This window comes from Anser cygnoides, chromosome 2 (genome assembly GCF_040182565.1).
Source record: "Anser cygnoides isolate HZ-2024a breed goose chromosome 2, Taihu_goose_T2T_genome, whole genome shotgun sequence".
Classification (NCBI taxonomy): domain Eukaryota; kingdom Metazoa; phylum Chordata; class Aves; order Anseriformes; family Anatidae; genus Anser; species Anser cygnoides.
In genome coordinates, this window is record NC_089874.1 from 80,496,600 (window position 1) to 80,784,957 (window position 288,358).

Consider the following 288,358-nt stretch of genomic DNA (forward strand, 5'->3'; position numbering starts at 1 on the left):
CACTTATTACTTCCTTTTATTTAACATAACCAATCCTGATATTTTTCAGTCAAACTTGTTTCTCAGATCCTTGACAATTTCTGTAAGTTTTCACAGAATGTTTCATTATGCTTTGCTTTCTTAAAGAACTGTGCATTTATATCTTAAGAAACCACTGCAAATTAAATAAGAGAAAAGTATCCTCATCTGGCAGGGAAACCAAAACAAAAATGAAGAAACAAACACGTGCAGGGAAAGGTTCAGGTACAAAAATATCCAACTTTGTGGTATCTGCAAGATATCCCTTACATTTGTAGGAATTAGTCTAGATGCCATGTGTAGCCAACCGTTCCTCTTTTGTGAGCCTGCCTCTTGTCAGTGACTACATAAATTCATAGATTAGGAACCTTGCACCCCTAAAGTAAAGACTTTAAAATCAGAAGATCTGAACCTCTCTTTCCACAGAGACAACTTTTTTTTTTTTTTAAAGGTACTTACTCTCTCATATCAGTGAGAGTTACATTTAATCTAAATACATCTAAATACATTTAAACTTTAAATACATTTAAACTTATAGCTCTGATTAGCTGCAGATTAAATAAGGTACCTGAAGCAAATTAGGAAATCTAATCCAGGTTGTCATTGTTCAAAGCTAGCTAGGCAAAAACTAGTCCATTTCTCTATCCTATAAAATATGCAAGTTCTAGCATTCCTATTCCTCTGTATTTTAACTTTTACTTTGAAAATTCTGGCTTTCATTTTTGCCGTGTTATTTAATTACGTAGACAGAAATAGTAACAAAGGTGACTCTTCAGAAACAGTCCTTTTATTCACACAATTATAGATAATGCTCACAGTTTCTTTGTACTAATGTCCTATTCACTCAAAAGATCTTAAAATCTCAGTTTTAATAATTATTGTGGTTTTGTTTTCCTCTCCTTGTGCACACAACTTCTTTCACTTGTATATAATGTTTTTATTTTTCGGACTTCTGTGAAATCCATGTAAATCACTTTTTGTTATAAATAATGGTTTCCACAGAGGAAGGAAAATAAATCAAAACCATTTGTACTTATCTTAATATTCATAAAAGCTTACTTTGGTTTTCTCCCCAAATCTAATTTTGGGGGACTAATTAAGGTTGTAATGGCCCTCCTGAGCTATTAAATTGCTTACAGTCCCTTTTTAGTCCCAATTTTATTGACATTTTGGAATTAGTTCAGAGATCACAACTGCCAAAGTCCTTTGATCACACAGAGCTGGCCCTCCCGCTACTGCTGCTGTTCAGAGCATTCATAGCTACAGCTGCTCCAAATGAGATCAGCCAGCTTGCTCTCAGGGCTCTCCCCAAGCTTGCTCATGTAGCTGCTGTACTTCCACCAGCTCGACCCTAAGTAAAGTATTCATATTCCCAGAATGCTGAAGGGCCAAAACTGCACCTAATGACGTGCTCCGGCTCTTGCCTTCAGCCCTGTGCAGATCCAGTGAGCATTTCAGCACCCCGTCGGCAGCACAGTGTAATGCCTGAGTTTCCTCTCCATCTGGGAGCTGAGCACAGGGGGAACCTGCTCCTTTCCTAGTTTGCTGTTACAGGTTGTTGTGGTTTAACCCGGCTGGCAGCTAAACACCACACAGCCGTTCGCTCACCCTCCCCCCTCCCTCTCTGGGATGGGGGGAGAGAAACGGGAAAGTGAAGCCTGTGAGTTGAGATAAAGACAGTTTATTAAGACAGGAAAATAATAATAACAATAATAATAATAATAGTGATAATGGTAATAGTATTAACAATAATAATGTGTAAGAAAACAAGTGATGCACAATGCAATTGCTCACCACCCGCTGACCGATGCCCAGCCTATTCCCGAGCAGCCGGCCCCCCCACCCCGGCCAGCCACCCCTATATATTGTTTAGCATGACGTCAGATGGTATGGAATACCCCTTTGGCCAGTTTGGGTCAGCTGTCCTGGGTCTGTCCCCTCCCAGCTCCTGCTGCACCCCCAGCCTGCTCGCTGGCAGGACAGAGCGAGAAGCCGAAAAGTCCTTGGCCTGGTGTAAACACTGCTCTGCAACAATTAAAACATCAGCATGTTATCAGCGCTCTTCTCATCCTAATCCAAAACATAGCACCCTACCAGCTACTATGAGGGAACATTAACTCTGTCCTAACTGGAACCAGGACAGATATCCACCCCTTATTCCATACCATTTATGTCATGCTCAGGTTACACTCTGTCCAATACATTCTAATTAATCACCATTTTCATCTATGATATATAGCAATCATGGTAGTGATGACATACATTATTATATAATAATTAACATACTACAATTCAACTCATGGGCTATTCTCACCCAGTATCAAATCCCCTTGAGGTACACACCGGACCTCCCCATTCTTTTGCATTACCCACCAAGTGCATCCAGGTCCCTGAGCAAAAGCAATTCCACGAATGGGTTTGCCTTTTCCTGAGGCAGGAGTAGCCCAGACTGTTTTACCCAGCATGTTTCTTACGTGCACTACAGGAACTTTATCCCCTTCTACAGTGCGTAACAGGTTTGATTGGGCAGGTCCAGCTCGGTTGGCAGATCCCCTGGTATTGACTAACCAGGTGGCCTTTGCCAAATGTGTATCCCAATTTTTGAATGTCCCAGCACCCATTGCTTTCAGTGTAGTCTTCAACAGTCCATTGTATCGTTCAACTTTTCCAGAGGCTGGTGCATGATAGGGGATGTGATACACCCACTCAATACCATGTTCTTTGGCCCAAGTGTCTATAAGGTTGTTTCGGAAATGAGTCCCGTTGTCTGACTCAATTCTCTCTGGGGTGCCATGTAGCCATAAGACTTGCTTTTCAAGGCCCAGGATAGTGTTCCGGGCGGTGGCATGGGGCACAGGATATGTTTCCAGCCATCCGGTGGTTGCTTCCACCATTGTAAGTACGTGGCGCTTGCCGTTGCGGGTTTGAGGGAGTGTGATGTAATCAATCTGCCAGGCCTCTCCATATTTATATTTCAGCCATCGTCCTCCATACCAAAGAGGTTTTGACCGTTTGGCTTGCTTGATTGCAGCACATGTTTCACAGTCATGAATAACCTGTGCTATAGTGTCCATGGTCAGGTCCACCCCTCGATCACGAGCCCATCTGTAGGTTGCATCTCTACCTTGATGGCCTGAGGTGTCATGGGCCCATCGGGCTATAAATAATTCACCTTTATGTTGCCAGTCCAGGTCCACCTGAGCCACTTCAATCTTAGCAGCCTGATCCACCTGCTGGTTGTTTTGGTGTTCTTCAGTAGCCCGATTCTTGGGCACATGAGCATCTACATGGCGTACCTTTACAACCAGGTTCTCTACCCGGGCAGCAATATCTTGCCACAATGCCGCAGCCCAGATGGGCTTGCCCCTGCGCTGCCAGTTGTTCTGCTTCCATTGCTGTAACCACCCCCACAGGGCATTTGCTACCATCCATGAATCAGTATAGAGATAGAGAACTGGCCACTTTTCTCGTTCAGCAATATCTAAAGCCAGCTGAATGGCTTTTACTTCTGCAAACTGACTCGATTCACCTTCTCCCTCAGCAGCTTCTGCAACCCGTCGTGTAGGACTCCATACAGCAGCTTTCCATCTCCGATGCTTTCCCACAATACGACAGGACCCGTCAGTGAACAAGGCATATTTCTTCTCATTTTCCGGTAGCTTGTTGTACAGGGGGGCTTCTTCAGCACGAACCACCTCCTCCTCTGGTGATATCCCAAAGTATTTGCCTTCTGGCCAGTCCATAATCACCTCCAAGATTCCTGGGCGACTGGGGTTTCCTATTCGAGCCCGCTGAGTAATCAGTGCAACCCACTTGCTCCATGTAGCATCAGTTGCATGATGCGTAGAGGGGACCCTTCCTTTGAACATCCAGCCTAGTACCGGCAGTCGGGGTGCCAGGAGGAGCTGCGCTTCAGTACCGACCACTTCCGAAGCAGATCGAACTCCTTCATATGCTGCCAATATCTCCTTTTCAGTTGGAGTATAGCGGGCTTCAGATCCTCTGTATCCCCGACTCCAAAACCCCAGGGGTCGACCTCGAGTTTCCCCAGGTTCTTTCTGCCAGAGGCTCCAGGTGGGACCATTCTCTCCGGCTGCGGTGTAGAGCACATTCTTTACATCTGGTCCTGTTCGGACTGGCCCGAGGGCTACTGCATGAACTATTTCCTGCTTAATTTGTTCAAAGGCTTGTCGTTGCTCAGGGCCCCATTCAAAAGCATTCTTCTTACGGGTTACTTGGTAGAGCGGGTTTACAATCAGACTGTAATTTGGAATATGCATTCTCCAAAACCCCACGACACCTAGGAAAGTTTGTGTTTCTTTTTTGCTAGTTGGTGGAGACATAGCTGTTATTTTGTTGATCACATCCATTGGGATTTGACGGCGTCCATCTTGCCATTTTATTCCTAAAAACTGGATCTCTCGTGCAGGTCCTTTAACTTTATTCTGTTTTATGGCAAAACCGGCCTTCAGAAGGATTTGGACTATTTTCTTCCCTTTCTCGAAAACTTCTTCTGCAGTGTCACCCCACACAATGATGTCATCGATGTACTGCAGGTGTTCAGGAGCTTCCCCCTGCTCCAGCGCAGACTGGATCAGTCCATGGCAAATGGTAGGGCTGTGTTTCCACCCCTGGGGCAGCCGATTCCAAGTATATTGGACTCCCCTCCAAGTGAAAGCAAACTGTGGCCTGCACTGTGCTGCTAGAGGGATGGAGAAAAATGCATTAGCGATATCAATTGTGGCATACCACTTGGCTGCCTTTGATTCCAGTTCATACTGGAGTTCTAGCATGTCCGGCACTGCAGCACTCAGTGGTGGCGTGACTTCGTTCAGGCCACGATAGTCCACTGTTAGTCTCCACTCACCATTAGACTTTCGCACTGGCCATATGGGACTATTAAAAGGTGAATGAGTCTTGCTGATCACTCCTTGGCTCTCCAGTTGACGAATTAGCTTATGGATGGGACTCAGGGAGTCTCGGTTGGTGCGATATTGCCGCCGGTGCACAGTTGTGGTAGCGATCGGCACTTGCTGTTCTTCAACCCTCAGCAACCCCACAACAGAAGGGTCCTCTGAGAGACCAGGCAAGGTAGACAACTGTTTAATGTCCTCTGTCTCCAAAGCAGCTATGCCAAAAGCCCAGCGGAACCCTTTTGGGTCCTTGAAATATCCTCTTCTAAGATAGTCTATGCCAAGGATGCACGGAGCATCTGGGCCAGTCACAATACGGTGCTTTTGCCACTCATTACCGGTTAGACTCACTTCAGCCTCCAATACAGTTAACTGCTGGGATCCCCCCGTCACACCATAAATACAGATGGGCTCTGGCCCTTTATAGCTTGATGGCATTAGAGTACATTGTGCACCGGTGTCTACCAAAGCCTTATACTTCTGTGCGTCTGACGTGCCAGGCCATCGAATCCACACAGTCCAATAAACTCGATTGTCCCTTTCCTCCCCCTGGCTGGAGGCAGGGCCCCTCTAGTCCTGGTCAGAATCTTCATTTCTGTGTTTAAAGGACTGCCTGCTGGAAGTTGGAGCAGCAAACCTTTCAGAGAACTCCTTTTTCCCAATTGTTTTCCTTTGCAATTCACGTACCCGTGCCTCTAGGGTCGCAGTAGATTTTCCATCCCATTTTCTCATGTCCTCTCCATGGTCACGTAGGTAAAACCACAGGGTGGCGCGGTGTGTGTGCCCACCATATTGTCTTCCTTGCATAGATGAACGTTTACCCCTAATAGCTGAGACACTGGTTTGTACAGGTGGGGAGGAAAATAAACTCTCTTTAAGTTGGTGGATCTCTTCAGAAAGTTTCTCCAAGGTATTCTCTTTTAGCTGGTGGACACTAGTTCGTTCAGGTGAAGGGGAAGATAATCTTTCTTCAAGTTGGTGGATCTTTTCAGAAAGTTTCTCCAAAGCATTCTCTTTTAGCTGGTGGACACTGGTTCGTTCAGGTGAAGGGGAAGATAATCTTTCTTCAAGTTGGTGGATCTTTTCAGAAAGTTTCTCCAAAGCATTCTCTTTTAGCTGGTGGACACTGGTTCGTTCAGGTGAAGGGGAAGATAATCTTTCTTCAAGTTGGTGGATCTTTTCAGAAAGTTTCTCTAAAGCATTCTCTTTTAGCTGGTGGACACTGGTTCGTTCAGGTGGAGGGGAAGATAAATTCTCTTTAAGTTGGTGGACCTCTTCAGAGAGTTTCTCCACAGCTGAGACACAGGCCTTTAGGGAAGAGGAGAGATTTCCTTCGTACTGCCGGAGTATTTTAGTCACTTCATTCACTGTGGGATTCTCCTCCGTTTTCCAGGCTAGTATTGCCAATGAGTTGGCATATGATGATGGGGCACTCCGTACAAACTTCCGCCACATGGGTGGTGTACACTGGACTGCATCTGGATCTGCGGATGTTTGTGCGTCATCTAGGTCCTTATAAATTACTTCCCGTACGGCCAATTCCCTCAGGTACTGAATTCCCTTCTCCATGGTGGTCCATTTGCTTGGTAAACATACAAGTTCTTCCTTGAAGAGATACCTTTCCTTCACAGCTGACAGGAGACGCCTCCAGAGGCTGCGAGATCGTGCTCCATCTCCAATTGCTTTGTCAATGCATGCGTCCCTAGCAAGGGATCCCAGCCGCCTGGCTTCCTTGCCCTCCAATTCCACATAATTGGCTCCCGTGTCCCAGCACCGGAGCAGCCAGGTGACAAGCTGCTCGCCTATACAGCGACCAAAATCTTTTCGCACATCTCGTAGCTCACGCTGGTATAGAGTCCGGGTAATTACTGTTGATTTTTCGACATCCTCATCCTCATCTTCAGTCTTCTGCACCTTTGATGGCCGGTGTAGAGTCCGGGTAGTTACTGTTGATTTTCCGACATCCTCATCCTCATCTTCAGTCTCCTGCACCTTTGATGGCTGGTATGGAGTCCGGGTAGTTACTGTTGATTTTTCGCCATCCTCATCCTCATCTTCAGTCTCCTGCACCTTTGATGGCCCAGCCTCGTCTTCACTTCGCCCAGACTTAGCAGAAGACTGTCTGCGTTTTAAACGACCTGAGCCTCTATACCATTTTTTCACCTTGTCTACAGGGGCAACTTGCACTGCTACAGCTCGTTTCTCTGACCCAGCCACAGGGTCTGCCACAGGGGTTGGAATACCCTCTGCGGGGTCAACTTGCACTGCTACAGCTCGTTTCTCTGACCCAGACACAGGGTCTGCCACAGGGCTTGGAATACACTCTGCGGGGTCAACTTGCACTGCTACAGCTCGTTTCTCTGACCCAGACACAGGGTCTGCCACAGGGGTTGGGATACCCTCTGCGGGGTCAACTTGCACTGCTACAGCTCGTTTCTCTGACCCAGCCACAGGAGTGGGAGCAGCTGCACGAGCTGGGGCAGCTGCAGGAGCTGGGGCAGCTGCAGGAGCTGGAACGGCTGCAGGGGCTGGAGCTGGAGCGGCTGCAGGAGCCGGAGCGGCTGCAGGAGCTGGAGCTGGAGCGGCTGCAGGAGCTGGAGCGGCTGCAGGAGCTGGAGCTGGAGCGGCTGCAGGAGCTGGAGCTGGAGTAGCTGCAGGAGCTGGAGCTGGAGCGGCTGCAGGAGCTGGAGCGGCTGCAGGAGCTGGAACTGGAACGGCTGCAGGAGCTGGAGCTGGAGTAGCTGCAGGAGCTGGAACTGGAGCGGCTGCAGGAGCTGGAGCGGCTACAGGAGCTGCAGCTGGAGTAGCTGCAGGAGCTGGAACTGGAGCGGCTGCAGGAGCTGGAGCTGGAGTAGCTGCAGGAGCTGGAACTGGAGCGGCTGCAGGAGCTGCAGCTGGAGCGGCTGCAGGAGCTGGAGCTAGGTTGCTAATAACATCAATTGCAGCTCGATAGGCACAAGCCAGACCCCAGCACGCTACAGTGATTTGTGTCACTTTGGAACTGCCAGAGTCATGACACCTTTTTTTCAAGCATTCTGCCAGCTTTTTAGGATTTTGCAGTTGTTCAGGGGTGAATGTCCAAAACACTGGAGGTGACCACTGCTCTAGAAACCTGCCCATATCCTCCCACACTCCCTGCCACTCGCAACTACCCCGCCTCAAGACAGATCTCCGGATGAGATTCCTAAGTAGTTGTTTAACCCTCCACAAAATCTGAAGCGCATTCAGGAGACATAACAACAAGAGCAGGCTGGTCTGAGTATCCCAAGGATATTCAACATCTCGGAGAACCACCGTAACTAACTCGGGGGATAAGAGAGTGGTGGTGAAGGAGAAAGGGAGAGTGAACAGGTAGGGAAACATGTCTTCCCCTGTCCCCTTCACAGATTGGCTCCCTAACGAAAACAGGCAATAGGTGTAATTGCTAATAGTTTCCGAGATATGGGTTCCAAAGTATAGAGTCGACGTCAGTGCTGAGTACAAATACCAGGTTAAAGTCGTGACCAGATATTTCATCATTTCATAAGCCATTGTTACACCGCACAGTACCATAACAATCTTAAACCAGGGCCCGGAAAGGATAAACAGTGCAACAGGGAGCACATACAGAAAGTAACGCACCATAAAACTCAATTTGGAATACAGGTACAGCAGACTGGAGATTAAGGCAATCAACATCGTGACTAGCAACTATTAAGCAGGTCCAATACTTATACCAATTTTAGTTTAACACACTCTGGTCAGATTTGTCGATATCTCAACCCTTCGGGCCCCACGTTGGGCGCCAAAAGGACTGTTGTGGTTTAACCCGGCTGGCAGCTAAACACCACACAGCCGTTCGCTCACCCTCCCCCCTCCCTCTCTGGGATGGGGGGAGAGAAACGGGAAAGTGAAGCCTGTGAGTTGAGATAAAGACAGTTTATTAAGACAGGAAAATAATAATAACAATAATAATAATAATAGTGATAATGGTAATAGTATTAACAATAATAATGTGTAAGAAAACAAGTGATGCACAATGCAATTGCTCACCACCCGCTGACCGATGCCCAGCCTATTCCCGAGCAGCCGGCCCCCCCACCCCGGCCAGCCACCCCTATATATTGTTTAGCATGACGTCAGATGGTATGGAATACCCCTTTGGCCAGTTTGGGTCAGCTGTCCTGGGTCTGTCCCCTCCCAGCTCCTGCTGCACCCCCAGCCTGCTCGCTGGCAGGACAGAGCGAGAAGCCGAAAAGTCCTTGGCCTGGTGTAAACACTGCTCTGCAACAATTAAAACATCAGCATGTTATCAGCGCTCTTCTCATCCTAATCCAAAACATAGCACCCTACCAGCTACTATGAGGGAACATTAACTCTGTCCTAACTGGAACCAGGACACAGGTTTCATCCAAGATAATGCTTGGTCTCCGTGCTGTTGCTCCTTTTCCCTATGTAACGTTAGAAGAACTTTTTCCATTGACTATGACTTATTAATAGCTCATATATGATAAATAAATGATTAATTGATGTCCTAAGCCTGTTCTGCACTTGAGTCATATTTACTTATGAAGTGCTACTTGTTACTGATGGTAATAAGTATGGCAGTAGATGCTTTTTAAATATTTGTGCATAAGTACAAGAAACCTACTATATTCTGAATTTAGCATAACACTTAGTGACTGAACAATCTAACAACATATGTAAATTATTTAAAAATATACCCTTAATATAAATCCAAACCCAACATTACATTTGAAGTTTTGTGATAAATTTATGTAATTAGATTTTTATGATATGATTTATATTTCATACACTCTGACACTTAACTGCCTTCTTCCGTATGAATCATTCAAAATTTAAACCTTTATAATGGTTTGAAGAGAAACAGACAGCAGAGCAGAGTTTGGAGTAAAATTGTACCACATATCCCACATCATGTAGGTATATTTGAAACAGCTGCTGTACGAATGGTTCAGCTGCTGACAAGCAGTTACTCCCATCCCTGGATGTTGCCTATTACCCTCTAGTAGTGATACTCAGCCCGCAACAGTTGTTCATTCATTTTATGCTTGTGCTAGTTAATCTGTTTGTTTTGGTATGATTTTAATGCTATAGGCTATGAGCAATAGCAAGGGCCCAGCAGTGTCAGTGTGCAATTTATGAAAGGCTCTCTAGCCACTGTCTCACGAGCTTCAAATTCCTATGTGTGCTGTTCCAACTCTTCTCTCTTTCAACTATTTATATTAACAGATCATCTCATCTTTTCAACTCATTTCAGTAAGTAATTGTGTCTTGTTTAGGTATGTTGCAACACTCATAAATGTTTAAGAATGCATTAAGTAGCGATTCTGTAATTGTTTCTAGCATGCAGGAATAGAGTATTTCTATCCATGAGACATATTTCATATGCCTGATGATTTGGAATGACCTTTTGTTATTTGTCATAGTAATTTTCCTGTTTACCCTTGTTCTCCCAGCCTGGTTTTTCCTCTACCTGTTCCTTTACTGTTTTTAAGTGTGCTCCAAAGCTAAGAGCAATTCCCGTTAAATGCATTTTTGAGGACATGAACTCCAATTATTACCTTCTGCTAGACTTTATGTTTCTGTACCTGCTTTACTTCAGAGCAACAGGAAACCAACTAGCAGCACTCAGTGCTGGTCTGTGAAGAGCTTCCATTAAACTTGCTTGGCATAATTTCTTTCAAAGAGTAAGTAATTTCCTAATTTATTATTAGGATCAAGTTTTCGGAGTGAGGCTAAGTGGTAGACTATTAGTTCTGCTAAGTTTGCATTCAAGAGCCATTATTTCAACAAGTTCATCTGAAATAATTAATTGGGATTACAGAAGTCAAACATTAGGAGTAACTTAGACAAATAATATGTTTGACTGATAGATATTTATGACATACATGACTGGAATTTCTTATTGACAGCAAATAAACAACCCTTTTCCACACAAGACCTTTGTATCCTGCCTTTTGATATGCTTTTCACCATTCAAAATAACATAGATTCTTTTCTCTGATGTAGGTAAGGACTTCAGAAATGCATTTAATTTGCATGATGATATATTTACTTTTTATTTTCATTATGATTAGAATTTTGGGGTAATTTATTTCCTACACTCTATATCTAAACAACATCACAATTTGATGTAAAAACTTCACTGCATTTCTTTGGTGTAGTGCACACAAGGAAACTGAGGCACCTTAAGCACCAAAGAAGGCAACCTTAAGTAAGCAATGAACATCCCAATAAACAGAGTATATACCAGAAAGTATTTCTGTATTCAGAACTCTTCTGCTGTTTTGGTTTCTATTATTTGTCTGATCGGTTGTGTTTTATTTACTTATTTATTTATTTATTTTTAAGGTGTGACAAAGCAAGAAAAGAAAAGTTCCTAAAATCAGAGAAGAAAAGCTGTGAAGTGTGCAGGGGTTGTGTTTCTTGCCATGAAGACCACATGCCTATGAATGTTTGCAGCTCCCAGCTTCCAGTAACAGCTGCTGAAAGAGAAGGTGGTGTTGCCAAGGGGATGGGTGCACCCAGAGCCTTGCAGCACAGTCAACCAGGGTAAGGGACGCAGAGGTTTCCTCCACCCAACTATGTATTTGCTTTGCAAAATGGAGGGATGAATTAAAATTTCCATTGCCTGTGAGAGAACCAGCACCCTCAATTCTTCCAACAAAAAATAGAAGAAATTAAATGGGATGAAATGACTATGCTGTGAAATTGTTTATTATTAATGGAGAAGAGAAAGGAAGAGGAAAAAATACTGCAGACTGAATGAAGGAAAATTTTTAGCAGTGAAATAGGGACACCTTAGCTTTGACTTAAAAGGGCGTCCATAAGAATATAATTATGTAAATGTCAAGAAGGCTAGAAGTGGTTTTAATGTACAACATTAAGATATATATTAATAATATGATGGAATTAGGAACAGAAGAACCTATACTAAGTATCATGAAAAACGTTCTGACAGGAAGATACATTAGGCTGTAGAATAGTTTCCCATAGGGAAACCATCACTTAAGGGCTTTTTCTTCCATCATAAGTTCCCCAGTTCTATGAAGATTCATATTCAGCTCTTCATGTCCAAATGGCAAATTAAACAAGAGAGATAATTTAAGCAGGTCCCTAAATCCCTCAGTAATTTTAAGGAAATTCAGTTACATCCTCTTATCAAAATATTCCTTGTTGGGGTTAAGAATAGACCCCTCCATTTATATTTTATCAACTTATATTTAAAAAATAATTGTATTTACCTAAAAAGTGCAGATATTTCTCCATGTTTTGATCCGAGTCTTTTTGTGTATCTTCTGTCACCTACTTGTCCTTCTGCAAAATTCTGGGGCTTTTTGCTGTATGTCAGGTAACAAATGGAGCTGCACAAAATATTTGAGGTTCAAAATATCGTGTAAAGTGCATGTTACATGGAACGTTGGAGTTTGGGGGTCAAAAGAAAAGCTACTCATTTCATCACAGAAGTACAGTTGCTTTTAAAGGTTAACAGTACCAGTGATCTGTTTGAGGCTGGAGGCAAACTGAGTCTCAAGTCTCATATCAGAGCTCTAGTCTTGGAGACAATGTGTCTATGTCCCTTAGTATGATCAAAATGCTGTCCTTTGAAGTAATAGGGCATATCCAGAGGCAATGGAAACCTCAGGGTAAAGAGTAAGCTTTTGCCAGAAATTTAAGCTTTGAGCTTCAACTCACACTGCATTTTTCATTGTTTTCACAGGATTTTCCTTTATTTTGTCCTACGCTTTCTGATGAATGATTTTACATGTTTCAGTTTTTCATATAAAGTGTGAGGAATATTTCTTTATTTTTGTTTTTCAATGTCACTTTCATTAGCATTGCAGTTTGGGTTTGGGGCAAGACAGCTTTTAAGATCCATTATTTTTTGTACTGTGACTATGAGAGAAATAGTATGCTAGTGCTCTGGTTGCAGTCTTGAAAACGTGGATTTAAATCATGGCCCTGTCACAAATTATCTAAATGAGATTAAGCATATTATGATATCAAGAGATTTTTCAGTAATATGCACTGAAAAGTGGAAGACAGCATTTTGAGAGAGACCTTAAGCGTGAAGAGTAATAAAAGATTATATATCTTTTTGGCTGTTCATCCCATGTTTTATGAAATCTCGAGTAACTCAAATCTCACTTCATTTATATAATGAAGATATTAATGACTGTTTCCATCCACCTAATTTGTGTTGTAGAACAACCTGATGTCAATATAGCAACTAAGATATAGAAAAAATGTTGATTCGAGTTTTTTCTTTAATTAGACAACTGCATTTTGTGTGTGTGTGTGTGCGCGTTTTTTTTTTCTCCTAAAGCAGAATGTGGTATTCCATACCATTGATGAATTTCATAGTTTTGTAATATATTTTTTAACTGTACAGAAACATGGTTGGTTTTCTTACTGATGCAGAGTGTTTTCAGTACTTTCTGCTCAGTTTATTTCCCAATAGTAAAAAATGCAGGTCTTTTGTCTTTTACAAAATTTTGAGTGTACTAGGTTTTCTGCTAAAAAGACGTTTCCTACAGCAATGACTGTGGGTATTAGCTTCTAAACTATTGATTAAACAGCACAACAAATTCTCACATTGAAACATTATGTATCTCTATATATGTCTCCTTTAATTGTCTCTAGTAAGAGACAATTGTTTAGCTTTTTTTTTTTTTTGGCAGTCCAAGAGGTACTTTATACATTCCTGTGTGTCCAGTTTTTGCTCCATAGTATGTACTACCACTTAACTGAATTGATAAATCTTAAGTCAAATAAGCAAGTTTAACTTCTCAGGGTAACTGAATTGCATTGAACTACAGGCGTTGTGAGAATTTTAGCTGAACTTTTTCTCATCAATAAGTCTGCAATCCTTTGCTAAGAAACTTTGCCTCTGAAACTCTCTTGGGGTTTACTAAATGAATTTAAAGCAATACAGATACCTTCCAAATCCCATAACAGAATTCACTAGTATGCCAAATAAGCTGGAAAAATTCTGTAAGTAGGGAAAGGCAATTCTTGTTGAATTAATGAAAACTGAAAAAACTGAATTCTCTGGTTGCTTATAGCCTGACTCAATAACAGTCTCTGAACAAGTAAGTTAGAAAAAACAATAGAAAGTGGGTTGGCCAACTATAAAATGTTGACCAACTACAATAAAGGAAACAACACAATTACTTTAAAAAAATTAAAGACAGCAAATTGTGAAATGAGGTACTTCAACTAGGAAACAAACCATAGGGGCCAAAAAAATAATAATAAAAAAAAATTCATATTATTTAAGATGCACAAATGACTGTGGTTCTTTTACTGAAAACTAGATCACCACTTTCCTTACTGTAGTGCATATAACCTACACAGGAGAGATCTGAACTAAACTTCAAAACTTAATGCTCTAGTATATACGAGTAGGACCCAGAATCCAAAGCCAAATATGTACAAATGGGCCTTTTTGATTTAGTAACACACTAATGTGTATTAAAATTGCATTGTTGAGTTCTGGGGGAAAAAAAAAAAAAGACCCTCAAAAAACTTGTGAATATCAGTTTATCTGTACTGCATCTGAAAAATAAATATATATGTATTTCAGACATTGTACCTTAAAGTCTGTGGTAAAAAAGAGAAAGAAATAAACTGATACTGATATAATCAGCTTGATTTCAAGTTCTCTACCCATCTACTGACTGCATCTAATTTTTCACCTAGATATGCATACTTTGGTTACCCTGTCAAGGTATTGTAAAAAGTTGGTGAGAGCAAATCCAGAATTTTAAGTTACAGGTTCTAGTTAAATAGAAACAAATAGATACAATAAGAATAGAAAACATACACTGCATTTGATTAGCTATCCCATCAGTTTCAAAAGCTTCAGTTGTGTATATTCTAACAAAGTAAATGCAGTAGTATACAAAATATATTTTCCCACTTGTTTTCTGGACATTACAGGATAGGACGAATACCATTCATTAATAAAGTTGGTTTTGAAAGGATGGTTTCTGCATTTAAATCTAAGTATTGTAAGTTTTAACATTTCTTCTAGCAATTTTTTTCACCCTGGCCCAACTTCTCACTTGGGTCTGGTTCTTTGTGATGTTTTTCCAGTGCTTAACTACATTGCTAAGTTTTTTGCTGGGAACACAGAAAAAAAATCAGTAATCATGTTGGCTATATAGAGAGTGGACGAAATTTCTACAGAGTAGGACTTCGTCTCTTAAATTTGATTCAGAAATAAACCAAAATCAACATGTTAATTTAATTATTATTTTTCAGCTTTTCCCCTCATTTTTAAAAATGTGATTTTAAACCTAAATTGTTGATTCCAAATTGTCACCAAAGACTCACTTAGAAAAGACCAAATGATATTCAAATGGACTATCAAGTACACCTCCCATTCCTACAAGTTTCAAATGTTCTCCCTCTATACTTCCTTTGCCTTGATTGTATTTCCCACCAAGACAAGCTTTTATAGAATGATTAGCATTTTTCTGAATGCAACTCATATTTATTACATAAACCCAAACACCTTCCAAAAGCCAAGGTTTCACTTTTCTAGCCACATGAACAGAAGCATTCCTGAAAAGCTTCTTCTTGTTGTAATACAGATAATAATATAAAGATGATACAAGATGATGACTGTATTTGTGCTTGCCATTGGTCCAGAGTTAGCATGCAAGTTAAGTCTTTGTTCAAAAGTGAGATTGTATCTTAATTTATAACAGGTTCCTTAAATTACCATTGTTGTCAAGCTTGGACTGTTTCTGTGTTTATGTAGTTATTTAAACAGTTTTGACCTTCAGAACTTGGATTGTAACTCACTTATTTTATTTTTCCTGCAAATGAAGATGTATTACTTTTTAATTTCCAGAGTATCTGAAATCATTATTCTCAGATTCATTTCTGTATTAATGAGTTCCAAATTTTTTGTCTCAATCTGTTCACAGAGCAGCATACCAAGCTATAAATTCTGGAGCATCCCTGCTAAACATGTTTTTTAATATGTTCAAGGTAACATTTAAATTCCTCTGAAAAAAAGTTTTTTTGCTTTTAATCCTGATCATATTTTTTCAATGGGTCTATTATTAAACCACATAATTGACTATAATTTTTTAATTTTATTTTTTGTTTCCAACAACCAAATTTTTAGAGCACTTTTCTCTTTCCTTACTTTCTAAAATTAGTTTAAGAAAAAAGAAGATTGTGGGATTTCTTTTTTTCTTGTCTTCTATGGTGCTGAAGAGCCTTTAGAAAAGACTCCAGTTCTTTTTCATTTGTTTTTGGATATCAGATGACATTATTAATAGTATTTTGGCATTATTCCGAACTATGCTAAAATATTGGAACAGGGCTGTAGTTCTTAATTATGTGCACCTTTTAAACTTGTAATTTAATTGACATAATATTAACCACATCTCATCTGCCCTGTAAGCAATCCTGATCCTCTCCTGCTGTAGTGCAATGGAAAAATGGCTTCTGGAAATGATTTGGCAATTATATTAAAAATTATCGAGTGTATATAATTATCATTATAAAAACAATTCAACACTTTTTGCAGATAACATTGTATGTCCCTTTCAATTAGACAGTATTCAACGTAAAGAACATCCATAATCCTAGATCCAGCATTCATTAAGTACAATTTCCTTTAATTGTAGAAAACACAAACACAGCCTTGACTAATGTGAATTAGCATTGCTCTGAAAGGTGGAAGAAAGCTGATAGGAAGAGTTGACAAGTATGAAAGTAAGATGGAAGAGCTGGACAGATTTAATTTCTTAGCAAATAATTATCCCCAAGCTGTGTAAACTTGCTTAAATAAATCCTTATTAAAAAATAATAATAATAAAAATAAACAAACAAACAAACAAAAAAACCCTGTAGTTCATATATTTACACATTCCAGCAGCCTCCACAGGAAGGCATCTCTCACTGGCCTTCGTCTCATCAACACCAACAGCAGTACGTCTCGGCTATTTTTACCAAATTGTATCCTTTATGAACCAAAACACAGTAAAGGAATACAGAGAATAAATGTTTAGATTTGCTTAAGATCACACTGTATAGTGATGTCTGCTTTTTGTGGACTCCAGTTTCAAGTTTATGATTCTGAGAATGATTCTGAAGGTTCAATCTGGTCCACTGCTTAAAATATTGGTTTTACAGCAATGCATAAGGAAGACATGTTTTTCTTCCTGAGAACAAAAGTTGGCTTCTGTCACAGTTAAAAAGCCAATCCGTTAGACAAATTGGCATTGAATGCACTTTGTACTTATTTTGAGATGTTTCCCTCCCTTCTATCTTTAGGTCTTCCTATGTCAATTTCCTTTTTTTTTTCCCTTTTTTTTTTTTTTTTTTGTAATTTAGGTGTTTACATGTGCATCCTTGTAATGCTTTCTTTCTCTTTATAAAAAAAAATGTATGCATGGCCAAACACATAATTGGATAAATATATATTTCCATACATATATTATAAACTGATCACTGCTTGACAGACAACAACAAAAAAATGCACCAAGATATGGTTTGCATATTCTGACTGCGAGCACTGAATGGTGAACTACTGACAAGAGTTTAAGAATGACATAACTTCATCCAGAACAGGCAATTAAATTAAAATGAGTTATCTCCAGGATGAGGAACGTTCAAGCCAGAATACTATTTAACTACAGGATATAAACATTTTATAATCATCATATTTAAGGTTTTTCAACAGATAATATTTCTTGGTGTTGGGCAGAGGTTTCTAACATCCCTGACTGTACAGATCACCAATTGCTGCCTATTGAAGAAATGTCTCACCACTGAAAATTTCATCCTGATGCACTGAACCTGGAGCTATAATCAAAGAGGAAATCAGATTATAGGATTTTTTATTGTGCAATTTAGAAATACCATTTCTAAATTATTGTAAATTTAGAAATAGAAAACAGGATATTGAAGCAACTCCTACTTAAAATGGAGTATGTCAAATTCTTGTGAAGTGCAGGATTTTTAGTTGGAGACATTCAATGCAGAGACATTTTAGTCCAATGCTATAATCATCAAAAGAAGGAAGACAAAATTCTGGAACCTGAAAGCAACATTTCTTACAAAAAAACCGCCATCAAGATATATATTGAAATGTAAGGGGAGGAAAGGGGGATGGAGGGATTTCCCTCTGATTTAACGTCAGAAGAGTTTGTCATGTTATATATATTTGCACCTCTTGAAAAAAGCAACAGACTAAATTATCTCTCTTTTATTAAGTTTCCAGAAAGAAAAAAGAACTAGGATAAATTAATATTAGAAATATTTTTTATTTTAACGAGTGATTCTGTTAACATCAGCTGTGAATCATATTTATGTTCAGTTACTCTCTTGGTTCCCTTCTTTTTTCACATTTCCTGGCTTTAAAATGAAATTGTGTTTTTCATTTAGCATGCACTAATTTCTACTAAGAGAAAAATAAAATACAGAAGTGAGAGAAATTTTGAATTTCAATGCTGTGCATGTCTGGGAGGTCACAGAGACATAACTGGGGCACAAATCTTCAAACTGTGTTCCACTGCTTAGCACTGTGGATGCTTTCTTATTTCTATCTCCCAATGAAATATTAAGTCTCTTCTCTTGCTGTGATGCTAAGACTGTTCCAAATTTATTTTGAAATCTAGTTTTCTTCAGCTTAAGTAGTCAGTGCTAGTAGATTAAAATTACTGGCATTAGTTTACATCTATAGGCTCTTCTTATTCTGTGATTGTATATGTCTGTGAGAGCCTGGGGTCCATAATTATTAAATCACCCCATCAGTGTCACCTGTGAAGATGGTGATTGCTGGTGCCAAATTGCTTAGCTCCTAAATGCTTACTTTGGGAATGCTTTCTGTCTTTTTTTTTTTTTTTTTTTTGTTCACAGCACACTGATATTTTTTTTTTTTTTGAGTTACTCTTAATCAGTAAGGTGACGAAGTAGAATAATGACCATATAGCTAATACAATCAAAGCAATGTCTGGACACATTTTCATTACATTCTTATAAAAAAAAAAAAATCCGTTTCATCCCAAAGATTAATTAGAGTCTGCTCATGTAATTTAGAAGAAGATCTGTTTAAAAAAAAAAGTCATTAACAATAACCATGTCTTTGAATAGTTCTGATTGTGATGCCTTGGGAAGAAGACATGGGGTATGGTCCCTTGGAAAAGTACATTAAAAAGTCACTGCCAGAGGGGAAGGGATAACTCCCCTTTCGCTGAAAGCTGTAAGGTGTGATTCTTTTTGGTGAGTCTATTATCAGTAGATATGTCACAGCAGAGGATGCTCTGTAAATGTATGGAAGGTAGTCCATTCAAAATAAACTTAAAACAGTATTTTTCAGGTAAATAACTTAGTCAACTACATCATAAATGCTACATATATTTTAGCAACAAAACAAAAAAGCTTTATCCCAAAAGGTAAAAGGTGTGATTGTTCTCAGTGACATTTTTGTAACTAAAAAAAAACTTCTGCAAAGAGGTCATTTGATCTTGAGCACATTTTTGGGGTAGGGACATTTAGGCAAGGCAACTATAATGCTTTCTGTTAAACTAACTGAAAATTCCCTTCTGAAATAGTGGAAAATTTGCTCAGCTTTAATCAGAAACAGCTCTGAACATGATTGGCATCAAAAATGAAGCTAAATTTTTCAATGTAAATGTTGCAGGCTGCTTAATTTATACATTCAGTGTATTGAGAAGACACAAGCTGACTTTGGATGCAAGCATTTTCACAGATGTATCTGTACATGGGCATATTACAGACTTATCTTTGTATAAAGTAGTTATGGGTAATTATATTTTCTATTGTATGTAGAGTTAAGCACGATGTCAACGTTAATACTAACTAAGCTTGAAAAACAATTTTCATGAGTTGAAATTTCAACTCAGGTGCAAGATAGGAGAGTTGTAGCTGTCCAGATCAAGTTAACAAAAGTTGATGATTTCCAAGTAAATGGTTAGGGTCTCTCAGCTGATCCTTTCCTCATTGCTAAAAAGAGGTTGGTGTTATGTCACAGATGGCTAGTTTGTGTTTAAAAAAAAAAGAAAAAAAACAACAGATAAGAACAAATCAACAAAAATTTCTCAACAATAGTCCTAAAATCATACTATGTTTCTTTTATTCTCATAGTGTCACAAGAATAAACATAGTGTCACAGTATTTCAAGTTATATCCTTATTTCCTTGGGTTTCATTTTGTCCTGTTATCTCTGAATAATAGATTTTCTTCTCAATCAGGGAAGTTCTAGGACAAATCCTTCACATAGGTCCTTCTCTGTATGACGATTCATGCTAAGTCAAATCTGGACCTGACTCAAATCAATACATACAATATTACTTTCCCAATTTGAATATAAATCTAAAGTCCAGGTTACAAGAAATATTTCCATTTCCTCCATGATTTGATAAATGTTTATATAGTGTGGAGTTTAATACAGCCATGTTGTTAATGTACATTTTATTAAGCCTAAAGGACTTCATGCTGGTTTTTTTTGTTTGTTTGTTTGTTTTTTGGTTTGTTTTTGTTTTTGTTTTCCAAATACAGATGTGAGTAAAATATTAAATAACTGGACCTTGCAATGAAAATATTATACTTGCTACATCCCTTCATAACATGATCACTGCCATAAATCGCTGCATGATATCATTCTTGTGAGAAGAATCTGAAGTGTGTAATATGACTAGACCACACGAAGACAGTGGAACACTCCTGCACTTGATTACGTTAGGCTGTGGCTGTAAAATCTTGTGTTGTGAATTATAGATATAGGGTCTTCCTGCCAGGTCAGTCCAGTCCAACCTAGTCACACACAGGATAATGATTTTTTTTATCTGAAATACATATTTTACAAACTAGAAGAGTTGCCAGATATGAAATAAGGCTATAGAAAATAAATAAAGGAATAAATAAATAAATAAATAAGATTGATTTTTTTTTTTTTTTTCAGAGAAGTGGTTGGAGCAACTTTTTAGTTCATGCTTTGATACATAAATGTTCATAAATCTAAGTACTCAGTTTTAGTAAATACAGATTCTGTCGTGATCTAGTAGCATATTAGAAAGTTTTGAATTTCATCAGTGTATGTTGTTTTTGTAAAATAGAACTAACAGGTAAGTTATTATTTGTTACAGGAAAGTGTATTTTTCAGATTTATATGAAATACCTGAAATCTTCCTCATTGTTACTTCCAATGATTTTATATGTACAATTACGATTGTACCATACATGGTACTTTCAAGGGCAACTGAGCAGAAAAGAATTTTTACCGCTCAAGTAAAGAACACCTTCCAATCCCATCATTTTGACAGGCAAGATATTCTAGAATAAATTGACAATGTATTTGAATCATTCAGATCATTCTAAACTAAATTTAAAGTTCAACTGATTAATCAATAATGTAGTAATAGAATTTTAGATGTATGCTAGACCGATATGGATTTTGCAGCATTAATGTCATTATGTGTAACAGCGAACATTCACCTTAGCCTATGCGTTAATGCATTTTTCTTTTTAATATATGTATATCCTAGTAAGTCTTGTTACTTATGGAACCTTATCCATAGGAAGACAAATGCTCTAAACCAGTGAATGACGGGTGAGAGTTAATCTTTACAGCATGATTTATAAACTCTAGGCACTGAGCATGGTAGAAATGCAGTAATACTTCACTTTACCTCTTTTTGTTTTATTTCTTGAGTTAGTAGCTGGTCTTCTTACAGCCTCGTTTAATGTTTTCTTGTATGACTTTAAATACACAGCAGTGCAATTACTACAGTGAAACAGGTTTTTAACAGCAACAAGGTCCCTCACAAGTCTTGTACCCACAGCTGAGCGCAGTCTGTGCTCTATCTGCTTGCTAAATGTTTTGTATTTTCATCTCACAATTAGTTTGTAGTCAAATTATTCTCTTTATAGATAGAAAACTGTGTCATTATTCTAAATTAAAGTAATCAAGCCTGCAGTTTGTGGCGTCACTTGTCTTTTATCAGCAGAGGTCCCTGTGGTGGGTTACCGGGGCTGGCTGCCAGTCACCCCCCTGGCCATGCTCCCAGTTGCCCTTGTCAGCAGGGCAGGGGGAGAAAATGGGAAGGGAAGGCTCATGGGTGTTGATAGGGACAGGGAGAGCACTCACCGAATACTATCATGGGCAACACCTTTCCTCCCCCCAGGTGTCGGCAGGGCTGTTTCTCCCCCTTTCTTTCTTTCTGCTGGCTGCTGGGCAGCGCTGTGCCCTCTTTTCTTCCCCAGGCTGTCCCCGAGGTGCGGCACCGCCATCTTGGCTGCTGGGCCCAGCCGTGCCACTTAGCCACCAGCACCCAGTACAGCCTCAAAAAAGCCCCAGATTTTGGTTCAGTACACCCTGTACTCTGAAGGTTTACCTAAGCATATGTATAAGTCCTATTTTATTTTATTATTTTATTTTTAAATAGGATTTTAGCTGTCAGCTGAATTAATCTGCAGAATTGCAACTGGAAAACAGTATTGACAGTGATGATAGGGGCTCACCTGAAATTATTGTTGAGCTGACTAGCAGGTGATGGTTGTAAATGCCTTGTCTTTCATTGGAATTCTTGCCAGTTCCTGGTTGCCTCTCTAAAAACCCTCCTTTGAGGCAGGGATTCAAGTTGTATGTCTTAATGGAAAGGTGTGCACTTATAGGCAGCTAGGGAAAGTCCAGTTGATTTTATTTACTTTTTGCAGCAGATTTTATTTACTTTAGTCTTATTATTATGCAGCTATCTGCAATTTCAGAGACAGTGAATTGTCTTTGTTGTCACTCAGAACCATGCATTTAAGCGTATCACTTGTGAGGTCGTGACTTATCCACCTGTTTGGGTCCCCCACTTGTACAAAGTACCTGACATTCCCAAACCACATCCATGGGGTGCAGAGACCTGTGTGGCAGGTAACAAAGCAGTGTTTTACTTAAAGAAGTACCTGCTCAGCTGTCTGGGAGAAGTTGCACAATTTGACAGTTATGTAAATATGTGCTTTACTTTGCCCGATTCCCATATCCATTTATTTTCTTCTCAAGTAGTCTGTCTAAACCAGGATTCAGACACTTCCAAATAAGGAACCATGTTTATCTGATGTTGTAGCTGAGTGTCGAAACAGAAATACAAACATCAAATACAAACACCAGCAATATTTAAAAGATGAAAAGGAGAAGAGCTGCTTTTTAGTGTCCTCAAAAATATTTCCTGAGCTAGGTAAGAGGTGGGTATAGTACATCCGAGCATGTTATCAGCAAACTGTGGTGGCTTCTGCTTGGTTTTAACCAGATACATCATTGCTGAAGGGTGAAATAACTTCCAGCTGTCCCCAGTTCAGCTATGCACAGCAGCAGCGTTCAGGCAGGGAGGCTTGAGCTGCACTTGTCCAAGCTTCCTCAGGCTGGAGGAACAAGCAGTCTGAATTCAGCTCTGCTGCTGTACTAACTGCTGGTTAAAGCCACCCAAATCTGGATGAGGAAGGCGTGGATTGCAGTTGTGCAATTTCTGATGCTCTGTGTGACTTGATGAACACTTTTTGGACCAGCTACAACCTTCTCATTAAATACACACATGATAACACAAACACAGTGTACTCTGCCTCCAAACACAGGTGTGTTTTAAAGGGTATTTAATTCAGGTCAGAATTAGTTCAAGGCACAGTTTCCATTGCATGGTGTGATTTATTTATTTTTTTAATTATTATTGTTTATTTTTAAATGAATTTATCAAGCATCTTCTGTAGGATAATGCAGTGTCTGTTTATGGATCCAATTAATTCTGGGTCCTTAAAAAGTTGTGTAAGCCCTAGTGGGTGTCTGATAGAGCCAAAAGTCTCAGAAGTTTCCATACCAAGTGAGTATATATAATTGTTTACCTTCCATGGTAGCCATAATTCACCACAGGCTTCAATGGAAGTTAAATATCAAAATAGTCTGTGGGTAACCAAAATTAGGTTACCTCATAGGCAACAGAAATGAAACTCAGTCATTTAATCATAGATAAGGATAAAAGTAAAGGTGAGATTCTTTTCTTTTTGCAATGTGTTGACTTTATATAGTTATATGGAATTTGTGTTCAACTGTGCTATTTCAATAGAAGGCTCAACGTGAGGATAACGAGGTAATGCAGATGGGTGAAAAGCTTGGCTAGCCAGGCTTCTGTACCTCCTTAGTTGACAAATATTATTGATTTATCTCTTTATATAGATCACTCATATTACAATTATGGACAATATTCTTTTATATAATTTTCTGAAACATGATAAATTGAGGCATCGAAGTATATATATTTTTCTAGAGGTTAATATTTTTCAGTTGTGTGGGTCAGATTAAGCTTGTGGTAAGTTCCAAAATATATCATTGAACAACTTTTTTTTTTTTTTTTTAATGGTTTCTCAATATCCTTGATACTTTTAATGGATAAAAATCAAGGAAAAAGAGTGAACTGTCTCAGACTTGAATACTTTTGATTTTCTCATTAGCAAATGATATGCTACTGGGGTCTACAAGATGCTAATGAGATAGAAACCTTTTAAAAAAATTTTTTTTTCCATGTTTTAAAATACTTTAAATGTTTTTAAACTTCAAAAAGCCAGTTGAAATATGGGGTGCTGGTCCTCTAAGTTAAGAACTGATAGGGTGTGGTTTATTCTGAAGGTTAACTTATATTAATGTAAAACAAAGAAAATATGTAGAGTGGTTTGGGATTTTGTTTTTAATAACGTTGTAGTTTGTGGAAATGAAGCTACCCTTGCCTACCATTAATAAATAGCTAAATACAGATCATATGCAACTTTCATATCTATGAAAACAGAGATTTTCAGTGCAGAGCTCCCACTGTTTCCTTTGGAAGTAGAAGTGTTAAAAGGTGTGTCAGTGTTCAAGCTTGAATGGTGGTATATAGTCGAAAAGTTATACAGAATGAGAGATATTAATGAGAGAAATTATGACCATTTTGACTTGTGATAACCTTCTAATAGACTCTCTATAAAACATACACAGACAAGAAGAGATTGATTTGAAGGTAGGCTTTCCAAAACTATGAAACGTCACCTCATACTTTCTTAAATTTTGGTAGCCCTATCACACACAAAAAAGTATTTCTTTAGATTATAAAAGGAGGATAATATTTAATCTCACAAATAAAACATATGATGCTTGATTTCTGATTTGACAATAGTAAATTCCATCAGTAAAAAGAACTGCTCTTAGTTTTTGTCTTGCAGAAGCAAAATTAATCCACACAGACTGTGCCTGAAACTTGTAGTGAGCAGCAAAATATGAATGATTTTGATAGCCTGAGCTTCCACTATGAATCGTTGCCTAAGTGAAATTCTAGTCACTAATCACTGAACCATTCACTGTGCAGGTTGCATATGGCTTTGTTAGCAATTACATTTATTTTAAATTGAGAGAATTACTTGGAAACACTGTTCACTGAAGGTTCAAACAGACCAGAGCAATTAAGCATTAGTTGCCAAAGGCCTTCAGTTAAAATTATCGAATGGTACTTTCACTATAAATGTTCATCTACCTGATCTCTGGAGACTCCTGACTGACTTCTAATAAACATTCACCGTTTCCTCACTAACACTAGTCTGAGCATTTAATAATTAAAAAGAAAAAAAAAAAAGTAGAAAAGGGGCTATGTTCCGCTGTTCTGATGGCAAAAGGTGGAAGGTGTTCAGGAATTGTTTATTCTAGGCACTCAAATAGTAGAGACCCCATGCAATCTTAAAATAGTTTCCATCTGATGGAGTCCCTAAGCCAGGTCAAGTAGCTGTAATAATGTCTGTCATTATTAATTGTGGCCCCCTCAATATAAGTACAGATCAGTTCAATTACCTTATGATACTCCTCTCCCAAATGTACTGAATCAGTCTTAATATCTTTACAAATAGACAAAATGGACTTGGAGATCATTTGATACATTGGCCCTTGGTGGTCCCCATAAAACAGCTGTTTTCTAAAACCATGACAGAACTTAGTGGTGTGGGAAGGAGGTAAAAGAAAAATATTTAAATAATTTTTATCAGTTATTCCAAATACAGCTTCCAATTTAAACCTAGTGTATGTCCAGTTCAGTATTTTTTGGACCAAAATATTTCATTCTCTACCTTTGTAGGTCAGTAGGGATAATGCACTTGTGCATAATCACTGCAAAAGTGGTTTTGATTTTGCTTCCAGTAATTCTGTAAATGGTTTAGAGGCACATAGTGCAGATGTGATGCATCTTATTTGGCTAGAAAGAGCAAGAAACTAACCCTATCATATTTATAGAATATAACAGATTCATTGTAATAACATTTAACTTTTGTTTCTAGTTTCCAGTCTGGTTGGTGGTTTCAATGTAACTCTGACCAATGAAAAAAGATTAATTTCTTACATTTTAATTTACTCTAGGATGAAGAAGGGGAAAGCATGAATCTAATTGCATTATAAAAAGGCAAATTAGTCATAAATCCTGAAATCGATTCACTGAAGAACTTGTATTTATTTGTATTTACGGGATGTGGAAAAGCTTGAAATATGTATTTGCAGTGGAAAAATGTATATATTAGAAAGCCATCTATTTAGAAATTATTGGCTGAAAATACATTAGCAATGCATTGAATAGCATTCAGAGAGATTATAAATTCAGTAATTGAAACACAAATTATGTATGCGTATTATTTATGAAATTTTAAGTATTGCTTTTCATCAGAAAATGTAAATGATATTTAAAACAATTAATGATTCAGATTGGTGAAAATGGAAAAGCTGGCAAAGCACTTTACTATCCCTGAAGTGAAACTAAATAAATTGAGATGACTCTAATTTGTTATGCTGTTTAGTCCTAATGTAGCAGCTTAAGTTATTGGGTTGAAAAACTATCTGTAATTCTAAAGTGTGAGGAGTAAACTGTTAATGTGTGTTCTTATTTATGATAAAGTACTATTAAAATGTATTTGTATTGGATCACCAAGACATTTTACCCCTTTGTCTTCTCTTAGAAGGGACTTTGTTTTGACAAAGAGTGGAGTAAAATAGGGGGAAGAAATCATTGGCTTTGAAGCAAATTTATCTCATTTTCTCTTCCCCATCTTCTTCCACTCCTGAAAGAGAGATATTAGGATGTGAAATTAGAAGAACAAATAATGTTTGACAGCTTCTGGTAGCATTTACCTTAAAAAGATGTTAGTACCAGCATAACGGAGAAGCTTAGCCCCCATGTATGAACATCTCTAGGAATATATCATGATTTTTGTTATTTAAAGTGAATTTCTAAAGATTTTAGGATTACTTGCTCTGTGGTGTCAAGTAGTTTTAGGGTACTTTTGTGTCCATTTTATTCCATTTTATACTGCAGTGTTCTTTTTTTTTTTTTTTTTTTTTTTTTTTTACCTCAGGGCACGTAAAATATCTGTAGAGTTCAGGAAAGTCAGGGAAATGATCTTGGTAAGTCATCAGAGGATTTAATGTAATATTGCGTAGACAGTGACATGAGGATAGTCCAAGAGTTAATCAGATTTTCCAGATTTATAAATGGGGAAATTAGGAGGATAATGAACTGATAAATCAGTAATAAACCTATTCTAAAGAGTAAGACATTTTTGGCTCTCTTCATTAAGATTTGTATCTCCTAAAGGAAAAGTGATTTCTTAATGCTAAGCCTTCTAGAAGTCACTGTGACCTATTTCTGAGAATAAAATTAAAAAGATAAACTTTCCTTTGAAATTCATAGGTAGGACAGAGGAGTCACAAAGGGAATGTAAACTTATTTTCTGCAGATAGCTCTCATGCTAACTATTTCACAAAAGGCTACTGGACTAGAGCTGCCATTGATTCAAATATTTGAAATCCCACTGTAGCAGGTGATCTTCCACTTTCTGTGATTCAATAAAAGATTAATTTTAAAGAAAGGGCTTAATTTTGTAGCTTGAAGAAAGAAGCTCAGCAGCATGTACGCTGATGCAAATTAATTACCTAACTTTTCCAGGCTCAAAACATATATTCATATTTGCACTCTGTTACTTTCTTCAAAGACACTTGTTAGAGGTGTAAGTAAATGTTATTAAGAAGCAAAGCCAAAATATTTCAAAATTTCTGTATTGGGAGAATGTGCTTCTCAATCATCTAATTTGGGTTATGATGCTGATCTCTCTACAGTCAATAAAAAAGTCCTGCAAACTTCAGTAGACAGGATTGATTTGAAAATCTTAGCCTTCATATTTGCAAGTGTAACTTAAGGACTTTTTTTTGGAACATAACGGTTGGACACTTCACAACTACATGTAATATATGTGTGGTAATCATTTTTATTTGTTGAGCAGTTCTGCCAATGATAACAGAACTGTGGGAGTAATGATCCAGGAAATCACCTGCAGTGCTGTATTCCTTTTCATCCCATAATTGCCTACTGGTCTAAGTAATCAAGGTATAATAGTTTAAAACTGATGGGGAAAAACTAAGTCTGGAAATTTACACAATCTTAGAAAATTCTTTTTTAAAAGAAGACGAAAAACTGGATGTTACATTTCACTGGAGTTTAGGAAGAGGTCAGTTGGCTGTGTTAAAAGCAAAAGAATAAAATTAGAATGTAACATAAAATAATACAGTGTATAATTAATTAAAATAATTTATGATCATTCCATAATTTAATGTTAACTCTTTTTCCTGGTTGATATTCAGATCGGTTAGGGACTTGAGCTCTAACTTTCTGTTGAAAACCAATAGTAGCTGCTTGTAAATAGATTGTATTAAATATCAACATGAGCTAAACAGAAAATTTACTGGAATCTGAAGATGAAGGAAAAAAAGAAGTAAATGAAATGCCTAAGACAGATTTTTTTCAGCTAAAGAAAAGGCCTACAGCTATCCAAATCTGCCTTTATTGTGACCCTGGATTAATGTCTGTAACTCAGAGCTGTAGTAAAAGAAAAAAATAAGTTAATTCTGGCTTTGGAATAATGTTATTCAAATTTGAAGGCAACATAAACGTCCTTTTTTTCTTCAGTTTTTCACAAGTCAGTTTTAGAAACAAAGGAAAGCATAAGATACAACTTGATCATTCATCACTTCTTTTTATTTTATTTTATTTTATTTTATTTTATTTTATTTTATTTTATTTTATTTATTTTTTTTTTCCCATCAGTAGTGTGTAAAGGTAAGTTGTAAAGATGGGGAATTAAACTTTGCTTCTTTTTGTTACTGCTTGTTTTTTTTTTTTTTTTTTTAAATATTTATTTCTGAAACTTCTGTAGTTATTTTGTTCTCGTGCTGATTTCAGAGATGAAATCAGTGGCAACAAGCACTAATTAGACCACTTTCTTCTTCTAGTAGTAGTGTGATAACTGTTTCATCCATCAAAACAAAGTTTGTGGTTTTTTTTTGTAATACTGTCCTCTGTCCTCTTTGTTTGTAGGTCTTCTTTCCCTCTACTGCAACTCAAGTGAAGAAATTTTGTCCGTTAATGTACTGTGAAAACATCTAGGTTATTGAAGGAAATGTTAAAAAAAAAATAAATCTCTTTTTAAAGCCTTAGTAGAAATATGGGTGATACATGACGAAATGATGTAGTCAAAATTACAAAGTCGCTTGGAAAACAGTTACATCTATCAGAGCTATGTCTGAAAGCTGATGGGGCTTCATTATAAATTTGGCTGGGGTTATTTGAAGGATTCTTATTTTGTGCTTTTGAATACTTGAACCTGAAAGATGCCATAGGCAACTCACAGCTAAATCTCAGTAAAGAACAGCAAGAGGCATGCAGTGGTGCAGCTGAAGATGCACACACAGCATCATGTAATGCTCAGGGCAGGGGTGAGGGAGTTATTTGGTGTCTACTTTCCTATCAATTCTGCCCCTCTGTTTCTCTATCAACCTGACCGCGTAGAATGAGTGGATTTGCAGCAAGACAGTTAAAATAGCAAAGGATGTAGCAATCTAACAGAGGAAAGAGAGCTGTGTAAAAATATTTTGCTGTCATATACGTAGTTTCGCTCCCCAGTATGTACATATACCTTGTAGAATTGATGATTTATGTGATCAAAAAAGAGAGCTACTTCTGATAAATCAGGTTACAGCTTTTCCAGCCTGTGCATTTACCTAAGAAAATGGCATAAAGTAAAACGTATGCTACTTTATATACAGGGAAGACTTCTGGAAAGTTAGCAACAAAGCCAGCTTTATTACTGTTGAATAGCTTTCTTCCTAGAGGGCGGGGGGATTAATGGAGCCCTCCACAGAGGAGAGGTGATGGGCATCTGGTAACCATCTCCAGACATAAGCCTACTCACCATCATCTTCATGTGAGTAGATTATAATAGTCCACACCTGGCTATTAATTGATCTGCATTATGAGCATGTGTTTTGTCATTCTTGCTCTGTGTGATGTCTGAGGTAAATTCGTGCTTGTTTGGTGTTTTACTCATCAAGAAGTTCAAAAACCCCACGTCTACATCTCTTCTGCAGTTTGGGCACAGACCTGTTTGAAAGGCCTAAGCTTCCCAAAAAACCTTTTGTGCTGCAAGAGTTTCTGGAAGCTAGGGGAAATGATCGCCACCCTCCTCTGTTGCCAGGAGCAATGTGGCTCACCCTAATGTTCGTTTCTCTGGCTGTCATTTCCTAATGCAGCTTTCAGACCATGAGCTAGCAGGATGAGGCCTTGCAGTTTGTTCATGGATGTCTCTCAGAACAAGACAGGGACATTTAACCTACATGAGAGGTGGGTTGTGTTTATCTTTCTGTCTGGATGGGAGAGCACAAGCAGTGGGTGGAAGTATTCAGATGTAGCAGAAACAGCAGAACTGAGGCTGTTTTGTTTGGTAGAAGAGAGGGAGGAACAGCAGTGGTGAAAGAAGCTAGGACCCTTTCACTAAGATTTTATTGTAAGACATGTCTTTCAGTACTAGCCACCTAAAAAAGTTAAACGATAATTCTGCAGTGGTCATTTACACTAAGTTCTCTCCTGTTTTCACTAGAAGTAAATGATCTCCTCCCTTAAGAAGGAAAGATGTACTAACAAAGGCTTGTCTTCTGCTGCAGGTGACATGGTAAATGATAAATGACTTAAAATACCATGGGTCTCATTTTCTCATTTAACAAGGGGTTAATACTCATATTTACAACAGAGTTGATCATCTTTTGTTGTTTGTATAAAGCCTCTACATTTTCTCTAACAGAAGCTGTTTCCTGAAATAAGTACAGCTAGAATTATGGTTGTAGGGGAAGCATAGGGGTTTGGGAACTCAAATTACTCTGGGCAGTACTGAACTCAAGCCATTCCTCAGTTTTGGTATGGCTCACATTTTTTGTGTTTCTCTATGTGTACTTTACCCAAGGCCTAGATAAATTTCTTGATCTTAGCTGTAATGGAGGCCACTCACTGTTGAACTGCATAAACATCAACACGTCTGTTATTCTCTGGAGTTTAAGCCATATCAAAAAGATTAAAAAAAAAAGCACTTTTAGTTTTTGGGTGCTTTGTGAAATTAAAACAATAGAATGAATTGCCAAATGTCTTTGTTTCTTTCAAACTGGGGTCTCTGACCATGAGGTTCCTGTGCCAGCTTACACTTTAATTTTATTTTGTAAGACGTGAAATAGAATTTAGAAAAGCTTGCTTTCTCATTATATGAACAAACAGTGTCACCCAATCTGCAAGTAATCAAAGAACAGGTGTTGCTTTTTGTTCAGTGTATTTACTTAAGAGCATAAAGCAGTTGTACTGCAGGAAGGATGCTAATCTTCTACAACATATAGAACAAATTAAGGTTTTTAAACCTAAAGTACTTTGTTGCTTATCCCAAATAAAATTCACTTGTCCTCACAGACCTTAGTCAGAATCTCATAGTATTACTTTTAATTGAATAAATCCATAAGGGTTTCAGCAGATACCTCATCATCTGCAAGGTACCTCACTTTTGTCAACCAGGGAATTCACTGGAATTCTGTATTCCTGCTGTTATTACACCAGGTGCTGGGATGGGTGTTGGGAATGCGGAAAAGCTCAGCTGATAAAAATGCATGCCAGCCTCACAGACAGTGTTTGTTAGACTGAGGTTCAAGAAGATCTCTTCAGCTCAAGAGTTCAATACTTTACAAGAAACAGTTATATTTGAATCAGAGGGAGAGGGAGAGGGAGAGAAATGCTAAATACATACACTTCTCCAGGGTGGCAGTTGTCATTGAAAATGCCTGGTTGCCTTCAAAGCTTGGACTGAAATCAGCCGGTTTAAGCTCTTATCCAGGACATGATTAATCACAACATAAAGCTGGCAGCAACAGCATTTGTCAGTGTATTGTCAACGCAGTCGTATTTATTAAAATGAGATTTGTACCCACACGTTTTAAAGTTTCCATTTGATACAGCTAATGTGCTTCTTTACAGAACATTTTATTGTGATGACAAATTGAAAGTAACTGAATGAAGAAAGAACCAAAGGGAAAATAAAAATGTAATGAAAATTATACTGACTCAGAGGACATCTGAGTACAAGTACTGTGTAAACTCTTTTTTTGTTGTTGTTTAAAATTACATGCATTCTGTATTGTCTGACTTAGATATAGTATATATCTGGCTTAGATATATTCATGTGCTTAAATTACACATTTTCACTGTTCACCTTAGGGGAATTAGAAGTTGCAATTGAGGAAGTAGGAAGCAAAATACCCTCCCAACCCCTCAACCAAAATCCAAGGTCAAATCTAAAGGCCCTGGAAATATAAGCAGCTCAGGCATAAAAATGATTCCATCTGGTGCTGATTATTTTTGTAGCAGTTCTTGAAAAAGTGTCTTGTTTAACAACATAAACCTGTTTTTTTCAATAATAATAATAATAGGTACCAATCTATTTCATGTTTAGCAGTGAAACTAGTTTGAGGTTGCTTATGAAATGCTCTGGAACAAGGTCTGAATTATTTCCTTTCATTATGCCTTTATTAAATACCATATTTTAATACCAATGATGTTATTTACTAATATATAATATTTTTGTATTTCAGGAAGAAATAATTTTGTTACTATATACCTAAGTATGTGCATTTACCAAAAATGTAATAAATACAGCCACGTGTTATTAAACTATCAAGGTTAAGAACCATAATCAGAACGAAGAATGCCTTGTTTAAGTTTAACTATGCCTTTTCTTGACCATCTTTCTTGTCAGTCATTATGAGTCAGTAGTATTCAAATGGATTTTCTTTTTAATCTGTGCACACAGTAAGTCATGTTTCCTTATAGAAAATCTCTCTACATATTCTGTTTTTTGAGTTGCTGTAAGACATTAAAAACAAACCAAGTTTGGAGAAAAAGTTACTTAACTTTAAATAATAGAACCTTTGCTTCATAGCTGAAGGAGCCCTCCTGGTTTGTTCATGTGTTTTCAGACAGCAAAGAAAGAACTTCCTTCTGGAATTTACAACGTAAAACTTCTCAATAAATAGTATTTCATTGATGATAGTCTGGTGCATTTCCAGCCCCTCATGAGCTTACTTTCTAGAAGGACTATGTAAGTACTCCACAGCAAAGCTGATTAGTTATTGCAAACCAAATTGGTCTTCTTAAGTCAAAGCATGTAAGTTGTCCAAAAGCATGATAGGAAGAGTTTATGTGCCAAACAGGGGTGGTGCAAGTAGCTAAAGGAAGAAGTTGTGGAGAAAAGACATCAGTAGTTTCTTGATAGCATCTCTTAAAAGGTGGGAGCTCAGCCCTGGTATAGAGTACTTGAGAGGGAAAATTCATCTCAGGATCCTGGCAGAACAGGCAAATAGAAGTTGAACTGCATAGTGCCATTTCTGGCAAAGGACTGATAGGAAAACAGGTTCTTGAGTATGGCACCTTAATTTGCTGTCATTGTATTCCTCATACTTCTAGAACTCCAATAAGCCGGTAAGTATTAACTTTTTCTTAACAACTTTAGTATTCTACATCTGTATTTCTCAGGCTTCCAAATGCAATGAACTTAAAATGCCATTTCTTTCTTACTTTTTTTTTTTTTTTTTACTTTTTTTTTCAAAGCACATGTAATTAAAAAGAAAAAAGAAAAAAGAAGAATTGTTACAAGTGGGGTAGAAAGCAGCTAGAAATATAGGCATCATTTGAAATGCTGTGTAGAGAAGAGTTGGAATAGCATCTGATTTTGCAATTTTGAAACCACTGTTTACCACTAGGAAATGGTAGATGACTCTAGTTGAAACTATATAGCAGAGGAATGGGGAATAGCAGAGGGCTGAGCTGGACTTGACATGGGAAATCACATGCTTACTATTGGAAGATGGAGGTTATTCTTCCTAATATTACTGAGATTTCAGGTCCTCCATAGAAAGCAAAAGGAGAAATATTTATGAATAAATGAACAGGATGGGTGTGTGAAGGATACGGTATATTCTAATGAAAGCGAACTTTGAAATTTATTTTATTGATTCCTTTTCATTCCCCAATTACTATTGACAGGCTTTAAAATAATGCTCTAAATCATCACATATTTGAGACATTTTCAGTATTCATCTTAGCTATCTAGAAATCTTTCTTTAAAAATAGCATGTTTCCCATGGATGCAAAGAGAGAATTGTCCTTAGTGATCAGTCTTGAGATTCAAAATATTTTGAGAAATTTATTACAACTTGACTACATAAGAAAGCCCATCCAGGGATGCAGAGTTGCTTAATTTACTGAAGTGTTCTGGACTAGCCAAGTTAAAGATGTGTAACAAAATTATTTAAGTAATTTCATCCTCTCACATGTACTGTAATGGTAATAAAAGCTATTTACAGAGGGAGTACATTTTTGGGGGTAAAATGTAAAATTAAAAGCTTCTGCTTTGCTGAAGAAATTGAATTCTTTGTACTCTAGTACAACAAACATAATAAAGGTAATAGTTTAAAATCAACTGAAGTGGTAATATGAATATCAACAGAATGGTTTCTGGAAGTACTTCTTTTCTTCAAGTTCATCTGTCTTTGTTAAACGCCACAAAAACAGAATTTTATTTCCCTAGTAATTTCTTTGGCAACATTCTTTCTAATTAGCTGTAAATACATCGGTATATTTATTTATAAACCCATCTTTCACATCTAGCAATTAGTATTTTATTGATGTGTTATTTGCTTCTACATTTTCATTTAAAAATATGTAATTTTAATGCACTATTTGTGCAAAAGGATGTCAGCTCTTCATAGAACAATGTAACACAGTGTTGGAGGGTACTTCTGCTTGTGCTTTTGCTAGGTCAGTGCAATTTTACATTTATTTACTTTATAGCATTTGCAGAGAAGAACCTATGTTCCCCTAAAGGAGCCTAAGAACATAATAGAGTTTTGCTAACCCTTTGATTGGGAAGGATAACACAGTCTTTGCATTATTGGAAGTATTTGTAATATGCTTTCATGTCATGGAGAGGGGGACAAAAATTAGGACATGGAGGGAAATTAGTTGATACTTATAGAGGCGTCTTGGTGTAGGATTTTGTTCTGTTGAACACTGCAAAATTTGACTTGCACAGTAGCAGTCAGTAGTCTGTACATCTAAATTCTGCCTAAATCAGTGATGCTATCCTGATGAAAAAGAAACTGTTTGAAAATAAATAGAGAAGAATTTTTCACTGCTTTTTATGCAAATCACATTATAATAATATACATATTACCTGAGAAGAAAGCAGAGATTTAATGCAAGGAGAAGTTATTCTTAAAATGGAAAAGGATAAATATAACAAGTTCTCCTCAAATTCTATTTGGAAGTGAAATATTTGGAGCCCAAGTTTATAGGACATTCCAACATAGCCTCCCTGTGCAAATCTTTTACAGAAGTACATTGATGAGATGACTTTCATGGTGCACTGCATTTAAATTGATGTTGCAGTCTACAGTCAGATTCAACATAAAAAACTTCCTTACGTTCAGCAGCTTTTCAATAACACTATTAGTGAGGGTAGTAGAAAAAAGGACAGGAAAGCTCTGGGAGCTCTGACAGGCTGGTGTAAAAACAAACCTTAGCATGGTGATACAGTTGTCTTCCATCTGGAAAACACGCAGCATTACTTCCCAGGGTAGTTTACCTGGGTCTCAGTTGGACATACAGGAGGGAATGCAGTAGTGGAGGGGTGCAGTCAGCATTCAGTTTATGAGCTTGGCATTATTTGGGGGTCTGAAGCAGCTGCTTCCTGTGCATGTCTACAGTGTTGTATATATTTTACACAGCTTCAAAGTAATTCCTTAGGCAGGCATAGAAATCAAATGAAAAAAAGGGAGGACTTCAGCATCAGATTTTTACATATGAATGTTTAAACCAGTGCCAAAACATTCGAGTTTTCTGCTGTCTGGTAGAATTTTCCTCATTCACACATATATACTAAACTGGATTTTTAATTAAGCCCCTCTTTTATCCCATAGGCTACTTAAAGAGGTAACATGGTACAGTTTGATGATACCCTCTTAGAGAAAGCTGCTCAATGCTAGTGTTGCCTCCAATTAACCTATTTTTTTCCGGTTTGCAGTGGTCATTCACAGAGTATATTTCCTATTACTGTTTGTCCCTTGACACAGGGTGATCAAGACAAAATCAGAAGGGAGGGAATTTTAGCAGCATTAAAATTAGTGCCATTGGACTGATTCATCATATTTGACAGTAATGGGTATTCCTAAATAAGTGTACACTCCAATTCATGCCAGTAGATGTTGTCTCAGTTGGTGTTTTCTCAGAGGCTTTAACTGAAGATGTGACATCTTAATTTGATGAGAATATAATTTTTTATTATCATTTATGGGGACAGGATAGAGGAAGAATTCTCTTATATAGGTGTAGAAAACATGCACCATATTAACATGCAAACTAAATCAGGACTTTTTAACATACACACTCAGGTCTTTTATATTCAAAGATATTACAGGGAAACTTCTGTGGAGTTTTGAGATGGGTTGTGTGCACCTCAGATTTATTGGTGGATTTTCAGCAATAGAGCACAAAGCTCTTATGGGCTAAAAGAGACTATTTCTTTTCATAATTCTACTTTCAAAAGAAAGTGTCATATCAGGCATGTCAAAATCAGAGTAAGTGACAGTCATGGAGGTTTATAAGATTTTTAGTTCATTAATATAATTGCAGCTTTGTAGTGATTCCCCAGATTTTAACCAGGATACACGAATAAGTTCTTCAATTTAGCATCCAAATAAGTTTCTGAAAAGAAGAAAAAATGGGACTGAATAATTAATTATGCATACAAAGTTAGTTTCAGCAAGAGTAGCTTGTCAGGTAGTGCTAAAGCAAGTGAATGCTTGACCTGGAGATGTTCTAATATATTTCAGTAAAACTGAAATCATTCTTCAGGCACTTTTTTTTTTTTTTTTACTTTTGTTTTTTAAGTCATTACAGTATTCTTTGGAATGAGTTTAGAATAAAAAAGTACCCAAGTTTGTACATGAAATGGAACTGTGGACTTTATTTTCCCGTCTTACCTTTCAGCAAGTCAGAGAGGTTAGTTCTTAAGCCAACTGAAACATTGATTTTCATTTAAATCTTAATCTCAGCAGTGTTTTGCTATGTCACTGGCTTTTGTGTTTTACATGAGGGGATTAATGGACACAGAATAAAAAAGGGAGTTAAGATATATTTTGTGTCAGAAAATGTTAAATAATGCAAAGTACCAGATTAGAATACAGATATTTTTGATAATTGATTTATTGCCCTCGCCATCTTGCTAAGTGATAATTCTTTTGATGAAGTACTCATCTGCATGCAGAACCGTACTCTACACAGAGTACTGACTTCTCTTACTACTTTAACAGCTGTTTATCACTGTTATTTACATACTTTAGTTAAGAAATGAAAAATACTCTTTTTAGCTTAAATTTGATGAAACAAGGAACAGAAGGAAATTTTGCTGTACCTGCACACTTAGACTTTTTGTGATTTGGGGGAGATGGAATTATTCAAGTATTTGTTGAACTACTCTATAGGAAACAATACATGATAATGAGTATTGTTTTACTGAATATTATGAAGTGTCTGAGCTGAATGCATTTTCTGTATAACTTGTATTAATAAATGCTCTTCCTCAAGCTGTCTTTTCTAAAATAACTATTTAGGGAGAGGTAGACTGAAAGGGTTTAGAAAAGTAAAGAGTAAACCTCTAAGGGTGGAAAAAAGCATACGGGAAAAAAAAAGGTTTCCCAGACAACAACAACCAGAGGGACACAGAACATCTGCACTGCTCATTTTTTTGCACGAAGGTTACCTCTTACGGCAGAGCATGTAGCTGTGAATGTCATTAGTTGAAATCTTAATGTATTATTATGCATAGTCTTAGAGCAACCGAAGTATCCAGGCATTTTTCCCTAGAGTAACTTCTCAGTGGCTGAGACCATCCCATGTATGGGTTATTAAAATCTGTTTCCAAACAAAAACCATTCCTTAGATTGATGCATAGCAAGGATATGCTTTTGAGCTGCGTTCATGCCTAGCTAGCAAGCGTAGAAGTGTAGCCTTTTTTTTAAATTAGAAAAAAATACTGTTTGAAAAAGTCCAAATGGTAAAACAGATTAAATGCATACTCTAAGGAATCTGTGTAGTGACTTACTTTTTCTGTCCTTCTCCACAGCAATTCCTTCAAAATTTAGTTGACCTTTTCATCTCCACCTCTATACTCTTCTTTTCTTACTAGCCAATACAAGAATGTACAATACATAAAATTGGCTCGAGATATATTTTCTATAAATATAGCTAAATTCTACCTGAATAGAGATTCACAACTGCGTAGACACTCACTGTGTTCTAATTCCTTGAAGATAAAGTTACAGAATCTACCCTAATATGTAGTAAAAATTTCAAAAGAAATTATGTTAGGGTATAAAGAAAAATTAAAATTCAAAACACAACATACTGAAAAGGTGAAATAAAATACTAAGAATGATGGACATATTTAGTTTGGTGATGCATGAAATTACATTGCACCGTTGATTTATGTAAAAGAACACATATTTAAGAATATAGCATTAAAAATAAGCAGCGTGTTGAATGACTATGATTTTGATATATGTTAGCATTTGTAGTATATCGAAATGGATCATTTGATATGAAATGAGGTTTTAGAATAGAACTTCGTTTTTTTTGAGTAGAGTTTTTCAGAGTTTAGGGGACGATGTTAGGTTTCCACAAACTGTACTAGTATAAGCTGCAAGTTCCTGACGGTAGCAATAAAAAAGAAACCTGACCATATGGAGAGAATTTTCATTGTGTGTTGCGTGGGAATTAATTTCAGGTCACATTTAGAGTTTTTGGCACTTAAGCATTTGTGAATATTACTCTCTGTGCTTATACATACAGCTCTGTATGACTGTGACAGAAATATCACTGGGGGTATATGCAAGGGCTCAAAACAGTTGGATACAGTATAAAAATTAGAGAATAAGCCTAATTTTCAGAAGTAGATCTATGTGCAGAATATTTCTCTGCTTTGGCTGAACAGACGGGAGCTTATGAGTGGGATTTTTATCCAGTTGCTATTAAAAGAAGCAAACAAAACAGACTGTAAAAGATAATAGCCTATGCCCTGTAGTTGTATCTCCTTTGATCAGCGTACTTAAAGCAAGCTTCCTAGATCAACTTGTGCCACTTCCAGAGTTGCCTTTGTTTTCCACTGTCTTAGCCTAAGAAGTCTCAAGTTATCTTTTGCTCTGGCTAGCTAGGGATGAAATGTTTATTTTAATGATTGTTTTTATCTCTTCCCAGCAAAGCCAGTGAAAGCACTGTGGTGTTTGCAAGCTGGAAAATGTTGGCAACACAGTGCAGCACAAGGAGTAAGGAAGTAACTGAAACAAAAGTTCTAATTCTGTTGTTTCACTGCTGTTGCTGGTTTTGTTTTGTTTTAATTAAAAATTTCTTTGTGTGGTAACAAGTGTGGTGAAACTCTTCTGTGGAATTTGGAAGCGAGGCAAGGTCATAAATTGGGTTCATCCCTTCAAATGTAGCTTCTCCTACGTGATTCACAGCTTACTGATGTGGAAAATTGGTCACTTATTTCTTCTGCACCTTTTTTAAACGTGAACCACTGTCCACCTGAGTTTTTTGCTTTTCTTAGAGTTTTCAAACTTTGTGGCCTTGATCTTTTTCATCTTTATTAAGACTTCAAATCTAGTGGGTATTTGGTTTAATTAAACCATTGTAGCAGAGCTGTGTGGTGATATTATAGTTACTATGAGTTGAAGACTAATTACTTTAACTTAATACCTAAAGATCTAATGATATGATATTGTTTGCATTTGCATTTCTTTCAATAATGTTTATTGCTTGGGATTGCAATGTCCCCAAATTCACTAAGAATTTAAAAGGGTGAAAGACAATTTCACATTTCTAAGTCAAACCAAAAACCAAACCAAAACAAAAAACTAATTAAGTCAGCAGAACTTAATACTGAGACTATTTGTTTTAGCCCCCCTTATTGTTTTATGCAGCTAGTGACACTGTGGAAAAAAAGCAAAATACAACAATAGGACCCAGATCCTCAGCTGACAATAAGCCCGTCAAACAGTGCCCATTGGAAGTCTGCTGCAAAGAATATAAAATTTATCAGATTGGTAAATTGATCTTTCCAGCTAAATGTTTAGGGTTTAATACTTCCTAGTAGGGTAAATCTTATTAGTCATTTCCAATTTTACTATCCAATCCCAAGCAGAAAAAAAGTAATCTTATGAGATGTATTCATTCGATACCTAATTGCAGAAGGAGCATTGTCAGATATCTGGGAAGAGAGGAGAAAAACTTCTTTCTCCTAATTATAGCATGCTAGCTACTAGGCCCTTTAGGTTTACCAACCAAAAAATAAATAAATAAATAAATAAAAATGGTTTTAAGATTTGTTTCAAAGAAAAAAGAAGCAAATTGCTGCATTCCTACAGAGAAGTAGTTTATGAAGGGTGGGATGATGGCATGGGATGATTGACATCCAGGTGATTTACATTCACCATCTGCAGCCTGAGTAAGTTTACTCAGGATAAGGAGGCTTTGCATACCATGCTTCATGCTGTGGTGGTGGTTGTTACTTGTTTGCATTGCAAAATTGCTTAGTCTTTCTAGCCTGGAGATTACCAGCTCTCTGTGCTAGACAACGTGCAAACTATCTGGAAGATTGTGCTTGCCAAGAGAGTATCTGGTCTTTGAAAATAAGGCACAGACAGAAAGATCAAGAAACACAAGAAAAGTAAAGAGTATTTGTCCACGTGATCATTTGGGGCCACAGCTATCACCTGTTTAGCCATTGCTAATATTTTTATAAGCTTTACATCAAGAAAAGATTTCATGGGGATACTTGAAGGGGAACTGAGAAGTGGCTTTATGGGAAGGTCTTTTGAGAGTGAGAGCCCAGGAAAAAGCATAAAATCACTTACTAAAAATGTAATGAGAAGGTGATGAGGGCTGAAATCATTGGGTGATTAGAAATGAAAATCACCACAATGAGGCAATGTCTAAGCACCTGGTTCTCAGAGGGACTAGCTTTAGGTTTTTTTTTGTTTTTGTTTTTTAGTCATCATCAACCTCTGGGGATAAGGTGAGGTGTTAGATTGTTCCTTCTCCCCCTCTTTCCATTTGACACTTATTATTTCTTTCCTTTTCTCTCTTTTGATAGTCTGTCACTGAAGTTTTTTGGGCAATATTCCTTTGGGACCCTGGAGATTAATCTTTGATATGAATAATATTTGCAGTATTTCATATATTGTGGTGTGATGGCTTGTACCTGTCTATTTGTTCTTAGAGAACTGGCTTTCCCTTATAAGAAGAGAGGGGAAAACCCAGGTGGGATGGAGAGAGTGCTTCAGTCTACTGGGAGCAGCTGAGGCTTTGTGGGATAGACCAGGTTTCAGCCTGACGTAATGCTGCGAAGGGGTGGGGAGAGTCACGGTGATGAGCTGTAATGCTGCAACTGGATTATAGAGTGGGGGAGTCTCTGAAGAGAAGAAAAAGTTGCAAGAAAGCAGCAGCACCTGGGCAGAGTTTGCTAAAAGTCTGTCTTCTTCTGCAGTGTCTTGAATGCTGTTGCTGTGTGGCTTTTCCAAGGTAGCTCATGAATGTTTCTAATAAGGTTAGAAGCCAGACTGTTGAGCATTTAAATTATGCAGTGGAAAGTGGGTAGAAATCTTATAGGTAGCAGAGATCTGAGGCAGTATGGCCACATGGTGCAATAGACATTGTGGTTCTGGTCCAGAGCAACACTAATATGGGCACAGTGCTGTGTTTTGCAGCTGGACTGAATAAGCTTTAGCTAGTTGGCAGGCAGCTAGCTCTGGTGTTCTTGCATGTGTTCTTCATTGTTTCTTCTTCAAAATGTGGGTGGATGCAAGTAAGCCAAGTTTATTTTCATGTGTTTATTTCTATGGTTTTGGACTGTAAATTAATTCCTTAGCAATTACTCTAATTCTAGAATTTCCAAATATTTGAATTTTGCTACTTGCTGCTGCCTGTACATGCTTTTTAGTCAAGTTCTCTTTCATAGCCATCCGTTTCTAAAAGCTGAATGAATTGCATGGTCCTGTGCCAAGAGCTAGCATAGTACTTGTTAATGTGTCGGAACACAGCATTATATAGGATGCAATAGAATATAAAAATTACTTTTCTTAAAATTCATTCAAGTGAGAATGTAATTAGGGGGTCATAAGAATCCCATGAAGAGGAATACTCGAATATAACCTTAACTATTCCTACTTGTGTGCCACATTATTAAGCCTGACCTACTAAGCCTGCCTCCTGAATACAGCACACCTCCTCAGTGCTTGTTAAAAATGTCTCCCTACCACTAAAAGCTGCTGGAGATACTGTGTGGTAGAATGCCTTACTGCTTACATATGCTCCATTTTCCAACAGTCTAATCTAAACAACTAATCACCTTTCTGGACCTAGGCCTTCCTAGTAGCAGGAGAAACTTGATACCTGAGCAGGAGGTGGCTAGAGGCTTTCTAGGTTTGGTAGGGAAGTGTTTAAGGAGATCCTCAGGAAGTGGAGCTTGCCTGGGTCTGACTGTGATCCAGGGTAAATTCTGTGTTACTAACAATTTTAACTATTAACTGTTTTATCTTTACAAGATATCAGGCTCAAACTGTCCTCATAGCATTCATTTCTCAGTGATGTATTTATAAATTCATTGGAATAAGTGGAGTGAGGAGGTTTTTGCGAACTTGAGCAAGCAGAAGGGGTTTAGGGGGAGAGTAATAGGACTAAATGGTGACAGTCTCTTTCAAATAATTGATTGCTGGGGGGTAAAAAAAGGCAAAGCTTAAACGTCTGAAATGTGAAATCTGTTGGAGTGAGATACTTTGAAAAGACTTCAAAATGAGCACCAGGTAAGTTCTGCTGCAAATGAGTAACGGTTTAAGATTTTCCTCTTGATGCTTCTGTGATAAGCTCATGCATGTAGATGTATCAGGAGGCTCTGAATGTTCCCTGCCTACAAAGCAATAGATTCAAACATCCTTGTTCTGTCTTCTTTCAAATCCTACGCTTGCTTTCTGTGGGTCTTTATGCGCTCTGAGGTAGTGATCCTCCAAGGGGAATTTCCTAATTCAGTAGTCTCTGAAGCTCTGTACAGAGTGTTTCACAGACTTGAGAGGACAGGTTTCTCTGGTGCTCTTAACAGAGCTATAGCCTTTAACTGCAAACAGAGCTAGATTTCATACACTTTTTTTAAATTATTATTTTTTTTTTTATTTTTGCCTGTGATCATATTCCATCAGGTCTGTTTTTCTACTACCTTAAACATTTAAAATCTTTGACTTTCTTCTATGGTCTCCTTTTTTCCCCCCTTTCTAATTTTGCAATAAAAAATAAGAGGCTGTTTTTGGCAAAGGAATAGATATGTTACTCATTATGAACAGAAAAAGGTGTGCAAGAAACTGAGTGATTTTTTTTTTTTAATGATTCTCAGGTCCTTATGCATTCCTCATTGCTCTAAAATTTGAATGTATTCTGTAAGTGACTAGCAATTATTAAATGGCATTTTCTCTATTTCCTCTTCACTCTGTATGCTTTTATCTCAGTCTGAAACTGCTAATGTACAAGGCCTCTTAAGAATACATACGGGCTTTTTAGGGAGATGTCGATACTCTTGGGCATGGGAGATAAGCAGAGCTCTGAACTCTTCGTATGTCTCACTTTCCTTGCATTTGGATTATACCTTCTGTGATGGAAATCTTTGGTCTTTTCCGTAAAAATGTTAATGTTTAATGTTTGTGGCTGAACACTGACTATTATTAAGTTACTCTTTTTTTATCTTTCTTTTTTTTAAAAAAAGATTAATATCCCTTTGCTAGATAGGGTACTTTTAATTGTGTTGCAGATTAGGTTACTAGAATTATTAATCCCTTAAAATGCTTATTCTCATACATTTTTACTGCATGTCTGCTGATACTTAGAGAAGTTTTCTCATTACTACTAATGATAATAGTGTTAGCATGGTATCATAATTGCTTTGCATTCTGGTAACATGAATTAAGGGTTAGGGCGTTGACATTTTTTCTTTAAACTTCTTTTTGTTCTCATGTGTTTCTGTTTTGCTTAGCGTTCAGCAGGATATTTTTATTGGTGAAATTCCTTACCCAAACATAATGCAAAGTGGCTTTGCAAGTAAGCAGTTAAGGGAAAAGAAAGAAACAGTTAAGGGGGAGAAGGGGCGGGGGGAGGGGAACACAAGTCAAAATCTTTCTACTCTTTACCATTATGTTCTGTTATACTGTTTTGGATGGCTAAGGGATAGATTTTGATACAGCTAAGAGTGCCACCGGGTAAATTGTGAGGAAACATTTGCAGGATGGATATGCACTGCTTGCTCTGTAACAATTGCAAGAACTATTATTAGTGGGTTAGCACTTATTAGGAAAAGTGAATAAGCAGCACTGGACCCTGAGGGTACGTCGACACTGTGTAGTAGAGCACAGCACAAACAGTCCCCAGCTAGCTCCAAGCAGGCCGAAGCATCAGCATGGCACAGTGCAGCAGCAGATGAATGCCGACAGCAAAATGACTGTGCTGGCACGGCAGTTCTCAGCAGTACTAATGAGCACCAGTGACACAGTTGAACTATTTCTGGTTCTGGAACTAACACCTGTATAGGGCTGCAGACTTTATTCCCTGCAAAGGCTCACGTCATAAGCAATGTAATGTATTACAAAAGGAGGGAAAAAATAAAAACAGAAGAAATGTAGCTAATCCAGAGCCATGTACATGTGACCAGTGGTGTTTCATAGAGCAACTCTGCTAGATGTTACGGTTTCTGTTGCAGCTTCTGCCTTTTCTGACTTATTCTTTTGTTCGTGTGTTCAGTACACTCTGGTGATGCATATGCAGTTTATTGCCATTGTGCATCGAAGTCTCTTTTGGTGGTTTGGACCATTTGCAATGTCCTTGAATGATGGCTTTTAGTTCGTGCACATGTGTCGAGGTTTCTGATGCTCATGCTAACTGTTCACCAGTTGTTCTGGCACCAGCTGCATGCTGTGTGTGTTAAAGCAGACTGCCATCCCCTATTTCTTGGCGTGCTTGTGTAGTGAGGGAGAGAGCTTAGGCTTCTTGGGAGATGTAAGTTAACTGCATCATCCTGGTACTCATCCCAGAGGAAAATGAAGGAAAGAGAAACACCAGGGAAGGATGCTTGCACTAATGCAGTGTGAACCAAAGAAATTTTCCATGAAAGAGCAGGGTGTAGTAATCAAGTCATCCAAGTTAAAAAGGAAGCAAAGCAACTAAAATACATATGTTTAAATATTTATCAATAAGCATTTTATATGTAGTTTAAGTTAATGGTGGTGGTGGGTTGACCTTCATCAGCTGTCAGACGCCCACCCAACCACTCTCGTTCCCCTTCCTCAACAGTAAATATGCTGGAAAAGCTTTATGGTTCGAGATGAAGACCCAGAGATCTTTTACCAGTTGCTGTCACAGGCAACTGGTGTGGGGTTCTTCATAGGCCGCAGAGTGGGTGTCTACTCCAGCAGGGCCTCCTGCCCAGGGGCCGCAGGGGGATCTCTGCTCCAGTGCCTGGAGCCCCTCCTGCCCTCCTCCTCCTCTCCCCCATGTGGGGTGCTGGCAGGGCTGTTTCTCCCTCTTTCTTTCTTTCTACTCACTGCTGAGCAGTGCTGTGCCTTCCTTTCTTCCCCAGGCTGTCCTTGAGGCGAGGCGCCACCATCTTGGCTGCTGGGCCCAGTTGTGTCCTGCCGTGGGGCCTGTTGGGGCCAGCATGGGGCAGCCCCCGCATCGCCCCATGCAGCAACAATGCAGCCATACACCTGCACCCACGGGTGCCCACACCCCATACAAGTGCCAGTAAATTGAACGTTAAAGTTAGAAATACCTGGCTTTTGTTGGAGTAGAAAAAGCCTCACCAAAAACTCAAAAGGGCATGCCACTTCAAACATTTTAAAGTAAGATTAATTTCCCTAGTATATGTGTGCTGTTTTTCTCTTGAGAAACTTCAGCGTGAGGCAAATAATACACCTTGAGGCCTTCTTGTGATGATGATAAGTGAGCACTGATGACCTTTATTTCACTTGCCTTGTGATCAAATTCCTTAACATTTCTCATGGAACAGAGTTACCGGTGAGGAGGAGGAAGGGAAACTAAGGTGCCTGCGTTGGTGTTTTGTTTTGTTAGTTTGTTTCTTATAAATGCAGCAACTTTGTTGTTGGAAAAGTTGAGAGAAAGAAATCCTAACGATTCCTGGCTGCGTTTCAGATTCCTTTCTTGCCACAGGGTGCTGTTGCTGTTTGCTCGTGAAGGGCGTACGTCACAAGGCACACCTTTGTGGCTGTACTTGGCATGGGGTACCAGCCCCAGCATTGCAGTCGGATGCAGCACGTTGCCTGCAGTGCTGACCAGCAGTTGAAAGGAACCACTTTGACGATTTTCCATTTTGACCAGAAGGTGAAAAGGTTACGTGGAAGCACCGATGTGCAGGCAGGTAGAGCTCCCTTGTTGTATCCTGTGTTCCAGGTATATTCAGTTGTGTCTTGGATTTGTGTCCTTTTTGCAAAAAGTAGATGATTGTATCCCTGATGTAATTCTTGGCAGGTCTCAAACTATTGCGTGTTATTAAGTTTCTTCAACTCTGCATTCTGGGTGCAGATTTGTCTCCTCCATGATCCATGACTGAATACCTTACGCAGTCCAGAGGGCTGGAATTGCAACAACCAGTGTCTGTTAGCATAAATGTCTGAAGCCTTATCTTCTCTGTAAATAAATGAAAAAAGGAGATTTTGGGGGAAGAAGAAGATTTGCAACAAGATTATTAATGTTTCCTGTTAGAAGAATGTGAAAGGATCAGTTTTGAGATTTTTAGAAACCAGTAATTACACAGTGGTTATGTCTGTCTTTTTACCCACTCATCATCTCTGATCTTTATTTCCCTCATGACACTTGAGTTGTTAAAATACATTTAGGTAAAACCGAAGTGTTAAAGTATGTGTGTATATATATGTAGGAACAAACAATGTACAAGGTCTAAAATATTGAAGAGTAGCGATAAATACTAATGTTTTTTGTACAGTAATTTTTAAGCTGTGAGAATAACTTCAATTTTAATTTTATAAAGTGAATACAGTGCCGTCTCACAAATCATTGATTTTGAAATGAAAGTATTAATTGGGGATCCTGATGTGACATAGGTTGTTATTTTTATAAATTATTTGAGAAATTCCGAATTCTAAAAAGCTGTTCATTCATCAGCAGCACCTGTTCTTCACAGATACTGAAATTATTGTATGCTTTCTTCTTTCAAGTGGTATAAATATGCTCTGTGGCTCCAATTCCTTCACTGCACCCTGCTTTAGCTGAGTTTTGCATGCAACTCCATAAAGACTCACTGCCCAAAGGAAGCTTGCTGTCAATAAGGTTTTGGTGTGTAATCTACTGCCATTTGCTACTGGCTATCCACCATTGCTGTCAAAATTAGTGTTGGAGAAATGCTGAAAACCTCTGCTGTTCCTTCAGTCTCCAAAGTCTTTATGATGTTTTAAGCCAAAAAGACAAGCTTTGTCAAGTGGTTTGCTTTCAGACCTAAACAACAACTGGTAAAGGACAAAAAAAGGGGGGGGGGGGGGGGGGGGGGGGGGGGAGTGTGTGTAGGCAGTCTGAATATTAAAAAAAAAAAAAAAAAATCCGTATACACCGGAGGGTGGAGTTTTTTGGTTTTCTGTTTAGATGACCAAATTTTTCCTGTCTATAGTCACAGATTACTGTTTCCTTTAGATCTGAAAGCAGTCTCCTCACAGTTTTTCTTTTTTTCATTTGTTTTCATTTCTCCTCTTATGTTCCTACAACCTTTTCTGCTATTTTGTGTTCCACACAAACTGCTGTGTCTGTAATGAGATATATCACATTTGAGATGTATTTATTTACAGTAACTGTAAACAAATCTGGTTTTATATGGTACATGTGTACAGTCAATTAGGAAGTAAAACAGAACTTAAATATCCTTTTGACTGCCAAGTGACAGATATTCATGCAAATTTTTTTTTTTTACTACTGGTCAGCTTAATCTTACCTTGTGTTTTAAAAATATGATCATAAAGTAAATACTTGTAGTTTGGTTGTCAGGAGTTGGTTACTAGATCTTGATTATGGAAATACCAAGTTAGTTTCTCTGTTACAGAACTAATCTTCAAATAGCATTAGTAGAACTCTGTCATCTTGGTATTATGTTATATCACTGTGTAGAACCAGATGGGAAGGGAAAGGAGAACTCCCTTGGTACAAATACCATCTGACAAGAAGAAATAAAACCACCTGTTGTGCTGTGTAAAGGCAGAGTTAAGGCTTCTTAAGATAGATGAAGAATTTTGCTTTTCTTTATTTTTTGGCCCACGTAGGCCTATTTCTTTTTCTTACACTTTATTGGGATTATTAAATGCATTCCTGAGGCCGTAGCCCAAAATGCAGTTTATCCAGTTTTTAAAGCTTGCCTCTTTTGGAATAATTAGCAGTTCCTGCACCTCTTTTATGCTCGCCTTCCTTCCCTATACATACTCATTATCATGGTTTGTCAATTATCTTCCAAAGTGTATTTAAAAAAAGATAACTCTCTACCATTAGCAATTGCTCAGAAGTTGCTAATAGCTCTCATGAGAGCACTTGTCTCACCCCATATCTCCCACCTTATCAAAAGGTCACATTAATTACAGGACCCTTGCTGGGAATAAATCAATGTGTCAATCAGAGACCCACAATTGTGCTGCAGTTGGAAAGTAAAAATTCCAGAACAAGGTTATATTTAGGGGCTTTTTTTTGGATACTATATTTGTGAGTTAGCTTAAGAACAAGGAATAATGCAGTATGTCGAAGATGAAGGAGTATATATATATTTAAAATCACATATTTACTTGTATCTTTCCTTCCAATTATTCATCTACTTCTTAAAATCCTAATACACTATTCTTACTTTAAAAAAAAAAAAAAAAAATCTGAAAAATGATCGCCTTCAGTTAAAAAGAATACTTAAAACATAGGAAAATGCGTTGAATTCCAGGTATATTCAGTCTCTGGCAAATAATGAATTTTGGTCTTTAAGCATTCATCTCTGAATGTTTCAATTCTGGATAATAAGAAATCTGAGCTGTAATAAAGATTTCCTTATTTAGTCTTTTTTAAGACTGTGAACAGACCTAGAGACTGTCATTCTTAAAATCTGTAGGGCTCTTTGTTTTATGGGGTTGTGTTTTGTGAAACAAAACAGTTTCTAACTGAAATGATAGTAAATGAGAACTGCATTAGCAAATAGAGGAAAACATTTAGTTTATTCACTGCTTCACTCATTTGTCCTCCAGTATTATATTCCACTGAATTATTATAGTCCAGTATTATTATATTACACTGTTTTCCAGCAGTGATAGACTGCATAAAAACTCATTCACAGACTGCTGTTAAATCCCAAGATTTAGATCAAGTTGTCACATACTGTTATTACCACCAGCGTGGTTCTTCAGGATCTTAATTGTGTGCTAACTACTCAAGCAGGTTAACGTAAAATTTAATTTGTGCTCATCACCTTAAGGCTACAGAAATGCATAATAAACTTGATTTATAAACTTCTAATTTTGCTCACCATTAAATAAAAAATAATTTGTGTGTGCATATGTCAATAATGGAGAGGAAGCAGTCTAATAACTTTCTAAATATAGTTGGACTGGTTATGTTACATCCGTTTAACATGATGTCTGAGTCTTTATTTTAGATCCAGACAACTTGAAGTCCGATTCTGATAGTGTTGAGAGGCAAAACTGGAAAGCTTTCACTTATACATGTGGGGAACTCAAGCAGAGACAAAATACAGGAAAGCTATAGGAGAAGATCCTATGGATACCAAGGTAAAGGGAAGATACAGCAGTGGATAACTTCTTATTTTGCCTTTTTTTTTTTTTTTTACAGGAACAATAGTAGCTTCATAAAGAGTAAGCTATAAAAAAAAATAATCACTAAGCATTGTCTCTCTTTCTCTTTCACCTCCCTCTTACTAGCATGTCTTATAAAACCTTATCCATTTCTGATTGCAGCTAAACACTGTTGATGGCTTCTTTTCTTGTATTTACTCCATTGTTTTAATTATTCAGTGTAGATAAATAAAAATAGTAACAAGCAGCTGGAAGGCAGTCTGGGTTCTGCAACTCATAAATAGTAGTATCATCACTCTCCTTCCTTTCCCAATAGTGCTTTGCAGGAAAGTGTGAGTGTAGCTGGTGCTGTTAATTAGCAGTGTGCCATTACAATTTCCTAAAGACGTGCTGTAATAGTTATAATGCTCAGATTACAGGGTTTATCCTGTAATGATGTTGTACTGCATGAAACTGTACTGTGTGAAGCAAGAAGTATTTTCGAAAGAAATTTATAGTAGCATGAATAATTTCTAATAGCAGAGTTCACATTAAGTGAAATTGAGGTATTTCACATGTGTACCTTGATTTCACTTAGGCAAAAGTAACTTTTTTGAGTTGTCTAAGAAATGCTGTCACGAGCGTGGCTGCAACTGGGATTGGGATGGGATGTCTGAGTATGGATAGTTCTTGGCCATACTGTAGCGTCTCTTCATGGGTTGGGACAAAGCAGGTCGTTGCCATGCTTCTCACTATCATCTACCTATAAGTTGATATATTATGCTGCATCTGGAGTTACCTGTATTTTGAGTTTCCACCAAAAGGTCTCCTTTTTCTCCTTTTTTTTTTTTCTTTCTTGAAAACTCGGCTCAGAAGAATTCAAGGAAATCATGAGATTTCTGCATAAACTGCATAGTTTTACAGTGCATGGTAAACTGGATGCATCCAGGATCCATCTGACCTATAAACAAAATAGCATGTGAAGTGCTGCAAAGAATAAAGCCTGTGGGAGGTATGGCATATAGTTATTGCTCATGATTTATCACAGAAAGTAGGGTGTGTCCCAGATGCACTCGATTTACTCTGCGTGCTTGTGAAAAGGTATTAATGCTGTTCAGAGTGTAGGGCTCACTGTTGCAGTTAGGCAAGTCTTAGATAGAAATATGACAACTTTGTTCATATCAGAAAATAGTTTAGTAATTTTTAATGTCCATGAAATGGTCATATGTGGTGATGATGAGCTGAATATTAATGGAAAAACTTTTGAATGAACAGCATAGTGTCCATTATGAGGCCAGAAGGTGATTTTTTTTAAATTAAATCAACATTTAAGAGTTGGATCATGAACATGAAGGTCATACATCTTGAAATGTGCTGTTATATTATGCTAGATAAAGCATTTGAACTATTCTGATCTTATTTCCTTTCTGTATTTTTTTTTTGAATTCTTATTAGAGTACCATGGGCACAAAAGGAAGAGATTCAACTAGACCACTTTCTAATTTGTAAACTATATTGTTTGGTTTTGTGAAGTGCAAAGTATTCTAGTTTCTCATCCATCTAATGTCTGAGCGCAGTGCACAATAAACTTCTGCTTCTAAACAACATTACTTGCACATTTGGAAAGAAAGATTCAAATGCTGCTCAGCATCCTGTTGGTAGAACCTAACTGGAAGCTTCCAAAGTGGGTTTATTGTTAAATGTGGTTTGTGGAGAGTGGTGGGTTGCGTTCTGCTGCAGTCAGTGAATGGCCTCCTCTTGTACCTATAGTTCCAGAAACAAAGCCAAAGTCCTTGTGCAGAGAGAAGGATGACAGCAATAAAAAGGTGCAGCTGCATTTGCAGAAGAATACATTTACTTGCTAAAACTCTTACGAAGTAATGAATACCAGAATTCTAACTTGGGTTGCAAATCTACTTGTAACATACCCATCTTAGGAAAATGTTATTAACCTGCATTACTCCAGGTAATTGCAATCAGACAGCAACTGCAACGGAATACACTGTAGCACCTCTATATTATTGCTCTATTGCAAGTTCAGTAGAGCAACTGCTACTTCCTCCTACCATGTTTTTCGAGCAGTCTTTACCAGTGAGATGATCAAGGAAACACGAGTATTGTTTCAGTGGTGGTCATTCTGTGCTGTTTGAGTATTTTAAGGTATGATGCTGGTATGTCATTCTGCACAAAATCTTTAAATGATTCATTTCAAGGAGTGTTTAAAACACTTTTCATATGTGTCCGTCTGGATAAACGTACTTTTTTTTGCCTTTAATTATTATGATAATTGTTTATAAAATACAAAGTTGTTGGCAATAGCACATGAGTAACCGCAGTTGTTTTCTGCAGTGAAGGAACAGAGGACAGCCTGAAAAAACATCTCTTATTCATAATTTTTACCTTTGTAGAGCTGGTTGATTGACTGGCTTTATTCATTAACTGGGAAAGTCATTTACATATGAACAGTACATTCCTTTCTTAGGAAATTATAACCATTATTAAAGAATACCTCATTAGCTACATTGATTCTTTTGACAATAACTAATCATGAATCAACTAAAATATAGAAAAATAATATCTCAGTGTTTTATAGTGTATGTTAATTTTACCCATTTCTGCTGATTGGTATTGCTCTTTCAAAAGCAAATATTTAAACATTTCAGGTAGTTAAGCTATGTCCTATAGGTATGTTGTTTGAAAATACTAGAAGATTTAGAAAGGGCTTCTGCCTGTAGGGGTGGTTCCTCCTCCTGTACCATGCTGGCGGCAGGAGGCTGAGCAGAAGGTGCAGCCCCCTCTGCCCCTGGGAGTTCACAGCTGGGGGAGCTCAGAGGAGGAGGCTGGGTTGTGTTGCTGGTCACAGGAATAAGCATTGTAAACCTTATTTCCAGACTTCCTGAGAGACAACAGCTTTTGACCTTGTGAATAAGTTATAGGTTTATATGTTGTTGATGATGACTTTTCAGCCAAAGAAGGCCAAAAGGCACTTCTTAGCTGTAGCTGCTCTGTTGATAAAGATAACTTTAAATAAATACACATAGGTCCGCTTTCCAAATGGAGGAGCAAAGGGAACTTTTTTTCAGAATGCCTGCAGAAAGTATGTGCTCTTAATTTTTATGCCAGACTCTTTTCTGAGGCAAAGGGCAGGGACCACTAAAGTAGTTTCATTCTGACAAGGTATTTCTAATGTAAGTAAAAAGAAAAAAAAAACTATAGTAAAATAGAAGTGCCCATCAAAGCTTCATGAGAATATTTGACAGTCAATTTAACTGTCTAGCAGTAGAGTATTTATTGCAGGTAGATAGGACATTTGTCTTTTAAAATTTTGGATTCCTCTTGTGTGAAGTTAGATATTATAATTAAATGTAACTGTGTTATTGTATTGTAATATAATTGTATGGAACGAGATATAGAGGTAATTTAAAAACCTTCTCTGTATAGTATTTAAAAATATTTTGCTATTCCTGCAATAGTTAGCTTGAATCAATAGTTTTAATGTAGGTGCTTTAATCCATTAATCATATTCTATTCGATAAGAACTGAAGTAAATTTATACATCCAATTGCCTTTTTTTTTTTTTTTTTTTCCAGAAAGCTGGGAAGGTATTTGTCATAGCCTTTCAGCTTTCTATCTCTGTATTTTCCATGTTCTGGTGAGGAGGCATCATGAAAGGCTAGTGTTACTATATTCTTGGCCCAACTCCAAAAATTTTGTAATTCTTGACTGTTAGGCATCCATGTTTTGGAGGCACGGGAAGGACTAATTAACTTTTTATTAAGAAAGTATTGGGATTAACAGAAGAAAACATTCTGGTAGTATTTTCTTGATGTATCCCATTTAAAAATACTGATTTTTAGGTTTTTTTAAGCAAGTGATAAAGCAGTTATTTACTAACAGCTAATCAGCTATTATAATATCTGAGAATGTGTATCTGGTAACACCTTTAAAAATCACGTTCATGTGCCTTGAAAGAAAAATGATGTTTTTCGGGGGTTACCTTGTTATTTTTACTGTATGGCCCTTTTAAAGGTGACTTTTTTCCCAAGAGAAACTGTAAAGTTCTTCAATACTCATGGGACTTAAGGCTGTCTGTAGTGAACTATGTCAAGGAGGTAGTTGAAGCGTTCTGGATTGTGTGCCTGGAGTTCCTCCTCCCCTCCCTCCTCCTGGATAACGACCCTCCTCTTTCCAGATCAACCAGTAAATCCAGAGTTCTGGGTGGAATCGATACAGGCAAACAGCAATGAGAGGCTGAGGGTGTCTTTGCTGGTCCCACAAAACATGTAGAGATGTGGACAAGGAATTGGGATTGCAGGTAGGCTGCTGTAGCTGCAGGGATGAATGATTCAGTTTGATTCTGGAAGCTACTCATGCAATGGATAGTTGTCTTCCAGACCTTATAGCACACAGATGTATATTCACCTCAGAGTGAGTTACAAGTCAATGTGAGGCTGCCTTTAAAAAGAAATGGAACTAGGACGTGGCTGTTAATGACGTTAAATTACATGGATTAGTGGAATTTTTAGCTAGTCTTGCGATGCCATCCTACGTGTGCATTTGAGTGTAATAGATAGCATCAGTTTGTCTATCTACAGTCAAAAAAGTGAGGAAAAAAGAAACACTGTTTTTTTCCCTACTATGCTTTGTAACTTGCATGTGGTGAAAAGTACCATTTGTAAAGCAGAGGGAAATACAATAGTGCTAGCAAAGCAAACGTTTTGCAAACACTTGAAACTCTTTTTTTAATCTATAAACACTATATACTCCAGCTAACAATTTGGTTACGGTTTATTGTATTTACTATTAAATACATCACAACTCCGTGTTGTGTTTACTAATGTGTTTTCATGTAATATAATGTGTGTCTGATGCAATGTCATACATTTTATAAACAAAGCAAGGATACACAGCTGTGCTATTAAAAGTTCCTTAAAATATAGTTCATGCCAGGGTCAAAAGAATGTTTAATTCTCTTGGTTCTGGCTGGAAATGATTTTTCATCCAAGATGGTTAATTCAAAAATAATTAAATCCCTTTTAGATTGCCTGCAGGCAACTTTATTATTTAACTTTATTATTTTTGTAACTGCATGGATTCTGAGCCAGCATGATAGATCTGTAATTGTTTTCGTTTCTTTATCTGCCACGTTTAGTTTTTTCTCCCCTCTCCCTACAGCAGGCATTGTCTTCATTTTGTTTTTTGCTCCGAGCATGCTGTTGGTACACAAGAAACAATAAAAACTAATCACAGTCATCAGCCACATTCTGTAATCCTTAGGGCTTGATGTAAAACCTGCCAGCACTGAGAGGTCTTTCGCATGTAGCGTGATAGAGCTCCGCAGCCAGCATTGCATGCTGTGGTTCTTACTGTGGTCGTAGGGCTGACCTACTGCATGAATTTGTGCAGGTTTCTTTACCTTTCTGTCCCTCAGACAGGCAACACGCAGAGCATGTGCAGCCTTGCTTATTCAGACAGCATGTTCTCCAAGCCATGTGCTGTTGTTACTTGGTCTATGTTTCTCACTGCAGGGGAGGAATTTGGTGGCAGTGTCTTAGCAGGAAGATGTTGTAATGTTAGTGTAAAAATATCTTGTGTTTGGTGACCATTCCTGAATCTACTGGGGCTGAGTCAAAGAGACCCTGTCATGGCAAAGCATTATGCAATCAGCAATGTAGATGCCCATACCATTTTGGTTGTGTGTTCAGTTCCATTAGATTCAGTTGTATTCCCAAGTGATGAATCTAGGCAAGCTGCAATGTCCTTCTACGTCAATAGTAAAGCAGAATGTAATTTTATTGTATACTATAATTGTAATGTTTCTCCTATCTGCAATTTTCTCTTTAGTATTTATAAACAAGCACGTTTGGTTTTACTGTTCTGTCACTTTAAGTATGTTTTTAATCAAAAAATAATGGAAATATCACATTAAACCTTTATTTCAGAGAGATTTATTTCTATATGAGTTGGATTTACACCTGCTGTTCTGAGAAGCCTTCCCCCTATATCTTTTTTAGCTGTCGTCCTATTGAAAATCTGCAGTCAGATTGTAGAAGGTCTGGCTGTGGGTTCACATCTCACAGCGCCATGTGTCAACTGGAGATGAGAAAAGAACTAGGAACAATTGGATTCAAGCCTTGTTCTGCCTCACTTTTATAGCTTCTTTTTACTGTTTCTCACTGGGTCTGGAAAGAATGCTAAAAGTCAGGTAATGGAAAGAAGGTATCAGAACGCAAGCAATGGTGTTAAATAACTCTTCACCCAATGTGAATTGGTAACTTTGTTCCTTGAAAATGTATATTTATGATGGTCATGGTATAACACCTTTTAGAGCAACAGGGGGAGCATGCCAGCAGAAAATCTACAACAAGTAGTTGTAGTATAAACATTCAGCTTTATTATCGATGTAGAATGATATTGCAGCTTGCCTAAATTCATCATGTGGGAATACAGTTGTCTGTTAGTGCTCTTCTTAGTTAAGTCTTCCTACTCAAGTATAGACTTGACACTTGAAATGGTGGTGGGGAGAGAGCAGTATCATTGTCCCATTTGAAAGAGGTGTCACATGCTGTTTAAAAAGTGAAGCGTGTGTAACAAAGCCAGCAACTTTTATTTCTTAAGAGGCATGGTGCTCTTGGAGGAATCCACAGAGTTGTGTGGCTAGCTTTCCATAACTTGAAGGCTTTAAGTCAGCTGTTAACATCTCTCTTAGAATACCCTAACTGAAGTAGATTTCTTATCTTAGTACAGAAATTACAGTCTAAGGCAGTTTACTGACCATGTATTATCACGGTAGGGACCAGTACTACATCCCAAAATACTGAATTCAGAACTTTTTTCACCCCCAGGACCTGGCAGTTTTCTGGAGCACTGGAGGATTCCACAGGAGCTGCCCCCAGATGCCTTCTGCATTGCCTGGACCTGGTGCTTCCAGCTGTCAGCTCTGGAGCTGATATAGCAGCCCTGTGTTTGAGCAGCTGCAGCCCCGGGAAAGTTGTCTTACAGAGTGAAAGGACACCCAGGCTTCTGGCAGAACTGCCAGGTGGCCTCACAGGAGGTGGGCACAAAGATTTTAGCTCTACAACTCAGGAATAGCATGTTTTGCCGGAGCAACAGCTCATGAATTGCTGCGATCGCTTTTCTTTTAATGAAGGTTTGGCTTCTGTCAGCAGCCAGCATAGAAGCCCTGAGGACACAGCTGGACAGTTTTCTGCATAACACTCCTATGAAACTGAAAACAGCCCGGGGTCTGAAATAGTTCAGGGTCCTTTCCAAACCTGTGTTGCTGTTGTGGGCAATGTTGCAATATATATTTAATCTGGAAGCATCTGTTTCACCTACCCTAATTCTAAAAAAGCAGTTTGTAAGGTTTTTATTTTATTTTTAATATAAGCCTACAATAAAAGACCAGACTCTTAAAAATTATATATTTTGCATAGAAGAAATCGTAAGTAGCCAATATGCTGTTTTGTCTGCAAATCTATTAGGCAAATTTCTCGGCTGCTACTTAGGGAAGTGTGCTAACCAACTTGGATATAAAGCTCAGTTTAGTTCCCAGAGAGGTTTGAAATAGGAAGGTGATGCTATTCTATGAAAAAATACAGATTTTTCAAGAATCCATCTCTTGTTACTCAAAAGGGGGAATTTTTTTTTCAATATTCCAACATGTTCTTCACACCTTTTCTCTAGAAGTGTGTGTAACACAATACAAACTGATGACATTCCAGCAGGAGATTTCAAAGATGGCAGAAGCAGCTTGAAGCACAGTCTGTTTATTGTCATCTTAGGTCTGAATAACGAAATTAGATTGCCTCCCATTGGGAGCAATCCAAATAGCTAGTTGACTCGAAATATCACACCTAAAGTAAAAAGAGCTGTAATTTCGAAACAAGAAATTCCACAATATATACAGTGCATCACAAAAAAAAAAAAGTTCCACGATCATTTTACCTTAAGTATTGTGATGAAATCACAAGAAAACAGATATAAATATTATAGTATCAGATATCATCAAATATTTTGTTTCTCATTGAAATACTTCAGCACTTCCCTCTCAAAGTATTTGTGGCATTCCCATTATGGAAAAAAAAAGTTCAAGTTTCACCTTCTTAACACTGTTTTGAAAGGATTAAATATTAGGTTTTCTTGTAGGACAGTTACTCCACTTTTACTTTTCCCTTTTGTTCTTATGCATTTTTCCTAACAAAGATTTCCATGTTTGCGCATAAGCTTGGAGGTTTTGTGTGAGGAATTCAGTGCACCAAAGGAGGGTGTGTTGTAGTTTGCAAGAATTCTGAATTGCTAGTTTAGATGGATTATTGTTCAATGGGGAGACCAAATATATTGAAGCTATTTTGTTTCATTGTGGCAAAGTAGCTTCTAAGGTTAAATATTTGTTCCTTTTAAAAACAAATAATCTGTTTCCATTGAAGAAAAAGGGTATTTGAAAAAGAATTTGGAAGCAAAACAATTCAGCAACAGACTTAATAGCTTCATGGAAAAACGAGAGTTAATTCTCATAGCATGCATACATGATAGGTGGTAGACTTGTTCAGCTATTAACAGTCTAATTCTGCTGCTTTCTATGCTGATAGCTACTGTGGGAATGTTTGGTAACAGAATGAGGACACAAGCAATAGCAGAAAAGGAAAGATCACGTCATCTTTGGCATTCTTGGTCCTTGCTTCTAGTAAGTGAACTTCTGGCATTTTTCATTCATACGGTAGCAGGGTCGCAGGAGTATTGAAATAGTCTAGTGGCACACTTGGTTCCCTTGGAATCATTTTCCACACAAATATTCCACTTGTTAAAATAGCAACAATAATCACCCCTTGCTGCCCTTAAATCCCATGTCATAACATGCTAAGGGTATTGCATAAAAAAAAAATAGGATATATATTTGAAAGGGCCAGAAGTGAACTGAGAAAGAGGCAGGAGGAAGGGAGGAAAATGAAGTGTTTGGAGGATGTCTACTTTGAATTTTATTTTTGAAAAATATTTATCTGTATATATGAAAAGCAATCAAAATGGTGCGCAGAGTTCACACCTCTTTGTAATCCTTTTTTGTCCATTTGCCTTGGACAGGGTATTATGTTGAAGGAGGGAAGACTTTCACAGTCTTTCTTTGTAGACTGTCATGCAAGAAATGAATTTCTACTTCTAGCTGATATCTGAACATCTTTACATTTGTAAACCTATCCATACTTCAGTTGTCAGAAACCTTGTTTCCATGAACTAGAATAAAGTCAACTTTAGATACAGCTATTATAAACAGTGTACGGACTAGGCTTACTGAATTCAGTCCTGCCATTTTAAATGGTTTCCAGTGAAATTCCTCCTTATTTTTATTCATACGTATATGTATATGCACACATACGGTGAATGACAATGTATCTTATGTAATTCCAAGAATCAACACACGACTTATTAATTCATTATTTCTTTTTATAAAAGATGGAGCATTTTTAAATTTTATTTGTTGAGCACAACTGTATCTAAAAGCCTAAAAAAAAAAAACAGGTGCAGAGCCTTAACAACCATGGTAAATCATGTGTTTCAGGATTATGAAAGTCAGTGGGACTTATGCAGATACTCCGTACCTGTATGTAATGTAGCTTGATGTGATATGTAGGTTTAAACTATATATGTATGCTCAAGTTTTGTAACTGGTATCTAGTCTACACAGCATATGCGATGTGAGGATATTATTTCTCTCCACCAGTCTTTCCCTGTATTCTGAGAGTTGGCTGAGGCTTTCTGAGGTAGTGAAAGTGTTTAAAAAAAAATGAAAATTGAGAAAATGCAGTGTTTGATGTTTTGTTATACTTTTTTTTTTTTTTTTTTAGAGATAAGAGCAGATAGAGGCAAGTTTGCTCACACAAATCCATATTATTTACTGGAATTAAAATGTAAATATATTACTTGCTTCAGAGAATAGCTGTAGGGAGACACTTGAGCATCACGCTATATACCCAAGAGAAGCTTATATAAGGACAAGAAGAAGCTCTCCAATAATGTCGGACAAAACCTACTGAAGGAATATGAGTTTCTTGAAGCCTGTAATTTACACAACTGCTAACAAATTACATAAGTACCTTAGATTAATCTACTGAAGCTTACAACTGAATGCTTTAAAAGATACAAAAATGTTCAGCTTTCAAAACTGTTTTATGTCAAAACAGTGACAAATCTATGCAGATTTTCCCCATGGAATAGCACAAGCATTTGTAAATGTTTTGCTTTTAGAAGAACCCAAGTCATCTGTGTGAACATTCAGCTGCAAATGTGTCCAGATGCTTTGCAGGGTCTATCTTTGCAAGTTCTTTTTGAATAGATAACATAGTAGCAGCGCCTTGTGAGAAATGTAGTTTTTGTTTGGACCGTGTGAAAATACAAGCTTCCTACACACTTTTTTCCCCTTCATACAGACAAAATTATTTTTTGTTTGGATAGTGATACAGCTTACACCCATGCATTTAAAAAAAGAGTTTCTGAACTCATCTTTGTGGGAGCATTAATATTACTAGACAGTAATGATGCTCTTTGCTGTGTAGTATTTCAGCAGCAAATACTAATGCAAAATGGCTTACATAATTGTTCTCTGACAGATGCTGTTTTATTTTCTCATCTTACTATACCCTCCCTACTCTGCTTTTTTTTTTTTTTTGAAGACCGAAGCAAAGGCAACAGCCCTTCTTTCACTTAGAATCACATGCAGTTATTGCTGAAATAAGGTTGCAGTGGGGGAATATGAGAAATTCAGTTGTTTGAGAGCAATGAATACAATTCATTTCAGATTCTAACTGGGGTGGTCTTGTTTGAAGACATTTTTTTGTTGAAAAAATGGTGGTCTTGTTTGAAAACATATTTTTAAGTTGAACATAGGGATAGCTTCACAACTTGCAGATGGGTTTATTTTGCTTACAGTTTCACCTCCTGCTTCCTGCTCTTACACAGCCCTGTGCGTAAGCGATCAGAGATTTTGTTTGGATGGTGTGTGCTTTCTTTGTGCTTTCATGCATGGTCAAGAGGATGGTTTCATTTCTGCATGAGAAATGTTTTCTGTTTAAGTCACTCCAAACCTCTTCTCTTATAAGGCTCTGAATTATTTCATACAGATTGTTTTTAGATAAATTTGCCTTAATTTTGAAACTTGTTTGCTTATCTAATTGTGCTTGAAGACTTGAGGGTGCTTTCTTATACAAGTCTGTTATAATGAGCCCTGACTCTCCTGAAACTTAAAACAGTCAGGATCCCTCAAACATTATGCTAATCTTTTTCAGAACATACTGTAAAGCTAAGCTCCCTGATAACTTCAGGGGGCAGAACTATCCTATAAGAAGGGAATTAATATTTCTAAGGAGTGCAATAATAACAAAATCTATTTCTTCCTTTGTGCCAATTTAAGGTGTGTGTTTGTTTTTAAACAAAAAGTGAAAAACAAGAAACACATGCAAAAGTTTAGTGCTTATTGATCATATTGAGAAGGAAACCAGGAATACAAAACTGACAGGAACTTAAAAGGTTTCAGTTCACATTTTAAGAAGATAATACAAAGAGATGCATGCCCCTTATTAACTACATGCCCTTTCAAGCCAACCTAGAGTCCTCCAGATTCCCCCTCATCCTCGTTCCAGCCATTCCACCTGCATCTCTTGGGGGGAAAAAAAATACAGAGCTGGCCTCCTGCTTGCATTGGGACTGGTGGGGAGTTTCGGTTTGTGCAGAGGTTAAACAACTCTGCACTTCCTTCTGCAGGAGCAGCATCACTAGATCATGAAATGAATCCCGGAGCCTGTTTTTGAAAATCTGGCAAATTTGCATATTGGAATATGCATTATGCATATCTAGATATCTAGAAATGGAGTGATGCTGTGAGGGATGGCTTCCATTAAGGGTACACAGCTTCCATTAAGAGTACACAGATTTGGCATTTCAACTGCGCTTACTGTATGTGAAATTTAATTGATCTGGCTTAACGTGGCATAAACGGACAGCGGTGCTTTGCACCAAAACGTTTTCTTGCCACTTAGTATTTTTGATTCCAGAGAGAAGCCTTGAGGAAAGGTTACCATCATTTTCATTTCTTTGTCAGTTGAGTGAATTATACACACAATTACATGTATTAGCGACTATCTTCAGATACTAATCCAGGAGTGTGCGTTTTTTCACTTTTTTCCAAATTGTATTGTTTTTCATTAGAAATACTTTAAAAAAGTTTTTGCTGTAAGTTTCTTATTTATATACTGAATTACCACTGTCTATTCGTACTTCATATTATTTTGTTAAGCTGGAACAGGAACACTGAATTTTTTTTCTCTTAACAAAGGTATGTTTTCTAGAATCAACTTCCCAAACATATTAGTTGTATTTTTGATACAGCTTACCATTTTAAGAACACTTCAGTTGCTCTGCAGTATTAAAGAGCATCCAATTAAATTAAGTTGGCATCAAGGAATATGTTGTGCTCCTGCAAAAGGAAACACTCTCACACCTTATAGAGAAATCTTAATGTCAACGATCACTTTGCTTACGTATTTATCCTAATTATAAAACATTTTCTTATTTTAAGTGAATCTTACATAACATTCAAAGTGTCTATTTTACATTTCAAATTGAAAGCTTCTCTTCAATGTAGCTCTCAAATTATAATATGCAAAAGCATAAAAGGATTCTACTTATAGAATTGTAGAAAGTTTCAAGATATATATTTTGAACTTCCTTTTGTTTCCTTTAAATTGTTGACATTATATAATAAGTTGCATTCTCTTGCCTCAGGGATGTACCTCTTAAGAAGGCAATGCCTAACGTTCTGTCTTTATTGTTCTTTCTTTGCAGTTCCAGGGAGACCAAAGTTTAGGACACAATCACAGGATGAGTTCAGAGTGTTCATTTCATCAAGCCATGATAATTGACAGGGTTGATAAACTAGTAAGTAAAATTAGTGAGCAACTAAGGATGGGATGAACTAGATGAGTGTACTGTGTTTGTGAAAAATTGAATGAAAACAAATAGAAAGCAGCTGTTCTTCAGTTGTCTAAAAACAAAATTTTTCAATTTTTAATGTAAAATATAAACCACCATTTAGTAAACTTTTCTATCTCACCAGAATACTACTATATTCATCAGGATCTGTATTAGGAATATGTCTGTCTTAATTTTGCGGTGTTGTACAAGCTTCAGATCACATTCCCTGAATCCCACAAGAAAGCACTGATTCTGTAGTTCAAAAGATCACCCTAGTCTGTACCATTGCTTCTACTACTATGGATAATTACATGGCTCAAAGCAGAAGGCCTTGAACAAAGAAAGTAACAAAACTCTTCTATAATCCACAGAGTTTGCAGTAGTTAATGGGCATGAAGTTCATCCAGCTTTTTTTAAAATGAAATATGTGTTCATTTTAGAAGAGCTTTCATCCTAGCAGCAGCTGTGTAAGGCTGGGCACTATAATGGTGTAGCCTGTAGATGAAAGAAAGTAACATTAGGGATGCCCATACATTTGAGTGCATCAGAAATTTATGGGGTAGGTCGAACAATTTGAAGATTCAGTGTCTGTAATGTCTTATCTTCAGCAGCCCTTCTGTGGGGGAAAGCCTTTGTGTGGAGTTTCTCATTGTCTCGGCTATTCTAACACTGGATCCTTCCTGAACTTTCTTGTGTGGGTTTGCCAGGGTATCAAAAGAGGACACCTAACACATTCCTATAAACACTGAAGATTCTTACTTTGTATGCTCTGGATGTAATGTTCAGCATCACAGCACTGGAAGTTCTGTTTTATCTTATATCTTTAGATTATCTAAGTGTAAATTCACAAAGAATAGCTATGAGTGGGACCCTGGGAAGTCGTTTAGCTCTTTCTGGTCCCTAACACTTCACAAAAGGAATGCAAGTCCACTGTTTTTGTTTTCTTGTTTGTTTTCCTCAAAATAGTTACTGTTACAGACTTGTACGTATTTTTAGTTTCTAAGTGACTTGGCATACATTATACAGCCACTATTTTCATAATTCAGAATCATGTGAAAATCTGCAGGAAATCTGTCTTGGATCCAGTAGCGTTGAGTAATTTTGTTAAGGAACTGAATGATGGAATAGATGGTATGTTTATTAAACTCAAGGCAACAAAAAGATGGTTGACACTGTCCAGTATCTCGAAGCCTGAGTTAAAATTCAAACTAATCTTGTCCTTCATTTTTTATGTCTTTTCTCTCTTTTGTCAATTCCTTAATTAAGAATATTCTTAATAAAAATTAAAAAATGAAGAACTTCACAGGTTCACAAGATGGATATGACCTAGTAAAATCAGGCTGACATTTGTCTTTTATATATAAAACAATACTTCTGTGATTCACTTTACTCAACAGTAGTCAGGTTGTGTGTGTTCTAGTAAATTAAATATGCCAGAGGCTGTCACAAAAAAACTGGCGCAGGATGGCAGATATGTCTGATACCAAACCATTATGCCACTTACTACCTTTCAGAAGAGGATGACTGGATCCAGACCACATGCTGAGAATTGTTTCTTTCATATCTTTGAGAATTATTTTGAAAAAATGGTAGTTCATATCGGTCAAAATATGACAAAGGACCATTCTAACAACTTAACAGTGTAAGAAATTAAATCTCACAGCCTGTAAGTATTCCCTGGAAGTGTTTCTTTTACTAGTACAGACATAAGCATTGGCTAATACTTTCAGTGATGGGCATCTCAATGCAGTCACATAAGACTGAAAACTCACAGGCAGAACCAGAAAAAAAATAAAATAAAGAAGATGCAATAAAATGGCTTATAAGCAGAGACTGAATAAATTGCAAGAATTTATCCTAAAGAGTTGATTGTCCTTTCTTCTCCCTCCCTCCCTCCTGTTACCTCAGTGTTTTTCAAATAAATAAAAATACTACACTGTTTTGATCAAAAAAAAAAAAAAAGAATTTATATTGTAATCATGACATATAGGGTGAGGTATTAAGTAAATTTTAGCACAGACTCCTCAGATAAGACATGGAAAACATTCTGCTCTTAAAGAAGAGAATATTAAAATAGGTTGCTGAAGAGATTATAGGGACCCCATTCTCAGATGTCCTAGCCATAGAAATATTCCTTAAAGAATTACATTGCTATAGGTCTTGATGAGGAAGGAGGGAAATCAAATGAATTTTCTTCTTGCCATGGTTTTACATGGTTGTCTTGAAACAACTTCGCATTGCTGAATGTATTTGGGGAAAGTCATTATATCCCCCTTACATTAGCTATACCCTGCTTCAAAGCAAAATCAGTTTTTATTTTTGATATTCTTTTATTTGTGATTAAAATCTCTTTTAGATGCAGTCATACCCAATCTTGTGTATGCAAGCAAAATTAGTGGTTCTCTATTTTTTGATCTTCACAGTTACTTGCCAACTGATAGTCACACCATTATATCTCAATAAACAAATTTGCATTTAGTTGGCAGTTTCACATGCCATAGGTGTTTCTTTATCTTGTTTTCATACACTGCTGTCAAGGAATGTTTGTCTGGGCTGTGTTTATTAGATATCTCCTGGTATATGGATGCTCTTTATTTAATATTTGAAGGAGTTGTATTGAAGGTGAGCTGCTATTCCATAATATCCAAATACGTGTGTAAGTTAGGTCGGCTGTCTTCCTGTTTGTTTTCATTCAAAACCAGGGAGGAAAGAGAAAAAGAAAAAAAGTTAACCTCATATCCTCCAGTATGCTCTTAGTGAAACTGTAAAATTATAAAACTAAGTCCCAGTACTGATCTCTGTGGTACTTGACTCAATGTTGTACTTCTCTCCACGTGGATGTCAAAATTGCAATTATAACTGGATTTAAATTTGTTTCTTATGGAATGAGAAATAACTAGGTTTAAAAACAACTAACTTTAAAGCTTGTTCACAATATATTCACCTTTTTCACTGCCATGCTAGTTTAAAGTTCTGCATCTGTTGGCAAGCCATTAGTTTCAACAAGAGGTGACACAGTTTCTGTGATTTTCCACTTAAGCAGTGGAAATAGCAGTGTTTCATTTAGACTGACCAAGAACCTCATATATTTCTGTTTTTCCTCTGAAAGTCACTATTTTAACAAATATTTATCAAGCATTATCAAAATACTTTCTCTTCATTTTTTTTCCCCAAACCTTCTGCATCAGTTTTATGTTCATATATGTACCAATGTGTGTTCTTCAAAATTCCTATTTGCAGAAGATATCCAAATTTTTCAGGTTTCCTGAATCATTGCTTATTGCTCTGTTTCAAGGTAAGGTTTCAAGGTTTGTTTCTCTGTTTTCTAAGGGTAAAAAATCACACTCAAGGTAAAAGGTGGAAGACCCAAACTCTGTTTGTTTTAAAATTGTTTTATAAATTGCTTGACAGCATGTTTTATGTACCTACATATTTATTATAAACACATATATATTTGTCTTTTAAGATTAGTATATGTGAGTATCCATGCTTCTTCAGAGAAAGTATTGTGTTGGCATTCACCAATAAGTTTTTAAATACTTTCTGAGTTTTTTCTGTTCAGTTTCTAGGCTTGTCAGTCATGAAAGTTTTAGCTTCTTCTCTGCAACAATTACTTACAGTTGAATTTTTCTTTCCAAAAAATGTAATTCCCTCTTTTTTCAGTCTGTCAAAATTTCTTTGATAAAATCAAGCTGAAATTATATTATAGTTTCTATTTTTGTTTCTCCCGTTTTTCCATTATTTTTCAAAGGACTTGTTTGTGCCCTCTATAGCTTGCTATGACATAAACATTGTACTAACTTGAGGCTGTGGTTTATTATATAGTAATAGGAATGAGCTAATCAGTATATAAAGTCATTCATTGGACATTCAAATAGGTATGTCAGTAAAGTGGGAAAAATTGAACACAAGCTGGTTTTACTTAATACATACATACCCCTTGTATTATCTTTTATAATGACATGCATATTAATGATTTTTTTTTGTTTCTATTTTTATTTACATACATGTTTATTTCACTTTGGTCATTTTATAGCTCTTAGTCTGGCAGGCTTTCAGTGTTCCAGCTCAGATATTGCTTTTCTCCCAATTACTTGTGAATAGCAATGATCAGATGTTTCACTGAGATATATATTTACATACTTTTAAAATGGCAGCTTTATAACATGAATATAGTGTAGCAGAAGGCCATGCAATGACCGCACCTCAGTACTGGTGGATGTTTGTGTTATCTTTTACACTAAGCTCTCTGTATTAATGTAGCTGTAGTCTGAGGATGTAAGTAAGATATGGAGATTTATAACAGTTCAACACAACCTGTTTGAAAATATGGTAGAGCAGACAGGGCTTTTGATGTATGGATAGGAAGATGATACAAGGTACCCCCATTTTACCATGAAAACTTTTTGACTGCAAAGAAGGAAATTTCAAAGAACTTACAGTGTAAGGAAGTTTGTATATAATCTCAGGGGACCAATTTTAGCATATTTAAATAATAGTGGTATACATAATTTTGTGTGTGTCTTGATTGAAATACAATGAGCTGTATATGCTTATAGTAGCAGTAAGCATTTTGGGCAGATTAAAGGCCAACAAGGTCATAAGAAAGTTTATTTTGAAACCTTGCTATTGACTTTTTAACTCTTATTTCTCTGAATGTGAGATTTTTTTTTTTTTATTTTTTACTGTTTACGCCAGGAGAAAAATTTAATATACATGTCTCTGTGTGTAAACAATAATGTAAATACTATTTTATGTATTATGTTTAAAGACAACATTCTGTACACAATGAAAACATCAATATAATGTTAAGGCAGGTTGATGGGGAACACCCAAATCAGAGTTAATTACCTGGGATGTGATACTTACCACACTGATTTCCTGCAGCCTGTTGATATGGTCAGACAGCACTGCAGAGTCTCCTCTCCCCATTTCAGGGGAATGTGTGCTGGCTGTCTTGAGTATGAATGATAATTAACCTTGTGTGTTGCTGAAAGTGGATCAATCAGCACACGGTAAAAAATCATCATGTATAAGAAGCAAAACAAGCAAGTAAGGCTTGTGAGTTAGAGTAGAATGCACCCTTTAAGATTTGATGTTTTTTTTTTTTCCATCATAGTCATAAAAGTGTACAAGTATGATGGGGGGAAAGGCTAGAAATTCTTAGTATAATTTTGTATCCAACTCAGAATGCAATATGCTATCTTTTTAATTAACATTTCTTATAATGCTACCTATATGCACAAGTATTTCTGGAGCCCTTGGAAAAGCATTGAGAACCACGCAGCACAGAAAAGAACCTTCTCCAAAGGGAGCCAAATAAGAAAAATAAATGTATTAAAACAAATTAGAAAATTTCAGGAGGGGTTTTGAACATGTTAATGTCCATGGAATCTTAATCTAGCCCCTGAGTGCTTCTGTCCTGCAATCTCAGTGAAGTGGAGCTCCGTTTGTGAGGGCATAAGGAAGATGGAGGGAGTAAATGTATGTGTGGGTAGGAGGGCGGTGATGGTAGGATGGGACTGTGAAGTTTAAGACAGCATTGTCCTTCATGGGCACAGGGAGGTCAAGTTAATGAACAGTGGTAAAAAGGCACCTGCTTATAATTATAGAACCAGTTTGCTATTTTTGCAGTAAAAATATGCCTCTGAAGCACTTCTCGTTGGCATTTCCCAGAAAAAGGTTCTTTGCTAGCCTGAAGCGTGTTTCCATACCAAATTTTCCATGTACTTCCATGCACGGTGGAAGTTTGAATTTTGAGTTATACTGGAAAGTGCAAAATAATTTTAATAACGACCCTATTATCAGTTTTTCTAAATCACATTATATGATATTGCATGAAATTTTGAACTAAAAGTGTTTGAAACAAGGAAGCAAGTATTAAAGCCTATACCCATTGAATAACTTAGTGCAGTTATGGCAACTTTATTCATATGGATAGTTCAGTAACTAGAAGAGGACAGAGATACTATGGAAATCTGAGCTGTTCTCCAAATTATTAAACACTTGTATTAAAAGGGGAAAATTACAAAGAGCAAACTGGGAGTCAGTCTTGTCATGCTTTAAAATGCAGTTTGCTCTTGTTGGCACATGTTAACAGGCAATGGTCCAAGGTTCGTGCCATCAGCTTGGCTTCTTAGAACTTCATGTCAAAGGCCATAGTAGACGTTGCACAATCTTTCAAATATTGTTTAGTCTTTTTTTATGAAGAAACTCATTCTCAATTTTTCCACGTAGAATTCATCTCACTCTTTCTGGTAGTGCCAAATGTATTTTCTAATTTTTAGTAGAGACACATTTAAAGAGAAACCTTACTGATGCTATTGCTAAGTATATATTGGCCAACATCTTCTCAGGGGACCTGGATGCATTTCTTCTACACATACAAATAACAACTTGATTTTGTTGAAAATTTTGTGAAACTTTATGAAAAAATGTGCAAGACATGAACAATCAAAAGCTTTCTCCTCAAATGGGAGAGCTTTTGAGAAAGGGTTGAATAATGTCTTTCATGCTCCCTATATTCCCTGCCACGCATTCCACCCCCCCCCAGACACACTTCAGATGACACCTTGCCTGAAAATAATGGCTTGCTGTTGTGATACCTCCTCTTGCTGTCCTCACAGATGCAAAACTGTGCCAAGATTTAAATAATTTTCTACTTCCTGGAAGTGATTAACATAAATCAACTGATTTACTTCCATCTGTCAGGTGGCAAAAGATTAACCAACAGTGCTAAAGCATGTAATTTGTGGTGGTTCACTGTCAGGAGAGACAAACAAGTCTCCTAATTGGAAATTGACAGCTCTGACACTCATTTGAGCTAAGCTTTTCCTTGCATTAGCTCTTGAGTCACTTTGCTCAATCTATAGCTAGTCATTAAAACACCATGAAAGTTCTCTCTGCAGGTACATAAAGCCAGATCCTTGCCTGTGGCAGACTTAATTAAGGTAACAGCTGGATATTCAATCTTCACACAAAAAGAGGAAAATGCAAGTGATGTTAATGCTTATTGAAGCACAAGGAAAGGAAAGGATTGTATGAGCTGGGAGTGGACTTGTCATGGCAGTGGTATCATATAAATAGTAAAAAGAAAAAAAAGAGTAAATGTTAGAAGGGGGGAAAAAACATGCATTTGTTAGACATCAGCTCAAACAGTGACTAAACTATAACAACATATGTAAACTGATCACGCTATATGGGCAAATGGCTTCATTTCAAAACTAAACATCTGCAGGCTTGAAGTGTTAGGATGTGGTTCTGAATTCAAATGAGCTAAAGGTTTTTGTAATATAATTTCCTTGTAGGAAATATTTGTTTATGGAGAGTCTTCCCTACAAACAAGTGCAGACAACAAAATTACAACTTGCGTCATATCCACTACGTACATACAATGTATATCCTACAATTTTATTTTTTTACTGTAATATGTTGAGAAGATTCTTTGGGTATGTAATTAGGACACATTCCTTGTAGTAGAAATGGAGGAAGGAGAAAGGTATAGACTGTTTCTGTTTATGTTCTACTTACTATGTTTTTTTGGAATAGTGATTGAATATCATTGTTTCTCTGTTCAAGAGAACTTAAAACAGCACTATGTTGGGCATTCACACCATGGAGATTGGTCTTCCAATTGTGTATTACAATCTTTTCCATTAAATGATCAGGTTCACCTTCTCAAATGGTGGGATATTTATTTCTTTTGACTTGCTGTTGGAAGGCTTTGGAAAACTCTTGTGTTTGCACTGGCTGGAAGCCTCCTTTAAATTGTCAGCCTAAACAAAAGGCTGGAAAAGGCTACTTGCACTTAATTTAGACGGATCATTTTCATCTGCACCTGGAATACTGGGTTGAATTTTAGTAATCTCATTATCAGTGTTTTCTTTCACAAATTGTAGAGAGTCAGAAAAAGGAAAGTTTTTTTCATAAATTTATAAAAAGATAAATTGTTTCACTTGTTTAATTACTTAAACATAGCAGCAAAGGTGAAAAAGAAACAAACTGTAGACAGCAGAGTGAGTTGCCGATTTAGGGCTAATTCATGCTGAAGCAGTGCTGAGTACATGGATCGCTGACAGATTCCCATAAGGATTCATCTTTTAGTGCTGACAGTCACAGTAGGCTAAAAAATAATGACATCCTTAAAAAACAAATATTTAAAAAGCAATAAATATTGGTTATTTGTATTACTATAGCTGAGTCTCTGATGTAACTTCAGTGAAGTCAATAAAGCTGCAGTAGAGATAAAGCTGTCCTAATCTCTGTCAGCTTTAAACACACATTTTTCAAATCCAAGTCATCAGCTTTTCTCCAGTCCTTACTTTGGTTTTACATGTTGTAATCTTTTATTGCATCCCACTCAGTGCCATAAAGGGACTTTTTTTTTTTAATCCTTGTTAGGCTTACTTCAGGATTCTCACAGCAGCTAGCAGCTCTTTTACTTGCATAGAAACAGTATGAAGATGTGAAGTGGAAGTATGTCAAGTGAGGTAAATGAAGTGTGTTTGATTCTACTGTTAGCCACGAGGAAAGGAAGTGGACGGGTTCTGTAAGAGACAGCTGAAGTTAATGACCAAGAGAAGTGGATAGCAAGAAGAAGGCATTTAAATCCTAACAGGAAATTATATTTTCGTATGTACAACTTGGAAGAGGCAATGTTATGACTTTAGGAAACCATTGGCTTTGAGATAGAAGAGCTATAGTCCTGCTATAGAAGAGCTATAGTCCTGCTATAGAAGAGCAGGAACAAAATCTATTCAGTAGACTGAAATTACACAGCCTTAAAGTTTTGCTTTCTTCTTTCTCATTTATGATCCTAATATATAATCAAAACTGCAAGGAATGAAAAAGTGAATCTCCAAACAGTTTTTGCCATTGAGATACATTTGAGTTAAGCTCTACTATTTGGCTAGTTAATATTTCAAATACTTAAAGGTTCTATTTCATCTTTCTGAAGACTTCAAAAAGTATATGTTTTCATGAAGTTTTTATTTACAAAAGGAGAAAAGAGATTATGGTCACAATTCTCTTCCTGAGGTGTAAGCTTCTACAAACAAACTTTTGAGACACCTGAATGATCTTACACATGACACAAGCCTGCACCATTCTGGAAGAACTGAAGGTAGGATATATCCTGAAGTGGTGTTAGACATTTGTAGTCAGACAACTGAATTTCACACAAATTTGTTTCTTTTGTTAAAAAATAAAAAATCTTAAATTCAGTTCTTGTCAGTCAAATACAAATATATTCATTTAAGGTTCCTGAAAAGGCAGTTGGGTACCAAAGTCCAGGCAACTGAATCCCAACAATGTTATCTCATAATAGAAAGTCACCTTCAGCAGACCTGAAAAGTGTAGGTTAAAAAAATATGTTATTAAAGGCAGACATGTGTACCCGTATTTATGGTGACTGTACAGGTATTAGAAATGGCAGATGTATGTCTTACTGCCCATGTGTGTAAATTTATTATATTGAATTTTTACATAGTCTTTCTTAGTTCATGTCAGTGTTACACTATTCTACCATATCTCCTGCAACACTAAGTAGATCCAATTTATTCTTTACATTCCTTACAAAACAAAAATCATCAGTGCAAAGATAAGCTGAGACTGCATATCTAGCCAACAGTGCAAGACTTAGCACAATGAAAAATACAAAGATTTAACTATAACTCAATTAGCTGTGAAATATATGCTTTTAAATGAAGGCTTTCTTTTTGGTAGTTGCGGGTTTTGTTGTTGTCTTACAAATAAAAACTCATAAAAGTTGCCATGAGAAATGTCATTAAAGTCTTTTAGGCCCTGCACAGTACTGCACAGAAGGAGAAGCGAGAAACTATATGCAACACAGGGCTGAGGTTTGGATGTTGGCTCTTACCTTGAAACGTGAATGACGTCTAAGATATTTTTATAGTAAATTTTACTAGTGGTGGAAATTGCCTTTAATTTTCATGAGCAACAGGCCCTTCAGAAGAGCAGTAAATCCACAAAATGGTTTAGTTTTGCAAGGGCTAAAAATGTCATTACCAAAAGAGTTGCTGAAAAATCTTATCTGTTGCCTTCTTTATTAAAGTAGAATTTGTTCATTTACTTTTGTTAACATTTTGTCATTTTTATTAAAGCACAACATATATTAAATAAGCACTGCTCTGTGAACAGAGGTGTAGAGAAGGAAGACAAACTTCTTCAGGGGTGTCTAACGTATTTGATATACCCTTAACTAAGCCTTGTTCATTGTATTGGTAACAGCTTTAGAATGCATTAAGTATCTGGAACTTTTTGGTCAAATTCCTTAAATGATATTTTGCCAAATAGATTTGGTTTCAAATATTTAATATTATGCGGTAGAGCAGATGGCTGGTGGAAACTATTCAGACATTTATTTTAGAAAAATGTCCAGACATTTCATCTTATTTTATTTTATTTTTTAACTATTTGTGGTTTATGAACACTTGCATTTTATGGTTTTTACTCTGTGGTCTTTTCAGTTTATGCCTCATACTGGGGGGTGGGGGGGTGGGGGGTGGGGTGGTAGATTGTTTCCTTATTGCAGGCTACTCCAGAAGCCTAAAATGAGAGTGAGTTGTGCTGGTTTGCAGATCCCTTCCTAATGTATGATTTCTTTCCTTAGACAGAGTAACATGAATATAACATGAGACAATCTTGTTTCTCATTATGTTAGTTGGGATTGTTAAAGTGTCAACATTGCATCTAGCTTCATCCATGTTAAATGAAGGTTAGAAACCACTCAGTTACCCAACCCTCTAGTGATTCACCACCTCAGTTATTAAATGTGTTTTCTCCTGATCTTGTTAAAGATTTCGAAATTATAGGGTCATTTGCATTGTTTCTCATGAATAGATGGATTTTTAGCTGTCCAGGGTCAATAGCTGCATGTATTTTGTATTTATAAAGTCAGTGATCAAAATAAATCAATGATTGATTCTGCTGAGCAAAAGCATGGGGGGTTGAGGGGGGAAAGCTTTCATTAGTACAAGATGATAATATTTTCTGTGCTCAGTATTGCTGTTTGTATGTAATAAAGACTTAGTCAAATGTCACTCTATTCGTGTTCTTTAAGAAAAAAAATGAAACAAAAAATAAGTAAATAGCAATTGATGACAGATGAATTGAGAGCTCAATTTTAATGTTCTGTGGAAAATAAGGTACCTGTTGGTATTTTGATATTGTGCTTTTTTATCTAACCTATGTGCTATGAGCACGATAACACTTTGATAAAGGAAAAGGAAGATGACTTTGGTTTGGACTAGTAGAAGGAAAAGAGAAAAATGGTAATAGAAGCAAGAATAAAAGTTTTAAATAGCTTGGGACTTACTGGCCTGAGACCCTTATGCTACAACATCATGTTCAACAGCTGAAATGATTGCCAGACACCTGAAATGACTGTCAAACACCAGTCCATCTGCTGTATGTGACCAGGGAATAGTACTGAGCAGGAGCTTGGGACTATGTGTTTGCAATTTACTTGTTCTTAAAGGCTGATTAAGATGAGGTCTGTCACAGGTTCGCAAGGTGTTTTGAACTTGACTTGCGGATTTTCAGGAGAATAAGACTACTGACTCTGATAGAGCCCTTTCTGACAGGGCTTAATGAATGTTTTGCTTGTGCCATGTGTGTCACATCCTTCTGTTGTGTTGAGTGTTCCAGATTTCTTTGGTTCCAGATTGTTGCCTGTTTATTAGTAATGATGCGTTATGAGCAGTTTAATGTATGAAGATAATACCAAGGGAAGGGAAAATGATTTAAGGCAGTATGAACAATTTGATACTACAGAAGAAATTTCAGAGGAGGAGAAAGATGCTCTTCATAACAAAAAATGCATCACGTGGTGATAAAATGTGAGAACAGATCTACTGTTGGTGATGAAAAGAACAGTCCTTTTAGGCAAAACATTCTGTAATTAATTTTGTCCAGGGAAGTGATTTTTTTTTTTTTCCCTGGATGTCTTATGGGTGTACAAGCTGTAATATTACTACTTTCTCTTTCTTCTTGGAAGCCTCTTGGCTATTGTTCTATACCTTGACTTTTTTTGTCTAAAAGGAAACCACTTTTTTTCTTGAATATCTTGTGATGAATCCAATGTCTGTGGTACCACTATACAATGCCGATTAACCATTCAGATGATCTGTTTTGCACATGATGGCTGAGCAGCTTTTCAGGAAATAGCCAGGAATGTTCATATCGCCATGAGTTAGACAGACAGCATGGAGCAAAGTTACTTGTTGATATCTATAATCTGAACCCTAAAAAAACAGGGTTCAGTGAAATAGTAGAATGACTTTTTAAATTTGAATATGCCTGGAATAGGATGAGGGAAGATGAGGGACAGCTGTGTTGATAGCCAATTAAATACCTTTAAATACTAAAATACCTTTAGTTACTCCCAGATCAATTCCAACAGTGTCAAGTGAAGTTGCATGTGTGAACAGAGACAATATTCTTTATTCTTTTTTATTCTTTCTCTTGTGGCTTAATTTCATTAATGACTTTTTTTTTTTTTTTTTAGTACTCCATTTAGCTACCAAATGATCAGTTAACTAGGCTAGGTAGTAAGGTAGTAACTCTGGACTACAGTAGATTTACCTAATCCTTATAGTTTACTTTGACAGTAAAATAACACAGACATGGGGGAGAAGGTGTAACCATAACTTACTCTGTGTCATTTCTTATAATCAAAGTAATAGTGTACATATTACAGTAATATACATGCAGTATCGATACTGTATATATAACAAACATACTAATGGTATACCTACCACACTAATAAGCTGTGTATGGTCAGAGTTCAGAACTAGGAAATACCACCCAAAAACATGATGGGGGGTTGAAATCAAACTGCCACCCCCCCTAAATTTAAAGACTTTGGATAGAAAGACAAGTGAAAATTAGAATATTTTTGCATTCTTTACCCACTGTTTTTGTGAGTAATGATTTAGTTTTAAGACTATTCTATTTTTTGATCAAAAATTTTGATTCATAAACCAAAACATAAGTAGAAGATATAAAATCGGGGCTGTTTTTTTTTGGTTTTATTTATTTATTTTCCCTCCCAGAAAGTTACCATGTTTGTTATCCCTCTTCCCACGTTTCCTGTACTTGTTTTATTTTTGGGAGTGTTCTTTTTGTGATTGTCATCAGGAATGTGATAAACTTCTGTTTCATTCTTATTATGTATTATTCTTATTCTTATCTTTCCCCTGTAAGGACTTCTGAACACATGAGAGAGGGTAAAAAGCTGTTTCCACATAACTCACTGGCACAACACTTCCAGGCTGCAGATTCTGGGGAATTGCAGGGTGCCCAGATCCAGGGAGCAGTTGGTTTTCCTTGGTGCATGCGTTAGAAGCAGAAGTGAGACAGAAAGAAAGTTTACTGTCGCAGAGTGTGTCCAGCTTGGGGAAGGGAGAATCAGTCATTGATTTGATTAGTATAGTGAGATTGTGAAAATCTGTTGATAGGTATTAAATATGTTTTTTGTTAGTTTATTTGTTTCTCTGAGGTATAGTATCTGGGGGTTTAGCAACAGTAGGATTTTATTCTGGGGGTCAACTTTTTAACCAATAAGTCATTTCATCATGCTGTTATAATTTACCTCCCCTTTCACATTCTACCTATGCCCTTTTCTCACCCTCTGATCGTGAAGACGAGTTGTTTTTTTTTTTTTTCCAATTTTTTATTTTTTATTGTGGATATTGTGAATCCTGTGAATCCTTGTAACAACCCAGGCTGATCCAAGGCATTTTTGAACTTTTTTCCAGCCACTGCTCTTTGTGGGTTATTTGTTTCTAATGAGAGAAAGGATTCCTACTTTCAAGTCTTGACAGTCACTACTGGCATTTCTTAAATTTCAGTGCTGCTTGTTTTCTAGCTAAACGTCATTTTCTGTCTTTGAATATTCTCCTGTGCTGCATTTGCTTTTATGCCATTGTGCTTCTTCCATAAGTCAAATTATTACCCTAGGGAGTTGGGCAGACAGTATGGATGGATGGTAGAGGCATGATATTTAAATGAGTTCAAAGGTATAGCAAAACTCTTCAGTCCAGATTACAGTATTTCTTACTGCAGAGGATGACTTCGAAAACAACATCTTTGGAGACATTTTGATGTCCCTGGTTTTCTGCTTCACCTCTGAAGGGCACTGAATCTGCAAAATGCTATCCTAATTCTGCAGAAATAGCTTAGATGATGTCGTATTTCCTTGGAAGGAATTTCATCATAGTGACTGAAAATACTCTGAATTTAAAATTAAGCCTAATAGTCTAAGGTCCTTAACACATAAGATTTTATCATTTTCAAACATCTGCTATCTGCTTTAGCAGATAGAACGAAGATTACTTTATAAGCGCTCAACCATGATTGCCATCAAAACCATTCCCAAACTTTTGAATGATGACCTGTTTTCGAGAAAATAAAAAGGTACGCCCTCAAGCATTCTCCGTCTTCTTATGGCAAAAACATCCTGTAAAATACCACTTACCCATACCTCCAATTGAGAAAATTGCTTTAGAGTTTCTTAATGTATTAAGACGGGTTTCAGGAGTATACCTGTATGGTTTATAGGCTCATTTGCATTCTTTTGTTGGTTATGGGTGTGCTGCTTTTCAGAGACGAAAATGAATTAAAATCTTGACCTGAGAAACAAGGAGTTAGGGGCAGAGGGAAGGAGAGGGAATGATGGCGTACATTTAATGCTTAAACTGAGAGGTAGGTAGCTGATCAGAACTGAAGCATCATCATCTAATACTCATCTGCTTTTTACAAAAAGCTCAGTTGGAACAGACTTTAAACTAGTATTATTGGTGCTGCACAGCTCACTGCAGAATAGAAGCATTGACAAGCTACAGCTTTGAGCATTTGCTATAATGCAACAGAGAAACTCAGGTGTGGTTTTTTGTTTGTTTGTGTTTTTGTTTTTTTTCTGAAATTATTAACCCTTCTTTCCACCTACTTTATAAGACCTTTTGCTGGGTTGCTGGGTTTTTGTTTCTTTTACTCTAATTGTTTTAGGATTTTGACCTACTGCAGTGCTCTCAGAAGAGAAACAAAGCAGCAGGGACTGATTACCCTGATTTGATATGCAGCTGTTGCTCTGATTTAATCTTCTGTTGTGTGTAGACCATAAACTTCAGTATTAATAATATAGTACCTGGTATGTTCTGCTGACAATAGGAAATTATTCTCCCACCTATTGTTAATGTACTGTTAAGAGGAAAATATTTCCTGTTATCCATGAATATTGCCAGGTTTCACTCAAATCTGCATCATCTTTCATCAAATACTTATCAGTTCGCAGGAATGAACCCTGAAGTTACGTCACCACAAGACACGTGCTGAAACAGAGATGTATTTGATAATTTTGGTAAACATAAACTGAAGGGGAAAAAAACAACTTCCTGGAAATAATTGCACAAACATTATGGGAAATATTGGATGGTTTTGTTTTCTAGGTAGCAGCAGTCACGTAACCTGACGTTCGTTATGTATACCTATGTGCATCTGTCCTGTTAACATGGCCTGTCACATCTTCACGAAATGAGTTGTAGATGTTCTCCTAATGGGTGCTAAACATTCATTACCTGTTTAATAAACTTATCACAAATAATACCTAGTGGCTATCTACACTTTAAATAGGATTCTTTTAATTTACCACTTTTTGTTGTATTTTTCTATAAGAAAGAATGTTGTTTAAATAATACAAACAGTCTTTGTTAGATGACAAAAGCAAGAAATGAGGCATTGTTGTGTAGGTTTATTTTTAATATTTTAAATTGGAACGTAGGAATATTGAGTGTCATTTTTAAGAGTTTTTTCTTGTTCCTTGTTAGTTTTACTCAGACTTTTAATCTTATTTAAATGTCTCCTTTGTGTTGTATCCATTTCTGATCTGTGATAAAATTAATAGATGTGGTTCCGTATTGCTCTAAGGAACAACTTTAACAATTTTGGACACTATAAGTTAATATTTTTCTCTCTCACTGAACAGACAGTGATTGATGACAATTTCTGTATTATGGAAGGAAAATGTTTCCTCTTTGATTAACTGTTTTAATTTCCTAATGAGGATGCTAACACCAATGTATCCCTAGTGTGTTCTTTCTCTTTGCACTATTTAATCTAGGTCATAGTTTCTGTACCTTTCTACATGGCTCAGTAATATCTAGAGAAGGTTAGAAATGGAGGTTAAAATACCAAGAAATAATTTTAGTAGTAATCGAGCTTAAAGCAAACATTTACATTTGCACTATGATTTCAAGTTCTGTTCTACAGCACATTATCTCATTTGCATCCATTAATGCAATATTTCTATCCTGGGCATTTCCAACCAAGCATTAGATAGTGTTTACATATATGTATGAACACGAGCTGGTGGGGTTTGTTTTTTGTTGTTGTTTTGTTTTTCACTTATTCCTGATCACAAGCAGCATAATGACGGAAAAGAAAACAAACAAACAAAAAAAAACCTATGGTTTATTTAGAAGGTCACAAATTTGAAATAACACCCAAGTCACCTTTTATGAAAATTTCACTTTGTTTCCCAAACTAAAAAAAAAAAAAACCTACCTTTTTTCAGAACTTAGAACCAGTTTCTACTCTCTGTATCATATGCAAATAGTACTAACTAAATTCTAGTACCAGCAAACCTCTCCTTGCAAGATTCTGACATCAAAGACAAAAGAGTGAGTTAATAAACCCAATCACTATGTTGAACAATGACAAAATTTAGGGCATATTTTCACAGCAGTACTTATGTGCTTATTTCCCCGTGATTTCAGTGAAGGGGTGGGTGGGAAGAAAGCACTAAGCACCAAGTCTTTTATGATATCTGTCTCCCTATGGAGAATTACAAGCTTTTGTATTTTAAACATCAAGGTCCAGTACCCATCAGGAAAGGCAGAACAAAGGGGTTCCTAAGCTTGAAGAAGAGGCAGAGGGAGGATATTAGAAAATGCATTCAAAACTGATTAAGGAAAAGAAAAGAACGATTGTGTCCATAGTTGATAGAAAAGGAATTAACAGGTGTAAACTGCAGTAAGAGATCTTTTAAGTTAGGCACAAAGAATGTAGCAGCTTCCTTACAGTAGTTACTGTAAGGCATCAGTCCAGTAAGGTTTCTCAGACTAAGCCATGATGTTTCTGATCATCAGTATGACAGTAGGTCCAGAGGATGTTGCCTCAGGACAGGATTGTGATCTGGATTACTCTTGAACTTTCTTGTAGCCATTGTGGTTTAGCCATTGTTGACACATCAAAACAAAAAAACACTGCTGTGAAGAGCTTAATCAAATCAGATGATAGCAAATGTTGTCTCTCTTAAAATCAGAGGAAGGTTTTAGGCAGGAAGGGACCTCTGGAGATCATTTTGTAATCTTCTCTTGAAATCTGGATGTTAGATCAGGTTATCCAGGGACTTGTCAAGCCAAGTGTGGAATACTTATAGCAAGGGAGACTGTATCACTTCTCTGGATGACCTACACCAGTGTTTAATCATTCTCATGGCAAAGATTTTTTTCCTCATACATGCAACAGAATTTCCTATAAATCAACTTGTGCTTATTGCCTCTGGTACTCTCACTGGCCATCCTTGTGAGGAGAGAATCTCTGTCTTCTGTATAATTACATTTCATGTTTTAGAAGTGAAGTGATAAGATTGCCTCTGTTGCCCAACTTTGTATTTCTGTTTAAGAGAGAAAACCAACTCAGGTTTTAACATTTGGCAGTTATTTGCCAGGACAGGAAAGCACCAGGAGACTTACCTGCAAAATGAGGAGATCTATTTTCAAGTTTCTAAGTGTGGTCAGAGCCTTGGCTCAAGACAACACCTGTGACCCATTGAATATCCTTTTTGGCTAAGCGCCTTCTAGGATGCTACTGTAACTACTGACAGGCAATGTTTACTGGATCATTTTAAACACCCAAAACATTTTGGTCATTTAAAAAACAAACAAAAAAACCCCACAACCATTATTTCATTGATATACCACTTCAGTAGTTACGAACCGAGCGTGTCTCAGCTCTAAAGTTACCAAATGTTGTTGATACGTAAACAGATTCAACAAGTGAACAGCTTTAAGGATAATTCCTAGCCTTCAGTATTGAGGAATCAGAGAACTGAAGTGACCGGAAGTTTGTTTTCATAAACTCTTGTAATTGTTTTCAACTTCTTGAAGGCTATTCTAACTGGTAATCAGGCATGAGGGACTAGCTAATATCTGTTCTTTAGCTTGCAAGCCAAACTTCCTTCCATCTCACTTAAACTAGCTGAACTGCCACAACCCTTGACATTTCAAATGCATTGAATATTTTATCATTCCATTCCCATGGATATGCTTTGTTTAGACATAATCCAAAGCAGCAGATCCAGAAATAGAAGAGTTTTGTTTTATTTTAAAGTTGACTTGCTGTGTCACACCTCATTTGTCATGCCATTCTGTGTCTCATAAACAACCAAATACAGTGATATGTTCCATAAAATAAGAGTTATGCCTCCAAGATTCTATGCAGGTTGTTTCCATTTCGAATGGCAATACATGTACATGTCCTTTGTATTAAGATGATGGACCTTTCTTTATCATTTCTGGAAACAGGTAGAAAGTGAACTGCAGTTATTTTTTGTGACATGCATTCTGTCTCTTGGAGCAATGTATTATAACTTTCCAGTCTAAACTCTTGTATTTTATTTTAATTCTTTATTTTTGTGGTGTGTGTGACCAAATTGTAATTCATATTAAAAATACCATGATTTTCAGAAAGTAGGTACTTAGTGTATCTAAAAGACAAACTGCTTGACTTGTGTCATAAGTATATTACCCAGATTTTGTTTATGGGGCACTGCATGCAACTGCAGCAGAAAGACATCATTTAACACACTGATCAGTTGATGAAAAGCAATTATTATCTTTGCACATAAATAGGTGATCTGTAGTACAAATCCTTCTGTTCACACATTGACTTTCATTTGCATCAAAAATCAGTATAATATCATGGTTTCAGAAATGCCATTGTCTGCTTAGTCATTATGCTGACAGTTGCAAAACTGGGGCCTACAAAGGAAGGATTTTATTGTTGTGAATAGGGCAAAGTACTTTCTTAAGTACCAGACCAGACAAAATAAGTAAGTAGTCTGATCCTGATTCAAAATTCATTGACGTCAGTGAATTTCTTTCCCTTCTCTTAAGGTTTGAACGAGGTCCTAAGGGAACAGGGCGATGAATGTATTGGCATTAGTGCTAATCTTACTTAAACAGTATAGATTACATTATTGTCTGACATTCAAGCCATAATTACGTAAATCTGCTCTACGCATTTGCTGTCATTTTTTATAGGTGTTTCAGTCACTTAAAAAAACAAACAAAATAACAATGTTCTGTTTGCTTTACTATGCAAGAGATTTGAGTGCTTAGGAAGTGTATTTACATTCATTGTTGCCTGTGAAGATGCCATTTGTGTGCAAAATCAGTGAGAGGTAAGATAAAGCCAACTTCAGTTCTCAGATGATAAGAAAATATCATTCTTAAATCCGTTTCATAAGCTAATTAAAAAAAAAAAAAAAAGAGAAAGAAGGAAGGTGAGGAGACTAGATTGCAGATTCCCAGAGGGAAAGTAATATATGGACTGAGCAAAGCTATGGGGAAGATAACTCCAATCAAACAGTTATAATGAGTTAAGCCAGATGGATATGATTGAAACCAGTTTTAGCTTTAGGAAACTAAAAAGAAAAAAAGCAGAAAATTAGAAAGGTGTTAGAAGTATATATTTCAAAACCCTTATCATGAAAATAGGAAGGACTAGAAATAGAGGTAGCTACATTAGGAGAGCTAAGGAAATGTTGCATTGCTTGTACTTTTATTTCAGCAGTCTGTCTGCCTCCTGAAACAGTCTTTTGGTTTAAAACTGCCTTTTTGTTTAAAAGGCAGTTATGATTAATCTTGATAATACAGTCCTCAATCACTGTAGGTTGCTAAGGGTTCAGTGTGCATTTTGGTTTGTTTCATTTTCTGAGTGATGCATATGACAATTTGGCTCTGTGATGAAATACAGCTGTGTTTTAAGGGGCAGGTGGAAAGGAGGGAGAAGAAACACTGAATTGTGTTTCAAAAACACAGACAAAACATAGATAAATAAATGCATTTTTCACATTTTTTGAGAATATTCTTCTCATAAGAGATGCTTTTTACTCATAAGAGACATTGCGTTTCACATGCATTAGTTGATGTAAACAACAGAGTGAAGATCCTAGCATCTCTGAGTATACCTTATTCAGGGCAAATTATAAACTGGTAAAAGAAGTTTCCCTATAAATGCCAAATTGCTAGATTTTAGACCACTTTCCTTAATTCAAAATCTCTGAGCTTGTCAGGAACAGCAAACTCTGTAGTCAAGAGATAAATGCATGTAATAAGAAAGGTCAGAAAAATTCTGCTTGCTCATAACAATCTTGTTTTCTCCCTGCCATTTCTAACTATGGAGCTGTAGTACAGCTGTCCGGATGAAGTGACAGCTTCAGGAATCCTTAAAACCAACCAACAAACAATCTAGAGAGATCTAAAGAGAGAGACCTGGGAGGTCCAATTTTTGAAAATCCATAGCCTAGTATCAGCACTTCACCTAACCTTTGGTGCTGGGACCATCTGAATGCAGTTAGGTGCCTGCACTTGCTCCTCCTCTCAGCCAAATGTAGAAGCTCAGGTGCTAGCACTAGGCTGTGCACAGGAGGCAGTGCATGTAAAATTAGCTGGGAAAAATTCATGACCTATACATGTATATTATGTCATTGCAAGCTAAATCTACAACTGCTTTTGTTAAATGCAGGTCACCAGTAGCTGTTCATATTTCTTGTTTTGTTTCTGTTTTAGAGTAATCTACACGAGAACCAGAATGGCCCTTCAAAATTGTTAAAGGCCTGTCCCTTTGGGGTAAGCAAGAAGTATTCAGGAGAGACAAGTGCCAGTGACCCTCCCCTACAGGAATGCATACACTTTTATTTATCTTTACACTGGCCAGCATCTGCTACCCTAAGTTCAGGTTTCCAAGGTGCAAATAGTAAAGGTGTTGACAAATTCAACTTAGGTGCCAGGATAATGTAAGATCTCTACTAGCTCGAATGTTCGTGTAAGGATCCTCTCAGTACTTTAAAAAATGTCCTTCATTCCTAGTCTGTCACAGTAGACTAGCCTATCTTGTCAAATATTTCTATCTACAAAAAACAGTGAAGTGACTTAGACCAATAGTAAAAGTGGCCAAAACTTGTCTTACAGGTCATTGTTATCCTGCTGTTTCTTTACACTTTGCTGTCAGTTCATGTGCTCCCACTGTCTCTTGCCTTATGTTTAAAAGTCAAATTGTCTGGGACATGAACCTTCCTTTTGGTCTGGGTACACATAGTGTCTGATACAAAGGGTCTGTGACTGAAGTTCTTGTTAGCAGTAGGGGAAAGGTATCTCATAGCTATGTGGAAAGTTCAGTTGAAGGAGTGTTTGCATATAGGATAACCTAAAGGATTTTCAGAAGAACTAAAAATAAGCTGTTTTTGTCATTAAACAGAGATTAGAGTTGTCAAATACATACCTTCAACTAGGAAAATCACTCTAATTGATTCAATACTTGCTGAGAGCTTGAGTATAATATATATGAAAATCATAGAATATTTCTCAGGTTATGACAGCATAAGAAAACTAGTACATTAAGACTGGTTTCTACTTTTGTCTACAAGTTTTACAAAACAAGGATGCTGGGGTGAGAGCTGGAGTACATACAGTGATCTCTGTTGACTCACAAATCTATCTCATACTTTGGGGGGGAAAAAAAAGTATAATTCGTGGGTGTGTATATGATTGATGTGAAATCAAACATCAAGTTGTCATTCAGTTATGGGCATAGAAGGTTCTTTTTGTTAAAAAGCCTATGTTTCCACTCCTGTTTACATGCATAGTGCAACTGACTTGGACTGATTTATAATAGCATGTTAATGATAATACTTTATAGAATGTTACTGGCCCAATCCTGCAGCCTTTATTGCACAAATATAACATGATTCTTTTATGTGCAGTAAACATTTCCATTAATAGGAAAAAAAAATACCATTTAAGCTGTAAGAGTTAAAAAATTAAACTTACCTGTGTGGTAAGTCATACTTAAGGATACAAAGCCATCTAGTGAAACACTTGAAATTAAATACTTAATCCTTTTTTTTAAACAATTTTCTGTACTACCTTTCCTAAAATCTGATAATACTTGTGTCACTACAATAGAATTTAAAGAGATATTTCATCTGGGTCTCGTAAATGAAAGATACTCCTGTATACTTAAGAGGTAAGTATACTGGTATAAAATAAAGGGTATTCATTTAGAAGTGGGACCAGAAAAAAAAGAGTAAGTTTTCCAGATTCTTATATTACAACACCTGATGTCTAACACTTCTGGCAAAAGATGAAAGGAGCTTAGGGAAGAAAAGAGGAAAATAAGAGCCCAGTGTTAAAGGCTATGTGTAGACTTGTGGTAGTGGATGCAGGAAAAACAACAACCCTTCTTTATAAAAAAAAAAAAAAAAAAAAAAAGCAGTTGACATTTTTACAGATCTGTTTCTAACTCCTTGTACAAAAATCTGACAATGGTGTGAGAATATGGCAAAATCATACAGAAGCCTTCATAGTCAGTGTGAAACATCTCAGAAGAAATGGCAATATGCGGCACATGAAAAAAAAATAATTTCAGTAGAATATTAGGAAGGTGGAATTGAAAGCATTTGGAGACAATAACAATACTTAAATGTTACAGCCGTTATGACGTAAAGTACCTGATGTGAATGCACTTCCTATCATTCATGGTATTTTTTTAAAGTATAGAAACGTTATTTCAGCATAGGCTATCAGAGAAGAACAAACCTCCTCCTGTTACAGTTTAGGTTTTAGTTTGTGGTAGCTAGCCTGACTAGGGACATACAAGAGACTGACTGTAAGGGAGAAAATTTTGAGGTAAGTCTGAGGGTACATTGTCATTGGAAATAGCATTGATGGATTGTTGAATGTATATTTTTAAAAAGGCAGGAAGTCAAGCAAATGTAGTGTATTTCAAAAGAGTTGGGTTTTTCTGTTCGTTTGTTTTTCACAAATTCCAGGTTGTTTGCCTTTATATGTCCTTCTCCATCTGTCCATATTCTGGACACACCTTTTGCAGCATGAAGAAAACTGTAATCTTATTAATGCATTCTAAAATGGGGAGTTAAAATGGTTTACCATATTATAAAAGATATTCTCATGTAATTCAGAAATGGTACTTCCTGGTTGAAAGGGCTTCTAACTCATATTTATTATTTTTTATTTATTATTATTTATTATTTTGCAATGCAATTATCAACCTGGGTACATGGACATTTTCTTCTTTTTGTTGCTGTTTTGAGATACTAATTTTCTGGAGACTTTCAGAGCTGTGATAATGCTTTTGGTATTTTCTTTCCTTTACTCCAAGCTGTGTGCTTCTGGGAAGATATGTTCTGTAATACATAGATCACTAGGCAAGTTCAGGTTTGGAATATTTCCTTTTCTAAAGAATAAAGGCAAATAGTTAAAATATTCACAAAATAGAAATAGTAATAACAGAATCCAATTAAGATATGTCAAAAGGTCAGTACTAAAAAGTTCAATTTTGACAAGGTTGCTGCACATTTTATTGATGAGACAATATCTAATCTATTTAATAAAATCATTAACTATTTTATTCACGTAAATATTCAATCAGAAAGTGAAGTCAAAATGCAGTCGATTTATAAGGATAAAAGAATTATTTCACTTAGATCCTGAAACTCCTGATGAAGGAGTGACAAACCCCATCCAATCAGTGCTGCAGAGAAGCCTGTACCACAGCCCAGCCTGGAGGGCAGTTCACATTGTGGAAGCAGGGACAAATGAAGAATTCAGGACTTTGCCCAGGAATGTGGGGTTGCTGCCAGGAAAGCCAAAGTTCACCTGGCATTTAGATCTGCTGGAAAAACCAGTGGCAACAAAAAGAGCTTCCCCTCCTATGTTTAGTGGTTAAAGACTGAGCATGTTGTTGGCTGGCATGGTTGATTGAGGAACAGCGGCCACAGACCATTACTCAGTGCCTTCTTCAGTCTTCATTTGTGTGGTCTAGTAGCTCCCTTCAAACAAACAAACCAAAAATTCAATACCACATTAACTCTATCTCTAAGCCTCTTGAGTTCTAGGTTAGAAGAACATGAGGCCACATGCTCTAAGTATGTTGAGAAATATCGATCTGGTTTAAGTATGTTTAGAAGTATCAACAGGTTACTTTTGCACTGACAGACTTTTTCCTGGTACCATCAGTCCTCTTGCAGCACCAAGACAATATAAGTACGTCAGCTCTGTATTCTGTCTTCAGGCTGTTCCAACACAAGTGACACAAATGCTGGCAAATCATCAGCATCAATTTTGTACTGAAGATCTAGCAGCAGCAATCATGGCATCATGACCTGATTGTATAGCAGTAAAGAGGGATAAGCAGACTTCTTTGGTGGATGCAGGATTCTATAGAAATTCTGAAAAGAAAAAAAAAAAAAAAAAAAAGGTACTGTTCAGATTTCTGACATAACAGTAGCGAATGACAAAATCATGTAAAAATAGTCGGGGCTAATCCTGGCAAATAATTGCTTACTTTATTTGTATTTATACATAGACGTAAAAAAATGAAACAAGTACTGAAAATTAGGAAGTGATTTGTACCTTTTTCATATGATAAACTTGAATTTCTTCTCTGTTTCACTATATACATCTAGGAGTTAAATTTGTCAGCTTTGACTCCTGATTAATGTTTCGTTGTTTCTTTATTTGAAGTCTTTAAAGGAAAATCCTCCTTTATTTTTGGATGTGGAGCTAATGGTAATACTATGAGCACAGTTCCAGTTTAAGGCCTTTCTTTTTCTCTAATTCTCTCAAATGGGAATTTTTAAATTTATCTTCACGTAAGCGATTAAGTTGAGAATCTCTTTTTTGGCCTCTTTTAGGTCTTGTCTGTCATCAGTTTCTATGGAGATTTTTATTTTCCAATCATCTTGCAGCCATAAATAACTTAGCAGAGAACAGTGCTGAAATTGGTTTTCAAGTAGAGATTCAACACTAATGCGAAGTATTAATACTGACCTCATATGCTTACATCAACAGATTGGCACCTTTGACTGTCACACATTCCAGGAAGCTGGGAATTTATTCTACTCTGATAGTGCTAAGGTTGCTGCTAAGGCTGAAGAAGTGAGCTAGGAAGTTGGAGTCACTGTTGCTTTTTGAAATGGAATGGAAAAACTTGTGATGTCTTGGTGTATATTATCATCAGAGCAGTTTACCACAAAAGAGTAGGGAAGTATACGTGAACTCTTTTCTTGAAGTTATTCTGTAATAACAGGGTTTGAGTTTGTGACAGGTGGGGGCTACTTTCACCAAGCTAAATAGATTTCTAGTTTGTACTAAAGTGTTGGTGCTTCAGTTACAGCATGCCTCTTTCAGCAGCTATCTGTCATGATGATCTGTTCCTATTTAAATGATAGAACTGTGACTCTGCATCATCCATTCCATAGTAAGGGGAAAGGACAATAGGGATAGTCATAAAGCAGTAAGGAAGAGGTGCAGCAAGTGGAAACCAGATGCCAAATAGCTACTTCAGAACCACTGTTTCATTTCTCTGTAAGGTTCAAATGGAAGATCTTTGTCAAAGAAAAAAGGTAGAAACATCCACACAAAAATACAACAGTGATGCTTTGTACTTTCAGCACCCTGCAGAGTTGGAGAGATTTCTTTCAGCTCTCAGTGCTGTTATCCAAAAATGATTGTGATGATTAATAGGACAACTTGAAAATGCAGTTTAGCAGTAGTAACATCAAAAAAAAAAAAATTACAAAGGAATGGGAAAGCTGCAAAAATATTTACATTTTAAAATGTCAAGATGAAAGATTTTGATGACACTTTGAAATAGCATCACGTAACTTCCCAGAATTTTTAGGGATAAAGCTGTGTTTTAAAAAATTTTTAAGAAAAGATGAAAGCATTCAATAGTTAAAAGGAAAATTTAAGTGAGAAATAGAACGGCAAGGATTCTTTGGCTAATTGACTGGAAAAGAGTAAAGGAAATTTCATGCTTAATAAGCAGATCAGGACTATTTTGTATCCCAGTGGCATTTTAAAACTGATTCCTATATTGCCTATATACTGAGTTTCTTCTTTTGTTTGTCATGTCCTGTTTTCCCCTAATGCTGTACCAGTGTTTCTCTACCATCAGCATCGGTGCTGTAAGTTGCAGCGTGAGTCCTCACCCTCACTGTAGCCTGGTATAAAGCCTCCTCAGTTCAGGTGGAAACATCAAAGCTTAATATCCAAGAGCAAGACTGCACAGAACACGTGCAAAAACATGTTTTGTTTTTTTTCTCAAAACCTTTTATTGTCAAAACTTTTGTCAGTTTTTCCTGGGAATCACAATGTGAATTTTCTGTGGCATATTTAAAGTTCCAGAATGTAAGGGCCTCTTTGTTGAAGGGGGCAACTTTTCAACAAAGTATGGTTTCTGTTTCTTTTTATTAAAAAAAAAAACCAAAAAACTATGCACATCACACCAACGTTCTTCACTGAAAAATTATGTTAAGATCTCACTGTACTAGGTTTTCTGAATCCTGAATTAGAGAAAAAGTTGACATCAGTTAACAGTTTGTGTAAGGTAGCACAAATATGATATTATGAATCTTTGAAAATTCTTAGATTTAATAAATTAATGCATGCTTTAGGACAAATTTAATATGAACTTGTCAGTGACACAAAATTGTGACCATGTTCATCAGTTCAAGTAGCTGCATTTTTACTGCATTTTCCAGTATTATTAAAGCATCAGTTAGAACCAGCAGATGCTGTGCATATTTTTTCCTCTGTCACATATTCTGCTGTACGCTCACTCTTCTAGTAACATTTTACACTGGCTTTGTAAAGGTAGAAACAACTTATAAAGACACAAGGTAGCAGAACTGTTGGAGAAGTACATTTGTTTGTATGTGTAGCATTTGATGTAAATTATTCATGTGAAGGTTAATCTTTGTTTTCAAAGTAATTTGAAATGCATGTTATAATTGCCTTGTGTATTTGATTAAAGCCAGCAATTGAATAGGATGCTATAGAAAAATAATGAAATCATAGAACTTAGAACAACCCATTAAATTTCATCAATTTTACTGAATGTACTGATGCTGCTTACTTTTTTTTTTTTTTTTTTCTGTTTTAAGGAGAATAGAATCAGAGCACAATGTGTTATCTGCTGCAGATAAAACTAAAAAAATAGAAAGTCTGAAGTAACTCTCCTTTATGTAGTGCCAGACAGGAAAAATGGATCCTCTCCAAGAAATACTACAGAAGTTAGCAAGCTGTATATCAGATGTTGGTTAGCATATTCAGTACTCATCGCCAAAAGAAAAACTTAAGTAAAAGGACAGTAGTATTTCTCATTATTCAGTAAGCAAACAAAGGAACAAACAAGCTATTCAACATATGCACATAGTGTTGTGTAGAGACATCTGGGTTGTATTTGGATATGTAATTGAATAAAGATTTCAAATGTGGAAAAGATTCTTCTTTATTGCTCATTACAATGAAGTAGATACGGTCACACTTTTCACAATTTACTTAACAATTCCATTCGGTTTTGTTTGTTTGTTTGTTTGTTTTCTATAAGGAGTGTATATATAAACTTCTGTCAATTGCAATCCCAAGAATATGGGGAACAAATACCATCATGTGAGTAGTTTATTACAAGCATTAGTGTTTGCATTTCTTGATTCTCATTTGAAAAGCATTGTACACTACATAGCTTACTGAATATGAAGACCCTTTTTTGAATATACGATGTGATAATGACAGATGGAAGGTCTCAGTACATTGGTTTGGTTAAGAGATAATGTGAAATACATTGGGTTGTGAGCAGCATTTAACTTTAAGATGTCAGCCTTTCCACTTCAGGTGATTAGTCTCGTGTGAGATGTGGTGAACAACTAGATCGTATTGCACATGCCACCAAACCAGACAATTTAAGCAAATGTATTTGACTTCGAATCTGCAGCAGGTTAAAAAACATTCTCGTGGTCAGTTTCTGTGTTTTACTGGGGGTGTCCTTTAGATGTGGCAACACCGATTATTGCAAATCCATTGCATGTAGGCTGAGTTCAATAATTTGCCATAGGGATGTGTTTAACATAATCTTTCCTGTCTTGCTCTTGATAAGAGAGAGTATCTTACATTTCTGCATGCATATCCCCAGATCAGAACATACAAGTTTTGCTTCTGTTCAGACAGAAAAGAAGAAATACTAGTTTGGAAATTCAGTCCACTGTATCTTGGTTCTATCAAGGGCTGACATCATGTCCTAGTAAAAGATCACTCAGGTTTTTAGTGGCCTACAGAAAGTCCAACAAACCAATTGCACCAGAGCATCACACACTTCATATTCTGTTTTTTATGCTGAATCTGCCTGCAAGAAGGTCCCAGATCTTGACAGCCGTCGGAAGCACTGCCATCAGCCAGTGAGTACAGAAGTACTGTGTCATTGGAAGCTAAACCAAAGGACAGTGAGGTTGATGCTTACTTAAGTGTTTTTTTTCTTTTTTTTTTGTGGAGGTGTTGTATAGTCACAATATTCTTGCTATGTAGAAGTTTAGCTAGCATAGCTCCAGTGGTCCTGGCAGTAAACTGGAATTGACTGAGTTCCACCCCAGTGTCTTACAACAACCTGCCCTGTTGGTCTGCTGGAGATCACTTAGTCTCGCTGTTTCCCTCCTCTTTGTTTATCTTCTTATACTACAGGCTTTTATCTTAATGCTTGTTTGTACAGTTCTTAAGTTAATATGATCTTGATCTTAATAGGACTTCTTATGTGCCCCTGTAAAAAGCATATAGCAATTGACAGAGCATTACAATATTAATCTGAAAAGGTGTCCTAAGAATTCACCAACTCAATACCAAGCACACAATACCAAGCTTTAAACTTAAGTGAGACTAAAAATATATTTTATCTGAAGTGTTATTTTAGATGGCTGGCGCAAAATTCTTCTGTTTGATCACAGTAATTAATGTTACAAATGATTTGGTAAGCTAAACAGCTTTTGCATTGTAGCATTCAGGGGAAGTGAATACCACAGTAAACTTATAGAAAACACTCATTTTCAGTGCTATTTTATGCCACTGAGCAAAGGAAAAACAAAAAATAAGAGTCCAGAATAAGGTGTTTATTAACAGCTATATAGGGAAAACATCCTTTCTCACTAAATGCTTGAAAAAATATAAAAATTGTCAGAAAATATTCAGTACTGTCATTTTCATCCACTGCTAGCACATGCATTTGCTAGTTTAGGAAAGAAGCCAAGCTTACTTAGTTTTGTCTAAAATACTGCCTGCTTTTATATATCCATTAAGTGCAATGTGGAGAAGGGAGCAAAGAAACAATGAGAGAGTTGCTTTAATCACCAGAATGTTTTCTTCAGCTAGAACGTACCAGAAGTGCTTTTTCTATTCTGCAACTGCAATTTCCATTTACAAATGTGCTTCACTAAATGCACATTGTGGACCAAATTCTCTTCTTTCAGTGAACACATCTGTTACGCCCGTGAAACCTCATGATCACAATGTTAAGAAATGCTTGGCTCATCTTTTACCTGGAAACCCATAGTGGATATACTTCCCATGGTACTCCCCTTCTCCCACCTAAGTTCTTGTCTTCCAATATACCACATCAGGGGATCACTTGGAGTATGGCTACTGTATAAACTAGTATTTGTGTATTTTTTAAAAACAGAATTAATAATTTTATGCATATGCATTCGTCAGGTATATTTGAAATAGTGATTCTGGAAGTTTTCATATTTAGTGCTATCTTAAAAATGATAATTTAAGAAGGTTACATGCATTTTCTGGCAAATGAAGTCACAACAATATATGAATGGCAGACGTTAATATCTAGCTGGGAAGTGAAAGACTTAGCATATTACAGATTACAAGATAAAGAAGAGAATTCCTTTCTTAGCAGTAGAGGGCTATCTCAACCATGTCATTATGAGGGTTACCTAACCCACGGGTTCCTAAAGGTCGTGGCTGTGGGTTGCAAGATCCCATAATACACAAGGACATGGAGGTTTGGTTTCTGTGAATTTCTTTATTACAACTTACTACAAAATTACTGCTAGTAAAATAAATATATATACCACATGTTAAAAGTAAAACAAGTACATATTATAAGTTCCTATAGATTTCCCACTGGGAAAGCAAGTGTGAATTTCATTTGAACTTAAATGTTGCACCTATATATAGTGTGAGGTATTACCAGTACCACGCTCACCAAACCGCTACCAGGAGTGGGGCTAATCAGTGATGGAAAAGTCTTTCTTCACTAATCATCTGTTGCCAAGTCTAGAGTCAGCTAGGTTTCCTTGTAAGGTTCTGCTGTATCTGGGAGATCTCATGCAGAGAAGCTCATTTTGTGTAGACAGAGAGTAACTTTTTATACTTTTTTTGGTGTAGATACCTACGTGGACATAGGACATCAGTTCTGGGAACAGCTGTTTGTGACTCCTGTTTTCCTGGAAGGTCAGTTCATTTTCATGGTTTCTTTGCTAACTACACCTCATCAAATAAGTTTTGGCTGAGTTTATCAGGGGTGGCTGGAGGCTCCCAGCTAATTGGTATCCCTCTTTGTTGGTATGTTTACTGGGTTGCCTTGGAGCTGGCTCAAGTCAAGGGCTCAAAGGAAGTCAAGGGCATTCAAAAAATATCTACATTTGAAATGGCACGTTTTCATAAATGTTCTGTCAGGAAGCATTAGCTGTTCTCCCTGATCCTTACATTTGGGATCCTTAGACACCTACCTGGTGCCCTAGATCTTTTCATTACAAGATTAGAGTGTATCAAGGAGGTCCTTATGGATGTGTGTTTTACTAAGATTTTTTTCCCTCTTACTACTATATTGCACAGTCAGTGAATCAGAATGCAGGTGGAAGAACTGGAACTTACCTTATGCTATATAATATGTATTTTTTCATATTTTGTTATGCAAAACAGACTGATATTTTAAACATGCTTGCTATTTTCCATATCAGGAGTGGAATGAATGTATATCTTCAGTTCACATAGTATTGTGTAATCTTCAGCAGCAATCATAAAGAAAATAATTTGAGATTTACGCTGAATATTTGACAATGTGCAGTTCTTATATTTGTATGTTTTCAACGTAAAGCAGTAGAAATATCAGCATGTAAACATCTGTCCCATTAGATTTTAAGTTAACAAAGTTAAGGTGAGGGCATTTAATTTTGATTTGCATTAGATCTCAGTGAAGGCAAAAATTCGACTTACTGCTATATTTGTCCTTTATATTTAGTTGAAAACGTAAAAATAGGGAGTGGAAGATGGTTTGATGTACAGTCTTCCTTAAATAACTGCCACGGAATTATTCATAATCATGTATATAGTAGTTTTTAAGCGGTATTTTTTTCTTATGTTTGTTGACTTTTGGAGTGCAGCTTAACGCATTTGTACTCAGAGAGGCTCCCAGCTGAATATTTGATGGCTGTGCTAGCTAATACAGCCAGCAATTCAAAGTGATGGCCTTTAGATTACTTTATTTGGGGAACAGGAGAAGGGGGAATGTGTTTTCTTTAATTGCATATTTTGAATTCATAGGACATAACACATTCTTCTGTGAGGAATGTCAAACAGAAATAGTTATTTGCTTAATTATGCTCCGAGGCCCTACATTTGTGCTCTTGGATAGCTTTATAGAAAGCTCCTGCCTTCTGGCTTCTGGAGTTCTTGGTATGGAGAGCAAATATGAACATTGCTATGTCCTGTGCTATCTCAGTGGCTGCCATTTTTGTCTCATTGCTCTGTAAACCTAACTCTCTATGGTGGGAGGCTAACGTTGATAGTGTGCACAAAGATCATGATACAGATTTTAAAACACAGTTTTGCGTATTTATTTATTGTGGTGGTTTTACTCAGGTGGCCAGCTGAGTTCCACCACAACTGCTCTCTCACTCCCCCTCATCATAGGGAAGAGGGAGAAAGTACAACGCAAAGGACTCAAGTGTTGAGATAGGGACAGGGAGATCGCTCAATAATCATCATGACGGGCAAAACAGACTCAGAGTAGGAAGATTAGTAAAATTTGTTGCCTATTACTAACAAACTAGAGAAGTGAGAAACAGAGGAAAGAAACCAAAAACACCTTCCCCCCATCCACCCTCTTCTACCTTCTCCTCCCCCTGAGCGGCGCAGGGGAACGGGGAATGGGGGCTGCGTTCAGTCCCTAATGCTTCATCTCAGCCTCTCCTTCACGGTCACTCTCTGCCCCTGCTCCATGTGGGGTCCCTCCCACGGGATGCCGTCCTTCCCGAACTGAGCCTGCGGGGGCTGCCCACAGGCAGCAGCTCTTCAGGAACTGCTCCCACATAGCTCTGTATCACAGGGTCCATCTGTCAGGAGCAAACTGCTCCAGCATGTGTCCGCCATGGGCGGCAGCTCCCCCCAGGCCCCCTGCTCCTGCGTGGGCTCCTCTCCACGGGCTGCAGCTCCGGCCCGGGGCCTGCTCCTGCGGGGGCTCTCCATGGGCCGCAGCCTCCTCCAGGCCACATCCACCTGCTCCACCGGGGGCTCCTCCACGGGCTGCAGCGTGGAGATCTGCTCCGTGTGGGACCCATGGGCTGCAGGGGGACAGCCTGCTCCACCAGGGGCCTCTCCACAGGCCGCAGGGGAACTGCTGCTGCCTGCCTGGAGCACCTCCAGCCCTCCTGCTGCACTGACCTTGGTGTCTGCAGGGATGGTTCTTACTCCTCTCTCCCAGCTGCTGCTGTGCTGCAGTTTTTTCCCTTTCTTAAATCTGCTCTCACAGAGGCACAAACAACATCATCTATTGGCTCAGCTCTGGGCAGCAGTGGGTCCCTTTGGAGCCAGCTGAAAATGGCCCTTATCTAATATGGGGCAGCTTCTGGATTCTTCTCACAGAGGCCACCCCTGCAGCCCCACACTACCAAAACCTTGCCACGTAAATACACAACATTTATTTGGCTGTCAGGTCTGAAAATTTTTCAACCTTTTTTCTACAGCAATGAGAGCTAGACAATCCACTTACATTAAAAGTTATGCAGAAAGAACTCCATATCTACTACCAAAATCTAGATTTTATTTTAGAAACTCAAACTTTATAAATGACCTCTTCCTAAGTGCATTCACTGCATGTGGTTGTAGCACCGAGGGGTTAACTGGAGATGCTTCACAAGCCTGACAGGGCAATCACAATTCAGTGTGGAGAATGTGATGAGCTATTCAGTCTGATGGCTGTGTCTGATCGAAGGAAGAGACGCATGTGCACCTTGAGGGATGCCAGAACACTCCCAGGGGTTTTATCACTGCATACTTGGTGTTGGGCAGGGAACAAAAAGCCTAAAGGCAGACTGCCTGTTGTCCAGGGATGTTCATAAATAGGCTAATTGTTTGCCATAAGCCAAAAGGAGAAACACACATGAATACTCCTATACCACACCTCAACCTAACATGGATGTTTGTGACTCTGTTTGATCCACCAATAAATTGCTGACTGATATCAGTTAGCAATGTTTAGCAACACTGATGCAACATTCTCTTCTATCCTGGGATGGAGGACAACCTCCCCAAAATAACTGTATTGTATATTATTGGATAATTGTAGTGCTAACTTTGTAAATTTGGTGTTTTTTTTTTCTTCACCCCCTTTTTTTTTTCTTTTCCTTTTTTCTCTTTTTTTTTTTTTTTTTTTTTTTTTGAGTAGGCAGAGGGAGACTTTCCATGTTCCCCTATCTGGTATTATTACTGATATTTTTATCACCTCCTAACCTCTTTTCTCATACGTTTTAGAAGAGTGTGAAGGTTGCATCAGATGCATAGCAAAGCTATTTTGTTTGCTTTTTTGTTTTCCACTGCATATAGGATTAATATAATCGGGACTGGGCAAATATAGTTTAGGTTTCACTTCTTTACCTATGTGATACTTTTGAGTAGGCTTCGCCTTGTGACAAGAACAGAGAATGATGGTGCCAGCACTGAGTCACTTCCCAAATATGTTTGTCTTTGAGCTCTGAAGTTTGGGCAAATGTTACTGCACCATATCAGCCTTGTTCTTTGCTTTCTGACATCTTCTTCTATTTTGCGTGTCTGAGAGACAAGCAGGTGTCTGAGAGAAGCCTGTCAAAAAGCAAAGACTCCTCAGTATCTATGACAAGATAGCAGTGGCACCACACTGGCCACAAACACAGTGATGTTTTCGCTGCTTCTGCCCTGTTCAGTTGTCTTGTTGTATCCTTGGGTCCTGTCCTGCTTTTAGCTAAGTGGTGCGAAGGGGCAGCCAAAGAAGGAGGACTTGGAACAAATCAGGGAGCTTGATAAAAGCATGCAGGAAGAGACAAGGGTTGTTATCCTTGCAAAATGGCAAAAGATTTTGGCTAAGATGAGTGGTAAAATAAACTCAGAATTTTGACCCCAGATTATCAGGCTTCTCAAATCCCATCTCACACGCAGGCAGGAGGGATGCTAATGTGCACATGGTTTCTGAGCAGCCAAGTTTGCTCAGAATCAGATGTTCAGTACTGCTTGCCCAGAGATAGCACTCAAGGTGTTAAGAGGAGCTAAGATGCTCAGGATGATGGTTTGAGCCACTGCAATGAGGGCAGAAGACTTTTCTCTTGTTAAAGGGAGGGAGACAGGAGACTAAGATATTCTTTAACAACTGTTTCCTCAGAGAATCCCCTGCTGGGTTCCCTTTCCAGGGCTTTCACCAGATATGCTGCATTTCAAGAGTGCCTTCAGGCTCTGACAGATGTGCCTGGCCGACCTGCGGTGGCGTCCCCCTGGTGCCTGCTGGGGCAGGGGTGGGAAGGAGCTGGCAGAGGGCAAGCAGAGCAGTCTGGCCACGCATCTCCTGCTGCCGCTCTGGCTTTTCAGGGTGGTAGGAGCAGCTAGTGGAGGGGAAGCCACGAGGCATATGACTGCCTCTGGTTGTTTCCCTCTCTTTTTGCTCTCCTTAGTGCCTGGAGTCAGAAACTCAAATGGGAATGTTTTTCTGTTTTAAGAAGTACATGTATGTTTGTTTTCTGTGCTCTTCTGCTGTCTGCAGCTGGGCTTCTGGCACGTATGTAAAGATAGCATAAATCTAAGAGCTGATCACATGTAATGATTATTATCCGGTGCCACTTCTGAGGTATCCTGGAAGCATATCCCATCACACAGTCATCTTTTTCCTGTGCTTCAGTGTTATTAGCAGAGATAGCCCATGTTATCTAGGTTACATGTATCAAAACATACCAAGTTAAAACTAGGCTTTTAAACTAGTTTTAGCAGAACCAATTTTACATTCCCTGTAACTGGCTTCTTTTATACCACGTGTCTTACCACATGTAAGCCATGTGTCTTACTGACAGTGACACGATGAAATGCATGTAACCTTTTTTTCAACAATGTCAACAGATAAATGATTAAGGTAAATACAGCCAAGCTGTTACATGAAGATTTTCATGACAACTGCATTTCTTGTACTTTGTATCAATAAAAACTAGTATTCATAACTTAGTCTATTAAAAATGTACACCATACAGCTTTGCATGAATGAAATTTTAATTGCTACATCTCAGCGTATCAGAACTACTTACACAAAAAGATAAGGATATGAGTTGGCAGATGTGTCCATGAATGTTTAGCAATTTGTGTTGAATGTCTGAATCTTATTGTTTAATGACTTAAGGCCTTATTCGGCTGGGATACACACAGCGTGTAACACATATTTGCATAATTGAACACAATAATGGTAGAACACCACTATGTAGGTTACATAAACCCCTGTAGTGGGTTTACGTGGCAAGGTTTTGGTAGAAGGGGGCCATAGGGGTGGCTTCTGTGAGAAGGATCTAGAAGCTGCCCCATGTTTGGTAAGGACCCCACTGCTGACTAGAGCTGAGCCAGTAAGTGATGTTGTTTTGCGCCTCTGTGAGAGCATATTTAAGACAGGGGAAAAAACAAACAAAAAAACAAACAAACAAACAAAAAATACGCTGCACCACAAAGCAGTTGGGAGAGTGAGAGGAGTGGGGAACAGCCTTGCAGGCACCAAGGTCAGTGAAGAAGGAGGGGGAGAGGTGCTCCAGGCACCGGAGCAGAAGTCCCCTGCGGCCTGTGGTGAGGACCATGGTGAAGCAGGCTGTCCCCCTGCAGCCCATGGAGTACCACGGTGGAGCAGGGTTCCACCCTGCAGCCTGTGGGGGAGACCACGGTGGGGCAGGTGGACCTGCACCGACGGAGGCTGCGGCCTGTGGAAGACCCCTGCCGGAGCAGATTCCAGGCCGGAGCTGTAGCCCGTGGAGAGGAGACCACGCAGGAGCAGGTGACCTGGCAGGAGCTGCTGCCCGTGGGGGATCCAGGTTGGAGCAGTTTGCTCTTGAGGGATGGACCCCGTGGTACGGACCCATATCTGGAGCAGTTCTTGAAGAGCTGCTGCCTGTGGGCAGCCCATGCCAGATCAGTTCACCAAGGACTGCATCCCGTGGGAGGGACCCCACAGCACAGGGGACAAGAGCGACCGAGAAGGAGCGGCGGCGAAGAAGCTCTATAAACTGACCATAACCCCTATTCCCCCATTCCCCTGCGCTGCTCGGGGGGAGGAGGTGGAAGAGGGTGGACGGGGGGGAAAGTGCTTTTGGTTTCTTTCCTTTGTTTCTCACTTCTCTAGCTTCTTAGTAATAGGCAATAAATCTTCCTATCTCCCTATGCTGAGTCTGTTTTGCCCGTCACAATAATTACTGTGCGATCTCCTCGTCCTTATCTCAACCCTTGAGCCCTTTTCATCGTATTTTCTCCCCGTTCCTCTTTGAGGAGGGGGAGTGAGAGAGTGGTGGTGGTGGAACTCGGCTGCCCACCCGAGTAAAACCACCACAACCCCAAATACTCTCTCAACAGAATTTATTTTTATTATTTGAAAACTCCATTAGAACCTGAGGGTGCAAGTCCAGTGGAGCAAAGGGAGATTTTAGGTATTCTGTGGAAATTTCAGATGGCTAAAGTTGTACTTGTTTATCGCTATACTATTTAGAAATACTGCAAAATGTCAGATGAGCCAGGTATTACTCAGTTTTTCAATCTTTTTATTGGGAGACATCACTCAAATTAGCCAACCTTCTGTGCCCAAGTGTCTAGTGACATTTTTCAGAGGCTATTTTGGAACACAGATATTTTCTTCATTTAAAAGAAGCTAACCTCATCAGCAGAAAGTCAGTGAAGATTTATCTGTACTGTCTGGATTCCCAAATGTATTGGAAGTCTTTGACTCTGCTTATGCCAATGACATCTACTGGAGATAATGAAAGAATCTATGGGAATAGATTGAGCATGAAGAAGATGAATATACTATTGCCACAATATTACGACAAATTTCTGATTTACAGATGCTAGTTCAAATGACAATACATGTAATATTGTTTTTTCCTGGAAATCAATTATCTCTTGAAACTCTGATCACGAGTTGGGGCTGTTCAGAAGGTGACAGAAATGTATTTTATGGGTCAGGTCATGGGAAAATAAAATGGAGTCCATATTTTAAAATATGAATACTCTAAACAAAACACAGAGGAAATCTGTTTAGTAATGGTGACTCAAGCCTTATTGGTGGCATCTCAGATCCTGGCACCACTCTGTGGACATCTGTTCCTCACTGCCTGTCCTCAAAATGACAACTTGAAATGTCTTTGTGGAGCTGGAAGTTCCTGTCAGGTATGGCTTCACACAAAGTGTTTCTGTGATGCTGTTTTGATACAGCTGTATCCAGCTTGGTGGACGTAAGTGGTATAAGAGATCTCTGGGCTTTTTGTAAAGCATTATTCTGTTGGAAATCCGATTCCGCACCGTCACATTTTGCCCTGGCCAGGTTAGCCCTGCTTGAAGAATTGAAGTCTGCTGGCAGGGTGCAGCTCTAAGCAGATGTAGCAGATCAAAGAATATGGCTCAAAGCATCATTTTTCTGTGTCAATGGATTCATATGCATGGACATGTTTTTCTGCGGCTCTGAAAGATCAGAATCCTGGGCTTGTCACTGTAAAAAAGAACTGTTGGTTTTTGCTAGCTGCAGAATGTCTCCCACTGTGGGAGTGAAGCAAACAAAGGGGAGATGAAAGTAGGGGATATAGGCTCTCACGTCCAAAACTAAGCAGAAAGGGTTAACAAGAGGGACATAAAGCAGCCTCATTTCCTTGCTCTTTTCCCTGATGGTAGATCAGAGCCTGCAAAATGTCAATGTTTTTGCGTACAGGCACCCAGTACATGTAACCTATTTTTCATGTTCTTTTTTAGCTTACTTAATCAGCACAATCAACTTCAGAATTAAAAAGAAAAAGGAGGTAATGGCTGAAAACTAAATAACCATTCCTATAGTTTTTAAGCACATCCATTTGAATCATCAGCTATAGACATTTAAACTGAGACGCATTAAACTGGTTAATGTGCAAAATGATAACTAAACATCTGACCACCTGGTTGATTAGCATTTAGAAAGAAATTGTACAGTTGAGAAATAGAAACCAATTACAGACCTTAAGAAAGACTATGAAAGTCACATATCTTGCAAATATGAATCTGAGGAACTTAATAAAAATACATTTTTGCCAGCTGTTTCCAGATTTGCTAAATCAAACTAAATGGGTTTTAAAAGCCATCTAGCAGATGGAAGGAAAATGTTCACATTTCCTAAAGTGTTAATGAAATTTAGTTATAGCAAAATTGGAAAAAACAAAGAATAGATACACATTTTAATGGTTATGTGGCACCAACAGCTGTCACAGTAAAGTACTGAAATGAAAAAAAGAAAAAAGAAAAAAGGGGAAAAAAGGCAGGTTATTTCCCCTCTTTTCCTAAGCAAAAGTGGCAAAAGAAAAAAATGAAAAACGGGATTTTTTTTTTTTTTCAGATATGTCTTAATGAGTGCCGTTTTTCATTAGGCAGTGGTTATAATGCAGTGCAACTAACTCATAAATACAGTACTGTTGAGACTGGTAATGATTCAAATAATAGACACGAATCCATTCAAATTGATACTTAGGGCTTTGATAAAGAAGACCAACAGCCTGAAACATTTTAAGTGTTCATTTCAAAAGTTTTAGCACGAAGAACTTTATTTCCCTACAGGGATTTTTTGCAGTTTTTAGAAGTTTTATGCACTTAACCTGTAAGATTCAGACAATGAAGCAAAGAGACAACAGCACTACTGAAGCATAGTAGCAGAATTTAAGTATCTGAGTATTAAGTAGTAGTTGAGTATTATGGGACTAAAGATTTTATTCCCATCATTAGCCACAGGAGGAAACAGAAATACGCATCCTAAAGATTGAATTGTTTTATTGTGCTAGGCAGGAGAAATTCAGAATAAGAAAGGCTTCTGTTCTGGCATGAGGAGTCACTAAACAGCTTGCACCATTCACTTTGCCTATTAGAAAAAGAAAAAAAAATAGTTGTTTCATTAAATTCTAATGAAATGAAACCCGTAAATCCTGCAGGATAATCAGAGCTGTTTAAGATAGTTTTACTTAAACATTTTCTAATAAGTGAAAAAGTAGAGACCTTCGACAATTTTATCATCGTTTGCTTTGTTTGATCACCAGTTGTACAACACATGACAACGAATTTCTTATCTTGTTTTCTAATCCCCTTCTTCATTTGTCCTTTGCCTTTCTGTCTGACTTTTTATTTCAAAAACTCTGATCTTCAGATTATGTTAGTCCTTTTGACTTCTCATGCACAAATTTCCTTGTGATGTCACCAAATCTACTCAGCAAAGAGCAATTATTGTGTCCCAGGAATGCTCATCATTATCCCACCTATATTCATAGGGAAAGTGTGAAGGTGAAATATAAATAGATAAAAAAGCTGTTTTAAAGCACTGTTGAAAAATTGAAAATTGTAGGTGCCTAATTGCAATACACAGCCATCTAGCAAGTCTCCTTTGCACTTTCCTCTCATCACATTTCATGTTAAATGCTGTCTGTATATTCTTAGTTGGGATGTTACTCACATATCATTTGTAAGGTGCCATACGTGTCTCTGAATCTTGAAGAAGACTTGATAATTGCTCAAAAAAAAGATGACATAGCTGTCTTTTTTTTTTTGATGAAGCTGCTTTTTTCCATGTCAAAATGTTTCACAGAAAAATACTAATTATTACAAAAACTATAATTTCAAATATCAAAATGAATTGACTGAAACATATTGCTGAAATATTCCATTTTAATGAAAGTAAATAAAGAAATTTTATTTCTTCTCACTTCTGTAGTCTAGCATAAACCACGTGGAATAGAATTGCAGTTTCTCTGAATCACTGTTTTACAGAATTGTTATAATTCTAAAGCAAATGCTAAAAGTTTAAGATTTTGCTTTGAGATCATAATGGAAATAGCTTTTGAACCAGTGGAATTTCCTTTTGACTGTTTCTGATATCTCTTGCTAATGTTAACCCCAGCTAGTTCAAGGAAAGTTTAGTTATTTGAAACGTATAAGTTGGGAACTTCCAATAAAATGTGTTACATGATGGCAGACAAACTTGATTCTTAAGAAACTGTCTTTAGTATAGATTATTGGGTAGGAAATGTCATGTTAGTATTATCTCTGGTTATCACTGATATTATTATTATCCCTCACAAGGAGAGGGCAGGGGTAGGCGCTGAGCTCTGCTCTCTGGGGACAGCGACAGGACCTGAGGGAACGGCATGGAGCTGGGAAAGGGGAGGGTCAGGCTGGGTGTTAGGGAAAGGCTCTTCACCAAGAGGGTGGTTGGGCACTGGGACAGGCTCCCCAGGGCAGTGGTCACAGCACTAAGCCTGTCGGAGTTCCAGAAGCATTTGGACAACGCTCTCAGACACGTGGACTGATTTTTGGGTGCTCCTGTGTAGAGCCAGGAGCTGGAATCCATGACCCTTTTGGGTATCTTCCAACTCGGGATATGCTATGATTCTTTTACTCCATTTGAAAAGTAGGTTCAGTTTCTGGAAACTTGGCCATCAGTCACTTCAAGGATGTGCTGTAAGCACCAGTGTGAGAGCTGTTGGTACGTCTTTCTCTTTTCTGCTGAAAAACTTTGTAAGATATTAGTTTCACCACAAAGAAACAAGTAGAATAGCTTTGGAAATCACAGACACATTTGCCAGTTGGATATTAAAAGTCTTTTTGCCCGACTCCAGTTCTATAGTAAGGACACGTGATCTGTTATTACCACTGTAAATAATCATTATGGCTCTCCCTAAACTTGTATACTCTTTTTCTGTTAGTTTTGAAAATAAATTTTGAGAGGTTATGAATCTTCCTGTTTAGCTTTTTAAAATTCTAACTCATTAATGCTAAGGAAAAGTAGCACTAGCTTAGTATATAGAGATTGTATAGTGCTTCAGTTATCTGAATATTAACTGCTTTTCCCCATATGTAAATAGAGGTTGGAGCATTCCCCTGAAGTGGTTGCCAACTGCAATGTACCTGTGCTAGAAGACGTACTGAAACATTAACAAAAAGTGTTATCTTTCTTGGTTTTATGTTGGTAGCCACCGTTGTGAAAGACCCAACAGTTTTAGTGGAACTTGCAATCCATACACATCGCAGTATCCACACATTTTGAGAAAGGAGGTATTTTACAGCAGGAGTTGGAACAACTTTACCTGAAGCACTGATTCATGTTACCCATGGAGAGTTAACTTTTATTACCAATTCAGATTTGAATGGACCATTCTATACTTCCGTTTCTATTGGTCTTCTTAAATTCTGCCATACTGTCAGAGTGTCTGCAGTTATAAAGTGTTTAATACCTTGTCCAGGCTTCCAACTCTTCTATAAATTATACGTGGAATACTTTCCTTTCAGCATACTTGCATAAATTGTTGGATTTTCTTCAGCCTTAATATAGGGTTATGTAAAAATAATTATGGTGCTAATGACAATTTAAACACCCCCCTTTTCTTAAAAAACATCTTTTTAAAACAAATGTCAACTTCACAGTCAGATTTTCCCTCCACCTATGCCAGAATTAGATTTAAAAAAAAAAAAAAAAAGAGAGAGCTAATCTAGTTCTGGTGCAAATTAATAATAAACTTAGGAAGCTCCTGGGTCTTGCACTACACATGAGTACTGTGAAGGTATGATACTAGCTTTCAAGAACATTTCTTTGAAGCTCCAGGCTTCCAAGTATTTTATCCATTCCCATCTAGATCTGGGAATATTAATGAAGTTAGTTCATTCAGATGCATTTAGTGCCACACAATGACAGGTATGTGCTGTGAGCTTTATATATGGGACTCTCAGGCAAGACTACTGCATTTATGACTTTCACAAACCAGTTTGATATGAAGTGCTTGTCAGTCAGCCAGGAAAGAGCTTTCCTCCACTGAAGGCCCCAGATCTGGATGATGCCTATGGGATGGATCTGAACAGTATGTTGATTACAGTGTTTTGCAGCTATCAATGTACTTCAATTAAATCAAAATCAAAGCCTGTTACATAGAGATTTAGGTCTCTCTGTGCCAGGACAGAGTGAAACAACTAATTTATTTGTAAGTGTGCAAAAGATATTTTGTAATAACATTTATTATAATTCTGTATCAGAAGATTATGAATAAAGTGTATATGGACGTGTGGTGGGTAGGACAGGTGGTGTTGTACCTAGTGCTGTAGTACATCCAGCCTCAGTTTGAGTGTAGCTGGGGCTAAGTGGCTGTGTAGCCACTGTGGTATCACTTTGCCTGCTTTTCTCTCAAAAACCGAAATCACAAAGAAACCCCAACAGAGTGTTCATTCTGGCCAGACACAAAATGCTTTTTTTTTTTTTTTTTTTTTTCCTGTCTCCAGTCTTTTAGTTCCAATGTAGAAACATAACTTTTGTTCTTTGCAAAGTTCTGGTGGTCACCCAATCTTAAAAACTTTTTTAGAAGAGGTAAACCTGCAAAGCTGTACTTACTGTGTCTTTTAAGTTGAAAGCTCTGAAAAATGGGATCAATGGAGGCATTTTAAAAAATAAGAGTAAAAAGCAGATTTAAGTACACACTTTGGAAGGTGTACTTTTATGGTGGGTGGTCCTTTATAGTTGTCTCTTCTTTGTTTCCTGGCATCCACTGTTTTAATGCAGGTATTTGTTTTACCAGTATGCTTATATGAATGGTATCATATAGGAACGACATCGTATAGGAACGGTAGTAACAGGTTTTGTGCAGGCATGCAGAAGTTTTAAAATCTTCCATAAGAACAGTTTTAAGAGCAGTACTGCCTCTGTTGATGCATAATGTAGTACCTCAAAAATCCTGTGCTTAGCTTTATACATGTGCATGCATTTTTATCATTCCTCTAGAAACTTCTACAAAATTCTTTCAACTCCATTACAAGAAAACAACAGACTTAAGCTGATGGCTGTGAATATGTTTCAGGTAGAGTTGCTTGGCAGGAGGTACAGTTAGACTAAAACTAGATGCCAACCTCATCAAATAGAATAAAAAGAACAAATTGAGTTTAAAAAAAGAAAGAAATGAAGTATTTCCAAGATAAACCTAATCTTTATCAAACCAGCAAGCCTTTTGAAATTAAAAAAAAAAAAAAAAAAAAAAATTGCTGGGGAAATGTTCATATGACTTTCTGGGAGGAAATACACTCCTTCCATTTCAGAGAAAATTCAATTTATGCTTCCTTAACTAGTCTTCAAAAGTGTGTCACTAGCAGGTATGCAGTTGATCAGAAATAATTCCATCATTACAAAATAGTCTTTGTCTCTCTGTTGAAGAAGATGGCTGTGTTTGAAATACCAAAAAGGTCTTTGTTCCTGCTGATGCATTCCTCACATGTAAGTTCCCTTGTCTTTTGCCCAATTTATAGATCATTCTGTGGCTCACCTGACATTCAGCATCATCATCAGCTTAATCAGGCATTCATATTCTTTGGCCACGATAACAATGAATCTTTACTGCATACATCTAAAGAAAAGTAATAAAAATGTGGTAAGTGCTCACAATATCAGTTAAATTCCAGTTTGTGTATTACCTGCATCCAAAGTTTTAATTCTTGCAAGACCTGTTCTACAGAAGATCCCAATGGCTTTCATTTTATTTTTCAGAATTGATTTGAATTCAATGATGAGATTATTGTAAAAAATACTTTAAGGTGAGATTTTGATAGGCTTGACCTGTAGATTAAAACAGCTGGTAAGTAAGTACTTCTTGTATCTTTTGCTTTCTTTTTCTGAGAGAGCTGATAATGATACAATTTCTATCATGAGTATTTTGTATTAAGTCCAGTCCCGCTGCAGGTTTTGTCTGTACAGAATAGATTAACTTGGATTTAATTTGTTTTATGCATAAGGAAACTCAAGAAGAGCCAGCATAACTAATTAATTTTACTGTTTTTTCTGTTTTTTTCTTTTTTTTTTTTTTTTTTTTTTTTTTGTATTTGGATGGTACTATGGGTTACCTGATATTCATGAAAAATGAAAGGTAAAAGATGAAAACTTTAACTGAACTTTGGAAGGAAAAGAGAATAACACATAGATTTTACTGCATTTATTGTAGTTCTTTGGTGCTTATAGTTTATTCCATTCACACTGCTCCCATCTGCAGCACCAGCTTGCTTTTCTTCCCTTAGGACTGCAGGGTGTTTTAATAATAGGCCTTCAAGACCCCCACAGCAATGAGAAGTCTGATAAAATAAAGAGAAAAAGGAGCTGAAGTGATCCCTGGAGAAGGAAAACATATTTTCCACTTTTCATTTCCATTTCACAACAGAATGATGGGCTGAACTAATAAAAGCCCATTGGCATTCCAACAGACCCAAACAGTTTGCCTGTTGGGTAGTAATTATGTGTTCCAAGTATTCACATACATAATTAAAAAGTGTTCTGTTTCTTTAAATAAACATAATCACACAGAATCCAAAATAGTCAAATGGTCTCCTCTTTCTTATTTGGACTACAGAACAATAACATAACTTCTCCAGTAAAATTTTCTTTCCTTGCCTGCTCCTACTACTAACCTCAATTGATTTGCAGGAATGAATATGGTTGATACTGGTAATCCTGTGATATTACTCATTTCTGAAACACATTTTTATCATCTGGCCAGAGCTGAAAGCCATGTCATTTCCTATGAGCAGCCCAAATTCTAACCCTTGGCAACTATTTTGGGTTTGAGCTATTGTCTGTTTAAGTTTTGCTTGCCATTAAGAGCGTGTCTGTCAAATTGACCTGCATGCCTGTTTTGCCTTCGTAAGGAATGTCCTGGCTGCCCCCTGCCTCCCATCCGCCAACTGGCCCAAGATTTCCAAATGAGTTCCCTTTCCCAAGCGAGGTTTCTTTGCCAGCCAGCCTTGTGCTGCTCTTCCTGGTCATGTGCATGGTGCGTGGCTTTCCCTGTGGTGGCCTCACCAGCAAAATAGAGGCTAGGTGCCTCCAGACGAACCAATACTCCAGACAAACTGCACGCTGCAACGCAAAGGGGAAGGGTGGGAGGCAAATGGCTGTGACCAGGTCTGGCACACACAGGAGCACGCTTTCTAGTTCCACCAAAAGATCCAGTACATTTCCCATATTTGTGCCATCAATATCAGTGTCTCAGGAAGGAGATAGGAGGCTGTGGTTTGAGCCAGTGAGGATACATGGAGATGTAATGTTTTGTGAGTTTGTGGTTACAAGTACACTGAAAAGACTAAAGCTGTTTCAAGCACTGCTATTGATTAGTTGTACTGGAGCAGCATCTGTGAATCCTGGTCCTGCAAGTTCAATGTCATGGCATATGAAACAAACAAAAAACTTACAGTTACCACAGGTAACTGCTGTTAATGCAGGTAGAAAACATACATCGGAATAGGGGAAAGGGTGTATATATATTTTTTTCCACATCAGTAATTCTGTATTCTGAGCATGTGAATGATCCATTGGCTTTTCTTGTTTTCTTTTCTATTTCCATGGCTTTTCTTGTTCATCATGGCAGAGGTGGGGTTACCAGCATGTATGTATAGGGAGCTCTTTCATGCAGCATAAGACAAATACTGTTGGGTTTGGAAAGTGGCTGCTTAAAATGAGAGCGCTTGGAAGCTGTAGCTTGGGTACTATTTGGGTGATAATGGGGTTGTCAGGAGACAGACGTTCATGGCTCTAGATACATATGTGCAGGGCTGATACTGTTCATCAAGGCTCCAGAAAAGGACATTGCCTTAACTAAGACATGGGATCACCAGGACATGTAAAGAACTCCACAATGGTGGGTAGGATAAGTTTGTGTCTTGTATCGGTTTTATGCAGAAAGACTTTTGGTATCACTTCTCGCATGTTAATAAGGTGGGGATCGCTTAGAATTTGAAGAGACACTCAGAAGAACTTGAGGCAGCATAATAAAATGCTGTTAGTGATACAGAAAATAAAATAATTTGAAGTCAGTGTTCTTGGGGGATGTTGGAGAGGTAAGTACTAGCATTTGGTTTGTGAAGAGATCCTAAAATTAAAAACTTCCCAGAAGCAGAATTGGACCATATTGTTAGCTAAGGAATTATCATCAGACAGACCTTTTAAAACACCCTAATTGTTACTCAGCATACTTTGAGAAGCACTCATTATGGCTATATTTAAGCAAAAGTGTGGTATGTGATCTGTTTATTAATGATACTGTGATTTCAGAGTGATTTCAAAGTCCCAATTAATCATCTGGGACTGGTCACCAGGCCGATATATTGCTGCATCTTTCCCTTGAGATATCCATCGAACAGGAAAGAGTAAAATGAAAAATTCAAGGTAGTCATTCAAAAAGTATGCTATGTGAATCTTTGTGCAGATCAGTAGTTATTTTCTCCAAGGGCTTTGGTTTGTGTTCTGAAAGTACTATCAGGACAGAAGAATCCCTATTTAAAAAGTTGTTGTTAATTAATAATAAGTAACAGACCTTTGAGAATTCTTTTTTTTTTTTTTTTTTTTGTTAATTTGAACAAGTGGTTGAATATGCTTTTCATGCTTCTTAAAAAATTCTCTTCTAGAGGCCTCTAGATTTACCAGAATTTACATTTAATGTTAACCCAGATGGGAGGACATGTAATATCCTTCTCCCCTTGCTTTCTTCAGAGGTTGTGTCTTTATCAGTACCCAGTTTGATTGAGGGAGTGTCATTAATTATTTAAATTAAATTTCTGTTTAAGGAGATCTAAAGATGATTCAGATTTGTCTTTTTTTTTTTTTTCCTTTAATGGTTGAAAATATAACACATAACATGGCAAATTGAGGAAGAAGGCTGGGTGCTATTTTCAAAGGTTTGCACATTTTTTTCTGTGTGTGTGATTAGTGGTTGTGGGAAAGTAAACTTGTGCATTTAGAAAAAAAAAAAAGCAGCTCACACATCTGTCAGAATTCTATGACAGTCACATTAAACATTACTTGCTTGAGAGTATAAAGGAAAACAGTCTTACAAGTACCTCAGTTCCCTGCTTTCCATCAACTCATAGCACTAGACGTTGTTTGCCATGGCTCCTTGTAGCTTCAACGTTTTTCTTTGTAATTATTTTTCTAAAGGTGTCAGGAGCAATTCCAGCTGAGAGTTCTGGCCAGAACACTTCGAAGTTCATGATAAAAGCAGTGAAAAGTATGACTAGTACTTTACTAGTACCATAAAGGAGCATCCCTCAGCACATTCATTAATGAATCCTGCATGTGGCTCTTTGTCTGTAGAACTTTGTCTTGGGAGAATGTTCCTGGGAGAATCAGCACAGAGAAGGGCGAAGAGGTCTTCAGGTTTGAAAGAACCTCTGTTGTACAATTGATCTTCAGTAATCAGTCATGTTAAGTTCATTATTATTATTTATTGGGGTCACATGCTTGAAAGGGGACATAAACGTGAGATTCTGAAACACTGCTCCTGGTGTCTTTAAGAAAGAAGAGTGTTAATATTAGACCTTGGATAAATTCCAAGTCAGATAAATTATGTTTTACCTCTCTATAAATTGTAGGAATTTTTATTAGATAAATTATTCTGGTTTTTAAACTCAGCTGTTAGTTTCTGTTTCTGCAGAACATAAAGACAGTTATCCGTAGAGCTTTGAAAATCCCTGGATTTTGTTCAGGGAAAGAAGCAACATTTTTCTGAAGAGGTGAAATTGGTTGTTATGCATACTTCTGTTCCGCTTGACATAAGTTAGAGAACAAAGTTGAAACTTCAAGATTAAGCCTTGCCAAAATGAATAAATTTGGGGCTGATGCCATGTGAAACCTGTAGGAATTTTCACTGCTCTTACTGAATAAGACCAGAGCCTAAAGAGCGGTTAAGCATAAGTAAATCCAATAGCTATTACAGCAGAACTATTACAGTTATTATGATTCTTTCCTTTATTGATAAGGGAGATAAATATTGTTATTTCCATGTGTATTCTGTTTTTCAGTTTTGATTCCAAAGCAGTAAATATGAATTATTCATGATAATTACAGTCCTATTTTCCAGACCCGGGAGCTGCCAAGAGAAATTAAATAATTTTCTAACCTATTGGCTGATTACTTGGAGTGTCACTATTACATGTAAGTACTCATGGGTTGGGGTGGAGGGAGCCCTATACCTTTCTAAACACACACTAACTGAGAAATTCAACAGGAATCCCTATCCTATGCTTTTAATTTCCTTTTCTACACAGCAGCTGCATGTGAACACTGAAATGGAAACTACACTTCAGGAATAAATGACCCATTCACTCACTTGAATGGACCAGTGGTTAGGGCACGAAGCTGAAAGTTAAGAGACTTGGCTGCTGTTTCCCATTATGCCATTTACTTGCTCTGTGACACCACATAAATGATGGCTTTGCTGTTTCAGTCTTCTTACCATCATAATGCGGCTAGTGAAAATTTCTCACTTCTCAGCTATGTAATGCAACTTAAAAATAGTGAAATGCAGTGTGTAAAAGCCTCAGTGCAAATGCAAAATGTGATTTTAAGATGATTTGGGCTTATTACCGTGGACGTACATCATTACACTTTTATCACTGCTCTGATTACTCTCTTAGTGCTTTTGAGGACGTACGAAGATGCTAACAATCTGTTGAGCTGTTACAAGATGACAGTGCTTGTTGCTTCATTCTAAAGAGCATCTTGCTCTTACTGGGTTTTGTAATCTGTAGTGGGGACAGACACCACAAGCCAGCTAAGACAGAGCTTTCAAACTGGTATCCAGGAGGATCACACAAGACCAGACAGCTGTTGCTAAAATATCTTCTGTCACAGTTGGCACTTCTTCTGCTGTTGCTGCTCCCAGTCAGTGGCCCCCAAGGTCTGAGTGACACTGATCAGGGTTTGCCTACGCTAGGAAGATGAAGCCAATTTTTGTAATGAGAAAATTGAAGTGCTAGTGCAGATTAGTACCCCCCTGGTGCTTACTCTAGGATGATGGGACCTTGGTGAAGCAAAGCTTGGTACATCAGTGCAGTATCAGGAAAAGCAGCAGCTTCTGACTGCAAACAAAAACAATATTTTGGCTTCTTGGCTAAGAGGCACTAGAATACTTTGAGCACCTAATTAGATTACAGTTTAAATGATGAACATTAAATGTGCAATGTTATTAATCCAGCACCAGAAAATATAAGCAAAGGTGACCAGATGTTCCACTTTGACAGATTAAACTTTTTTTTTTTTTTCCTCCCTAATAAAATGTCCTGCTGTCTTGGTGATTTTGCTGGCTAAAATGTGACATGCTCCAATTACTGTTTATATAAGAGCGGAGACCACGATCTACAGTTCTGCTGTCCCAAAAGAGCTATCCGTCCGTTAGGATAAAGAGCCATATTATTTCTTGTCCTAGCTTTGCTGTTTCCTTTTTTCACTCTAAACCTCTGATTATTCCACAGAATGCAGAATAGCTTCAATACGAAAAGTTAATTCTTATCTTTTTTCCCAAACAGCACAGCCTATACTGTCAATTAGAGAACTTCCTTGAAAAGCAGCAAATTGCGGCACTTGCAGGGCAACCAGGCGATCAGGCCCAGTCAGCATGGGTTTATGAAAGGTAGGTCCTGTTTGACGAACCTGATCTCCTTCTGTGACCAAGTGACGCGCTTAGTGGATGAGGGAAAGGCTATGGATGTGATCTACCTTGACTTCAGTAAGGCTTTTGACACCGTTTCCCACAACATTCTCCTCAAGAAACTGGCTGCTCGTGGCTTTGTTGTGTCGTACGCTTTGTTGGGTTAAAAACTGGCTGGATGGCCGGGCCCAAAGAGTTGTGGTGAATGGAGCCAAATCCAGTTGGAGGCCGGTTACTAGTGGAGTCCCCCAGGGCTCAGTGCTGGGGCCAGTCCTCTTTAATATCTTTATCGATGACCTGGATGAGGGGATCGAGTGCACTCTCAGTAAGTTTGCAGATGACACCAAGTTAGGTGCGTGTGTCGATCTGCTCGAGGGAAGGAGGGTTCTGCAGGAGGATCTGGATAGGCTGGACCGATGGGCTGCGGTCAACTGCATGAAGTTCAACAAGGCCAAGTGCCGGGTCCTGCATCTGAGGTGTAACAACCCCAAGCAGCGCTACAGGCTGGGAGATGAGTGGTTGGAAAGCTGCCTGGCAGAGAAGGACCTGGGAGTATTGGTTGATAGTCAGCTGAATATGAGCCAGCAGTGTGCTCAGGTGGCCGAGAAGGCCAACAGCATCCTGGCCTGTATAAGAAGCAGTGTGGCCAGCAGGTCTAAGGAGGTGATTGTCCCCCTGTACTCGGCTCTGGTGAGGCGGCACCTCGAGTACTGTGTTCAGTTTTGGGTCCCTAGCTACAAGAAGGACATGGAGGTGCTCGAGAGAGTCCAGAGAAGGGCAACGAAGCTGGTGAGGGGTCTGGAGAACAAATCTTACGAGGAGCGGCTGAGGGAGCTGGGGTTGTTTAGCCTGGAGAAGAGGAGGCTCAGGGGAGACCTCATCGCTCTCTATAGGTACCTTAAAGGAGGCTGTAGAGAGGTGGGGGTTGGTCTATTCTCCCACGTGCCTGGTGACAGGACGAGGGGGAATGGGCTAAAGTTGCGCCAGGGGAGGTTTAGGTTGGATGTTAGGAAGAACTTCTTTACCGAAAGGGTTGTTAGGCATTGGAATGGACTGCCCAGGGAAGTGGATGAGTCACCATCCCTGGAGGTCTTTAAAAGATGTTTAGATGTAGCCCTTAGTGATACGGTTTAGTGTAGGACTTGTTAGTGTTAGGGCTGAGGTTGGACTAGATGATCTTGGAGGTCTTTTCCAACCTAGATGATTCTGTGATTCTGTGATTCTGTGAAATGGGGATTTAAACCCATTCCAGGAAATGCAGGCTGTAACTTCTAGCATGTCATGTCTTGGCACAGAGTATTGTAATCACTGAATCACTGATTTATTAAAGAAAACAGAATTTCTGTATTCTGTTTCAGATCTATTTTGAAAAGAAAAGAAAAGAAAAAAAAAAAAAAAAGCATCTTCCTCACTTTTATAAAGGAAGACCTAGTTGTTTGATTTTCCAAGAGTACCAGTAGAAAGAGGCACTCTTCTGCAGCCCTGGTAATAGTGCTTGAGTTAGAGAAAGGAGACGATTCATTTCTTTCAGGTCACAACCCTGTCTGAAGTGTTTCCTATCCCCTGCTCTCTTTTCGGCATTTGGGATGCTGTAAATCCCTGCTCTGAAGCCACTGATTCCTTTCTGACACTCTGACAGAAGCTCCGCATTTTGACAGAAACTGTTAAGCATGATAGGGTGCCCAAATGCCTCAAAGCTTAACAGTGTGATGCTGAGGCCTTCTGTAAGCTTAATTTTGAGGCATAGATACATCTGTGCCAAGATAACTACATTAAGAACACAACTGTGGTAATCCCTGTGTTCAGCCAGCAGTCTGAGCCGTGCTCCCACCAGGCAGCTCCTGTGTCTTGTTGCTGACACCGGCAGGAGCCCTCAGTTAGCGACCCAGAATGGCGTGGGGTTGGATTGGGACTTTCATGGCTGTACAAGCTCTCTGAGGAAACCTGCAGCTCACGGGGGTTGCAGTCTCCGGTGTCCCAGCAGTTTTCTGTTTTCTGCCAGCTGATTCCATGTACAGATTTATCATGGCCCCTGAAGAGTAGGACTGTACATCAAATTGTAGAAATATTTTACAGGGTAAAACTATTGCAGTCAACAATTCAGAAATGCCCTCATGCTCTTGAGTGTCAGGCTTTATCTGTACCTGCAGTGTGCATCTGTGATTTTTTGGCACTGTAGTATGTGTTTCATTGTGGGAGGCACATGCTGTTGTAGCAAGTTTTATTTAGCATGTAAAGACTTTGTAAGTATCTTCTCGTTTTCCCTTCTCTCTGTTCATGCTCTGCTGGGGACACACTGGCTTCTTATAATGTTCGATCTGTCAAAATTCTAGTTTCCCCCTGCATTTGATACTGCTAAATGCAGAAATAAAGAAAATCAGGTAGACAAATACAAGGAGGTAGTATTAAAAATACGCTGTGCTAAATACTGTTCGAGTAATAGTTTAAGTTCTGGTGACATCACGTAGTGCATTTGACATTACCAGGGTTTATATATACCCTTTGTCAAGTAAAAGATAAAAAATAACTCTAGTGAGGGTCCTCTGTGGCAGAGGAAGGAAAACTTGCATGTCTTCCACACTGGGTGGAGAGTATTCCAGGATTTTAAAGAACACAACAGTATAATTTAATAAAAAAAGGTACGTAGTACAAAATATCAGCAGAGACCACCAATTCTTTATCAGTAGAAGAATATCAAACTCCATTTTCTACAGGCATTAACTTTTACTTTTAGCTTTTAATCACAGGCCCAGTAGTACAGTGGGTTGTTTTTTAGATTGCCTCTAGGATGACAATAAGCCAGTGGTCTGAGGTGTTTAACCTACTTCGGAAACGTCCAGAGCAGAGGCACTGACTCAGCTTCCATCACACTTGGGGTTGTGGCCATCCATTGAATGTTTGCCTTGAATATGTAACGCATCTCACCTTTTGTTGAAGAACTGAAAAGACTGTCCCATGGTAAAGATCCATTCAAGATAAAAAATAAGTTAAACAACTGGCTACACTGGGTACAAAAAAATCCCCAAGGTGCCTGAAGATAATATTTATTTATTTATTTATTTTTCTTACTCCACACCCCTTTAATTTGATACCATTCTTGTGACAGGCAGAGGTTTTCCATCATGCAGCCTGTTTACATGCTGCATGAGTTATACTGCCCCTTTAGTCTTTTCCATCAGTAAGAATGTTAGCAGTCTGTCATTTTCCATTTCAGGTAAGTATCATGGTAATTTGTCACTTTCTATGTCTTCATTATACCCTTTGCATTTTATTTTCTTTGTTAGCAGTAAGATCCTTGACCCAGGTAAACACAGAAGATCGATCTTTGGCCTGCCATTTCATAGCATTTAAAAAAAACATGAACTGCAGGCTCTCTCCAATGCACCACGTGTCCTTGGTGGCATATGCACATTTTCTTATCTTTTATTTGAAATGGTCAACAGAAGTAAAGGGGCTAAATATTTTTTATTCTAAAGCAAATCTAAAAAAGAACACATGATTTTCAGTGTCAAACTTTTCTTTCTTTCTTTCTTTTTTTTCTTTTTCTTCTGTTAAATGTGGTTTTCGCAGACAGGTTACAGAACCAGCAGAGCAAACAGTGAAACTAATGAAGAATGCAGCCAACCTCACTTCACCCAAGGAGAGGGCACTGCAAAATGACATGCCCAAGGCCGTTTGGCCAGAGTTCAGGAGTTCAGGTCTTGAGTTTCTGCTTTGTTCCCTGAAACACCACTGCTCTACTTTTTTATTAAAGCAAAGGTCCCTCAGAAGTGAGGTTTCTTAGCAGAGTAGGTGCCAGAAGATAGCAATCTACAGTCAGTTTGTTCTAAGGCTTAATCGAAGGCTTCTTCATCATGTAGAAACACTGTAGAATGAAAGCAGAGTTCAGAAGTGTGACATCATTAGTGCAGGCTTTCTTCTGATGAGCCTAACCCGAGTTTATAACTTCAGGGGGTAACACTGCTTCTAGCTGTTTATGACAGGCACATTTGTTACATTCATTTTTTGAGAAGTACCACGTATGGCACAACCCTTGGGCTGTGTGCACTTCTGTCTTCTTTCCTGGAAACATCATGTCCAGAGAGCATGAGTGAGCCTCAGAAGGGTTGACTTTCTGTAGGAGTTTTCAGACTGGCAACATTTTTTTTTTTTTTTTAAGGTAAAGCACTCCATCTACCCATGTTATGTAGAAGTTTAACACTGATCCTGCTTTAGCACTATGAACTGACCAGTTTTGTGTTCTTTAGTCACTTTTATATATTTTTTTTTTTTTACTGCAGAAAACAAGGCATTAGCATCTGCTGGGCAGAGATTAGACTCATGCATCATATTGGTATATACATTTTTTTACAGTGCTGGTATTGCTTCAACAATTCCTCCCTTGTGACACACTCCATGAAGAAACTAACAAGTCTGCAGGCAGCAGACAACCTTGAAGCACTTCCACTGCTGTTTGGAAGTAATTGAAGATAATTTCTTCTCCTTTCACCCTGCACTTTCCACAGACGCACATTTTTGCTCGTGTTATGGAGACATGAAGTACTTGTTCTACAGAGATAATCTTCCAGAAGGACGTTTTCATTGACGAATATTTACCTAAGCCTTGCAGTCCTTATTGATCAAGACTTGACACCCTCATCAAATAAACAGAGCAATAACACTTTTGCTATAGCCATTGAAATGGTCATGTGTTCTGAACCATGTCAAGCAGATCTATTTGTTAGTGATTATCTAGAACAGGAATTCAGCTTGATCTGCTGCTGTGTTATTGTAAGCTTTTGGAATAGTTTTGCTCCTTATTGTAATTACTTTATCAATATAATATACTGATAATTATCTGAAGCGAACTGCTTTTACCCTGCATTAGAACGTCTTTTGTTCTTTTAAAATGAGTTGTGTTTCTTTTATTAGTACTTTATATTTTTGCTGTATAATTAGAAAATTACACAGCAATAGTTTATGGTTTAGCAAAATATGCTCTTCTTTATGCTATGCTAAATGTCTGAAAATTATTTTCAGGGAGATAATTTGCTATGTAGATGCAAAAATATGTAGGTGTCATTTCAGAAAGCTAGTAGAAAACAGATTGTACATAAATTACGTGAAACAAAATTAATCACTTAATCATACAGAATACAAGATCCAAAACTAGTAATGATACAAGGTATAGACAATGTCTGATTATCTTTTAAGAAAAATGAATTAAATGCTAATTTAATATCCTAAACAAAAAATGTCCTAAACTCCAGTATTGAGGGGTAAGTTACAGTAGTTTCTACATGGGAGTTGGATATTAAAGAGGAAGAAAAGTGATTGCTTTGCAAACCTGGGAGATAAATTATTTGGCCTGGTTCACGATTTTGTTGTTGTCACAGAAGAATTGACTTTTCTTATTGATTGATTGATTGATTTTGCAAGAAGACTGTTTGTTTATTTATATGTTATAAAAGCAGAATTTTAACCATGCTTTGATAATATTCTGTAAAGTTGGTATGGATAAATGACAATTTATGCTCTGCAGATTTGTGGCAGCTATTACCCTATTTCCCTTTACCCTTATTTCCCAGACCTTGTTCCCATCCACTAGTGGCTTGGTTTTGCTTCTGGGAATGTTACTGTGCAAGCATTTGGGAGGCATGACTGAATTTAATTCAGTTGCTTAGTTTGCATTTAATGCAGATAGTCTACATATTAACACCTATGAGGTCAGAGCACTCTCAAATCCAGCATTGGGTGTATGTGACTCTTGGGGACACTGAGAAGTGTCTGTAGTGGATGAACTTCCTGAACAGAATTGTTTCATCTCCATTAGTAAATTGAGCAGCTAGATGAAAGCAAGTTTAAGGAATACCTACAAAACTCTGTGTGGTGCAGACACTTTGCATGGTGGAGACAGGGTCAGTGCTGACAAAGTCAATAGATACCCTTGTCTCATTCCCTTCTGACAACTTTCACAAGTAGCTGTGCTGCAGAACTCCTAGTCAAAAGGTACCGTAGACTTAAATACAAGTTTATGTTGATTCAAAAGGAGACTGGAAGAGATGACATAAAAGAAATCCAGTAACTGCTGCATAATAGCAAAGATGGCCTGGGAACTCCCCTAGACAAGCTTGGAGCACGGGAACATGCCAGGAGGAAACACAGCATAAGCTCATCATATTCTTGCATTCTTGTCTAAGTACACATTCATGGTCACAACTCAGGAAACTGTGTGGAGATCTCCTTTGATCTCATCCAATACAGCTGCTCCAAGGTTCCTATGTTCTCATGTAAAGAATTGCTGTTTCCTTAGTAAAGTACATGAGAAGCTCATGACTAAATCTGCATTCTTGTATCTTTTGGAAGTGGGGACCAGAGAAGATGGTCAGCTTGGTTCTGCATCTTAAAACTGCACAGTTTTGAATGTTTTATGGTTACTTTTCTGTTATGATTGAGTTTCATACTCCCGTGCGTTGAGCCCAACACCAGAGAGGCAGTTAGCTATTTTATTGTATTAAAACAGTGGTTATAGAACTCCAACTTTTCCAGAAATCAGAAGCTTTGAGTATCATTAATGTGAAGAATAAAAGTGACATATGATATGAATATTATAAAATATATGTTATGATTTCTTTTTTTAAAGGGCTTGGGCATAAGAACTCTGAGGATGCTTTTCACACTCCGTGGATGTCATTAATGGATGAGGTAAGTGGCATACTCAACCACTGGCCGATTCCAAAGTGAATACAACCAAGCTAAATACCATGGATTTACTAATGTCTTTTGTTGTTTTTATTGTTGTTTTTATTTGGCTTGGTGGTTGTTTTTTTTGTTTGTTTGTTTTTGTTTTTCAGAAGAATGAAAGCTGGAAAAATGACAAACAAAAGGTTGTAATAGAAATGGGTGCAAGAGTATGTGGTCACAAGCTATGCTGGATAGGAGAAGAGCTGAAGATCACTAGCAGTGCTGATTAAAATAAAAGTGTTTCTGGACTGTGGGAGAAAGCAGAGACATGGCTGTGTGCTCTAAGTATTTGTTTTTATCATGTGTGAAAACAGAAGTCCTTAAGATGAACTGGATGTTACTTTTATAGCCGTCAAAAGTCCCCTGAGTGCCAAAAAAATTCACTGTATCTACAAATTAAGCTAAATTTGAAAGGGCTTATGGAAGGTAATGAATACCTAATTTGAGACTCAAGGAAGGAAACAAAATACCAAAGCCTAACACCTGACAGACTGTCTGACCTCAGAACTGGGCCTAGAAGCCCAGGGGCTGAGAAAGTAGCTAAATACAAGGTCTAATCATAAAAATGAATAGGAATCTAAAGTTTGGAAGCAGTGAGAAATTTATAGCAAGTCTTCAGAAAAGGAATCTCAGCTAGGGTTGAACTAGTCAGTTTTATCACCTTATTAAATATAATAATTTTTGGATGTTTTCAGGAAAATGGGAGGTAGGTAATATTTTCTTTGTGCTAAAGTTCTATTAAGAACTTAAGCCCCTGAAATCACAGCTAATACTGATAAATTGTTAATGTTGTTATCTGCTGTTTTGACTCTCCAGGAAACTGTATTAAACAAATCAAATAATGGTTGCAATTAAAATAAAGTATTTTTCTTCCTGTTTTGATGCTGTCTTAGAAATTAAGTTAGATACTACAATTTCCTTGGGGATTTGAGTATGCCTCTCCCCAGAACAAGAAGGTGAGAGATCAACTAAACAACCCAGCGAGGCAAACAGTGGTGAAGTGAAGAGGATGCCTTGGTTCCTCACAGACTGTCAGCCTATTAATTGCCTTGAATGGTGATGGTTGTTCACAGTACCTGCACAAACACTCTAGATTGTAAACTATAAAAACTTCTAAAAATTGGCTTTAAAAATACAACCAGCTGTCACTCCTAGAACCTAGCTGCCTGTCCTGTCCATTTTATATGCACAGTATCTCCCAAGTGAAAACTATGTATTTTTTTTCTATTTATGAAGGAAGCACTGCATGGTACTTTATGAATCTCTTTGGAAATTTAAAATGCTATGTTAAGTGCAAAGAATCATTATCAAGGGAAAGTGGATTAGGTACTTAATAAATAGGCATATGTTTTTGGTAATGATCCAGGCCATGTTAATTCACAGGAGTAAATCACTTTGTATACTTTACTAATTTGGAATGAATGGCAGCTAGAAATGTCTAATGGATATTTGGAGCTGAAGGTCAAGCCACATATTATTGTAAAGACATGTTCCCCAAGATTTGCAATGAGATTTGATACATGGCTTTGATTCTGTTTTAATATACCTGTTTCTTTAATGACTATCTGCATTAATTTGCTATATGAAAGGAAGAAATATACTCCAAGTGGTTTCGATGTGCTAATACTTAACCCTGCTAAACTGTCTTCAGCCTTCATCTATATTAAATGTGTGAGGTTTTTTGCTCAGTGATGCCAAGAAATCCTTCGATGTAAAACTGGCAACCTCCCATGCAGAGAAAGGTGAAAGAGTACTTATCATTGGATGATGCTATAAAAACCATACTTTTGTTGCCAGGTCTCTAATTAAATTACCTTTTATTGCCTTTTTTGGGGATTTATTTCTGTTCTTTAAAGCTTTAGCTTGCCTCATAAGCAAGATTTAAGATCTAAATGTAGCTGTCCTTCAATTGTTCTCCAGTTAAATACTCCCTACCATCACCACCCTTTTAAAGTTTTGAAAAATAAAATGCTGCTTAAATGGAATACAGAATCGCCATGGAATAAAGTGCAATGGCATCACAGAACAGGATTTTAAAAGAGAAGTGGCCTAGAAGCTCAAATCCCCTCAAAATTCAGATAAAAGGCTATTGATGTGTGAAGTACTACTTCCATGCATGTGCCCAAGTGACACGTGAGGTTGTCTCAAAGTCAGCCTCACAGCCTTCTGAGAATCCACACGCATCAATACTTCAATCATTTTGATTCCCTAATATTTACAGTTGGGGTGTGGAGTACTCATCCAGGGTGCTTGATCTATGAACACAACATTTGACACGGCAGCCTGCCTCTGATCCACTTGTTTCACATCTCCCAGCTGCATTTTCTGTGAGGCCCAATCTGTTGTACCTCCAAATTTTGTACAACCCAGCAACATTCAAATTAATAGAGGACATAGCTCTCATCATTGCTTTTGTTTAAAATTAGGGGGTGGTATCAGTCATACCTTTCATCAACAACTGCTAAGTAATTGCAGAAGTTTTCCAATGAGCAGAAGACTGGCATTCAAAAGCTTTTCTCAGCTTAAGAAGCTTCTGCTCTGTACCTCCAACCTGCTTTGTTGGTAAACTAGCTTACATGGTGGAAGATTTTTGAATGTTATGCAGTCCATTCAAGGTGGAACTGCTTTTAAATTGTATTGAAGAACTGAGTAATACATGAAAAGAAAAGGGAAGCTCCTGAAATAAGCTTAGCATGTTTTCTACTGGCTTGACAGAGAGGTTCATTTTGCTTCATTTAGTTCAGCAGCTCCCTGCACACCACGAGGGCTCTACCATGATTGATGCTTTAATAACATGAAGGTGGCACCTAGTGTAGGCCATCCAATGAGGGACTTCAATATCTGTTTGAGTCTGCTCTAATCACTGGCTGCTATTTGGGAGGATGGCAACACAGGTGGTGTTTTCAACCTCGTGTGATGTCAAGGCAAGAGTAAATGTAGAAATATACCAAATTTCTGGAAGGAAAAGCATGTGAGGCACAATGAGTAGGTACAAAAGCAATCATGGGATATATTTTGACCACTCAGGTGGACATTTAGTCACTGGCTAAATGAAATGGTTTGGATTGAAGTGTCAGAGGCAGAAGCATATAAAATACAAATATGCCCAGTTACAAGATAATTAAGTTTCTTTTTTTTTTCTTTTCTTTTTTTTCTTTTTTCTTTTTTTCCTGTTTTCTATAAACTATTGGACAGATATAGGGTTTGCACTGAAGACTGAAAGTATCTGGTTTCTACATTTTGTATTACCATACTTCCCTGCTTCCCAGGGATGATCAGAAAGATCTTGCATGACTTATTGCAGGTGTGGTGCTAAGATATTTACTAAGATATTCCCATGTTGTCTTAATTGCTGAACTGTGCCAACATTTGGGGGTCATTAAACAATAAGATTGCTGAGATAAAAATCAGTGCAGGAAACAGTAATGCCTTAATTTAATTTGAAAAATAATACCCATTTTGCACCATTAGAGCTATTGGTTGCAGCCACTTTTTCAATGCAAGTAAGAACTGCCTGTGGACTAATAAATATTTTTGGGGATATTCAGAGTCATTTTAAGAGGGTTGAACATTATAGTAAGGATGTAAAATTAATCTAAAACTTCAGGCAATTTCATCTTTTGATATAAAATATACAGAGACTCAGTGAGCATGACCCTTTACAATAAAATAGCATAATGCAGAAAAGAATAGCCAAACACTGTGACACCTGGCTTATTAGCTTTAAAACATAAATTAATCTGTTGTAAAATTAGGAACATATTATGGGACATATGAGGGATTGCAAAAGCCCAGAAGTTCCAAATACAAATCTAAAACCATTCAGGCTGGTGTGTTCCTAGCCTCACTAAATCAGGGAAAATGAGTTTTATGAACAATCCACCAGATGGGAAAATGTTCACATACCACAAAATGTTGATCAGATTTATTTGAAAAGCAAGCTGTAACCATATGCATATGAGAGGAAGTAGAATGGATTTTCAGATATGCAGTGACTGCTGTCAAGCTTGCAGCTGTATGAATTTAATGCTATATTGCTGTTTCTTCAGTAGACTTCCTTCATTTCACTTACCTATTTGCCAGCTAGTATGATTAATATTGATTCAGTTTTACAAGCAATTAAATTGGAAAACATAAACAATCCTTCTACTGGCTTTTCACCAGACAGTGCTGTATATCTGACTTTTTGACAGGAGGGGTCTCTGAGACATGTTAATATTGCAACATCCAGAATCTTTGTGCACAAACAGACCATACAGATATCATGGCATCTTTACAACTCTGGAATTTCTCATTTATAAATCTTCTCAGATTGCAATAATTTGCATTTATTCTACCTCAGTGACTTCAGTTCATCTGCTAGAGTTAGAAGAGAGTATATAAATAGTTTTATTTGCTTGGTAGTGGGTGTAACTTTCTTTTTTAACTTTCTAAATATTTTATATGTTGAATCACTGACAGTAGAGCTGAAGAGGATTTGACTGTGGAGTTCACTCCTTTTGAAACCAATTATATCTAAGTGATTCTTTATATTTTTGTCTCATATCAAGTCACCAGATTCATCAGATTAATTTTTGGTTTAGTAATTTTTCAGTTGTAAATCTTCAGAAGCAGTTGGCCATTTTATGTCAGGTGAATAAATGATTCTTTTCATAATAGATTTTTAAATTGTTGAAGTTCAGGCTATTTGAAAAATTAAGTGATTTAAAAATATGTCAAATTGGGACCAAAATTTCCAGCCATTGAGGAAAAGTTGGGTATCAACAAACGTTTGTGCTCATATAGGGAAAGTCATTTGAGTGCTCTCACAGCTTTGTCCCTGCTCTTTGACGGAGGGAAGAAAGTTTGTACTAGGTCCAGTGAACACAGATTCTCATGAACTATTGTTCTCCTGAACTATTAGGATTACTAGACTTGTGTTATTTATTTTATCCCTATCACATTACTGCTGTTTTGGTGACAGCTATTGCCAAAGTTGTAATTTTCTTTTTTCATTTTCTGTGATCAGGATTGTTTATTACATTTTGTAGAACTTCCCTACAGTTATTCCCAACTTTCCTGAATCACTGTTGCATTGCTGCACTGCACTGGGCAGTGTTTTTAATTACGGACAAGTTGTATCTGGTGGCTGGTCAAAAGCAAATTCTTTGTAGGAAGCACTGGATTTACATCAGCTAATGGTTTTGGGGTGAGATTGCAGTACTGACCTCAGGCAGGATCTTGACTCCTTCAGGAGCAACTTCAGTTTTCAGATAAGGGTATGTTGTAGCTGTCAGATGAGACAGCAGTTGATAAGAATTGCCTGACTTCTCATTCACCCTTAAGAAGAATTGACTCTATGTCACAACAAAAACTGCTGTAAAACAAGGAGAGGTTTGAGGTGGTTAACTTCCCTATAGGTTCCCAGCTGTTTTCAGATGTATACTGCTGGTGATCACAGGAGTACCTGAAGTTTTAAAGAAAGCTCTGCTTTATTTGGTGGCAGTTTCTCACTGACTTTATAACTAAGAAATATTGCTGCATAGCTCTGCTCAGACTCTGCTAAGATAGTCACCTTCCTACAAGTACATTTTATGTTACAAGAAATGTTTAATGCACATTTCTTTTGGGGTTCTCTGGGTGCAGTAACCTACACTGCAGTTTTTCAGAGCAGAAATACCTCATCTACTGTGTCATGACTGATTCTTATGATTTTATCACAAGTATTAGCATTTTTTTTGCCTTTTCCTGAATGTCACAACTCCTAAGTAATACTGCTAAGAGGGAGTATTTGTTTAGAGTTGACTTTTAATTGGAATATGTTAATTAGAAGATGAAACCTCTAGCTTGAACTTTCAAAACCTGAAGGCAAAGATTCCTCTCCCCATTTCTTAATATCTTTTCTTTAAGAAATATTTTAAAGACTGTAGGAATACCATACTGGTCCTCTTTTATATATATATATATATATATATTTAACCTCAGAAAATATAAATAAGGATACATCTTTGTCCATGGAGTTAATTGAATGTTTCAGTCAAATGAGATATACATTTATTTATCCTACAAAACCAACCATACAATTAGTGTACACCACTGGATGCTATGCCAAAGGGATGATGGTAAAAGCTTTAAAGGAAGACTCTCCCAAACTGGGAAGACTGGTGGTGTGAGAAAGAGGTCTTTCTTAAGATTAAAGTGGGCAGGAAGAATTTAAGTGGATCTCTGTTCCCCCCTGGCCCCGGTTTAAGCCAGATTTCCAGACTGACTGTTACCTGGAGTCCCTACAAGATTTTCTCTATAGTTAGGGAGGTTGCAAGTACTGAGGTTATTGTAAAATACCAGCCTCTGATTGTGTCACATATGCAGTTTTTTCAGTCAGACTTAATGGTAGGCACTTTGGGTATAGCACAGAAAGCCAGTTTGTTGCAGCAGGCGTGCAGCAGAAGAAGGGATGAACAGGAGAACTCAGCAGTCTGGATTATGCTCTGATGGCTTTTTCTGTCACATTTCAACAAAGAGGAACATACTGCCATTCTGCAGGTAGAAATGAATACAGCCTGTGACAGGGACTTATGAGTACTAAAGTGTATGTGAAACTGTGATGAGATTTTTTGGAAGGACACGGACACATGATGCTCTGATTATACTGCCAGAAGCCAGAGATATTGAGGCTTTTTTTTTTTTTTTTTTTTTTTTTTTTTTTAACTTTTCCCTGTAAGGTCAAGCCTCCTGAGACTGCACTTCCATCTGGTCGTATATCTGCTTCATTCCCTGGCTCTGCACCAAGTTTTCTGTTGGCAACTCTAATATGACAGAAAACCTCTTAAGTCATCAAAGCCCCAAACTCGCCTTCTGGTGTACAAAGAAGCAGAGATTAGTGGCAGCACCAGCTTCTGTTTTCCAAAGAGGAAAGTAGGTTGACAACAAAGCTCATTCATGTCTTCTTTTAAAGGTTTGGATATTCTGTGCCTTATTAAGTAATCACCATTCCAAGCCTCTGAAATCCTGAGCTGAAAGACTGATTAGATATTACCCTGACTGTGCTGTTTGCTCTAATTTAGATTTATGACTATGCCAGTTTAAGGAATGAATCTCTCATTTCAGACACAGAAATATTTGTTTCCTTTTATTTTATTTTTTTTTTTTAACTATGGAATACAATCTTTCATTCACTGGCAAAATTCCCAGACCTTCAATATGATGGGAATAAATTATGTACATTTACATGGCAGTTTTGTGAATACTTAATTAAGAAATGGTAACCGTCATCTGAAAAGAAGCATTTTATGCAGTGAAAAAAAGAATAAATCCATTAGCCCTTATAAATTGCAACATTTAGCAGGAATGATAGATTTATGTTTGCTTTTAATTTTCTTCCATTGTGTTAAAAAAAACCTTTAACCTTTGAGTATTGATTAGGAGCAAAGAGTGAATAAATTCTTCTTGCTTTAGAGGTAAACCTTTCATTTTGACAATTTTAGTGCAACATATCTAAGTTTGTTAGAAAAGAAGAAAAAGAAAAGCTTAATATAAAACAGTGTTTCTTTACAGTAGCAGAGCAGACTTCTGGTCAGTACAAAGATTAGATACTTGTGGTCTTCTACAATTCCAGTTATACTATGCAGAGTTAATTTATTGAACTCTTCTTGTAGTTCTCATGAGTGTTATTTCTGATGTTTTGGAGAGAGAAGGAAAATATTTCACCCTCCTCCGCTAGTACGATAGAGCAGCATTAAATTCTCTTACACTTCCTGTTCTCTTTACCATCATCAAAAGAAAACCTGTTTCTTAGTCACATCTCAGTGAAAGCATCTGGTCTTCAGTATGGAAAGAAAATATCTACCAGGATGTTGCAATTTTAATGCATTTTAGCTGGTGGGTGTGTATCTTGACATAAATTTTGGTAGAAGACCTCTGTGCATGTGTGCGTATGTGCACTTGTAATGTTAAGGAGATGTAAGAGACAAAAAACAAAAACGAAAAAAAAACAGCCATATGAACTGTTCCTTATCAAGATACTACTAGCAAGATGAACGTACTCACTATACATGGAAAAACAGAAAATAAACAGAGTAAAGAGTTCCTCTCCATCCTTTTTATAAGACCCCGTTAAGTATTAAAGGCAACTATGAGGTCTCCCCAGAGCCTCTTCTCCAGACTGAACGTCCCCAGCTCTCCCAGCCTGTCCCCATAGGAGAGGTGCTCTCTGATCATCTTTGTGGCCCTCCTCTGGACTCAGTCTAACAGGTCCACATCTTCCTTGTGCTGAAAGCATTTCATTGGTTGGCTGCTGCATGCCATCAGTGGGAGAGAGGCTCAAGGGAAGATTTGAGTGAGGTTATAAAATTCCTGGTGGGGATTGATCCCTTGATTCCCAAGGCAAGAGCCAAACCTGGAATTGGTATCTTCAGTGGGGACACGTGTCTCCATCCTTGGGTTACGCTGGGAGACCCTCCCACCATAGCTATAGGCCCAGCCCTCGTGCTCAGCTGAGCCACAGGTCAGGCACCCTGCTCTCCCCGGGGATTTGATATTCCTCATAGGATAACCCGCCTCTCCATCCTTGGCTAGTCTGGGAGCTTGCTTTCCAGTCCCACTGTAACAACACCTGTGAGCCTGTCATTTCTGTCAGCCCTAACTCTGACCTGTGGTTGACGCGCAGGCCAGGCTCCCAGCCCTCCACCACTGGAAATCCTCAGTGGAGAGGGGCCTTACATCCCTAGGTTTCCAGCTCCTCCCCATCTACTGCCCTGGGCTTTCTTTGTCTCTCAAATCTAATCAAAGTCAAAACCATGGACTTAGGACTACTTAGTTGCTATATTTTTAAAAAACATATAAAACGGCCACTGCCTCATAGACAACTCTCTCTTATCTTCCTCTTTCTGCCCTCATCCTAAATTACAGCATACTGTTATCTAATGAAAGTCAAAACCATGGACTTAGGACTACTTAGTTGCTATATTTTTAAAAAACATATAAAACGGCCACTGCCTCATAGACAACTCTCTCTTATCTTCCTCTTTCTGCCCTCATCCTAAATTACAGCATACTTTTTTTTTTTTTTTTTCAAGACAGATTATTCAGTGAAACTCCCCATGTAGACTACTGCGGGCCACAAATATACTGCAAACTACAGTTTGTTTAAAAAATACATGTACATGTAAACTTGCTGCTTATAACATTTTTCTGAAAGTTTAAAAGCCATTGCACTATGCCTGGTTGCTGATCCCATCATTATGCAGGTCAGTGCGTGTCATTATTAAGAGAAACCCTAAAGAAAGGTTTTTCAAAATTTAAAATGCTTCTGTGGAAATAAAACCCACTGTACAAACAAGTTTGTCGCTTGGCATTTCAGAGTACAAACATGCAAGAACAGTGGGAAACAGTGGGAAACAGCTTAGTAGGAAAAAGTGAGATGTCAGATAAGACAGAGAAAATATTTACAATAGTACATGTAAAAGTACTTTCAAAATTCCCATTGTCTTAAGACATTAAGTCATGTCTTAAGTCACTGTCTTATAATTAATGGAGTGAAGGTGGGTGACCAGAAACATATATAGAAAGAAATAAGTTCAAATCAGCACTACTCTTGCAAATTACAGGGAAATTACAGAACACCAAAAAATGATTAAGGTGCTGTAAGGGCAGACAAATGAAAAACATGCTAGGAAAAAATACATTTAAAGCCTTGCAAACTGGTGATTTAGACTGAAATAACATAACTGTTTGTGTATGAGGAGGGTGTAAATGTCAAACAAAGGCATGGCTTTGTTTTAAGAATCACAAAAAAAGCATACTTAGGTGTAATTTGAAAGAACACAATTCAGGCAAAAGCTTAAAGAGATCTATATTGAGGGGGTGGTGTTCTAAAAGAGGTAGTGAAACTTGACTCCTCAGTTTGAAGTTAGAGAAAAGATTAGAAGTTAATTTTTGTCTCTAATATTTGTCTTTCTGGTACTTAAAACTATGTCAAATGTTTGAGAAGATGGTGAGGAACTGGATGAAATGTTTGCCTTTTGGATATATTGGCTTATGTATGCCAAACTTTTGTAGGCATTTATTTTTCTTTGTTTGAGGTTGCAGAGCCCAGCTGCGGTTGCTGCTTCTGCAAACAGAGGTGAGTAGAGCTGAGAAGTGCGACTGGATGCCTCAAGCTTGAGCTCAGGGATGACGAGTTAAGTCTCACGGCTTATACAACGTTGTTCTCTGTGTATGCACTGCCAGTCCAGTGGTTCAGACTTCTGTATGTGAGAACTGTCCCGGTTTTGATCAGTTGTGCCTGCCTGGTGTGGTTCTATGATATAAAACTGTCAACTTAGGCTTGTATCCTCTGGGACTATTCTGTAAGAAAGTTCCGGTCAGAAACTATATGTGTAGTAGATCATAGAAAATAGGCTAAGACATTTAAAACTTAAAATGCATGTGCACTAAGTATTTACCGTGATAATTCAGATATTAATCTGGAAAACAACTGTAATATGCTGACTCTCTTGAACCTTAGCATTTTGTGATTCATTTCTCGAACATACTTACTCTCACTGTTGTGAACTCTATTCCAGTTTTAGAAGTGATTAATCATTGAGAAACAAAGTCATACAGACTTTGAATTAAACTTGGAAAATGATTTAGGTGCTCTTGAAAAATTTACAAATGTTCTCTAATGACTTAACATCAGATATCCAGTATCTTTTTTCATTATGCTTTATTGTTTTTTCTTGAAGCTCTATTGTTTGTGAATTTTATCACAAACAATATATTATCACACCTTGTAATTTTGTTCTTATTGAAAAATGTCAGTACTATATTTATTAAAGTTGTAAAACTAAACATGCTGAATTTTAAAAGTTCTGTTTTTTAATGAAATGTGGAAAAAAGCACTGAGTTTTAAATAGAATTATTCAGTTTTTTATGCTATAGTTAGAAAAATTAAATTATTGCCTTGCTTTCCAACTTATCCCTTACTATAACATTATACCTATAGTCCAGGCTGGTATGGAAGAATCTGCACAAAGTATCAGTTTTAGCATTAGTTGATGCCATTAACTGGTGAATCATTGTTGATGACACAACCATTGTTGAACTACTGTTTATGACACAAAGTTTATCCTGTGGTATCTCATATCTAGTACTTTACCAAACAATATAAAAACATACTTTTAATTTTTGTTTTCATTCATGTCATGCTTCATAGAGGGACCAAGTTCTGTTCCCTTTGAGCCCTGCAAAATGCTGTCATTGACCTCAAAGAGGCCTGACTATCCATGTGTATGGGTATATCTTCGGTAACCGAAGAGAAGTAAACATAATTAAAGACATAAAAAATAAAATTTACAGAATCAGAAAGTTAATGAGATATTTGTTACTTTGTTATAAATGTTTTGAATGTGTTATCAATACAATTTTCTTTCTAATTAATTCATAATCAAAACCTGTCAACATTCTTTCTAGAATTCTTTTAGAATCCTTTTTTTTTTTTTTTGTAAACCAGAAGAAATAAATTGCTGAATTTCACCAACAATCAATTTGCATAATTTTAATTAACCTTGAATTACTTATCACTCATTCCTTCCTATTTCCTTGCAGCAAAAGATTTGCCAGCTAGAAGTATGAAATATCAGATGATGGTAAACTACAAGTGTTTTCAAAGGTATCAGGTAAAATTTGGCTCATTCTGGTTTTGTAGTTTTCCAGGACTTGGAACTTTTTATCCCTGCAGCAGTCATTAGGAATGGGCAGGCTCATTTCATTGATTGCACTGTGAGAACACTGTTCAGGTTCATATGGAGCAAAAAGGTTAGTGGAATATCAGTTAAATGCTTCAGTGGTCTGTGATAAATCTCCAGTCATGCTCTTATCACAGCTGATGAATTTAATTTTTAAAAGGTGTTAAAGCTGAGTACATCCTCATACTTTCCAGGACCACAGAAGCAATTGAATACATGCAAAATGGTAATTTAGATAATAGCAATCTCCTTGCTTTTATATGGAAATTATTATCATGTAGAATCAGCCAGTGAAGAATTCTCAGGTTGTCCCACTGAAAAAATAATACAGTCAAGGTTTTTTTTTCTTTGGTTATAATGGATGAAACTATGCCAATAAGCATTTCAGTGCATATTCTGGGCTGTGGCGGCCCAGCCAGATATGTAAGTAGATATCATAAACTGAGAAATTAACATACAGAAATAAAGTATCAGTGTGAAACTGTAGACAGGAATATCTGTTCATTTTTAAATCTTTATTTGAAATATTTACACAATATATTTTCCCCATATATTAGCATTATTATTTTAACTGGGTTTCAGAAAAAGGCTCTTTATTTGCCAAAACAATTTTGACTTCCTTCACATCTACACAGCTCTTTTGCTTTACAACATCTGGTTCCAACTGCAAAAACTTTCAGAATGCTTCTTGTAGTTTTGTGAGAAATAGCATGAAAATGAACCTGTAAGTGGACAGAACTACCTAGATCCAAAAATCTGACTCTAAGATTTGGAAAGGGAATTTCTGTAGCATTCCTGACTATGTGAGGTGGTATAACCAAGTCATTTGTCACTATGAGTTAAAAAGTAGGGCCAAACTATTTTTAATTTTAAACAATTTAAGCTATATTGTAGACTGTAACTGCTGACTGTGTGAAGTTCTACTGTGTTCAAGGAACAGCTTTCTGATTTGCTAGCATTTAACCTTTTTTTTTTTTTTTTGGTGGTTGTGGTGGAATTATGTAAAAAACATTTCAGGTTGTATGTAAACAAAACGTAGCAAACATATTCACTGTTTTTTAAAGTGAAACAAATGAAATTGTTTGCTGCATTTTAATTAAAAGATACATCAGCACAGTGGCTCACTGAGTAAACAAAATAAGAGTAATTCTAGTATGCTGAAATAAGACATTTTGGTTTTGATGTTCATTTTTTTATTTGACAGAGCCATCAAAATGAACAAATTGTTGGATGTAAATGAATTCATAAAATCAGTAACTGTTTGAAAATACGTTACATGGTGGGTTTGCCTGCATTTATTTATTACACATTTTCACCCAAATCTAGTTCTGACTTTAATTCCTGAAGGACTGAATTTTCAAAATCCCTTAAAAATCTAACCAGAATATGTCTTATAAAGTCAATTTGTATTTAGTGGTGATGAGAGAGTTTAAGTACAAGGTAAATCACAAAAGTATTTTCCTATTCTCATTGCACCTGTAAAAGGAAATCAACATAACATTGTAAGCTGTGTTAAGTGTTTTGTGTTTGTTTAAATGCCAGCAGTAAGTAGGTGATTACAGGAGGATTCTATCAGTTTTAAGGTCAACTCCAAGCGTTACGTACAATTACAAAAGACAGAAAGATCTATAAAGCTTCTGTATGATTAATCTAGACCAATTAAAGAGCATTTTTCTTTTACCATCCTACCAACAAACTGCAAATTTCTAGGTAAGCTAAGGTTTGAGCACATCTATGAAGTTAATGTGACCCAACACACAAGGAGGTTTAGAGCTGATATTTAATGTCTGTAAGCTCTGTTAATGTCAATGAAACCATGACAAAATTATACAAACTTGTGATTTCCCTGATTAAACATATGCACCTCTAAGCTCTCAACTGAACAGGAATTAAAATTGTAGTTGAAGATTTGCCATCCAAAGTATTATTGTCTTTGTCAGCCTCCCACTGCTTTCAGTGATACACGGCCTTGGTTATGCACTGAGGTGTGACTAACACTTAACAGAGGTCCTCTTCTTTGTACCCATTCGTATTAGAACATAACACAGGCAAAACACTGATGGCTGATCTACAAAAGAAGTGTCTGCTTGAATACAACATTTAGTTCTGTGTGCTTTAGTCATGGCTAAAATAATCAAAATTCATGCATTTTTAGTAATATTGAGAACACTATTTTTTTATCCTCAGAAAATTTCAGTGTTAAAGAAATATTTTTAGCATTGCCACAGAAGAAAATATGTGATGGGAAAGTTCTTTACTGCATTTTGTACAACAAAATTCTGTGAGGTGTGCTGAGCTACCATGAAGCCTTTGTTCTGAATTTTGTCTTTGTGTTACTGATGACAGGAAAAGGAGCATACTGAAATACAGTGCAGTATTTCTTACAACTGCCATTAGTCTTCCATGATGTTTAAAAAGTTAGAGACTGAGACCAAACTAGAACAAACTAAAACTTCATAACACAATAAATACAATCAATCTGCCTTTCTTAACTAATTAAGAAATTGGCATGAAAACAGTGAAACTCTAATGAAATAATTTAATGGAAGAATTAAGCATACTACCTGGTCACTAGTTTGAGTGTCCTCTTGCTAGTTTTATATCACTGTGAATCTCAGCAGAGTAGGGCTTATTTACAATATAAGTGGAATCAGTAAATGAAGAAAATGAAACTTCTGTTTGCTTAAGAGCTTATTTCAAAACATATTTCAACTTTGGTGCTACCTGCAAGAAAAAAAGATACCATGAATTTGAGGAGAAAATTAGTATTGAACTGCTTTGCTAAAGGAACACCTACAGTGAGATTCTGGCTATGTTGTTATGCACCCCTTCAATTTGTTCTTCACCTTCAGTTTTTATGTCAGCTCTGCTTATTCTTCATCTGTAGTATGCTCTTCTACAATGTTGACACTTTAAGATTTGACATGGAAACAATTAAAAATATTGGGACTGAAGACAAGAAAATGCAAAAATGAAAATTGCAATATGCCTCTAGTTTGGGATTTTAGGATAGTGTCTTCACCCACCCTGAGCAAACCAAAAAACCTGGGAAGGAAAGGTTTAGAATTCGGACCAGGACATGTATTTCCTGTGTCTTGGTATAGGAATAAGCAGCTTATTCTGCATTCCTTGTGATCCAGAAGACCACATAAGAGAGACTAATAGCATCTGCCATTGTGAGTCAAGGGATCTGGGCACTAAGTTTAAAGGCTGGAAGGGGAATTTGACGCATACATAGATGCCATTCCTTCTAATGTATCCATAATATTATCTACATACTGGAGAAAGATCTTTTATACCAAGCGTATAACCATTGATTGAGTGGAACATGGAATCACTCTGGAAACTAGAAAAGTTGGTGATTAAGTATTTTCTTCTTTACAAACATTATAAAATTAGATGTAAATCTCAGTGGGAGTGAATCCTGCAAATCCTGTACTGCCTATGTATTTAGTTTGAAGTCAGTGGATTACTTAAACAGTTAGTTTTAACCCAATGAGGAGTCATTTGTCTTTTAAATTCACCAAATACAGAAGGGCATAGCTGACTGGCAAACGCTGACTGGTACCATTTTTTTTGTAAGGATCAATATGGGAAATTCTCTTCAATTATGTAGCATCACAAGATCTGAATTCTGGCCAGTTAACATGAACATGGAATAGACAGGAAAAATATATGAGTTGCTAATCAACTCAAATAAAGAAACAAAATCCTCAGTAATGTAAGGGAACAGGCACGTATGTCGTGCTTTTGCCTATGACGATGTGGGTTTTGGACCAGGGAAGATGAAGAGGCAGAGGGACTTAATACCATCAACTGGATACAATTTCATAATGTGCTAAAAGCTACTCCGAGTGAGTTGGATGGCATTTTATAGCAACAATCTTTGTTACTGAAGAATGGAAATTCAGTTAAAGCACACCCTAACCAGCTTAATTTAATGTAAAGCAGGTATCCTTGATAAATGAGAGTGCTCTGGTTTGTTGGACACTTGCCTGGGAGGAAAGCAATCGGGATTCTTGTTCCTGACTCAAGGATTACTTAGGAAAGCAGCGATTAGATGCCAGCTCACTCTAGTTCTTTTGTTTTATGGAGAAGTTCCAGGAAATAATTAATTTAATTCAAACCTGTGACTTAAGCCATCTGCAATTGCTTAGTTGTTTGGTTGTTTAGTTTCTGCCAAACATTTTACAACTAATCTTAACAAAAAGCATTATTTTATTTGCAATCTTCTTCAGTTTTTATAAGTGTGTATATATACACACTAATAGTGATTAAGGGATAAAGTTGGCCTGGAAATTTTCAGCAGTATCTGTAAATAAATATTAAGTCTTCATTTAATATTGCCATTAAAGGTGTGAACTTCCTAGCTAAAGAAGTATTTTCTATACTAAAAAATGAAATTTAAAAAATAGAAGAAAATGCTTGGAACACATATTCAGATGAGAAATAAATAAATATAGACTGAGCCAGAGATAGAAAAATAATACTCAAATAATGCTTAAACTCAATCTGGCATGATGATATAAATATACACACCTTAGAAAATCTTCTCTGAACAAAGTAAATTAATTCATAATTACTAAAATTCATGCAGGTTTTCAGGAAGCTGAGTTTGAACAGTCAAAATGTTTAGTTAGGTTTTTAATGTAGTGGGAATGAGAAAATACATAAATTTAACTGTTTTTCTGTTCACAAATAATGTCTGATACATAATAATGTTTTGAAAAGGAAAATGGGCTAATTCTTTAAATATGAAACAGAAAGCCCCCAAATTTTTATTTATTTATTTTTTTTTTAAATATTCATAAAGAACAGATAAAATACACTGAGGTAATCTAATACAGAGAAGCAATGCAGACTTACCTATCCTTTACCATTTTACTCCTACATTTTTTCTTAGCCTTCTGCAATACCATCAAACGCTGAATAACAAAGGGGCTAAAAAATGTAAATTGTGTAATCTTTTTTCCTAAACTATGCATGCAACTTTTGCAAACTCACATACAAATAAACACGTGTCTGCTCATTTTCATGTCAGTGAAGTAACTCAGGCTTCTGAGTTACTTCAGGTAAAAGGGGGTAGGTAACATTGTTTTTTCTCTTTCCTTTAAATCTCATAGGTTTCTGTACAAATATTCATCAAGACAGAAATGTGATCAAAATTATGTTTGCTGACATAATTAACATGAATTTGATAGATTATTAATGTCTGTATTTTTATATATGTATATTTAATTGTAAAGCTAAACTGGAAAGAAGACTTTTTTTTTTTTTCTTTTAATACTGACTGAGTTTAAAGTACTACTAAATATTCTATAGCAGGGACTAAGAAATATTTTTTCTATTCAATAATACCATGTTGTTAAAGGTGTAATTTTGCCTTTTCTAAATTGGGTCTTGGGCACTGTTATTCAGTTGTGTCTTCAACAAATGTGAATTGCACCTCCCCCACATCACCATTTCCATTTGTCTAAAGAACGCAAAAGTAATAATAATAATGGTATCATGTCTTACTGGTGAAGTTCCCATTTCTGTTGAAAGTAATCAGCTTTTGTAACACTTAAAATCTCATCAGTAATATTTTAAAAGGCATGTGTTGCCTAATGAAGCAGGCTGCCTTTCAAAAGGATTTCTGAAAGTTTCTGTACTGGCCAGTTATTTTGAATATCCTTCCCACTATCTAACTTGCATCAGTAGTTACCTAAATATCTTTGAATGTCTGTCCCAATGCCTTTACAGACCTCTATTCTCAGCATGGAATTTAAATCAAAACTAATGCATTTGGGGGGTTGGTGGCTGTTCCCACAGAGGTGATTTTCATTTAAATTAATAAACTGGAAAATACATTAGTAATAAAAAAAAGTATCTTTTGGAATATCAAAATCCAGACTTTTGCATAGTATGGATTGAAATGGAGCTGACTTTAACATAAAGTTCCTGGTCTTCTACTAAAGTTTTTTTTCTGCATGCATGTGAATGGTACTTATTTTATCTGTGAAGAGATTGCTGTCCACTGTAGATACTATGGCTATGACAACAAATGCTTTCCTGGCTAAACTTTTTGGCATACATACATGTATCCAATGTATGTTATGTCATGCAAAGATATTCAAGGGCAGGGACTACTGGCAGCGGTTGCAAAGACATCTCAGTGAAAAAGGGTGTAAAGTAATTCCCTAACTTGCTAGGGAATATTTGCACTGTTAGCTTGTATTTACTACTAAATCAGCTTCTACAATGCTTGTTCCAATGAGTCAATGTATCATTTGGACAGAGCTCCCAGTAGCATGCTAAATATACCCAGCTCTTCAACAGGACTTCCCTCTGAAATTTACTGTTCAGCCAGCCAGCACTGTAACAAATGGCCAGCAATGAAAGCAGCATGTGTTGCTAGAAGGTTAGCAACTCTTCAGCTTCAGCTCTGCGCTACCGATGATATTGGCAAAGTGTGTTAAGGTCAAATGCCTTTCTTAAAACCATATTTGAAAATGTTTGTGATGATACAGGTCTTTAAGGCATAGCCATACATCTGTGCACTAGGTAAAATGTAAGCAAGACAGGAACTGAAGTGGCAAGGCAAGTGCTACAGCATGTAACAGCTGTTGAAACAAGAACTGAAAGTCTTTCCTGTTCACTCTGTTTAGGATAAATCTGGTGTGATACTCATATTTGTGCTTCGAACAAATTTGACTAAGCCTCTTAACATTTGAGTGCATGTGTGTTTTTTTACATGTATGAAGAAGATATGGGGGGTATCATTGTTAATCACCCCTGCTATTTCTGCTGTAGGCAGAACCGTTTGTAAATAAGACCATGACCACTTTACGTCTATAGCTGGCACTGGAGAAGGGCAGTCTCAGAGAGGCCTGGTAGGCATTGTGCAAATGTGCAACATGTATGAGTACCTGAATCTCAACACGGACAGACATGATTGGGCACTTTTGGCTGCTGGTGTTTTATTTTTCTTACATATAATGTCTCTCTTCTCCAGGAAATGCTTATGTTTTGATACAGTCCACCCTTTGTTAGATTTTTTATTTTATTTTATTTTTTTGATATCATGTCTACCAATAAGGATAAATTAAGTCCTTACTCTTAAAAAAGGCAACAGTGACATACAAAATAGTGTGTGCTATGTCACTTGAGGGGTTTTGTTAGTGTCAAAATTCTCAGTTTATTACAATTCCTTCAAAGATTATTTTAGTGTGCATTATATGTCTTACAAAAGAAACATTGAAATATGTTTCCACTAACTAGATCATGAGCGAGTACCTCAAAATAGCTTGCTTCTGTCAGAGACTGTAACAGTCAAGTTCTCACTTGTGAAGCATTGTATACAAGTACAACACACAGGAAGTATTTAACATCTGCGGCACCTGTGGGAAAGCTACGAGTTACTGGAAGTTGTCCTTCTAGGCACACTAGAGAGAATAAAATCCCTGTTGCTCTCTTCTTCATGTGAAATAACAGTAGCTCTGTTGAACACTAAACACGCATACGCACACAGCCATTGACAATGCAATGCAGTTATTCTGTCAGAGTAAATTTAACCATCCACAGAAGGCCTGCATGTAGCTTATTCATTGTATAAACTTTTAGTGGTTTGCAGGCACAATACGCACAAAGAAGTATTTACTGTTACCAGTAAGCTGTGGATAGCAGTGGTGCTAGAGGAAACACTCCTCATTTGTAAGGACAAACACTGGTATATCTATTTGATTCTTTGTAATCAGAAAAGAATTTGTTCTGCCCAAGTTTCAAGCTGAGTGACAAGGTGCATGGTTGTGACTGACAAAGAAGCTGTTTACTGCTACCAAGTCACCACTGGTTCTCGTAGGTCCACAGTGTACTTTGCGAGGAGACTGGATGTTTTGAGTTGATCTGGTCTACAACAGCTTGCAAGTCATTGCAGAATTCAGCTGGTAGAATAAAATTGTAAGAAAACATGCCTGCGGAGGTCCAAATACAATCTGCCATTAGTATATGTCATGTATGTGATATTTTTTCATGTTTTTAAATATTTCTGATGTCCCACAGAAGTAGAAAGCATTAAGGTTAGACTGGCATATGTGGAGAAACAGTGTAGCAACGTCACTCTGTAGTCACATATCACATGGTAGCATGACAGTGGTTTTTGCAGAGTGGGATAAGATGCACTGAACAATTATGTACTTCCCTTATAACATGACCAGCTCAAACAGAACTGCAGCTAGAATGTGGTACTCAGTGCATCCAAAATGCTCCAAATGCTCCAAAATGCTACTTTCGATGACTGTGCTGCTTCTTTAGTTGATGATGATTTAACTATTGGCCTTTGAACTTTGCTGTTATTGTAACCCAAGGAAAACCATCAGGACCTTTTATTTTACAGCACTATGGGATAGACAGGAGAAATCCCACTTTTCTGACATGCAGTGTGAATTTGCAGGAAATGCGTTCCTGAGAAAACAACCATTTCCTTATTTTCTTCAGTGAACCTTGCAGTATTACTGCCATCATACATTTTTTTTATTATTATTATTTTTTTGTGCGGTTTTCAAGTTTTTTAAGTGCTTCACAGTTTCAGACTGTGTAAAGCACTCCATTGTCTTTTCACTGTCTTCCAAAAGTTTAGGATTTTATTTGGAAGTCTTCCCAAATAAAAAATCATCTCTACCTACCCTGTGTTATAAAAGCTGACATTATCAGAGCCTAAGGTTGTATGTTTGCAGGCACCATCTGTTTTATACTGAAGTCTGAAAGCAAAGATGCCTTTAGATCTTATATTGCTTTATATGTGACCAGGGATAAGGTAGCTTTTAGCAGGGATTTGCATTAATAAAAATTAAAGCTTTAGGATTTCACTTCAAAGTAAAATGTCCATGAAAGCATATCCTCTCTTAGTTGCATTGGTAGCAGAATATTAACATCACTGATGTAAAAGTTTATATAGCTAGAGGCTGTGGTCTCTGTCTCTCAGTAGAGAAAAAATAATTTTTAGACCACATCAGAAGACTGCAGCACTTAAAATACAAAGACACAGAAATGAGGAATGTCTTTTTTTCAGGAGCAGTAAGCACACAGAGCACACTCATTTTCAAATTGGAATATCTATTATTAAAAAGGTTAATTTTTAATGTATGAATTCTAGAGAGGCATTGACATAGAAATAAATATATTAGTCATTATGCAGTAGCTTTTGCAAGCTTTACTGGTGCTAAGTATTATTTTATGCTACAAATACAGCCATTGATTTCAGCAAAACATCTCCACAGTGTAAGCTGCTGCTTGAGGGACAGAAAAATCTGACTGTGTGAAGTATAACTTATCAAATACAATTACACAGTAAAATGGATTATTTCATTGACACTAGTCCATGGGAACATCCAATTTGCAAATAGTGAAGAGATTTTTGAATGCAGAGAGTCCTTTTTAGTTGGAAGTAGGAAAAATGGTTTGACAGTTTTTTGAACAAAGCACAGTGAGATGTGTGTACTTGTTTTCTTACCATCCCAAATAATTAACGGATTTTAATTCTTTTGTTGTAAACGATATAAGCCAATATAAATATTATTCACTTATTCAATGGGAAGTTTAGTAACACAATTCTCAGCCAAGTATTGCTGAAACATTTAAAACACTAATCATTCTTCTCAAATTTTGAAAATTATTATAAAAAAGCATGATGTTTTAAAAGTATCATCTGGAGATCTTGTATGAGAGCTGGAGCATTTCACCTTTACTCTTACTTAACCCAGAATGCTAGCACCTTGGCCCTGAACACAGGCTCAAATTCTTAGCTACTATCTTGTGCTGAGTTTTAATACTCCAGGTGCAATATGCCAGGTGCATTTACATGTAGCATTGAATGAGGTTAATATTGCTGACCCGGGAGGGCATTGTTTAATTGTTTCTTTGGTTTTTTTTTGTTTTTTTTTTTTTTTTGTTTGTTTGTTTGTTTGTTTTTTGTTTTTTTTTTTTTTAAGTTAATATGAAAAGGAATCTTAAAAGTCTAGGAATCTGAAAAGTAACTTTCTCTAAAGTAGAATAAAGCTGTTGCTCACTCTAGATTACTCACATACCTAGTTTAATCATCAGTCTGCATCAAACAGGTAGAATAAGGATAGTCAATTTTTCCTGAGCTACCACAGTCTTATAAAAGGATTTGCTGAATCCTGGAACCATTACTAATTGAGAAGTCTCCCTAGCAAAGAAAGAGTAGCTTTTTTTTTTTACAACAGACCTCCTGACAATGGGAGTCTTGATAAGGTACTGAAGCCAAATTAGCTTGGAAAGGTCCATGATAAATACAAACCTTTCTACATGCTTCCTTTACTTTCATGAAAAGTATTTTTGTGGTGCTTGTATTAAATTTTTAGTGAAAAAATAATAATAATAATTGTAAAGGGCAAGTAGTCATATGCCAATTAATTCAGTAGGATGTGAAATAGCTGTTGGTGTGCTTTGTCAGCATTGGCTAGATTCTCTGCCTGGGTGGATTTGACTGATTAACCATTGCATAAGAACAGATGTTCTTAAATAAGATGGAAACTGCAAGTTGTTGGGCTAACCCACTGACCTGTAGGAAGCACCATTTGCCTTCAGATTTTATTTTCATGAGGCTTTCCGGACTATTAACTGGCTTAAAAAAACACCCCTAAAATTATATTTAAATGAGCCAGAGGATGTGGTTGCTTGATTGTGTCACTTTCTTTTAAAAGCTCTAAGGACCAGACCCAAAAAAAGAGTAGAGAAGCCTAAAGAGGATTTTTAGAAGAATTCATTTGTTCACGTTCAAAACTGGGATTAAAAGGCCTTGCCCAGCAACCAGTACGAAAGATATACATTTTATTTTATTTTATTTTTTATCACCAAAGTTTCCCAGTCTTCTGTAATTTTTTAGACTCCTGCTACCTCCCAGTATTATTCTCGAGTAGCCTGAGTATTACCTTATGCCTTATGTAAGCTAATACTCCAACCAAGTGGAGAAAGATGACAATAATACATTTGTGATTCCCCTCATTCTTTTGTAGTGATTTAACCACTCACTCAGCTATTAGGAAAATATGACTTATTTCCCTTTCTCCCCCCAAAAATTTGGTCTAGTAATTACAGAATATGTGCAGTAGAAAAAGTATAGTGACAAGAGTGACTGACACCCACGTCTCACCACTTCTACGAAGGTGTCCTAACCTTCATGACAATGCATCAATGGAGACTGAAGCTTAGGCCTTCCACGTACCTCTTTTAATGATATCAAGTTGAAGGCATAAATTCATAGATACTGGAGACTTTGAATGTGTTGGTTCTACAAGTAAAATACAGTAAATGTCATGTATCCAATTGTGGGCATGAAATGAGGTTATTGATCTCACAGTCTGCATTCCACTTAATTCCCAATTTACAGTGGAACGCTTCTTAGATTTACACAAAGAAAGGGTTCGATGGTACAGGTTTGAACTACTGTACTTTTGTAACTCCTGGAGAAATTGTGATATGGAAAAATCTGAGCTGCTATTTGCCCAATTACACATGCAGGAATTATTAGTAAGTTTCAGGCCAATACCCACACTGTGAAGAAGGGCTCATTAAAAAAACAAGTCAGTGAAAGCTTTATTTTTTGTTACCCCACTAAAGAAAACTGTGTTTTATCAAAATGGAGCATGTTTTTTAAAGGCACAGCTGAATTCAAATTTCTTTGTGATTTGGAAAGAAATATAATTCAGAGATTATGAATTCTTTCAAAATTTTCCATTGAGTTCCATTTTGTTTTCCATTTAGATATAATTTAAAGCAATGCAACAAACAGCATATATTGATAAAATCTCACTGAGCAGCATTATTAGAGCATTTTGTTTGTCTATTGAGATCATTCCTTATGCCTACAAATGTATCACGTCTTAATTATTCATCAAACTGTTTGGATGCTGATTTTCAGATTACAGGTAAATTGCAAATATCTGAAAATTCAGTATGAATGGATACATGATAATATTTCTGTTCTTCAGCCATATGACATTATTTTAATAAATTAATAATAATAGAATGCTAATATGAATTCATGACACTTTAAAATGTACTGATATTTTCATGAATACTAGCAGCTGTTGAAATATTCCTAATTACGAATATCACTTATCAAGAGAAGCATATTGAAATGAAGTGGTTTATATGCAAGCACATTGACAAAGATGTTTTGTTCTATTTTTTTCTTTCACTCTTGAGCTAGGTTTACTTTTTTCTTAATGCACATAATGCTGAACTTGAAATAGTTTAAATTGAAATTAATATATAATAAAATATATCTTTATTCAAAAGCTTCAGAAGAGCAAAGATGCTGCAGAATTAAACTTTGCCTTACTGAATTAGATATATTGTCTGTCATGACAGACGTATTATTGGGGAGATATTGGATCAAATAAATTACTACATCAAATAACTCATCTGGTAAAACATACTATATTAATATTAAATCAAATACGTTTAAGGATTCTGCAGCCTACAGGTAGAAATATATTCTTTTCTAAGTCTTTATTTAAATTCAATTCGCTAAACATGCAAGGTGTATACCATCTGGTAAAAGGCAGAAATATTCCTTTGACAGCTTTCTTTTTCTTTTCTATATTAGACTGTTTTATCAACTTGATATGGAAATAGCAGAATGGTGGCATACTCAGAACTAGTAAGTTTTCTTACAATTTTCAATTGCAGATGAAGAGGCTTTGATAATGAGGAGTGTTATGAGATGGACATTTATATGATGACTGCGATGTGGATCATTGCCATGAGTGTTTATTCTAACTCTTAATGAAAGGCAGCTTCTTATTACATATGCATGGAAGTCTGCTTTTTACTGTCACTGACAATTTTCTTACTTCAAACTGCATAATATCTGCTTAGAATTTATGCCGTTATACAGACATAACGTCCAAATTTTAGCAGTCCCAGGCTTTTGCTGTGACATGTTTTAACAATTGTTGTGCTTTGTTTGTTCATTTAAAACACTGACTTTCACATCGTTTTTCCTTGTTTTGTTTAACCTTTGGAGTAGCCTTCACCTTGTCTTCAAGAAACTTGCATGTGTATTTGGAAGCCATTTAGCTATTATATAACTACCTAGTAACAGGTTTTATGAGTAATTTTGGGCCAAATATGACACAGTTCACAGTGCTGAGTCTAGTTATATTAACAGTGCTTTTGCATCTGGATAATACTCGAACTTTAAGGAGGAGCTATGCTGGATTAAATGAATCATTAATGGCTCCCAGAAGAAGGAGCTGTGCTATGAAGATTTGAGCAGGCATGGCAATCATGAGACGACTTGATTGGGATTGAGAGGAAGGTGCACTTAGATGTTTTTCTTATGTTTTTCGCCCCTTAGCAGCCAGCTTTCTTCCCATTCCTGCTTAGGAATGGACGTCAGTTTAGTCAATGGAGGTCCACTGCAGGTTTGCTCTGTCCAGCCCAATGCCAGCCAATCCAAGGTGTGGGGTGGAGAGAGAAATCTTTAAAAGTGTTTCAGGTGAAAAACATGTTCCTGAGATGATGATATTGTAGGAGAACAGAGGCATTGCATCAGGATAAAATTACTTTCTCATCGCCTTCTTAGAGGGCCAGTTCATTAGAATATGTGTCTTATTTTAAATAAAGCATGGGAGCAAGTATGGAAATAGTTGGAGTAAGAATGGAGTAAGAAGTGCCAGGTGCCAGAAGTGTATCGGATTGCTGCTGCTCAATTTATCAGGGAAGATTTGGCTTCAGGTTATTTAATACCAACATACCATAGTACAGGTAACTGAAGAGTTTTCAAGGTAAGTTCTGTATTCACCAGGATGCCTTTATGAGCTATCTTCAACACCTGGTACCACTTTGTCTCTTGGATGATAGCCTTCAGCTCCGTTTCTCTTTGGAACATGATGTGCCTACCCCTGTACAGGCATTAGCAAGTCATTTCAGCACTGCACACTGATCTATAAAGCATCAGTGTTTGTTTTGTCCCTTTCTAAGCTGTCTCACAAAGCATCCAAGCAACATAATGGAAACTAAAATACAATACACTTGTTAACAAGTGTCAGACAACAGAACTAACTAGCCTACCATATAACAGACAGTATTTGAACAGCAAATGTAAGAGAGTGTCTGACATATTATGGCGAGCCAACCTCACAAAAACAGGATCAATGTTCTGCTTGTATGAATGACACGTTAAATAAAGAATAGCAAAAGCAAAATGCATATTTTATAATAACTGAACAGTGGCTTCTCTTGTGGGCAATGTTGTTTGCTTGTTTTGGAGCTGGTTGGTTCATTTAAGATTAGAATATTTTTATAAGTTTTGAAAGAAACTGAAAAACAAAAGGTGTATTATTTTATTACTGCCTCTGTAAAATGTAAAAGCATAGTTCTTCATGAGAAACTGTTCAGCTGAATTATTCTTGTGGAGATATATTGCTAATAGAATGTAACGAATGAGTTTAGTTTGTGATTCAAAAGCAAGGATATTTCTTCTGTGTCTTAAATTCAAGTGGCAGCATGTTGATTTTTCATTGCCTTCCTTAGCCACTGACACATAGACAAATCGGTATCACTTGAATTTATTTTCCTTTGGACAAGGGGGAGGGGAAAAGGGAAAGTCTTGATCTCATAAGACCAACAACTTTAAAGAGAATATTATCCTTCTGAAGCATCAGAACACCAAGAAGAGTGAAGACTAATCTGAGAACAGGATTTGACAAAAAGTTGATATAAATCAAATTATTAATATGGTTGGTACAAACACACCATCACATCAATGCAAGATGTTGGCAGGAAACAAACTGGAGTCTTTATAAGTGTGAAACAAGAACTGTAGCAGGTCAGGGTTTCACTAATTTCACGTCATCAATGCCAGGCATAATTAATATATTTCTCATATTGTTTTAATGGCACCTCCCTAAAAGTATTTTTCAGCGTTTTCATATTTTAAAATAAGGGTGAATGTGGCCAGTGGGTAACATTCATGGCATAGCAAGAGAAGAAAATCCTATGCTTTTGCACAGAACCTGGGAAATCATTGCCATCAAAGAGCATCTGTCTTTTGACTTCTCTGTGCTAGACCCCTGACATAATCAGAAAGTACTTCCTGCCCAAAATTTGAAACACTTCTCTTCAGTTTTTCCTCTGAAGTGCAGCTTCCTAAGCACTAGCATACAGTGATATCCACATTCATTCAATTCAGTGATTCACCTGATCCTGAAAAGTATTTGATTTGCTGACTGCAAAATAATTAGTCCTAATTTCCTTTGTTGTACAGGCATCATGGTGATGGTACCAAGGTAAGGCCAAAATCCTTGACTGATGAACAGGAATTCAAATTTTTTGACTGATGAATAGGAAAAAAAAAAAAACTCATCCAAATAGGAAAAATAATAATTAGAAAATAATAATAAAATAAAAGGTACCCTTGAATTATAGCTTAGAGTTCAACCTACAGAAACTCTGTAGCTGGGTGAAAACAACTTTTCCAAGAACTTCTCTCTAATCTAAGCAAAAAATAAATTTGACCCTTAACTTTCAATATTCCAGGTGTATGTCCTCTCTGCATTGCTAGAAGTAAAAGGAGGTAAATAACATTGCCACGGTTCTAGTTTATAAATTTGATTCTAATCAAAAGACCCCAAATAATTATTTTTATATCAACTTTTTCAAATGACCCAAAATAATTACTTTTTAAAAAGTTCATTTGTTTATTTATTTATTAATTTTTTAATTTAACCTTACCTAGCTGGGGCTGGACAACAGCTTTTGGATGGCTAAAAGTTTGTGAGGTGAATATCATCCTAACTAACATATGCTTGTAAAATGTAAATTTGAGAGCCACTTCATGATGTCTTTCAAAGCCTAACTGCTTCAGAAATCCTTGGTTATGAAAAGTTTCTCATGTGAACAAAGGATTCCAATGTTAAGAATTTGACATTTGAAACAAAACAGTTGTTTTGTAGGTCAGACACGGATCTGATATACAGTGGATATGCTGCAGCATATCAGTGGCACTATAAAAATCTTTATCGGCTCGGTAATTAATCCATAATTCTGCCAATAAATGCTCTCTTTCAGTCATGGATAATAGCATGGATAATGCTCTATGATATTCATATAAATGACGTTGAAAACTTTGTTATCTTTTGTATAATGAACACCTGTTCAGTAGTGACTTAAAATAAAAATGCCAAAGTCTGTTAGAGCATGTTAGACACTCCAGAATATAGAATTTACTTTGTATGTCTACTAATTTACAGGCTTTTTCATTTGTTTCACTGTGTTCAGTATTTATAAATATCGTTGAGAAGGATTTCATGTGACACAATGGCTTTGTCTGTTATCTTTATATTATATTCAAAGAAATAAATGAAACATCTTTGATGATGAAATATATTTTAGGAGTGCAGCACTTGGTATTTTTACTTTAATCAATCCCAGCAGACATATTGTACTATACTAGATCAAATGAATTGCACTTTTGATTTAGTTTGAATCTAGTGAGGCCGAACAAACTACATTTTTCCCCACACTGTATGGCTGATAATGAGCAAATGGATAACCAGATGGCATAATTTTTGTGAAATTTCCAAGACACATACTATAGCATAAAAAAAGACACATTCATAAAGTGTTCTATCCACTAGTGTGTATCTCAATTCATTCAAATAAAAATTGGCATAGAAGTTACTCTATTTCCACATAACTGTTGACTCTTAAAACATATAAATGGCAAATCTCAGAATGAGAAATGGCACCTTTTAACTATAAATGTAACTAGGACTGTCACATTTTTTCTCTTTTTCCTAATTATTTTATAAAAGATGGTTCTCAAGAAGACATAACACAAATTAAATATTTTGAGATGTATAAGTTTACAAATGGGCTTTGTTAACTTCAGTCAAAATAATTTAGTTCTAAAACAAACACTTCAGGAGAAAATGAAGGCTTCCACAGTAAGCCAATACAAGGCATCTAAATGACTGAAATTCTCCATAAGCGAAAGAAGTAGTAAGCCTTTAGCAAAGCCTTGTCAGCATAGGTGAATCTGTGGTTTTGGTTATACATGTTTTATACTTTATGTAGTATAGACAGCTTTTGTTCTTAGTGTTTGTAAACTTTTTTTTTTTTTTTGTTCAGGCATCCATGGTCTTTTTCATTGTTGCTGCTAAAAAGGGTTAATTTATTGGGATCTTCGCCATTGGATAATTTTTGCATGGGAGATGAGATCTCCTGAACAGGATGGTCAGTCACTGTCCAGATGGTGATGGGAGTCTCCTTTGCAAGAGTCCTTGCAACATCTTCAGCTGTATCTGGTAAGACACCCTGAACTGCCATTCTAGCTTTTTTATTCATAATTCATCTGACCCATGGTCTTACATGGAAACTTGCATGATCTGTTAGTATTGATTATCTTAAACTACCACAGAACATGTCCTAATTGTCTTACATATGTACAAAAGACTCACTGTTAAGTGATCATATCTACACTTGTAGGTACAGTTTCTTCAGACTGTGGATACCTTGCCTATGTAACGTTTGGTGAAATCTGAAGGAAAAGCTGCTGGGGGTGGGGGGGTTGTTCCTCTGGGATGGAATGATCCTCCACCCAGGCTGGAATAGAATCATAGAATATCCTGAGTTGGAAGAGACCCATAAGGATCATCCAGTCCAACTCCTGGCACCACACAGGTCTACCCAAAAGTTTAGACCATGTGACTAAGTGCACAGTCCAAATTCTTCTTAAACTCCGACAGGCTTGGTGCAATGACTACTTCCCTGGGGAGCCTGTTCCAGTGTGTGACCACCCACTCAGTGAAGAACCTCTTCCTGATGTCTAGCCTAAACCTCCCCTGCCTCAGCTTGACACCATTCCCACGGGTCCTATCACCGGTGCTTACGAAGAATAGATCGGTGCCTGCCCCTCCACTCCCCCTCGCAAGGAAGCTGTAGACTGCAATGAGGTCTCCCTTCAGCCTCCTCTTCTCCAGGCTGAACAGGCCAAGCGACTTCAGCCGCTCCTCATACGTCTTCACCTCCAGGCCCTTCACCATCTTCGTCGCCCTCCTCTGGACACTCTCCAACAGCTTCATGTCCTTTTTGTACTGTGGTGCCCAGAACTGCACACAGTACTCGAGGTGAGACCGCACCAGCGCAGAGTAGAGCGGGACAATCACTTCCCTTCACCGACTAGCGATGCTGTGCTTGATGCATCCCAGGATACGGTTGGCCCTCCTGGCTGCCAGGGCACACTGCTGGCTCATATTCCACATGCTGTCAACCACAACCCCCAGATCCCTCTCTGCAGGGCTGTTCTCCAGCGTCTCGTTGCCCAGTCTAAGTTGAAGTAAACACTGAAACATATAGGTTGTGCCTCTCAGTTGGTCTTGAAGAAGCGTGAGCTGTCTAGATGAATCTGGGAATGACTGAAATTTAAGAGATCTTCTTAAAACTGCATCAGATGCTTTTCTGCAGCTTTCTGGCTGCACATGTACATAGACACAGCCTTGATCCCCAGCTACACCAAAACTGTAACTATATTTTCCTTCTTACATCATAATTATAACTTAAATTCTGTATATCTTGCCACAGTTGCTTTGTGGATTCAGAGTTCCAAAGCATGACTTCTGCTTATGAACGTTTGTCATCACAGATTTGTTTTTACTGTCTTCTCATACAGTGAGCAATCACAATAACACAGGGTACCCAGCAGTTGAGGATGGGCCAGGTCTAGGGAGTGTATGTTTGTTTGCATATGTTTATCGTGCAATTTAAATGAGAAGTGTGTATAATATTTTATAACCACTGTTGTGGTTTAACCCTGGTAGGCAGCTAACCACCACACAGCATCTCACTGCCTCCAGCAGGGTGGAGCAGAGAATCAGACATATAAAAGTGAGAACACTCATGAATTGGGATAAAGACAGCTTAATAGGTAAAGCAAAAACTGTGCATACCATTCATTCACTACAGTTAGCAGGCACACATGTTTAACCAGTTCCAGGAAAGTAGGGTTCATCATGCTTGGAAAGACAAACACCTTATCTTTGAATGTGTCGTGTCGTTTCCCGTTCACCCCCCTCCCCCACAATTCCTTCTCACTTCCCCTAGCTTTTACTGCAAAGCAAAACATCATATGGTATGGGATATCACTTCAGTCAGTCTGGGCCTGCTGTCCTGTCTGTGTCCCCTCCCAGCTTCTTGTTCACCCTCAGCCTCCTCACTGGTGGGGCAGAATGAATATGAGAAACAGAAGAGACCTCGATGCTGTGCAAGCATTGCTCAGCAACAACTAGAATATCACTGTTATCAACAATGTTTTTGTCACAAATCCAAACACAGCACCATAAAAGCTACTACGAAGAAAATTACCCGAGCCAAAACCATCACAAACACCTTTCAGACAATTGCAATCTCTGCTCAGTTTATATTGGCATTGTCAAATGGAGGAGAAAAGAGGAAGTGAAAATAGTTCCTTTTCCTCCTCTTCTCCTGTGTTGAACTTTGCTCTTCAGCTGATAGCTTCTTCTATGTCTAGGGTCCCACAGCTGAACTCCTGTTATCAGTTGGTAGTACAGATATCAAGACCTAACTGAAAACAGTACTCTCTAGTTTCTCAGCTTCAGCATCAGCTATCAGGTTGACACCAGAACCACAAAACAGCAGTGAGAAGGTGGACTTTCTTATGAGTCAGAGGATTCAATGAGCAGCTGAAAACCATGTTTCAGTGACCCACACTGAAAGATGAACTCTTCAGGAGATGCAGTGAGGTATGCACACTGAATCTGTAATGTAGTCTCCAGCAGTAAAATCTTGTATGTGTGATGAATTACTAGATAGCAAGGCTATAGTAGCTCGTTACAAGTATGTTTCAATAAAGTACAGACACCTGCTTTTCTGTCTATATTCAAAGGCAACTGGACACAAGGAAGTGACATTGGGTATGAGGGCTGTGCCTGCAAACACACTTAAATTTCTGCACTGGAGCTTGACTCATGCAGGCAGGAACTTGGACGAAATTGCACTGATCTGCATTTGTCCCTGTATGAATACACTAAGTACATTTATCAGGTGGGATTTCCTACATTTAGATGCAGGAAACCAAGCACCCATGATGGTCATTGGAGAGCTACTCAGTAGCACTAGAGGAGATATCCAGCTCATCTTAAAGTAGTCATCTACATTTGGCCAGCAGCCTTGTTTTCTAGATTCCATTGATTGCATTGTTATTATCTCCATCAACTTAGTCATCTGCCGACACCTAAACTTAGGTGGATAGAGCTTGAATGAAATGCCACTCACGCTCCTTCATTTTCAGGCAATTTTCTTCAATGTTTTTTGAAGATAAAATCATCATTTGAAGTGTTTAACAATCAATATTCACTTCTTGTTCTCCCTAATCATAATAGAGAGTTTTTCAAGCTGTATCTACAAAAATTTCTCCATTGATTTACGTATTTTCTTCTGAAAATCCCCAAGAACAAATTTAGATACTTGACTAAACACAGGACAGTTCTGTATTACTTTCTTTACTAATCCCTTTTTTTCAAGTGGAGAAAAAACAACAGAAGGTGGGAAAAGTTAAGAATTTCTTATTATCATTTTTCATTTAAACTCCAAACTTTCTGTTAAAGAAAAAATCCCTTTCCTTGTAGAAAGGTCACCAAAATCCTATGAACTATATGAGCTATGAACTATAAAGTTCCAGAGGTGTGTAAAGGTTAAAAATATTTTTTTAATCTTTGCTTGAACTGTTGATAATTATTCTTTAGTTTTTGAATTGATATTTCATAGGTCTGATACGCCAAAGTTCTTTTAAAACTTCTTGATGACCCAGCGTTCTGCAGGACGACAGAGTAGTTTGGTCATGTGTACAGAAACAGGAAATCTACCACGATGGCCATGGTTTCTCTGGAGTAATGCTCCAAACAGAACCATAGTCTTTGTGTGTGAAAACACAGAAGTTCCACAGCATAGGAAATCTGATGGGAACAAGCTTCTAAGTTGAGTTAAACTAATTGTTGAGTTAAACTAAGTAGTTAAACTAATATAAGTATCTGCTTACTCCTATAATGACATAAATAGAATAAAGGGGCAATTCCCTGCACCAAACCTGGCTGATTCAGAGTGTAATTACCATATCTATTTATTAATGCGTACTGGGAGAATAGAGGGTATGACAAGATTCCCTTTTTTGCTGATGCCCACAGAAGTTCTGCTATTGTATCACAAAGAGAAAAGAGAAACCTATTTTCAGACATGTCAAGATTTCAGCATATCCAGAATACACACATTTGTGTCTCTCTCATACTGCCTAATTTCTGGGTTTTTACCTATTGCTCTTCCAGTTCAGTTACAATTTCTGTCCTCCCTCCAGATATAGCAGATTGACCTACTGACAAATTAAACCTGGTGCATGGAGGAGGAGAAGTGTGCAGAGATGTTGTCTCCAGAGAGAACCTGGGCTCATGTCATTTCCTGATTTCCTCTCATGTGCCCTGACATGTGGGAATATCCATATCATGCAGTCTGACCTGTTGCATCTCTCTTGTCACACATTCCAACACGCATCATCTCTTGCACTTGAATGTAAAACAACTGACTGAGTCGTTACATTGCTTTCTCCAACTTAACTTGAATCCAATTTACTGTCTTCCAATATAAAAGGCAGAAAAATTTCTGCACCAATGGTAACACTGTCATTTCACTGTACTTGATCTTTCAGATGCTGAAAACTTTGTTTCACCAGAATATGAAACTGCAGTGTCATCTTTGTGGTTTTCATTTATCTGCTCCTGGTATTGCCACAACCAAAATTTCTTACCTGGTTAAAAACAGAAACATTCTAAAAGACTAGTAGTTATAATACTGTAAGTATTCTGGCATCACATCTGAAGTTCCCTCTTTCCTAGGTGCCCTACCTTACTTTCTGACTCAGTACAGTGAAGACATTAAAAGCAGGTATGTTTCTTCATACTATAGGATGCAAGCTAGCATTTCTTTACCTTTTGTTTGAAGAACTATGTGAAGTGAAATTCTCCAGCTTCTCATGGTAGCACGCTTTTTCCCTTATCTGAATCAACTTTTGGCTCCTCCTCGAACCTTGTTTTTAACAGCTTTTACGTCTGAATATCAAATTCATATAGACTGGTCTTTCAGTGAAATATAGATGTAACAGTAATGTGTTACTTCTACTTCATTACCACCCCATGTCTCCAAAGATTCATGTCAGACCAAGCTAATTTGCAAGACCATCCTCAATATCCTGCTTGTTATGATGGTGGTCTCACTATGCATGTTTACTAGCCTGACTCTCCTGTATCCCACAATAGCAAACTTGTGGGAAGAATCAGCATACCCCTCAGGTGTGGCCAAAGATACAGCCTACAAAGAGAACATATCTCTGTTACCCTTTCACAGAAAATCAGATATTCAAGCCTAAGCAGTCCGGTGCCATTGCCTTAGTGTTATTCCTCCCTTGCTTCCCTTACAGCAGGAAGCTGAGCACTCTGCGGACACACAGCAAAGAAAGCATCCTTGTATACCCAAAATACCACCTTTGGCATTGGTCAGACATGCATAGTGATAAATGCCACATAAATTTCCTTGCTTCACTGATCTTCCTGCTCAGCATGATACTCTTGCCTCAGGTGGACTTCCGCAGGAGCCCAGGGCTCCAGGTCAATGTACAGGGATGCTTCAATGGGAGGTCTCCATCTCATGACTCTGCAGACTATTTCTTCCTGTAGCTCCACACCAGCTCCCCTTAGTCTTCAGCAAAAAGCCCTCTGCTTACAGTATAATTTCTGTTGGACTTCATCTTATGACTTGGAAGGGTGGAACCTGTCACCACCAAGTAAAGTGTTGCCTAGCTCCTTAGAACACACCCCAGAAGGAGTTTTCCTCCATACAGAAAAGAGTTTCCTTCCATACAGAAAAGGTCATTTCACATTTTACCTGGCACTAAAATCTAGCTTAAGGTATTCCTGCTGTCCTCGATCACTCAACTTTCCTTTAATAATTTTCTTATTACCCCCACTGCGGTTCAGTCCATATGATAACTGAACTAGTTGTGGCATAGTAAAGTTGCACAGTAAAACTGCACTTTTTATATAAAACAACACAGTAGGGTGGGGGATTTCAAAATTGATTTCAACTCATTACATTGTTAGAGAAAATAAGGTGGAACTATGCATTTATTTTATGTCTTTTTTTGGCTGGAAAAGCCTAATCACTGATTTTTGATTGCCTTCTGTCCTAACCCAAATATGTCAGTGTAACACATGCCCTAGTATCCATTGCTTGTCTGTTCCACACTTCCAGGAGTTACTTTTGGAGCAAAAGGAATTAAGTTATATTAAACAGATAAACAAGTCACAAGATTTAGTAAAAGTAATGTAGAAATCTCTCACTTTCCAGCTGATATTTCCTGACTGCTTGAACCTGTCCTGCCAGAGAATGTCACAATTTTGTCTCCTAAATGTGCACTGCAGCATAAATGCTAGAATACCTCTGAAAGTTACAAGAATTTTGGATAAACCAAGGTTTCAAAGGATTTATGGTAGTCTAATCAAGTGATGTCATCATAACAGTAGTCTACATTAGTGGGACTAGCAAAGTTTTGGATGCTCATATATTCAGTTTTTATTACAAATTTGATTGCTAATTGAAAACATTGTGTGTTCTTTGCACAGTTGTGATGTTGTTACCCTTTAATTTCAAATTTTGTGATGTGTCTGCTAAGACCTGACATATTTTCACAAAAAGGAAAACCAACAAAGTAGTTTTGAGTTGAGCAAAATTATATTTTTCTTGTTGTTTATCTGGACCTAAATGGACTTTGTTTAAGTATTCTAGTACTTAACTATCGTTTATTTATTTTTTATTTATTTATTTATTTTTCACATATGGAATAGAAAGCTGTGTTAGGTGTCCTGCATTTGGATAAACTGTATTGGTTTGTCTCTGTTGTACTTGTTCCTACACAGTAATGGCTTTACCTACCTTATCTGCTCATTGTGATCAATTCAGCCATCTATACCCATGCAGGAATGATTGTATCTGGAGGTGAAAATACTAACCTGGCCATGAAAGAGTTCTGTCTTCTCAACGTAACAAGGTAGTGCAAAGATTAGATCAGACCTTTAAATATTCATCAACAGTTTTCACTTAATGGAACAACTCTGTTTTATGTCTGTTTAAGCAAATGTGTAGTGTCACTATTGTTATCAGGCACAGGGGATCCCTTACTGATTCGAGTTCAGACATTATATACAACATGTATCTACTGGACTATCTACCTTTTTTGACATACTGCACATTTATTTTCAACACATTTCTTTTTAAGAATGTATTTCTAAGAAACCATTTATAATTCCAAGGTGCAAGGCAGGTCTTTAAGTAGTCCAGCTTTATCTAGTACCATTACTTCACGTTGGCTAAGATTTTTAAAACTGCTAGTTAGAAAAAGAAGAATCCCAATCTGTTTTTCCCCACACAGTAGTAGTAATATTTTTAATGATATTTTAAAAATAAATGATGACGTGTGTTAAACCTACATCAATACTTACACCCCAGCCTGAGATAAAATGCAGAACTTTATTAGCAGTGTTTACATATTTATGGTCATGACATTTAATTTGAATATTAAATAGTAATCTGTCTTTGACCTTCTTAATTTCTAGGAGATAAATATGTGAGTCAGAAATCCCATTTCTTCAAGCTCTCTCTTCATTTCAGTGGAAAGTTTGCATTACAAATGGTTGCATTTGGATGGATGCTAAAGGAACAACTATGACAATCATTTTGTAGATACTGGTTGAAAAAATGCTAGGTTCTTATACAACAAACTGCTCAATATTTTATATAAATGGAAGATGTTATTCAATTGCAAATGTTACATGCAGGAATAAGTTAATTCTGAGTGAAAGGACAACAACGTAGCTTCTGCCATAAGCAAGTTGTGCATTTGTGACAAGGCTTTTCATATCGTCCCTGGAGTAGCTTGTTCTAGCACAACAAAGTCCAATACTGGGCTGAATTATTACCTACATTCTTACTATAGAAAAGGAAAAAAAAATCACACACAGACTATCCAAACACAGTTTCTTATACCATGAAAAGTCTTTCTTGTTTTTGTGATACAATGGGGCAGTTTTAAGGCTGGAAGTTTCTTGGTTTGTATTCATCCTTGTACAGACCCCTTCTCTTTCCCTCACTCTTGTAACCTAATGATTTAATATTTTGTCAGGGATTAATTTTCTTACTAAATTCTTTGGGGTAAGACTTTCTCTTTTTGAAGATGTTTCATAAAGCCACACTTACATCTTAAGTGTAGCTTTGCAAATCATTACGCCACAAACAAAGGGTGCTTCTTTTACAAGAAAAAAAGTATGTGTTATCCTGGTTAAATTCCAGCACTGGTATCTGAGGCCAGACCTACATGACTGTTGCTGGATACTTGACTGTTATTCAGGGATATAAGGAGAGGGACTTCTGCCAATAAAAGCTTCTATTCCAAATGCTCTGGAGGAATGGAGGTCGTAGTTGATGCTGGACAAAGCGTACTCTGTAAAGCACCACATGCTGATTCTCTAGCACAAAGTAGTGTAGGTCTGAGAGAAGACACTGTTTACAAGAAATACACTGGCTCGGCAGCTGGCTATTCAATTTTTAAAAATGCTGCCTACACTGCTCCTAGAATTAACATCATAAATGTTATTATCGAGGTATTCTGAGAACACATTTTTCTGATAGTTATCTAGATATTTGCAGCAGGATCACTCTCCCCAGCCAATTTACCATACAGCCCCACAGATGTGTAACACTCAAAGCAAAGAAGGAATTGAGAGGGTTGGGGTAGGATGAGTTACAGCTGCGTACATCCCTTCCAGTGGTAGCGTCACCAGGTGTCCAGCTGCAGCCTGACTGTGGTACCCATATGACTTGAGTATCTTCCACGCACCACCTCTCTAGCAAAAACAAGCTACAGTGGTAAAACTGTGATAATGGTGATAGAATGGTAAGTGTTTGCCTGTAAAAATCAAATAATTTCCTGCCTTGCAGTCTTCTGGTGGACTCTTATTTCTCTATTTTTAACTCTGAAGTCCTCTTATATTAGTCCCTTCTCAGTAAAGCATGTGTTCATGCACTGCACCTTTTTAATAAGGCTGAATAAAGCTAATCTTTTAACTTGTGCAGGCAAATCCACTTCAGCTTGAATCTAGCTAGCCTAGATGTCATGAACAGTCAAGATATGTCTCAAAGGCTCCTGCATGAACTGTTAAAACCACTGGTCTGTATTCAGCAACATGTGCAAACAACCAACATTTCTGTTTGTATTGTTACTTAAGTAGATCATCTCCTTGCTATAGCTTTCATATGCTAATCTTTTAAATTTAAATCAGCAGGACCTAAGCAGATGCTGATTGTCAAGCATATATTTAACTGTTTTGCTGGTCTAAGGTGTTGAATTTGGAGACAGACCTGATCTGTGTCAGCTCCATGGCTCAGTCCAACTGCTGAGGAAAGCAGCTGCTACAGGCACCATTTGTCATTGTTCCAGTATCAGCATATTGCAACAAGGCTTCAACTTAAAAACAAAACAAAACAAAAAAAATAACAACAAAATTCACTGAAACACTGAAAATATTAAGGGACTATCCTACCGGGTTTATAATTGCCAACTTCCATTCAACTACCATTACATTTCTGCAGTAGTGTAGAGCTGACAGTCTCGCTCAGGCACGACTGAAGAATTGGGATTTTTTCCAATCAGGTCAGAGCACTGAAAAAGCTTATGCTGAATATATCCATGCCCTATTTATAGCATTCAGAGAGCTGCAGAATGCTTTCTCCTGTAGTGTTTTCTTGTTTTTTTGCTTCAAATTTATTTTTTTAATGGACATTGCAATAAATTTCTTTTGGTCATGGACAGTAACTTTCTTTGCAAATGCATTCTGCAGAGAACTACTCTGAAAGACTCCATCAAATGGAGCTGTATTGTTTTAGACTGAGGACATCTAACTACATCATTGTGTCTTCCTCCCAAGCTACAGAAAACACCTTTTATGTATTTGATCTGTCTCTTCTAAGAAATAATGTATAAGGAAGAAGACTTTGCAACAAGGGGAACAAATGCAAGTGCAAACAAGGAAAGACAGACTGCAAGAACAGATGTTAACGAATCTGTCCAACTGAGTATGTCCAATGTTATGCTATTACCATTTTTTCTTTTCAACCAAGCACAACGATCTCCAGTACTTTGATCAGCTGGTATTCTTCCTAGTAACCTATTTTACTTCAGTGCTAAACTAAACTTAAAATCTGACAAAACTGAGATATTTTCTGGAGACAGAAAGGGATGTATTTGTGGCTAATACATGTAGTTAGAGTGATTTTATCAATGAGTAACTTAATAAAAATAAAATAAAAATGAATGATTCCAGGTGTTAGTTCTGAACAGAATGTAGGCAAGGTTTGATCAGAAATCAGTTTTAACAAATAATTTTGTTAATGCACTATATTTTCATAATGAAACAGATTCTTGATGAGCTGGGACATGATTGTTGTGGGTTGACTTCAACTGGCTGCCAGGTGCCCACCCAGCCGCTCTCTCATTCCTTCTCCTCACCAGGACCAGAGGAGAAAAGGTGAAAAGGTGAAAAATCTTAGGGCTTGAGATAGGGACAGCACTCACCAGTTCCTGTCATGGGCAAAACAGAGGCAAGTTGGGGATGACTAGTTTATTTTATTGCCAACTAAATTCAGAGTGGAAGGGTGAGAAACAAGGACCTTCCCTCCGACACCCTCCACCTTCCCATGCCCACCTTCACCCCTCCATCCCCGACCTCTCTACCTCCCTCACCCCTGAGCGAGCAGCAGAGGGGCTGGAGCCCGGGGCTGGGTTCAGTCCCTGAGAGCCCCTCTCTGCCGCCCCGTCCTCCTCACACCGTGCCCTGCTCCAGCGTGGGGCCCGCCCAGGGGCTGAGGGAGGGAAATCCCTGCTCCAGCACCGCCTCCTGCCCAGGGGCCGCAGGGGCCGAATGGGGATCTCTGCTCTGGCGCCTGGAGCCCCTCCTGCCCTCCTCCTCCTCTGCCCCGGGTGCCGGCAGGGCTGTTTCTACCCCCTTCTTTCTTTCTGCCGGCTGCCGGGCAGCGCTGTGCCCTCCTGTCTTCCCCAGGCTGTTCCTGAGGCGAGGCGCCGCCATCTTGGGCTGCTGGGCCCAGCCGTGCCCTGTTGGAGCTGGCACAGGGCAGCCCTGGCGTCGCCCCGTGCTGCGGCAACAACGCAGATGCACCCGCACCCACGGGCGCCTGTACCTCCTGTACACTAGCAAAATTGGCACATTCATAAACACATTTTACAGGCTTTTGTTAAATGTGGCAACACCCAAATGCTGTCCGAATGAAAGTACAAACACAAAATACAAAGTCTGCACAGAACGTATTCACCCAGCTGTCTACATTCAAAACCACAGCTGTGAATACAGAAATAATCATCATCAGAATAGAGGTTTTATGTTGTTTTTCTGCTCTCGAAATATGCTGAATTAGGTTGCTGAGACCTCATCCTCCTCTACTATGCTGCGTCTTGTCACATGAGGGCTCATAAACAAGGTAATGTTACTGAAAATGCCATCAATGTGACAAAGTACACCAAAACAAGCATTTCAAATTACATATCTGCAGATAAGTGTTGGTCCCTTCCCACACAGGTCTAATACTTACTGGCTCACTGACTGCTGGGAAGCTGATAGTTCAGAGTTCCCTTAGATATTTTCTGTTTTCTTTAGAGAGGCTGCTTCTAAATCACTCCTCATGCATCCATGGTTTTAAGAGTCTGCAGAGATGTTATTAAGTCTTTCTATCCTGTATAGTAGTCTGCGGGGCTTTGTTACCTCTTATTCAGAGTTGGTTGATTGCTGGGGGGAAGAGTCAAAAGTCATGGCTGCTGATGAATAAGCTTCCTTAGCAGTTTATATACACAGTAGGTAGAAATCACTCTGGAACTTCTCCTATCACTGTTACAGCAATGATCATTTTCACAAAAAGAAAAATTTTCTACCATGGGTATTGCTGGAACTTGATCATAATGAAGTAGTACAGAAAGTGGCAATCCCTTGCAACTGTCTCAGACAGGTATTTAGTTACCATTGTCCAAAAACTTCTGACTGCCTGGCATATCCCAGGATTCATTAAGATGAAAATCATAGTTTTGGGGCTGCTACAGTATGTTTTGTCTAAAACAAATCTTTCCTTACTTAAAAAATGACCTTTGTAAAAACTTAGAAACACTTAAAAAGATGCTTGATTATAGTCAGTTTGATGAAATATTTATTGCAAGTGCTTCAAACTGGAATTTGTGGAATTAATTACATTGCATTAATTACACAAGAAACTAGTCATACTATGTATGCAATCCACTGTTTTTTGTCTCACTATATACTTAAAATGTCACAAATTACATGCTTGTCAGAAGTCAAAAAAAAAATATAATTCAAAAAATTATGAAAACTACTTTGCACGGATTCATCAAATATAGACCTTTCATCCTACAGCCAAATATCTGCCTAATTAAATCATACAATCCACACATAAATATTATATTAGAAAAAAATTGCTAGCTGCCACTCCACTCTGCTCTTATTTCACTTCAGACTTTGATTTGCAGTTTTAGTGAGTTGGATAGGTATGAGAAAGGTTATGTAACTTCAGTGAAGCCTTTTCTCTTCACCTGTACAAATAAAATTATTGTGTATACTGCACCTTCTTGTTACACCTTGCATTTTTACGTCATACTCTCTACAGTCCCAGCAAATAAAACTTTGTACACTTTTACCCGGAATGCTCTTGTGAAGATTTTTTTTTTTTCCTTTTCTTTCTTGAGCTTGTACTTAGGGCATGTCAAAACTCTCTCTGGAAACCTTCGCTGATTTCTATTCCACAGTCAGTAAAGCTACAGCTTTATTCTTCCTAGCTTAGTGTCATCTTTTTGCCCATCTCTCAGTCCCCTTTCATTCATAGGAAGGAATCCTTTTTCCAGTCTGCCTCCCTTTTCAACCAAGCAAATTCCTGCCTTTTCCCAATGCATTTTACTCCCACTTTTGTATAGGCCTCCCCATCTTTTTTTCTCAATTATCCTCTTTCAAATTCCTCCCCCAAACTCTCTTTTATCATCATGCAAACAAATAAAAGTTGGGCATGTTTTAGGCAATTCTGTGTGCTTTGATTAGTGCATATTATGGTAGAAAGTTCTCAATCATTTCTTTATAGTCTATCTATCTTTTTATACTGTCCTTTCTTAGATTAGGCTTTTGGCTTTGAACATTTTATATAAACTGTTTAGCACAATATTCATAGACTTTGTGTTAGTATGATGTTATGATAAGTAATGATTTGCTGCTCATTCATGCCGAGGAAGACTTTGGTCAGACCAAAGGCTTGGGAGTGTGCAGGGGTGTTGTTGCTACAGTGAAGGGCATTGGTGTTGGGCAGGTGGTGTTTTCTTTGATCCTGATGGGAAATAATGATAAGGCTCAGGTAGGAAGGGTTACATCCTGCAGGTCAATATCTGGCTGGTATTATAGACTGTGCTTTGAATTTGTGACCATGTGAGCCTCTTCAAGGAACAAGGTCTACTGGATAGTGTTGAGATACCTCTGACAAAGTGGGTGAGAACATCTTCACACACAGACTTGCTACGCAGATGAGGAAGGCTTAGAACTAAACACCTCAAGGGATGGAGACTAAATGGTGAAAGGATCGAAAATGAAACAAGGAGACATGTAGCTTCAGTTTCTGGGAGAGAGGAGAAGAGAGGAGGGGAGGTGAGGAGACGCGAGGAGGGGAGGGCAGGGGAGGGCAGGGCAGGGCAGCGGAGGGCAGGGGAGGGCAGGGGAGGGCAGTTAGGCCAAAGATATGAGGATTTTGGTTGGGCTCTGAAGAATTATGATGTTATTGGTAGGACTGTGCCTTGAAATGAAGAATAGAAAGATAACCTAGCAGGATATCAAAGCCCATGTGACACACAGATGGAATATGTAGGATCTTTAAAGAATTCAGACTAAATATTGTGGGGATTGAAGCAGCAGGTTATGACAAAAGTCTGCAAAGGTGATGTTCTGAGTAGGAGATTGCAAAAAAGAAAAACATTTTTGAATTGAAGCTCTTTTTTTGTTATGCTTTTACTGAACAAGTACTCCTTTGTGTTTTGTGTTTTGTTGCTGTTGTCTTTTTTTTTCTAATTTAAAGAAATGCTATTCTTTAAATGTGAGCCCTTAGCTTACTGAGTAAATATAAAAAATACCAATTTACTTTTTGACAAAGAACAAGTATGAGAAAGAGAAAGACAGACTGACAAGGGCAGAAGCAGATGCAACTGAAGGAGTCTTGAAAAAACTAACATGCTTTTCTTCATCCTTTTATGGTTGTAGAGTGGATTTAAGCAGGACTCAAGTGTCATACTAATCTTAGAAGTGTATGGCATGAACAAGGCAAAGGTACAAAGGTACTGTTGGCACCATTGAATGTTTAAGCAATAAAAAGAATCTGCAATACTTTTTGAGTATGTCAATACCACTGCAGAATGATGAGGTGTTAAAAGGATACACAGCACTCAGCATCCGCTAAATGGTGTCAATCATAAGTGTTTGAAGACTCACTGTACACTCTCTCTTGAAGTGTCTTTCCAGCACTAATAGAAATGATCAGATATATTTTTCCCCACATGTGAGAAAAATGTCACAAGAAGAACTTAGAATTAGTGTAATGTTATACAATACCTTCTAAATACATAAAAACTTGGCAGGATCAACAGCCCCGTAATTGAAATTTTAAAGGCCTACTTCAACAGAAAACTATAATTTTAATTGAGTAGAATTATGGTATCTTCCTCAAAATGTTGTTACTTGAATACATGGTGATTATCCTAAGAAATAAAGTATATGTGAAATTCAGCTGCTGCCCATTGTTCTTGATTGCCCTATGGACAGTGTCTGAACTGTGCTGGGTTAGTTTTTAATGAGAACGCCGAGTGCTTCTATGAGACAGGTGTAGACAAAACGTTCAGCCCCGTTTGTAGTCATTGCTATCAGTTTAGGCAGATCTCAGATGAAGCTTAATTCTTTTTTTTTTCTTTTTTTTGACTTCTGTGAAAAGAAAGCTTTATAAATAAGTTGAAAATGGTGAATAAAGCATATTTTTAAACAGTTAAGTGTTGTTAACCAGAGAAAGACTGATGAAGCAGGTTGAAGGATGCCCATTGAGATTTTGAGCATTATGCTGATCTGACTAGATACCAGCGTGTATGTATTAAAGCAGATGGAATTTTGAGGGCAATGAGAATGAACAATTAAGCATTTCCTAACACCTCTTACTAGGCCTCAAAGAGCTAACAACCCTCTACTTTATAAATTACAGAATTAAGAGCTCTGCAAATGGTTACTGGTCTGTTGAGTTTAGACTAGGTAGGATCCAGTGTCCATTAGAATATTTTGCACACCCAGTAAGGTAGCTAGGGAATGGAAAATACTTAGTGATTTGGGGTGACATTTGGTTAGCTAAGAAGTTTTAGAAGTTTTAAGTTACATATAGGAAAAAGAAGCAGTTATTCTTTAAAGATCTGAGACCAGAAACTTGGTGAAGTTCTGCGACACAAGATCTCCTCCATGCCCTTCCTTGCTAGCTCAGGAGGTCACCTGGGCAGTTGGGCCAGCACTAGCAGATGCAGCAGGAGCATGCAAGAGGGAATGGCCTCAGTTGCTCCAGGGTAGGTTCAGGTTGGAAATTAGGAGAAGTTTCTTCTCAGAAAGAGTGGTTAGGCATTGGAACGGGTTGCCCAGGGAGGTGGTGGAGTCATTGTCCCTGGGGTTGTTCAAGGAAAGGTTGGACGTGGTGCTTAGGGACATGGTTTAGTGGGTGACATTGGTGGTAGGGGGATGGTTGGACCAGATGATCTTGGAGGTCTTTTCCAACCTTAATGATTCTATAAGTCATGGCAGAAGAGGGGAGCTCATTCAAATGCACCTGTCAGGAGTGGGGAGCAACAGGCTTGAGATGTTGGACCTGGAAATGCAGGCTCTGAGAATTACAGAAACCCACATTGAGGAATAGCTTACTGATGTTAATAAATTAGGTACTGCAATGTTAATAGCATCTCTTTTGAAGATTATGTGTCTGGGTTATATTTGTGGTCTAAAGAGATGCCAGGTGTCTGAATCTCCATTCAAAGCCCTGAGGGACATTCTGATACAGTAGATATTTGTAGGACTGTTAAAGTACTTAGTCTAAGCATCACAGAAGCAGAAGCATTTTATCAAGTGATTCCTGCTTTGATCCTGGTAGTGCTTAGAACACCACATTGGGGGAAAAAAAATCCATTCCAGTCTAAATGACATCAAAGAAGCTATTGTGTCCCCAGGTAAATTTCATTAATTTCTTAATTTCTCTTTTATTTTCTTGTTGAAGTTCAGGCTAAAAATCTGTTGGGTGTAGACACAAAACAAACTCTGAGCAACAGACAGGTACAGCTTTAAAAATTACTCTCAGACATCAATACAGAATTATTTTTTTTCCATTTTGTTTTATTCTCAATCCATTGCATGTTCTATGCATGTGACCTCAACTTTTTGATTTACTTTAAATTGGCTTTACCTGTGATTATGCATACTTTCACAACCCTAGATTCTAGTTCCATGCAACTACTTTATAGTTTTAATACTTACCAGTTCTGACCAGTAATATATATGGTCATATATACACATATACACTTCTAGACGTGTTTCACATCAATTTATATGCTTTTTATTGCTGCCTACAGTATCTAATAACATGACTGGAACACACACTTTAAAGCTGCATGATATTAAGGAATGAAGATTGAAAGCTGCAATGGTATGACGGCATTGTTAATGAAGTGACAAATTATAAAGAAGTAAAATAAGACAGCATGGCATAAACAGACACTTTATCAGTTACTTTGAGGGAAAGTGATAGAAGCAGCCTTTTTGGTGGTGTTACAATAATTCTCCACAAGCCTCAAGGGTCAAAGATAAATAGAGACTTAGGTATTTTACTAAAGAGATTAATACAACCAGAAATTGCAACATTATTGGTAATTTTTTTCCCCACTATATATCAGTGACAGAACAGTTCTAGAAGTAGGTTTGTGTGGATACTCTTGGTCATCATAGCTAATTAAGTTCTTTTTCATAACTTTAATGAAACAGTGAGTGGCAGCAATGTATCCAACACGCAAAGGTTATGAAAAAAACATAAGGAAGAATAAGAAAAAGGGATTATAACTCAAATTATTGATTAAAAAATATATATTCTGATAAAGTAAGATAATCATGTTATGCCTACAAATATCCTATCCTACAGATTGGAGTTTACACTGATAACACCCTGTGTGTATAACTGTTATGAAATCAGCTTGACTGAGATACTAACAACTTAACTGTAAAAGATGCCAAATCAGGACTGTTAATACTCAGAGGAATTAGTATTTCAATGAAGGGGAGAAAACATCTTTTAGGGAACAATGATGATTTGTTATGTCATTATGACTAAAATCATTATGGAATAATTTTTTTGAAGAAAAAAAATGTATTGATACTCGGAAATTGTACTGGTTGTATGGAAAGGAAAGAAAATGACTGAGGCAGCTACAGGACTGTCATAATGACCTTGGCTATGCAATTAGAATAAATCTTAAAGGAAATAATTATTAGAGGAATTGAGTCAAATGGAAAAAGGTTTGACGTGTGTGTGATACGCATTAGCAAAATAGTATTAGATTGACCTTACAGCTTTCTTAGAGAAGATGGACTGTTTCACAGTCGTCTTATCTGTTAGAGCTTCCATAAAGTATTCAACATGGTGATGAATAAGAAGTTATTTTTAAACAAGAAGGGGGATAGAAGAAGTATATAAAGAAGATGGACAAAAAGTAAGACTGCAACAGGTATTACTGAGTGTAAGCATCAACTCAGAGTGATGTTAATGGAGCAATCTTGAAGAGGTAAGTAATAGAAAAGAGATGAAATTCAACTGTACAAATGCAAAGTCATGTACTTAACGAGTGTAAAATGGTTCTGTTAAAAGAAAGCTATTCTCAGTTAATGTAAAGAGCAGGAACTTTGTATATTAAATGATGGTGGGATGGTTATATGTATATGCTATGAAAGAGGAACATAACGATTCAAGAAAATCTTAGTCTAGTTGTTGCCTTTAAAACAAGAAGAAATAGTTCTAATTTAGAAGTCAATAAGCTGGTTTCATCTATAATGTGTGTAATTCTTGTCACATGCAAGTTTCTACAGGTTACACTTGAAAAAAACAATGTGAGACACACTGATCTGCATAGGCTGATCCTAGTATTTCACAAACAGAATAGACATACCACCCAGCAGGCTTTCAAGGAGCAGGCTTTAGTATAACAATCTGGACAGAATGGTTCTCTGTTCTTAATTAACATAGCTAATTTTCCTACTTCATGCTTATCACTTCACCTTATTTACCAGTATACAATGTTGGGCAAGAGATCAAATGGATAAAAACCGGCTGTGAGTGAAATAAGGATGAGAAATGAAAGTCAGTTTATAATGAAAAGAGCTGTGATGGTTTTGAGCAAAATAAGAATAGCAGGATCAAGAGGCCTAAATACTTTTAAAATGATGCTTGATAAATTTATGAAAGGGATTAGATGACATGGTTGTCTGTGATGTCAGATGCTGTATCCAGGCAGTTCATCATAGGAACAAAGGAAACAGGATTAGGAAGAAATTATTGCAATAATCTTATCTGCACTTCTCAGATACATGTCCTATGGTTAGTAAGAGTAGAGCAATGAAACAGTTTGCACAACCTAGCAGGAAGAAAAAATCAGCTGTAGTCAGCTTTGTTCCCATTGTTATTATCCATAGATCTGCTAATTTGATCTGATGATTTGTTTGGATTTTCTCTGCCTTTAAGTACAAGATTGACAAAGTATTGATTGAGCATTTAAGAAAAATATCTATAGATTAGCAAATACAGAGAAATGAGGGGTCAATGTAACAGGAGAAGAAATAATAAGGTGCTGATGATGTTTGCCTGCAGGTAGAAAAAATGACAGCATGTGAGAAGTGAAAATCTAAGAAATTCTTAGAACTCTTCAGTGGTGTTATGTACCCTTGGGTTCCAAGCTGAATTTTCTGTGGCTTGAAGGAGGAATAATCTTTGTTGTCCCATGCTGTCAGAATTTTATGTTTGAGTACTGTTATTGTTGATGTATCCCCTTTGCTGTAGTGTTTAAAAGATGCTTCTGGGATGCAATACCAATCAGCACTATTCTTTGGAAATGTCAATGGCTGGAATATTAGCACTTCAAATCTATATCCCGTATAAATGGGGAGCACTTGACATTCCTTCTGTACCACATAACAATACTTAGATGGTGATACTATAGAAGAAAGTGAAGAGAGAACAAATGTATGCCTTAGATTTTAAGAAGTGCAGGAGGACTCCTGGAGCTGATAGTTCCCAAAATGCATCGCTTTTTTTTTTTTTTTTTTTTTTTTTCAATAGTGGGATGGGATTGTGCAAGGAATATTACAAATGCAAGACACCTGCTGCTACCATCACCACCAGATAAATTAGGGTATGCCCACAGCACAGTCAAAGGGTTTATCTGTATGTAAATAGCTAAAATATATTTATGCTAGCTAGATTATATATTGAGTAGTTAGTACTAGTAGTCCTCCTAGTGCTGGAAGCAGTTCTGTCAAGTTTGGTAGGTCTAGTTCGTCAAGTAACATCTCAAGTAAGTTAGGCTTCCAGACAGTTCTGTGTTGCTCTGAGGAGCTGTGACCTCTGTGCTAAGCTCATGAAGAAGTGACTATTCCTTCTGTCACTCAGGCTCAGATACCTCGAAAAAGGGAGACATTACTGAGTCCCTTCTTGCTCCTGTCCCAAATTCCAATCTGTCTGGTTCTGTGCATTGTGTCTGTGTGCACTTGTTATCACTACAGCTTAGCTTTTTAGTTTTTAGTTGCTTCAGTGGCTTTGTGGCACACCCTGAACTGAGATACAGAGATATTTTCATTGGTATCCAAGCTACCTAAAGGCAATAGTCAAAATGTATGCATAAGCTAGAGGCCAGACTGCAGCAAGTTAAAAAACAATTATTAGATTAGCTTGGCACAGTGGTCTTAAAAGATCATTTAAGACCAATGGTCTTAAAACAGTCTCGCTGCTTAAATTAACCTTTCATGTCAATTTTTATCTTACTCATATTTCTTCAGCAGCTCCTATAATCAGTTTTGATTTGCCTATCTTACATATTTTCACCTATTCGACATCCATAGCAAGATATTAGAATGACCTGTATTTTAATGAACCATACTGGAAAATCCATTTGTCATCAGTTCTGCCATTTTTGCTCACCTTTATAATCTGCTATTGTAGTTAAAAAATCTAGCTCAAGAATAAAGTGCTACTTAATGTAATGGTGACTCTGATGGTCCCTAAGGGATGAAGCTGAAACTAACACAGCTGATTCCATGATGCGGCCATCAGTAGAGTTCTGGGAACCTGCCTCTGTCTCGTTCAGACAAATAGACCTGGCTGTAGGGCAAGGTGAAGTGAGTGGATTCTTCAACAGTTTCATCAGTGCACTGATGAAAATAAAGAAATTACTGATGACTTTTTGTTAAAAGGTTTGAGTAAAAACATGATTCTTAAGACATCACAATTAAGTTGGTGGTCCACCCTTGTGACGTTGATTGTAGCTCCTGCTCTCAGGTGCTACCTTTTGTAAGAACAAAGCATAAATGTTCAGTGCCTCTGTATGTGTGTTTAAGTTTCACTAAACTTTTTTCATCAGCTTGTGGATACAGCTCATACAAAAAATTAAATGTGTTTTGACAGAAGTACACAAGCAGCAAATACAGGGAAAGACTTAGTCTGAGGAAAAAAAAAAAAGTTAAAAGAATGGAACTCAGATCATGAAAGTAGATCAAGAATAATTATCTATAAAATGCTGCAAGGAATATAGAGGACTCATGGGAGTAGAATTCATGTCAGTAAGATGAAATTTTGAGGATTAATTCCTTTGATTATTAGTGGAATTATGTGCCAGTTTTCTCTCAACATGTGCATGACCTATTGTTGATCATTTTGAAGCACAAGTTCACCTAAATGTTGCTGGTACTTTGAGGAAGAGAGGGCTGTTAACTAGAAACTAAGCATCCCTCTAATAAAGTATGTCTGATAATCAAACTTATTAAGATGTATTTTGAAATATTGGTTTAGGCTTAACAACTCAGAGAAATGAAATATGCACTTTTAAGATGATCTAATTTACTAAATTAAGTACAAATCAGGTGTTCTTAATTTTGTTCTAATGGTGTGATTTATTCTTCAGTTTCACTAACACAAGTGTACTTGTGGACCTCAGCCTAGGTTATAGATTCTCTGGAATAATGTTTCTGTCTGGCAAGGTATGTTGTTTCAAACCACCTGCAATTTTAGCTTTGCTGGAGGGCTGAAGCCAGTATCTCAAATTATCAAGATAGGCTGCCAGAGCACTTTCTTACCATAGCTCTTGCCTGAGTGCTGTTTCTGTCTTCTTCTACCGCAGTCCCCTTCTTTTCGTTCTTACCTTTCTTTCCTTCCTTTCAGATCAGCGCTGTCTAAACTGGGTTGTAACAGATACAACCAAAGCACTCCAAATGTATTTTTGGTGTTACACTAATATCATAGAGTAAGGTGCACTTTCTCCATGAAAAAGAGGTGCTTATATGAGGCACTTTGCTTGTTTTTGTGTGCTGAGTGTCAGGCTGGAATATGTTCTTCTTCAGTTAGTTGCACGGTCTACCAGTGTAAATGGATATTTCACACATACCTGGTGCTTAAAGTTTGTTTCAATCTGCTAGTCATGGACTTGCAAAGCGGCAGATAGACTCACTGTGGCTGAAGAAGACATAAACTCAGGGACTGTGAAATTTTACTTCTCTACAAGACAAGTATGAGGATGACAGACGTCTTTTAAACCATACTTTAAAGAGAATTGGGTTTGTGAATTGCTGTCATTTTAGCTGAACTAAAGGTGAATCTGTAAGCTAAGCCAAATTGAACTTAATTGACCTTAGCTTTTGTAGTGACTTTCCTGAGAGGCAAGTTCTGCGATCCAGCATCCAATTTGCTACAGAGCTGAAAGGAACTTTACTGTGTAGGTACTTAAGCACTCTATAAGGACAGGGTAATAAACCTTGCTGCTGGAATTAATTGAAGGTGTGAGTCTGGATGTGCACACATCTCCAAAGAAGGTTTCTGATTTTATCTGGCAGGAATTACCCAGCTCATCTCAGAGCAGAATAACAATTTCCTCTTGGCTGGTGAATAAATACCCTATAAAATGACTAATGGTCTATTTAATTGTTCTATTGAAAAGAGCATGGTTGTGACTAATGTGCAAAATAAACCAACTTTGGAAACCTCATACAGTACTTACTATTCTTAAAGTAATGAAGCATGATGATGAAATCTATACTTGAGCTTAACTGCTTTCTGTCATTCATGTCAAAGTTTTCTTCTCAAGGAATTAAATGCTCTTGGAAGAATGTTCAGAACATGAATGAGCTTGGCTCTTTCAATACATATCACTGATTTTGCCTTGAATCATTGTTATTTGTTTGAGTCTTAAAGATTATCATTTCCCAGTGTGTCAGCGGTGAGGGAGATGTAGCTGCTGAATGACATATTTAATTCCAACATTAGAAAGCCTAAGATAAATAAGAATTCTTTGTTCCTGTTTCAGTGGTGCATAAAATTGCAGAGCTCAAATGTTTTCAGTTTTCTTTGCTTGTACATATATCTGTTAAAGTCAGCTTCAGCTAATGGAGAAATATATAGCATAGTTGTCAGTTCATAGCTGCCAGTTGTCAGCCTGGAGACTGTTTACTGCACAATAGTAAGAGTGTAGCTGCTAGTACATGTGAGAGTGCAGACTACAAGGCAGAGGGAACTGAAAGCTGTTGCTGCCTTTCTCTGTCTGGCATATAACAAGTGTGTGAGTTAAGAAGCAGCTTTCAGGGACTATGTTGCCAAAATTAATGCTGATTAATAATTTTATTAGCATCCTTATTAGTAGAACCAAGTTCTTTTAGGCCATAATTTAGCAAAACTTTTAGAGATATGTTTAAGTCCCATCCAAGGCATTTTATAATTAAGATGTTACCATTTAGTTGGCTGCTCACTACTTTTCTCTATACTTGCCAAATTCAGGAACAAGAGTTTCAGGGGAAGATGTATTATGCTGAAATCCATGTTGTGCGTGTATTCTAAGAGCAAAAGTTCATGGGAAGGGTTTTGCAGCTCTCAGGGAGCCTGAATTCAAATGAAACATTTTCAGGGAAAAGAACGGCAGCAACAATAACAAAACAGTGTGAAGAAATATAGACAGTAAACATATGGTATTTCAATGGTCAAAAATACACAATGTTGTCAAAATAAAAGATTTTTTTTCAGAATTACATATATAAAAAATAAGAACATAAATCATATGGTACATTTTTAGATACCGGAAAACATAAAAGGAAAACACTTTTAATTAAATATCTTAGCCATTTCAATACTCATATTTAAAATGTTTGGGCTATTATGACTATCTGTTCTTTTCTCTAATAATCAGCAAAGAGAAGAACAGACAGAAATGAGTTCCCTGTAAAAGTAAACAACTTATTCTGGTCTGATTGTTTTAGTCTTGTTGATCAGGTCTGGTATTCTGAATACACTTCCCTACATCCTCCTCAGGTATCAGAGTAAGTACTTGAGCAGTTTCGACACTATCCTCTCACCTGTAAGGAGCGTGGTTAAAGTTCATAGCTATGGTAGCTGACAGGGCCATATCTGTTATGTGCAATAATGGCAGATTGATAGCCCTGGTGACATTAATCTGTCACTTTTCATAGGTGTGAAGTTGACTGAAAATCATTTTCAAAAAAGCAGCAAATAAAAATAAATGTTATTTTAAACAAAATTCAAACATTTGCAGGTTCCTCTCGCTGTGCAGTGCCATCAACGTCAGTTCTAACTGCAGAATATCAATCACTCCCTTCACAAAGTGCCATATGCTATAGTAGTTCAGAATATTTTGCTCATGGTTTGTGGTGTCTGAAGAGAAGACTACATTACAGAGAAGAACAAATCATGACTTTAATGGAAGGGCTCCAGTAATCCAATTCAGTTTAGGTAATGATATATCATTTCTTGCTTTCTGGTTTGGACTCTTTTTGCTTCTGACATTGGTTCCAGCAGTTTGATTTCCTTTCCATTTCTCTCTGCCTCTTCTGTGATATATAGAAGCCTTCATTCAAACAAGTAGTACACACTTTTCAATCTTTTCCCGCCACCATCTCCACCTACCTGTAGCTGTCGTCTCCATCAGATTTACAGGTTAAACCTTTAAACTTTCAAGCGACATTTTTCTAGTACTGACAGTTTTGTGTAAATGCTCACAGACTATTAGCATCCGGCCACAGAGATCAGAGACCCAGTGCAACCATCTTACAAACATATTCTTTCTTGATACTGCTACCAAAATAAATGCTTTAGAAGTGGAGATCATAACTCTTGTTCAGACAGCATGATTGCCGATCTCCCTTCAAACCAGACAAAGTGTTCACTCTTCAGAAAGCTTATATCAGTGAGATGAGGACAAGGGGAGATCCCAAGCCCCATAAACAGACAGAGATGAGGAAGAGACAAGGAAGAATTTAGAGACTTTGCTCCAGTAAGGCAGGGCAGATTTCTGGATTAATGGTCATTGGAAAAAGCTTTGTAGTAGGGATATCTCATATCTGCCCTATTTCCATCTGCCAGATATATTTCCTCAAGGCTTCCAAATGTGCTAGAGTTTCACAGAAAGCTGGACCAATGTATTCATCATCATTGATCAAACTGACTTTGAGGGTGTCCTTCAGGTGCTTCTGACAGTGATTTGAAACAAGTGCCACTTCCTGGCTCTCTTGTGTTTTTTTATGGCTCCTAGTGAACATCAATAATATGAATTTCATTTTAATTCTTCTGTAAGGGATCTTATTTATAGAGCAATTTCTACTGCAGTGTCTTGTCTCTATGAAATGATTGCCAACTCAGGCAGCCGTTAAAGTTTACTGCTTAGGCCTTCCTTCAAGGTACAATATGGATATTACTTTCTAAAAGTAATTTAGAAATACAAAGCGCTAAGAACGTGTTAACTCTTTGCAAGCTGCCCATCCCATACCAGAATGCTTGCTGATTTTATGAACTGATCTAACGTAATTCAACATTTCAACATCATTTTAGTTTCCTTCCTCTTCAAACGTGGCTGACAATTAACTCTGATCATTAAAACATTGTCAACTACTATTTAACAATAATATTTTTGGAGTTATGCTATGATGTTGTGTTTTGCCAGTATGTTGCTATTTATGTGTGCTTGAGTAATGGCCAATTCATTAACTGCTTACACTTCCAGAGTAAGGTCTTAGTAAAGAAAGAAGAAAAACATCAAAATATCTCACTTTTTGAAATGTGAGGAGCAATCCAAGTATATAATGATGTAGGTACTAGGTTACAATACTTGATGTTTCTTTAAAGAAAATAAAGAACTCTACTAACACAGAGTTTCTAGATTCATGTTTCAGCATTTCATGGTAGAAGTATTTTTTTCAAATCTACAAAACAGCACTATGTTCATGCACAAAGTTATGGGATATATAGCTTTTCTATCCTGTTCACAGAGTATTTTACAGTTGCTTGCCTTTTTTTTCTGGAACACAGAGAAAATCAGAATTTGTAATCAAATCAAAATTACTTATGCAGGCAAATAAATTGAAATGGGGAAATCTTGCTGACAGTCACATTTGAATGTACATCTAACTACATGCTTTTTTTTTTTTGATTTTTGATTTTTTTTGATTTTTGATTGCTACATGCTTTGAGGATGGGGGATAGGAGGAAGGAAAGGAAAATAAGCCTCAGATAATTTCTTGGCAAATATCATATGAAAGATAGGAATATATTTAAAGAGTGTTAGTTTGTGGAGAAACAGACTAATGTTCTTAGGAATAAATGACCAGCCTGTCACACGCTTGGGAACAAGGTCCAAGTTTGATGCATTTGCACATTACCTATTCATTTTCCTTGTGTTTCCTTATATCTTTATGCCCACTTTGCAAAATAGTTAATGGGTAATGGATAGTGATCATGGGTTTTCAAGATTCTTGAGTAGTGACTTTTATTCTAACCTTTATTTGGTATAAACTTGCAGATAAGTTACGTACATTTTAAGTCCCCTATGTACTGATTGAGTGGTGTATAAAGGAAGATGTGTAAAGAGTTTCTTGAAAAACTTAACATCCTGGAGGGAAACTTCTGACCAAGTATATACAATTGTTTTCAAGAAATGAAAGTCTCTCAAAGCCAGTGGGTTCTTTTAAGTCACAAATGATTCAAAAATGCAGTGCCAAATCCAGTCCCCAGAGAAACTAAAATAAATATTTTCTGTTGGATATGGAAGCAAAACAAACTTTTTTTTTCTTACAATATAATTAATTCAGTCATTTTATTAGAATAAAAAGGTAAAGCATTTTAGACACTTTTTTATTCAATACCAAATATTAACAGGATGCACATGGGAAATACCTAACAATTTCAATGGTGAATCGCCTTCTATAAAATAGGCCAGTTGCTTCTTTATTGCTTATTCCTATTGTTCTGGATAAAAGCCAAAATTATGTATCTTTTTTTTTTTTTTTTTTTTAACCCCTGTTGTCAAATAGCTTAGTTTTCAGTGATGAGCCTCTAGGTCAGCTTGTTACCACTCCTCCTTTCTTCCCTCCTGCTGCCTGAAAAATGAGATTTAGGTAGCCTCTACTGTGCATACAAACAAGCGATTTACATTAATTTGCATATCATTTCTGTGTTTGCAAACACTACATAAAAGTGTAGAAATTAATCCTTTAAAATTGGTTTTACATAATTTGCAGAAAAAAAAATCAGGCTAACAAGGGCACTGATTATCACAATTACTCCAGGTGCAATAGGGCAGAGCTGAGACAATATAATGGAGTTTTCTGCAGAATGTGCAAGTGCTGCTGTATGGTCCAGGTTCCCATTTTCATTCAAGAAGGACCCAATTTTACCATTGTCAACTTGGACAAACATTACTCTGTACTGAAGTTGTTGAACCTGCTGCCCTCAGGGCAAAATATTGCATAACATGAACTCCCAAATTAGAAAAATTAATTTCTGTTACAATACAGATTATAGTTTTCCAGAAACAGTCATAGAACTTTATGTAATTGTAGCATTTAAATTAGTAAGGTTTCAAAGTCAGGTAATGAACAGAGGTATACTAATTATGTTTGTTGGGGAAATAACACGATTTCTGGTTAGGGCACTTTCAAAGTACCCCAGGCAAGCTTTATAACAGTAGAACTGAAACTAGCAGTGTAGCATCTTTCCTTCTCCTGCCATCAAGACAACCTCCAGTGCAATATTCCTGCAAAGAATTTTGAGGTAGTTTTGCCATTTGCTGTGTTCTTTGGTGAGTTAAGATTTTCATCAAGGAAAGGCCTATTGTCTCCAATAGATTATTGTGTTGAATTGTCACATTATCCAGAAGCACATATTTACATGAGAACATATTTAAATTACTTCTCCTGAAATTACCTGCTTAACTGGTTAATAGAATTATAGCAGTTTGTGTAAGGTTTTCTGATATGAGAAACCTTTGTATTACAAAATAACTATTGATTAGAAACACTGAATTAGGTAATGATTTAACACACTGAAAACATGGAATGATAAACTTGAAAAGGCATAATAATAACATAAAGCAATAAAATAGAAAATAGAACTCAAAAACCTTCTAAGCTGTGATTTATTTCCTTTCAAGGACATCAGTTTATAATAAATTTCTAAGGAGAGTGCATTTCCAAAACATCCTATTTTTAATGTATCCTTTAATTTTCTGATAGTTAGTAGTCTCTTTTGTGGGGAAAAAAAATACAAATGCATGGACCTTATGGTCTCATTAAATATTTTGCTGTCATTCTTGGGAATCTGCTGATAAATATATTAGGCATCTTTCTCATTGTTTTCCTATGCAAAATGAATTATCAGAGAGTCAGGGTCAGGTCTGAACTTTGGGCTGCTTGATGTAATCAGAGTGAAAAGTGACACACAGAAATAATGTACTATGAAAACTAAGATAGAAATATACTACTGATTCTAGAAAATGCTTAATTTAAGTTTATGTACTTAATTAAAAATGAATTACAAATGTACAACACCTTTTGACTCAAATAACATTTCATTGTGTATTTTAATATAGAGGTGAATTGCAACTGAAGACACTTGGAGAAAAATTTTTATTTTTTGCATCTCAAAATAGTTATTTGGAAGCACACAAGTCTTTGCAGTCCAGTAGTGCTTCCTTTGTATTTTCCTTACTTCATTTCTCCTCCATATTTCTCAAGAGAATAGGCTGCACACCCTGAGTATAAAACAAAAATTGCTGTCACCTTTTAATGGAAACCTTATGCTTATTGCAAGAATGTGGCATTTTCAGAACAAAAGCATATATTTCTGGTATGGCATCTGAATTACAAAGATGTAGTCACTGCAAGTAAGTGCAGTAACTTGAGGATGATCCATCCTAAATCTCTTTGTTTGAACAGGAAATGAAAAATTATGGTGTGTGTTACCTGCTCTTCTCTGTGCAAATGTCAGGTCCATTATGTCCTCCACCAAAAGATGGCAATCCAAGTCCACAAAAGACTTTTTTTTCCATATGGATGGTAGCATCTTGGATGTATACTTTCTTTTCCTTTACCCACCTCATTTTTTGGCTCTCTTTTGGACCAGGTGGAAAATTGACAAAAATTATCATCAGTGAATCAAAAGATGGCAGTAATGAGTTTGTTCTGTTTTGACTTCAACAGCATTTTTTACTACCATAGAAAGTTTTACAAATGTGGAAAGGAGCAGAGTCATACATGACTTTATATTTTTGCTAAAGTCATGTATGACTGCTCCAAACAGATTTTCTCAGCCTCTCCCTCTGTCTCTCACAGCCACACCTGCCTTCTCCCTTAATGGAGTCTCTGGAGGAGATGTTTTGTGTGGGAGAGGTGGAAGTTGTTTAGGCAGGCGCATAAATATGGATTAGCCTCAGCTAAAACAGGAGGTTTGTGCTGATCAGGAACATCAGTCTGCTTCCTCTTAATTACCCTACCCTAAGTAAAAAACCCTCCTCTTTCTCTCTTTGGAGATTTGTCCCATTAGCGCTCATTTCTGATATGCGTAACTAATTACCATAATGCTATCTGTGGCCTCTTTCTCCTCTCCTCATCCTCATCTAGTCCTGACTCTTTCTTCTAGCTATTAACTGCTACAGTAAATATTTTATTTGAAACATTTTTTCCTCATATCACAATCACTGGCCAGCATAGCATCAGTTTTACTCTTGTTTGTCTTAACAATTGAACAAATATTAAACAAATATTGAATCGTGTTTCAGTCATGTCCTGTGCCTCTAGTCTTCAGACTTCATTCTCTTTCCTCCATTTTTATCTTTACCTGATTATTAAATCAGATATCTGGGAACAGTCTGGCCAGCTGTAGTGCAATTGACACCCTAGAGGTATAAATTGAGTTTATCTCCACTACAATAAATGCCTAAGAACAGACACTACCATAAACCTTCCCAAACCTTGTCGTCATGTTGTTGTACTCAACTATTTTTGCCTTGTCTGTTCCCCACTAACTCTGAAAAAGCTGTTCAACAATATCGTATACAGTTCTTCTATAGCGTGAGATACTGCATTGAGAAGTTAGGTACAAATACTCCTTTCCAAAATATAGTAGTATTTACTTTGTTTTCTCACTGAGGGCATGTTTTATTTATGCATACAAAAAAACCCACATATGCAAAACTATATATAATATATTGAACTTAATTCATTTTTACATTATTGAATCCTACTTTTAGACCAAAATAATATGCAGATGTTTCAAACACTTTCTGAAATATTAATAAGGAACACTGCTGGCTGCATTTTATTTCAAAAAGAGAAAAAGGTGTAATCTGTTGATAAAACTGTCTTGTAATATGTATTTAATGAAAATCTTCCTGTACTGATGTTTTAGTGAACATCTAAAATGAATTAACTCTTTTTTTTTGACTAAATTATGTTCTTATTTAAAGTTTGTCCTTTTTTTTTTTTTTTTTTTCTTCTAAGTTCATTTTTTAACAGTTAAGCTGAAGCGTTTACTATATGCTTCAGTTTTGGGTTAGTTAAATCAAAGTCACAATGCTGACCTGCCCTAATACATTTCAATTTGCAATGAATACATTGACCCTAGAATCTGTGAATATCAGATCTTCAACTGGCTAGTCAAGAGCCTACTTAGCAAATTATTATAATAAAAAAGATTGACTGTATTTCTGTCCAGTGCATGTTTTAATGTGAAGCCAAGAATATATTTCAGAGTACGTTGACTAAAGCAACTTGTGGCGTGAGACTTTCTACAGCTTACCAACAGCTCTGAGTTAGCCTTGGTGCTTTCCTCCTCAAAGAGAAAGGATTGCCACCAGCTTGATAAGATTCTTATAAAAACACTTGGCAGTGACCACCCTTCACTTCCACTGTAACATAATCCTGGTGACCCTGCACCAGGCAAATTCAGACTCTTCATGAAGTATGTCCTGGGTTTTACAGCTCAGCATTTTTTCCTTTTCACATTGCAACTGCTGTTCTGCATTTACAAAGCCAACCTCCTCTGAATGTAAATTTTTTTATGAGGTCAGTGTGAGCAAAACAGTTTCACAACCACATATCTATGCTTTATTTATTTATTTATTTATTTATTTATTTATTTATTTATTGAGCTTGTATGACCCATTTACACATGTAGCTACCCCTTAGAACCCTTTAGTTTAGAAAAAGTTTTATTCTGGGGGCATGTCACAAGTTCAATCCTTCCATCTCCTTGCTTTCTTAACAGTATCCCTTCTTTGTCCCTTCAGCCAGATATGCAATGGCCTTCTTTCTGCCACATTGTCCTCAATCAATACCTCCAAACTCCACTTCTCTGTGGTCTGCTTGGATTAAGTTTGCCCTTACTGTCCTAACCATTTTCTCTGTATTAAATTTAGATTTAAGTGACTTAACAGTATGTATGTGGTGAGAGGATTTTTTTTTTCATAAGTAGTTTTGTAGACCCATTGAAGTATGAAACATAAAATAGAAGTCCAGGATGTGCTTGAGACTTCATCCACAGAGAAAATTTATCATGATTAACAAGTGAGTGGATTTACGGATTTCCCCTGTATGTGAAGGTGATTCACTGTGGGACAGAAAAGGACTGACCTGCACTGAAGAGAAACTCTCTTTATGAATAGTTCTTCCCAAGCAGGCATTATAGATGTCTTTGAGGAATGTCACTTTGTTACCATTGCCAAAAGAGCTGTAGAAGAGAAGTACTGGGGACTGACATGGCAGTAGAGCAATAATTCATATTCATTTGTTCAGGAATAACTTTTTTTTTTTTTTTTGTGAGAATGAAGACTCATGTCATAAGTAGCCTAAGAGGTTCCATCCACCAGCTGAGTATATTGGAATTGAGATACATAAATAAAAAGGCTAGCAATATAGAACAAAAAAGCAAAGAAAAATGAGGAAAGACTGCTTAACCTTAAAAGTTAGCTTAAGGGTTTTTGTTTTGTTGTTTTGTTTGTTTGTTTGTTTTGTGGTTTTGCACTGTGTGTGTGCGTAATTATGTGTTTGTTTAAATAGACCAGTTTCTAGTCTCTAAAACCTCCACTGCCATGGATTGCAGAAGGTGTAGATAAAGGTAAAATTTGGTCCATTTCTCAATTCCAGTCAGTTTAATAGAAGTTCAGCATTCAGTGAAAAACTGAAGGCACAGTGTTAACAGGTTCTTCCACAATGAGTCTCCACCTTGTCTTTACCCCCAGTCCTCCAAATTAGTTTCAAATTTGTCCAGAAAAAATAATTGTGATCTTTAAAAGTCTGAGCTGTGCTACAAATAGCCATTCAAAAACAGTCCTTCCGGTGGGCTTTGTTTCTAAGATAGAGCTGGAAAAAAAAAAAAAAAAAGAGAGAGAGAGAGGGAGGAAGAAAATCTATCTTTTGCTTGAACGGTGCTGTGTGTGGACAGATTTGTAGAGATGATACACTGGGTTTAGATACTTCTTACAGGTGTAACAAACAATGGCAATAACAATCATGATTACATCTGCAGACTTTGAAATTCCACATAAAGGTTTTTGAGAATGCTGCAAGGTAGCAATACTCTTTATAATTCCACTCTAAGAATCAGAACAGAATAAAAATGAAAACTCTTGACACTCTGGAGAAAAATCTTATCTTCTGATTACAAGCTGCAGCACTTCTAGTTCAAGGTTTTTCCTCTCAGGCTATATATACAATAAATTTGGGTCATTTCAAGTCACAACTCTGACAACTTTCTAGGAAGAAGCATAGGTTTGGGTAAAAAAAATCTAAAGTCATGTCACAAAGGCAATGTAGTAGTAGGAAACTTATGTTAAAGTTCTTTCCCAGACATAGAGTAATAAATGCCAGAGTAGTCAGACAAATTATTGGCAAAATCAAGCAAACAAATGCCTAGATAAAATAATCTGATCAAAACAATCCTATCAGAAATTTTATGTGAAAGTTATACTAGATGAACTGAAAATGCATACATGCAAGGTCAGAAGATCTCTATCACAGTGTCAGCATTTGAGTATTCCTTTATTAGTACTGTATTTTAGAAAATTGATATCACGACTAACTTTCAATATTTTCTTTTATGCTCCTCTGTGGTTTTCCTTCACTTTTTCTTCTGGAAATATAAAATTTACAGAACAGAATGAGCATACATTATACACACATAGATCATAGATCATAAATAAATAAATAAATAAAACACTATTCTACATATTTATAAAATTAGATACTTCAAAAATGGAAATTACTCTTTTTGAATAACCTCTACAGTTCACTGGTTTACTACAAATGTGAACATGAAGGGGTTCATTTATTATAACCTTTTTTTTTTTTTTTCCTGGAGCAGTGCAATGAGCATTTTTCTCTTCACTTTGATTATGTTCAGTGTTAATTAAAATGTTTTGCATAGTTTCTCTTAGTAGTGACACTTAGAAAATTGGACAAAAGGCACAGCGGCTCATAGTGAATAATGCCTTCGCAACCATCAAGATAAGACAAAAGCAGTATCAACTATAAATCATCATAATTAAATGAATTAACATAGAGAGGTAATGTTGTGCTGAAAAAACTGCTGCTTCCTAACCAGAGAGCTTGTCCTGAGCCTGAAGTGGGTTCACTCGTCCTACCTATACCAGAATCCATCCTACCATTGGTGGAGACTCGTAACATTAATTGAAATCTGTTGTCAGGTTCAAAGTATTGACATCCTATAAAAAAGTACAATCCTCTGAGACTTCTGTCCACAGTGCTACTATAATTATAAGTAAAATAATGTAAATTTTAATGGGAATTCCAGCTCTTTCCAGAAGCAGGACCACTGTAAAAGTGCTTTAACAGTAGCTGAACCAGAACAGAAATAGAAAACAAAACGAAACAAACAAATAAATAAAACTTAGATAGCACTTGTATGACCAGCTGATTTGCCTGCTTCTTAGGGAAATAGAAATGATTTTGAATTCAGTTATAAACTTGATAGTATGTGAGGTTGTTGGATGTGGGTTTCGTTTGTTTTGTTTGTTTGTTTTGGACTGGACTGGATTTGTAGTGATAAACGTTCTGCATGAAAATAACTTTGATTTCATTTTCCTTTAAACACTGAAGCTTTTTAAATGCTCATAAAGGGCAGGAATTAGAATGAAAATACAATATGTGTTTGTACATACATATATGTATGCATAGTAAAATGAGAAACACATGATTATCCTTTTGACATCTGTACGTCAAGTATGCATGCCTGTTCTTTGAGCATAAAGAAAACTGTAAGTAACAAAACATAAATTGCTCAAGGACACCCAACTCTAAATCAGATTATGGAGTCTATAGCCAATCTTTACTTGTTCCATAACAGAAACAAAACTGTAAGCATAATAAAATACTTCTGTACTTACTAATCTCAGCAGGGAATCTGTTGTGGCAAGTAATAGAAAACATTCAGTCTTATGGACTTATATACATTCACATCATTTGTGGCTGTATATTTTTACAGCATGTTTTTCTATTCCAGATTAAAAAGGTGAAATATGTATTAGAGAGTACAGAATTATAACAAATTGATTCTACTCCACTTTGCAACAAAATTTCAAAATGCTGTAATTCTTTGTGAGGGAGAATTAATCATGCTATATCGCTCTTTCCCAGGAGCCAGGGTTTCTCGTAATCTCTGGAAGCCCAGAGAGCTGAGAAACTGTAAGGCAGAGAGGAAGAGAGACAACCAAGGAGAGCTTCAGGCTTCCATGGCAATCGGCATCCTGAACAGTTAGCAGTAGGGCCAGCAAGCTAGGACCTAAGACAGGCACACGGGCAGGCATCAACATTGGCACTAATGCCCAGCGTGACCCATTTTGTCAGGGGCTGTTTTCTGTCAGAGGGTTTCTAAGAGCTATGTGACCCCATGGAAGGCTTTCATATTCAGAAAGTAGAAAATTCAGGAAAAGGAGTTTCATACAATGGATTCCTTTTTTCTTTGTTTCCAGTCTTTCCAGCTTTTTGGCATACATATGCATACTCTCACACCTCCAAAACATCTCTGCTAAATCCATCAATTGAATTTAAATTTTGAGATGACAGTGTGACTTTGAGGGTAAACTTTAAATACAGCAAATTCTTTCTTTAATTATACTCCATAAAAATCTACTGAAATAACTCATAGATGTGATCATTTGATCTCAAAATGCTCAGCAGGCCAGGATTTGGCCTAGCATTGTTTAAATATACTTGAAAACTTAATTTAAATGAAATCATTAAGAATTTCCTAGCATTTTAGTAATATGAGTACAGCGTTAAGCCCCTAATGTCATTCTAGGTTTTTATTAATAATCACTGGAGCTGGAGAAAATGATGATATAGACAATATTCAAAATTCTTGTAGTTTCAACTGTAAAATGAAATTCAGTCTTGTGCTGAAAGCCATCTGTCTGCTCTGCTTCCTCACATCCTGAGAAGTAGCCTGTTACAGCTTGTGGCAGCTCTGGCAGCCAGAAGGGCTAACCATGTCCTGGATGCATCAGGCACAGCACTGCTAGCTGGTCAAGAGGAGGGACTGTCCTGCTCTGCACGGCCTGGTGCGGCCTCACCTCGAGTACTGTGTGCAGTTTGGGCACCACAGTATAAAAAGGACATAAAGCTATTAGAGAGTGTCCAAAGAAGGGCTATGAATATCTTCATCTTCACGTGCAGGGTCTAGAGGGCAAGACATATGAGGAGCAGCTGAGGTCCCTTGGTTTGTTCAGCCCCGAGCAGAGCAGGCTGAGGGGAGGCCTCATGGCGGCCTGCAGCTCCCTCACGAGGGGAGCGGAGGGGCAGGCGCTGAGCTCTGCTCTCTGGGGACAGCGACAGGACCCGAGGGAACGGCATGGGGCTGGGACAGGGGAGGGTCAGGCTGGGGGTTAGGGAAAGAGTCTGCACCCAGAGGGTGCTCGGGCACTGGGACAGGCTCCACAGGACAGTGTTCATGGAACCAACCCTGCTGGAGTTCAGGAAGCGTTTGGACAGTGCTCTCAGACACATGGTCTGATTTTTGGGTGGTCCTGTGTGGAGCCAGGAATTGGACTCAATGATCCATGTGTCCCTTCCAATTTGGGATATTCTGCAATTCTAGGATTGTACAAAGTGAAAGCAAAACTTTTCAAGGGACAGGAGGGAGACTGGAGAGAAGTCAGTTTTCTCATAAAAACTATAGAGGAAAGACTGGGTGTGACCTGTGATGCTGGATGCTACTTGCTGTAGGTAGGATGCTGCTGCTCTTACCTTCCTGTACAAAAGTTCTTGGATCAAAATTTGAGATGTGGATGTCGCGGGTTTCTAGAGACAAGGCCATTGAACAACCCACATGAGAAAAATAGACTAACCTGGCATTTTGTAGAATTCCCATCTTCAGATGTTTTCCCCATTTGCAACTGGAGTCATTGCTGTAATGAATCCTACAGAATTGCAAGTGAGAAACATAGTCTGTGTGGCCATGAATAAGAAAATACATGGGTTATGAAGGTATTTCATGTATAATGTGGTCTACTATCAAAAAAAATGTAGATTTCAAAGATAGAATTTTCATAAAGAAGGTTATGTTGTTAAGATGTTTTACTGAGGTCTAGTGACAAATGATTTCAGCCTGAAATCATTTTTCCTGGGTTCTTTTTTTTGCAAAGACTATTGTATGGAAAGTCCAATAAGCAGAGCATTGATCTCAGAAGTATGTCAAAGGCAGATGTTTAAATTAATGTACAATTCATTTTACTACATATCTAATTTCTTACAAATCATGAAAAATTCATTCTCTATGTAGGCATTTATACAGGCTATTAGAGCTAGTTCTAAACCATTAACCCCTCCGAGTTGCAGTTATTCATAATGTATAATGCAGCGTCCTTCTACATACATTTCCCTTTCCTGGTGGGTTCATAGATGTTCATTTTACTTTTTAAAAAATCAGTAAAATAAAGCAGAAGGCAATAATACACACAAAATCTGAGCTCATGCATTTCCGTCTGCAGGGAAACTTGTCTCCTAGTATTACTACCTATTACAATGGTCTTTTTCAGAGTTCTTTGAATGAAATAAGGAAATTCTCAATTGCTGTAAGTCAGTCAGTGGTCTTTTGCAGAGCATAAGCTTATCTGTAGGCAATGCACACATTTTGCTACATATGCAATTTACTCTAATAAAGAGAAATTCAAACATGGATTTTACCTGAAAGGGCTGCTTTACCCTGTGTTATTGCCACCAGCCGTGAAGCACCATGCAGTACAGAGTCGAAGATGGGTTGTGACATGCTGCATATATTTTGTGCATGTGTATTTACATATAGTTGGTATTTGTCATTTTACAAAACAAGTTAGTCTTATTTTCTTATTGTAAAAGAACCTCATTCTTTGGATTTTTCTTAAGAAAAGTCCTAACTCAGATCACCTAAATGTCCTACGCTTTGCTTTCTCCTCCTCTGATTGGAACTAAATATAGTGTGCTCTGCTGTTGCAAACCAATTTATTGATTCCACAGTCCTTCAGCAAGCATCTTCTGCACCTGCTCTCATAAGAGGGGCATGCTCCCTCTTTGAGAAAACCATAAGGACAAAAGTTTTATAGTCAGTATGATTGCAGCTTTAAGCACAACCCAAAGATAAAGCACATTATAACACTCTAGCCAGGAAAACCCTGTCACTGATTTGTTTCAGATCTTTGTGATAAAGATCACAATAGATAATGATCCTCAAGCTCAGATCCTCACTGTTTTTTGTTTGTTTGTTTATTACCTTGCCAAGTTAAAAATAAAATTTAAAAAAATAAAAAAATCTGAAATCCTTCTGTAATCCTGGTGAGTGTCAGACACATAATCCTGCCATTCACATCAGTGAAGTACCAGAAGTGAAACTCCAGCTATATGCCATCCCTTTTCTGATTTGTTAGCATGTACAGGCAGACTGAGGTGATTGTGTTGTATATGGGATGCTATTACAGGCAAACGCAAATATCACTGCAGGTTAAAGCAGTGGCACATTGTGACTATAACATATGCAAGAAAACATTTCTTTCTGTTTTACCTAGTTAATTAACAATATGAAACATTCACAGAACTGCAATGCTTTAAGAAATTCACCAGTGAAACTCTAGACTTTGTGTTGTTATCATTAACACCCTGCACCCTATAATGACTGATACACAAAACTTAGTCTTAGTTCTCAGAAACACTAGAGATAAACACCACCTGCTTTTTCTCTTTTTTTTTTTCTTTCTTCTCTCATTCTGTATGTTTTCATATGCTCTTTCCAGATCTGCTGAAGCTAGTTCCTATTTTCATTATTTTCCTTTCTCCCTCTTTTACCGGCACCATTTAAAATGTCAAAACAAATGCTTATAGCTTCCTGAACTATCTTTGTAGTAAATAGATTTTTCTAAGTGCCTAACTGCCCTTGCCAGACAGAGCCTGCCTCAGCGCCCCACTGGAAGCAGGGCATTGGGGACACCAGGCACCTCCCTGGGGATGGGACAAGATGTCAGAAGAGGTAAAGCATAAGGAGTGTGTCACACAGAGACAGCCCAGTGTCTCACTGACAGGAGAGGAAAAGCTTCACCCTTCATTGGAATGAGGAGCAATTAGCCAAGTAGAGGAGATTACAACACTCAGCCTTGTAAATTTTAAACAAGGGGTGGCGGTGGGATCACCTTTTTTTTTGATTATCACCAACTTGCAGGCTAGGCTAAGCTATAAATAACATGAAATGATACCTTTAGGATGCAGTTCACTACAGGTTGAGGGGAAATAGAGCTGCATACTTCTCCTACATACCTTCAGCAGCAACTTTCATGAACTGCAGCTTTAAACCCACACCCCCACCCTTTTTCTTTTTAGCACTTTCTTTGCACTATTTTTTAGCAAGAAAGCCATTTGTGAGCAGGGAGTGAGCTGCATCGCTTTTCTTGCAGTGACCTGTTATGTTGCTCATTTAACCTTAGAACAAAGTCTAAACCTGGTTAGAAATTTATTTATTTATTTATTTATTTATTTATTTCCTTCATTACTTAAGAAAAATTATATTTTTAATTACAGGAATAGCAGCCTGAAGTGAAAGTGATTCCAGAAAACTGGAAAACATTCCTTATACAAGGGTGCAGCACGTTCAGGCACCTTTTTGAACCAAAGCATATCGTAATAAACACTCTTGCTATGTGCATTCTCCAGAGTGTTCAAAGGGTGAAAGAGCATGGCCTCTTGTAATCTATATAAAGCAAGAAAAGACTTCTGGTTCTCTCTGTGATTCTGGCTATTCACCTGGCTTGTGATGCTTAAACTGGGCTACATTTGAATGCTTTAGGTAGAACGTGGATGTTTTTCTGTGGATAAAGATTTTTTAGGGGGGAAGGGGAATTAATGCAATGTCTTCACAACATACTAAATTACTCATTGAAGTAAATCTCAAGTATTATTTTTATTTTCTCTGTAAAATTACATTTGGCTTCTTGGATATTTCTCTTCAGAATGGATGGACTGAAAGAAACAGAGTTAGGATAAAAAATGCTTTACTGTAGCACTGTAAAAATGCATATGAGAACCATGTGAAACTTTGAATTTGAACTGGAGTACAGGAATATACACAAAAATAATTGTATTATAGGATGTGTAATTCAAGCAGGCCTTTTTAACAACAATAAAGATTACCAAAGTCACCCAGCCCAAATAGCATCTGAGGAAACCTGGTACCTATCAGCTGAATCAAACCCCACTGGGAATTGTATCTCAAGGTAAATAACGTGTACAGCTTAAATAAGCTGTAACTGGCTAATTAAATAATTTGAAAAACATTTCAAAGGCTAAGGCTACATTATTTAATTCTACCTACTGAATCTAAATTCTCCCTGCAGTATCAAATAATGTCATATTCTAATTAAATTCCTTCCCTGGACTAATAGAAAACCTTAAAATTCATAATGATAAAAACAGTTGGCTAATTAGAATTAGCAAATATCATTCAAAAAATTTAATAAACTAAAAATGCCCCTGGTTAATGTTAATGATGGCATCTTTCTTTTGATACTTTAAATAAAATGTCCTGCATATAAATAAATAAATAAACACAGTTCCATTATCAGCTTTCTTGAGTAGCCTATTACAGTAATTGGCTCCACTCAGATGATTGCTGCATTACAGTCTAAGCTGTGAATGCATGCAGAGAGACAGATGAATGGTTATCATTCAGATGCTCAATGGACGGTCAAAGAAACAGACACTGATGTTTTTTATGTGGAGGAGGATGTGAGGCTCCTGGTGACTGAGGAAAAATAACAAAAATAAAAGATCATTGTAAGTGGATTTGAGTCACTGATAAATGCATTACTTTGCAATAAGAAAGGGTTTCTGTCACTTTCTGCTTTCTTTTTTCTAAAATTAGACTCTTTTGTTCTTTGACTGGACGGAGAGGTCCTCACAAAACAGAGATGGTACAAATATAAACCCATAATGCTACATCAAATCCATATGTGGAGCTTTCAAGAGTGCACAGTGCACCAGCTGTTTTATATGAGGCACAACCTAAGCATGGCATGCAACTCAGAGAGACAAATAACCTTTTCATCTAAGTACAGTTATGGTCAACCCATTGCCTATGAAAAAAAATGAAAACTCTTCTAATAGGATCTGTGGATGGGAGATACTACTAATTGTCAAATCCAAATGTCTGTGATCTGGTTCTTCTTCCCAGTTTAATCAATTATTCTGGGCACACAAGAGCCATGTTCAGTCTCACCTTATGCTGCTCACCTGTTCCAAGGAGAGGGTTAAGCCAGCATATAGCCAGATCTGGTTCAAGATATCTCTGTGCAAATTGAATTGTCACTGTCACAAATGTGAAGCATGTAGATTGGGTTGTCCTGGTACAAGAAACGTGGAGAAAAAGAAGGGGGTAAAAGGGAGTCAGAAAGAATTTTGAAGAAATGGGTTTGTTGTAACCCAGCAGTAGCATCTGCTGCTTCTGACTGATTACAATTTCTCCTCCTCACTCAAACAAAAGTTTTGTGGTTTACTTTCCTATCCTTGTCTGGTAAAATTAAGCCACACTTTATAGGGTTCTGACAGACACAGAACAGACAGCAGGCTACCTTGTCACTTGCTTGAATCTAGTATTTGGGACCCTTAGGTGGAAAAGCTAATAAGCCCCCTCCCTCCTCGCTGTCTCAAGTTAGGTGGCAGTTATTTTGCCAGAACTGTCCTGAAGGAAGTTTTGCCTTCATGGTGTCCATCTAAAAACTGGGCCTGCATGTATAAGTTCTTAGTCCAAACTACATGCTGCTTGGTACTGTAACCCAGCTGGTTAACCTGAAACTAGGTAAAGGTTTTTACTACTACATTTGATAGAGGCTGAAAAGTTTTGATAGAGGCTGAAAAGTTTTGATGAACTGACAGATGCAGATTTTATTTTTGGCCAGTGTGTAATTTAGAATGAATGAGCATTATATATATATATATATATATATACATACACACATATATATATGTTTCCTGTTGTACCTTAATTTGACCGGCAGTCAAATTTCTCTCAGTTTCAATTCATTGTTATTTCAGCTTACTTCACTGTGAAGTGATGAAATAAAATATGCTCTAAGAAAGAAGTGTCTCATGTTTTTCTGTTTCTGTTTCTGTTGTCTCTGTATGCAGTTTTTCATTCAGCGTATACTAATTTAAATATGTGAAGCTCGGTATCTACAATCTGAGAATGTCAGAAGCTACTGGGTCACTGAAAAAGAAAATATTTCTAGGAACTGATCAGTTCAATAAAGCTCTTTCTCAGGGATAGAAAAAAAAAGCAATGAAAGAAATGATTTAGCATATTTTAGTTTTCACTTTGTTTTGTTTTAGTTTGAGGGGACAATAGACAAGGATTCAAAACCAATATACAGTAAAAATAATTACAGGCCAATAATGGAAAGTTTGATGGACCTGGACTAGAACGTTCTTGCAATCTAAGATTGTTTTAAAATGGAAAATCTTTTTTCAGCTGGTTATATTTTTTTGTTTGTTTGTTTGTTTTCTCTTCTCATTTTACGCATCGTCACATTACAGTGGTAGGTGTCCTATAAATCAGACTTTGCTCTTATCCATGTGTGTTTAAAGCTGTCATCTTCTACCATACTGTTTCTGAATCTATGTGATAGGACTGATGAATCCAGCAAACAATTTCTATCATGTATCAAATAAAATATAACCTTAGGTTGAAAGTGAATTCTGCTCACTGTGCAGTGATGGGAAATAAAATACATTTACTTAAAAAAAATCCATATAACTCCACAAGCACAAAAGGAATACATCTGTTTTGAGCAAGAAGTCATTTTCCACAGGAGACTTGTCTTTTACAAGATAATAAATAATTGTAGGTGATTATGTAAAGCAATATTTTACAAACCATAAAATTCCAAGGGAAAGTATCATTGAGGAATTCAATGATGACAATCTTCTCAGAGCTAACAGGAAGATCTTTTTCTACAGTGAGGTAAACATGACTGTTTCAGTGCAATGTCTGGACCTAGTATTGTGCCACTTTAAAGAGGACTTCTTAAAAGTATGCAGATTTTTCTCATATTTAGTAAAATTATATGACACTTTACGCCCATCAGCGTGAAGTAACTCCAGCAAATGTTCCTACATTTGAAACCAAATCCTAAAATATATGTTTATCCTTTTTCAAAGCTTATTGAAGTCTATGGGAATTTAGTGAGAATAAATGTTGGACAAAAATTTAAGAAATGTTTTTGCTGTTTGTTCCATAATAAAGATAAGATTGATAGATTTTTTTTTTATTATTTTTTACTTTTATTTTATTTAATTTCTAATAGAATGCAATCAGCCTGGGGGGAGGAGGGGAAAAAAATAAATAAACCCAAATATTTGTTTAGTAAACATCACAACATCACAAAAATCTGTTAGCAGGAATAAACATGAAATATCAATAGACTTTCAGAGGCCTAAAGACTCCAATGCCAGAGGCAGCCTGTGAAAGGCATGAGTTTATGCCAGTTTATTGGAACTGGTGTTCTGGCAAAGGCGTTTTTCCTTTAGTTGCTCCTATAAGTCATCCATAACAGTTTTGCAAAGTGATACAGTTCAAAACTGCTGATTTGTCTTGCTCACTGGCATAGTTTGGATTTTCAGTTTAAGATGAATCCTTTAAAAATGTTCATAGTAAGCTATTACTTCTACAAATAATTTTTCTTAACTCTTAATTAATATTCTGTTTCCCTTAAAAAAGCCAGATGCAGAAATGCAGATATAATATAAATAACTGAACTAATAAATATGGCAGTTACTGATTTTCTTTTTAGGCCAGAAAGCACCATTCTAAGTTCATTGTATAAGGGGCTGCTGCATGAACCTCCCTGCTTAGTTAACAAGCACTAATTTGGATGTGATGAGTAATACTTAAAATGTCACTATTAATATTCACCAATTTATTGAAGTGTGAAAGAAGGAAGTATCCTACACAAACATTGGCTGGAATAGTGGTGGTGCTGGGGGTATGAATGCAGATGGATAGGTCTTTACAGAGACAGAATGATGACATGACTGATGTAACTCCCCTCCAAAGGTTGGGCTCAGCCTTTAAAAGTTTGAGATGTTTGTCTAGACTATAAAATACATCACCGGTAAAGTTCATCAGGGCCATGACTGAATTTTGCCATAAAACAGCATTGATATTTGTTGTTAGGTCTAAGGGCATTTTACAGTTCCCTGCTTTAACATTTACTCAGTGAATGTCCAGCTGAACATCTATATTACTAAACTTTACTGTGTGTCCAGGTGAAACAAGGAATCACACACTCATTTATTTGAGCTGGTGAAATCCCATTGAGGTGTATTTTGTCTTTAAGACAATGCTCCTTTCTACTCAGGAGAATTTTGATGACACATCAGTCAAGAAACTTGCCAAAACATTATTACTTTAAGGCTCTGTGTGTTTGTGCATGTGTATTTAAAAGAGAAGCAAACCAACAACTCCAAAACTAAACAATGTTATGGTTGACCCACATTACCACAGATATTTGCCTAGTCTTCCAAGTGGCAAAGCGCTGCTTATAAACCATGTTTCTTGTGTGATGAATCATTCTTGTCAACAAAAGTATTTGTTGACAGTATTTATGAATAGCTGTGAAGTTGTCAGTTGTGCCCTTGAAAGTTACAGTGGTTACTCCTGTGGTATTTCAGATGGTGGAACATGGCATACAGAGTCATTTCATTACCTAATTTTTTATTTCTGGAGGATTGGGCATTACTTTTGTTTTTATTGCGAGCAACAATTTGGAGGACTGCTTAGAAAGATAGCATTCCAGTGCCAGTTGGGTATCTCCAGGAAATTATTATGGACAAAATAGGGCTACACTTCCCTCTTCTCAATGTTTGTCCATTGCTACATTGCTATTTTCTCTGCTGAGTATTTATTTAACAGATTTATTTGATTTGTACATCTTCCACTTACTGATTCATGACAGGTGTCACTGACATTGAGACAATATGTTGAAGACTAAAGATGGAAGGTTTCAAAGAGAGTAGCATCTTTTTTTTTTTTTTGTTTTCACCTATTCTGCTTGCCCTATTTTTCTCTTTTCTTTTCTTTTCTTTTCTTTTCTTTTCTTTTCTTTTCTTTTCTTTTCTTTTCTTTTCTTTTCTTTTCTTTTCTTTTCTTTTCTTTTCTTTTCTTTTCTTTTCTTTTCGTTTCGTTTCGTTTCGTTTCGTTTCGTTTCGCTTCGCTTCGCTTCGTTTCGTTTCGTTTCTTTTCTCTTTTCTTTTCTTTTCTTTTCTTTTCTTTTCTTTTCTTTTCTTTTCTTTTCTTTTCTTTTCTTTTCTTTTCTTTTCTTTTCTTTTCTTTTCTTTTCTTTTCTTTTCTTTTCTTTTCTTTTCTTTTCTTTTCTTTTCTTTTCTTTTCTTTTCTTTTCTTTTCTTTTCTTTTCTTTTCTTTTCTTTTCTTTTCTTTTCTTTCTTTTCTTTTCTTTTCTTTTCTTTTCTTTTCTTTTCTTTTCTTTTCTTTTCTTTTCTTTTCTTTTCTTTTCTTTTCTTTTCTTTTCTTTTCTTTTCTTTTCTTTTCTTTTCTTTTCTTTTCTTTTCTTTTCTTTTCTTTTCTTTTCTTTTCTTTTCTTTTCTTTTTCTTTTTCTTTTTCTTTTTCTTTTTCTTTTTCTTTTTCTTTTTCTTTTTCTTTTTCTTTTCTTTCTTTTTTCTCCCACCCCCCTTTTTAGCTTTCTTGTTTTCCACACAGAAGACTCAGTTATTGGTGCAAGATTGTAGCAAATAATAGTTTTCTTAATGGAAAGTACATTTCAAAATAAAGTTAATTTTAAATTGTTATAATAATGAAGAGTATGCCATAATCTATAAAGTAGCTATACCTAAATAGGGTACAATTAGTTTTTTACTCCATTAAAGGTGCTAATGGCAAAGCATCATTTGATGATGAAGATCATTTGATGATGATGATGAAGTTGCAAAACTTTAAAGAAAACAAAGTCATCTAAACCATAGATTATTGAGAGGTTTACCTAATTTTTAGAGGCTTATTTTTTTTTTTTTTTCAACTTCCTTGGGGGAGTAGTGAGAAAATTTTATTGTTGAGTAATAGTGGCCGCATTCATATTTATGGCATGAAACCTGAGTCTGATCAAAAGAAAAGGGGAATTTTGCTTACCTTAGTGAGATCAAGGTAGATAAAGACACCGAAACATGTTGGTAGTGGAGGCTATAATCTTATAATATTAGTGTCTAGAGGTAGCTAGATATTTTATAATGTTAATAATTATCCCACGCAGTAAATAGAGAAGGACCAATCATCACACTTGCTTGTTTATAATGATGCCAGTACTGTTTTTTGGTGGAGTTAAAAGGCAGGTTTGTATGGAAATCTAGGCAGAACTTTTACTGGAAAATCAGAGGTCTTTGGGCAGTGAATCATATGGCAAAAGAGACAATCAGAGAACTTTCCCCAGGGTTAAGTTTGATGGGACTGGTATGAAATATATTTACTAGAAAATCTTCACAGAGCAATTAGATCTTAATTTAACTGAGAAATAGTTGTGTGGATTCTGTTGACTGAGAATGGTAGTTCATTGAAAGTGAAGAGGATGCTTTTAAAAAGACAGAAGATCAGGGGAGAAGCAAGCAATCCTGTCGCTGTAACCATGGAAGTACTTGAGCCTGCAGAAAAAGTCTGATTTGAACACGTCTGTGTATTTCTTTGTGAGAAAGCAGGGAATTGTTTCCTCTGCATACCTCTAGTGACAAGGTTTCAGAATGAATTCAGAAAGCCACAAGCTGGCAAATACATTTTAAAGGCATCTTGGGGAAAGTGAAATACAATTTTAAAAGCCTTTGCTTGATAATATAATAACTTTTAAACTGGATCTGTTTGTGAAAATCTCTTCATGCTTCATTGTGCCTTCTCAAACCTACAGAAGAGTATAAATGTGTATATAATTGGTAATTATTACTGCCTGTCTCCTGTACACAGTAAGGTAATATATGGGGAAATATTACTTTTTTGTTGTTGTTCTGTCAATTATCATTCCAATTGTTGCACCATCCTTGCTTAAATCAGCCTTATCTCTGCATCTGTAATCATGATTGCTCTTTGCAAACTTTGGTGAGATAAGAACATTGAAAAATATTATAGAAATGTAGAATGCTTCTCTAAACATGGGTGTTTCAAGGTTTTAGCACACATGAAAACACAGTAGCCTCCTGATAAGATATAGTATATAATTTATTTGATTACTTTATGTAAATTGTTCAACAGTTTTGCCAAAGTATATAGCTGACAACGACATTGTCACAAACATGTGACATTTTCCTCAACTGACTGTTTGCAGAAGGAGGAAACTATTGTATGACTTGTATACAATTCAGTTCCTTTGCAAAATCTTTTATTTTTTCTTTTTTTTTTTTTTTTTTTTTGCAATTAATTAAAATATAATCTGCTTGTAATTTTGATTGTTCCAGTAGTTATGGTCTTGTTGTTTAGAGACTTTGCTATCACTCCAGAAACCCTGGTACTGCAACTGAAATCCTGTGTGACCTTGGAAAAATCATTTTTCTTAGTGTTTTCAAAAGTATCTACATCCCTTCCCCAAAGTCAACGGAAATTCAAACTCCTGAAGTTTTGCCCATAATATTTTCTTTATTCTGAGAATAAAATAGTATTAAAATACTTAATAATAGATAATTTCTTTCAGAAATTTTAGGATTTTTATGTTGGCTGAAATAAATGCTTCAGAAGTCCTGATCTATGAAGACAATTATAAAAACACTTTAACTCTGTAGTTAATAACTAGAAGTAGGAGGACTATTGTCTTAATTTTCTATCTTTGGAAAAATACTTGTTTTACTGTAGCACCTCATTTATTTTTTGGAGTTATCAGGTAGATTATGTGACTGGTCATAACGTGTATTGCTACAAATGGTAGTGCTAATAGTGGTAATAATGGTAGTAAATTTTACAAGATAGTGATAAATAAAAGTCACAGTATGATTTGGATCCTAGGAAATAAACTTAAATAGAAACATGGAAAACTCTATATGAAAGGAATCAGAGTGAGGTGAAAAGCTCTCTAACATGCCTGCCCAAGGGAGTTACAAGTTTGTTGGACCTTGGTCTATTCACTGTCCCCTTGTGTCTATTCTCAGCGGATGAATGCCTGCCACTGAATTAAGTACCCACCTCCTGTGGTGCTAGGGGTTGCCCTTCACTAACCTCTTCCCCAGAGGAATTTTACTTTGAAGGCAAGTTGGCAGATACAAGAGCTGGTCATCCTTGCCTTCACACAACATCAAAGTTTCGTGATGCCTTGCCTCTCCAAACCAGAATGTTTCACCCTGCAGAAATTCAGGTACTGTGGAAATAGCCACCTGGTCGAGATCATGGTCATAATAAAAATATTTACAAATATGAACTGCAACTTCTTAATTCTATTCTGTTGACAAGTTCTGTTCTTATAGAAATGGAGAAATGAATGAAACTGAGAGTTCCTTACAAAGGAAGAAGTAATAACATATGCACCACGGCCAAGTCTCTAAAGCGCGTATTGTAGGTATCCAAGTTATAAGGCAGATGTTAATTCTTGGACTAGCACAGATCAGTGTTGCAGGTGATACTAAAATGTGATGTAGTCTTAGAGGTAGCACAAGTCCATATGCACTGGTTTCTAGAGGCTACTGTGGTAAGAGGAGGAAAGTTGCTACAGAAGGAATGTTTAAAATCTCAGAATGATACAGCACAAATCTATCTATGCTTCCATAATAGCTTTAATCAGTGATTTAATTCAGAAACATATGTAATCCAAAAGACTTTGCCTGTTTTGCACATATAGGCAGGTGAATTTGCTTGTTATTCATAACGGTATCCCTGATTATATTATTTTCCTTACTGAATGAGTTAAAGTATTCTAAATATTTTAAATCTGAGTGCTGCAGCATGAATTTTGAACACATAATATATTCATTGTTTTTAATAAAAAAATACTTATATCATGTGTTTTTTTTTTGGTTTTTTTTTTTTGGTCTTCATAGTTCCTAGCTTAGTAGGACCTTGACCCTTTATTCTTACTATGGGATAAACCACAGTAAAAATAACCAAGCCATTGTGGATGCAGAATATTCAACCTACCTGATGTATTCTGTTGATTTCACTCCCTAAATCTCATTGTTATCCACAGCAAAATGTTATGATTTGAAATTTCTCCTCACTATCCTCTATGATTTTTTTTTCTATAAGCTGCGGCAGGTATAGGGAGACAGAATAGTCTTCGGGATCTATGGTCAATTGCCTATGTTCACATCGGTGAAAAGATAAGCTAGTCCTGTGCAATGATACCAAAGTAGCTGCAGTGAAAATTCAGGGAAACTGACTAGCCACATTTAGCTAGTTTCTGACTTCAGGAAAATGGAAGGCAAATATCTCTATGACCTAATGGGTACATAAACATTAATTTACATACAAACGCATGAATTGCTTTGTGACAGCTGGAAATGAAGATGCTCTCCAAAACACACTTGTTTCTACCATTATCCCCAAAAGTATTTCTTTAGTATTTTTATATATTATTTTAAATATTATGCTCCACCTGAGCCAAAAAATGGATGATATAGAATCTTCTAGAAAAAGCTTTGGAAAAAACACTACATGGTCAAATTAGTTTTCTGTTTGTGTTGTCTAAAAGAATTTGTTGAGCAAGTTATCTAGATAACTCTCCTGAAGAGAAAATACTTGTTATAGCATAGTTGTGTGAAGCATATTTATATCTATAGCTCTGTTATATGTACAAACTTTGCCTGTTAATAATATTTACATTTCAAAAACATTGTTGTGAGTTCAATGTTATATAGACAATTTAAGCTCTGCTATAATTAATGCCATTAATGAGAACACAACAATGAACTAACTTTCTTATACTCCAGTCAAAAGTTTGTAGCTCTTATTTAACAGGACCATTTGGATTGAGAAACATATACATGTTACTTTTCTATTTATTTGTTTATTTTGAAAGCATAAGCTTATATTCCTCCGTTCCTTAAACTCGTCTTCAATAAAATCTTAACACAGGATTTCTAATGAAGAAGTCATTCTTGTGGTTTTGTTGCTTTACAATCCTTTATTCTGGTATTAGGAGCTACTTAGGTATGGCTGCAGGGATTGTAAGGCTATGGTGCTGTGGTATTGTTGCAGGCCTCATGTGCTGCACTTTCTGCTTGAGTGAGTTTCGAGATAGCAGTTGCACAACAGTGAAATTGCAAACGCGTCAGGATCCAGACTGGAATGAATGCAGAGCTGAAGGAGACCCTAGCATCCCAGAGAGCAACAGACTGTCTTAATATAAAGGAAAATGAGAACGCATTGTCAAAGACATCAGGAAAGGAATAGCAAATGTGTTTTCTTGGCTTGGCAAGTGCTCATTGGGTGATTAAATTGTCTGAGTCAAGTGAATTTCCAGAAATGTGCAGCTAACCTTCAATTTTAGAAAGGTTTTCTTTAGTTCCCACAGCAAACACAATATTCTAAAACCTCTATTTGTTTTGTTCTCTGTAATTTCTGCTCTGAACATCTTAGGCTGAATGGTCTCTTGTCACTGCCAGGCAGATGAAAAATAATTTTGTGTGTCTTATATGTAGCACCAGCTGTAGCCTGAGCTAAAAGCTTTGTGAAGACAGAAGGTGATGTTAGTATCATTGATATGACATGATGTTTTAGGTCTTATGCTAACACTGACGGAAAAGAAATACCTGCTCAGAAGGAAATTCAGAGCCTATTGTTTTTCTTTTCTTTTCCTCCTTGAGCTAGTCTACTGTTTGAGTCAGTCCAAAGAGAACCACAGCTCTCATGACTTACAGAAGCTTCCTGATGTTAGATATTTATTATTTATGTCAGATATTTAACTCAAACTCTCAAAGCTCTCAAAGCTCTCATTTTTTTTTGACTGTGGAATAATCCTCTTTTTTCTTTTTTTTTTCTTTTTTTTTCTTTTTTTTTCTTTTTTTTTTTTTTTTAGTTCTTGTTAGCTTGTAAGCCTCCTAAGTCTACAGCTCAAAGTTTGGTATGTATGAGCACTGAATGTTGGGAAGGAGGAGGCAAGAGGGTGAAAAAAAGTAGAAGAAAACCCAAAACTATATCACTACATTAGAATCACATTATTAGTAAGATGACAAAATGGCTTTTAAGGTGACCTCCACTAAATGGTGTTTGAATATCAGAATCTGGCTTCTTGCATTTTCAGTTTGATTTTATACATTTAAGGTTCAGGGTTCAAGGGATCCTGCATGTACCCTGCTGTCATTTTATAATACTTCTGTAATGGAAGTGGTCATGTTATGCATTCTGTGCCTTACAATAATGTTGCATAACTATTCTGCTCAACACATTCTTTCTGATTGGGCACAGAAATTACATTTACATATTGATTTCATGCAGTAGTGTTGTTGTTCCTAATACATCTAGAGTTTTTGTTGATGGCTGTATCAGTTTCTCTTTTAAGCAGGGATATTTTTTGTCACAACAGCGTTTTATTTACAGGTTTTATGATGAATCACTTTTATTGATCTTCTCTTTCATCTGGTATTTTCATTGCCTTTGTTATTTTACTGTGAAAATACTGTAATATAATGAAATAATAGTAATAAATAATAAAAACAATTACCTATAAAAGAAAGAAGCACCTGTCTAGAGCTTTTTATTTCTGAATGCATCAAGTTTGTCTACAAATTTTATCAATAGCTCTAAGAGGCTGCTTCTTCTGTTAATCTGCCCTATATCCCAAGAAATTTGCCTTCTTGAATGCAGACTAATCAACATGTTCTTATTTCTTGCTTTTGTTTCTGTACCATCTGTAGCAGGTGCTGTGTCCCAGTATAAGCAGCAGGAAAGCAGCATCTTCTTTCATGGAAGATGAATTTTTATTGTAGGGGAATTGTTAAAGTATTTTCAAGAACAACCCCAGTAGCATTCAGAAGGACTTTGATGATATATTGCTCCCAGCTATCTTTTTTACAGGTCTCCAAATCAATCCGTTGAGCAGGAAAGTAACTTTTTCTTGCTTATTTGTTAGAGGAAATAAGTTGGATTCAGTCTGGAAAAAGATGGAGAGGAAGAACAACTAACAGATACTGGAGATGGCAGCACTGACTGTGATGGTGTCAAGACCCCTGTGCTTTGAGTCGAACTGCCTAGAATTTCTTCTTAGTGTGTGCTTTCCAAAATCGATCAAGTGGGTTTCAACCAATGCAGAAGAAAAGAAGTTGTATAAGAATTTAAATTGGAATGTTTATAAAGTAAATAGAGCAATTTCAAAGTTACCGGGTCAGAGTAGAAATACAAAGGGTTTCTGTTAACTCTTTCCTCAACCACTATTTCTGCGCTGTTTAACTTGGTGTTAGCTAGCCCAGCGGATTCTGGAGTTGCAGCAAACTGTGCTCCATGCACATGACCTCAAGAAATTTTATTTTCTGATCACCTTGAAGACAAACTGTCCGTTTTCTGCCTCTTTTGATGTTTTTTTCTCAATCCCTCCTTAAGCTGCAGGCTCCCACCACTGAATCATGTCTCTCTCTCTCTTCCTCTCTTCTACATCCTCCCTAGTATGGATGTCCTGGTAGGACAGGACAGGTAGAAGGAGGTAGGTAGAAAAGGAGGAGGATAGGTAGAAGGAGGAGGTAGAAAAGTAGACCTACTTCAAAGGGGACTAGCTCCCCTCTTCTTTAAAAACTCACAAGAACCCCTCTTCACCTCCTTCTTAAAGAGCATCTTTTCTTTAGTTATAATCATATAAAAGTAAAAATATTGTCTCTCAGGATGGAGTGATGAGAAGTAATCAAAAAACATACTGTTTGGTGAAACAGGAGAATGCCTGAGTGAGGAAAGTAGGATTTATTTAAAAGACAAAAAAGGATGCACATAAAATCCAATTATTTGAATCTGTGAACATCCAACATATTGACATGGGGGTTTTTTTGGGCTTTGTGTGCCTGTTTCTGCTTCCCTCTGAAACACTGATGACTGCACTGGGTATAGACAGAGTTCTGTTATTAGAAGAACACTTTCAGATTTCTGTTTATAATCCTAAATTCACTTTCGACACATACCATTAAAGCTTCTGACATGCCAGGGTCATTTCACCCCCAGTGCTCCTTTCCAATCAGACTTGAGGTTGTTTTTAGAAGAAGGAAGATTTTCTGTTTCTACCATGCTTAGCACTGTTTTTATAAACTGTACATCTTGTTTTGAAATACAAGGTATAATTCTAAGTGCAGTTAAAGGCATTTTTATTTAATGGGACTAAAACTCTGAAAGGTAGGAAGGTGTGATGTAATACTGAATAGAGATGAAGTGGACAAAACTCAGTCCTCTAGCTATGGAGATCTTTCTCTTTCATACGGGTTTTAAAAATTAAGTATGAAGAATGATTTTTTTTCCTGTTCCAGTCTTGGAGATGTTAAATGCGGTGGTAGCAATCCGAGGAGATTAAAAACAATCATCAGCATTCTGTAACCATTTTATTTGATGTAGATCATCACACACACTATATTGTTTTTTGACAATCAATGTCAAGGGCAAAGCTACCAATTTCCCAGTACTGCTCCGGGAATCTTAGGCTTATCTAAGTCTGCATTCTGACACTTATATTCTTTTCTTGACTGCTAATATTCTCTACCTGAGTAATATTTTATCATAGATTAAAAAACTACTACATGGTTGAATTTGAGTGATGATGTTAGGAAAAAAATAAAACCAGAGAGATTTGTTGAACAGCATGTCTTTTGGACTCACAATAGCAATAAGCAGGAAGCCTTAAAAATCAGAGTAAAAGGATTTCTAATTAAACTGGGTGGTCCATTTCATAAGACGTACATAAATGGTCTTTAACATGAAATCCATATAAATTTAGGGAGAAATACTGAAAAGAGAGTTCCTTTACAATCTGGGCAAGATGTGTCATGTTAACTGCATTTCAGTGTCGTCTTTTTTTCTTATCAGCTGAGGACAAAAGCTCATCTACTAGGTAGAATAAATGAATATTTCATAGCAGGAGAGCTAATGATTTCTTTTATTATTATTTTTACAACCTTTGCCTAGGAATCTTAGTTTATTTATGATTTCTCTCTCTCAAGATCAAGTTGTTTAAATTCTCTACAGGCAAAAATTATTGCTGTTTTCTAGCTAGATTGTATAGACGATATGATATTTTAGTTGAAAGACAATCTTGAGCTACACTCACCAGAAAGTACCTTTCCTATGTTTTTCTCTCATAAAATGTTGTTCCCTTTTAGTGGTATCTACTGAATATGCTGGCTTTGGAGAAACATCCAAAGGGAGCTTTAGAGATTCTTCTCTACCATTAAACATTGTGGAATAACTTCAAGATCTGATTTTGCACTGCATGCATCTTCATTAGACTTTTATGTTAACATCTTTTCACTGATCTCTACCTGCCCTAATACACTTGAAGAAAAGCGGGTCAATTATTTCATGCATGATTTTGTTTGCTTACAGAGGTATCTGATAAGCTTAGGATAATCGTGCTTATTTCTTCTTACTTTGAGGTGATCTTAGTCTGTGATGTACAAACACAAACGAACAAAGACAATCTTTAACATGTACAACACTATAAAAATGGCTGGTGGTAGGAAACTGCAGTAACAGGTGAAGAAAGAGGCCAGTTGCTTTCAAAATGTGTTTGTAGGAAAAAGCCAACATGAATAAAAGATATCTGCAGTTCTACTTCAGAAGGGATGTCACAGGCATTCCCACAAAAACATGTCGAGGAGTCTACTGAAATTATTATTAAAGATAGGGTGGCAGAAAAAAGTGGTCCTAGAGTCACAGAAAACATGGCTTCATTGAGGCTTAACATCAACCTGAAATATGTAGCATCTGTTGAACAAAGCCAATCTATTTCAAATAGATGTTTTATGATTTTATGTGACTTATTTTCTGCAGTTGCCAGTCCTAAACAATGCCAGCAATTTTTCTGGAAAGTAATAATGACACAAGCCTTCCACAAGGCAGTACAATACAGTTAAGATGCCTGCTTATTCTCTTAGTGCTTGTTCTTCCACAGTTGTAGTCAACAGCAGATCAGACATACTGACTGTAACCATGTGAATTTAAGTGACAGTAGTGGAAATTTTAAATCTCAGCAGAGTACCTTCTTGTTCTGAGGATTTCTTATGGGTTTTCACCACATGCTGGTGCATTTGGCACATGTAAGCCAGTGCCTCTCTGTAAGCAAAAAAAGGGACATGAAGATAGAAAATATTGGCAAAACTTGTACTGTTCTTGCCTCTTCCATTCAGCAATGGTGTCATTCTCTGTATCCTTTTCATTTGTTTTTAAAAGGAATATGTTGCTATTACATTGGATAAAAACCTGGATAAAAACTTGCAAACTCTGGACTTTTGAGCTTGTCATTAAACTTCTACTCAGGTTTAAATCATTCCATGTTGCCAACAAACATGCCCAGATACTGTTCTTTTTTTTTTTGTTTGTTTTGTTTTATAATATGTCATACAATATAAACATATGTCAGCTAAAAGGGATTTAGCTGCAAAATTCCTGTTGAATGCGGAACTTAAAAAGGTATTGTTGACCTGCTGCCATTTCAGTGATCCATTGTTAAGGTTACCTACTTATAAAATAGGAAAAAAATGATAGTAATATGATGAAATACATGTAAGAACACTTTACTGTGATTGGTATTTTCTACGAAGTCCCAGATCACATGATAGGGATCACATGATAGGGAATATGTGATCATATTCCTATAACATTGTCCTCCTTCTTGCTTTTCCCTTTATTTTTTCTCACTGTATCCAATTCAACACAAAGTTTGGAAGCCCAGGATCACCAGGAATGTCAGCATCTGGTAAATGGGAAATAACTGCTATTACTCAGCTTTTTTGATAGCTCATTGTCTGCAATCATAATCTTTATATGATTTAACAAAGCAAGGACATTTACTTTATAGTGTATTGGACACATACAACAGTTGTGATATATATACATTTAATTTCTTACATACACTGAATATAAGTTTTATTCCATCAATAAAGTTTTCTGCAAACACTCTGGATTCCCTTTTTTTTGAAGCTGCTTTGTAGAGTTTCAAGCAGCCAGCAGATGGAGAGATGACAAACCCAGTCACATGATGCCTCTGCATATAAAGAGTTTGCTGATTCACAGACTCATTTGATTTCATCTCTGTCAGGTGCAAGAACAGCTGAAATGTTTTTATTGCAGAAAATTTCAGTCTTGCAACATTTTATCTGGAAGTAATAATATATTTTTCTTTCTAGCTATGGGATTTGTTTGCTTTAAAAATAGAATTGCTGATGGTTCATAATGTCTACAATACAGTACAAAGGGAGAAAAAACCCTAAAGCTCTCTACCCATCTTAACTCCCTGGGAGAATAATAACAACAACAAAGGACATATTTACCCACCTTGTCCTTATATGTATGTAATTTCATGCTCTTAAGAATCAAATCAATTATCTACTGATGGAGTTTAGGGAGTCTGCCATTTACTCAGGTAATTTTCCTAACAGGACTTCTTGTCTGGGTCCCTCATCAACTAGGAATATAAATGTATGATTTATCCATTACACCAGACTTCAATCCATCAAGAATACATTTTAATTTCTGACAGGAATTAGTGTTGAGTAATCGTGAAGTCTTCTTCCCTTTCAGTCAATACGTCTTTTTTGTAAATCAATAATTCATGAATTAATAACCTAAAATAATTCTAAGTAGAGTTTGGAGTAAAGTCTGACCAAACTCTTGCATGTGTAAGTTTGGGTTACCTTTGGAAACAAGCAAATGACTTCTTTTATTTCCAGAATGTTGACTATATAGCAATAAGAAAACTTTCATTATGATTGAAGACCAAATGAGTATGCTGTCTCTTTTAGCATAACTTTTACTAGAGAATTCAAATAGTAAGCTATCTGTCAAACAGTAAGCTATCTGTTTGGAGAACATCCCTGTTCTCCAAAACAGATACACTACCCTACTCCCCCCCCCCCCCCCCCCCCCCCCCCCCGGTTTTATATTCATAGGGCAGAATGGAAACATCCTCAGGGGCTCCCCTTAGGACCCAGAGAGCCACTACCAACACTAGCAGTGAGCACGTTGCACACTCACAACCCCAGGCTGTCATGCTGGAGCTTATAGACATAGAAAACTGGAAAAGTCCTGCAGGGTTCTGAAAATGGCAACTATTCATGGCTCTTTAATGAAAAGGAGTAGACAGGACCATTTAGCTTTTAAAAATGTTTTATTTATAGGGAAACAGGAAAGCACAAGTTAACTGCCTATCAACTTGACTGTAAAGAGCACGTCAGAACTTACTGAGATGTCTACTGAGCAGCCAGCAGCAACAGTGGCTTTTAATGAAACTGTAAAGCAATTTAAGTTAGTGGCATCTGAAAATAAGTGACATTTCCACATGAAAGTGTTCCCTAAGTCAAAATACAGGAATGAATAATGGAGATAATAAATCTGCTTCAGAGGATGAGAGGCAAATGCAGTTATTTCTGGCAAAGTAAGCAGCACTTAATTTTCTTTCCAGTACAAACCACCTTCCATTCATATGTATGACCAACCCTCTATTCTAAATTATATATTATTGAAAATTATTAATTCAGGGAAGTAGTTTTTAAAGAGAAGGAGAGGCCTGGTTACAAGACAGAAATGTCTGCAAAACATATAGAAGTTACTAGTATCAAAACGATTGGTTTTCTGCTTAAAATTAATTTTATTTCAGCTTATCATAAATATTTCCTACTGTACAGCTTATGCCAAAACCCACTTTGTTTTAGTGTTTGTTCAGTCACTATCTATGTAGAAGTTATTTGAGGAAAGTGGAAAATGAAAACACAAAATATTTTCTTCTTTCTCTTTTGCTTTTCAGAACACAAAATCAGGTTGTTCTTAACTTCTAACTCTTTCATCAAACTATCTTCACTGGCACATCCTCCACCAGGTGAATTTATTGCATTCTGTAAAGAGAGAGCAGGTAGTTATTTTCCATGATGCATTTCCTGGGAAGAGGAATATTTCTCATAAGGAAATGTATTTAATTTGTTGTTTTTAAGCTTTTTATTTATTAGGGAGAAAGCAATAAGTGTTTTGAAACATATGTGAAGATGGAACAACATCCATCAGAAATATGTAACAGTAGTTAATTCTGCTTTGGGGCTGCAGAGAGACTAGGTGATTCTTTAAATATAATCCCTCCACCCTGTTTCTCTATAATTTTAGGAACCTGGAATCAAACATCAAGGGCTTTATGGAACTTTGTGGCACTTACTATTTGATTTGTCCCTTGTGACACTGAGTAGCTAATGCCTACGTGTCCTAGACCTTCTGTCTTTATGAAGGCAGAGAACAGAAAGGAAGGGTTCTAGGAAGTTAAAAAAAAATTACTGAAATAATCCATTGTAATCATCTAAAACATTGAAGCTTGCAGGGAGATCACTGCAGCATTTTGAGCTGCGCTGGTAGAATACTATATGCTTTCTAAATAAAATGATATAAAACACAACAGATAACTTTCCCTAGAGCAGATTTTCCAGTGCTTTGCCCAATCTTGTTTTAATGACTAATGTTAATGAGAATACCAAAGGGAAAGAGTAAAGTTGACAGGAAAAATTCATTATGCAGAATAGACAAAGCAAGATAAGAACTTACAGGAAACAACATTCTTGGTTTAACACTGTTAAACAAGCAATTAAAAAGCTTTGGGTGCGCTTTTACCACAACAGGAGACTCATGTACTTTCAGATTTCCTTTTCTGAGAGTAATGGTTAGAAGTAAATGTTTTGGGCTGTCTATGGCAATATTTTTGGTAGAAAAATCAACGTGAAACCTTACGTTGTATACATATGAAGATTCGGGAGCTGACATTTACCAGTTTGTTGTTGTTGTTGCTGTTTGCTTGTTTATTTTACAGAAATAGAACAACAAAGTATATCATCTATAATAGATCAAAAGAGTGTCATAGAAATGTGAGGAAGTTCAAATGATACAAATTTGATAAAACTTATTGAAGGAAGTGGGTTTTTACTGTGCCCATAATATAGCAATAAAATAAAATGGAATCATCTGAGAGAAGTGCATCTTATAAGTCTAGTTCTGTGCATTTTTGCTTGACTGAAAAGATGAACCCACGTTTCTAGGAGGAACGTAATCATTTCATGGTAATAAGTTATGATTCTGAATCCTTATGTTCCTAATTGAAGCCAACAGTTTAATGGCCATATGTTGGCTTACACATCAAAGCTAGTTTTTGCATGGTGTAGTGGCAGTGCTGGGATTCAGCAGCAAGCTGAAGCAAAAATTGATGATAAGTAGCCAACATTTCCCTAGATAGAAGACCAAATGGCAAGGTGATGCAGATGCAATTATAATAGGCAAGCACCACTCATACAGTTTCTTTCACCATGGGTGCAAGTCCTGTCCCTTCTTTTACTTTTGCAGCTAGGTAGGTGAAGATCTACAAAATGGAATTAGCAAACAGGATGAAAATATAACATAAAGCCTATATACAGAATTATGCAGAATTCTGACACTTCCGGCTTCTCAAAACCCCATTCATTTAGTCAGCAGTCCAGCAGTCCTACAGATGTGTGGAAACAACGAATACCTTTTTTTTTTTTTTTTTTTTTTAACATCAAATAACTTCTACCATTTCTGCTCCTATAGATGTCCTAGGTTTTCCTCAGTCTTGACAGTGTTATATAGCTTCCTACCTATTTTATTCCTAGATAATATCAGGGGCTGAGAACAATGTATTCTGCCACCTCTCTCCCCTGTAGCATTTGATTTGGTACTTTCTAAACATCCTTTGAATAAACAAATGTACCTCTGCGTCATTCACAATTTTGGCAGGACAAAGGTTGAGACTCCTGGTAAGCTCTTTGTTTTCATTTAAATGGTTTTGTTTGTTTTTCAGGCAGCATTAATTCTACAGTGCATAGAAGTAGAAAGGCATAACTACACTTTGGTGAGTATTCCTGGTACAACAGTATGCACACTTGTCAGCTTTTGTAGTTCCTACCTGCTAGGAGACCAAATTGGGGTTGCAGTTCTGACCTCTGCTGAGATCAGCTGCTATCCTGGTTCTTATGCTTTGCTTGTTCAATGTAACTGTAACCAGTTGTCTGAAAGAAGACATGAACAAATATAAGATATAGGAATGTTTTCTGTGGCCTTTCTTACAATTTCTGTGGCCATGGAATACTTATAAAGCAATTTACTTTTATTACTAGGATAAACTATTCTGATAGAAAAGTTAAAACAACTTTGAAATTATAATTTGACCTCATGTATTCTACAGCTGTAAGTTTTTGAAAAAAATAATAAATAAATAAATAACAAGACTGAGGCATCTCCCTCAGGACTTCCAGTATACGGAAGTATATGGAAGTATATGGAAGTATATGGAAGTATATGGAAGTATATGGAACCAGTGCAGGTTCCACTTGTCCCTGCATTCTGTTTCTGCTATGCCCATTCTGTCTGTCTAAATAGTAGGTTTTGAAGCAGAAATTTCACAAAGGCAAGTCTTTGTTTCAGGGAAATAGCCTTTGTCACAGTTTTTTCTTCTTCACTTCTTTGCCCACCCTATTTTTGTCTCTGGTGTGCCTAACAACAAAATACAGAGATACTAAAAACCTTTCTGTTTTCATAGACAAAATTAGCTTTCTGAATCTCAACCCACACCCCAAAAAACAAACAAACAAACAAACAAACAAACAAAAACAGTCTGCACATAGCTCAGTTTTGATTCTGAGCATTTGAGATCTCATTTTTATCCAAATGAATTCCTTTCTAACTATCACTCTTGCTGCATTTTTTATTGCTAAAGTGCATGAATACTACATTATGAAAAATATTGAGACAAAAGTTTGTCATGAGTACTTGGTCCTATAACTGGTATAGAGGTTACTGTTATGCTTAATGTTGCTTCTTCTATCTTCTTAACAGAAGAGGCATAACCCAATGACAGAAAGTTGCCTAAGAATTGTTTGTCATGATGAAGCTTTTTTGTTTGGTTGTTTTTTTTTTTTTTTTTTTTTTTTAACCTTTTCTTTTCAATAGAGTGCTTTGGGATAGGGCCATCATAAGTCTGAATTATTTCTTCTCTCATGGACTAAAACTTTACTTGTTTTCTTAAAACCGTCCTTTCTTAACCTGCTGTGATTGATAGGTGAAGGGAGAAATTTGATAACTTTCCATGCAAAGAATGATACTTTACTCAAGTCTTCAGAGACTCATTTATATGAATCTAATTGTTTTCTTATAGCCTTGTCCTTATGCTCTGCTCTGTGAATGCTTTAAAATGTAATCTCATTGTCTGCAAACACAAAATCAATATAAAACGAAGCGAAGCAGCTAAGATGTGAAAGGAAGAATTTTTCAAGTTAGAAATTAACATGTCATCTTAACATTTGCCATATTAGAGCCAAATGATTTTGTGTAGAATATATTTACCATCTCTTTAGACCATTAATATCTATTTAATAATAAATAAATGTCATATTAATTGCAGTAGTTCAGTAGAAGTTTTTAATCTCTCCTACCTGAGGGTTTTTAAATAATGTAGTACTTAGAATGATGCACAGGTTATACATACAAATGTCTTTGAGTTGCTTATACTTTAAAATTAGACTTATCTTCACAAAGAGACAAAAGACCCTAGTCTGCTTTCTTCCTTACAAAACAATTTCCAGTATTAGATGATTCAAAGAAGAAGTCTCACTGTGGACTGTTAGTATGCAATATATCCCTAACAGACATGATCCAGTATTTTATTTTATTTTTTTTTACCTGTAAAGAAGGTTTACATTACTTAAGAAGTAGGGATGCTGGAGTGCCAGCCTTAGATTTAGGAAGCCTGTACTCACATTCCTGCTAGGGCAGATTTATCGACTTTGCATCACAAAAACACATAGAAAAGGTCTGACTTTTCCTCTCCTGATTAAGTGGATGCAACTACAAAAGAGGTTGCAGGAAGAGGATGTGCTGTGTGTGGTCTGGTACACAGGCATCTGGAAATGCCAATCAGATGTGTACTTCTTAATCTCTCTCCCTTTCTTAGACTCTGGGGGCCTCATCCCATAAAAAGTGCCTGTCCCTGAATGGTTTCAGATATGGGCATCTATAACGTGCTTTCCTCACAGAATATGCTTCATCCTTTTGCATTATGTATCCCTTCAGTAGCTGAGCTTTTAAGGGCATGTGAGGTGGACAAAGGAGTAGTTTTTTCTTACATCCATCTGGTCATGCAAGTCCCTCTGATGCATGTATTTCTGCATAACCCACAGTGCTTCCCACCCTTTTACCAAGAGATGGACTCACCACTATTATGTCTGTCTCTACTGTACCAGACCACAAAAGCTAAAACACAACATGTTTGAGCAACCTGGTCTAGTGGAAGGTGTCCCTGCCCATGGCAGGGAGGTTGGACGTGGACAATCTTCAAGGTCCTTTCCAATCCAAACCTTCCTCTGATAATGTGTTATTTATGCTACAGACCATGTGTCATCATTGCTGGCTGTAGTATGCCTGTAGCTGAGTACCTTAAACAATTTAACCCCCCTTGCTGTAAATCTAGACAAACAAATAGACATAACAGATAATGCTTTTAAGCACGGTGGTCTCTTTAATACTGGGGAGTGGTAAGTTGTCTTTTTTTTTTTTTTTTTAATAACTCTAAGAAATTACATTATCTGTGATTTTCCTCTTCACTTCACTATATATCCTTTTATTTTCACATCAAGATAGAAGGTTAGTATAATTCAGATTGGCTTGCTTGTATCTCTGATTATTTTTTATAACTGTATCATGCCTTACTTGCAGCAGTGAAAATCCTAAGTCTAAATCTAATTCTTACTTGTATTGAAATCTCCTAATACACCTAATTATTAATGTCACTGTATCATATAAACATTTTATTACAGCCTTCTGACACAGTGGCTTACTGTTTTATTACAGATGAGGAAAGAACAATTTTGTGCTATGTAAAGGCTCCTCTATATCGTCCAAGACAATTGTCCTTCAAGACACTGTAAGTTTATGTGCAAGATAGAGGGGACACTTGCCTTCCTTCTATTGATTTACAACTGTATCAGCCTTAACTTGTAATAAACAAAACTGTGCAACTGGCAAGCTTAAGTATGTGCTTCTTCAAACTTCACGGTAGAGATGGGAGACCAGTTAAAATACAATCTTTCATACCCAGTTGTTACGGATATTAATTTCTAGTTGTTAGGAATGCCTGATTTGGAATGCATGCAAGGCTTTCTTTACGTCACTCTAGAAGTGTTGAGGGGAATTAAATGGTTATATTTTTGCATACTTCAAGGTATCTTTAAAGTGTTAGTGAGCTTGTAAAGTGGTCTAGGGTAAAGTTGGTGAAATCCTAATTCCAGACAGTGGCAAAACTCACATTGATTTAAATTTCACATTGACTAAATTTCACTAAACTTTTAGGACTGATGGGTGCCATAATAATCATCTAGTCACAATTACTTCATAATACAAGACACAGAATTCCTTCAAGTGATTCTCACGTAAAGTCTATAATTTCTGCTTGAGTTGTTACATATCTTTCAGGAACACATAATTTTCATTAAAAGTAGTCAGTGATGACGAACCAACAATTCGCCTAGGTAAATAGTCCAAATAGTTGATTAGATTCACTGATAAAAATATACACCTAGTCTAATATCAATCATCTAGCTTCCACCTTCAAATATTGGATCTCGTTATGCTTCATTTGTTAAATTAAAGGGCTATTTGCAATCAGAAATTTTCTCATTGTAGGTAATTGTAGGCTATAATCAAGTCACCTCTTACCCTTCCCCTGGATATACCAAAAACTTTGCAAACCACCTTTTTCAAATCTCAGGTTATTCATGTAGCGTTGTTTCTTTTCTGAATCTCTCTGTCTGTAGCTTTTTTAAGGTGTGGAGAACAGCAACAACAACAAAGACAAAAGATGAACCATTCCAAAAGATGATCTCTAATGCCAGGATATAGGAAAAAAACAAGTAGAGTAAGTATGGCAAATTTTCTTTAAAAACAGTATCCCTAAATGTATCTATTTCATATTAAAGACTGGAAAGAGTTAAACAAAACCTGTCTGTTAAGCTACAGTTATTTAAGACACTGTAAGAAAATATGCCTTTAGGACTCTGCTGATACAGTGGGCTACATACCCTTTGAGAATTTAAAGCTAGTAGCCAATATGCAGTTTCTGCATCACTTAAATCAGATGCAATAAGAGGAGCTTGGGGTACGATGATACAGAAGTGTCAGACAGTGGATTCTGTTGGTTTGATATAGTTGGTAGACAGAGGCACCATTTGAGGTTGGTCCTGAGTACCTCTTGGTCTGAGGTACCATCTCTTGGAGTAGCTGTAGGGACAGGAAGAGCATGTGTTACACACATGCAGCCAAAACGTTCTTAGGACCCATTAAAGGAGTCCTCTGTGCTTGTCCTCTGTGACCTTTGTGAAAAGTCTAGTCCTTTTCATTGGTTATTTCCTCCTTCATACATCTCTCTTTGTTCTCACAGCACTCTATATTATTGCACCATCAGTTGATTGAATCAGGACTGTTTATATATAATTTTACCAAAACTCTTTTCAGACTTCTGCTTTCCAAAATACAGGCTAAGCTAGTTGCTGAGTGTAATTTTCATTCTTATTTTTCAAACACAATTCTCTACATACTTGCACACAAATTCAGCTGAGGTTCAATTACCAGGTGAGGCATATTCAGTATAAACTCTGCTGAACTCTTTTGTCCTTAACATTATTTGTCACAGATCTGCAAAATTTACTGTCTGGGCAGTTCTACATCATATATCTAGATGTCAGCAGGTATTGGAACAAAAAAAAAAAAAAAAAAAAAGAGAGATTTTCCTTTTTTGACAGGCTCCCTATTCTGCTCTTCATCCTTGGAACTACTTATTCCTGTTCCTTTTTTTTTTTTTTTTTTTCCTGTTTCCTTACTCACTGGTGGGACTATATGACTATATCTGTAATGTCAGTTAAAATATAAGGCATCCTCATGACTGTATTACACTTTTGGCTCATTCTCTGATCAGCCATGTTGATTTCCATTTTGGTCGTCTCCCTATGTGAGCACCATCTCTGTCAATCTTAATCACTCTTTTAAAGAAATAAAGCTCAAACACCTTTCACCCTCATTTATCTGCAGAATCATGGTCAGGAACCTTCTGTGAGGAGTTGCTGTGGGAGAGAGAGTACAGATGTAAATGGCGTTACACTGCAAAATGGAGAAAAGGTAAAAAGGAGATGGGAAAAAAAGCCTATATAATATCAATAATTTATGGAGCAGATATTCTGTTTTTATCTGAGGTTGTTCAGACTGGAATTAAACTCATATATTGAAGATGTCTCCCAGCTTTCTGAATACATAATAATAAAATTGTATATCTGAGCTGAAATGCTATTATAGGTAGAAATCCTACATGCTCAGTAGGTGCTCTCACCCACAGGCTCCCTAGCCCTTCTGAAGTTCTTTGTAACGATGTATAAATGATCAAGCCTCTTGTTGGATCCTGCTCCTGACACAGCTAACTATCTCTGAAACATTAAGTCCAAGTCAAACTAATAATGTCTTTTGCAGTTGTTGTTCAAACAGGATCTACTTTATTATTAATGCTCTATCTTAGCTGCATGATCTCAATCTCCTTTTGCATCAATCCCTTTATACTTTTCAGAACATAAATGACTGTAATATTTCTTCCAGAACTGCACAGGAAGATTAATAAGCATCAAGCCTAGGTTTGAGTGCATATGCATTGGTGGCACTGAGGCAGGAAAGATTTGGACAGAATGCTGAAAAGCTGGCATGCCTACAAGATCAGAGCTAGTGGTAGAGTTACAGTGCTTTTTTTTCTGAAGTGGTTAATTCTAACTGCAAGGGTATATAGTCTGGGTGTAGAAAATCAAATATTATAAAATGTTTACCTCTTACTGCCACACTGTTGTGCCACCCTGTGTTGCTAAGGTACTATTAGGTGTACATTAAATTTAACTGTTGCACATTATAGTGTATGTATATGCAACAAGATAAAACATATTTAGTAAGGACATTGAGATAATAGAGGAATTTAGTAGATTTAAACTTATATCTTATGAACATTTCAACCAAAATGATTTTATAAGGAGAAACATGTTAGATGTTTTTCTGGAATTCTCTGGATTGATGGCTAGTGATAGGAGTAGAGAAAATGGCCTCAAGTTGCACCAGGAGAGGTTCAGATTGGAAATGAGGAGACATTTCTTCTCAAAAAGAGTAGTCAGACATTGGAAAGGGTTGCCCAGGGAGGTGGTGGAGTCACTGTCCGTGGGGGTGATCAAAGAAAGGTTAGATAAGGTGCTTAGGGACATGGTTTAGTGGGTGACATTGGTAGGTAGGGTGATGGTTGGACCAGATGATCTTGGAGGCATTTTTCAACCTTAATGATTCTATGATTCTATGACTTGATGCTAGAAGATAACAGAGACTGAATATTTATAATACGAGCTCCATTACAAGCTTTTATATACTGCTGGGAGTTTTATGTGTCTTTGTTTTTAGTTTTCTGTGTCAGACAATCATGGATTTGCTCAATTGGAAAAGGGACTTTAGGAGGCTGACTCTGTGTCTTGTGCTGAAAGCCAGGTCAAAACTGAATTTACTCCAAATTGATCAGGGCTTTGTACACTTAGGTCAACCTCCAAGGATGGAGTCTGCACAGCCTCTATGAGTGGTGGCCTGTTCTGCTGCCTTACTCTCCACATGGAGAATGTTTTGTCCTTGTTATCCAGTCAAACCCACATACATTTCCTGTATACAGAAACTGTGTTTACTTCATCTCAATGCATTTTTCTGTGAACGTGGCAGATTGGTACTCATACTGGAGACCTAAAACACTCCATGTACTTATCTGTAACTGGAGACCTCTGCTTGTCAGTGTTCAAGAGGCATTTGGATAATGTCCTCATTCACATTCTTTAACGTTTGGTCAGGCTGTTGGACTAGGTGATCTTTGAAGGTCCCTTCTAAATGAACTATTCTATTCTAATTTCAAGAAAACTGAACATTTCAAATGCATTATTATCATTATTATTATTTCTAAAATGTTTATTAAATGGAAAATGCAGACTGGATTTTTTTTTCTTCTCGAAAAAAAAAATATATGTGAAGTCTGATTTTTTTTTTTTTCGCCAGTGCTATTTCTCTGTTTGTCTTTTCCTTCCTGTTTTGATATCCTTGCTAAAAAATGAGAGTTTCTGCCATAATAAATTATTTTGTAAATTTTTCAAGTCTAAATGTGGCTTGTTAAGATATAGTAAAGATATGCCTTAGTTAGGGAGGCAGAGTAGGGTTGTTTCAACAAGTTCCTGAAGGAAAATGAGTACTTGAATGGGTGTAATGTTCCAAAACCATTGCTAGAAAGTAACATGGAATGAAATAAGGTTATATAATAAGGTTAATATCTTGAGCATGTCTGCTGAATTCACGTTTAATTCAAGGTAATGGTAAGATCAGAATCATCCCATACAGCTGCACTGTCCCTTTAACACCATACTACATTTCTACCCCCCAGAATGAAAGAAAAAGGAAGACAAGTGCTAGCCAGCTCATGATGTGAAAATGCAGAAAGACTCATTGGGGTCACTAAAGCCTGTGGGACTATTCCCATACCCACAATGCAGCACATGCAGAATCAGTAAAAGCAAGACTGATTTTTATGTGGACCACCATCAATAGTTTTGAGTGAGAATATCAAATAGCTTCATTCCACATAATTACTATAGTACCAGCAATACAGGAATGAGTGAGGACAGGCTTTGAAATGAAAGTTAATCTTTTACTCAGACATACATCCGCTAACATGGATTGTTGCCAACATGCTCACTTTTATATTTGTTCTGTCGTATTTGATTATACTCAAATTCCCCTAAGTCCTTTAGCTGAATTACAAATTATAGCTTTGTTTGGAAACAAATATGCCCACAAAGGCATTGTGTATCTTGTGTGCAGAGTATAGTGTTCCTGACTACAGAGATTCATTAAAATATTTTGGATATTTCTCCTGTCAGTCAAATAATTGCAAGTGATATATTCAATACAGTTGCCTTTGGAAAACAATGAAATTCACAGAGTGTACTTTAGATCACCGTAAAGAAATACAAGTCAAATTGCTTTTGGGAGAAGAAGGAGAGCTTATGTATGTTTATATATACACTATGTACGCTATATATAGCATTTAAACATATCCCGTCTATAGTTAGTGCAGATATATTTCTGGACTTTTTTTCCTCAAATTTCCCTTTGTAAAATTTGTGCTAGAAGCTTAAGTTCATTCACCCTCTTTTTCTTTTATTTAATATATACATATATTTTTATTTTTTTTTTTCTATTTGAAGGAAGATAGTTGAAATAATAGTCAGCTGAAGTACATGAGCAGTTTTGTTGTGACTATGGGACACCTGCTGATTTACAAGGTACTGAATGGTTTCTCAAAAGAACTGTGAGATGGGAAAAAATGTGCTCAACCTCACCAATATTTGTGTAACAGGGATCTAGGTTATAAGATGTAAGTGATCATCATCACTGAGAAGTTTGTACAGTGAGACCGAAAAAATCCTGTGAAGTGATGGCTCATTCATTGAGTATCTCACATGTTCATCGTTGTCATGATTGGGGCATTATAATTTTAAAGGAAAGTAATTGATCTGTACTGTTTTGTATTGTTTTGACCATTGCCTTTTATTTGCTGACTAGCTGTTTTCTGGTATTTTTTACTGACATTTTATAAAAATGATAGGTGAGAATTCATGGTTTCTTCAAACACATCTATCTGAACGTATTCGCTGCAAAAATATCTAATGAAATAAAAAACAAATTCCATTATATGATGATTTGATTTGGTTAACCCTTTTGTCAAGGTCTACATATTTCCTCAATAAACTTCTTGCAGTCCCTCCCCTGTTCACCCCATGGCAAATTCTCATTACAAGACCAAAGGGAAAACTGTCTTTAGAGTCATCACTAACTTCTTTCCTTAATTTCAGAAAGTTACAGTTTGAGAGTTGGTGTTACCATATATCACTGCCAAGACTGCATTTGAAAGCAAGAATAGTGAATATCTGTGCTTTGAAACTATGAAGCATACCCAACACATTTTTGAAAGAGGCAGATGCACCACAAATAGCAGAAATGCCGGTCTCTTTGGCAGCTAACATTTCCTGCAAATCCTCAGCAGCTAACTATTTTTTCTAAACAGGGAGCAATTATTTCAGTCTGTTCTGCCTTTATATCATGCTCCTGTGACTTCATCTTGCATCAGGCACAATATGCAGCCCTCTGGAATGCTTTTGACACATTATTCTTCCTCTCGCTAAATGAAAATAATCTGCCTTCTAATCACTTGCAAGCGATCACTCACAAACCTGATATACTTGGCAGATTTCCCTTTTAGAGCTGGCAGGTGTATGAACAACAGGAATTTGTCATGTTCTGCTGCTAGGTCATGTAGGGAGTCACTAGCCAGGATATGGTTAAGCTGCAGGTTATGTATGTGTTCACTGAAATTACTTTAGAGTCAGTACCAGGTCCTTCTTTCTGGATGTCCAGAGGGTAATTATAGCAAATGGTTGCAAACAAGGTAGATCACAGAGGAAAATCCTCTACCTAGTCTCTCTAACAGTTACGATCATTTTATGCACATTATCAGTCATTATTAAAGCTACATATTTCTCTGTGCTGCCACATGCGTATTTAAATTGCACATGCTGAAACTGAGTGAAAGTAACTACTCTGACATCTGTAGTTTCAGCCCTTTGTCTGGTGATTTACTGACAGTTCTATCTAAATTCAGAACAGGAAGTATGCTCCTCTTTTTCCCCCTTGCTCTTTCTCTCTAAATAATAACAATAACATTCTAGAAGTGTTCAGAGAGTTCAGCTGAGATCACCTTCATCTTGTAGTGGATGCACCATCCCTCCAAAAGCTGTAACACAAAAAGTTTTATGGATATGTTATCCCATTGATGATCCATTTCTGTCTTACCCTGTCTTACAATTCATAAGAAAATTGTGATCTTTAAAAAAGTTCTTGCTTTGATTTAGACTGTTATTTCTGAAAACAATAAATAAATCCTCTCCAATCAATAGAGTTTTATTGTATGTCTGGTTTATTAATCATATACATAACACTAAGATAGTATCAGGTACTAAGTATACATGGTATCAAACAGTATCTTAATGTATGCACACTTAGTTATTATCTCTGTTGCTTCACCTCATAGGGTAAACAGCTCATTTCTTTATTTATTCCTCACTGCTGGAAGGCTTATTTTCTCACACAGGAAAGGCTTGTGTTTTTATTAATGAAGATCTTGGAGCTGATCTCTGCTGCTGTGCTGTTTGAATGTTTATTCACCACAGTGTGTTATAACAATGTTAGAATAGACATATTATGTATCCATAGGGAACAGGATATACAACCAAAACCTGTGGTAGGAAATTAATTAATGTGATGTGACTGCAATACTACATCTCTATTACAATATAACTGTATGTGTTTGCATTACCACACGTCAAAGCAGCTTAAATATGCCAGGACTTTTATACTAGGTCTTAATGTTGACTGTACTGTGAGACAAACCAATATATTCTTAGAGACAACTCTTTTGATTCAGACTTAAGAGTAGGTGGTGTTTTTTTTTTTTTCTTTTTTCTCCTTTATCTATTTATTTTTCCCTAAATATATAATTGGAAAGACTGCTTACAGGACAAGTAGTTGTGTACATTTTTGAATTATATATGATTTAAACTGTAACAGACTACTGCCATTCACATAGGCATGAGTGAATAGATTTCAGAAGAAAGATTGCTGACCTGTATTGCTACAGCCTGGCCACTTACTGTTGGACTATGACAGACATAGTTGCTAGAGGGAAAGATCACCTATGGGGTCCTCATATTTAAAGCTGTGTTTTCCAAGGAGGTGCTTCCACATGATGGTATCAGGTGCTACCCTAGCTCTGGACTTTGCTGCTGGTGTTTTTGCAGAAATTTATATATGAAAGGAGTATAGAAATTCCCATTTCACAGGTTTGAAAGGTTTTCCAGACATCCTAATCTCCTCTGTTCTGTATAGGAAATGGAAAAACAAAACAACAACAACAACAAAATCTTACCTTACTCAGTCAGTATTTTAGAAAATACATTGCAGGATATTTTTATGGAAGCTAGAATAATCCCTTCTTAAGATTGATCTAAATCCTTACTCACATAAATAGCTCATCTGATTTCAGGGTGCTGTGTATAAGTTTGAGATAAGCAAGAAATTGACTCAAGTCACTTTATTTTGGCTGTTTCCTTTGTTTGTTTGTTTTTCTTTGCATTTGTTTGTCTCTGTTTTGTTTTCTCTTCCTTGGATCTGTGCTCAGACTCCAATTACTACCATTTCAGTTGAAGAATGCACATGGCTAGTTCTGCAATGTTAGTCAGATAAGAAAAGAATCACAGGCTGGGCATGAAAGCTAATAATTTCTTGGCAAGCTTCTCATGAATTAAGCCCATTTTCACACTGTGAAGAGTAAATTAAATTCCTATTTAAGTATTTTCTGATAATTTGCATAATATAAACCAATTTTCAGAATGAAATCTCTAATTTTAAACTCACTTTTATTTTCTACTTCTTTCCCTAAGAAATCAAAGAGAAAACAAAAACAAAAACAAACAAACAAACAGGAAATGGTAAGACAGACCAATAAAGGAGACCCTTCTTTCACATAAACCTGATCAAGAAATGAAAGCAACGGAGCTCCTGCCAGTATATGAAAGGTTGATTTACATAGATTTTTCATCTCAAGCAAATTATATTACATTTGCTAATTAAGATTTTATTACATACATTTGTTGCTTCCTAATTAGATAAGTGGAACTCTTTGTTTACAGTTATATAAATTTAGTGGGAGGGTAAACTGCAGCTAGTGTATAAAATTTAGCATCATCTTTCAAGCCTTGCTCTCCTGAAATTATCACCTTTTCCTTCTCTTTCTATATCTCATACATGCAAGCATGCTATATAACCATTAAATCACTATATTTGAAAGGAAATAGACAGGCTCCATTTTCCCTCAGAACAGATTCATTTGTTAATTTCTAAACTTTTCCTGACTAATTTTCAGACATAATGTATATTGCCAATCTCCCAGTGCCTTCTGCACTTATGTTTCTTGCTTGTTATGGTGGTTCACTCTCTAGTTGCCCAAAGTACTATAGTCTTTGTTTAAATGCATGTTTCTATTATGTTGGTGGTGGTGGTTGGTTGGCTTTTTTTTTTTTTTTTAATAGCTGCTATATCTCATGGAAAAGGATTTTTTTTTTCTATATAATATTAATCCCTACAAGATGAGAGAAGGATTAGGAAACACAGTCCTTTGCTTATTTATACCTAATTGTATATATTATGTGCAAATATATGTCTGGATTGAATTTTAGCAAACAGAAATGCCAATCTCAAAAGTTACCTTAAACACAGTTGTCGTTTTATATTGAAGTCATTCTTGTATCTGGCCAAGCAGGGTAACAGAGAGACTTGTTTTAGAAAATTGCCTATATGGACAAATATTTTTATTTTCTTTTTTAATCTGAAAATTTATCTTCAAATATTTATCTGGCTTCTGTTAGCATTATATCTGAGCACCAAGATCTTCACTACTTTTACTATTTTGAGTCTGCAATATGGGGAACTATTATTATACTTTGTAAATAGTTCATAAAGGATAAATGATTCCTGCTACACTTTGTCCCCGTCCCCGTCCCCCCCCCCCTTATGTGAAAGCTAGATGTTTAATTTAAGCCAGATCTAGGGAATGTCTCCAAAGCTAATGCAGATAGCCTTGCATTCCTGGAGTCATATATCTCCCCTACTTTAGGCATGATCTACAATATGATCTATGATTTAAAACAGGTAGGGTATTTAAATCATATTCATATACTTCTCTCCATTTCTTACTGAAGAAGTTTCAATTACTTCAAAGACAATACAACTAAATGTACATATTAAAATTTAGAGGATGTCAGTGCTTCCCTGGGAAACTGATAGCCACATTTATAAAGAGTACAGAAATACCCAAGTCTTATTACTCACATTAGGCTTGCAAATGCAAAACTTCTGATTTTTCAACTCATTTCTCCCATGTAGCTGGCTCCTAGCTTTAGAGACTTGTAAGGCCTTAGATATTTCTCATTTTCATGTTATTTTTTGTATGTAATTAGAGGTTTGTGTTTGAGAAAGCTTGATGTGCCTTAATATTTTTGATCATTCTGAATGTAAACCACATTTAAGAAAGAGTAGCTTTTGCAAAATGATAAAGCCAGCAAATTCCTACTACTAAGATTATTGTGACAATACCAACACATTAATGTTTTAAATTTTTTCTCACCCTTCTCAGAAATGAACTAAAAGAGGATGTCTTGTTATTTATGCAAATAGAGTTACATGAAATACAAACAGTAGGTACTCTGTATGTTAAGTCTATTTATTTAAGCTAGTTTATAACCTTGACACACACATAGCAGTACATTTATTTTTTTTTTAAATGATACATATGTATACAAAAGAAAAATATTAGACATGTTTTTGTAATATGTTCGTAATTTCTGACTTGGATACTCAACTGAGCTTTTGAAAAAAAAAAAAAAGCCACTATAGGACAACACAGCTTCCACAGATATCCACAGCTTCCACAGTGATATGTTTGCTGCTTCTATTCTTTTTCAGAAGAAAGACTGAATTGTTATGTGTCCATTAACCTGCATTTTCCCATCAATTCTTCCTTTATCCTGTAGACCTGGAACACCCAAATTGTCCTGTTTTTTTTTAATTTCACTTTTGGTGAATTTGAAACATGGAAGGTTATCTTTAATCACTATGTTTGCTGTTTAGTAGATTGCTTAGTTTCAACAGAATAATATGTTTATTATCACAATATATGTTTAAGCATGTTGTAAGGTCTGCCTCAGTGTAAATAGAACTGTAAATAATAATAGAAGGTAAATATAATACCTTCTCACCAGTACTGAAGTAAATATTTGTCATCCAGAATCTTAGCATGTTTGGTTAAATGCATTTTTACATCAAATAACATCATACGTTAGAATATAACATATGAAGGATGTTGTATAGCACCAGATGTAGTGATCCTTACAAGACCTCCTTTTGCACTGCACTAAACTACTCCGCAGAAAGTAATTGCAGTGACTAACAGATGTTAGAGGCTATGACTTCTTGTGAAAACCCAAAATTATATTTGTAATGTACTTAGAACAAGGTTCTGTAGCACAAGTGACAGAAGGAAGAATATCAGATTAAAGAGAGAATGATACAAACCCAAGGTTATCGTATTAGGTATAAACTTCACCGTTGTCTCCTTATCAACTTTCCAAGTAATAAAACCTAAAAAAGCAGTACAAGTTTTAGAGTTCATGAAAATACACTGTAGCAAAGACAGATATAACAATGAGATATCATAAGACTCTTTTTTTAATACCTCTCTCAAGGATCTCCTTTAATTCAGGAAAGACTGTTTTCGACTATTGGTTTTTATACCAACTCCAAAGGATATCATAATTTAAAAATTATCAGATCACAAGCAAAAACATCTGCCATTTCTGTGCTGTTGACCAGCACATTCGTATAACAAATGGTATATTTCAAGATTCTTCAGATTTCAATTTTCTTTTTTATCCCCACATCAAACTGTGACTGGTCTTTAACTTTTCTTATTTTTCCTTCTCAACTTCACATTCTTTACTCTTCTTCAGGGCTAAGATCACCTATTTTTTTTCATGCTTTTAGATAATTGCCTTCAATATGTTCACGTGTGGAAATACACAATTGTACGTACAAATCTATGGAAATCCTTAACTTTCTAAAATTAACACTTTAAAAAAAAAAAGGCAAAAAAAAGAGAAAAAAGTTTGATTTGGGCACATTACAGATGTTATTAGCTCTCTTTTCTTCAGCATTTTCTGTACTTTAGGAGTAGAGCTGTAAGTGACTACTCTTTTATAACTTTCAGAGTTGACATTTCTTGTTGACAGATTTTGTCCTTCAAGTGTATATTCCAGAAAGTAAGACTCCACATATTCTGGAGTAATTCTGAGGTAAGTACTGATTAATTCTGCAGTAACATACATTAGGAAAGAAGCTGGTTATGCATGGGAAAGACCCCTTTCTTTAGACTACAGAAGATGACAAGATATGAGACTTTCAATAAAAGGTACTATATCAATTTGAAAATATCACTAAGTGAGAAACTGCTATTTATTGGTTCATAGTACCATTTTGTGTGTTTGCTTATCCTGAGCATCTACAGTAGAACATGAATCAACAGTGTGCCCAGGTGGCTGAGAAGGCCAATGACTTCCTGGCCTACGTTAGAAATAGTGTGGCCAGCAGGACTAGAGAAGTGATTGTCTCCTTGTACATGGTACTGGTGAGACTGCACCTTGAACGTTGTGTTCAGTTTTGGGCCCCTTGCTATACTGAGTTGCTTGAGCATGTGCTGGAAGGAGTGACAAAGCTGGTGAAGGGACTAGAAAACAAGAGTTATGAGGAGCAACTAAGGGAACTCGGTATGTCAGGTTGATGGTTGGACTATATGATTTTGAAGTTCTTTTCCAGCCTAAATGATTTTATTTTTCTATGATTCTATTTCCTTAGCTTGAATGACAATGTCAGATCCTGTTTCAGCAAAGGCGTAACAACAGCTTTAGAGTTTGGCATCTATATATGTAAGGATATCTAACAGCTCTCAACTTTAGATCCTACTGTTGCCTATATGTAACTTTATCAACAGGTACAGAGGCAAGTCCAGTCTTAACTATGCAACATATATACACACGGTGCAGTGTGTGTGCAGCTTGCCTTTAGTGAAAGCTTCTATACTTGTGTAGGCAAGAACAGCTACAGATTTATTACAAATATTTACTGTTTTCATCTACCCCTGCAATTTAATTTCTTCTGTGCAACTTGTTGGAGAAATTTATAATATACATAAAGATTCATGGTATAACAAAAATATTTTTCTTGAAGGAGATATCTGTGAAAAAGCTTATTTAACACAGAAAATAGCAGTGTTGACCTCTTTTTTTGTTTTTTCGATTAAAATTCCCGCTACCAATAACCTTTTTAATCAGATGTAACTTCCTTAAAGATTCCAGCATTTGAGACTTTTTTTCTGAAGCAGAGCTTGTAGGCATCATTAACCACTTTTAAGAATGTAGACAGGCAAATAAAGCAGCCAATGAGTGTTGTATTTTATATTCTTTATGTGTTACATAGTTAATTGTAAGCTCTTCAGGGACCTAGAACAAAGGGACTCAGTTCCTGTTTGGATCCTTTGGCGATAACAGAATATAAACAGAAATAATTAGAGAGAAGACAAACAGTGAAAATTGGACTAGTTTTCTCTAAAGTTAAACATTTTATCTTTACTTTAATACACATTCTTCTTCTTATACAGGATATATATTTCACGTTTCCTTATCATATTTCAGTGAAACAGTAATGAATTCATTTAAACATTGCTCTGGTTAGAAAACAGGAAGAAGAGGCAAGCAAATAGAAAAGAAGGCAAGCAAATAGAAAACAGTTGTTAAAAGGATATAAATTGTGAATTTAAAAACTTCTAATTCCATAGGGTACAATTTCTTTTTCATACACACAATTTATCTGGATATGTATAAATTTTAAAACCCAGAATGGATCATGTGAACCTCTGCATAAGATAGAATGGAGAACTTCAGATTTTCTGAAGTTCATAGTTTAAGTTATAAAAAGACATTTGATCTTGATCCAGTAATTTCAAATTGTGAAAAATCTAATAATTTGTGTAGGCATTTTTCTAACAGTTTATTATTTGTACAATTAAGAATATGTACTTTGTTTCTAGTTTGTCTGTGTTTAGCCTCCAGCTATTGTGCTTGGTTACATCCTTTTCCTGCAGCCAAATTGAAGAGTCATCTACTTTAAGAAATGTGTTCCCTGAGATGGTTCTTGAAGGCTGAGATAAAATCACATCTCAGACTTTTCATGGGTAAACTAAGCAAATAGAATTTTCCAAGTTTTTCACTCGAAGGCATTTTTCTCTCTCAAGTTACTCTTCTGCCATTTTCTTCTAAATTCCAGTTATTCAGCCCCCCCCCCCCCCCCTTTTTTTTTGTGATTGATGTCAAACCTGAAATAATTTAATCAGTGCTGGTTTTGTCACAGCTTTTTCCACAGAAAGTAACTCCTCTTTCTTATTTGGCACTACTCTACTCAGTATCTATGCATTTCATTCATCCTTTAATCTGAAGCATAATGCCATCAGCTGGCAATTGGTTTTGAAAGTCTTTTCACTGATGCTTTGTGATGCTGTCTTCCACATTTATCTACAGAAGCTGGATTTCTTTTTCTAGATATTTGAGTTCACTTTGGAAGTATTAAAATTCTAGTATTATTCTACAAATTTTTCCTTAAACTGTAGATAAATATAACATGAAGCAAGGAATAGATTTCTTTGGAACCATTTTAACATTATCTTTGTTTCTCATTAAAATTACCATTGAGATTTAACATTGAACTGCTTTTAAAATGATTAATAACATTTCTACTGATACTGTATGATGCTAATTTCATTCAGGCTGTTATGGGGGATTAAGTCAAATGTCCCACAGAAGCCTATTATACTAAAGAGTTGCCTTTATATATCAACCCTGCAAAAACAATTATGTTTGAGTTTTATTTTAAAATGTTTTCAGTAACTATACTGAATCACATATTTCAATCCTCTAAATCTTTACCAGTTACATCTCATATCTGTCTGTCCGTGAATTAGCCTAAGAAATATGTATGGGAAATTGATGCTTGACTACCTGTTCTTTTAGATATTAGTATATGAGGACAAGCGATTATTCACTTAGTAGACCTAAAGAAACTCAGGTTGGCGACAGGTGAGTTATTGATTATGGTGCTCAACTTCTTGAAGACAGCAAATATGCCACCAATTTTTGAAAGCATTCTAGGGCAGATCCTGACAGCTTCCACTTACATAACAGAACAGTCATGTCACCTTGGTTTCTTCTGTGAAAACTGGTAGAAATTACTAACTATAAAGAATCAGTGGCTTCTTTAGAGTCAGAAATCACATATCTATGGGAGTTCTTTGAAAGAAGCAATGAGTATGTATGCAGTGGTTGATATGTCATTCTTTGATTTCCAAAGGCAATCTACATGATCCCTCAGCAAGAGCTCTTAAAGAAACTAAGCTGACATAAAGATAAGAGACCAAGCCTACACATTGATAAATAACTTAATAAAAGATAATAAACAAAGCATTAAAATAGATAACATTTGTTTGTTTTGAAGTGGAGACAAAAGTAGTATGTCCTGAATATACACATGACAAAGCTTTTTGGTACTAACTACTACAGGGTGGTAAACTTGAAAGCCAATTGCAAAGCCTGGGTGAGAAAACAGCAATTGAAATTCAGTATGAACAAATGTAAACCATGCATATGGAAATATGCAGTCAACTTCAATGTGCTTGGATGGGTTCTGCACTGTCTGATAGCAGTCACGACTGTTATCTTAGGTTTAAGATAGATCATTCTGTTAAAATGTCAGTTCATTCCTCACCAACAGTAGAAAGACAAAAGTTAGTGCTAGAAATTAAAGGAAAAGAGTACTTATTTTGTTCTCTGAAAGCTGGTGTGTAAACAGGCTGAAGTAGATTTGGATCCAGGATATAGGAGGTTTTGTTTTGTTTTGTTTGTTTGTTTCTTTTTTTTTTTTTTTTTTTTTTTGTACGTAGATATGATCTTGAGGTGCGGTAAGCATGTTTCTGCATCATGTTGCCCGCATATAAAGTTTTGCTTTTGATCTTTCAGTGGGATAAATAAGCCATAAACACAGCAGAAGGACAGAGCTGTATACAGAGATACAGAAAAAAATAAAAATCATCTCTAGCTGGTGCACAAAGTGAAGGAACACCTTTAGCTAGCATAAATAATGACTAAACAAACAAATAACCTAATAAAAAATGTCTCTTGTGATTTGGTATTTGTGTTGCAAAATAAGGTGTGTAAATAGCATGGAGATTAAATCGTGAAACACAGAAAATGAAACATTCGTTTTTTATCTGGCATATTTGTGCCGTTCCCTGAAATGGGATTTGGAAATTTCTTGCAAATACCAAACTGTTTAAGAGAACAGAAAATACACTGGTAAGAATACAAATTTATATTGGTCAAAGACAGATGACACATTCAAAGAATAAAAAGATCTCAATTTTTTTATTCTATAATATGTTCAACAGTATTTCTTAACATCAGTTAACATCTTAGCACTGTCATCAAGGCTCCTGAAAAAAATAAAATAATAACAGTTTTCCAAATTCATCTCTGACATGGACATACTTCTCAACTCTATGTAAAAATAATTTTCTTATATATTTTCCAAGTTGTCAAAAATGATGGAGATAAAAACAAAAAAACACAAGCAATAGAATGTAATGGGGTGTGTTTCAATTTTGTTAAGATCTGTAAATGCTGTGTTGTACTTTTGTTATATGTCAATAGCTTCTATGGGGACTCCTGTCTAATACTGCTAAGAAAACATCATGTAATGTCAAATGCCTGCACAGTCATTAGATTGCATTTATTTTGAACATTTCCTGCGCAAGTTCTTAGAAAATCTTTGCATATCTTAATTCCATAAGCAGATCTTAAAACACCCAAACCAAATCAGAAAAATAAAAAACACATCAAACTGATTATTTATTCCTTATTTTTATTTTTTCCTAGTAAATATTTAAATAGTAAAGAAAACAGTAGAAATGATACTTCACCATGTCAGCCTGTTACTGAATCAGCCCTAATGAGTAGCTATGAACTGCTGCCCAATGTGTACATGATCTGGAGAACACTTTCACATTATTTTAAATATGTAGGCAATCATTCTAAAACAACAACAAACAAAACTCTCTTGCCTTCTTGGTTTTGTTTGATTCAATATACCACACACTCAGAAAGGGACTAACCTGAAAACCTGCAACTGAAGTGTGAGCAACAGAAGTCTGTGATCTTTGTCAGATGAAAAAGATGACTGTGCCACACTGAAACTCATGCGAGGTGGCTGTGTTTGCATCAAACAAATTAGAAAGAAACATCCTTTCATAAATTACTGTTGTAATGCCTGTTTTCTTTCTCTCCTTTAAGTTATTAATACATCCTCTGGGTATGGAATTAAATTAGCCAATCTATGGTACCTTAATAGTGTCCTTAATTCTAAGATGGTAGAAGTTACTTAAATAATTATTAATCAGAAAATGTACATTAGTAAAACATGATAGATTTAAGCTGTATATAAAATTGACTACAGGTCAGAAAGAAAAAGCTCAAGAGCTCACGAATAAAAGAGTTTTAAATTTGCCTTTTTTTTTAATATACATATATATATGAAAATACTTGATGATGCTTACTGTTTGTATTGCCAATGTTTTGTCCTATTTAGAGTCTATTCACTCATGTAAGCTTCTGTAATGATGGAAAGTCTCCCATTAGAAAAGGTTTTTTTCACCTCAGCTTTAACCTCAATAAAAAGATATTCTATTTATTTGCAAATACCCTTCTATTCTTCTGATTTAATGTATAAGGTAGAAAAGATTGGAACCATCATCTTGTCTTATAATGTACAAAGTTAACTTCACAACTATCAGTCAAGCCTACTACTATCAATTTCCATACTGCAATATGACAAAGTATTTTTTCACTAATTACATCTCCCATAAACATTCACCATCAGGATTGTTGCATTTTTCTCCTTGTGCTCTTGGTAGAAGAGGTCAGTCCTACGTTAACATGAACTCTTGGATTTTTTATTTATTTATTTATTTTTCCTTTCTGGGGAGTGGAGCAGTTGGGAGATTTTTGTTTAGAGAGAGAACCAGTCATCTTGATTATTGCAGCAGAGTCTTTGAAGTGAAAATCAGAAACTGTCTTGATTACAGTCATCCCACATTTTTCAGACTTTCTATGCACTCTTCTACTGGGTGTTTAGATATAGGTAATTATCTCATGCCTACTCTAGTCAAGCCAGGTAATATTACTAACATGCAAATTACGTCCTTAAAGTAAAGAATCAGTGTTATAGTTCCTAACGAGAACATCTTTCTGTCTATAAAGCTTCAGTGTGTTGTTCCTGCATTCACTCCACATGCTGCATGTTACCAGCTGTGGTCTTGCTCTTCATAGGTGAGACACCACTGAGGTTAATCACTCTTGTGTTCTCTGACAAGGCAAACCTGGGAGTGTGGTCATGATCCAGTGCATCTCTTGGCCCTGTGTCTCCTCTGGAAGCTGCCAGGATTCAGATTGATTTAGGCCACCTACAAATCCCATCTGCTCCAGTAGCAGATGATATATCATTGTCCTGGTGGGAAGGACATGTTCCTGTCCTGGTTGCCCTTTTTTGCTCATGAGGCGACTTCAAGGACAGGTAGGGTAGGGCAGATTGACAAGCAGAGACCAGAGCCCTTTTATTCAGTTTTTATTTGTACATGAGTGGTGCAATTGCCTAAACTAGGAAAATAAAACTATTATTCACGTTTTAAAGAAAATGTACAGCATTGAAGAGGCTTTCAGGGTAGGGCGTAGCTGCATTACCTGAGTGTTCCCTAGGCTTCCAACCTTAGATGCTATCACACTAGTGGAACCTGGTGTGCTGACTCTAAGGAACAGTATGGAGCGTAGAGTGGAGTGGAGACACCGCGGCTAGGCTCTGTGACCAGGTGGGGACTTGATTGTTCTTGTGCACATCAAGACCAATAAGCTGCACTTCTGCTACCCTGAGCCAATGACTTGTCATGTTTTTGACAAAATGCTGTACTCTAGTGTAATTTTGCTCATTATAATATCATTATAATACCAAAACACACCTCCATCCCGAAAGCTACCTGCCTCCAAGGTGTGACCACCCCTCACTGAGCATGCACTCTGAATTTCTCAGAGCCTATACCTTTAAACAGAGACGGGAAAACTTTTCACCAATCATAACTAAGATATGCTTGACTAGAGTCACTCAAGCTCCACCTAAAAGATAGAAAATAATATAAATTGGCCTAAGAGAGAGGGGAAGTTATGGGAGATACCATTGTCAGGGGAGATACCATCACAAGGGAATACACCATCCTGAGGACCTCCTGACTCCTGGGATCAGTTGACAGGCTGAGCCTCTCTTCCCTCCCCATTGGGATGCCTTTGGGTGAGATTTGAACACTTGGTTATACCAGGTGTCTCCACGAAAACTTAGAAATCTCTAGAGTCTTTGTGCCTTTTAATGTATTAATAGCCAGGCTGTTTACCTGTGTATTTCATGCATGCTAGCTTGCTTTTGCAGACAGTAAATTATCACCGACAATCCAAATAACCTATGTACCTGTTGTTGTAATAAATTGTACCTAATTGCATTGATCCTAGCTGTGATAATTCTCATTGAACACAACTAGAGTAAGGGCGTGTTAAGTTGTTGGAGACTTCATGATCGTGATAGTTCAGTACCCTGAATCCGACTGGACCTGTAACGGTTAATCAACTACACCTCTTAACGCAACGTTCGAAAGTGCAGATTACACAAGAAGGCAGTCCCAAAGGATAGAGTAGAAAAACTAAGTGGACAGGCAGTAAATATGAATAGAAACTGGTCTTTGAGGCTGTTCCTGTGTGCTCTGGCACACCTAGTAAGATTTTATGAGAATATAGCCAGTGCTGATTTTGAGATGTGCTCTGCTTCAGCTTTTGACATGCTTTGGATAGAAGGTTGTGATCTACAGGGAGAGCTAGTTTTCGTGTGACATACTAATGGACAGTAGTTGAAAAAGCTATGTAGAAGTTTCTGAGTGCTTACAAGCCTCAGAAGTGCTGTTAGTTACTCACCTTTAGGCACATTAAAGAAAACTTTTTTTTTTCTTTTTTTTTTTCCCTGAGATTAATTAAAAAATAGGGGGAAAAGGGTAAAGCATACTCTGCAACCTAGGAGCCAGGGATCATAACCTAATAAGTAATGGATGCATTTAATGAGCAATCTGTAAGTAGTTTATTTATGAATAAATATAAGGGTTTTAGCTACGGTTATGGATTTGTCTTCACCTTTGCTTAAAGTGGAGGTGAGGAAAGATTCAAATACTGGGTTCTCTTTGCAAGAAAAATATTGGAATTTAAGCTATTAGAAAGTTGTTTATTTTTATTTATTTATTTTTTACCATTCTGTTTCTGGATTAATGCTCTAAGTACAGTTCACTGTCTGGGCCAACTTGCACTATTATAGATCCCAGTAAGAAATCTTTGCAACCAATAATCTGTCCATAACTATAGAATCATAGAATCATAGAATCATACAATATCCCGACTTGAAGGGACCCATAAGGATCATCAAGTACAACTCCTGGCACTGCACAGGTCTACCCAAAAGTTTAGACCATGTGACTAAGTGCACAGTCCAATTACTTCTTAAATTCAGACAGGCTCGGAGCAGTGACTACTTCACTGGGGAGCCTGTTCCAGTGTGCGACCACCCACTCAGTGAAGAACCTCTTCCTGATGTCCAGCCTAAACTTCCCCTGCCTCAGCTTAACACCGTTCCCACGGGTCCTATGACTGGTGATAATGGAGAATAGGTCACCTGCCTCTCCACCCCCCTCGCGAGGAAGTTGTAGACTGCGATGAGGTCCCCCCTCAGCCTCCTCTTTTCCAGGCTGAACAGGCCAAGTGACTTCAGCCACTCCTCATATGTCTTCCCCTCTAGGCCCTTCACCATCTTCGTCGCCCTCCTCTGGAGACTCTCCAACAGCTTCATGTCCTTTTTTTACTGTGGTGCCCAGAACTGCACACAGTACTCGAGGTGAGGCCGCACCAGAGCATAGTAGAGCGGGACAATCACTTCCCTTCACCGACTAGCGATGCCGTGCTTGATGCACCCCAGGATACGGTTAGCCCTTTTGGCTGCCAGGGCACACTGCTGGCTCATATTCCACTTGCTGTCAACCACAACCCCCAGATCCCTCTCTGCAGGGCTGCTCTCCAGCGTCTCGTCACCCAGTCTGTATGTATAGGCAGGGCTGCACCGTCCCAGGTGCAGGACCTGGCACTTGCTTTTGTTAAACTTCATGTGGTTGGTGATCGACCAGCTCTCCAATCTGTCCAGATCTCTCTGCAAGGCCTTTCCACCCTCATCCGAATCCACAACTCCTCCAAGTTTGGTGTCGTCGGCAAATTTGCTCAAAACACTTTCTAGTCCTACATCCAAATCATTTATAAAGACATTGAAGAGGACTGGCCCTAAAATGGAGCCTTGGGGGACCCCACAAGTGACCATCCGCCAGCCAGATGTGGCCCCATTTACCACAACCCTTTGAGCCCTGCCCATCAGCCAATTACTCACCCATCATATTATGGTTTTGTTTAGCTGTATGCTGGACATTTTGTCCAGTAGGATCCTATGGGAAACCATGTCAAAAGCTTTACTGAAATCCAAAAAGATCATATCAGCTGGTTTCCCTTGATCGACTAGTTGGGTGATCTTATCATAAAAAGAAATCAAATTTGTTAGGCAGGATGTACCCCTCATGAACCAACGTTGGCTGGGACCAATGACTGCATTGTCCTCCAGGTGCGCTTCAATAACTTCAAGGATCATCTTCTCCCTAATTTTACCAGGCACTGACATGAGACTGACAGGCCTATAATTGCTAGGGTCTTCTTTCTTAGCCTTCTTGAAAATTGGCACAACATTTGCCAGCTTCCAGACTACTGGGACCTCTCCAGATTCCCAAGATTGTTGAAAAATAATTGAGAGAGGTCCGGTGATGACGTCAGTAAAGTTTTGACTCACGGCATGTATAAACAGAAACAGCATTTTCTTGTAAAAACTGTTTGTTACCTGTGTTTATATAAGACGTAGGTAATCCATATGAGAAAGCTGTATTTATAGCTATGGGATTTGTGTATGAATATTTATTTTCTAGAAACAGAAGAAACAAAGGCCAAACAGTGAAGGGCCATTCCTTATACTACAAAGGAAACTGTATATGATTGTTCTCTACTATGTAAACGGGGATCTCACCATTGGTGTTATTGTGCCAGGTTTTCAGAGACCAAGTCAGAAGAGTATGAGTGGGTACTTTGTACACTCTGTTACTTGTTTTTCATGTTTCATTCAGAGCAAAATAGATTCTCTGTTTTTCTTCCAGTAAAAGTTTTAAACTGAAAGATATCTGTCCCCAAATTGAAAGTGACTCTTTTTGCAAATAAAATAAAATAAAAAATCCTGCTTGAGAAATGACTTCATGGTATTTATATGAATTCTGTCTGGGTGGGTACTTAGTTTTTCCCTTATATTCTTCCTTTAAATTGTGCTTCCCTTCATGCTTCCCATTTTGCACTCTGAGAATAACTTTTATAGTAGAATGAGAGGGAGAATCCCCAAAGGATGATTGGATTCATATGTTTTGAGGGGAAATTTAGTTTTCTCAATTATAAATAAATAAATAAATAGATTAATACTTTTCATTTTAAAATCCATTTTTGTTTCAAAGACAGATGAAAAGAAAATATTTGGGGGATGAATCCATAAATACTTCTATTGTTGCATACTGACAAAGTAAGAGGAAAACTTCTGGAAATTTATTTTTGGCGTAATGTTAGCCCTAATCCTACTCAAGCTATACTTATAAAATTTTCTCATTTTAAGAGAGTATTCTTGGAAACATGTCCAGACCTCAGTTTTGTATTACTGTTTAAAGTTCAACTGCAGTTTCTGTAGTTAGAGCAGAGCTGTAGTATTTTTACTTTCAGCTTTATGCTGAACTTCAGACAGGAACATACTCACATATTGTTTGCCACACTTGTATATAAATTGCCATGCTGACTTTTAGTTTAAAGTAGTACTTGCCTTATACACCATTAATTCCACAACATCTAGGATGGCGATGTAGCTTTGTCCAAGAGAAGGGGAAACTAGGTGGGGAAAGAGGTTATAAATTAAAATTTATTTTTATTCTTGACAATAATTTTCTGTGTTAGTTCTCTGGAAAAGCTTAACATTAAAAGGCAAAAATGGAAAAAAAAATATTAAAATAATGAGGTCCCTCTCCCCTCCTTATCAGACTAGATGAATTAATAGTTGTGTGACCCTCAGTTGTAGCAACTAGAAACTGTGATTGACAGTGCAGAAGATCGAAATACATCCTGTTGTACAGATATGCTGAACTACCCAAATCAGAGAAGAGCAGCTGTTTAGCTAGCTTGCAGATAGAGTGGGTGTTTGACTACACTGATTTTGGCTGGGATTTGTTTGTAATAGTAGGAAAAAAAAAATAAAAATTCTATCATTCTGTTGAGAAATATTTTCAATTATATTATGTATATGCAATATACATATTTACATGCAAAATTATATGCAAAATATATGTATGCAAAAAAAACACAATTATATATCAGCTATGTATTACTCAATACGGCAGTTTATGAGAAGTTTCACACTATGAATATAAACAAGGAGAGAAGGGAAGGGGGTTGGGTTATGCTTTTAGGGTTTGGTAAACTGAAAAGAAGATAAGGATAAGGATATGTGATAGGTATTTTCTCAGCTCATTCATTTCTGTCCTGAGGATGAGATGGAGACATGATAAGTGAAAATATTAGCCACCAAAATGGTTAAAATCAAAATAATGGATAAAATGGCTAGAAATCAGAACCATTTTATCTATAGCTTGGGCCCAGCAGTTGGGAACTCAGAATCTCCACCAAATAAGATCTGCAGTCCACCGAACAACCTGGAGTGATTTGCAGCCTTACACCAGAGTGGGTCGTCTGCCTGATTCCACAATTTCCTTTAGCTCCTTGATCTTGGATCTGAATAAATTTCATGGAGTACAAACTACCTTGTAAGAAGCTTCTGGAAAGAAAATCTTTTTCTTACACTGTCTGATAAAGCACAGAAAGTTTTATTTCCCTCTACTCCTTCAACATGAATTTCCAGTGCACTCCCACACTTAAAAAAAAAAAAATAAAAAAAAAAAATTCAAAGATGGGTCATCAAAATGGACATATTAATCTTTTTTTTTTCTACCCCCCCCACCTTTTTTTTTTCTTGATAAGGATGATTATTTTATATTTTCATAGTGTGGTGTTTCAGCCTAAACAGTTTTTAATATGTTTGAGTAATCAACTGTGCTTTGGATTATAGACAAAATGGCTCACATGAACCATATATGTCTTTCAGTTATTTCACTTACCCCTTTCCTCCAATTTCAAGAGCCTCCTGAAGATATTTTAATCTCATCAGTGCAGTTTACAACACTATTTTTAATGACATCTATTCCGTCAATGCAGGCTGAATATTTGACATGCATAGACAAACACAATTGGTAACAACAGAGGAAAGAAAGAACATTGAGGGTCAGAATTGAAGATTGCAAGTTGCAAAAGGGGAGCAGCCAAGCTTATCTGAGTGGGAACTTGTTATAGAAGAATTAATAAATTAAATTCTAAATTATTGATTTTATTGTTGACGACCCCTCCAAATATTTCTATTAGCTTTTTCAAGAGTTAATCTAAGACATACAGATTCATTCATATAAATACAAAGATAATTATGCACATGCACTTTTTGATGAAACCCAAGAAATTCTTACCACACTTCATTCACATAATGAATAAAAATTAGTTTCGCAATGAACCTGTGGAACCTTGGAGGATCTTTGAATTGTCACAGTTGAACTGTGCCTTTGACATCACAGAATTAACTCCCAAGAGCTTTCAGAAATCAAAGGTTTCTGATATAACTAGAAATAATTTGAGGGGCTGTTGCACTTGTGTTACTGAATGGTCCATAAAACAAGAAAGACCTCAATTGCTTTTCTTTACAGCTATTAAGATTTGTTGTTTTTTGTTTATTTGTTTGTTTCATCACAGGCAAATAAATACTGAAGAAAAAGAGAGCTTCCTATGTATTTTTATATACTCTTTAACTTTTTTTTTTTTTTTTTTTTTTTTTTTTAGCTCACCTTCATTCTGGTGTTTCTTGTAGGTGATAATTCTAAGGAACTTTGTTGCCAAGTTTACTTTTTTAATAGGACAAAATTCAAGAAGATATGCAAATACTACTATCTGAATTTTTTCAACCTCTGCTAAAAAACACTGTGTCCTTTAGTCTTTTACAAATATTTACTCTTTAGACAAATGTTGGCAGAGTTGTACAGCTAAAAAAAGACAAACAAACAATCAAGAGAAGACAAACAAGCAGGTGAAGAGTTGTAGGCCACTAGATTTTATAGGACTCAAAAGTTAATTAAAAACATGCATGGTTTCAACGCATGATGAGGGTCAGTTCTATTGTGCTCTTTCTCTCTTATGTAGTTATTTATCGGTTAGCTGTGGCCAATTTTGCCAATATCATCTTCACTCTCATTTATGACACATTCCAATCAAACCAATGTTATGGTTTAAAATAACTCCTTCCCTATAATTATTTTGGGGAAAACTCCTATAGAAATATTTAGTGAAGTGCATTTAGATGCTATTGATTTTGTAGCAAAGATGTCCATTAAACAATCAAAAAAAAAAAAGGCAAAACAAAACAAAAACAACCAACCAAACAAAAATCCCAATACATATTGGGAGAAAAAAACAGTATACTATCTTTTGCTAAAAAAGAAAAAAATGTTACCTCTGTTGTACAGTGAACAGAGAATTTCTCACTTTGCATAATACCGGATATCAGGCTCCATTGACATTTAGAGCATGTTAAAAGGCACACTCAGGCTTTTTCTGAAAAGGGCAAAGAAAGTAGAATTGTCTTGCCAGTTGTTCATTCCCTGATTGTCAGGAAAGCAGTTGCTGTTGTCCACTCTGTCTAATTGTATTTTCACTATCTGATGAAAGTGTCTCAACACTATGACTTTGTGATAGTATCCCATATCAAACAGATGTGTGGTATCCCAAATCAAACAGATGATAAACATGCTGAAACCCAGCTGTTATCAGGTTGAGGCTCAGACCAGGCTGTATTTTTTTTTTTATTATTTTTTCCCCACTGTGTGATATGGAGTGGAATGCAGCATGTTGAGAAAGGTCAAAGTTCTCTCTTATTAGAAGCACTCCTCCCAGCTCCTAGCCAGGCAGCTGAAGCAGGTGTTTTCATTAATTATCTGTCATGGAAATTGGTCCATGTGCAGAGAGTAAATTTACCTGGGAGAGACAGCAACCCATAGCCAATAAGCCTTGATCTGAAAAACACCAAACATTGACCATAACACTTCATAACACATAACATAGTGTACTTCCACTTGATCACAAAAGATTCTGGTCATAATATCTCATGCTTATATTATAATTTAAATTGCAACATCAATAAACAGAAAACTTTTGACTTTTAAAGCCTGATGATTACTCAACCAAATAGGAGACAGAGTATTAAAAAACAATGTGGTAGTGGGGCAGTCTGACCATCCCCTCTGACTGATGAGATCACAGAATGAATATATCATGCTTTACTTAAACCTAATTACTAAAGAAGAAAAATTATAAAATGCATGGGCAAACTTGCTCTGGCAAATTTCTTAAATATTTTCTCTCTTTCACATTCATAAAAGATATGAAGTTTTCTTAGAGTTTCAATAGGAGAGTGATTCTGGAAAAAAAAAAAAATCATTGTCTTGCTCCATGTCCTAGGATAACTTTACCATCAGGATCCATAACAAAATTTTACAGAGATCATACTGTTTGTAGTATCAGAAACCCAATGCTTGTCAGAAAACTGAAGTTTGAAACTGATTTGATACATGGGGAGGCAATTATAGTGACTGAACACACTGACAGCATCAAAACACTATGAGAGGTGCTGCTGAATCTTCTGAAGATCAGAGACACTACTACCTGCTATTATTCAATTCTATCAATAAATAAAATAAAATAAAATGTAACTGACTGAGCTAAACTCAGCAGAACACAAACTGAAGAGAAACTGTTTTGGGGGAAGGGACCAGGACAAACTTTTACCCTCTTGACTTTTAACTGTGGAAAAAAAAAAAAAAAGGGGGGGGGGGGTGTGGATTTTATGAGACAGGATGCTGTAAGTATCCTAGCAGTTTAGCAGTTTGGGTGATTGTTAGCAGAGCACAGCAGTCATTGTCGCTATGTAGAGAGCTGCCTGTATTCTATAATGCCCTCATTCTCTTAGCTAAAGCTGGCTGCAGGGTATCAGGATGCTGTCACTGGAATTACAGAGATGTGGTGGTAGAAGTCAGACAGGATGGATGTTGTAGTGGGTGGGTACAAGCCCTTCAGGAAAGACAGGCAGAAAAGGGGGCAGGAGTGATCCGTACAAAGAAATGGCTCATATTTGAAAAACACAGGTTTGAGTTTGATGACAGGCTTATGATTTAGGAGCTGACAAGGGAGACATTGCAGTGGGCAGAACTGCCCAGCCAAGGAGAGGAAGTGTAAAAACACACCTTTGAAAGATACTTCATGATCACAACATGGAGCACTTAACCCCTCCCCTAGAAGGGCAACTTTACAAGATGCAAAAAATCTTGGAAATTCTGGGAGGTGTTTCACTGTAGATGCTGTATGGACATACTGAATGAGGTGTCCTCCTGCATATGCTTCTCACAAATAAGGAAAAACTTGGTGTTGTGAAAGTCAGTGACAGGTCTGACGGCAGGTCTGAAATAGTGCAGCTTAAGGTGTCGTAAATCCACACATAGGATTATTACAACATGTCTGGACCAATCCTGCAGAATGGAGCAAGATATGCTTTTTAAGGACAAACATTGTCAATTTCTGATATGCTATGCCATTCCTTTGTCTTCCTTTCTCTGATCAGTAATGACCAACATTAGTCTCTCTATCAGGCTGGCTTTCAACAGATCTAGTAATCTTTTCATCTTTCACTTTATTATTTCTTGCTGCTCGAATTTTTTCACATGACTTTGAAATTCATCATGGATTGTAATTAGTCTTAGATGAGTTTTCTAAAAAAAAAAAAAATTCTGACATTAAGGGTGTTTTTTGATTTTTTTTCTTTCACTTTGTAAGACAAATGTCATTTGTTATTACCAAGCCCCAAAAGTTCTTGTGTCTCCTTGACTATCTACACAGAACAATTAGTTTGAACACTGTTGTAATGATGGGAAGCCAACTCAGAAATTAGGCAGAAATGACCTTACCAGTCTTCCAAGTTATTATTCATTCAGGCCTTCTAATCTTGTCTCATTAAAGACTAGTATACACATCATGTGGATAACTTAGAGATCTTTCCTCATCACATGCAGAATAATGTTCCTGTTTTCCCTGCTTACAGATTTTACTTGGAAATAAAACAGATGACGAAGATGTCACTTAGACTAATTTCGTCCATGATGTATCTCTTTAGCATCTAAAAGGAAATAAAAGGCAAGTGAGCCTTAATAAAATGCACTACCCCCTAATCAGTGAATAAAGCTCAAAAATTCTGGTACTTTCTGAGGAGCATACCTGGGATAAAATAGATTTTCATTCTGATTTTGAAGTATTTAGAAATATATATCTTTACCACTGCTGTTTTCAGAATTTTTCTCTAGGAAATAATATTCATATGCTTTACCAATATAGAGATATAAAATTATTTCCCTCTTCCTAGCCTCTCTGAAAAAGATTTAAATATATATATATACTGTCCTTTAATTTGCCCATCAGTGGATTTTTAATGTTTCAGAATTATGATCTTGTCACGGTTATTCTCATATATGGCAAATGACATTATTGTGGTTTAACCTGTAAGACAGTTAAACACCACACAGCTGTTCACTCACTACCTGCCTCTCCAGTGGGATGGGTGAGAGAATCAAAAAAAAAAAAAAAAAAAAGGTAAAAGACTCATGGGTTGAGACAAAGACAGTTTAATATGAAAGAAAAAGAAAGGAGGAGGATAATAATAATAATAATTAATAATAATAATAATAATAATAATAATTCAGAATATACAAAGCAAGTGATGAACAATGCAATTGCTCACTACCCACTGACTGATGCCCAGCAAGACCCAGAGCAGCCCCTCCCTCCTCGCCCCCCTTCAATTTTTATTGTTCAACATGTGACATCTCTTTGGCCAGTTTGGGCCAGCTGTCCTGGTTCTGTTCTGCAACACCAGTCTCCTTTCTGGCAGGGCAGCATGAAAAGCTGAAAAGCCCTCGACTTAGAGTAAGCACTGCTCAACAACCAAAACATCTGTGTTATCAGCATTATTCTCAACCTAAATCCAAAACACAGCCCCATGCCAGCTAGCAGGAGGAAAATTAACTCTATCTAAGCTGAAACCGGGGCAGATGTTAATTATGTGACTAACGTGTATGAAGGAATGGGATCTTTGATTTAAAGCAACACTACATGTAAACTGCAGAAACAGGGCACTTTTTCTGAAACTATCATATGAGTATTGGGGAAAAAAAAGAGCAAGAAGAAGCAAAAAAGCAATAAAATCCTCTTTAGCAATTTTTAATATCTTAACTAAAATGTTAGACATCAGGAGAGTACTGTGTGTGGGAGGAGAGAAAGATGGAATTTCCTGAGCCTCTCTTTGTCTTTGTCCACTTGGAGCCTCAAGGTGCCTTTTTTTTTTCTTTCTTTCTTTGCTTCTCCCCCTTCAAATAATTTTCAGAAACCCTTCATTTAGATATGCTTTTTTCCTTTTTCAAATAGGAATCAGAAACTTAGCTACTGCCAAACCAGTTTAGCCTTACATTAATGGCAAATTGATTCAGGTGCAAAGAAGAAACATTTTGTGATGTTGATATTTACATATATACAGAAATGTAAAAATCTGTCCAGTTTTAAAATGTTAAATATGCCACATCACTGTATAAACAATTGGACAATGAACTAAAATCTATGAAATTCTTATCTGTGTTTTTTTTTTTTTTTTTTTTTCATATTTGAACACACATGAGACTGTAAGTATTGTGACCAGGGGCAGCTTTTATCATAAAAATAATGTCATCCACATTCATCACACCTCTCTAATCCTTTGAGAAATCTGACCTTTATTTCTCTCACATGCTAAGCTGGGAGAGAGCACATGTTAGCAGTAAACCCAGCTCCACAACATGCCAGCACTGAAGTATATAGCACCAGCAGAAGTGTACTGTGCCTGCCTGTGGAGATTCCCCACCAGCTAGAAAGTGTTAGAGGTGCAACAGATCACATCATACAGTTTTAAGCATGTCAAAAATGAAGTTCTGTGTCATACATTTAAAGACAGGCAGGTGTTTAATCATCTTTGAAAAACTGAATGGGATAGCTTGAATGGGATAGCTTGAAAAAAAACGAAGGCTCTCTTTGCCTTTGATAAAGTACAGGGTCATTCCAGGCTGCTACAAAAGTCTAAAATTATTTTTATTGCTTCTAATTAATATTATTTCTGCAGAACTGACCATGGCTGACCTGTAATTTACCACAATTTCTGTTTCTGCAAGACTGAAACAGCAGATATGGGAGTAGACCCCAGCAGTTTTGTGTTCTGGCTTCTAGTCATTCCTCAACTTCATTATATACAAACAAGAACAGAAATATATCTGGCTGTTCCAGCCTCCAGTCATTCTGAACTGCATGTCAGAGCTTTCTGATGGAATATGTTTTTCTATTATATATTTGTTCTGCTTTGTTTCTTTCCCACCAGGATGCTTAGGTTAATAAATGTGTTCCTTTTAAAATGGGCTCTGTTGGTAAGCCAGAACTTTGGGTAACATTGTCTTTTGCATGTCACCTTTTAACACTTACATCATTTCCCACTGAGTTGTCTTTTCCATTCCTCTTATCACCTTACCAAATGCAAATGAAGTAATTATCTAGTTAAATTCTGAACAGGCATTATTCATTTGAGAAATCATTACTTTGTAGTGCAAAGAAAGCATTTTTTCCCCCACCTTTGGCACTTTACAATAAACTCATTCTCATCTAAATTGATTGCTGTGGGATTATCTTGGAGTCATTAAAATAATGCTGTATTGACATTCACTAATTTCTTTAATTAGCAGTTTCAAATTCCAACATTTCAAATTAAACATGCACAGGTATAAATTAGCTGTATATGATTTTATATGAATTTGAATCAACTCTTATTTTGAATATTATATAATTATAATTGGTCTCAGAACTGTTTTTTGCTGTACTAAAAACGATGGCAGCAAGGAGGGGATGAGCACCCCATAGCTAATGAGATAAGGAAACAAACTCCGCGAAGGGCAGAAAATGTCCAGTCTTCCAAGAGTTACTTGTGTACATAAGTGTCGTGAATTGTAAGTCCAAATTATTTATTAATTTCTCCTTCTTAAAGCATAGATTGCAGGTTGTGCACATAGCATAGCATAGAGCAGCTGAAGGCAAGAACACACTTTACCTGCAACCAGTAAGAAGATTTGATGTTTTACATGGAGATCACATAAATATTTACATGGAGGTCTGCTTTGGATTACATTTAGTATTAAAATTGCTGTGTGTGATTACACATTATTAAATTGATCTAGGAAGTATTTTATGATTTGAATCTTATTTTGTTAACTCAGTATATAAGAACAAATTTAAAATCTTTTTTGATGGCTTTCTTGTGTTCTTAAATTTGTACAGAGAATTAACCCTATCAGACTCAGATTTTCTCCTCCATATCTATTTCTATAGAACCTTAATTATTTAATCTTTGTGTAAGAATGTAAAGTATGCCACAGAAGTGTTAGACTTCATAAATTCTCCAGTGGCTGAAGAAAGATTTGAAGGTGACCTTGTTGCTGGTAGATGTAATTAACATAGTTTTAGCTACTGTTTAATTTTATATATACATATATTTATTGTTTTATTTTTGTTTTGTTACTGGAATTTCTCACATGTCGACAAATGAGTAAATAACAAGATATCTCCAGGAGATAGGGACATGCTGAGCTGGGACAGCTGTTTTATAGAGCTTTTCCTCAAGAAAGTGATTTGGTCATGTGACTATGAATGGTAGTTTTCTGCTTTCTTAGGTCAAGAGTAACATAAATTCAATCTAATAAATATGCATTTACTTAGTGAAAAATAGTTAACCAGATGTTCAGTAGATGTGAAAATGTATGCCTTGTTGTGTTTTTCCATATGACTATAGGATAAATAGCACTGAGGATGCGGTGGTCTCTCTGAATGGTAGTTGGAATGTCTTTTGGTATTAACCCAACTATATTCAAAATGCTCCGAGTAAAAAACGTTTATTTATTTATTTATTTATTTATTTTTTATAATAATGCAATCAAGGAGATTACTTTTGAAAAGTAATGTGAAGAATGAAAAATCAAATACATTTCAAATAAATCATAGTTAATACAGATCAGTCAAAAAAAAAAAAAAGTCTTTCCCTCAGATTATTGCTATTATTAAATGTAAAGAAGATTACCAAGTAAAATTCACTGAATGAGAAAATCTCCCTTTCCCCTCCACCCCCTTTTTAGAATGTAACTGCCTAATGGCTTCTGTATTTGTTAATAGTCTACTTTATGTTTAAACTACTAAAAAGTGGTTTGTAAGTGGGTATGCTGGAATAGTTAAATATCTAGTGCTATTAATTATTTGAATAAGCAGTATTTTAATATATGTACACACACACGCACACACATATATATATATATGCTCATATATATGTTATTCCCGCAGGAAACTGAATAATTGAGTGTTCTGAAATAATCAACTGGTAATCCCTTACTTGAGTTGTAAATATTTTCTAAATCCTACTGCACTTCCAATTAAAGTAAGCATAAAGATATGTAAGTCTGTTAAGCATAAGCCTTTTTATAACCTGGATGCATGCATTTGTGTAGTTCAAGAAGCTGAGTTTGAAGAGAAAGCATACATAAAGAGCAAGATATGTTTTTTCCTTATATTACACTGAAAATTTCTATGTCAAAGGCTTCTCAACCAGCTTGTTAATGGCTTTTCATGACTTCCTTATAGACTGTCATCTGAATTTGGAGAGACAATGAATTAGAAAATATCATGTTATCAAAGAAATGAGAAAGTGATAGAGGCCTACAAATTTTACTATTGCTGTGAAATTATAAAGCAGCAAATGCTCAGTATTTGAATGTTCACACAAGATGCAAAAAAGTGGAGTAGAAGTGAGATCTGGAGGTAAGGGAAAGCCAGTCTGCCAATGTGTCAGGTCTTAGGGGGGCTGTTTGCTTGTTTTTTAAAAAGGGCTGAGTGTAAGAAACTTCATTCTTTTCTTTGTGTTACCTTTATTCCTCCCCCTTGCTAGCATTGAGCAACGGAGTGGAAAATAAGTAGAGCTAGCTGTTTCATCAGATGTGTTTTCCATAGAACCAACTTTGAATTCTAGGGCCAGATTCTGTTTTCTTTCACATTTATTGTGTTCATAAAGGTGTATACACCTGAGAAGCAAAATTTTAAAAAGTAAGGGGATGTGAAATATAGCTGTGGCACAAATTGTATTAGTGTATCTCTATGGATACTAAGAATTTGCAGTGAAAAAGTGGGAAACAAAAGCATCTGAATTAACTGTTTTGAACAAAATTTAGTTATTTGAAATGAAAACCATTACTTGAAATGAAATAGGTGCCACTGACTCCAGTGACATCATGTTTTTATTCAGGTGCAGGCTGCCTAACACTTTTTGTTACATTTTTTCCATACTTTTTTTTTTTTTTAATTGAAGTCAAAGAATGAAATCAAGCTTAATCCCAACCAGAACATTTCAATAGTCTTTTAAACACTCTAACAGTATGTTCTCCATTGCCTGTTCTCTTTCTCACTAATTTCTAAAGGAATGGTTACTTATTCAGCCCGTTTCTTTGTGTTGATTGCTAGCAGTGGTATTGATCTATACCAATATTTATGATGACTTTGATATTTTTAAAGATAAATTTTCAATGTAAAGGTAACATCAATTTATTGGATATAAATAACTAACCATCAAATAGAAACTGGATTTTGGAAACCAAAGCCGCATGAAAATTGTATCTTATGAATAATTTGTATTCCATCCAATCATCTTAAAAGTTTAAAACACAAATAAATGAATATGCATCAATGCTTTCTACATTAAATGATAAATTTAATTGATAGTCAAGTTCTGATGTCTAAATCACACAGTAAAATTTTTATTTCCTGCATATCTGATGACAAGAAACTCTAAAATCTACCTCAGATATTACAAGCAAAAGTGCCCATCATCTGAGCTCAGAAAAAAAAAAAAAAAAAAGAGAAAAAAAAAAGGCGTAACTCAGTGAATTCCACTGGAAGAGAACTGCATAAATTAAAATCAGTCCTCAAGTTGTAGTTAAACAAAGAAACAAAGAAACAAACAACAATAACAAAAATTCTGAAAAAAAAAAAAAACACACAAGAGTTTACTGTTCTAGTAGAGAAAGATTCTTACCCCCCTCACTTCACTTCAGCCTCACATGATCATTTCCATCTCCAGAGAGCAGTGTTTATAATATACAACTCTAGGAGACAGTGATTCTCTAACACTTTAAAATCAGCCTGCAAAATAACAGTTTCTAAAGTTGATTTTTGCAAGAATGGCATCTAATCATAAACAGTCACCATCTAGCGTTAATGAGACACTGGATGTCACCAAGTATATGTAAGCAGTGAATATAAAAATATCTGTATATGTAAGCAGAGAATATAAAAATATCAGGCCTGAGCAGTGTTTCTTGATGATGAACTCTAAATCCATTGTTCTCCTTTAAATTTTCACTTCTCAGTCTCCTAGTGACCCCTTTACATTGTTAACTCATTTCTGTCTTTGAAATGATAAAAATAAATGGTTTTTAATATAAAAATTAAAATATACAATTTCTTGATTCTTTCATGATTAAATTAGTAAAACATACTGGTTCAAGCACTTCTCTGGTTTCCAATTCCCACAGCAGAAGCAGGAGCACTTATTATCCTGATAGCACATCTTTACTTTTCTCTTTCAGGAAACTGGATTATGACACATAGGAGTACTTGAAAAATCTGTTATAAATCATCTCTACACTCCTGATCAATCAGTGTTTTCAGTTCCCCAGTGCTCTGTAGTCCTCAGTGCTGCTCCAGAATACTCATAAGGTAAATGACCAGGTGCTACTGTGGTATTAAGACAGTAAAAAAGTTTTTTGATAAGGGGGAAAAAAAACACAAAGGCATTGTTAGTATGTGAGTGATCATCACAAGTCAGTTGCTAGGTGTTTCCACTTATATTAAAGTAACAATGATGCTGAAGGTGAAAAATATTGAGTGAGTTTTATATTTTCACTTTTAGCTTTGATATTTGCTTTCATGTCCGTGCTGATCTCGAGTGGTTTTATCATAAAAAGAAATTATTGTTTTCATAGATAGGTACAGTCTGTGAGGTCCATTACAGGGTTTTGCTGTTGATACACTGTTTTTATAGACAATATAGATATACAATGATATATTAAAATGTGGTTTCTCTCCCTTTCCCCTGCATTTTTTTTAATCAAGAAGGGAATTGAATAGTTTATCTGTCCTTCCCCCCGAATGATTTCCTGGCACTTCAGGATGAATTCCACACACAAAGCATCAAAGAATCACTTTGGTTGGCTATTGTTCATCTTTGTAAATTGAACACTTCAAAGATTTTTCTCACTTTGACCTGCATCTTAAAATCCCTGAAGGAAACTGCATCATACCAAAAAGCAGAGTGATCAGAGTGAATAATCTGGGACTTTACAAGGAATGGAAGATCTCAGAACTAATGTCCCATTGTTGCTGTTCTTATCCACACCTGCTAAGCTCATGTGTGGGCCCATTTCTCTAGAAGAAGTACCTTTTTGTCAGTTCTAATATAAGATCCAGGCCTCAAAATCCCTCATACTAAAACTTAAACACAAATTGATGTTTCATATGTGCCACCTCCATCAAAATCTGTATATTATAAATATACCTGCTATGAAGCAGATTGGTACCTACAGGTACGGGTATATGTATGTTTGCAACAACTGTGATGGAAGGAGCTGCTTGATGCAAAGTGATGAAGCTGTAGGGAAAACTGCAAGTTTGCTTAGTGTAACAGACATTTTGATCCCACATATGAGAGAAGTAAATGTAGCTATACATATTTTAATGATCTTACTCTATGAAAATTAAATACAGAAAGAGATTTTGAAGTTGTTTAGAATTAGTCATACTTGAAATATGTGTTTAAAAAGTCTCCTGTAAACTGCTAGTTTGACTAAAATTTTTAGAAGAACCAGTTTCATTTAAATGCATCTGTAAAATTACTGGAGTAACATCTGTGCAATAATACTCAGAACTATAAAGGTAAAAGTTAAATACTTGCATTAGCTTGAAATGGAACGTGTTCAAAATATTTTGTGCAACACAAAAACCTCTAAACACAACACAAAAACCTAAACAACACAAAACAAAACCCCTAAACACAACAAAACACAAAAATTCTAAATTTGACTATTCATTCAAATTCAACATGAAAGTAAAATTTAAGACCTCATTATTTTTCATGAGATGGAATTTCATTTTTTCAGTGTCCACTTATTATAAGGTCCTATGCTTCTTACAAACAGTTCTCTTCCTTACTTGCACCTGGCTAAAACCATTTCACTTTCTTTTTCTGAAGCTCAAATGGGGAGGATTGTATGTAATAGAGGAAATCAACTAAAATCTCCCAGACAAAGTCATCTGTAAAAATTATATTACTAAGATTATTCATGTAAAGAAAACTCCTTAAAGGTATCATTAGATTTTGTCCCTAAGCAGTACACACTGGCAACCCACCTGATTCTGGCTCAGTCCTGATGCAGAGTTCATGAAAATAAGCAGAAACTTTTCTCCAATTCTGCCTCTAAATGACAGTGTTTCTGGTCTATGTTTCAGGGCTTAGTCCACTGCACTGCTCCTTTTTAGTTTTAAGTTACACTCTTGATCCAATTATTTCAGCAGGAGAACTTGCTAAGCAGTGAGTGAATGACAGGCTTAGACAGAGAGAAGTAATGCTCTACAGTAAGTTTCACTTGAGCATTTTCATAGTGGTTTATTCCTTTTCATTAAAAAGCAGTTCCAGTACCAGTGGGCTCAATTTGAAGCATTCAGCCATCTTGACTTATTTGCTCCTTCAAATTTACCATAATTTCACTACAACATATTGTTGCAAATTGCAGACTTCCATTAGCACAGAATTAGTAGTACGGAATGTGGGATTCAGTAGTTTTTAGTGGAAAAAAAAAAAAAGTGATTTTTATTGATACTGCTTTAATGAAACAACTGAAAAAAAAACATACTTGTTCATCTGTCAGTATATTTCTGGGTGTGTTTTACTTACTGATAAAAAAACAATGTAACTCACTAGGAGTGTGCATTATAAAGGGGAAAGATGCCATTCTGAGTTCTTGCTTTGAAAAAAGTCTTGTTTATCTGAACAGATTAAGAAAATCCCTGGCACCATCTAAAACACTTCTAGCAGTACTTGAACTATTCCATTTTAAATTTTAGGAAGAGTAATTTAAAGATTTTTTGACAAATATTACAGTCCGACCACCAGTTTGTCTGCCTATCTATTTAATCACCACAGTATATAAAAATATACAAAAAAATAATTGCTGTATAACCAGGGTTCTGGTGAAATGTACAGACCTGTATTTTCCCCTGCAGTAGATCTGTCAGAGGGTAGGGTAAGGGACAGGATAAAAGTTCTGTTTCTTTTGTCACTTGTTTTTCATTATTATTGTTTGGTTTTGATTCTCACCTGATTTGATTTAAGGGAAGAAAGAACATGGGTGAGGCAAATACAAGTGGGTGAGGGCTTGCACTGGAAAAGACCACTGGAGTCATGCAGTTACTTGGTGTTTTCTAAAATGGTCAGACACACTGGATTTGTTTAATAAGCTCTAGAAAAGCACTGCATAGCCATATGTTCTTGCTTACTGAGATTTCTTTTCCCAACTGTCAAGTTCTTCATCCTGAGTTTTATAATATTTGCTGTCCTAAAGGACTGCTACTGTCTTGCAGGTTCAAAGACTTCTATGCTATTTTTAATGTAGCTAGGTCTTAAACCACTAATTGAAAGCTCTTTAGGGCACTGCAAAAAACTACATGGGCAGAAACAGAAAAGTCACAATTACATTAGCTTTGAGGCTGCAAACTTGACAAATCACATAATTCACATTATTTCAGCTGAGATTTCAACTTTCCCTTCTGTGTGTATGAAATTCAATGCCTTCCGGTGTGTGTAAATCCTGATCACACAACTCTTGACTTGTTCTCAGAATCAGTGGCATGATTTGTGTGTGGTGATAACTTTTGGCATTTTACTCAGTAGGTTCTTTAGAGCAACAAATCTCCTTTTCAAGTAAACTGTGTGGTTTTAAATATTATTTTGAAATTTGAGTCTTTTAATCTCCAAAGATTTGTTTTCCACAAAAAGGAACAAAACTGGGGTATTTGGCTGTAGTTTACACAGTTCTGGCAGGCATGAATTTGTCAATATTTTAAAATATGTAGTTCTTTACAATTGGAAATCTTTATGTCAGGTTCTGTCAAGAATTGCTCATAGTTGTCACTGTACAACTAGGTAAAAATCAACAGATTGTAGAGAAATGTATTCCTGACCTCACAATGGTTAAAGGACCAGAACATAAACAATCATTTATAAAACACAAGAAACTCAATAATGGGTACTGCACAATTCCTCTTTCTCTTTCTCTTTATCCCACTCCCCTTTCTATTTTTTTTTTTTTTCATACAAAGCCAGATAATTAGTCAGGATCATGAGTTTTATATCACAGGAACACATTTTTGTTTGGGGGTTGTATAGTGTCTTGTACAATGTCCAGCTCATGATGAGGGCTATCAAATGCCAGTGAGATATAGCCAAGCAAGCAATTGCATTCTGAGCAGAAGTAATGAAGCCTGGTGCCATAAATATTCATGTCCTGTGGCTACGTTCACTGTTTTGTATAATATAGTGAACTTCAATTGAAGTTTTCCTGTGGTTAGTGCATTTACAATAGCTTTCTCCTATGTTAGTCTCTATTGTTTAAAAAGACTTGATCTCATCCTTATTCCCTTCAGTGAAAGCTTTAATAAAGTCTCTCCCTACACAGCTTATTTTTAGGATGCTTATCAGATCTTTGCATCACTGAGACCTCTGTTAGACATGATTGAAACTGACCAGCAAGTTCACAGGATTTAAGGGAAGAACCAAAAGAAATAAGTCTTATTTTCTTGGGAGACCAAGCTGCATAATATATTATACACAGTATAATAAAGATACTAAAAATTAAAATAATTACAAATAAAAAAAAATCCTGTTTCCTGTGCTCAGATAAGCAGAGGGATAGACATTTTTCTCCTCATCACCAGGAAAATAAAACTTCTTTCAGTAAGAGAGGAAAACATTAATCTAGATCCTTCTTCACTGGACAGTAGTCAAGCCTGGAACATGAAAAGTGAACAAAAGGGAAACAATTCTGAAGCTAAGTGAGCCTATCCCTCTGCTAACAGCATTTTCTATTGTGAGGTTCACTGTATCCTATCCTGACAAAAAGCAGAATCTGAAGCTCAATAAGCTGGAGGGAATATCATGGCAACAGACACATGGATGTCTGCCCTTATCTGGTCTTTCATCAGCCCTGCCATTTCTAATTGACCTTGGTGCTAGTTGCCGACTTTTGGGACTATACAGACCTCCCTCTATACTCACTATCTATTAGCATAAATTTTCAGTTTGCCTATCACAGCAATGCAGAGTTGTTCACAGAAATTGATTGTGCTTTATATTTTCTCCCTGTTTCACAGGTGATAAACTCAGAAATAAGAAGTCTTAAACATAACTAATTTCACAGAGAATTAGGTGCATGAATATGTTTGAGAAGCTGTGTTCACATGGCAAACTTAAGCCAGTTCCTAGTAAAGTACCCTTTCTCTCTGACTATCATTAGTCCAGGTTTAAGTAGTGGGGAAGACCTTGTTGCCAGTTTATTCTGTTGCTAAGTTTTAGGAACCAGACTCCAAACAAAATCTAACACCCGCCTTTGTCTCCCTTGTTTCTCTTCTCTGTGACCCTCTGCTAATATACCCTTTATTCTGTGCAGTCATTCAGGCTGTGTTTCCTCCCTCCATTTGTACAAGATGTCATCTATAGCCTATAATTGTTTATCCTGCCATTACATACACCACAAGCTTTTACACACAGTGAAATGGCTGCTCTGGGTATAAAAGGAATTGTAAAAAGAAGTGTAAAAGCTTGCGATGTATGACAGTGGAGAGAGTGAAAGGCATATGGATTTTATGTTTCCAAGTGCTGATGAAAGGACGGGATGGTGTCTGATTTCTTTTTAGAGATGGATTAGGATGGCTAAGAAACTATCATCTTAAGCATGCAATTTGGTCAACCCAGGGTAAAATCTCAGTATTGAATTCAGTATGTCCATGAAGATTTCATTTGTATGAAAATTTTGATATGGAACCTTGTGTCAGATTTTATTTTATTGACGTCTGTAAAATTTTAATGAATGCTGATCATGACTGGTTTCAAGTCAGACTAACAGTGTGTGATCTCTGAGAAAACTAGAAGTAACTTAGGAGCCTGCCATCTACAAAGGTGATTACAGACAGAGGTACCATGCAGTCACAAGAGCAAAACTGCAATTGCAATCACAATAGTATGAGAGTAGCAAGTTTTAACACAGCTTAGTATCTACTTCTTTCTTTTATGTTTGTGCTGGTGGCACAACAGCTTATGCCATTGCAGAAGACTAATCCGTTTTTTTTTTCTGCCCTGCCCTGGTGATGGGTTCTGGCCATCCAACCCCATTCTTTAGTGTCACCACCATGCTGCTGTTAAGCCTCTGCATGAAGTGTGGTGGCCAGTGGTCATCGAGTATTTCCACCACAAGCGACTACTTTCCTCAGCCCCACAGGGTGGGCAGGGTGCAGTGGGAGCCCCTCCCTCATGGCTGTGGCTGAGGTGGCCTGTCCCAGGTCACATCCATCTTGTGCCTGTTTTTCTCGTGTGAGCATAGCGTGCAGTTATGCTGTCATTGCTTTCTGGCAGCACTGTGGCCATTACAGCAAGTAAATCATTGGCCATGGGTGCTTCTGGGCCCTCATAGGCCTCTCGTTTAACAGCTGCATGGAGGGGACACAGCTCACCTCCACCATGGGGACCTTTACTGCTACAGAGCTGGAGGATGACTGCCCCACACCCCTCAGAATGTGACTCTGCTTTTATTCAGGCCCAGCAAGAGGTTGTACGAGTCTTAGCCAACTCTACTTTCAGATCAATTGCATTTATTCAGTTCTCCTGAAAAAAAATAAGATCCCCTTCCCAAACATGAATGTATTTCAGGTGATCTACTGAGATTCTTTTCTTATCACTCTCAGTCCATCTACACACCGTGCATCAAAATGTAACAAAAATGCAAGCATTTAACCACACAAAATTATGAAGTTCTACTGTTGTTTTTCAAGTAAATCTTCTGCATTTCGTTTTTTGGTTGACCTATATTTTCTGAGGCTTTTGAATCTGTAGGCAGATAGGCAGGTGATATTTTGGGTGTGGTACTGCACAACTCTACAAGTAAAAAATGATGTTCCTGTCTCTCTCTGTTTTTTTTTTTTTTTTTTTCCCCCTGATAAATGTAACAATATTCTCCTGTATCCCTTCCAGATGCTGGAAAAAATAAAAAATAAATTATTGTGAGACTTCTCATAATATTACAAGAGTTGGCAATATGCAACATAGGGAGGATAACAACCTGGAGAACACATTAAGGGTGACACCTCCAAGAAATTATTTAGTCAATGGAAAAGTTTCCCTAGGAAACTCAGACAGGATTTCTCACTACTTATACAAAATTCACTGAAGAGTGTAGGTTACAACTAATTATTCAGCCTTAGGTTTTCATAAAATCATAGAATATCCTGAGTTGGAAGAGACTCACAAGGACCATCAAGTCCAATTTCTGACTCCACACAGGACCACCTAAAAATCAAACCATACATCTGAGAGCATACTGGAGCAAGGCCAGCAGAGGGTTACTATGAGGATTAGGGGACTGGAGCATCTGTCTTTTGAGGAGAGGCTGAGAGAGCTGAGCTGGTTTAGCTTGGAGAAAAGAAGACTGAGAGTGGAACTTATCAATGTGTATAAATATCTGAAGGGAGTGTCAAGAGGATGGGGATAGACTCTTCAGTGATGTTCAGCGACAGGACAAGAGGCAATGGGCACAAACTGAAACAGAGGATGTTCCACCTGAATATGAGAAAAAAAATAATCTTTACTGTGAGGTTGACAGAGCTCTGGGACAGGTTGCCCAGAGAGGCTGAGGAGTCTCCTTCTCTGGAGATATTCAAGACCTGCCTGGACGCAATCCTGTCCTCTAGGTGACCCTGCCTGGCACAGGATTTGGACTAGATGATTGCCAGAGGGCTTTTCCAACATCAGACATTCCTTGATTCAGTGATTTTTGAATTCCGACAGGTTTGGTGCTGTGACCACAACCCTGCTTGTTCCTGAGCCTGACTGCCCTCCCAGTGAACAAATGTTTTCCTTATGTCCAACCAACTCCTGAGTAGAACTTCATTTAGACTTTCTGTTGATACAAATACTAGAAACTCTGACTGACATTCACCTTATTATTTCTTGAGTTGGTTTTAATTTTAGTGGTAAGAATACATATGATTTGCAAAGAACCATGTTTTATACTTAAGTGTCCAAGGTGCTTTTTTTTTTTTTTCTCTCTCCTCTTTAGAGACCAGAAGGAACCAAACATTTCTAATAACAGCTATGTCCCTTACTTCTATCAAAGAAACATTGAGGTATTTTCTGGATGATGTCTAATTCATCCTTGCTGAACAAATGGAGGCTTGGTTATGCCATATGTGTCTAATTCTAGGAGCATTTGCTCTGTATCAATTAATTTTCATTTTCCGGATAATGCATGTAAAGTCCTTTCTCTTTAATATTAAATTATTTCATTATAAAGCTTTTTGCTTTTCACTGGAAGTGTATTGGCAAATTCTCCTGTGGTATGTACACCAATTTAAAAGGCAAAGAGTAACAGTTTTTTATTTAATTTTTAGGAGGGTTTTTTTTTTTCCCCTTTTTGTAATATGCCACTGAGTAAATTGATTTAGAACAAAATATTATTACACAAGTCTTGGAACATACAACATCTAATAAAATCTTTTACATTGTGTATGAAGCTACATTTTCATGAACATACTTTGCTCTGCAGTGTTTTGTTTTCTAGAAAGCAGTACACAATTCCAGCTGTACAATGTTACTTTTATGGACATATTATTCGCCAGCAACAAAAATACCACTTGTTAAAATAAATAAATATATAAATACAACAGAACTTGCATCTGTTTTATAGATGTTTCAGAGGTTTCTAGGTTTTGTGCATTTGTCTCATTAGTCTGTGGCTTGTATTTTTGGAGAGAAATAGTACTAATATCTTATCCCATGTGCTATTATAACTGAAAAATCAGACCAGGATTTAGAAATGAAGGATATGTTTACTGTAGTACTCTGGCCATACAGGAAGGGAAGGGACTGTTGTGTCGGGTATAGCTACAGAATGGATCACCATCAAGAGTAAAAAAATAAATTAAAAAAAAAAAAGTTTCACTCTCAGGCAAGTAGATTTGATAACAAACTTCAAACTTCTCAACATTTTAAGATAATTTTTAAATCTAATAATTAAAATGATGCATAATAAGATTTTGAAATAAAGTTACAGTTTGTTTAATTAATGGTTTATGTGACTGCATGAAAGACTAATATGAACTAATCTCTAGCAGTCTTTGCTTTCTAGTTACTCTTATTTCAGGAGAGTTGTCCAAGTCATTCATGTTTTCACAGATTTCAGCCTGAAAAAACAGTGACTTGCATCACTGGGGAAATTACATGTGCCTTTGTCATTACATGAAAAGTAAATGTGTTTAAAATTTATATACCAATGATATACATATAATTCAAGAATTACATTATTAACATTAGTTTATATGAGTGTCAATGGGGCTAAAGCAATGAGTGAATTTTAATAATTCATTAATATGATATATGCATTGAAGCAGTCAAATAAAAGCAAATAGTGATGTAGCAGTTTTTAGGAGGACTTTCAACAGGGTTTCACACATTCAGAAAAACCATTTACACCCACAAATGTAAATAGCACAGTTTTGCAATTCCTAATTTGTTTTCTGAATGACACACAGGTCCAGAGCAGGACCGAAGAATAAACTAAGTTATGTACCAGATACTCTATTTAAAATGCATTTGAAAGAGTAAATAAGAAGCAAGCAATTGAAGAATAAAACCATATCATTTCAGAAATATTACTGCATGATTTTTTTTGTTTGTTGTTCTTGGACTTTTTTTGTTGTTGTTGTTTTGTTTTGTTTTCAGAAGAGCTGTGGGAGGCTTGGTCAGATTTATTGTCTAAATAGAAAGAAAATGCCTGAACTATTTGTTTTGTTAAGAACCTCAGTAGGAGAAAAAACTTGTGTTTCCTCTACAGGCTTCCAGTTAAGATTACTCTACACAGAAAACATACATTACTATTTCAGCTTTCCATAGGTGGGAGAAGAGATTCCCCAGGGACTCTAAGCCTCCTGTAGTTTCTGTTGTGACTAAATTGTCTGAATAACACTGCAAATACAGATTGTGCTTTAGAACGTTTTTTTTTTTTTTTTTTCTTCTCAGTATAGGTTTTTCACAGAAAGAAACATCTTTATATGTTGTAAAAACCTAAAACAAAGAGTTGGAGCTTGTAAAAAACATAAGTAAGCAGCTTCATGAATTTTAATCACTGCCCTGTTCTAGAAGGTGTAAAATGCTATTATTCTGAATTGGCATCACTTTTCTGTAATTTGACAATAGTGTAAATTTAACAGTAATGGTGTCTAGAAGTAAAGGAAAACCAGATCTGTATTGTTTTTTTTGATGCTTTTTGAACAGTAAACTAGAAGTTCATTTTATAATTACATATATGTTGTCTCCTAATTAAGACCTCTTTAGGGTTAATGAACCAAATTATGGCAAAAGTTTAAACTATTTGCTATATTTCAGCTATTTCAGCAAACGTGTTTTCTTTGGTTAAAAAAAAAAAAAAAAAAAAGATATACTTCACTGGCCTTTGCAAAATCTTGACCAGTTTACAGTCAGTACTTTCAGAACCTGGCAGTTGACTTGCTCACAGGAATGAGATACTGTGTACAGTTACATCTCTTAACATTCTTTTCTTCTATTCTGTTCTTTTCACTCTATTGATTTTTAATACCAACCAAGAACCAACGCATAAGTATAATTCAGTTTCATAAACTTGCATTTAGATGTCTGGTACCACTTCTACTATTTCCCTCCCTGTTCTTAAAACAACTCATTATAGTTTACTGCTATATCATCCTTTATTTATTTGAATTACTTTCTGTGCAGCTAAGGGCAAGAAGGAGAGAGAGAACATTCTGCTGGACTTTCCTTCTCCTCTCTTTTAGCAAACTACTACATGAATTAAATAAATGATAGGTATTTTCTTTGAATTGCTGGATAGTCTAATAAATGAAAGCTGTTTTCTCATCTTCCTAATAATTGGATTTTTCTTCTTGTTTGATTTCATTTGATCTGAAAAGGTAACAACAGGATCTGTCTGATGGAATTCCTTATCTGTTAGTAATAACTGTTTCATATATTGCGAGTTTCCTGAGAAGATCTTAAAACAACTTATAAAAAACATAATAGCATTTTCTTAGTTTTACAGACAAAGAAGTCCAGGATAACAAAATGACTGCATTGGTTCCCCGCTTAGTTAATATTTCTTGGTAGGTCTCCTGAGACTCAGGTAGGTTCTCTGTTTATTTCTGCTAAGAAATCAGGAAGTTGTGGATGAGATATGTATAACTGACTGGAGTTTTGAAAGGTTGAAGCCCTAGTGTTATTGTTATGCTGTTTTTACTGCTATGTTGCTTAAAATGAGGCCTTCTACATGAGATTTTCAAAGTGTGCCTATTTTAGCTTTGTAAAGAAACTGATAAAGACTGGCAGACTTTATTCTAGGCATAAAGACATCTTTGTATAAAGCTATTAAAGTTAATATTTTATTACAAATGTAAGTAAATATATAATATAATAATTTTTAACTTTAGTACGTGTCAACTCATTATCTGTAGGCAAGAATTCTTTTAATAACTAATAAAAGCCCTTCTAATTTCTTTGGTAATATTTTCATTCATTTTGAAATAAATGCTGTGTTGCCACTACCAGATTAAATATATCAACCTTTGTTTACTTTAGAAGATGGGAGTATTTCAAAGAGATAAGCGTATCAAGTGCACTTAAGTCATGGTCCACTTCTGCTGTTAGGTAGTACCAAAAAAGGAATATTTATGTGACAATATACCCTCTTCTGATGATACTGCCTATTCATTTGGAATAAGAAAGCTGAGCTTTGAATATAAATTATGTGGGAAACTCTGTCTAACTGCCCAGTAAATTCCATCCTTTGTCATTCTCTGCTTAAGCCCACAAAATATTGAATGGCCCTGGAAATGCTGACAAAAAACGGAAATCCTTGCATGCTGATTACATAGGGAATACAACTTTTTTAATCTCCATCTTTAATTTAAACAACTCTTTGTAAATATTTTATAAAACTGGATCACAAAGCTTTGAGCCTTCTATTATATATTCTAAGAGATTATTTCCCTGGCAGACTAACTATATTTTCCCTCATGCTTTAAGAAGTATGGTGATGATTTTGATGCTGGTTAACTTTACATTTAAGTAGTGTGGAAAATCAGAGCTGAACTCAAATGATTTAGAATAGATAGAGACAGAGAAGGCCTGTGAAGGACTGCTCAGCATTATACTTTGACCAAATTTTGCTTTAGCAGGGGTATTAAAAAAAAAAAAAAAAATTGAGTTAGTTTTTCCTCATCAAGGCAATTGAAACAAGACAATTTTTATAAGAAAACATACCAGGTCAACTTTTGAGGGTATTTGTGTGTACATAATATGTTTTCTGCCTGTACTAGAGGTCCTTGTTTAGCTTATTAAAAGCTGCACTTAAACTGATGTGGGTAATGACATAATTAGCTGTCAGTCACTAATTGTCGCTTCAGCTGTCAGTCACTAAATGTTAGTCATATGAGTGCTGACAGTCTTTCTGTGCCCTTTCCAAAGTATATACAAGATGTGGACAATTTCTCTTTTCATTGATGCATATGTCTGGGAAAGAAACCTAAAATCCTCTGGAAATAGAAGATGTACCTATAGGCCTACCTGGGTAACCATATATAGAAAAAGGAGCCAAAATTTGACATGGTTAACACTACTATCGATGCCTAGACTTGAACAGTGATTTTGTAGATCAACTGAGCAGAATCTAAGAAGAGTTTATTTGAAAACCACCTCCTAGAGAAGTTATCTTTTCTAAAAACTGCTTGATGTTTTTCAGTGATTAATAATCACTTCCCTGGACTGTAGAGAACTGCTAGAAATTTTCCTTTCAGTAATTACGTTTCAAAATTAAATAGCTTGTAACTGGTAACTCAGTCACATGTGGGTTTGGATGTTTTCTGCTTCCTAATTGGATATCTCAGCTTAGCATAACTAAGCACAAGCAACAGTATTTCTGGTACATTTTAAGCAGTCAGAAATAGTTGAAATACAAAGAGAAAGACAGGAAATTAAGATTATATCAAGGCATTTAGAAAATGTGGAGCAAAAAAAAGGCTATATAAAAACCCATATATATATATTTGTATCACCTCCAGGCATATTAATTTTGATCATATAAAAAGATGCACCTCTTTTGTGGTACCTGGAGTATAGTTTGATATACTTTGGTGTTTTAGTACCAGAGATCTGGATGATTGCCTTTTCAGAAAGCTTCTATGTATTTATCTACAGGGTTTTCAGCTTTTGTATAGTCCTCCACAGGGTTTACAGTGACACATCTTCAAAATGTCTGGATTAAAATTCAGTATCTTCCATTCTGCTTTATGCTGTCATTGACCTACTACTCAAAAAGCACAAAAGGTATTCTCAGTGTTGATGATATTTGCAGAGTTCAGTCACATTCACTTGGCTATCAAAAATGTTGAATATGTTTAGCACTTGCCAAATCTTTGACCTGGGATTTTAAGAAAAAAAAAATGTTTTACTATTGTGCAAAGTCCAAATCTTATGCAGTCACATTTCAAACAACTGCCAACAAATAAATTACAAAATTATTCTCTATTTCTTTGTCATCCTTTCTCTTTGTAAAGTACTTGTCTTTGTCATTTAATCCACAGGTAGCTGTTTTATATTTTTATTATTTTTTTTTATTTTTTCAGTTATTTCCATTACAAATATGTGGGTGAGTGATCATACCCCCAAGTGTTTATAAGTCTTCTACCATTACAGGGCTTAAAAAGCAGCCACCAGAAAAATATTGCAGAAAAACAAATAGAAATCAACAGAAAACAACTGAACAACTTTGCGATATATTGTCTAGAATATGTTTTGTCACTAAAATAAATAAATAAACAAACAAAAATAATTTCCACCTAGATCTGCTAAATGATCAGAATTACTATATCTTTTTTTTGTTTTTCATTTGTTCAGAAGTGAATATTCAGGTTATGAATAGGTTGTTTATTTTTGTTTCTTAAACTTTACCTTATATGTAGAGACTGCACAACAGTTGCCAAGTCAAGCAACTCTAAATCTAAGTAGCTCCCAGGTTTTTTGTTTTGCGTCTGGTGTGCACTCTCTCTCCCCCTGAAAACTTTTTTTTTTTTTTTTTGAGCTGAAACAGACAAAAAGTGACAGATCTTCAGGAATCATAAACTGTCTTGTCCTATATTCAGTACACCAACTTTTTTCTGCTCAGTCAGTTACTAGCTACTTAGGAACAGACAAGGAAGAAGAGTCATTTTTAGCTCCCAGTGAAAACATTTTTAGCTTCTATGTGTTTCTCGTCATCCCAGTAGTGACATCCAAGTTCAGTGCTCATTAGTTCAAGTTCTGTTACAAGCTCTTATTTACGTGGAAGTTTCACCTCAAAACAGTCCAAATCTGAAAGATGAAAGAACTGACACTTAAGTATCTGTTCAGTGGTCAAATTGTTTAATGAGAAAGATGGATAAATGCAGAAGAGCATAGCAACAAACTGCATTGGGCTGGTAAATGAAAAGGTGCAACCAGGTTTAGTGTTCACACATAACAAAATTAATCTTACAAAAATAAAAGAAAAAGAAAAAAATATTTAGGACACAAATCAGGCAATATATATATATATATATTGCTGTAAGATAGTATGATGATCCATGATTTGGGCCAACATGGACAATAAAAGTAAGTTCATCTTGCTGTTGTTGAAGATCCTAGTTTTGACTCTTGGCTAAGCAAATATCTTGAACAGTTACTCTTCCTACATTCAAATTAGAAGACATTAAGCATGCAAATGCTGTTAGCCATAATGATAACTCACCATACGGCCTGTTGGCAGGCTGGTGCTTGTCACTCCCCAGCTGAGATTTGTGCCCACGATCACAGTAATCTGTCTCTGCTGGCAAGCAGTGCGTCCCATCCAGAAGGCACTGGCCGCTGGTACCCTTCACCCTTCTTCCAGTACATCACGACAGGGTATGTTCTTGTCTAAGCCAACCTGCCAGTGTTCAGATGGTACTACTGGGTACAGTGTCAAGGGCTGTCACATAATCAAGACCTCGTCTCAGCTACCACTTCACATATGAGACTCACTACCAATCTCTGCCTGAGTTCAAGCTCCACCAGTGCAGTGTCCATTCCCTGTGTAACCAGGTTAATTTCAGTCAATGTTTGGACAATGAGAATGGAAGATATTTATTTCAACTAGCCCCTGCCATGACTTCAAGAGATGACTGAAGATCTGCCTCACATCTAACGGCATCTGGTTTTGTGGGCTCTTCCCATCCATTGTTTTGAATTAAAAATCAGATGAAGGTAATTACTTATTTTTATGCTTCAACAAGATGCAGAGGAAGCACTCTGTGTACACAGTTTTTCTCACTTGGGAAGTAGCAACTAAGCACCTCATCTCAGCTGTTAGTTACCAGACAGTTCACCATCCGTGACGGATATAAGAGTAAGATCAAGTTTCCCTGGGACTGAGTCTTCTTTGATATTTGATTTCTCCTAAAAGGTTTCTGGATCTGCTGAAAGGGATCCAGATCAAGGTCAGGAGATTCTTCTCTTTAAGTTGACTTAAGTTTAAGATCAGCCTCAAGTAAAATGTGAGTTTAGCAATATTAAAATACCAGCGCTGTCTTTTAAATATTTATTTCAAAATGCAATTCCTTCTTGTTTTAGTATGCTAAGACCACTGTGGATAGTTTATTCTCCTGTTACTCTGTGCAATCCAATATTCAGATTGTCAATCCCAATAAATTTAAAGCAGAATATATATACTTTCTTCCCATTTAAAGTGATAGATAGTCCTTGCATACACTGAGTTATAATTATGTCTTAATAACGACACCAGGTATATACCCTGTCTTTCTGTAGTAATTAAACACTGCGTGCTGATCTGACAAGAGTGCTTAAAATTCCTGAAAGGCTGTGAAGACTTGTATTTCAAATGCTACTTGAAGGAAGACAGGACTTTATATCAGCACACAGGACATGCACAGGACAATCCTTTTGATTGCCTACGACAATGACAGCTATTGCTTACATCAGAGGATAAAAAAAAATAAAAATAATAAAAAGAAAGTTTTTCAGTACAGCAATCTTCAGACTGACAAATAGATCAGGTTGAAAAGTGAAATTTTTGTAAGGGTCACATATGATTCTTAACTATCATCCTCTCCTAGGAGCAACATACATTCTGAAGAACAGCAATTTAATTTCTCCAAGCTCAAATGCTTCAAGTAAAGGTTAAAATGAGGAATTTTAATAGCTTCTATGTCTTCTTTTCCCATGTTCTGAAAACCAATAAATTTAACTCCCCACTCCCAAGAAATAAACCCTTTTTGGCAAGTCATTTCAATTAATTAACATTTTCTACCAAAAATAACTTGGTGAGAATTATCTCTGACATGAATGTTAATTGACAAGCCAGCTGTCTGATTTCTCGTTTTTCTTTCTCTCACAATGTTAGATTTCTGTTTTTAACATATGGGTGATTTTTTAAAGTCCTGTAGTTTTTTATTTTTTTTTAATAGAGCATGAAACTTAAAACTTATCAATACAGCCTGTTTCCACGATGTTTCACTAGTACGTGAGAACATTTCCAGCTCAAACCGATTTTTGTGTATCCCTTTTGATACAGATTTTTTAAAGCATCATATCAAGTAATCATGCTTCCTGTTGTTTTCCTTTTTCTTTCTTTTTTTTTTTTTTGACTTAAAGAAAATAATATTTCTGATCTTTCTCATTGTGGCAACAAATGAGTCTGGCTGATTAACCAACTAAAACAACTTAAAACATAATTTTTTTCATATATTGGTTGGTAGGTCTCAGGATTTTTGTAGCTGAAGCCATGGTATTCAAATACAGATGATTACTGAATAAATGAAGTATGAATCTAGTGGAGCTGTATTAAATAGCAAATATTGTGAGGAGACAATTTTACCTAAAACCACAGAACTGGAAGTGGCTGTGGAAGATCAGCCCCATGTCCAAAGTAAAACTTATACAAATTTATCCAAAGTAAAACAAAGTATACCTGTGTCAACACTGATTGATGTTTGTCTAGCTTGTTCTTAAAACATCCAATGATTGTTTATGAGAATATCTCTGAGACAGTGTCAAAAACCTTATTAAAGTCAAGATATATGACATCTTCCCTGTCTGAAAAACCTCTCATGTTATGGTATTATAATAAGAAGGTAGAATGGTATGACTTGATTTTTTTGTGACATCCATATTGATTTTGACTAGTCTCCTTTCTATCTAACAACTATTTACAGAAATAGTTTGTGCTTTTATTTTTCTGGGAATTTAAATTTGGTTCTGTGGACTATAATTCTTCAGAATCTTTCTTCCTCTCTTTGCAACTCCCTTCCCCATTTTAAAAGATGGGCATTACATTTTTAATTCTCTAGTCTTCCAGAAATTACTCATCCTCCATACATTCTCAGAAATAAATTACAACTGTTACGTTTTTTTTCACTCTATGTTCAGATGTTCCAATTTTGTCCTTACATGTTTATGACATTTTTTATGTATGCCATTAGTAACCTGAGTTAATTTTCCTCTACTTGTATGTCTACTTATGCTTAAAGTAAAAAAAAAAAAAAGAGTTCAAATTTCTCTAATTGATTGGGGACATTTCAAAGATTGTCACTTTGTGAATAACATACAGGAAAAGCTACTCCCAACATATTCCAGGAAATTGTTGTACATCCTTCTTGTTCATGTATTTGCCTTTCCTTTTATTTCAAATTTATGGGTGCTGGCTGTTTCTGCTAGTTACTTTTAAAAAGCTTTATCCACCTTTTTCACCCTGGTGTAGCAGTCATTTGTCAATCCCACTATGAAAACTCTCACATTTTCCCCCTTTACTGATTAAAACTGGAAGGTTTTAGATGTCAGTCACATAGTGCAAAATGTACTTCAAAATGTATCACGAAATGTGCTGTCTTTTTATTTTAAATGTTTTAAAGCTTTTCATGAAAGATATTTTATGAATCAAAATCAAAGTTAAAGGAGTTAAAGAATCAAAAAAAAACCAACACCCTATTTTGAAATTTATTATTATTATTATTATTATTATTATTATTAATTTTGGCTCAATTGCAATTATTTTGGCAGAGGCAAGAACAGTAGAATAATTGAAGAGTGACTCAAACAGCTCAAATAAAAAAAAGTAAATTTTTCTTTAGACTTTTTTTTTTTAATAAATGTTCTGCATTTGATCATAAAACTCTATGGTATTTATTACTCCTCCCTGAATTTCTGTTCAATGTGCAAGGTTATAGGCAAAATTAAGAAGGTAAAAGAGAATGGCTGATGGTTGTTTGTTTTTTTTTTTTTTTTTTTGTCATTTGGTTTAAATAAGGTAAATTAACAGACGATAATTCAGTGATCTTTATGGAATTTCAAGTGCAGTAACAAATTGAGGATTTGTTGTATTTCATTTGTGTTTTCTTTAAATCTTGATATAATGCAAAAATAAACGTTTACTATCCACTCATACCTGAAGAAAGTGATTGCCTGTGATCTTTGAACAAAATATGAAGCCATATTGCTCAACTACTGAATATAAGTGAGGTTTTGTAAGTGTTCGGTCTAATCATAAACAAGAACAGAAGAAAATGAAGTCAGTGAGGGTTCCAGCAGAAACCACTTACTTTGTGGTTACAGTATCAATCTGACATCTTGACTAAGAAGCATGCATCCTGTATAAGCGTTGTAAGGGACAAATACGGACGTACCGTCAGTCAAAGTATGAAATCAAAAGGACTCTGGATACTTTGATACATTCTAATCAGAGAAAAAATATAGAGTGTAATCTTGTCATCAAGTGCTGTAATTCTGTTAGATCTCACAAGTGAAGTGTAATTGGGCCATGATAGCACTGGATGATCTGTGTGAAGGAAAAAATAAGGTCAGGAGGAGTGTTTTTTCTAGTGACAGTCTTCCTTTGAATGTGAGGTAAGTAGTTGATCTATTTCTGAAATGCTTCTGAGGACTCAAATACGAATGTAGTAAATATACAAACACATATAAACACACACGAATATATAGATAAGAAATACTTTCACTATTTTGTCAAATCATATATAACTGGTTGTTTTCATTAAGTAATATGTTTTCTTTATCCACATAAGTGGAGACAATGAAAGCAGTGTAGAAACAGAATCTTATTGCATACATTTTAACCAATATTAAGTTCCATTGAATTAAAATTTCTTCATGAATAGAATCAGCTTAGGCAGACAGCATATCCTCCTGTTGCTTATAACAGCTATTTCAAAGAGAAAGCTAATTGCAAAACTGATGTAATACTTTAAAATCAACATCACTGCATTCCAGAAACAAGCAAAACAAAGTCTAAAAAGACTCTTATAGAGATGAGACCCTTAGTTGATTTCTTTGGGATGGAGCACAAGATTAAACAGGTGATCTATTGACCAGCATAATATCCTTTTCATGAAAATGACTCGCTTTTTATGCATTCCAGCAAATTTGAAAAACTATTTTCTACCTATATACAGTCCCTCCTAAAAAGACAATTAGATGAAGCACTTATTTTCCAAATTCTGTCTACAGATACTAGTTGTTACTCATTGTCTTTTGCTTTTCTTATTTCATAAATGATGACACATTTCACTGGGGAGGAAATAAGTGCTTAATGTTTTTCATACGGTCTTTGATTCAAGTGCAAAAAGTATAAAGTTTTTGTGTAAATTAAGTTCTTCTTTAATGTATTTATTAACATTTTCTCCGTATCACAGATTTCTGTACAGCACTGATTTTTTTTCCTCATCTGTCTTCAAAATGAAAGATTTAAAATTATGTTCTTTTGAAATACAGTGTTGTGAAAGATGTTCTTCTGTGATACATGTGGAAGAGATATAGATGAATCTGAAGATGTTTTGTCTTTTCTGAGCTGTATTTTAACAAGATCTTCACTGATTGACTTTAGTTTTATCAAAACACTTTATTCAACTTTAAGGTGATTGTGTTTCTCTCTATTCCTGATGTGAACCTGCACGGTAACTAGTGAAGCAAATTCTGTAACTAAAATTTGGTTAAAAATTTTTATAAAAACTATGTTATCATAAAATTAAATTTCTTTTTTTTTTTCTCTTCTAAACTTGCAGTACTAAGAAAGAGTGAAAAAGTAAAAGTTTTATTTTGTTGTTATTAAAATGAGCAGATATAATCCCAGAGGTAATGCACTGAATAAAAAAGGTGTCATTTTTAAACAGTAATTTTTATGATTATAACATTTCTCATTATTACTATCTTTAAGGATAAGCACAGATTAAAAGACTGAACAAAGGAGAAAGCACTGAACACTATAAACATTTTATGCAATTTAATATTATCTAATCTCTACCCTTGGTCTCTAGAAATAAAAAGTGTGATATCTTTAAAATCATGCCCTTGTAATCTTCATTTCAACTAAATGATGTTTTCGGTTCACAAGACATTTTCTATTTTGTACTGAAAACAGATTATTTTCATGTTAATTAGGTTCTCAATGTGATTACTATGGACAGGGAAACTGATTTTTTTATAGTCTTCTTTTCAATTTAATTTAAGTAGACTTTCATTCCTCTCTTCAGACAATATGCCACAACTAGAAGACCAGGAATGTGACAGTAGTAAAAAGTCAAATCTAAGAAAGACCCTAAAAAAAAAAAAAAAAACACAGGAAAAAAGTAAATAATTATGTTATGAATAATGAATAGACTGAGATAGTTTTATTCAGACTTTCTTTATTCAGGCACAACTTTATATGAACTTGAATCTCATAGCCAAACTCTTTTATTTTAGTTTAATAGTGTTTTAGAAATGTGCTTAAAACATCCACAACCTAAACAGTACTAATCAGGCTGACATCTACTTAAGTCTTGCACATCATTTGGATCCAAAAATAGTATTCTTTTAATTTTCTCTTATTTTTTGAGCCCAGTCTGTATTAGAGGTGTTCATAAATAAATAGACAAACAAATAAATATTATAAATAATAAATAATACTGTCAGACTCGTGGGAGTGAATTCTTCATCATAACATTTTAAATATGTCTTAACTTTCAGGGACTGTCCGAGAAGGATGTGATTTGGACCTTTTCTATAACAGCATAGTTATTAGATTTTTTTTTCTAGGAAATACGAGCAGTATTTAGTGAAAACTGAAATATTTTAGAAAATACAATTCCTTTAGTGTATTCAAACTGCATCCTTTAAACTCCAGGAGAGGACCATAAGCCTAGGCATCTATTGGAGAAGGAAAAGAAGTTTCTAGTAATGAATGTTTCCTTCCGCTGTGGAAAGAGGAGGATCAAAAAGCAAGGAAAATATGAATGTAAGTTAAAAATTCTGATATCATACTGAAAGAAAAATCAGCCTGGTAATTGCATTTAGCTACAGAAATAAAAATGTAATTGCCCATGCTGTGAAAGGGGTAAAGAATTTTTTTACTTTTCATACTTACTGAAAACCACCCTTTTGTTCCAACTTAAGTATAGCTATAATTTTTTTATTTTTTTATTTTTTTTTTAGTTTAAAGAGAAAAGCTCCCTAACTAGAGGCTTGAAGCAAGTCCAGATGAAAATCTTCTCAACTTAATTGGTCTTAGAAAGAGACTGCAAATGGATGATACCTAAAATTCACAAAGGTATTTAAACAAATGAGTTGTCTCAAATAAATCAATGTGATTTCAGCCATTTCAAAGTGTGCAAAGTGTGTATTTTAAATGTCAGGGCGTTCATCCACCAAAGAGATGGGCTAAATTCTCATTACTTCAGTATAACAGAAACGACAGTGTAGTAATGATATCTTCAGTTTAATATTTCAGATAATGTAATCAAACATTACTTTTTTAACCATTATTCTTATTTTTGTATTACACTTTAAAGAACAGCACTGGAGAATGGGTAAGGAATAATGATAACTATGTAAACTTGTATAAGGATCATATTTGCTCTCCATTGTCATATTAGCAATAGTAAACAATTTTAAGTGAACTAATCCAGGGGTCCCGAGGTCTTTTCTTAATGAATGTAAAGGAAAAGCTTATTAAGCACAGTCGCACATAAAAAATAATTGCTTCTTAAAATTTCTGTCAGATACACAGGCTGGCAGCTACACATGCATACATATTAGCTGTAGTGGAGACCTTAGTGCACATTGCTCTCTGTAATGAAGTTTTAAATGTCCCAAGGCTTTGTGCTTTTTTTTTTTTTTTTTTTTTTTTTTTGAGAAAGAGGGCTGAGCTGGTTAGTTTGTAAGTGATTAAAAGTCTTTTTTTTTTTTCCCCTAACTTTATGAAAGTGCATTTAATACAGTATCTTGCTATGTAGCACTCTGAAGAATTTATCTTACCACTTCATTCTTATATCCTTCATTTGCCTGACAATTTTGATAAAGGCCATTCATTCCCACTTTCAGACCCCTCAAGCCTGAGTCTTCCCTCTTTCATAACAGTGTATGTAAGGAGTAACTCAACTGAAATTAAGAGTTAGAGTACAGAAGAATTACAGAAGTAGAGTAGTAGTTAGAGCACAGAAGTAGACTTTCTGCTAATGACTATAGGGGCTGTGATTTCAGGTGAGATTAGGAAAGTAATTTAAACAATGGGAAGGATCCTTAAGTTTTCAGTTCAAATATAACACTCCTATATGGGAAAAGGATGAGTGAGGAGGATAGTTTTTTGAGACGGTAATGATTTTTGTACAAAAATACCGTCAATTCGGCTTTTTTTTTTTTTTTAATTTGCTGAAATAAGTCAAATAATTTTGTCTAAAATTAGATTGGACAGCATTAGGCTTTAATAGTGTCTCATTGTCTCTAGGCCTTCACAGGAGCTGTTCATGTGCTTTACAGCTGCATTCGCTGAAATGCACTAAGGTTTTTGGATAGGTGATATTTTCTGTCATCACTCAGGTTCAGTACTGTTGAAGAAAGCCTTGAACTCTTCTCTTAGCATAATTTCTAATACTTCTGGAAAGAACTCTCCAATTTAAGATTGCAATATACATTTGAGTTTCCCTGAAGTCACGGGACTACATCCAAAGAGCTTTAGGCCAAATGTTTACTCCAGCTGATGAAAAAATACCTGTTGTGGAAGTTCCTGAAAAATGTCAGTAGAACAAAACAGGCATTTTATGACAAATACTATGCATTTTTTATTGAATATTCTGACCAGGCATATTCTTCCTGGACTGGTAGCTAATTGCAGTTTTGGTTTTGACTGTTTTCAGCTGTGAAGGGTTGTTTGATTGCTCTAAGATATGCTATAATGGAGCAGTGAAACAGGGATTTAGCTCTCTTCTGAAGTTTGGACGTTATCAGCAGTAGGTAATGAATCTTAACAATTAATCATACAATGTTTTTGTGTGTCTGTGAATATGTCTACTTCTTTATCTATTTATATAGAGAGAGGGAATATAATGCCTATTATATGGTAATAATAAAGTACATAGTGTTGCCTACAAGTACACCATTTGGATAAAAGATAAATTAAAAGATAATATCAAAAAGTGATAAGCATTTTTCATATAGTTATTTATTGAATACTGGAAATTTGAATACTGGCAAATGCAGTCTCTGTCCATGCAACTTCCTTTTTAAAAAATAAAAATTTTCTGACAGTGAAAAACTAGTCTTCTAATTCACTGCATAGGCGCAATGCTGGTATTTATGAAGGAAAGAAATAAGTCATCTTTGAGCTATTACCTCCACATATAATTCTGGACATTTTCCAGAAAGTTCATTGAAAATTGGTTGGCCAGAGGCACTCAAGCTTGACTATTTTCACCTGAAAAATTAGTGCACACTCAATATTTTATAAAAAAGCCATGGCCAGAGAGAGAGCTTTCTCACGTTAATATCTTCTTTTTTGACAAGGAGAATCACCTCTGAGATGGAAATAAATGATTCTTAGCCACACTGTGCTTTTGGTTTCGTTGATTTGCGTGAGACTAAGTTCAGAAAACTGCTGAGAGAAGTGTTCGGTCGACAGTCAGTACGAATCCCTGGAATATGATTTTATAGAGGTGATCAAGCACTCTTCATGTTCTACAGTAATGTGCTAAGATACATTTTAAGTGGGAGTACAGCTCTTCTAAAATATGTTCTTTGAATCAGCACAGTCTGTGAAGATTTCAATTTGGTGCACTGGGTATGTGCATGAGTTAGAAGAGTAATCTTAATGACAAATGGATGAATGAATTCTGTCATTTTTGAATTTATCCTTTTTTTTTTTTTATCTGCCCAAACAGTAAGAAAAAAGTAAATAATTTCTCTTTATTATATCCCACAGAGGAGTCCAGTGTAACTATAGAAATCAACAGGTCAGAAGGTAGGATGCTATCATATTAACATTAATGAGATAAATCTACATAGTGGAAGAATTGAATGAAATCTTCTTAGTATGAAACCAAAAAGAAAAGAAAAAAAAAAAACAACGTTTGGATGAGCGATATTTAACTGATATTGGAATGTCATATAAAACTTTAAAACACAACCTCTTTCTCAAAAGAAAAACCTTCTCACAAAAGAATATGCAACTTTAAAATATATTATTAAGAAAGAATACATCAACAACAGTGCACACTCACACCCCAAAGTATAAAAGTGCCCTTTTGTAACTTTTTATTTCTGATAATTTCCTTTATACTGCACAGTTAGAAATACATCAATGAAATATGATATCCTGGGAAAAAAAAAAAAAAGAAAAAAGAAAGTGTGTGTTATTTTTTAATCTGTCCCAAATTCCTTCTATCCACTATTACCTTTTGTTCCAACCTTCTTAACTCAGCTCCATATTTTCTTCCCAGAAGTAGAAAAAGTAATAAAGTGAATTAGAAAAAGTTGTTAAAAGTAACAACAGAAGTATAATTTAACACAATACCAGAAGGAAAAGCGAAAGAGGTAAAGTTTTACATGTTCAGCTACTTTAAGATGTACATATACACTGTATCGTTGTTTATGAATTCATTGTGTTGTTATTTTACATAACAAATAAGATATTTGCGTGCTAAATAATAATGGCAGCCCTTGTTGAATTTATTAAAAAAATAAATAAAATAAAATAAACTAGCCATGGAAGTTTAAGATTCCAATGCCATTGGTTTCAAGATACGTTTGTAAATGCTGCGATAGCCTATTTGTTATTAAAACCAGTTATGATAACAAAACCTTCTAACATTAACATATGGGAAGGGACAAGTTGATAACAAATTTGTCATCTCAATTACTATTACACTGTGCGCGGACTCTAAAATACTCAAAGTGATCCAAAGATTGTATGTTTAGTTAAATGACTGCATAGTGAATACATCCTCAGTGTTGTAACATCATAAACCAATGTGCTCAGATTGGAAATATGCAAAAGCGGATGAGTGAGGGATAGAAAGGTGGTTCTACATATATTTACATTTGCATTTGCAAATGTACTTGCTCAGAAATCCTTAAGGCTGTGCTTGCCAAAGCTAGTTTTTTATTAGATAAAAAAGCCAGGATACAAGTTTTAAAAAGTGACGTATATTTCATCTGGAACAAAAAGAGAAGGTACTGACATGGAAAGTACCTTCAGGCAAGCAGCTATGGCTTTTGGTGTTAAACTGCTACCTAGCTCCTCCATTATGTAGGAACATAGGTCAAGTTGAGAGGGCAAGTTGTTTTAAGTTGCCTTCAAAATTTCCCACAGCAAAGTTCACCCTCTAAGAGTTTGCTCAAGGATATCCTTTAAAAGACAGCACTTTGGAGGTGGGAACAGGCGATTTCTCCATGAAATCCAAAAAGATCCCTAAGTGATAGTGAGAAGGGGCTGATGTCAGCTATCCCCTTTTTCTTTATATGTTTTGCTTGATGGCTTTATTTTGTCACTTTGCTTTCAACTCTGTAAACAACAGTTTAATCTCTGCTTTGCCAGAATAAAGTGACTACATTCATGTGTAAGCTGGTTTATCATTCAAAACCTTGTAAATGAAACTGACTAACTGGAGACAATTTGGTTTCTGCAGAGGTAAAAAATCCTTCCCCCCCCCCCCCCCTTTTTTTTGCCTGTTGTCCCAAAATATTACTATAGAAACCATCAAATATTTTCTTTCTGCCAAGTACATAGGGATATTTAAGAAAATTAAAATCAAAATAATTATTTTCTAATCTATTTCCATGTCTATAAGAATTAAGGAAGTTTCCACTATAGAAGATCTTTTCACTTGGCATAAATGAAATTCAATCAACAGTGAACACTGGTAGCTAAGGGTGGTGAACAGATATATGCCGTAACCGATTGTCCTATGTTCAGTCTAACATATTTGGGTTAATAGGTTGCTTAATCACAGAGGAAAGAAACTATGAAAGCAAGAGAAGATTTTTGAATGGCTTCTCAAGACCTAGGAAATGTGAAATTCGGGGCGGGGGGGGGGGGGGGTGGGGGGGGTGGGATCAGAACAAAAGCATAAACTTTTAAATTTTAAACATCCTTTTTTAGTTTTAAGCATTTTCAATCTTCGTATTTCCAAACCTGCTCTTTCATAGTTTCCCTCAGTTCAATACTTTGCTCTCCTCATTTCAAGAAATATCTTTGCAAGATATTGTTATAGATATTATATCTTTATTATATTTCTCCTACGTCTATTCTATCATATTCACCACATATTTACTAGCTATTTTTATTTTATGCCCTCTTTCAGAAGGTTTTTTATTATTATTATTAACATAAAGTACACCTTTTAGTGGAACTTCTTTAATGAAATAAGAGAAGTTATCTGGGAGATAAGCTTTGTTGAATTATAGAAACTGGTTTAAGGAGTTTTTCTTTTGTTTTTCTTCATATATCCCTTTTTAAAGTTTGCCATTTTTGCTGGAGGAGCCTATACCCAAAGTAGGGATGCTCTTCAACTGTTTCAGAGTGAAGTCTGTCATCCTGCTGTAAACCATCTCCACTTGCAGATTATGCTAAGACAGCTACTTTGTATTGTTGTAGAGAGACTTACACATATATATTACCTGCTGAAAAATTATTTGTTGGTATAGAGATGATCCTCTCAGGTGAAGTGGTATAAAATAATCCAGGACGACTATTTTCTTCATTTCCACAGCACAATTTGCTGAGCTGAGAGAGAAATAGAAATATATATATATTTATATGTTACAATTGATAATGTAAACTATAAACGGAATTAATTTTCAGATTCTTGAGATAGTTGCAAAACCTCTTATATCTGTTGAGACAGACTTGAAACTTCTCAACTGAAACCTGCAAAGTTTTTTTTTAACTTAATTTTAACTCTATAGTTTTCAGTCACTGGGAGATGACAAGACAGTATCTAAAAACTTAAATTCCATGAGAAAATATAAGAAAAAACAAACAAACAAACAAAAAACTGTAGTATCTTCTTTGAGCTGTCTTTATCCTAAGAACAATTGAGAAAAGATAAAAAAGTCTTCATTTCAAATTCAAGAATCTGACACCATGCAGATTATAAAGTCATCTTTATGATTACAGCCATACCTAAGTTACCATAATAACAGGTTTTGACTGAAATTTTTGAGAATAGTTCTATAGTTAAAATGGTAGTTCTTACACAAAATATTTTACCCTTTCCTCCTTTGGCACTCTTTTCAAATAACTGTCAACAGAAACGTTGTTGATTAATCCAATTTAGAGTTCGGAGCACACTAGGATAAACCTCTCTAGGATTCCAGTCCAAAATCCAGTGCAATGAGCAGAAGGATGGCTGAAGCTTTTAGGTTAGAATGCTGAGTTTGTAATAAGTGATGTCATGTTTACAGTGACAGAGCAGAAAGTAGTTTTTCCTTTTATTTTTATTTTTATTTTTTATTTCTGTAGGTGGCACCACACAGCATTTTTTATTTGGGGTGGAGATAGACTTCAGCAGTTTTATTATTACTGTGTACACAATTTTCCACAGAACTCCAATACCTTCACAGCAAAAGAAGATTGGATTTCCCACAACTGGTTACAGCTGTATGAAACTCAGCACTTTCTGTTCAGAAAATAAAATGCCAAATCTTTTATATAGTTAAACAGATGACCATGGGTTTTTCATAGTATTTTAGGCTCTTGGATTAATGTAAATGAAAAACAAACAAACCCAAAACTATGGATTTCCTAGAACTTTATCACCAAACAATAAATCAGCTATTTAGTCATATTCTTAGCCAAAACTGGTCCACATTTGACATTAGCTAATAAAATCTTGCACTTCTGTTGATGGGTTGGTTCTTCAGCTGATTGAGTAACATTACTGCTTTGGCACTTCTACATCTAATTTCCCAGGAGCAAGAAACGCTACAGGTCTTGCTGGTAGTACACTAGATAAACGGAAAATAATCATTGGTGGAAGATGAAAAAACATATTCCTTAAGTGCAAATTTACAAATCTGATACACAGAGAATTAGGGAGGATTGTTTCTTTGAGAAATTGCTGCTTCTCATGGAGATGATAACTAGGCAGCATCACCCAGGTGGTGTGAATAGAGTAGCTTTTATTTTATAGGGAAAAAGGCACATATAGGAGAAGACACATAACTACCTTCAAATTACATCCTTCTGGAAATAAGAAAGAGTAGAAAAAGTCTCTGCTGGTAGTCGCTACCAAAATTTTAAAGGTGAGGAGAATGGTCTTGTGTTTATATCCTGGCTAGGTAACAAAGTCTCATCTCATAGGGATGCTTTCCTAAACGGTCCTGTTGAATTATGTGAAATATTTAATAGGGACCTTAAGGATCATTTACTTCCAACCTCCCTGCCATGGGCAGGGACCCTGCCCACGAGATTAAGTTGCTCAAAGCCCCTGTCCAACCTGGCCTTGAACACTTCTAGGGATGGGGCATTCACAACTTATCTGGCTATTCTCTTCCAGTGCATCACCACCCTCAAGGTGAAGAATTTCTTCCTAATATGTAATCTAAATTTACCCTCTTTTAGTTTAAAGCCATTACCCCTTGTCCTGTCACTACACTCCCTGACAAATTGTACCTTTGTAAGACTGCTATAAGGTTTTCCTTGAGCCTTCTCTTCTCTAGGCTGAACAACATGATCTCTATGCCTGTCTTCATAGGAGAGGTGCTCCAGCCTTCTGATCATTTTCATGGCCCTCCTCTAGACTCACTCTAACAGGTCAATGTCTTTCTTATGCTGGGGGTCCCAGAGCTGAACACAGTATTCCAGGCATTCCTCTGCTCATGAGAGCAGAGTAGAGGGGAAAAATCACCTCCTTTGACCCATTAGCTACACTTCTTTTGATGCAGCCCAGGATATGAATGGCTTTCTGGGCTGCAAGTGCACATTGCTGGCTTACATTCTTTATTTTTTTTTTTTTTGTCCATCAATATTTCCAGTCAAGTTGCTGTAGGATGTAAGCACCTTAGTTTAATCTTGAAGGAACTAGCTTCTGCCACCTGGGATTACTTGAGTGTAGGTGCTTTCACCCTTTTTTTACAAGAACTAAGTTGAGAGTATTTAAAAAATATATATTTATTTTTAAGGTAATCAGAGGAACACATCTACAATACATTGACATAATTTTACTCCTTCCAGAAAGGCTACAGAAGATCCCTTTTTAGACAGCAACCAAGTGGTGTTTTGCCTTAAAATCAGGTTTATTTTTCACTTATCAGAGGATATTCAATATTGTATTTTCCACTATGCAGAACTGTTGTCATTAGTCTCCTTGCAAGGAAGAGAGAGGTAGGGTTGTTTCTTGGAGGGAAAGTGAAAAAAAGATGTCGCTGCCTTAGCTGTTGAAGCTGATACATGCACTACTTGTGAGAGAACATAGACATAATTTTCTAACCTAATAGCAAGGATATATCTCTGGAGGTTTGAGATAGCTCTTGGAGGTAATTGATACTCATTTCTCGCAACAGAAATCCCTATTTCAGTTGTCTGTAATGTGTCCTGTGTATCACATTTACCTGCTTGCAACCCAGGGCAAAAGATTTCTAAGATGCCCAATTCATCTGGTAGAAACTATGTATCTCCATATTCTGCATGATTACTGCAACTGGCCACTGCCTATCCAGCCACAATATTATTACCATCTTCGTATAAGTTAGATATATTGAGAACTGAAAGAAAGGAATATATAGTTTTTAGGTGTTGATTAAGTATTGTCATAAACAAAGTGCCGAGCTATGCTGTCAGTCTGTCAAAACTGAGAAACTCTGGAGAAATCTTTAAGTATCAGAGGAAACTAAGGCAAAAAAAGTGATATTCGATGAAAATCGGAAACAAGGTTTCAAAATCACCAGTTTCAATTGAAGAATATGAATTCTCCATAGGCCCTACATTATGTAGTGAGGTCCTTTTTTGGTGCACCGTCTCTTATTATATATCTGCTGCTTCCAGTTTTTCTTCTGGGGGAGATGACAGAAAGTTTGATGAGGAAAGCACAGACATAAGTCCATTTCTACTCATCTGCACCACAGACCCGAGTCTATTTGGTCTGCTCTGAGGCAATCCATAACCTCATAAACTCCTGTCTGAATGAGATTCAGGATTCTCCTGTAAATTGCCAGAGAACTCACCATCCAAAGTTATATCCAACCAGTTTCCATACAGGGTTAGTATGGGATCAAGGCAATATAGGCATACATCCTCTGTATCCTAGTTCCTGATACACAGAAGTTACTAAGTGCAGTAACTGACCTCAGTCCAGTTACTGTAAATATAGTAAAGTTTTTTACATACTCAGATACTGTTTTGAAGTTATAGTGAGTAAATGTTGTACATAAACATATTCTTCCTCAGAACATCTCTTTCACACCTTCCAGTATACCAAGAGTTTCACATGGTCAGGAAGGCTTCCATACTGAATGTGTAGCTCTGCTCAAGCCTAGTGTGTCTGGATCTTAAGGGCCCAGTAGCCTTTTAGGTATTTTTAAGAAAATATTCCTAATGCAATCAGATTTTACAGTGTTAAATTAAACAGTTTTGTACTAGGGAATAATGTTGTGGAACAGTGCTTTACTATAAAGTTACATGAAGAATGATAACATGTCAAACAAACATGCCATATAGGAAGGCTCAAGTTGTCATTGATGACAGCTGAAATATAGCTGTTGACGCATTTTCCTGCAGTGACTTAAGCAAACTTAAATTATATACATGTGCAGTTTGATTGATTTCCTGTTAAGGTAGGTCCTGTGAAAACTTCATCCAAGTTAAATCAGCTAAAATACTGATCATAAATCAGCTAAATTGCTGGTCATAATGCTGTTAACCTTTGAAAATCTATAGAAAAGCAGCAAAACTGTGAGCATACAAAATGGGATGCACCTTAAGTTTTAGTTTCATTCTGCAAGGCTAAAGGATTAATAACTTAAGTGTCTTGGAATTTGTCACCATATTTGATAAAACAAATTGATATTTTATGCTGATTCTTCCAGCATTTCTAATCATTCCCAGTCTTTCTTTCTTTTCAAGAGTATAAAATATAAATGCTTTAATATCAGTTTCATATGAAGACCTCTTAGCTTCCTTTCTCCCAAGATCTCTACTTTGCTTCTGCCAAATAGATATCACCACTAGCTTTTTGAAAGCTACCTTCTGTCTCACTCTACTGTGCATCCTGACTTATTTAATTTTTGCATTAACAGCAACTATCTTGGATTAAGTGTGATATTTTATGCTTTTTATGTTCCAAATCATTCTGCTTTCTGTGTATGTCCTGGCAGGAGTAGACACATTAGATGTTGTGTCTGCCAAGGAGTTAATAAGATTTGAATTCCATTTCTAAGTGGTTCTAATGGTTTGATGCTTTGATACTTAGAGTGGTGTCTAGTATAAAACAAATGTTTACCAGTTATTACTTTGATGCTTCATTAGATTCACTAATTCACTGCTGTGATCTGGAGGGATTTGTTGAGGTGTTAACTTCCTTTTGGCTCTTGTCTTGTCTTGTTTAGTCATGTAGTCAAAATATATTTTGAAATGGTGCACTTTTCTGAATTAAACAAACAAAAAAGATATAAATCAACATATATTACAAGACTAGTAAGAACCTTTGTGTATATTTCAGCATTGCTATAGTATTTAAATGAAAATGTGAAATGAAAATGAAAATGAAAAATTAATGCTGAGTGACAAGAAGAACAATTCATTATAAAAATGATTTTGCAGGAATATTTGGTTCACTTCTGAAAAGACAAAAAAAAAAGTTCTACTTGTATAGTTACACAACAACTGTATAGTTATACAACAATAAAATGTAGGGAAATTGACTTGTGGCTTAAAAGTAAGTATTTTTTAAAATAAGAGAGAGAGATCGATCTGTTTCCTTAAGCCAAATACAGTGAGGTGCTTAATCTCTTGAATAATTTTCAGCTCATGATTAGTCCTGTTGTAGTTTAAAGATCACAAAATCATATGATTGGACTGTAAAGATGTATATTTTTGGTGAATAAACATCTATATTTCTAGTTTTTCTTTTAAAATAATACTTAGTATAAAAGCATGTCTTTGATTAATCTTTGATTAAAGGTAACCATTCCTGAAGGTAAAACTGACTTTAATCCTACTCTTCTTTTGTACCAAGTTAGGAAGTTTGGTGATAAAGTTATGAATTTTATCCAGAAAAAAAAAATCTTAGAATTTAAACACTTCTAAAAGTAAATACTGTAAAATATATTCTATTTTCTCATGAACTTGTAAACCCCAAAATGACTTATTAGTCTTTCTGCCACTGTAATATATCATAGTGTTTTCTAATGTAAAGTTCGTGAGTAAACAGAGTGTGCAAATATTCAGATAACTTGCAGATATGGTAGAGGACAGTTTTTCTTAAGTAGAAATATACCCTAAACGAACAGTCTTAATAAACTGTTTTAAACAGGTAAGTGCAAGAAATATGACATTTTGGAATTCCTTTTCCATAAAATATTCCATGAAAGAAAGAAAGTATACGTATAGTTTTATTACTATTGTTGCAAATATCTTGATATAGGGTCTAAAAAACAATCTCTTATTTTTAAAGAGGTAGCTTTCAAGCTGATAGTGTAATTCCTTCTGAAGTTTCTTTTCATTTGAGTAGAACTTAGAAATTAAATGCATATTTTTTCTTCACAAGAAACCCAGATTCTTCATGCTCTAATTATTTTAATGAAGATTTTTCCATTACTACCCAGCTTGCATTTTTGTTTTCCATTTTCATCCCCTTTATCTTGTGACAGAGATTTCTTACCTGTTGTTGCACATACGCAAGCTAAGAAACTGTTCATTTGTAGCCTTTGGATTGATTTTCTCATTTACTGATTTTGTATAAAGGTGTAGGACTATATACATATAGCTTAGATGGATAGAGCAGAAAGCTCCTCAGGCTTGGCTGTTTGTATTTTCCAGGCAAAGCCACCACCACTGCAAAGCAAAGAGAACAAAGATAAAAAACTTCCTTTAAGATTAACATACCTCCAGAAAAAAAAAGGTCATGGTGGCTTTATTTTTAAAATGTGGGTAGAGAAAAATGAGGGCAAGTCGAGTCCTAATTCCATCACAGTTTATAAATTTTATATTAAACAGCAAAAAGATAGAAATTACCTTGAAAATAGGCCTGTGTTCCTCACTTCTTTAATACATGGTAAATTGAAAAATAGAAAATATGGCTGAAAGCAGGCTGAAACCAACATAGATCATATAAATCCAGCTTCTAAAGTGTATTCAAAACCTCCAATCTATTACATTAAATTTAGGTGGTGTCGTGAACATTGATGTAATGGCTCTTTCGGCAGTCATAATTTGGAAGGCATAAAAAAAAACAGTTATGTTCCATTCTTTGAGATCCTAAATTGCAAAAAACGCCCTCTCTGCAATCCTGAATGAGGTACCTAAACTCTAAGATAATTTCCTGTTAGCTGATTGTCTGCTCTCCACTCAGCATGAACGTGGTTTTGAGATTGCTATGCAATTCTTTTTCAATTCCAATTTTTTAAACACACTGTGCAGTGAGCCTAGGGATGTAGCTTCAGGCTTTGCATTGTTCTTTTAGGACCAAGCAGATGGTGAGGTGCTTGAAAGTGCCTAAGCCCTTTTTTTTTTTTTTTTTTTGGCTCTAATTGCTGAGAACCATTTGAGGATAATATTTTGTACCAAAAAACATTTGATTGTGTCCCTTAGTATTTTGCAAGAAAATTTTCTCCAAAATTCAGGTCTCTTTCAATGAAAACTGTTTCCATAACTGGAGAACTGCAACAGTCTTAAAATTGAAATATCCTTATAGAATAAACAAATTTTAATATTGAGGTGCTGATTAACTACCTCCTAATCATTTATGTGATTACACGTTTTCTGCTGTGCACATTCACTTCCATTGTTATAGGCATATGGATGAATGTTATATATAAATAAATGTGATATATTTAATGTTAGTCTAATTTTTTAGGCTATTGTTCCTTAACTGGGCTAATTTTCTAAGATTATTACTGCAAGTGATCTTAAAGTAAGAAAAATGCATTGAAAAGAAGGATATTTTCAGGAGCTGTTATAAAGCCTGATTAAATGTGAGTACCTAGTAGTGTAAACTATTTTGTGCAGGCAGTTCTTATTTTACCTCCCAGCAAATATTCTTTTCTTGACTATCACTGTTCTTTTCTAACTCTTCCTAACAATACGTCTCTGTTTCTTTCCTCTTCCTTCATGTTTCTGCCTACTATCTAGTATTCAACTTTTGTGATCCTGTCATCACTTTTCAGTTGCTCATATTTACTCTCCCTTACTTTTAAATATTGTTGCATTCTTTCTTTTTCAAGGCATTTTATAACTTATGTACCTCAGTATTCAGAAAAGCAAGATAATTAAGCAGAAAATAAACATGATGGAAGCAGATTTACTTACTCTGAGGATTAACGAATTTCCTTTAACTAGTGCTATAGGAATGCAAACGTAATAACTAATTTTGAATTCTATATTCAATTGTCTTTTTTTTACAATGTCTTCCTCTTTTTCTTTTTTCTTTTTTCTTTTTTCTTTTTTTTCCTAGCTCAAAAACAACAGTATTTGTCAATGGATTTTCCTATGACAATTAATATATTCTACTATTTTTTTAAAAGGTTGTTTTCTTAGAAGGTATTTTGAGGAGACATTCTTTAAAATAACTTCTAGCTTCTTACTGTGTCCACATGGCTGTTGCATATTGTGTGGCTTTTTTGACTTGATCATCTCAAACGTTGAATCTTTTTGGACATGGCAAGATCTACGAAACACGTTGTATTTCATTGTAGGGTTTACACCGAAGTAAAACCTACCTGAAATATATATGGGGTTTATATTCTACTGATGAAAGGTATTTATACATAAGAAAGCTGTCCTTTACTTGTTCATTATCTCTGCTATTTTCTTAAACTTTCAACCAGGGAGGAATTAACTTTTAACTTTCTGGATATTGTTGAGTTTATAGACTAACAAATTGTGCTCCGTGACTCCCTTCTACACAAACACCAAAATGAATACCGTTAGGCATAGGCAAACAATGAAGTCTTCCTCAGAAACTTCAAAACGTCACAGCAATATATTGTTTGCAGCAAACCATTCTTTACACCAAATGTTCAGATATTTACATGGAGAACAATGATAATCTATTTTACTTTCACCAGTACCAAAAATGAAGGTCAAGGGTCTATATTTTGATCCTTTGGCTTAACTTTGCAAAGTGCAAGATGTCTAGTAATTAACTTAATTATGACTCAGCTGCAAATAACTTCTGGAATTTAATTGGGAATTAATTCTCCAACTTACTTAGCAACTTCTGAAAATCTCAGAAGGTGTTTATGTTCATATTTTAGCATCTAAATATCCCAAAAGCAGTCCTCATACACATTCTTAAAAGTCTGGACTCAAATTTTCTTTATGTTTTTGGTGAATAATGTATATTTAAATGGTTTGCTGAATATAGATTTTAGTAGGTGTTAAACTGCTTTTCTGAATTGGGGTCAACTTGAAGCATTTTAGTTATATGCTAAATTGAATGGGTTTATTCATTTAGCTTCTGCACTTAAAAAGGTGTAAAACTGCTGCTGCCGCCTATATGTAGGTCCAGAGAATTTCTTTTTTTATTATTATTTTTTTCCTGTGGATGTCAGTAAGTACCTTAAAAAAAAAAAAAGTGATTTTTTACAGAGATTTTTTTTTAGCCTGATTTCAGTGTAAACATGCCTAGGTCCAAAGTCACTGAGCTCCCAGTAACGTTTCAGAGAAGCACTGGAAATTAATTTGTTGGAAGTAAAATACTCTCATCTAAGTGAAACTTCCATTACTCAATCACTCAAACATACAAATTATCTCATGTTAAAGTGTATCTGCATTGGTATACGTATCTACTTTTTTTTTTTTTTTTTCCAGTAGTTTTTTCCTTGGTATCATCTGAGCTATCCGTTATTTGTATACTTATTGAATAATCATTTCTAAGTTATTAGCTGGTTGTAAGCATTTTATTATTAAAGATTTCTTTATTATTCTACCTTAACATTGTCAGTAACAAAAACACTATTTTGTGATATTGTACATCACTTGCATCCTAGTATCATAATTACAGTATAATGTAGAAGGTTTGCCACTCAGGTGTTCAGGTAACAAAAGCACTTTTATCTGCAGTGCAGAAGCTTAATTCTGTAGATAAAGTTCTGTATTTAAAAGAAAAATAATCCAGAAGCTTCATGTTCTTACTCTCTCTTCTGAATAACTGTTATTCATACTGTTATTTAAGGCGATTAATTATTTTTCTGAAAAGGTAGTATCTGTCTCTTTGGTCAACAGTAATAAATAACAGATAATGAAACGTGTTGTTTGCTGTCTTTCGGTGCTTGGTATACATGTAACTGAGGTTTTTAACAATCAGATAACAGAGTAAATAAAAAGAGCCCAAACCTCCCAAAGAAACCGTAATAGTAGTATTAATGTTGCACTTTCTAAATATTTCCAAACTACTGTGTTAACTTTCCCCATGGCATTTGGCATAAGGACTGAAACAGTCAGATCTTGTTTGCTGGAATCTAAGTGGGATTGTGTGTGGTATTGCTAATGCCAGTTTACCCTGTATCTAGCCCAGCAGCAGTGGCTTACGTCCTTTTGTTTGTTTGTTTCTAGAAGAATGTGGGAAACATTTCTAATAATTTTTCAGTGTTCAAATGCTATTTCTTGCTGCTAGGAAGGCTTTTAACATTTCTAATCACCAACTCGTCTAACTTGAGGTCAGAAATGGTAATTACATCTTTAACATATGATGAGACATTTAAAGTGCAGTCTAAGACAGGTCTACTTACATTATAAATGGATTGCAAAATCAGTCCATGAGTGCTACAGAAGCCCATGGAAATACTTCACAAAATTTGTGTGCAGTCCTGTGTGCTTCTGTATGTTGTCAGCATACCTCTCCTTCTCAACAGCTGTCCTCTCCAATTCCACATGGTTTCCAGAATTTGCAAATACTCATGCCGCTTCCTCTCCAAGGCCCTGAGCTAGGTAAATCAAGTAGAAACAGCTACAATGAATGATTTCTCTGAACTGAAGATAGAGAGAAGTCTTCCAGGCAAACAGACTCTTTTTTTTTTTTTTTTTTTTTCCATATCCTGAACTTATGTCAAGGTAAAACATGGGAAAACACCACAGACTATCTCTATTTCCTCTCTACTTCTTTACTGTGGCTTCCTTGAGAAGTAAATCGACATGTGCATATCAGCAGGTGTTTTAATTTCAGTGCAACTAGAATTTTGTGCAGCACTGAGACTGGGAGAACAAATTTCCTCTTGGATTTTCAGTAAGCAGAGAGACCAAAAAGACCGCTGCCTGAAATTTTGATTCCAAAGCACCATGTGAGAAGAGTAACTTTAGTACCCATTATCAATACTTCTATGGATTATTGGAAGAACACAACAGGTACTTAACTGGCATTTTAAATATAAACATTAAATTAAATCCCGTTGTCTCCGTTTCCTTTACTTTTCAGGCCAGGAGTTTGTGAGTGAAGAATTTATGTTTTGCTATGGTTCACCCACTGACTTGTGATTATTGACAATACTGTTAATTTTATGCATAAAACTTACAACATATTTAGTAATGGGTTCTCAGCGAACTTCCTATTTACATAATATTTGATTAATTGCAATTGTTTTAATTAAGGTCTATACAATGTGTCTAACTTGAACTTTTTTACTGTGTGTGCCTCTGTGTCTTCTAATATTTTTATTATGTGGCCAAGGTAAATGGGATAGAAATTAAAAGTGAGAATAAAATACCCACAAAAAATGTTCTACTTAAGCTCCCCTCCATTCAGCTATCTTTGTATTTACCTTCTGGAAATATGCCTTGAGTTTTTATGAATTTTAGTGAAAATGTTTTCTTAACAGAAAACCACTTGGAGAAGCCACACACAGTGATGATTCAGACAAGGGCTCAAACTCATTCTAAACGTGTTGTGTCCTGCAAGGAATGGCCTGTCTCCTCTCTCCCTGGTCTCCACCTGGCTTCCTTTCCACAGCAATAGTATGAGCAGCACTGAGTGTGGCTGCTCAGTCATAGATGCAATCTGACTGGACATATTGTTATTATTTGTATTGTATTGTATTGTATTTTACTTTACTCTTTGTTTTTCTTTTTTTCTTTCTTTTTTTTTTGGGGGGGGAGGAAGGTAGGGGATCTTTCATCAGCAACATAGATTTAGGTCAGCACAAGCTGTTTTACTCAAAAATATTCTTATGGGCAAAAAGGAACATGCTGTATATGTAAAGTTAAAGATTTAGTGTTTTTCTAATTATGTTTAGCATTTTAATAAAATATACAGGAACTTTATTGTCATTAGTTCAGTTCCAATAATTGCAACAGTCATATAATTCCAGAGGCTTCACTGTCTTACCGAAGTATTTACCCCTTTCCTCTGGTTTTGAGCTAACTCTTTGTCAAGTAGAAAGCTGGGGCTGATACAACAAGTCACCAGCCTTCCAGGCTCTCCAGCAAGAGTTCATTGCTTGTGGTGGCACTCTGGTTATTTTTATATCCTCATAGCAAAGTCTGCTTAATTTTCATTAGTCCCCAGCTAAAACTTGAGAGCTTTCTCCATCCCTTACTAACAGAACAGGCTACTGGTTGTTACACAGTGACTTACTGTTTGTTAGATTTTAACTACGTATGATATCCACAGAGTAAAGCTGAAAAAGGTTAAGCACTTGACTTGATGCTTAGACAGTTGTTATCACAGAGTACAAGAACTCATGCCAGGAAAAACTCAGATAAGTCCTGAGAATCTGCACTGTCAGGTTAATACAATTTCTGTGGACTTTTAATAGTAACAGCTAGAATCTTATTTATCAGGATAGAAAACTGATGTTGAAATCACATCCTAAATCTAAGATAACACTAAAGATATCCTTAGAGGAAAGAAAAAATTATTCTGAAATGCACACATCTACACAACATTCTAGATAATAGTTAATTAGGAGAAATTGAGCAGTTTATCCTGTCACAGCTAACCCATAATATTGCTTTAAATATTTTCAATCAAAAATGCATAAAACAGAATTAGTCATTAGTAAACAAATAAAAAAACATCAGAAGAAATAGCATGCTGTAGTAGGCAGCACGCTAAATAGGATAAAGAAGCCATCTAAGAAAAAAAAAAAAAGTGCTTTGAAGACATTGGATAAATTAGAAGTGAAAGAGAATTTTTTATCCCTTATTGCAGTTACGAGCAAAGTTTATTAATTTTATTATAGTCAAGATAAGTCATTGCCATCTTTAGCTCTGGAGAAACTTGCACTTATTACAGTCTTTGCAACTATCGTTGCAGAAATAAGTAGTCTGCTTGGAGAGGACTTTTCAACATTTAGGGATTCAACCGAGAAGCCAATACCTTATTATTCATGACAAAGTAATATTTTGTGTATGTATCTATTTTTGTATGTACATATTTCCCTCCGTAGAGACATGGAAAGCTGTCTGGACACAGTCTTGAGCAAATTGCTCTATGTGACCCTGCTTGAGCAAGGGTCACATAGGGACCAGATGAACTCCAGAGGTTCCTATCAAACTCAACCATTCTGCAATTCTGTGAACACGATTATGCCAAAAAATCAAGGTAACACTTTTTGTCTCAAACACTAGTTCCATTTGAGGTCAACAATATCATTAATCTATATTGTGAGGCTGGTGTTATAACGAACAGAATTGCATGTTACTGCATTATAGCATTCCCTCAAGGAACAGGGGTGAAGAAGATGGTCTGAATGCGGCGAGCAGTGGGAAGACTAAATAAATGTGTCAGAGACTGAAATTATTAAGTTTTATAGTTGCCACTATCTGTGTTTATTAGAATGCATAGCCATCTGATTTATCATTTGCTTGCATACATGATTTATGCAGTAGTCCCATTTTCCTGAAGACGTTCACTTGTGTTTTTCCAGCAACAAGTTTCTTTGCTCACCTGAAGACTTTTTAAAGCACTGATCTTCAGGCTTATGTCTAAAGTCATTGGTCATTATCCATTTATCTAGCAATAGCTACACATGTGCTAAACATTCTGACAAATGACCAGATAAGATAACCAAACTTCTAATACTTTACAAGAATGTTTAATGTCTGAAAATCCCCTACTTTGGATAAATGAAATCTTCTTTCAATTTCAATTAAGTGAGGTTGGAGAAATATTGAGGGTGGGATCAAAAGAAAAGTTGAGTATACACATTTCATTTGCAGCAACTTCCATGACACTTTTTATCATGACTTAAACTTCCAGACATTAATAAAATATATTCATTTAGAATCTATCTCTTCTGAATATGATCTTTATAGACAAAGATTTATGGAATTTAATATATTTTAAAGTTATCCCATAAAAAGTGATCCATCTTTCTAAAAAATATTTATGTAAAAATTAAAGTTAGATAAAAACTTTGCTATATTTTCAGTCCAGAGTCCTCTCTGCCTCGTTTTACAAAATCAGTCTATTTCTATGGACCAAAACAATCTCAGGGGAACCTCTGAACTATATTTCTAATAAAAACATTAGTAAAAGAGAAAGAATTCAAGCAGCAATCAAAGAACAACTACATAGTCATTAATAGAGTAGCTACTGGTGAAAATTAAATCTTTGCTTAACCAGGACTTTTAAAATCTATTAGACTGTTCAAAACAGTAAACAGATATTTTTATGAGACATAAGCTTATTGTCAGCTTGTCACCTGAATTTCTGTGATGCAGGAATACAAGTAATTTTGTCACGTGCTATATTCTCTTTGAGCAAGGAAGAAGAGGAATTCTGATGAAGGAAACTGCAACTATGGCAACATCTCTGCCCATTTAGAGCATCATACTTTTTTAGGTTCTTAAGAAACTTAACACAGCCAGGAAAGTACTGTGGCATGTCATGGGATCTCTTGAGTGTCAAGCAACCATGCACTGGCAAGGTAATCTCTTTCACATAAGCTTCATTTGTAGCTTCCACATCTGAGTTCCCGAAACACATTTGACAGCAATTTGACCTCCTCAACCTTCATATTCAATATCTGAGCACATGGCATTAATAACGTCAGTGTTAATCCCTGTAATTTGTGATCCTCTTTGACTTTAGATGCTAAATTTATCCCTACATTCCTTGGAAACTAGCCACCCTTCCGTTAATTAGAAATTCATCCCAAACAGCGACCAGTAGGAGGCAGCAAATGCCCGGAGACCCTGAAAGGCTCGAAGTTTTCTACGGGCGGCAGATTTGAATTAGAATTGCAAGTTCCTTCCGCCACTTGGAAGTCTTCTAAAATCTCCTGTTTCTGGGTGGAAACGATTCTGATGTCTTTTGGAAAAGGCTTTAATTCTGTCCTGTCAAAGCCCTTAAGGAAGAGCGGAGTTGCTTTGGACATTTGGAGTCACCTTTTCCTAGAAAAGGGAACAGGTGGGATGCTTTCTCCTGCATTGTGAGAGCTCTCAGATTTTATTTGTCTCTCTCTCTCTTTTTTTCTTTTTTCTTTTTTTTTTTTTTTTCTGTCAATTCTCCATGCTCTAAGATGACAAAACAGAAGACTGGGCTGAAGGCAGTCACCTGTTAAATACTTCGTTTCCATTGAAAAGTCACAGTAGGCTGCCAGCATGATTTCCCTTCTATATCGGAAACTGCAGTGTAGAAGCACAGAATGAGAAGTGAAGAGGGCAGAAAGCTGCCAGACCTCTAGCTTTCTGTGCACTGGTGGAAAAAAAACAATTCTCTTCTGGTCACCTAAGTAAGCTTGTAATGTCTCTACCATGGAACTTGATAATGTAATTTAAGCTTGAGATGGTTTGATTAACAGGTACATACAGGAGAAACTTTATTCATTCTCTGACTAGTGACCTAGTGCTGTTCTCAGCCTCTAGGTAAAGCAAACTGATAAGTACAAGGCAAAGCAGCATGACTGAGCATGACTGTACACAACTGTTTAAAGCCTTTCTTCATTCTATTACTCTCAGAAATTATTTCTGGATAATGCAAATATAAAAGCATCTTTTTTTTTTTTTTTTTTTTTTTTTTTTTTTGCCCTCCAGGGAATACCCAAAAAACACTGAGTAAG